The sequence below is a fragment of the Girardinichthys multiradiatus genome, chromosome 15 (genome assembly GCF_021462225.1).
Source record: "Girardinichthys multiradiatus isolate DD_20200921_A chromosome 15, DD_fGirMul_XY1, whole genome shotgun sequence".
NCBI classification, from domain to species: Eukaryota; Metazoa; Chordata; class Actinopteri; order Cyprinodontiformes; family Goodeidae; genus Girardinichthys; species Girardinichthys multiradiatus.
Window position 1 is genome coordinate 17,012,687 of NC_061808.1, and position 249,872 is coordinate 17,262,558.

A 249,872-nucleotide genomic window follows, 5' to 3' on the forward strand; every position below is an offset into this window, starting at 1 on the left:
CTGAAGAAAATCTAAAGACACAACTCAAAGTACAGGTGATGATTTTATGCTTAAAAAGTTAAGAGTTAACCATTTCAGCATACAATTTACATAAGACAGGTGGCTGCAGAAAAGGGCTTGGAGGTGACAGCAAAAGCAAAAGCTCGTCTCTGATAACTAAATAAGAAAAATGACCTACTTCCCACATAAAAAGCTGCTGTACTCATCCAGGGATACTTGACCACTTTATTCAGCACAAAGTCGCTCACACAAATTGTGTGGATCCATCACAAGAGATGTCATGTAATCAGATAAATGCGCTTGACCCACTGTTGTACAGTGAGCATGCAGAAAATGTCATCATGACCTGAGTTCTACACAGTTTGCATCTGTTAACAAGCTTGATTAGTGCAGATAGCATAATGGGATTAATGTTAGTTACATTTTAAACACAAGTGGTAGAATGTGGAGATGCTTGCATAAATAGCACCCTGTGGTGAGCCCCTCCTTTTGTTGCTCCCCAACTAATCGAAACACAGGTAATCATCTACATTTGGTGGCAGGATAAAATACAATGCAGTCCTGCGCAAAGCATGTAAAATACCTGCTCTATTGGGGTTAGGGTTAGAAGCTGGGGGCAGGAACTCCTTATTGACTGCAAATACCTAAAAGCAACAGAAATCTTGTTTGAGGTGCAATGGATAGATACGTAAATTTTTTTATCTGATGTTTGTGTGCCTGCCTTTTTATGGATCAGAATAAAACAAATACAATAAATAAAAATATTGTTTTTTCTACTTTTTTTTTTTTTTACCCATTCCATAAAGAGTTTCATGAGCAGGCCCAATAAAATAAATTGTTTTCCATTTACTTTATAAGGGTAGCTAGGTTCTTGATATTCAAAGTTTTGATATGCCTTCTTTTTTTTATTCAGTGTAGAATGCTGCTTTTGGATGATAGGTCCCTATCATTTTTCTTAGGTTACGAATGACTGTTCAGAAAACTGCAAAACAAATAACAGGACAATCAGGACAAGTCTGCAACATTTGTTGCAGACTTGTCCTGATTGTCCTAATATTTTTGTAGCACTGAAAAGACTTTTGTAGATTTTTGTAGCACTGAAAAGAAAAGATTTATCAGAGAAGCAGCCAAGAAGCCCATGACAACTCTGGAGGAGCTTCAGAGATTCACAACTCACATGGTAGACACCGTTCTCTGTTAGTAGAGAACTTCACAAATACAGCCTTCATGGAAAAGTGGCAAAAAGGAGAGTATTACTCCACGTAACTCTTAACACACTATTCACACAGTGAATTGTGGTGGTGACAGCATCAAGGCTTGTTTTCATGCAGTGACATAGAAGCAGGGTAGAGCTGATGGAAAAAAGGATGGAATCCTGCATTCCTAGAACCTGTCAGAGGCTGCAAAAGACATGATGCAGGAAAACAACCATAAACATACAGTGAGGGCAACAAGAGACCCCAGTCTTGTGTTGGAGTGGCCCATTCAGAGTCCAGACCAATGCTATAATGCTGTTTGCATCCAAATTTTCTTTCACTATTATACGCTAGTGTGATTTAATCTATCAAATTAAAACAAAATAAAAATACATAGAAGTTTGTGGTTGCAACATGACAAAATGTGGAAATGTTTGCTTTCGTAAGCAAATGTATCAGAAATGTACGTATATTATCTTTTAAGCATTTATACTGACACCCTTGACTTTTCTTCACTTTGACATATCACTATTAACAATTTAATGGCAACAACAAAGGTGGGGGAAAGCAAACTTAAAACAGAAATATAAACTCTAGTGTAATCTATTTGCTTTAGGTTTCAAACAGGGGCATAATTCAAATGTCCTTGAATGAAGAACTTAGTTCAGTGGAGTCTTGTCTTTAAACGGTGCTTCAGCAATATTCAATCCTTTGATCTAGAAAAACACCAATGTTGAGGATCTCTTATTTAGCCTAAGAAGTACTTTGTGATCCAGACTCTCTTAGAAAACACATATGGATGAGGTGATGTAGCAGGTTACACAACTGTTCTTTTCCAGAGTCAAACAGTTCAACATGCAAACAGATTCGTCCAGCAACTTCTTGGAGTCATGAAATCCACATACAATCATCACTGTTGCTTATCCTGAGTAATCGACAGTCTATTTTCACTAAGCTTCTGCAAGTGTTCTTAAGCAAGCTCTTATTATTCAGTAGTAAAGAGAGAGCAAAAGATCTTTATATAGAAACTGGTCTGTTCTACAGTCCACTGCATTTTAGAATAATTTTTTTATTTTCACATGATGACCAAATCTGAACCATTTGAGTACAACTATGGAAGCAGAGGACTGTTTTTGTGAATCTTCTAGGAGGATGGATACCTAAGCTCAGTTCAAATTTATATTTAACAGTGATAAAAACCTTGAAATCAAAGACATTCAGGAAAGAGGGTTTGGTAGTTACATTTCGCAGGAGTCTTGTCCTATAATAACCTTTTCAGCTGTGTTGTTTAGACAGAATTACAGAGAACATAACCAATACACCCGACAGTTCTCTATTTGTTTAAAATCTGTATGCTGAACAGATTCAGCGTCTTACTTGTTCTTTATCTTTCTAAAAAGAGTTCAGATGAAAAAATTGGAAATGTCTCCCCTTTGTAGTCTTACAAGATAATACCTAGATGAAGCAGACAACATGGTGTGAGTTATGGCGTCACGCCTAAGGTGTCGGATGCACCATCATCTCACTACTTCTCAGCAAACAAAAGAAGCAGTGAGAACCCTGTGATAGTGACGCAACTAAAAATCCTTCAAACATCTCCACTGAGGCAGGAGAAGCCTTCCGAGTCCACCAAGAGACTCTTGTCACTTGAGGTGAAACGTGTCATTACTGGATTTGCGGCAACAACAATACAATGTTTGCTCATTACAATTAAATATCCTGCAGTGTTTCCAGATATGAATAACATTTTCTTTTACATTTTATACAAGAAAAAAATAAATCTCTTCATTAATCATATCACATGAAAACCATGCTTTCCCTGCTCCTTCTCCCTCGCTCTCACGTGGCCGGTGGTCAGTCCGAATGACGACTGAATGTTAGTAATAGAGAACATTTCACATTTTCTGACACCTGCGGTTGGAAGCTGAGAGCTGAAAGAGTGTGAGGGGAGAGCGAACATAAACTGTAAGGCAGTGGGAACGTGAAAGCGGAAAAGGAACTAATAGTAGGGGGAAATTAACACTTAAAAAGGCTGCATCAAAGGTACAATATCTGGTCTACGGCTGTGTAGCAGATTGGACACGGACAATATCACAATCTTGCATAAATAGTCTTTCTCAGGGAGACCGGTCATGACAAAGAGTTTTCTTTATTTTCATGACTATGAATATTGTAGCTTCACACTGAAGGCATCAAAACTATGAATTAACACGTGGAATTATATACTGAACAAAAAAGTGTAAAACAACTGAAAATATATTTCATATTCTAGGTTCTTCAAAGTAGCCACCTTTTGCTTTGATTACTGCTCCTCACACTCTTGGCATTCTGTTGATGAGCTTCAAGAGGTAGTCACCTGAAATGGTTTTCCAACAGTCTTGAAGGACTTCCCAGAGATGCTTAGTACTTGTTGGCCCTTTTGCCTTCACTCTGCGGTCCAGCTCACCTCAAACCATCTCGATTGGGTTCAGGTCCGGTGACTGTGGAGGCCAGGTCATCTGGTGCAGCACCCCATCACTCTCCTTCTTGGTCAAATAGCCCTTACACAGCCTGGAGGTGTGTTTGAGGTCATTGTCCTGTTGAAAAATAAATGATGGTCCAACTAAACGCAAACCGGATGGAATAGCATGCCGCTGATAAATGCTGTGGTAGCCATGCTGGTTCAGTATGCCTTCAATTTTGAATAAATCCCCAACAGTGTCACCAGCAAAGCACCCCCACACCATCACACCTCCTCTTCCATGCTTCATGGTGGGAACCAGGCATGTAGAGTCCATCCGTTCACCTCTTCTGCGCCGCACAAAGACACGGTGGTTGGAACCAAAGATCTCAAACTTGGACTCATCAGACCAAAGCACAGATTTCCACTGGTCTATTGTCCATTCCTTGTGTTCTTTAGCCCAAACAAGTCTCTTCTGCTTGTTGCCTGTCCTCAGCAGTGGTTTCCTAGCAGCTATTTTACCATGAAGGCCTGATTCACACAGTCTCCTCTTAACAGTTGTTCTAGAGATGTGTCTGCTGCTGGAACTCTGTGTGGCATTGACCTGTTCTCTAATCTGAGCTGCTGTTAACCTGCGATTTCTGAGGCTGGTGACTCAGATGAACTTATTGTCCGCAGCAGAGGTGACTCTTGGTCTTCCTTTCCTGGGGTGGTCCTCATGTGAGCCAGTTTCTTTGTAGCGCTTGATGGTTTTTGCAACTGCACTTGGGGACACTTTCAAAGTTTTCCCAATTGTTCGGACTGACCTTCATTTCTTAAAGTAATGATGGCCACTCGTTTTTCTTTACTTAGCTGCTTTTGTCTTGCCATAATACAAATTCTAACAGTCTATTCAGTAGGACTATCAGCTGTGTACTGTATCCACCTCCTGCACAACACAACTGATGGTCCCAACCCCATTTATAAAGCTTGAAATCCCACTTATTAAACCTGACAGGGCACACCTGTGAAGTGAAAACCATTTCAGGTGACTACTTCTTGAAGCTCATCAACAGAATGCCAAGAGTGTGCGGAGCAGTAATCAAAGCAAAAGGTGGCTACTTTGAAGAACCTAGAATATAAGACATATTTTCAGTTGTTTCCCACTTTTTTGTTCAGTATATAATTCCACATGTGTTAATTCATAGTTTTGATGCCTTCAGTGTGAAGCTACAATATTCATAGTCATGAAAATAAAGAAAACTCTTTGAATGAGGTGTGTCCAAACCTTTGGTCTGTACTGTATGTTCAAAGTTTTAGTGCATTTCCTAATGCTACATGTGCGCAAAAGCTTCAAAATACAATGGAGAAAACTGCTCACAAGTAAGAGTCTTTAACATACTTTTGATAAATAGATGTTTATTTTACTACTAAATATCTTATGAATATGTTTACACAAAATTTGAAAAAAAAAAAAAAGCGTACAACTTTGTTGAGTCTGGTAGTTTTATGGCATATGGGTTAAAATGATTTAATATGATGAAAAATAGATTGAGTTCAGAAAATTATTTTTAAAAAGTTTACAGAAACACTTTGTATTTACAAAATAAAAAGACATGTTTTTTGAAAGATAAAAATATGTAAAACAAAAAAACACATCGAAAAAAGGTATAAAAGAATCGTCAGAGATGAGAAATAATGATTTCTTTTACAGACAGTTCAGTGCTGAGGGTTCTTGCAGCTCCTTGCACAGTGAGTTAAGACATGAGGCAACACTACACTGAGGTTGGGGAGGCTACACACTCAGTAAGCATTGCATCCAATATATAAGATTCAAAATTATTTACATCACTTTGCTTAAACTAATTTTTCTTTAATCTGCAGTTACTTTGTCAAAAAAAAGGCTGTGATTACAATTTAAATAACGTTAAAATCAAATAAAAAGTAATATAGAAGTAGCCTTGTAAGGGCAGTTTGCATAAATAAAAACAATTGTTGAAAACATATTAAAACAGACGATATAAAAAAGGCTTGTTGGTTTTTATTTCTTTAAGTCCATATTTAACTGCGTTTGGGTCTTCTGTACATCGATAACATTCACAAACATGTAAAAGAATATTTTAAAGTGAAACGTTGTTTTGCCTTCATAACAATCCAGTTCCAGTTTTCTGGGTTTCACATGTATCTGTTCTTCACGTACTCCCTGTACATCAACATGTCCTCCCTGCACAGCAACCTCACCTGGCCCAGACCCGTCATCACATGGCTCTTGAACATTTCGTGACTGCCTCTGTCCACCTGAGGAAGAGAGACGGCGTAGATGCTGTCACCCTTGAAGCGGGACACTGGTTCTCTGAAAGAAGATCAACGAAACTGTCAGACCAATGAAGTAGCAATGGAAGACTTACTCATAGGAATAAATATCTTTCCATAATTGCAGGTATATAAAGACTGAGGCAACAGAGCTATGTTTATTTGACATAAAAATAATCCTGTGTGAAAACCACTTGTTCAATGCAGCAGCTAATGGCCATGCTGATAATGGAAGCAGCACAGGGATTGTGAAGATGGGCGATTTTGCAGCAGAATATTAGATGTTTTCTCAGAAACTGAACACATGAATGTCTCTCCATCCAAACAATGGATTAACAAGCTTCTGCTTGTCAGATGGTCCACTCAGTCAGTCAGTTCGACAGCAGCTGGGGATCAGACAGAAGCCAAAAAATAAATAAATAAATAAAACATGGCTGATATTTTTAACGGCAACTTGCTAGTAATGAGCTTTCTGAAAGCAAAAGCAGAGACTCAGGTAGACACTAAAGCATGACTTTATATAGCATCTGGGTTTTATATCCTCTAACTAGACAAAATAGTGTGATTCAGGGGAATAAATCAACTGCTGACTAAAGGCCAGGAGCAAAAACTTTCTGATATAAAGAAGAAATAGTGAGCAGTTGATGTCTGTACCAAATACTGAATTAAAAAAAGAAAGAATAAATCTCATCTTTGACTTAAAATATAATATGTCAAATCAAGGTGCTAAGGCAAGAAATAATAGTATACTTAATGATTCAATTATTATGTCTTCTTTTAGCTTACAATTATCGAACCTGAATATTGGTATGTACTGACGTCTCATAGATTTAAATCACAGGTGTTGGGCTCTTTATATGTGGAGCTTACATGTTCATTTGTGGGTTTTCTTTGTTGTTTTTCTTACTGTGTCCTGTCCGGCAGAGTAGCGCTCAGAATTGTTATCTGAGTGCCAAGAAATTGCCCAACAGATTTACTTTCACAAGCGGAGCATCACAACTAATGCTTTAAAGCTCTGCTTGATATTTATAAAAGAAACTTTATTATAAACTTCTTTGGGAATATTTCAATTGTTACGGACACGGAGACTGAAATAAAAAGGAAAAAAGAAGCTCGAAAAAGAGAGAGATGGGGCAAAAGGGAAAAAGGGGAGAAAAGGAGGAAAGAGTGGAGGAGAGAAAGAAGGATGAAGAGAATACAAGATTACACCTGCAGATGTTTCTTTTTTTTTAACAAAATAGTACACGGTAATTATGAATATAAAATGTACTTAGTGACAGGTGCAGCCCAATGTAGAACATCTGTGTATCTGTCAACACCTGAAGCTTAACACCTGTGAGTATGAGTGTGGACGAGCTTTTGTATACAAGGTTTCTCCACAAAAATATGCAATAGGGAGTGTGAGGACCCACAGACCTGCCCCATGGTCCCTGGACGGACATTGAGGAGATCCGAGCCACAGACATCCAAAGGCCCCCCAAAGCACAGGAACCCCAGGAGGACCACCGTCGGGACTACCGCAACCCCCTCAGAGAAGAGCAGTGGAGAGTCCCAGGGGAACCACCCAGCAGCGACAGTGCAGAAGCCCCAGGGAGCCGCAGCGACGAGCCCACAGGCCCCGCCGGCAGCCGTCTACGCCCGAGCAGATCCAGCCATGGACCCAGAGGCCCAAGACCCCGGGACACACCACCCCCCAAGCAGAGGCCCGAAAGAGCCCAGGGGGCCAGGCCCGGGCAAGCAGCCACCGGGAGTGAGCCAGCACACACCAAAGCACCCGGCCCCGGACACCGAGAACCACAAGTACACCAGCGGGCAGAGACTCCAACCACCGGCATAATAGGCCCCATAATATGGGGGGCCTAAGGTGATCCAGGAGAGGGAGCAGTCCAAGACCCAACCTCGGTTTTCTTTGGAAACCAGACCTCGCTCCAGAGCCAGGCTGGTGTTAATCATATAGTTATGGTTGTCATAGAGAATGACATGTTATTCAAAGGTCCCCGATAGCACAGTGCTACATGAGTGACAATTCTTAACTGCAAGTCTTGAATCTCATGTGATTAGAGCCTGGTGCAGTTCTTTAGAAAACCCTTGTCCACACATGGTGTAGATAGACTGACAGAGCCATGTAGGAGTACCCCGATCATTTCCCAACTGAACATGTATAGGATCAGCTAGCATGTCCACTCCAACTAAGAGCTCATCTGCAAGATTTTAAAAGCCAGTTACAAAAACAACTGTGGGCTGATTTTCTGTAGGAGAGACTACAGTAACAAAATTATTCTGTTACATATTGACTCACTGATTGTATCCAGATTCAAAAGAATGCCACACAAACGACTAGCTGCAAAGACCCACTCTGCTAACTCTGTAAAACATTCAATCTAATATCTTACTGGAAAATAATCTTGACATTTGAACATCAGCAGTATTATGGGATTTTCTGCATGCCTAACTTTTTTCATCTACAAGTGTATAATGTCAAATATAAACCAAAAAGGGCACCATAGAGTGCATTTTTATTTGCAAAGGTTTAGATTATAGTCTTTGAGCTTGTTTGTCCCCTATTCAGAAGCTTTTATAGTAATGTTAAAAGGTTTAATAAGCATCAATAAATAAATAAAATAAAAAAATAAATATATACACATAAGTAAAAAAAAAATGTCAGCAGTAAGTTCTAATTATAATATCGGAGTCATCAATTCTTGGCATAAACACAATTCATCATTTTATACTTCTCGAACAAACTAGGAAAGGCAAGGAACGTTTATTTATATAGCACATTTCAGTCGCAAGACAATTTAAAGTGCTTCACATGAAGGAAAAAATAATAATGAAAAACATAATAGGCAAAGTACATTACAGTGACATAAAGGTAATTAAAACATAAAGAGAATAGAATGATGGATAAGAAAATGAAAGGAAAGTTGGACTGAAAACGTAACTAATAATGTGTAGATAACACTGTCAAAGGCCACTCTAAACAAATACGTTTTTAGTCTTGATTTAAAGCAACTTAGGGTTTCGGTGCTTTTACAGTTTTCTGGGAGTTTATTCCAAATTAGTGGAGCATAAGAACTAAAAGCTGCTTCTCCATGTTTAGTTCTGGTTCTGGGTACCCAGAGTAGATTTGAGCCAGAAGACCTGAGAGGTCTGGGTGGTTGATACACTGAGGAGTCTGTAATGTATTTTGGTGCTAAGCCATTCAGTGATTTATAGACTAACAGAAGTATTTTAAAGTCTATTCTCTGAGCTACAGGGAGCCAGTGTCTGGACTTTAGAACCAGGGTGATGTGCTCCACTTTCTTGGTTCTAGTGAGGACGCGGGCAGCAGCGTTCTGGATCAACTGCAGCTGTCTGATCAACTTTTTAGGCAGACCTGTGAAGACACCGTTGCAGTAATAAATTCTACTAAAGATGAACGCATGAATTAGTTTTTCAAGGTCCTGCTGAGACATTAGTCCTTTAATCCTGGAGATGTTCTTTAGGTGATAGAAGGCCAACCTTGTTACTGTCTTTAATTAGAGTTTAATTTAATTAAACTAGGGCTAAATGTGTAATCTGTGTGTGTTTTTTGTGTTAAAATGAGTCAGAGTTATAAATGTGTAATCTATGTAGTGTTTACAGAAAAAATAACATATGGGAAGCACAAAAGCTGCAAGAGGCCACTAAATGTAAATATGTTTTGCATGCATTTGATGTGCAGATGCAATATAATAAATGACTTAACCAGCAGCTTTAAAAGCAAATCAGGTGTAGGGTTTAGGGTGTTAGACTGCACTGTAATCCTTACCACTAACTATCATTGAAAGAGGAAATTCACATCCTGATCTTTGTAATGCATCTCAACAGGAATTGGCCACATTAATATAATTTCCACTTTTTCCTCCACCAATTGACTCAGCACTGCCTATTTCTGATGGATCAATAGAGGAACCGCACAGAGGGAGGTGGATGAATAACGCGACCCTAACAGGAGCCCCACATTTGGGGTGCTGTAACAACTTAGAATAGCCCTGTTACGCAACAACCGACACACCTGTCGCAAACTGCGGACCTGACCTGATGGACGATGAAAGGCAGTGACGCTGGAGGAAATCAAGGGACATTCACACTAAAAAAAGATGGTGATGTTGTGAATCCCTGCTGATTCTGCGTACACAAAACTTGCACAAAACTCTTCCAGGTACCTCAGTGAAGAGCAAAGAGGCTGAAAAGAACACAATATTTCATTGAAGAGATTCTACTTATTCCACTGAAGTTTCATGTTGTGAGAATTGCAAGACATTAATCTGGAGATCAGCATCCATGCATTTTCTAACCACCAGAAGGGTAACAGTCTTCAAAAAGTCTAAAAGTGAATAATTGTTAACAGGGATGGGTAATGTAGTTCTTTTAATGAACATAAAAACATCCTGTTAAAAAAATGCCTTTTTCAAAACTTGTCACGTGAATTTCTTTTATGCATCTCCCCCAGTCTACTAAAACGTACAAAGCCCAGATGCCTGATTATTTTCCAGCCATGAAGCCATCCATAAATGTTGCCTTGGTAGTTTGAATTACTATTAAATCTTTAAAAAAAGCAGCAGGTGTTGTTTCCTAAACCTTCGCCTTATTGTAACATTCACCGATGACGAAGAGTGAATGAATGCATGAAGGGCAGCAAACCACAATGGTATTATTTCCATAATATTTCCATTTTTGTATTTTGTTTAAATTGCTCTGACATTTACTAAAAACAGGGTGGAATTATTGAACCGCTGGTAGCCAAGTTGTAGCAGTTAGTATTTAACATTGACAGGTATTTCATATGTGATGGTGGTAGTAATCCCATTCATAAAGCAGCAAAACTATAAGATAAAGTGCCTTGCAAAAGTATTCATACCCTTTTTCACATTTTATCATGTTAAAACCACAAACTTCAATGTTATGTAATAGGATTTTTGTGACAGACCAACAAAATTAGCACATAATTTTTTATTGGAAAGAAATATATATTTAATTTTAATATTTTTTACAAATAGAAACTAAAAGGTCTGATGTGCACATGTGTTTACGCCCCTTTATTATGATACGACAACATAAAATCTAATGCAACTAATTGTGTACATTCACCTAATAAAAAAACAGTCCACATGTAAGTAACTTTGTCTCAGGGCCTCACGGGATTGTTGGAGAACATGTGAGAAAACAAACAGCTGCAGTGGAAGGAAAAGGATGCATGGTTTTTAAAATGTTTTTACAAAATAAAACTCGAAAAGTGTGGCTTGCATTTGTGCTCAGACCCCTCAGAGTCAATACATTGGAGTACGACCTTTCTCTGCAATTACAACAGTGGTGGTTTTGTGGTGTGCTGCTTGAACATCTAGTATTTGACATTTTTTCCCATTCCTCCTTGTAAAGTAGTGTGAGCTCCGTCAGTCTGAATCACCATCCATCATCTCATCAACTTTAGACTTGATGTTCGTGAAGAAAAGGATCTGCTCAACATGATGCTGCTACCACCAAGTTTTATCCCAGGGATGGGGTGTTCAGGGTGATGGGCGGTCATAGTTTCCACACATGGTTTTGCTTGTAGGCCAAACGTTCAATCTTGGTCTCATCTGACCAGAAGATCTTTTTCCATACGTTTGTTGTGAAGCAAGGCTTAGGGAGAACTTTAAACGACCCTTTTCAAGGCACTTGGGACTTTAATGTCGACACTCTTCCAGACAGCCTGAATTTGTAGGAGGTACAACTATCAGTCCTCCCATTAAACTATTTTCCCACCTGAGCTGTGGATTACTGTAGCTTCTCCAGATTTACCACGGACCTTATGGCTGCCATTATTATTGCTAACCTTGCCAGGGCTGTCAATTTAGGTGGACAGCCATGTCTTTGTGGGGTTGTAATGGTACTCCGATTGAATTAAAACACATGTCACCTAAGTAATAGACTTCTGAAGGAAACTGGCTGCACTGGACTTTATTTAGGGGGTCTGAATGCCAATGCACACCACACTTTTCAGTTATGTGTGAAGAAATTTGTAAACCATATTCCGTTCTTTCCATTTCACAGTTAAGAGCTACTCTGTGTTTATCACATAAAACGTCATTACAATTTGTTGAAGTTTACAGTGGTAACCAAAATGTAGACGGTTTGAAAGGAAGGAATATTGTGTCAGGTTACAGGTAACTGTCTTCTCTTTATACGCGGGTTGTACTTGATCTACTGCTGCTTCGAGTGGGGACAGTTTAAAAAAAAAACCCTGAGTTTCTTCTGTAGTCTTGGAGACGAAGATGAAACTAACACCTCTGTTCTGGCTGCATTGTGCAGCTGCCATATCTAAAATGACTCCTTTAGAGAAACGGCGTATAATTCATGGTTGGAAAAAAATATGAAGTGGTCAAAATCTTCTGGCACTCAGTCACCTGTTAAAGTTGTGCTGTTTCTTTTCTAATACATTATATTATTAATCAGTTAAAATAGCTTTTTTTAATTTGTAGGTTCAAGAAAATTATTTGGTTTAGGTCATTTTTACAATAATTAGATTTAGTCTATTTCTACTTTTATAAGAAAGTAAAACAACAAAAACTGATAAAATAATTAGATTTTCTTGCAAAGACTGAAAAGTGAAAGTTTCTAATTTTTAAAAAGAACATTAAAGTTTTGAAGTTGCATCTGAACAAAATATGACAGCCGAGATGTTCTGCTTTAATGCATGAGAGATCCATCTTTTTTATTTAAAGCCTTATATTAGAATATATATGACAACTCATCCATCTTGAAGATCAAAAGAAAGTGTTGTTCTATGGCTGCACATTGAAATTACATGTGTGGTTGTGCACAGAGCCTCCATATCCTGCTGGGTTACAGCTGCAGTTGCAGAGAGATGAAGGCTGGACCAAGTGAGGAAATAGCATGGGATGATAAATAAAAAAAATACCATAAGAGTGAAAAGTGCACAGCTAGAGGTCTTGCAGGAATCTACTTAAAGTTGTTCTTCTCCCAAGGAGATTTGGTGAATTATTGGTATTTCCAAGGGTTGCTTTTTTGACTAAAAACTAATATGACAGTGGTTAACAGCAAATGAGTTCAGACAACAAAGCTTAGCTACACGTGTCTGTTTGCGGGTTTCCATGTGCATCTATAATAATCAATCATAATAATTTATTTCAGTAATTAAACTCAAAAAGAGAAAAAAAATGTTATACAGATGTATTACACACACAGTTATATGCTTCAACTGTTTATTTAATTTTGATGATTATTTCTTCTCAAAATTCAGTTTTTGGACAATTTGAAGATAACCTAAGAATAATAAAAAACGTTTTATTTTACTCAGAACTGTCAGACAACTGAAAAGTATGTCCATGCACTGTACAGTATATTCACTTAAAACTTGGTTGGGGCTCCTTTTGCATGAATCATTGCATTAATGCAGCATGGCATGGAGGCGATCAGCCTCTGGCTCTGCTGAGGTGTTAAATAAGCCCTGGTTGCTTCATTTAAGTCAGATTCCTTGTTTGTGTGCACAAACATGCGATAAAGCTGTTTCTGATTCTGATTAAAAGCCTTTAGCTCTTCTGCCTTGTTGGGTCTGGTGCCTCTCATCTTCCTCGTGACAACAATTTATTGATTCTCTATGGGCTTTAGGTCAGGGAAGTTTGGTGTCCAAAACAACAATGTCATACCACGGTAACTAAACCAGGTATTGGTACCTTTGGCAGTGGGAGAAGGTGCCAAGTCCTGCTGGAAAATTAAATGAATATATAGAAAAAGCTCATCACCACAGGAAGGCACGAAGAGTCCTCCGATAGTGTTTCTGGTTCAGGAGTGGCTTAACACAAAGAATGTGACATTTGTAGCCCATGTCCTAGATAAGTCTGCATGTGGTGGCTCTTACAGAACCGACTCAATTATCTAACCAAGTCTTGGGAATCTCTCCAAATTGTTCAATGTATTTTGCTTCACAATCCAGTCAAGACTGCAGTTTTCTATGTTGCTTGTGCACAGTTTTTTTTTTAACCAAACATTTTCCTTCGACTCAACTTTCAATTAATATACTTGGATACAGATATTAGACAAGTCGGCTTCTTTAGCAATGGTCATTTATGGCTTGCTATCCTTGTGGATGGTGCCAATGATAAGTCAGCAGTCTTTCCCATGATTTTGTAGGCCATAACATAAAATTACTGTATTATAAACATGTTCTTGTGCAAATATCTAAATTTTCTGCTAAACTGAATTTGGGTTTTTATTAGCTGTAAGGTATTATGATCCAAATTAAGACCTTGAAATATATCACTACCTTTATCGAACCTACATTAACCTACATTTGGAGATATGGATATTTAATATCAATTTAAACATAACTGAAAAATTCAAGTAAAAAAATACATAAATACAAGAAAAACTCATAAAAGACCTTTAAAAACACTCATGAAAATTGAATTAAAAAGCTATTCTTGATGAGGAATAAGAAAGAAACCGCACACATTTCATGGAGGTGTGCAAGGAAGAAACCTCTACTCTCCAAGAAGACCAGGCTTAAAAATAACAATAACAATAAATGATAAGACCAGCAATGCTGGAATTACGTTCTTTGGATAGATTAGTCTTAAACTGAATTGTTTGGATGCCAGTACCGAAAATATGTATGACCTCAAATAAATAAATAAACCATTCCTTGAAAGGAATGTCATGCTCAAAATGGAGCTGGAAGTGCCATGGTTTGGGGATACTTTGTTGCAGCAGGATCACAGATCCCCCGTATTTCTTACCTTGTAGCAGAGGGTGCTTCAAGAAAATGTGAGACTATCTATAAACAAATTAAACTAAAGCAGAACTGGAACCTGCAACATGAAAATGACCCAAAGCATAACAGTAAACCCAGCAGGGACTGGCTGAGAATTAAAAAATGGAAAGTCCTGGTCAGTCAAAGCCAGATCGTGATCTTATTGAGATGCTGTGAGGTGAGTTTACAGCCTGTACATTCAAGAACCCCCTCAAACATCTCACAGATGTAAGAGAGGCAAACTTTTCATGACTGAGACATCAATTTGTCTGAGTCTGTCAGACTGATAAATGGCTAAAAGAAGCATCTCAATTAAGTTATTTACGCCAAAGGAGGCAACACTAGCTAATAGGGGGTAGGGTGTTCTCCCTTTGTCCTCTGATAGAACATGCATTTTTGGTGATCTATGGTTAAATCACTTTGTTTCCAGAGATTAAAAGGGATGTCTCATTTGTATTTTAGACAGTCAGTTTTCTGTGTTTCCCTTTCTGAGCAGTTGTGAACCATTTTTCTTCTTTGATGGCTCACGCGTTTTACTTACAAGCAAATGATGTTTGCAGAGTTGATGTGTTCTGTTTTCTCCACTGTGTGCTGGCTCTCACCAAGATGTGCAAACCTGCAGAAAAAAAGAGGAAAGAAATGCTCCCTTAAAATAAAACCAAAAGGTAAAATGTAACTGTGTCTTTAAATAACTTCTTACACTTCATTTTAATATTGCATTCTTTACAAACATATCTTTGTGGATCTATCCTTTCCTAATTACTTTCCCCACTGGTAATTATTTCATCAGGAAGACAATTATGTGCAACAGCATACAGGGTATTCTTGCCCTTGCTTAGGATTTTTATTATTAATGCACTGATTAGTGGAGCTCTGGGTTTCAGTAACATCTTTAGAGCTATTGCTACTTCCAGTTTCAATAATGAATGTAATTTTGTTCTTATTATGAGCCACTATGGATGAGGAATATGAACATCATTCTTCACTGCAATTTGGATGCCAATTCCCTTGCTCCAATCACAACTGTGTCTGCCATCAAAGTTCGATGAGAAACAAAACGAAAAGCGCTGAAGGTGTTTGGACAAAATAAAGACTGGGAGATAGGGCCATTGCAATATGTGTCAGAAAGGAATCAACTGGCATAGAGGACAAACAACCTGTGGCGACCCATTTCTCCCACTCTATCTTGAAGATGTCAATGCTTTGTCTCCACCAAAAGCTGTTTGGCAGTTTTTAAAGGGCGCAATCCACCGAGTCAACTCTGCTGCTTAACCCTGGATACATTTTCCTTACAAATATTGCATTATTTAAAGAGAAATAAGCAGGTTTTGTAACAATATAACTGTTACAACAAATAAATAACTGACCAAATACAAATTTGCTTTGAAATGGAACGGCTCATAGTCTTTAAAGGGCATTAGAAAGCTGGGTCTGTAAAAGACATTATTAAAGCTATCAAACATTCGGTTTGCTTCCAAGGAACAGATAATTATGTTCAGTATCAGAACCTGTGGAGGTCTATTTATCAATACTGCTGGGTGCAATCGGGGAAAAAGAATAAAATTTAACAGAGATGACGAAGTAGAATGAATGAGGGGGACAAAGGTGGATGAAGAACACTCAGGTCAGGGCAGATTTGACCATGTCCTTTTATCAAAATTGATTGTTTTACCCCGAGGGGGCGACTCTAGCTGACTGCTTGTTTTGCCCTTCAACGTCTTTGGGATTAATACATAAAAAAGAGACCTTTTGAAAATCAGAGTGGTGCTTCTCTTTAAACATAAATTAATTATTTAGGTCAGATAATCAAACAATCATTTCCATCGTTAGTTGTCAGAACAGAGAACATACCACCTCCATGACATCCATCAGACTTCGGAACAGGACTGGGTTGCAATAAATTTGAAAAACTATTGACTATTGCAGATTTGTCTATAGTTTTATACTACTGACTAGTGTAAAAGTATATTAAAATCAACGTTATGAGCTGTTACTTGATTTAATCCTGCTCCTTCCCTCTTCTTAAATATAATGCCAGGTAAATTATGCATTCTAACTGCACTCTGTAACACTTACAGCTTTCTTCACTCTCCCAGCAACCAGCACAGTCAAGCTTCTGCACAATTTGGAGGTGTGCACGCTTATTCTTTGTAACCCTTCTACAAAGAGTGCACACATAATCCACCACCCTTGTCTTTGTTTAGCCGCCCCAAATAAAATATCTGACTTTTTATACTTAAAGCACAAACCACATTTAGACAGGAGCAGTTTTCTTTCAGTTTCACAATGTTTAGATAGAAGGTAACGTCTTTTTTTTTTCTATTTAATGAAAATTTACTCAGGGGGAGATAACAGCTTCCAATGGAAAAACTTCTTAAAATCTAATGGACCACTTTAGTTAAATAATAAAATCTATCTTTTAAGTGAACAATTTCCAAAATGTGAATCTCTAAATGTAATCTTTAGTAATAACCTTTACCTTTCATAAATGAGCAAATCTCCTTCTGCAGGACACTCTGCAAGATTATGACCATAAGGCTCCTTCATTGTTTGCTGTGGCTGGATCTCCTACAGAGGTAAGACAAATGGTAGAACATGAATGTGAGCTGCCTAAAAACAAATAAATGTGTTGAAGTATTATTCACACATTAACGTCAACGTCCTAAATAATGGTACAAATACGTCCAGTTCAGGATGCTCTTCTCAGAACATAAACACATTCAGACAAGGTCATCAGGTTCAGGTGCTCCTCTGCAACTTATTCAGCAATTACGGCTGTCCAAGGAGTTTAATAAAAGCAGCTTTGACAGTAATTTGGTGGTTTCTCACGAGGCAGTTTTAGGTTTCTTCATGTTTGTGTCTTGCTTCCTCCAAGTGTTCTTGCACACAGTGTCCAGTTCTTAGAAACACAAAATTTCCATAGAATTATGACCACCTGGTCTAATCCTTTGCAAGGTTGTGCAGTTCCTTCTTGACATCTAAACAGGAACGACTCATCAAAACTCTGGCATCTGGAAAAAAGTCACGATTATCACAACCTATAGGGACTATAAGGTGCAATGTGGAGGATTGCACCTTATAGGCCCAAAAATGCTAAAGGTTTTGGGAATTGTGATTAATCTATTGTTAACATGCTTGTCAACTAATTTAGTATTTGAATAACTGTTAACTGGAGTATACAGACTGTAAAACATACCATTTGCTGAAAGAACAACACACTCAGAGCAGTAACTAGGTCAAAATTGTACAAACAATATATACATTTTGCATTTAAGATGAAAAACCGTCTTTGTCCATAAATATGCTCTGTTGCAATATGCAATGTCGATTTTTGTTTTTATGATAGCAATTGAAATATTTGTTTACTTGTATCTTCTCTTCTGTTGTATTTCTATTACTCATAAAATAAGCTTAAGTATTTAAATAAAAAATCAGCTGAGTGTGCTGATTTTTTATTTGATCGCTCGATTAATTGCTAGAATAATCGGTAGAACACTTGATTGCTAAAATAATCATTAACTGCAGCCCTAATATATATATATATATATATATATATATATATAAGTTTTGTAGCTTCTCTGATCTCTTTGTTTCCAGTCATAAAAGAAATACTGGGTTTGTGTTAGTTCCAACTATTTTAATATCAGAGCCACATGTTATCATCTTGATTGAAGTCAGAGTTGTTGATTTTAATGTTTTTATTTTTTGCCCCTTCTTGGAATGTCTGATCACTTATCTCTAAATTACATCTAATCAACACAGAGTTGAATATTTAGAGACACATTAATTGTGGAGGTGATTTTCATAGCTTTTGTAAACTAAAACTGAACCTCTAAAGAAACAACAGAAGGCTTGTTATGTAACAGAAACAGAGCAGCCACCAAGGCCAATTTCCCTCTTTGCATTGCAGCAATAGATTCAACACGATGCTTTCGATTTCACTGTATTTGTATTAATGTGAGGTGCATAGGCAGGGGAATGATTTAGGGTGTTATGGGACCATGACCAAGAAACAGCAGCGGTGAACACAGGAAAACACATAAGCTTGATCATAAAAATTCAGAAATGTGGTGCAAATAAGACAAGGACAAGAATAGGAAAAAACCTATTGGGTAAACAAAAACCTCCTTATACATGCTCACAAAGTCACACATACACCCATACTGAGGTGAAAAACAAAGTCAGCATGTGTAATTTTACAGCAAATGTAGTAATGGTCTAATGTTTCAATATTTCAGCACTTGTGTGTTGCGCTGGCACTAAATCCATTCTCAGTGACAGGGCCTGTAGGCAGCGTCATATAATATGTGTTCCCGACACGTGAGCTAGATGTCTAGCCCTAAATGCATTCATTCATGATTGGATCATTGCTCAAGGTCCTGCAAAGACAGAAAACTGAACAACAATACATCATAAATCAGGAGTCAGAAACAGATGGATGGAGCGAAAAGAGGAGCCATTTTTCTAATCAAAGGGATTAAAAACAGAACTGTTGAGATTTCTCAAAGTACACTTTCTCTGCTCAGGAAATTAAGACCAGGTTACCCCAAAAAAATGTTCAGAAAGACATGAGCCAGTTACTGGTGTCAAGATATTACAAAGGTGTTTAAATAGCATGGTGTTAAAGTAGCAAGAAATCTCATAACTCTCATTACTTAATTATTAACTTAATCATTTACCATTATTGATAAAATTGATATTCAATATTAATGTATCCACATATATTTTATTATCTGTAATAGGGTGTCCTAGTGGTGCCACATGTACATGACTGCACATACACTGTTTAAAAAGGAACCGCCTTTTTCTCCCTGTCTCAGACTAAACACTTCCTGTTTTAGGCCAGTAATGATTACCAAATAATTTCTATTCAATAAATGCCAAAAATAACGAGATATTTTAGAGTTTTTTATTGCTTTCTTAAAAGTCAGATGCTAACATATATTTCCTTGGTTTTTGGAAAAATTGCCTTTTAAACAGAATGACTTGTTGCACATTTTTGGGTATTGTTCCAGCAGCTCCTAACGGCCCATTCCTCCTGACAGAACCGAGTCAGGTTTGTAAGCCACCTTGCTCACACACATTTTTATCTCTGTCCAAAAAATCTGTCGATGGGACTGAGAACAAGGCTTTGTGATGACCACCCCAAAACAATGATTTGGTTATCCTCAGCCACTTTGTAACTCAACTGGTGATTTTATTTTTATATTTCTTTATTAGTCTCTGTCTTGAAAGACGTTATAATAATAAGGTTTTACTTACTTACTTTACTTACTATGTTTAGGGTCATTGGCCATTTAGAAGATTCATTTGTGCCCAACTTCTAAGTTCCCAGCTGACTTCTTGAGATGCCCATTTTCTATTATTCTGGCAAATAGAATGATTTTTGTAAGAGAACTTGAAATGTTTAGTCAGATTAAATGTAGAAAAAAAAAAAAAGTTGTTTGATTGAATACAGTCTATGTAAACATCTGGTTTCATCTATATTTTATAGATGACTTTACTATAAATGTAATAATAAACAAGTTACATTATTATGAATAAATATTACTTTTCCATTTCTTTCCCCCATTATTTTTAGTCAAGGTTATTATACTGTGTTGATCTCATACCAGCTCATTCCCAGCAGTAGATTCAGAAAATATTTCTTGACCCACATTGGTAAAGAGGATTTTTATATCTTTAAGAGTCTCCACATCAAATAGGAAATAATACATCCTGAAACGTATTCAGATAACCTTTGGTAATCAGTTAGCTAACAGTGGGTGAAATGACAAAGCAATTGTTTTGATGATTTACGACAAAAAACAACTGAAAAAGAAGCAATTTTCTTAAGTGTCCTTTAGTTATTAGCTTATTAAAGTTCTTTTGAACACAGCTGAAGACTTAGTGTTTCTGGGAAATAATTAAACTTAGCATCCCTTTTCTTTGAAAATATCCTGCTGTGTTTCATGACACAGAAACTCATGCAGGGTGGATGAGTGTACAAATCTTTTCATGACTTTCCAGGGATATTTTACTTGATTGAAGTACAGATTTTATGCTTAATTCACTAAGCTTTATAAACAGTTCAGGTAATTGTTTCTAAACTTTAATATAAGATTAAGGGATACTGGTTTCTTTAACCTGATAGTGATTTAGGTTACTTTAATCATTCTGCTTTATGGTTTGTTGTTAGACCAAGGCTGTTATTCGCATATGAGGCTTGTGTGGACTTGTTTAAATTTATTATGGATTGTATCCCATCCACACAGTATCAAATTTAAAACCCAGGGCTATGTAGCCATACCTTTGCATCAATATTTTGGCAAATGCCCCTTAACTGGCTTCACCTCAAACGTATGCATTATGTAGAAATCAAAGGTTTCTGGTATTATTATGAATAAATATTTGACCCTTCTTCTCAAGAAAGCTTATACAGTTGATTTCACCTGGTTGGTTTTCTGGCACAAACCTGATTTTTCAGCACAGTGGATAAATCATCAATAGCGTTGAGGTCATGGGGCTTAAGGAGGCTGTTAGATGCCTAATGTTAGCCTGTTTAATCCATCCCAAAACCAGTTTGAGGTTTGTTTGGACATTTTCCTGTTGGGACGCCTAATTGTGTCCAAGTTTCAACTATCTAGCAGTTGATTTAAGGCTAGGTTCAAGCCGTACCACTGGCAGTGAAACAGACCCACGGTATGATGCTACCACCATGCTTGACAGACAGTACACGTCTCTCCGGCTTGAAGGCCTTACCTCAACTCCTTCTAATATACGTCTTGTTATTGTGGACAAACAGCCTAAAGTGTCGATAAAACATTTCTCCTTCGATGTTCCTATGCTCTTAGTACGGGTCAAATATAGATGGCGTCACCTTGCACCTTTAAACTCTCAGACAAAGGTCTATAGGTTAAGTCTAAGATTATACATAACCCTTGCAGATTTAGGTTTAAAGTAATCATTTAATTTTACTAGCATGGTTCCTCCATCAGGAAGCAGCGATAACATTTTGGAGTGGCCTTGCCAGAGTCCTGACTTGAATATGATAGAGAACTTGTGGAGGGAGTTTAAGATTAGGGTGATGGCAAGGAGGCGTTCCAACCTCGAAGACTTGGACCTCATCACCAAAGATAAAACGTTAAAATACCTTTGTAAACTAAATTTAATAAATTGTCTAAGTGGTGTAATGCCAATAAAGAGTTTTTTTTACTGATTAATGAGCAGGATTTAAATATTTTGTTTTCATGCCATTACTAGTAAATCTAACTTTTTTATGCTCCTTTTAATTAGTTTTATTGTTATTTAAGAGATACCTGTCTCATTTTTTAACAAAAAAAAAATAATGGTTGAGTGAAATTAATATTAAATCTAAATCTATGGGTAGGAAAATGTAAGGCTTAACTGGACCTACAGCACAGAGTAATGCTGTACTGTAAGACAAACTGTCAATACATCTTTCAAAACATGGCTTTAATATTGTCTCCCATTAGGCCATACATTTAATAATTTAAAAAATTTGTGACATGAAAATGGAGCCAGTGTCATAACATACAAAGACCGTTTGTAGGAGCAGAACCTGATGGCGTACGACATAACAAAACCTTCCCACAGAGGTGCCCAGCTGTTGAGTCACCAGCCAAGAAAGCACTTTGGATTGTGGGCATAATCACCCTCATCTCAAGAGCTGTGAATCACAGCCTCATTACATGTAAATGAGGACAGGGGAATAGAATGTGAGCTAATGTCATAAAAACAATCATAAGGCTTCAATCTGTTTATAGTTTGCACTTATTGTGGGCTTTTGAACAAAAAAAAAAGCCATTCTTATGAATAATGCTATTTGAATATGTTGCCAGGTACAATTAATTCATCCTGTTGACACAGTGACAATGTACCTGTACTAGATGTTCCTGCTGCAATGCAGAATCTGGGTCAATGGGGGGGATGTAAACATGTGAACAGTCCACCTGGGGTGTGAAACGGATACGAATATAGGCAGGGTAGCTTGTGAACACTTTTCACTCCTTCCATAAACAGCCAACATATGGTAACATATATAATCATAATATTTAAATTATTTGCACAGTGAAATTGAATATTTGATATAAAAAGGGATGCGTGGCTGGAGTGATGGAAAAGTTGACGGATGAACGGAAGGAAGGACGACTGATTGACGAACAGGCAGACAGACCCATGGATGGCCTCAATCCTATTTCCATTTAGTAGGTTTTAGCAGATGTGCTGTGACAAAATTATCTACAAATGAAAGAATTTCAGTGATTCTGTCTTGTAACTAAATACAAAACAGAATCAATGTCATGGTACAACACAATGTAAAGATATTACTCATATTCACAATGACTACCTCTTTTTATTTCTATAAATTAGGATTTTTACCAACTCTTACCTACTTGGAGTTATTTCAGTAGCGAGATCAGAGATCAAAATCAATCTTTGGAAGAAATCAAAAGAAAGGAGTAAACGAAGCCCAAAAAAGCAGACATCTGCATGTGACTCACCTGATATACTAAAAGCAGACAAATCCTCCTGCACATGCCCAACATGCTTTAGACTCTTAAAGATGACTTGATTTAAAGGAGAAAACTGAAGACAGATGAAACTATGATACACTCCCTCTGAGAGAAATGAGATGCACAAGAAGTTGAAAAAAAAAATGCTTCTAACCACATTGTTTCCCCACAATAAATTCTTGAAATCCTAAAAATTATATTTTTATTTACAAATTTTATGTCAAGAAGTAAAATATAAATTTGCATTTTCTCCTTTATTGTCTGTAATTATTTTTGATTTGAAAACACTGTTTCTTTTCAGTGCTTACTAATCTTAAGGTTTTTAGAAATGCCTCGTCAGCGGGTAATTCTTTCCCTTCCCACATATGCAAATTGGTAGATTTACAGCGTGAAAATAATATCTTTACCTGGTGGAAAACAATACCGTCACCTAATGGTAAACACCACAATGAAATTGTTGAGTATAGCGTGTTTCTCTTTGAAGGGCTCTGGGTACCTTGTTAGAGTGAATGGCATCAATGACTCTTCAACATACCTGGACATTTAAAATTCCTTTTTTGCTCAATGTACTCAAACAAATGTTGGCTATTTTTGTCACATTTAATTTTTTATTGTGTTACTTGTATTATTGTAGTAAAAGATTAATACATTCCCCACCTACATTCATGCATAATGCCATTTCAAGCCTTTTTTCCATATCTATATCAGCAAGTCTGGAGGGAGTTGTATGTTTTTAGACTGTCCCATACTGACATAAATAAAAAATCTGCTGAAAAAACCACAGAGATATAGCCGTCTTAGAGTAGGAAACAGTTGAAATGACAATTATATGTCATATATGTTGAACTTCTGCTCTTTCCCAGAGTGTGCCTAGGCCAATATCTCTAGTTCTGTTTGTTGTAAACGGAAGAGAATAATTTTCTTGTGAGAGACTTAAATAAAGGTGGAAAAAAAGGAAATAAGGAGGTGAGATACTCACATTGGAAGGCAAAATGGCATCAAGGCCTAAAATACAAGAAGTTACCATTGCATTTCCCGTAAGTCTTTAGAAGACTATTTATGTTTGGATTGTCACGTGGAAGGAAGCAGTTCTCTCTCTTTATTATAAAACAAAAATTAGGCCCAACAGTTATAAAACTATTCACTTGATAGCAGATTTGATTTAGGCCTCATTCAGCAGAGTAAACCTGATCTCAGAGGAAGTAACATATGATCACATTAATATTTTCCTCTGATGTGTAGGGATATTTTGTCAGTATGTGGACTTATCGTACCTCTTGGGTGCGACTGCTTTCACCAGGCTCTGTCAGCAGTTTGATCGGGGTCGAACGCTGTGAAACGGGCCCTTCGTCATCCCGGTCCTCCTCTGAGTCGTCCTCAGATGTAGTGGAGATGGCCTCCTCACTGGGGGGAGGAGGTGCACTGGCGGCAGTCTTCCTTTGGAGAACGGTCTCTTCCTTGCTGCTCTTGCTGTTCAACAAGGACAAACATTGATGGTATCTATTATATGCAACATCATTAAGGTGTTAGTAAATTTCTTTAAATGCCAAGACTTGACTCAAAGGGTATCTGAGGTGATATCATTATAATGCAGAAATAATCTAAAGAGTCTGGTTGAATCTCTGTAGAATTTATTTCAAATCACTTAAACCTATTTTTCCCATTTTAAGTGCCTCTGCCAACTTATCCAGCTAAAATGGGCCTGTTTTGGTGATATTTTCCTAAGTGAAGGCTATAGCTTGTAACTCACTTCAATAAAAAAAAATAATTGCAGAACAACAGGTGCTTATTTCAACATGTTGATGGCCAGGTTACGCATCTTAAATCCATTTTGTGTTTGAAGGCAATTTTTTGCCAAATTATTCATTCTCCATTAACATTTCAGCCTCCATCTGCAAATACTTTGTAAAAAAATATTTCACTGCGTTTACAGCTGCAAGTCATTTGAAGTATATTTCTACCAGCAATGCAATACTATAGACTGAAACTTTGGCCCATCCCTCCTTGCAGAAGAACTCAAACTCAGTCAAATTGGATGGAGAGCATTTAGGATGCTAAATTCTACACTTCATTGTGGCTCTGCCTGTATGTTTAGTGTCGTCGTACTTTGCACCCCTTAACAGGTTTCTGCCTGTGCTGAAGATAGGCATAGCATGATGCTGCCCCCACCACCAGGGAGTTGTATGTTTTTACACTGTCCCATACTGGCATAAATAAAAGATCTGCTGAAAAAACCACAGAGATATAGCCGTCTTAGAGTAGGAAAAAGTTGGAATGACAATTATGTGTCATATATGTTGAACTTCTGCTCTTTCGCAGAGTGTGCCTAGGCCAATATCTCTAATTCTGTTTGATGTAAACTGAAGAGAATAATTTTCTTGTGAGAGACTTAAATAAAGGTGGAAAAAGGTGGGGGCATAGCATGATGCTGCCCCCACCATGTGTCGCCAAGGGGAGGGTGTGTTCAAAATGACATGTAGGGTTTTTTTTTTTTACGAACACATAAGGTTTCATTCCTGTTCCGTCGACAAATTCGCCCACGTGAGTTGTGGATCTTTGCAGCTCCTCCACAGTTACCATGGGCCCTCTTGGCTGCTTGTCTGATCATTGCATAAGGCCATTACCGAACAGCTGTGTTTACACAGTGATTAAATTACACACAGGTGGCTTGTATTTACTAAATGTATCCAAATGTCACACCAAATATCTCAATCACTTCATAATATTTTCTTTTGAGGTCAAACTGTGACTCAGCAGAGAACATCTGTCAAGTCATGAACATGTACTCGCAGTAATGTTGCATGTAGAGATGAGAATAAAAGAGTTGATCGCTATTCTTTTTCCTAGTAATGTTTGCCTGTTTTAGCTTTTGATTTCAGAAATGCATGCATTAACAAATAAGAGCACATCAATGTTTCCGCTCAACAAAAACACGGCAAAGGACAGGCTGTATTTTCTGGTTACCTGAGAACATGATGATTAATGAAACTGTGTGTTTGTGAGTGTATAAGGGCACGGTGACATGGCATTCACCTTACAAAAAAACAAAACAATAACATCAACCATGGTGTGCCAAAATGAACAAGGTTAAAAAGGGACTCACCCCAGCACTGATTTCCCAGTTTCCTCTGGCTTGCGAACTGTGAATGGACTTGGATCCACTCCCACCGATTTTGGCATAAATTCCCTTTATAAACAAAAAAAAGGTGATCGGTCAACATCCTTTTGTATCTCTGCAATAAGCAGGTAAGGAATTCATTACAAATTGTAAGTCAGACTATCAATTTGTCATTTCTACATAAATAATTAATAACCTCAACACAGAACAACCGATTAAACCTTTCACCCCCAAAATCTTAATGTTTTGGTGTGTGTGCATATGTACCTTGCAGAGTTGGTCATGGCAATGCAAAAAGTGTCATCAAAGGAGGTGAGCTCATATGGTTTAAAGAACTCTGTGTAGATGTCAACACTTTCATCAAACTGGTTCATCCTCTTCACTTTGATGGTCTTCATTGTGTCTTCACAGGCGACTGCGTGCACAAAAAGGAACATTTTTATTTGTTTCATTTATGTGTACTGCAATATTTCAAAAACATCAACATAGTTGAAAAACAAGATTACGACAAAGGTTGGTTGCAGTAAACCTGAATGTTTATAATAAGAAAAGCAGTTTTGGAAAGACTTTGAGTCTATGCGTTGACCAGGCCACTCCAAAACTAAAGAGTTCCAAAAAAGCAAAAAGGTGTAAATACTTTTAGCAGTACTGATTTAATACTTGTTGCAGGTAGGAGTGGATGCTAAAATGAATAGTGGTGAAGGAGTCAGAGTTAGCAACCTGGAACCAGCACTACTGATGTGGTTAACAAATAAAGTTCAGAAGTAAAAGACTGAAGCAGAAATCTACAGAAAGACAAAACCAGGAAAGTCTCTCATGTAATCTGTCTTTCTGCAGAGAACATGTTTAACAAATTCAAACAGAAAATAATCGAAGGTTACTTTTTTCCTCTCTATTTTATTTATTTTTTTACATTTCATTATGTTTTTGGAGATAACTCCTCTCCTCTCCTCTCCTCTCCTCTCCTCTCCTCTCCTCTCCTCTCCTCTCCTCTCCTCTCCTCTCCTCTCCTCTCCTCTCCTCTCCTCTCCTCTCCTCTCCTCTCCTCTCCTACCTTCCTTCCTTCCCTCCACCCTCCATTCGATGATGCAGGATTTTGTTGTTGTGTATACCGACATTTTGTTTTAAAGTAAAAAAAAAAAGAAAGCAAGGGAAAGCCAAAAAATTCCTCTAAAGTAAACAAATTATATGTTTAGATCCAGAATAGGCAGCCTAATCAAGACACATCTTGGACAATATATTTTTTACATGTGATACATTTGGGTGATGGAGATTTGCCAAGATTTCTTGAGGGAACATTTCCTAGAAACGGGATTCATCTGAACAAAAAAAAAGTAAATTTTTGAACTGTTTGGAAATAGTTTTGAGAAGTAACTAAAATGGAATGAGCGGAAGATAACTTGGGGACGAAAAATCAAACAGTACTGTAGCTTGGTTATTCCGCATTTACTCCCAACCTGGAACCTAATGAGTAGAGACGGCAGTTAGACTTCGGTGACACAGTTCTGCTGCAAAAATGGTCAAAATATGAAAATTACCTTCATCATATGGTACCGGTAGGTTAGACAGGACTCCCTCTGACCACCAAAGTGTGTAGCTAGAAATAAGTGAAACAAAAAACATTTATTAAACCCTTCAGGGAACCTTTTACAGGTTGATGTCTCCTCTTCTGTCTGCACTCTCATCTGAGGCTTTACTTAACCCAGATTTGAAAATTGGCTTGTCATGAGGACCTACTGTACTGCTGAATACACCAGACTCTTATTCAGCGCTATGAAAGAAGAAATGCACTTACAATGATTTACTATGTGATTTGTCCCTTATGTCAGTCAGAGAGAACCAGGACAAAGTGTGGCAGCCAAACTGATTACAGCTATAGCCATGCTAATTTCTTAGAATAATGAGTCCAGTTCCTGGGTCCATTGTTGCCTCAGAAGCTAGTGTTCCGTGAAAGAAAATTAGTACTTTTGTGAAAACATAAAGAAACAAGACAGCATGGAACATGAATACATACAACTGCAGCAAGTGGTACTGGGTCATAAACTCAAATGTAATATTATCTTGTTACCAAAAGAGCTGGAACACTGTACACAGTTCAGCACTACATTTTCAGATCCCTGGAAGATTTACTTTTATTATTAACTTCATTTAAGCAGGAAACTTTGTTCTGATAGGAAATGAGGCCAGCATCTTTCGAATAACAATTTAAAAGGACCCACTTTTATGCATCTATTTCCGTTTTATTATAAAATGTAATGTCAAAAACTGCGTCTACCCTTCTCAATAATCAATGGAAAAATCTTGATTGAAGTTACAGCAATAAAACCCTTATTATGACTGCTGAGCAGCTTTTGGCATGTTTCCACATATAATTTTACAATTTCTTGTTCGTGATAAGCTTCAAGCCTCTGAGATTGGAGGAGCTTATTGTCATCACCCTAATCTTTAGCTCCCAGCCCAGATTCTCTAGGTAGTAATTAAGTAAAGTTTTTTTGTTAAGTGCCTTTCACAAACAAAACTATTACAAATACATAAAACCAATAAAATAAAAATTAAGTGCCAATAAAATGATAAAATAACACCCAATAAAACAACTGTTTAACCAGGAAGGTTTTTTGCTGTAGAGGTAGAATGTTCCACAGTCTTGGTGCCGCGGACTGGAAGGCTTGGTCGTCCTTGGCCTAAAAGTCGGGTTTGTGGAACAACTACAAAGCAGCAGTATATTTTGTGAGGAGATTAGATAAGGTAATAGGTAATCTGGGACCTGGCTTGTTACTGTTCTGTTTATGTGAGAATTTTAAAACGCATCCTAAAATCAGTTGGTAGCAAATGTAATGAATATAAAAGTTGGGGTAATGTAAACTCACTGGCCAGTTTATTTAGCACACCTTGATAGTATCAACATAATATCAGATTGTTTAAATCAAATGTTGACCTTGCCATCGGAATCTTCCAGGTGAAATTGAGACTCATCATGACAGGCAACGTTTTTTTCAGTCTGTTATTGTCCAATTGTGGTGAACCTGTGTGTGCCCTAGCCCCTGTTCTAAGCTGACTGGAGAGACATCTGACATGGTCTTCTGCTGTTGTAGCTCACCTGTTTTAAAGTTTAATGTGGTGTTGGTTCAGATATGGCATTCCACATACCATGCAAGGTTCAAACTAGTTTAAACCTCCTTTCGCCACTAATCTGATCCTCTTTTTAAACTTCTGAATGCCATTTTCATTAAGTTTGATGCCTTTATGCATTCAGTTGTTGCCAAGTGATTGTTTCCCTATTGGTGTTAACCAGCAATTTCGTTAACCAGCAATTTCGGTTATTACCCAGAATTCAGTTTTGATGAAGATTTTGATATAACATAAGCTCATAAACTGTTTAACTGTTATTTATTGCTTCTGTATGATTTTCTGAGTTTGTTCTCAAATAAGCAGAAAAACAAACAAAAACCTTTTAAGGGCAATTCAAACAGTTAAATGATTTTCTTTTATTTTACTCTATAACCAAATCTGATTTTAAAACAATTTCTTGATTCCGAGGTATGTATTTAATGCCATAAGACTGATATTTGTGTGTGTACATTTACTTAAAGGGCCATTATACTGGTAAGTATATAGTCATGTATTTACCTGCGTCTGTTGTGTTGAAGAGCCATGGTGCTTCTCTGATGAAGATAAAAGTCAGTGGGAAGCTCCCACAGATGTGGCTTACCCTCTGATGGTTGGTAAACCTGGAGGAACAGGTTGATGGCGTCCTGTCTGTCTGCATCTAAAGGGTCCAAAACACAAGCATCAGTAACAAAAGACTAGAAAATATAAACAGCTGAGAACAGAGATATGTATCACTCTGTTTAAGTCTGGAAATGCAACATTTTCCACATTCAGTTTTCATTTCTCATACTTATTCACGTCTGGCAAATACTTCAAACTGCATGCACTAGCAATACTAATCAAACTGCATATCTTCAGCGTTTTTCCAGACAAAATAAAAAACCCAGAAAGCAGATTTTTTTTTTTTTTATCTCAGTCAAAAAGCGTCATTGTAAGGCATTTTGCTCTCTACTAAAGGCCATAACTATGAAAACAAAAGTCAGAATTAACATTTTGTATGACCAATAAAGCCATCTAAATTACCAACAAAACAACAACCAATCAACCTGAAGGTTCACATCTTCAGATACCCACTCCAACAGCTAATCTTGTAGTTAACAGAATAAATCCAACTATATTTGTGATAAAACCTTATTTCAACAGAACACAATTTGAGTCTTAACTAAATCAAGAGAAAACGTAACTATGAACACGCTGCTAACAACCCTACAAAAAAACATGTTTGTAACAGTTTGAGTTTTGGCTTTAAGGCTGTAACATAATCCCAGTAAATGTTTGTATGCTCAGCCTGTGGCACATGTTCTGCATGTTGCCCAGTCTAATGCCCTTTAATCCCCCAACTGTGAAGCCACATGCATGCTGTTCCTGCAGTGACGTTGGATAATTAGAAGGTAATTTCAGGTCCATTAAAGCATGCCAAAAAGCCTGTTTTCCCCAGGTAATTATAAGACTAGATTACTGGTGAATCACTCAGTAAAAGCAATAATCTGGAAAAAATAAAAATACAACATACATGTGTGAAAGAAGGTGGTGTGAAAAAAAAATGTACTTGTATCAAGTATCGTGAGCAATATGTATAACGCAGGACTGAACATTTACAGTCCAGTATATGTACCTGGAATGTACCTGCTTCTAAAGAAATGTCAGAATGTACTATACTTGCATTTGACACATAATTTAAATAATATAAGGCATAAGACAGTAAACAACATTTAGGGTGTTGGGACATTATACAAAAACCATGTATAGTTAACTATAAAAGAGACAGAAACATTTATTTTTCTAAAAGTGTATTTATGCCCTTATTCATCTAGATCAAGTGCAAACAACAAAAAATAGAAAACTTTAACTTGTCTGGGAAGGCTTTACACAAGGTTTGGGAATGTGTTTATGCTTATTGTTGCCATTTTTGTTTCAGGAGAGCATTTGTCAGATGTTGGACAAGAAAGCCTGGCTCACAGTGAACTCTCAAATTAAACACAAAAGGTTTTATATCAAGTAAAGGTTTGGACTATGCTGTTCAGTCAAGCTCTTCCGCAATGCACTCGGTCATCCATGTCGTTATTGACCATGTTTTGTGCATCAATGTGCAGTCATGTTTGAATAGGAAGGAGCCCTCCTCAAACGGTTCACACACATATTGAAGCAGGAATTGTCCAAAATATCTTGGTATGTTGAATAGTGTTTGTTTCACTGGAACTAAGTGGCCGAGGCTAACTCCTGAAAAACAGCCCTGCACCATAATCCTAACTTTACAATGCAGTGAGGCAAGTGCTGTTCTCCTAGCAACTGCTAAACCCAGTCTCATCCAGCGGATTGCTGCTTGAGAGGCATGATTAATCACTCCTAAGAACACGTCTACACTGCTTTAGAGTCCAGTGGCAGCATGGCTTACATCACTGCATCCAACGTTTGCATTGAACTTAGTGATGTAAGGCTTGGATGGTTACTCTGCCATAGAAACCCCTTCTATGACTCTCTCTCTGCTCGGTTTTAAGCTAATCTAAAGGCCACATGAAGAGTGCATGTCTGCAGCTACTTACTCCATGCACTGTGTGCCTCAGCATTCGCTGACCTTGCTCTGTGTTTTGTAGGTTGCTTACTACTTTGTGGCTTAGCTCGTGTTGTCCCTTATTGTTTTCACCGTGTTATAATACCACAGCACAGTTGACTGTAATCTTTGGAATGAAGGAAATTTCAGGACTTGAGCACAGGCGGCATCCCATGCTGGAATTCACTGATGTCCTGGGAGCAGCCTTGTCTTATATAAATATCTGTAGAAGCTATATTCATCCCGAGGTGCTGGATTTTATACACCTGCGGACATCGAAGTGATTGGAACACCTGAACTCAATCATTTTGATGGGTAACCCAAACTTTTTTCCATATAGCGCATTCATTTTGGCTCATCTAGTATCCAGTTTCCTATATATTCTCAATTTTAAAACAATCCACAATTTTTGACACTCAAATCTTCAAATGTCTACAATATTAATTTTTAATAATGATATTAATAATTAAATTTTCAACATAATATCGATATAAGTACTAAAAGATGTATTGTGCTTTACTTTATTTAGTGTTTGGAGTTAAGTATTATTCTGTTCTAAGCATTTAACTCCGAAACATAAACCCATATTTTACCCCAGGCTACACACCCATCTATTATAGACCTGATGAGATGTGTTGATGGCTCAGCTGATAACTCTAAAAACATGTTATGAAATGTTATGCATTTTCATTTTGACTGAATTACCTATACATTAGTATATATTTATGTTTTCTTTTGTTTTTTTATCTTAAGATAACAAGAATTCGAGCTTAATAAAACTGAGTACATTATTCATTATCTCAAGTTAATAAAATCTCAAGCTTGTTTTCCTGTGAAGACACTATTATCCCATAAGGTTGGTAAGATTCTTTTAAAATTTGCAATTGGTTTTATCTCATTAAGTTGAGATAATGAGACCTTTAGCTTGTTTTGTTCTGTTAATTATGTGGCTCTCTCCATAATAGTTAATATAATTTGCTTACATATACACACCAAGAAATCATTATAGTCAAGTCAAGTTTATTTATATAGCGTTTTCAGGAACAATTCACTCAAAGCCCTGTACATGAGGAAAAAAATTACAATAATACAGAAAATCTAACAAAGATGACACTAATAATCCTTGGGAGTTTACTGGTAAGAGCTGGTTCTAATCCAATCTTTCTAATAGAGGTAATTAGCTCATTAAGTCTTCTGTTGTAAGGAATTCATCCGGTGATAGAAGAAAAATGATAATATTAATCCTTGAGGTCGCTGGTATGAGGCAGTTGTGGTCCCATCATTCAAATAAGCTGGGTCATTGGTATAAAAACAGTTTTAGTCCAAACTTTTTAAATACTAATAATGTTTGGCTGTCGCTGGTATGATATTGTTGTCATACAATTCTTTTAAGAAATCTAAAATTCTCCGGTCATTGGTATAAAAACAGCTTTAGTCCAAATTTTCAAATACTAATATTTGGCTTTCGCTGGTAATCCTTCTGAGAAATCTGAAAATCTATGAAAAGTAATGAAATCACACATTTAGGTAGATGAGAAAAGACACCACATTAGGTAAGAAGAGGGAAAAAAATCATATTTCACACTTTATCCTTAGCAGGATATAGTTTGAGATTGCAAAAAAAAACCTCAGCACAAAGACGCAACATATATACGAGACAACATTATGCAGGGGATCCGGAGAAGGCGGTGTGAAGGGGTTATAGTTATACTACAAGCTGGTTCAAGATGAAAAAATCCATAGATCAATGCTGCTTCTCTGTCATGATGACAACAGTGACTGATAAAACTGGGTGTAGAGCAATAACTGCTCATTTTTGTACAACAATCAGATTTTTTTAATTATAATATAAACATTTCATTGTCTGAATCATCAATATAGTCTACTGATAATCTTCAGAAGAATTGAAAACTAAATCAAAGCAGTTAAAATCATTCTCAGCTTCCACACAGCTGTCACGTATATTCAGGCTTTAAATGTCTCCAATTTTGGCTTTTTATTTTTTTTAAAGTAGATTTATATATTTAAAAAAGACAAAGGAACATCTGGATACTTATACAGACTTGAAAAATGCTAAAAGCCACTTCTGTACTTTTCAAGATTGTTTGACCTGTATTATTCCTTACACTAATCAACATTGCACAGGGTAGAGAGATAAAATCCACGAGCCAATCTAAAAGTATAAACTCATATTTAATATGTATTATGCTGTATGATTAAACATTACACATAATAAGTTAAGAAAAGTCCAAACTCTTTTTTTTCATGTGTTTCAGCTCTGATGGAAATGTGTGAAGTGTAATATCCTTTTAAGCATTCAGCAAAGTTTTTCCAACAAAATCTTTAGTTTTAAATTTACAACTAGTGACTTCCGGTGAAAAAACACATCTGTCATGAAGATATTTCTCTCATCATGGGTGTGGTGCTGGTGGTGTTGGGGTTTAAGCTTGCGACCCATGTACGGAGACCTCGAAGCAGGCTGTCGCAGCATCCAATCCTGGCCACAGCGACGTTGTCTGCACAACCTTCCCCCACCCTTTCCACCATTTTCTATCTCCATACCATGAAAAAAAAAGATAAAATAAAGGCCACTAGTGCCGCAAAAAAAAAGAAATCTTGAAGTATGGTGGATAAGGTCGCTAATTCCTTTTTATTTCCCAATGTTTACTTTTTGGCAATCAGTTTGCCAGCAACAGCCACAAAAATAACTGATCAATGATCAATAACTGATCTTAGAGAGGCAAAGAAGCAATGTTCCCTCACAAAATTAGAAAGGGATCAAGTGACAAGAATTTGGCAACGGGCCTTGAATTGTGATCTTTTTTTAAAATAATTATTGAGCAACAGAGAGGCAGGATTTCGACTCAATTTAGAAAGCTCAAGCTTGAAGGGTGTAATTGAGGGTGGTTTTTAAAGCCAAGTACCAAATAAATGATATCACGCTTAGGTGGTAATTTATTGTTCTCCTGTTAGGAGACGTGTAAAAAAAAAAGATCCCAGGTAGTGTTCAGACTGCAAGGCATTTTTCATAGTTTTTCTTCTTTAAGAATTTCTTAAGCCTACCTGTGATCTTGGTCAGCCTCTTCAAGTTGTCGGACTTACTGGAAATCATGAGCTTTTTTCATAACTACTTTGAAAAAATAGTACTTCCTGCCACTAGCGGAACAAATCAGTGCCGGGCTGGGGGCGGGGCAAATGACCGGGCGTTTTAATAAAGCTCATCATAACATAATTTTACAACATACACAAACCCGCAACAGCGGGGCTTACAAGCTTCGACAACACGGAAAAAAATTTGAAGTCCATCACGGACATGAAATATAACACACCAAGAGAACAACAAAAACATTTGGCTACAGGGTAATTAATGATAAAACAACACAAGGTCAAAGCAGTTCAGCACCAGGGACAGCATCGGATCATTTTGACACCCACTTTATCTATTTCAAATCAGTAGATTTTAGGTTTGGTAAAACTGGCACAGCTGCCCATATGTTCACAAACAAAATTTCAATATGAAGTACTTTAGGCCTACTAACCACTATTTGAAGTGCGTACGACAAGCCTTGCGCTCCGCAAACTCCTCCACGATGCTCTGTATGTCCAGTTTCCTTGCTGTCTCATTCTCTATGGACAGCATGACAAGTCCACTCAGTCTCTCCTGTCCCACTGTGCTCCTCAAGTGGTTTTTAATTAGTTTTAACTCGGAGAATGAGCACTCAGAGGTTACAACAGTGACAGGAAGAGTCAAAAATAAAAGGAGGGCGGTGCAAACCTCACTGAATGTAGAAGTTACTGCTGGGTGGTTGACAAGGAGCATTTTTGCCAGATCCGCAACAGATTTTTGCTTTGTTATCTGGTCCCAAAAAGAGGTTCTAAAACAAAGCAGCTGGCCAGGGAAGCTGGGGCTGATGCCCCGACTGTAGTGCTCACTAAGCCGCCGGGCAGCTTGGTGTAACTCCTCATCTCCTGCTTGCAGCAGTGTGTTGGGGTGAATTGCCTCAAACATTTTCACAGTTCTGTTTAAGCTGGTGAATCTTTGGGTCAGTTGCTGGATGATAATATCAAGACATGCATTAAAAACGTGCACCCGAAGGTTGCTCTCTGCGTCAGTGAGGCGGCTGTCTTCAGAAAGTTCACCAAAGTGACGCTTAACTTTTCTGGCCCTGGTTGCTTCACACTGTGTTTGACTTCCTCATTTTCTGGCTAGAGCAAGAGTGGTAGACTTAGCTTCAGCAAATTTCCATCAAACGCTGATGCAGAAGAGTAGATGCTTTTCAGAATGTCTGTGTCCTTAGCCTTAGCTTGCAGTAACTGTGAGGCACCGTTTATACACTCAAAAATCTTGGTTTGCATGTTGACCAAAAATATGCAAGAAAAGTTGCTTATGGGATTCTTGAGAGCAATTGCTTCACTGCGCTCCTCTTTTTTGTCACTGGTCAGGGATATTTTGACGAGGGCTTTTATAATGTCTCCATATCTGTGCCTTAACGCAAAAAGCTTATCATGTCGAGATGACCAGCGAGTGGGACAGAGGCGTTTCATTGTGACAGTTCTGCTCTCTGGCGTCATTAATTTACCGAGGAGCGCCCATCGTTTGATACTGTATCCAAAAAAGTTGTACAGGTTCTCTACAGTGTCATAGAACTGCTTCACTCCAGGGACATTTTTAACAGAGTTGTTGAGAGCAAGGTTGAGGTTATGAGCAGCGCAATGAACATAACCGGCAAGGGGCTCCCTCTCTGTTATTCTTGCCTGTACACCTGAATAAGCACCACTCATATTCGCAGCCCCATCATAGCCCTGTCCGCAGCATTTAGACAGATCTATTCCATTTTTCTCTATAGAGCCCAGGATTTGGTTTTCAAGCTCAGACGCTAATGAGCCCACAATCGCTTCAAAACCCAAAAACACTTCATTGATCTGTATATCTGTTGGAATATCCATGTCATTCTTAACAACAGTTACATAATGGTACACCAGGCTCAGCTGGTCTATCTTTGAGACATCTTGCGTTGTGTCCATGATAATGGAATAAAACGGGGCTTGGTTTATTTAATTAATTATGACATTTTCCAAACGTTGAGACAGGATGTAAATAATCTCATCTTGAATCCAGTGACTTAGGTATTTCACTGACCCTTCTGGTCGGTTAATTAGCTCTTTCAAAACAGGGTCGTAGCGAGCTAATAACTCGATTATTGACAAAAAGTTGCCAGCATTTCCCTGACCTAGAACTTCCCTGTGGCCCCTGAATGCCAGGTTGCATAAAGCCAGAGTAAGAGTGACATTTACAATGCGCTCCAGGAACTGTCTTCAAAACAAGGCCGCATTACGCACATTCCTCTCCATTTCAGTCTATTGTGTTGTTGTGTTTCCACAGCTCATAGACTATGCATGCACCAAGATGTATTTGGGTGGATTCATGCTTCTCAACTTTGGCAGAAAGATGTTTCCAGTCTCTTATTCCGTTTTCCCATGCATTGTTGTAATACGTGGCATTTCGGTTGGCAAAAAGCCAGCAAGACTCAGTAACAGCAGTTTAATTTGGGGGAATAGCACATCCAGCTGCGGGGAAGTTTCAACCCAACTTTAGTGGTAGTGGTGTAATAACCTTCCGAAAAACACCGATTGTCTTTATCAGTGGGAAATGGACCTTTGGGTCTGCATGTGCCCATCTTAAGGATATATCTTTTAATGTTGGCGTCCTGGATGTTTTTAGCAAAATTGGCCCGATCAGTTGGAAAACATTCCAGGTGAGAGTTTTCACCTGTAGCGGGAGCAGACCTGCTGCTTGTTTCATTTTCAGTGTCCAGCGCGGGTGAGGAGGGGGGCTGCTGGTCAGGCACCGGGTCTGGCTCTACCCTGGAGCAGCCAGAAACTGCTGAGTCCCTGACATCAACGCTATACCACCAAGAGAGAAAAAAATGGGATTTAAGCTAGGCGGGCTGGGCTGGGCTACTACAGTTTACAGTCACCAACAGTCTGCAATTAACTCACACATTGTGAAAAGTGATTGTTAGAATGGCTACCTGTAATTAACCTGGCTGCCTGGCTGTGCTGGCCGTTTTGGCGGGCCTGAATCGCTGCCAACAAAAAAGTCAGCTTCATCTCCAGGACAACGAACAAAATATGTGTCCAGTTTTTGTAACTTGGCTTTTCCTTGCTCTCTTTTTTCCTTTTCTTTTCGCTTTGGTGCTCCACTTTTATGCTTGTATGAAGTGCCACTCATGTTAGCTAAGTCGGTAAAAATGCTCCACTTAGTTTACAATTTGTTGCCTAGTGACCGATGATGACGTTGGTGGACAGTTGGTGACGAGTTTTACCCAAAATACACTTGGAGAAAATATCGGTGATCCATTTGAAAATTTGCATGTCATAAAGTTAAATGTAAGAGTGGAAATAAAGCCAGTCATGCAAAACAACGTTTTATTCAATATTTTACACCTACTACATCGCTAAAGTCGGTCGGTCTTGTAAAGCTTTTAAAAACCATCATTCAGTCCTGATTGTGGCACCCTTTAAAACCCCCATGTAGACTTGAATGTTTTAAAGTACATTATTCGTTTGGGCATATACTGTGCTCATCTGGATACAACCAGGAGAGGGCCCTCCTTTTCCAACGGTTATCAGACATGATAGAGGTCTGGTTGCTTGAAATTTTATCCTCCCTCCCATCCAGGCCCCCTGTAGGCCAGGGCCGAGGCCCAGCCCACCCTGAAGCCCCACCCCTGTATCCTGCAATAGTGTTTCAGTGCATCTAATATTAAGTCACTGCTACTTAACATTTCACTCTGGAAAAAGTAACTGACTCATCAAAGTGACCTGGATCTTTGAAATATTCGTCTGACCTTAATAAAAACCTAGACACAAAAAAGGAAGTTGACTAAGCAAGTTGTCTGCCATTATACACAACAGTTGTAACTCTGGCTGAGTCACTAGTGTGTCATGAAAATATTGTTAAGCCAAACTTTCACTTAATGACAAGCTGGGGTATGATTTGAATTATTATAAGTCGAAACTGAGAGCATCATCTTGTTATAGGAGCCGAAAACTCATTGGTTAAACATCATGGGTAGTTCTAATTCAAACAATACAGTGCAACAAAATAAATACCTTTCTAGTGGAAAACAATAACATTTCCACAAACCTTGCATTTATCATTAAAACCTCACAGTACATGCCACAAATCAAAGAACCTGTTATCTCAGAACTCGGGGGAGGACATGCAGCTCCATTTTGATGCCACATTTCTGTATTATGCAGACAAAAAGCTTCAAAAAGTGTACATTCTGTTGAATTTTTTATTATCTATGCATGTATATTTGTTAATTTGTTTACCAAAAAAGACCAAGGGGAATACAAAGGATAATACAATATGAAGTGCATAATAAAGAGAACGTTTTTCATGCATTTAATTTCATCAAATAAAACCTCAGTAGTTATCTTCCTGTTGTTCTTTAAGCCATTAGACAGCTAGATAACACAAAGCAGTCAGTCTAAGTATAACCACACTGAGACGTTTTAGCATTAGTAAATTAAGGTCTTGTCACGATTTCTGGTTTAAACCTCCCTCAGAGCATTCCTGTGCTTGCGTGGGGTTTCTCCAGGCACATTGGTTTTATTCTATAGTCAAAATTATTAGCGAGACCAAAAAAGGCGGAACAAAGAGCTCCATGTGTGACATATTTCAATAACCTAGTGCATATTTATCTTGCCTTACAAAATCCAGCTTGTTACAATGGGTAAAGCTAAGGATTAATCCATTGAGAAAACTGTTAATAAATATGCGTAACTGCTTGTGTCTGTGCCACACATACCTGAGAAAGCATTGCTGTAGTACCGCGACAATGTCTGCATGATGTCTTTAGAGTGCTGCGTCCAGGGTGCGATCTTGCGGTAGGTTTTTACCCTGTGGACCAGCTGAGAGCCGCCATACTGCAGAGACAAAGTGTCTCCATGGTCCTCATACAACTCTTCAAATAACCTAAAATAAATAAAAAACCATAATATTAACACAACAGTATTGGGCGGATTGTTTTCATTTTTCTGTGACTGGTCAGATCAATACTTTATACATTACCTGACACAGTCTGTATCAAACTGTAGCTTGGGCTTGTCAATCATTCCTAGCGCATACAGTTGATAAGCCAGAGCACATTTGCCCACCATAAACTGGGCTGTATTTGTACGGTCCAAACAATCAACACAGTTGGTCCTCAACACACCAGTCTGCAATAGCAAAGTCTCAATTAACCTACAAGAGGTTTATTTACATCTAAGACCAAACATATCTCAATTTTAAAAGTTAATGTGTGTTTTTATAACACGAGTGTTAAATGTTAACAGACAACGTTGAAGTGCATCTTCGCAAGTTGGAAGAAAAATGCTTTCCGACCAGCTTCAAACACTGTCTTTGACATTAGCCATCCACAAAATAAAGAATTTGTGGCGTTTTTTCCTACTTTCTTTCAGTATTTCTAAAGTCTGTCCTCCCACTTCAAGCCTATACAGGAGATGGTTTTAGCAGCCAGTGATCTTCATCTTGCAAAACATTTTTCAGCCTATACATGTTTTGCTATGTTATTATTAGACTTTAATACATTTTTTTTATATCTTTGAAATGTTGTATGAAGATATTCAGATTCTGGTTTAAAGCTATGCTTACTATAGTTTTCATATTCTATTATATTCTATTCTGGTTTTTGATATGACCACCTAGGATGTCATTTCTTTGGGGACAGCACAAGCATCTGACAAAAAAACAAATGTAGAAATGATATTACAGTTTATTAAATCTCCCTCTCTGTGCGCCAAAAAGTTTTTATTAGCTATTGGCATCTATAATCAATAGCAAGTGGAAGTGTCTCTGTCCTGTGCACACCATAAGCACTAAATATGGGCATGGGCTGTTGCCAGCTAAGGATGCTGAAGTTGGTATCTGATTTGCAGGATCTCATTCAGCATCAAATTAAAGGGCTATTCCAGTGTTTTGTGAAGAATCTAGACTCAATTGATCGTCTATTGTTTAAATTCTAGACTACATGAGTTTTATGTTTATTGATTTTGTGGAAGCACAAAAAATATTTAGTACTTTTTGGACACTGTTGTTACTTTTGACTGAGACAAGCAAGAACATAGCTATACACAGATGAGTCAACCCTAAACTGAATTAAGCTACCTTCTTTACAGATTCTGTAGTGTCGACAGGTTTTGTTACGTGTATAGCTGGAGTGGGGTTGTAATTATTAGAATTTTAAATGAACATACAGGCTGTTTTCCTGTACTTTTACTTTTTTTTTTTTTTGCTAAATGCCTTTTCTAAAGGTCACACATAAAAAACACGGCTGGACAAAGTTACACCAAAGCTTTGTGATCTACCTGTAGTCGTCCAGTGGATGTAACGGATCCACCTATATCTCGCCACCTGAAAAATTACAATAAAAATCAACTAAATGTGTAAAAAATAAACAAATAAACTCCATTACTATTCTGCCATTTAAGTACATTTTCATAACCATTTTCCAACAATTTTCTCTTGATTTAAATAAAGCTCTTGAGCTTGCTCATCCATTACAGCAAGCAGGATATTTATGACATTATCAAGGATTTTCGTGACTGTTTGTTCAAGACTGATTTTGATCTTCAATCCACAATAAATATAAAGGTTTTGGTGCCATGTGGTGGATTATTTGTTTACTGTGTAGCTAAAAGATTTGTAGAAATTAAAATTTTCAAAAGCCCAAACATATTTGATTTTATCTATGGCCTTAGATTCAATATTCTAACTCAATATCTGCTTTTTCAAAGAGGAACATTCAAATGAGTGGATTCCTTTAGTTTATGGGTGTCCACATGTTTTGCACCACGGGCCAAACTCGCCAAGTTGAACGCACTCAGGGGCCTTTTTTTTTAAATAAAAACACAAAATAACTTTATTGTGAATTATTTTCTTTTTATCTGCTAAGAAATAAACTAAATATGCAGTATTTTACTCAAACAAAGTAGAAAAGAGCAAATTATTGTACGTCAGAAAAAAGGTTTTAGATGTTTGCTCTAATAAAAGAAAGGTGTAGAGTTCACATAACATACAACCTGAGCCTTCAAAAATTACAAAAATTGTCCATCTGCATCAGCTTCCTTAACTGAGGGACCAAATTTTTACTATTCTTCAGGGGCCATAAGAAATTGTCCCTCACTTTGGACACACCTGCTCTAGATGTTCAAATTGAGATTCAAGACAGCCACAGCAGAAATTAAGGGCTGTTAATACATACATACATAATACAGAGCGAAGTTTGTTGCAGCATGAACTCAGTGACCGAGACACAATCAGCTAATGCTGGCAGTAACATCTCCCAGAACAGAAATCCAACCAAAACAAGAAGGCGTTTAAAAACAAAATTCAGACACAAACTGTTTCCCTGTGTGAGATGAAGACTGCAGGTGCGCTACAGTTGTTCATCCACTCCTATGAGTGTCTACATAGGAGTTGTGGTTGTGTGTGCATGAATATGCATAACAAAGCAAGTGAGCAATAATTGTGCAATGCAACAGAAAGGGTAATAAATATTGGCTAAAGCGTGGCTGCTGGGTTACGTAACAGGATGGTAATAGAGGCTGAAAGCGTTTAAAATATGCAGACAATGGAGGAACCAGTCTCTGAGTGCATAGATGGCAATCTACTTGGCTTATTAGGAAAGGTTTCTCTGTGTTAAACCCGCCATCAGGCATAATTTCCATTACGAATTAATATCTTTCAAACCCAAGCAATAATAATACACTTGATCCTGCATAAGCCAGAAAAGATTAATCATACACACTCAAAAAGACTTGAAAGTAAAATATTCCTGACAAAGTTTGACAGTTTGTTTAATCTGGATGCTTATATGTTGACTACAACTGTGTTTGTTTCAGGATCTCTGTCACTGGACAAAAATAGGATCTAGCACAGGGTGAAAACCAAAGATTCACCTGTCGTCCGGTCTGAGGGTGTGACAGTAGAAGTCAGAGCGATTGATGAAGAAACCCGTTCGCTTCACCACATTCTCTGCTATCATGCTCAAGCGGTCCAAAACATTGCATAATTTGCTGAAAAATAAAGAACATTTCAAATGTTATATCATTAAACAAAAGTGGTAGGATGGCTGTAGAAATTCTTTTGAAAATTGTTTTAATTCAGTGTTTTATTGGAAATTCTCTACTTTTTGCACAAACTTGTGGTAAGAACTCAAACAAGGGCTCTCCACCTTTATCACTTGAACCCAGAAAAAGTTGCAACCGCTGCCCAAATAACACAGGAAACACCACTGGAAAATCCTTTCATCTTTTTTTACATAAAAAAAAAACAGACTAATGGCCACTTAAACTTGAGTTACCTCTCTTCAGGTACAGGATGTCATGTGTGATGCTTGGCTGCAAACTGTTCCTGGCAGGTACATACAAGTGTGAGGACAACCACCGACTGCTGGCTGGAAAAGTCCAGGTACAACGGGGACTCGTTTCACTTTTTGTATTTTCTCTAGGAAGCATTTATTTTAACAATGAAAGAGCTAAAAGTGAGCAGGTTCATCACAACAGTTGTCTATGATGTCCATAATGGTTGTCCATGTCCAAAAATGACGTGGAATGTAAATACTCTAGCTTAGTTTGGTAAGTACACAGAAGAAAGGTTTTTTTTGGTGTGTATAGATGCACTTGTCTGACTTTTGGAGGCAATTGTTGACTTTTCGTTTGGGAAAAAATGGTAAATTTTCCTCAGTTGTGTTCAAAATTATACAAGAGTGTTTAAAAAAGTTAGTAAGGCTCAAAATTCTTAGAAAAGTTAGTATTTCCATGCAATGGAAACACTGCACATTATATTTTAAATCAAACCATGAATAAAAATGTATGAATTTTTTGATCACATTACAGAAAATGAAGACAAATGAACATTGAGCTGTTCAAAAAAATAGTGTCTGCATTTTGCTTCACATACTTAAATATTTACTGTAATAACTGAAATATCTTTAGGATGTATCATTCCTGTGAATTACTAAACTAATATTTAGTTAAATAAACACTGTTTCTGAGAACTGCTTTACATCTGTGCGGCATGGAGACCACCAACTTCTGGCACCTGTGAACAGGTCTTCCAGCACAGCTTGATTTGACAACATTATACAATTCCTCAGCATTTCTTGCTTTTATCTCGGAAGCAGCATTTTGATGTCAACCTACAGGTTTTCAGCTGGATTAATGTCCGGGGATTGGGATGGCCACTCCATAACTTTAATTTGTTGATCTGGAGCCAAGATGCAGCCCGCTTACTTGCGTGTTTAGGGTCGTTGTCTTGTTGAAATCCCCATTTCAAGGGCATTTCCTCTTCAGCAAAAGGCAACCCTGACTACTTCAAGTATTTTGATACATGCAAACTGATCCATGACCTCTTGTATGCGATAAACACCCAACACCGTAGTAAGAGAAAAATCCCATATCATGATGCTTACACCACAATGCTTCACAGTCTGCAGAGTTTACTCTGATCATTGCCTAAATCTTTACCAATCTGGCTATTTATCGATCCATTCTAATGGATTCTATCTTTTTCCTCCACGTCTCTTTGGCTTTGCTTTCCATTTTAAAGCTTCATAGATCATTTTAGCTGAGCAACCAATCATTATTTGCACTTCTTTAAACGTTTTCCCCTCTCCAATCAATGCCTTAATCAAAGTACGCTGCCCTTCTGAACAATGCCTGGAACGACCCATTTTCGACGATTCCGGTTTTCAGAGAGAAATACAAGTTCAACATGTGTGGGCATCATCCTTAAAAAGGGCCTCCTGATTGACAAGTGTTTCTTCACAGAATGAATGACCTTGGTAATTGAACTCCACAACGCTATTATTTTGAACACACCTCTTTCAATCAGTTCTTCAATTGCACAGAATCAGGAGTAACTGAACGCTAAAAAAGCAAGAACCTCCCAGCAATAATGTGATAAGTTGCGGATAAAGTTGGGCAGAGAGCTCAGATGGCAATTCAGTTCAATTCAGTGCCAATTCACAACACATGATGTCTCAAGGCACTTCACAAAGGGTTTAGAATGATGCAAGGTTGTTGGGGAGGTTAAATTAAACTACGGAGTGTTAGTGTTTGGACATTTTAGAATGGGCTATGTGTAGAAGTGCTAAATAAAATAAAAAACTGATAAAGTTTGTCCATCTAAAGCCCACAGCAATAGACGTAGGGAGTCTAGATAATTAAAATCCAACATGTGTTTGTAGGAGACAAATTTGATTTGAACTGATCTTTGACAGCAGATTATTGTGATTTTATCTTTTTTCCATAGATCTATTTTAAGTATCACCAACTCAAAATCACATTATCGCAACTTTTGAGCGATTGTAGGCACTACGTCATACTACTAGATGAATTTTTTTGTTGTTGTTACTTTTAATGTGTGTGCCCTAGTGTGCTGTATTTACTCTTCACTCTTCTAAAGGATTACTCTACTGTATTGTACTATGTTAGATTATTTTCTAATGCCAGACTGGTTACCTCTTGGTGTAGCGGGCCATGTCCCAGCCGATGTAGTCAATGCGGTGGTCTGGAGGGAGGAACTGATTGAGGTTGATCACAGCTGGGTAGAGCTCTTCACTGAGAATCTTTTCATGTTTCCTCTTTTCACGTTTCTGTAGAATAAAAAACAGAATGCACACCAGATCACATAATTAACAGACACCATCACCAGAGAGCTAAAATACACTGCCTGGCCAAAAAAGTCGCCACCTGGATTTAATTAAACAAGTAGGTACAAGCCTCCCATTGGATAACTACAGCATGGGTGATTATGTTTCAGCTGGCAACAAGTTATTTAACCCCAACTGGTGCAATGAGTTGCTTCTCATTTCTCAAACAACCATGTCAAAAGACACATCCCGTGGTCATGGAAAAGATGTCATTCTGTTTCAGAAGGGTCAAATGATTGGCATGGATATCAAGCAGAGAAAACATCTAAGGAGATTGCAGAAACTACCAAAATTGGGTTAAGAACGGTCCAACGCATTATTAAAAACTGGAAGGATAGTGGGGACCCATCATCTTTGAGGAAGAAATGTGGCTGGAAAAAAATCCTGAATGATCGTGATCGGCGATCACTTAAACGTTTGGTGAAATCAAATCAAAGAAAAACAACAGTAGAGCTCTGGCCTATGTTTAATAGTGAAAGTAAGAGCATTTCCACACGCACAATGCGAAGGGAACTCAAGGGATTGGTACTGAACAGCTGTGTAGACTTGAGAAAACCACTAATTAGTGAGGCTAACTGGAAAAAAAAGGCTTCAATTCGCTAGGGAGCATAAAGATTGGACTCTGGAGCAATGGAAGAAGGTCATATGGTCTGATGAGTCCAGATTTACCCTGTTCCAGAGTGATGGGAGCATCAGGGTAAAAAGAGAGGCAAGTGAAGTGATGCACCCATCATGCCTTTAGTGCCTACTGTACAAACCTGTGGGGGCAGTGCTAAGATCTGGGGTTGCTGCAGTTGGTCAGGTCTGGGTTCAGCAACAGTACAGGTCCTTCTCAAAATATTAGCATATTGTGATATAGTTCATTATTTTCCATAATGTCATGATGAAAATTTAACATTCATATATTTTAGATTCATTGCACACTAACTGAAATATTTCAGGTCTTTTATTGTCTTAATACGGATGATTTTGGCCTACAGCTCATGAAAACCCAAAATTCCTATCTCACAAAATTAGCATATCATTAAAAGGGTCTCTAAACGAGCTATGAACCTAATCATCTGAATCAACGAGTTAACTCTAAACACCTGCAAAAGATTCCTGAGGCCTTTAAAACTCCCAGCCTGGTTCATCACTCAAAACCCCAATCATGGGTAAGACTGCCGACCTGACTGCTGTCCAGAAGGCTACTATTGACACCCTCAAGCAAGAGGGTAAGACACAGAAAGAAATTTCTGAGCGAATAGGCTGTTCCCAGAGTGCTGTATCAAGGCACCTCAGTGGGAAGTCTGTGGGAAGGAAAAAGTGTGGCAGAAAACGCTGCACAACGAGAAGAAGTGACCGGACTCTGAGGAAGATTGTGGAGAAGGGCCGATTCCAGACCTTGGGGGACCTGCGGAAGCAGTGGACTGAGTGTGGAGTAGAAACATCCAGAGCCACCGTGCACAGGCGTGTGCAGGAAATGGGCTACAGGTGCCACATTCCCCAGGTCAAGCCACTTTTGAACCAGAAACAGCAGCAGAAGCGCCTGACCTGGGCTACAGAGAAGCAGCACTGGACTGTTGCTCAGTGGTCCAAAGTACTTTTTTTCGGATGAAAGCAAATTCTGCATGTCATTCGGAAATCAAGGTGCCAGAGTCTGGAGGAAGACTGGGGAGAAGGAAACGCCAAAATGCCAGAAGTCCAGTGTCAAGTACCCACAGTCAGTGATGGTCTGGGGTGCCGTGTCAGCTGCTGGTGTTGGTCCACTGTGTTTTATCAAGGGCAGGGTCGATGCAGCTAGCTATCAGGAGATTTTGGAGCACTTCATGCTTCCATCTGCTGAAAAGCTTTATGGAGATGAAGATTTCATTTTTCAGTACGACCTGGCACCTGCTCACAGTGCCAAAACCACTGGTAAATGGTTTACTGACCATGGTATCACTGTGCTCAATTGGCCTGCCAACTCTCCTGACCTGAACCCCATAGAGAATCTGTGGGATATTGTGAAGAGAACGTTGAGAAACTCAAGACCCAACACTCTGGATGAGCTAAAGGCCGCTATCGAAGCATCCTGGGCCTCCATAAGACCTCAGCAGTGCCACAGGCTGATTGCCTCCATGCCACGCCGCATTGAAGCAGTCATTTCTGCAAAAGGATTCCCGACCAAGTATTGAGTGCATAACTGTACACGATTATTTGAAGGTTGACGTTTTTTGTATTAAAAACACTTTTCTTTTATTGGTCGGATGAAATATGCTAATTTTGTGAGACAGGAATTTTGGGTTTTCATGAGCTGTATGCCAAAATCATCCGTATTAAGACAATAAAAGACCTGAAATATTTCAGTTAGTGTGCAATGAATCTAAAATATATGAATGTTAAATTTTCATCATTACATTATGGAAAATAATGAACTTTATCACAATATGCTAATATTTTGAGAAGGACCTGTATGTGTTCAAAGAATGAGGTCAGCTGACTACTTGAATATACTGAATGACCAGGTTATTCCATCAATGCATTTTTTCTTCCCTGATGGCACGGGCATATTCCAAGATGACAATGCCAGGATTCATCGGGTTCGAATTGTGAAAGAGTGGTTCAGGGAGCATGAGACATCATTCTCACACATGGATTGACCACCACAAAGTCCAGACCTCAACTCCATTGAGAATCTTTGGGATGTGCTGGAAATGGCTTTGCGCAGCAGTCAGACTTTACCATCATCAATGCAAGATCTTGGTAAATAATTTATGGAACACTGGGTGGAAATAAGTCTTGTGACATTGCAGAAGCTTATCGACACAATGCCACAGAGAATGCGTGCCGTAATCAAAGCTAAAGGCGGTCCAACAAAGTATTAGTGTGACCTTTTTTTTTTTTTTTGTGGCAACTTTTATTTTGGCCAGGCAGTGATAGTAAGTGATTTTATGCAGAGGTACACATTCAAATGCCCAATGATATAAACATTTATTCCTGTCAGCGACCCAGGAGAAGGATAAAGTTGCAAATAACAATGTACAAAATCTCAGTGAAGACAGGAAATGTTGTGGATGTCAAAATTGGTCAATTGACGTCAAATCCTAAAAAATCTGATTTTTTTTTCCTATTAACTAAATGCATCGAACTTAAGGACCCTCACCGTTTTAATCTATAAAACTAATCAACCTACTACATGTACCTGTGCTTGATGCACTTTTTTTGAGAAATCATAAAGCTTATAGATGCATACCTTGATGCACAAATGAGAATCACCTTATAATTCCATCGTTTTGCTAAAACTGGTAAGAGCATCATTATCCACAGTGCTACGAGTCTACTACCAACACAGTCTGAAAGGCCACTCAGTGAAGAAGAAGCAAATAATCCTACAGTAGCGTTAAAATACAGTAAACTGAAGTGTTTGGCCATAATGAACATTGTTAAGTCTGGAGGAAAAATGGCGGAACAGCATTGCAACTATGACACACAGGGGTGGTAGCATCACGATTTATTAAGGTTTGCTGCAGGAGGGACAGAAAATAGATGGCATCATCTAGACACTTTGTGCAAATATTGAAGAATATTGCAGAATATTAAAGCTTGGGTAAAGACCCAAAGCATCCCGCCAAAGTAGTTACACAGTGGCTTAAGGAGAATAAAGTCAGTGTTTTAGAAAGCCCTGATCTTGATCCTATTAGCAATATGTGGGCAGAGCTGAAAAGGTGTGTGAGAGTAAGTAGGCGTTCAAACCTCAATCAGATACACAGGTTTGGTTAGGAAGAAAGGGCCAAAATTCCAGCAAACTACTGAGAGAAGCTTGTGAAAGGGCGCTAAAGCCGTTTGGTCCAAACTATATACACTGAAAATGTGTATTGTAGTTTCTTTTTTAAAACAGCATATGTAGATATATGGTTTCATCTTCATGTACTTCTAACCTTAAAATAATTACCTATGTCAATAAAAAGGGATGCAGCCAGTCTGTCTCTGTGACTTCGACCATCCATTAAGTTATTTGTGTGCTCTCACATTGTGCCTTTATGACCCATCACCCTGGGTGATAATTGTCATGGATGCATCATTAAGCAGGCCCACATCTCCATTCACATCATCTAGAAACGGCGAAGCAACATGGCAACCAGCGAACTTACCAGAGCATTTCCTAGCACCCACTCTGCAGAGCTTGTCACACACAGACACAATCACACATTCTACTCTCGGATGATATACTATAAGGCTTAACTATCCTACACATGTGCACGCACAGACAAAAGCCACAATGAGCTGTTCAAATGTATAAAGCGAAGTTACTGACAACGAGCCAGAATATGCAGCAGTTACAAAGGCACATTGATGCACATGAGGAGGCTGGTCTTGGAAATTTTAAGAGATGAAAATAATAGGAGTAATTATGTCAAATTTAGTCTAACCCAGTGAAATGATTTTTTTCACACGTTAATTTCCTTTTCCTTTTGCCAGTTCAGTTTTGTGATCAAAGCTTTTATGTTTTATCATTTTATGTAAACAATACCTCTGTGAAAACAGTAAACGTTTTAATACACTTTACTCCACTTTGATGATAGCAAAAGACATTCACATGCTTGGCCATGTGCTCTATACTCTTCCTCAGAAATATGCACACATCCCAGACTTAACAGGGTACCCGCAGACCCCAGTATCCCCATTGAGAGAGGTAGACTGTCAACTCTTTATGGTTAATGTCCATTTTTTTCCTCTGTCTCTTTGGGATAAGTGAGGGAGCATACAGTGAAAGAAAGGGAGTAGACCCCTCCTTTATTCCCCAAGGTCTGCAGATTTCACATGGCTGTTGCTTGTGCAGTCATTGGAGCTCTGTGATTGGTCCCTCATCTCACAGCTCCCCTTGTGAATGACAACGTGAGCTCGAAATCTAAGCTACAAATTATATGTCTGGGTACCCAACAAAAGCTGTACAATGTGTTGCACAGCGAGGTGGAAGTAGAGGGATATATGCACACTTCATCTGTTTACTTCCCTTTAAGGATGAGAGGTTACAGAACTGATTCAGACACACGTTACAAGTATTATAGAATTGTATTCCTTCTTTGAAACTTAAGAGCAGTTTAAACACTGGGCCAGGGGTGCAGTGGTATGTTACCTTCAATTACTGGTGAGTTTCTTTACAGATAGAAACAGAAACATCAATATCTGAGGTAGGATTTCAACAGCTGGTAATCACAAACCGCTCAGAAAATGTCTTGTGACCTTAATAGTTAACAGCTAATGAACAGCAATCAATCGAATGCTTTGGAGATTACACATTCCACCTTGCTCTACTTGACCTGATGAGTGATACCACTGGCATAGTGGATAAAAAAGATAAATACCTAAAGGATGCAGAACATTTCCTATTTGCATCCTCAATATTCCACATAATAAAACACAAGCTCTCTAAATGAATAGGGAGGGATTGTAGTTTATATTTTATTACATTTTGTTTTAAATATATTAAATCGTGTGTTCATGGATCCAAGTGCACTTAATTTGTACAGTAAATGCGCTGTGAATTGAGTGAAAATAAGGGAAGAGTCATTTATTCAAATCTGTTTTTCAAACCTAACTTCATCAAACATACAAATTCCCTTGACAAAGAAGTAGACAGCAGATTGGTATTTTGAACAAAAAACAAGGCAGTTTTAAGAGCAAAATCTTATCTTTTTTCTAGGTTCAAAGCAAATCCTAGTTGCTTTAGAAGAAGGCTACTGGACCTGCTCTGGTGTTTCCTGGAGAGGTTTGCCTAAAGGCTGGAGATGTTTTGCAGCTGTGATGGTACACAGGCACCCATGCATCAGGCCAGGCCACCTCACCAAAATGTTGGTTGGGTAAATTTGCATACCCAATATAATTAGCACATTGATTAAATAAGAATATTTCTGGTCAACACAAACAACTTCATCATGCTCGTGCTATGAGGCCTTAAGCAACATGTAGTTATGAAGTCAATAGCTTTGGCTTAATTAGGGAAATTGGGTGCCTACTGCCCTTTAAAACTTCCATGACTGCACTAAATGGGAATTTGATAGACCCGGCTAACATATGGATAATTCCAACCCACACAGATGGCATAGCTCAGCTCAAGATCAACTTGACATGCCCCCAATTGTTGCTTCTGACCTCCGCGTGGTCAGCGGTTGTAGAGTACAGACCAAAAGTTTGGACACTCCTCATTCAAAGAGTTTTCTTTATTTTCATGACTATGAATATTGTAGCTTCACACTGAAGGCATCAAAACTATGAATTAACACATGTGGAATTATATACTGAACAAAAAAGTGTGAAACAACTGAAAATATGTCTTATATTCTAGGTTCTTTAAAGTAGCCACCTTTTGCTTTGATTACTGCTCCACACACTCTTGGCATTCTGTTGATGAGCTTCAAGAGGTAGTCACCTGAAATGGTTTTCACTAAACAGGTGTGCCCCGTCAGGTTTAATAAGTGGGATTTCAAGCCTTATAAATGGGGTTGGGACCATCACTTGTGTTGTGCAGGAGGTGGATACAATACACATCTGATAGTCCTACTGAATAGACTGTTAGAATTTGTATTATGGCAAGAAAAAAGCAGCTAAGTAAAGAAAATCGAGTGGCCATCATTACTTTAAGAAATGAAGGTCAGTCAGTCCAAACAATTGTGAAAACTTTGAAAGTGTCCCCAAGCGCAGTCGCAAAAACCATCAAGCGCTACAAAGAAACTGGCTCACATGAGGACCACCCCAGGAAAGGAAGACCAAGAGTCACCTCTGCTGCGGACGATAAGTTCATCCGAGTCACCAGCCTCAGAAATTGCAGGTTAACAGCAGCTCAGATTAGAGAACAGGTCAATGCCACACAGAGTTCTAGCAGCAGACACATCTCTAGAACAACTGTTAAGAGGAGACTGTGTGAATCAGGCCTTCATGGTAAAATAGCTGCTAGGAAACCACTGCTGAGGACAGACAACAAGCAGAAGAGACTTGTTTGGGCTAAAGAACACAAAGAATGGACATTAGACCAGTGGAAATCTGTGCTTTGTTCTGATGAATCCAAGTTTGATATCTTTGGTTCCAACCACTGTGTCTTTGTGCGGCGCAGAAGAGGTGAACGGATGGACTCTACATGCCTGGTTCCCACCGTGAAGCATGGAGGAGGAGGTGTGATGGTGTGGGGGTGCTTTGCTGATGACACTGTTAGGGATTTATTCAAAATTGAAGGCATACTGAACCAGCATGGCTACCACAGCATTTATCAGCGGCATGCTATTCCATCCGGTTTGCGTTTAGTTGGACCATCATTTATTTTTCAACAGGACAATGACTCCAAACACACCTCCAGGCTGTGTAAGGGCTATTTGACCAAGAAGGAGAGTGATGGGGTGCTGCACCAGATGACCTGGCCTCCACAGTCACTGGACCTGAACCCAATCGAGATGGTTTGGGGTGAGCTGGACCGCAGAGTGAAGACAAAAGGGCCAACAAGTGCTTAAGCATCTCTGGGAACTCCTTCAAGACTGTTGGAAAACCATTTCAGGTGACTACCTCTTGAAGCTCATCAACAGAATGCCAAGAGTGTGTGGAGCAGTAATCAAAGCAAAAGGTGGCTACTTTGAAGAACCTAGAATATAAGACATATTTTCAGGTACAGGCAGTGAACAGTTCCTTGACTTGTTACACGCTTAGTGTGGTCACAACTGTTGCAAGTTGTATCGCTGCTTTGTACATTTCCACATTCAGTTTAATTCAATTCAATTAAGTTTTATTTATATAGCGCCAATTAACATGTTGTCTCAAGGTACTTTACAAAGTGAATTCAATTGAATCATACAGATTTCAAGTCAGGTAAATACATTCCAATTAATCCTAACTATCAAACAGTGCAGTTAGATTCAGTTATTTATTCAAATTGGTTAAAAAGTTTTTCTATCTAAAGAAACCAAGCAGATTTCATCGTATCAGTGACTTGCAGCTTTCACTCCCCCTGGATGAGCATGTAGCAACAGCGGACAGTCACTTGCAATGACTTTGCAGCCATCCCTCATTCTGAGCATGCATGTAGCGACAGCGGACAGGAAAAAAGTTAATTATTGATACATTTTATGTCTTGCGTATAAAAACGTGTATGTCATGTTTTTGTACATGAGGTCTCTGGTACATCTGACAAGTGATTTTCACATTTTGAAGAACTCTGTGGTCTTTTATTCAAGGTAGAAATTGGAAAATAATAGTTACACGACATGTAAGAATTCTAAATGCTGTGCAATTATTCTGCTGGGTTTGTCAGCTTCTTTGACAGTTTCAGGGCAATCATAACTGTAGGTGTTCAAGTACATATAATGTACTTTTTGAGCTTAGGTAGGCTTTTCTTCGTGTTCAGTTTGTTCCAAAGCTTTGTGTGCATTAAAAAGTCTGCACATTTATGAAACTGTTCATTATAGAAAACAAATAAGGAAGATCCCATATTGGAACTGCCAGAAAAGCTGTTTGTTCTCTCAAGCCTTCCTTACATTTATTTTCAAATAGAAAATCCCTCACTCATCACTTCATTCTTTATTATTTAATTTGAATGGACATCATTAATATTGTTTTTTCATTTATAAAGCTCTGCTGGGTTAACTCCCAGTATCAGCAATGGAGTTTAAAGATCACTTCCATTTATTCTGTTGGCTGCCCACTTGGCTACAGTGAGGAAAATAAGTATTTGAACACCCTGCAAGTTCTCCCACTTAGAAATCATGGAGGGGTCTGAAATGTTCATCTTAGGTGGATGTCCACTGTGAGAGACATAATCCAAAAAAACAAATCCGGAAATTTCAATGTATGATTTTTGAATAATTTATATTTGTGTGTTACTGCTGTAAATAAGTATTTGAACACCTGTGAAAATCAACGTTAACACTTGGTACAGTAGCCTTTGTTTGCAATTACAGAGGCCAAACGTTTCCTGTAGATTTTCACCAGGTTTGCACAAACTGCAGCAGGGATTTTGACCCCTTCCTCCACAAAGATCTTATCCAGATCAGCCAGGTTTCTGTGCTGTTGCTGAGAAACACGGAGTTTAGCTCCCTCCAAAGATTTTTTATAGAGTTTAGGTCTGGAGACTGGCTAGGCCACTCCAGAACCTTGATATGCTTCTTATGGAGCCACTCCTTGGTTATCCTGGCTGTGTGCTTCGGGTCATTGTCATGTGGGAAGACCCAGCCACGAACCATCTTCAATGATCTAACTGAGGGAAGGAGGTTGTTCTCCAAAATTTCGCAATACATGGCCCCGGTCATCCTCTCCTTAATACAGTGCAGTCGTCCTGTCCCATGTGCAGAAAAACACCCTGAACACATGATGCTTCCACCCCCATGCTTCACAGTAGGGATGGTGTTTTTGGGATGGTACACATCATTCCTCATCCTCCAAACACAGCGAGTGAAATTAAGACCAAAAAGTTCTATTTTGGTCTCATCTGACCACAGAACCTTCTCCCATGACTCCTCTGGATCATCCAAATGGTCATGGGCAAACTTAAGACGGGCCTGGACGTGTGCTGATTAAAGCAGGGGAACCTTCTGTGCCATGGCACACGTCTTAGTGTATTACCCACAGTAACCTTGGAAACAGTGGTGCCAGCTCTCTTCAGGTCATTGACCAGCTCCTCCCATGTAGTTCTAGGCTGATTCCTCACATTTCTTAGGATCATTGATATGTCACAAGGTGAGATCTTGCATGGAGCCCCAGTCCGAGACGGATTGACAGTCATGTTTAGCTTCTTCCATTTTCTAATAATTGCTCCAACAGTTGATCTATTTCTCCAAGCTGCTTGCCAATTGCTCTGTAGCCCTTTCCAGCCTTGTGGAGGTCTACAATTTTGTCCCTGGTGTCTTTGGGCAGCTCTTTGGACTTAGCCATGTTAGTAGTTAGAGTCTTACTGATTGTGTGGGGTGGACAGGTGTCTTTATGCAGCTAACAACCTCAAACAGGTGCTTCTAATTTAGAATAATAAGTGGAGTGGAGGTGTACTTTTTAGAGGCAGACTAACAGGTTTTTGAATTTTTGCTGATTGGCAGGTGTTCAAATACTTATTTGCAGCAGTAACACAAAATAAATTATTTAAAAAATCATACATTGTGATTTCCGGATTTAGTTTTTTTTAGATTATGTCTCTTACAGTGGACCTGCACCTAAGATGAAGATTTCAGACCCCTCCATGATTTTTCAGTGGGAGAACTTGCAAAGTCGCAGGGTGTTCAAATACTTATTTTCCTCACTCTAGGTCACTGTGGCAAACAAGATTTCTCAGAGGGATGTTTCTGTAAGTGCTTATTACCTTAACCAGGTTGAAGATGATGATGGGTGAGCCAAACCGCTGAAGCATTTGGTCGAAATGCAGGGCAGCTATATTAGCATATGGATCTGCTTGGTCCACTATAAAAAACAGAAAACAGACCAGAATGAGATGGAATATACTACAAGAATGCAAATAAAAAGTCCTTACCTCATCCCATAAATGGCAATACATTTTATGCAGAGCACTGTGCTGAAGATGTGGGGAATTTAGACATTTATACAACATACTATTAAACAGTACCGTCATGGAAGCATTTGGTTGCTACTAAGATTATTCAGTTAAATGACAATGATCATACATTTGGTAAATAACCGAGGTCATAAAGAACAATATCCAATAAGACACTCAAAAGGAATTCCTGTAACAGATGGTGCGACACCAGTATCGCTGCGACGGCAACAATCTAAAGATTATGGCGGCCTTAAACCACACCTGTGGTAAGATTGCCTTGAAATAACTTCTTCTCAGTCCTTGGAAAAATTCTGCATGTGATTCCAAGTGGCCCCCTAAAGCAAAAGTAAAAAAATAATAATCTTATGGTCAGTTTTAAAAGAAAAATTAATACATGGCATCATTTTTAGAATCCATGTGCACTTTCCTTTTCAAAGTTGAAATTTTAACAGACTAAAACCTTTGAAGTCAAACTTCATCACAACCCTTCTGCTTCACATGCGGTGCTACATGCCTTCACTTTCATTTTGTAATCTTCTATTCACTCTAAAACCTGTAAAACATGCTAAGCCTTAAAACTGCTATGTGACAAGCAAGAAGTGGGGTCTCGCACACCAGCCACAACCCCAATTTTAAAGCACTTTAGACACACATCTGGATTTATCGCAATATTTCAGATTACCATAGACACACATGCAAAAACTGTGTGTTTTTATGTGTGTGGGGTGGGGGTACTGGCTCCAGGGGATGTGTTGGATAGGCTGTGGGCCACAGGGGCTATGCTGGGCTCTGGTGGGCATCCACATCTCTTGACCAGGTGGGATGATACTGTGCCCTCCTTCCTTGGTCCTTCTGAGTTTTGGATGCCGTGGTGGGCTGGTGCATGTTGGGGGCCCTGTTTTGTGCTGGGTGGTCTTACTGGTGCGGGTTGGAACATGCCCTGGGCCGCCAGGGGGACTGGATCCCTAAATTCCCTGGTGGGAGATGGAATTGCGGCTGGGTCAGGGGGACCGGTGTCCTACATCTCACAATGCGTCTCTTGTGCTTCACTGACGACCTCTGTGTATGGCTGCCGTGGGGTAATGCCTTTGATTCTTCCTGTCTGAGGCTGCTGCAGCCTATGGAGCTGAGTCCATCTGTTTTTGGGTGCTGTGTGTTGCAGGCCTTATACCGTTCTCACTACTCTACCAACTGACAAACTCGTTTTTCTACACGTATGCTCACACACATTGACACAAATAATCAAACTGGTTGAAGGTCATACAAATACAGGTTACTATTACATCAGTGTGGCCTGATGCTGGATCCAGTCTTGATTTAAAAAAGTCAATTACATAATTAGGATTCTATATTGAGATATTCTGTTTGTAGAACAAATCTGCCCTGGCACATGTAGGATATCAGCTTCTCTTTATGGTATGAATGAAATGCTGTGACAGGAAATGAAAAAAACAAACAAACACCTGCCTTACTTAGATGGTATGTTTTCCTGTATTTGCCATTTTGAAGTGCGCCAAAGAGAAAAAAAGCTTCTTTGTCACATCATATTCATACACCAAGGAAACAAGATCTCATGAATCACTCAGTGAAAATTCCTTGACACTTGATCAATTAAAAAAGTAGGTACAAACAGAAATGTTTTTCAGCTACATTTATTTTATAGAAATTAGGAGCCCTTTTTGCTAGATTTTTAGAGGTTATACCACTGCAATAACAGCTGAATCTTAATGCTAGTTGTGCCTCATTTCATAATTTTTTCCCCCATTCTAGTTTTGTTCCATCTCTAAAGAGTTAATGTGCTTATAAGTCAATAACAGAGGAGGAGAGCAAATCATTTAGGCTATCATCTTTACAATCATGTCTTCTGTCATCTTCAATCCAGGCATTACCCATTACATTACAGATGTAAATCTGAGACTTTACAGTCATTGTGAAAATGAGATAGCAGGAAATGGATGGTTACATATTTACAGCCATGGCACTGACCTAGATTTTTCCAACAGACATCAGGCAGAGACTAAATCAGATAAATCTTACAACAGTGTTGACTCTGGAATGGTCATACTCACTTTGGCCTCCTTGAAGAACACATGATTGTACAGAAATGTAGTGAAAATGTAATTAGCCAAAATTCCCTGCATATAAAAGTGGATTCATTAAAACACCAACTACCATTGTTCCTATGAGCTTCTTATGAAGCTCAAAGAGGCAACTATCACCTGAAGTTGTTCATAAGAACTAAAAGCTTAATAATTACAGCTCTGTCTAGAATAATCAGCTCACCAGATTGTAAGAAAAAGCATCAGCTGCAGAAAGAACCACAGAATATGTTTTAGCATCTGTCAGTTTAGGTGGACAGCCTAAACTGACAGACAAACTTTGTATTGGTAGGTTCATAGTTCTACTGTACTACCTCAATTTTCAGATGCTTAATGAAATGTTCAAACCTTGGAATATTTCTTTACTATCTAACCCTGCTTTAAAATTCCCCACAACTTTCTCCCTGCAATGTCTGCTGTGGTACTTGGTCCTCAGTTTCATCACTAATGTTCTCTCTAACAAGTCTCTGAGGCCCTCACAAAATAGCTATATTTATAATTATATTAAATTGCACACAGGTAGGCTCTATTTACCAATTAGGTGTTTTGTGAAGGCAAGTGGTTGAAGTACTATTTAATCTAGAGGTATTAAGAGTCTAAATAGAAACACAAGATGCACTTATTACAATTTAGATAAGCAAAACAAATTTAGCTGAAAGAAAAACATTCATAAATATGAAAAAAAAAACAATATTGAAAATGATTCTTTAATTTATGCAGTCTTAAAAGATAAGACGACCCCCAAAAATAATTTAAAGACTCCCTGTGTATCAAACCCAGTGTTGAGGATCAATACTCTGAATGTATATCAGTACTATATACAGACGTATAGTACGAAGTTTAACCAGGCTGTCCAACGTTTCGATTATATTTCAAAAAAGTCAGATATGGACTGTGTTCAGGGATCAAAGAAGGACCAGGACAATGAGGTAAGCAAAGAGGGATTTTGGATATGCTGATTGACAACTCAACTAAAGGTCATCTGAGGATGAAAAAAGGCCGTAGCAGAGAGGAAAATGATTATCAGCTCATGCAGGCATTGTACAAAAGTAATTCCCAGCGTATTCCTGTTGATACACACAGTGAAACATGTCAGTCTCCAGTGTCATCAGTCTTACCTGATCACCTCCCTCTGGACGAGGTTTCAGCGCTTTTATCCATTCACAATGAGACCAGAGAACGAATACAGATATGGAAATCAAGAGGGGGTCACTCTGCCCGTATCTACTAATCTTTTTAAATCCTACTTAGGTTTATGCTTGTACAGGAAATAGAAGGGCCTCAGTAAGAAAACAAACTCTTATTTTAATGCAAAACTTCCATGTTCCAAACAGGTTATATTAGGTTTTGAGAAGGAAAATGTAATTCATACTGAAACATTTTAAGGCCTGGGCCTCTCTTCTGCCTCATAATATTTGTAATAATGAAAGATATGGAGCTTCTAAAGTATTAAAAAGTAGTAGTTTGTGTTTTTTATCCAATAAAGCTGAATAGCTCAAAACATAATTACACAATACTGAAAATTATTCCCTTATAGAAGTGCATGAGATGTAAAGCAGAAGTCTTACATCTTATGGGCGGCTTTGGCATCATGGTAGAAATGTCCTGAGACCAGTAAAGTGGGACAGAACCTCGCACCTGGACGTACGAGGAGTAGCTTCCTGCTGTAAAAGACATAACTGAGGCGTCGTGGACAATCTGCTCGGTCTCTACCTCATTAGCTACATCCCCCTGGGGAAAAAAAGGAAAACGTAATGAGACCAAAGACATACATATATTTATAAAGCCTAGAGGAAGCAGAAGTTTGATATTGCACTAAATTAACCACTTTTTAATGGGGTATTTTGTAGTGATGTGAAAAGTATTTCCACATTTCTTTCTGATTTTGCTTTTTTGTCAAAACTTAATTTTTCAGAAAAAACACATTTTATATTAGACAAGATAACCTGACTTCATACAAATGACCATTTTCAAATGATGATTTTATATATCAAGGGAAAAAGCTATCCAAACCAACATGTCCTTATGTGAAACAGTAATTGCACCCAATGCCGAATTACTGTTTGCGCCAGCCTTAGCATAAACAACTACCATCAATCATTTGCAATAACAGGCAAACCATATATTCCATCGCTGAGGAAGGATTTTGATGCACTCTTCATTGCAGAATTCTTTAAATTCAGCCACACTGGGGGGCTGAGGAGCATTAAAGGCCCATTTGCAAACCCTCCTCTGCGTTTGACTATAGGGTTTGTTTATTTTCGGGGGGTTTATCTCAGTGACTTCTAAAAAGTTCCTTTCCAGACTGATAAATTTCAATAACTTTGTTTCCCATCCATTCCTAAACTTCTTTAGATTGGTGCTTGATATCTTGCTTTTTGAGAATGTTTACCCTACTTCACGTTGTCATATAGGTTCTATTTTAGGTTATTTCCTGATTCTACAAGTCCAGCATTAATAAGGCCTGTTTGATGATGACAAAAAGAAAAAACAGAAAAAACAGAAGAAACCTAATAACCAATTACCAATAACCAACATAATAGCAAGAGAGGAACATATAAGCTTCTATTTTTAATCCATTGGGGAAGTTTAGAAAAAGGCTGCTGTGATTATGAAAGTAAAACACTTTCCCAATCTTGCTATATTTAAATAGACGACATTTATGCAAAGCAATAGTTTGAAATAGGTTGAACAAACTACAGTGTGTTCACTGACAATGGTTTTCAGCGGTGATTCCAGACCCACAACACATCTTTTACATTCCTCTGAAATTCTGTATCGATTATTAAACAGATGCTGAAGTCCTACACTCTAAGAAATTGTACATTAAGAAACATTAATTTTGGTTTGCTGAGCTATGTGCCCCTGTAGCAGTAGAGGTGCACATAAAAAGCCTCTTTAATCTTTGTAAGACATTTGTTAAATCCAAATAAGCCAACTGACCATCTGTCACTTGTAATGTAGCAAGTGGTAAATACATGAAAACAAATAAATATAGTTGTAGATTTTATTTTAAAATGACATCATTATAGAAATGCATTTTTAGAATAAGCTATGATAAAGAAAATGTGATTCATAGGACAATAAAAACATGCACATCTAATGCTGGGTCCTTGGAATTTTTTTAATTTAAAATGCCTGCAATCATTTTTTATATAACATTTTAGACATAATGCTACCTGGTACCAGGTATGTTAATCAAAGTACCCTGATAAATAAAGCGGCTGCCACTAGCTTGACTAGTTTTCAAAGAATATCACAGCAGCACAGCTGTTCATTCATGCGTGCACAAAAACGTGACTTCATCTGCAAATCATAGCAATAATAAATGAATTATGCCCAAAGTTTTTTAGTATAACAGTCCAAAACAGGAGGGCGTGAAACAAAATGTGTCCCCTAAGTTCATCCTTCCTCCCACAAAAACGCCCAAGCAGATACTCATGCATACTAAAGAACGAGACAGTGGATCAAATTAACCCCCCGTGATCAACCTGAATCATCTCAATCATGGTGATGGCCCTCAGCTCTGCTTCCACTATCTATTGTCCCTGTTGCCGGGCAACGGCTGTACCTCACAGTTGGCGCCTCTTTTCAGGAAGCGAGTCCCGGCGAATTTGCTAGAGCGCCTCGCAATGAGGGTGATGTGAACCGGTCGACCAAAGATCAGTAGTTCTGAAGTCAGTGAGTTAAGGTGGATGATAATAGTATTAATATTAGTAATAGTAACAGTAATAATAGAAAAAAAAAAGCATGCTGGCAAAGGCACACACACACACACAAAATAATACAAACTTTATTGGAAAGTCTTAATCTGAACTTGAACATTCAGCTAAATTATAATAGTTAATACACAAGGGGAGATATATTTCAAGCATTTATTTATCTATGCATTATTAGTATTTGAAAATTTTACTACAGTTGTTTTTACACCAATGACCAGAGATTTTTAGATTTCTTAGAAGGATTGTATCACAACAATTTCACACTAGTGAAAGCGAACATTATTAGTATTTAAAAGGTTTGGACCTACCAGTGACCCAGCTTCTCTACTTAGACTTCAGTGAGTGCCCATGACTGTTACTATTTGAATGATGAGACAACTGCTTCATACCAAGGATTAATATTATAATTTTTCTTCTAGCACAGGATGAATTCCTTACCACAGAGGACTTAATTAGATACAGGTCCTTCTCAAAATATTAGCATATTGTAATAAAGTTAATTATTTTCTATAATGTAATGATGAAAATTTAACATTCATATATTTTAGATTCATTGCACACTAACTGAAATATTTCAGGTCTTTTATTGTCTTAATACGGATGATTTTGGCATACAGCTCATGAAAACCCAAAATTCCTATCTCACAAAATTAGCATATTTCATCCGACCAATAAAAGAAAAGTGTTTTTAATACAAAAAACGTCAACCTTCAAATAATCATGTACAGTTATGCACTCAATACTTGGTCGGGAATCCTTTTGCAGAAATGACTGCTTCAATGCGGCGTGGCATGGAGGCAATCAGCCTGTGGCACTGCTGAGGTCTTATGGAGGCCCAGGATGCTTCGATAGCGGCCTTTGGCTCATCCAGAGTGTTGGGTCTTGAGTCTCTCAACGTTCTCTTCACAATATCCCACAGATTCTCTATGGGGTTCAGGTCAGGAGAGTTGGCAGGCCAATTGAGCACAGTGATACCATGGTCAGTAAACCATTTACCAGTGGTTTTGGCACTGTGAGCAGGTGCCAGGTCGTGCTGAAAAATGAAATCTTCATCTCCATAAAGCTTTTCAGCAGATGGAAGCATGAAGTGCTCCAAAATCTCCTGATAGCTAGCTGCATTGACCCTGCCCTTGATAAAACACAGTGGACCAACACCAGCAGCTGACACGGCACCCCAGACCATCACTGACTGTGGGTACTTGACACTGGACTTCTGGCATTTTGGCATTTCCTTCTCCCCAGTCTTCCTCCAGACTCTGGCACCTTGATTTCCGAATGACATGCAGAATTTGCTTTCATCCGAAAAAAGTACTTTGGACCACTGAGCAACAGTCCAGTGCTGCTTCTCTGTAGCCCAGGTCAGGCGCTTCTGCCGCTGTTTCTGGTTCAAAAGTGGCTTGACCTGGGGAATGCGGCACATGTAGCCCATTTCCTGCACACGCCTGTGCACGGTGGCTCTGGATGTTTCTACTCCAGACTCAGTCCACTGCTTCCGCAGGTCCCCCAAGGTCTGGAATCGGCCCTTCTCCACAATCTTCCTCAGGGTCCGGTCACCTCTTCTCGATGTGCAGCGTTTTCTGCCACATTTTTTCCTTCCCAGACTTCCCACTGAGGTGCCTTGATACAGCACTCTGGGAATAGCCTATTCATTCAGAAATTTCTTTCTGTGTCTTACCCTCTTGCTTGAGGGTGTCAATAGTGGCCTTCTGGACAGCAGTCAGGTCGGCAGTCTTACCCATGATTGGAGTTTTGAGTGATGAACCAGGCTGGGAGTTTTAAAGGCCTCAGGAATCTTTTGCAGGTGTTTAGAGTTAACTCGTTGATTCAGATGATTAGGTTCATAGCTCGTTTAGAGACCCTTTTAATGATATGCTAATTTTGTGAGATAGGAATTTTGGGTTTTTATGAGCTGTATGCCAAAGTCATCCGTATTAAGACAATAAAAGACCTGAAATATTTCAGTTAGTGTGCAATGAATCTAAAATATATGAATGTTAAATTTTCATCATGACATTATGGAAAATAATGAACTATATCACAATATGCTAATATTTTGAGAAGGACCTGTAATTACCTCTATTAGAAAGATTGGATTAGAACCAGCTCTTACCAGTAAACCCCCAAGGATTATTAATGTCATCTGATTTGTTTTTCTGTGTCATTGTGGTGTTTTTCCTCATGTACAGCGCTTTGAGTACCTTGTTGCTGAAAACCGCTATATAAATAAACCTGACTTGACTAATGTGGATGAGTCTGGGTTATAGCTTGTAAAAATTTTAAATTCAGTTTCTCTTAAGACTAGAATATTTCACAAGACCAATAAAACATATTTTTACTACAGAAATGTTATGTTATACCCATTTTATGGTCTACAAAACCAAAGGGAAGCCTACTGACTTAACAGTTGCTCAGCAGATAGTCACTAACAGCCACCAAAGGTCATAGTAAGCCGACTGTTCACAGTGTGCTGTATCCAAGCAGATCAATGGAAAGTTAAGTGGAAGGAATCTGGTAGAAAATGGGCCATTTGCAACTGGGATTTCAGTAGCCTTGAGAAAGCCAGTTGAACAGTTTAATGGAGATGTACAAAGCATGGTGTGTGGCTAGATTCAGAGCCATTCCTAAATCAGAAGCAGCGCCAGAAGCATCTTACTTTGGCAAAAGACTAAAGGAAACTGGCTGCTGCTAAATGGTCCAAATTCCTTGTTGCAGATGTAAGCTGCTGCATTTTTTGAAACATCAGTGACAGGAGGAAGATTGCAGAGGAAGAAAACCTAAGTAGCTTGAGGTCCAGTGTAAAGTTTCCATAGCCAGTTATGATTTGGGAAGCCCTGTTATCTGCTGGTGCTGGTCCACTGTGTTTTAACAAATCCAAAATAAGCATAACCATCTACCAGGAAATTTTAAAGGACTTCGCAGTTTATGGAGCTGCTGATCTCATTTTCAAGCAGGATTTGTCACCTACCTACATTGCCAAAAATGCCAGCACCTCATCTGATGATCATGATATTTCTGTGCTTCATTTAAACCCTCATAGATAATCCACCAGAATAGGACAGGTACCAAAGGAAGGTAGGCGACTCTAGACCCAACAATACAGACAGCCTAAAGGCCACTACTGGAGCAACCTTCATTAACACCTCAGTGGAGCCACAGACGGACTGCCTCCACAACGCATTGATGCAGCAATTCATTTAAACAGAGCCCTGGCCAAGTATTAAAGGTATATACTATACAGTACATAGACATACTTCTCAGTATGTCAACATTTTTGTTAAAAGTCCTTATTTATATTGGTTCAGATTTTTTATAAACTGTAAACCATAATCATCAAAATTAACCAAAATGTAAATGTTAAAAATATATCAATCTCTGTGCGATGAATTTATTTAATACATCAGCTTAATGTTTGGAATTCAGTAACTAAAATAGATTAACCTTTTGGTGATAGATTAATAGTAACTAGATTTTCATATAGGCTATGATTTATTAACGTTTTTGTACGTTATGTCTTATAGTCATAGAAACCATAATATGAAAATGAGTCAATTAAGATGCAGACGTATTTGACTGATAATATACCGAAAGAGGAGGGGTGTTAATAGTGCATATGCAACATCAACAAGATTAGGTGGTGTGTTGTCTTGCACATCGTTTTTGCAGTATTTACATTTCCTTTATGTTTCAAACCTTTAGATATACTGAATCTGCTGAGTCTTGCTGCATTGCACCATCTGGCTCTCTCATGGTCGTACTGAAACTCCAGCGAAGGCCAAGTAGGATGTTTAGATGGAGTTTAGATGATTCCAGGAATCATCTAAACTCACCCACACATTGTCAGTGTATGGCAGCACAAACTCACGTGTGACAAAAAGAAAAAAAGAATCAGAGATGTTGAGTGAAGCCCTCACTAGCTTATCAGTCTGTGTATTTTAAATGAACAAAAAACAAAAGGTAGCCCAAAAATATTTATTTGTTCAGAATCAGTCATTGCTGAAATTAATAATAGCAAAAAAATAACATATTTCACTCTGTTTGATTGGTGCTGATGTTAAATTACTTGAAATTTTAATCTGAGCCTACGGCTGACTTTTACCCAAATCAATCAGTCTCCTTATGCTTTTTAGCACTAGCTCATGAATCATAGCAAAAGCTGTTCAGAAGTCCAGAGGAAATTACTCATCTGGTACCAATTTAGTGGCATGCATTGAGAGTATTTATTTAAAAGATCCAGAAAGACTGGATATAAATGTATTAAAGCTTATGTATAATTACAACACTGACTTTGCTTTCGATCCAAAAGGCACAATAAAACGTGCACAATTAACTTGCTCCCAGTAGATAACAGATGGAGAGGTTATGCAACCACTATTGTCTGTATGCCTAAACCACCAAATGTATTTAGCTCCAGTTTAGTTACCAGATCTTGCAAATTCTGCTTTGACTCCCACACTGCTGTTCAGTGTGATCCATGTGCTCTGATGAAGATAGTTCAACAAAGAGAGAGATGGTGACCAAAGACAAATGCAGCTGTGTTGGTTGGGTATGTGTGCTCACTAAAAGCAGACAAAGCCATCACATATATTCCCTAAATACAGCCTTAGCAAGTTAGTATGTGTATTTTTCATTAGTCATATATGCTTTTAAGTCTTCTTAAAATTAGTAGAAACAGTACAATTGTTCTAGCGAGTGGACAAATCTCTTTTAGAAACAATAAGGAAACTCCTATCAAATAAAACCAACCCAAAGCTTAAAAAGGATACTGGACTGCCCACAAAAGCCATGGATTATGTACATGAGCCAGTCCGGATGCACAATGTCCTTGATTTTCTCAAGGAGCTTCCCGTTCCACACGTACTTGTAGTACGGCTTGTTCTGAATGCCGTAAACCACTGTGGCAGAAAATCAGACAGCACATAAAATCAGCGAGTCATTTTACAAACCTGGGTTCAGTCCAAATATTCAACTGGAAAACTGCATATTTAAAAGGAAAAGACCGGTCATAAACCATGAAGTGCATTTAGTAACTTACAAAGACGGAACCAAAAGAACCAATGAACCAAAATATGAGTTGTAATGTAGAGAAAAAACATTAATTTGCTTTACTGTGGTAACTGAATAGTCTGACCATAGGTCTTCTGGTTTTCTGAACAAAGACTTTTACAATTACATCCTGCAGGTTCACTTGACATCATACTACACGTGTATTCTCAAAATGTAAAAAAAAGATAAACAATACAGTGATCAGGTTATTCCTGTCAGTTACCAAGTTCTGTTTTCTTTGACGTCTTACCTGTCGATTGAAGTAATATAGAAAAGCTGAAAAAATAAGTAATACTTCTAGGTATTAATGAATGACAAGATTATCCACATGTGTTAATTACAGTATATGATAGGTTTATAGAAGTCCAACCATTTTCCTGCATTTCACATGTACATTAGTACACAGTATTTACTTAAAGCTGTATACCTTCTTACATTATTGGGAGATAAAGCCAGATATACAATAGTATAATTGGGTAATTTGGTTATATGTCAGATTTTTTGTCTAGCTATATGTGGTTACTAAAATAATATATCCTTTATAAAATGTAATCCTTTAATAAGTTAATTCCTCAGATCCTCAAATTACATTCTCATTTAGTTATTTTCCAACAGTTATTTATTGCAAATAGGTAGTGTATTTCCTATATATATGTTGAAATTAGATTATAGATGTTTACTTTTTTGCATTGTATGCTTTGTTGTAGTACTTTTGTTCTTTCAATTACCCTTTCTGGGTTAGACTCGGCCTTCTTTTCAGTCTGTTTTCCATCCACTTATTCTTCAAACAGTCTAGCTTCTCTCTTTCTGTTTTCATCGTACGTACAAACATGACCTCCACTTAAAAACCGAAAGTGGCCGCTCAGGTATACTTGAGGCAAGACATTCAACAAAGGTGACAGTGATTCACCTCTGCTCACCTTGTGTAGGCAAACCTTCATCCTCAAAGATGTCAAAGCTGTCCTGCTTGCCCTGTGCGTGCACCTCCTCCTTGGTGGAGGGAGCCGCAGCCGACCACAGTTCATAAGGTCTTTGCAGCAATGTCAGGTTGTACTGCAACGAGTGGCTCAGGTCATAGCTGTAGCTGCAGGGCACAAAGGCAGTGTCATGTGAAGCATGAACATGCTGTACTGTCCCATAATTCACCTCCACCCATTTGCTATTGCTACAGAAAGAGATTTGAACCGTAAGAAATATCAAAAACATTTCACATCAAGACTTGCTAACTTAGACAAGGAAATGATGTTTAAAAGTGATGCATGCACATTGATCTCCTATCTTTACACTGCAAAAGCAAGATAGATATGCATTATTAATTTTTAGCCTACAAGCATTGCTTTGAGTTTTGTAAAAAAAAAAAAAAAAAAGGCTACTTTTGTTTATTTTACATCCTGACTGAGAGAAGCAGCTTGTCTAAAAATAGAGTAATATTCAAAAATACTGAAGTAGCTATGTCAAAAAATGAACTTGTAATAAACTGAAATGAATCTGTTGAAATTAAGACCCAATCTTTGTTTTACTAAGTAAAAAGATGAATTGCGCAGAGGTGTAGGCTCCCATAAATGTAGAGCTAAACTCAAGAAGGCTTTTGAGGCAAACAATTTTGACTCCAGTTTTTTTCTTACCTGAAGTAGAAGTTGCTGGAAAGGTCCACATTCTGAAAGATTCGCACGTATCTTTAACATGAAAACACAGTCATCAACTCAGCTTTCCCAAATTAAAACAATGATGAGCTACAGTACTTATCTTCAAGCTTCAGCAGGCAACCTTCAAATCTAAAAAACTTTATGCAGCTCTAAATCTGAAGCTGTCACATCAATGTAGTTATGAAGTATGTATGTCACTTATGATGTTCGGCATGCTGAGGTGAGCAAATCTTTATCAGTGTGCTATTAGATAAGGACATGCGACATCACATGGGCCATTGACACAGCTTCTGAGTAGCTCTTGTTTTGGTAATTAGCATTTGTGCTGTATATACAAACTATAATGCCATGTCACAGAATGTTTAAAAAGGTACAAGAAAAAATGGTGCCAACCTTCGCTTAGTCGGTGGTTAAATTAAGGCTGGAGCATTATTTACTAAAAGCTAGGTATCTTTTAACTCCACTGAAACGCGAGTCAAACATGCAGTAGTATGATGGAGGTATAAAGATCTTTGCACAAGGTGGTTATGTGATACTGCCACTAGGGATGGGTAATTATCATATCATTTATCATCTGCCAAAAGTGATTATCGTGATGAAAAATATTTAATGATTAATTAATTGATGGTGTTTGCTAAATCCCTAAAACTAAGTATGGCTGAGCATGTTCCTTTGCTGTTTGCACTACAGTTTTGCACAGATTGTTCTATTAGAGCATCAATAAATATATATTTGAAAACATGATTGAATGCAATTACTGATTACTATAGATGCCGTGATCAATATAACTGAAGTAGCCTATATGATGCTTAGTTTCATCTTTAGAGCCCTACTGGTGGTTGTTGAGCTCTGACTGCATGCGGTGAAAGATGTCCATAATGAGGACTCACTCTTTTAAGATGCCTCAACTTTTCACAAGTCAACCACTGTGTACTTACAGTCAACTTTATCAACCCCACCCCATATTGGTACTTCCAAAACCCACTCCGAGGTGTACAGAACACATCTGGATCCTGGTTTGAAAGCATCATCTGAAAGGGGCAGTAGAAACCAACCCTTTTCTCTTCTAAGACAGGAATACTAAGAAATTCTGAATAAATGTACCCATTTGTTACAGTTATTTTAATCAAGTAATTTAATTCTTGCGCACTTTAAATTGTACTCCAAGTATTTTGACCTTTGTCTTCTTAGGTGACTTCCCTGAAAATGACCTCATTTTTGTTTCAAGGGTTTCTCCTACTATAAAAAAACAAACTTGGCCAGATTAAACCTAAACTATGCCAACTTCAAAACAGCTTGCGTAAGTGGTAACAGGTTGATGTGGACAAATAAGCATATTCACACAGTACAGACCAAAGGTTTGGACACACCTTCTCATTCAAAGAGTTTTCTTTATTTTCATGACTATGAATATTGTAGCTTCACACTGAAGGCATCACAACTATGAATTAACATGTAAATTATATACTGAACAAAAAAGTGGAAATATGTCTTATATTCTAGGTTCTTCAAAGTAGCCACCTTTTGCTTTGATTACTGCTCCGCACACTCTTGGCATTCTGTTGATGAGCTTCAAGAAGTAGTCACCTGAAATGGTTTTCCAACAGTCTTGAAGGAGTTCCCAGAGATGCTTAGCACTTGTTGGCCCTTTTGCCTTCACTCTGCGGTCCAGCTCACCCCAAACCATCTCGATTGGGTTCAGGTCCGGTGACTGTGGAGGTCAGGTCATCTGGTGCAGCACCCCATCACTCTCATTCTTGGTCAAATAGCCCTTACACAGCCTGGAGGTGTTTTTGGGGTCATTGTCCTGTTGAAAAATAAATGATGGTCCAACTAAACGCAAACCAGATGGAATAGCATGCCGCTGCAAGATGCTGTGGTAGCCATGCTGGTTCAGTATGCCTTCAATTTTGAATAAATCCCCAACAGTGTCACCAGCAAAGGACCCCCACACCATCACACCTCCTCCTCCATGCTTCATGGTGGGAACCAGGCATGTTGAGTCCATCCGTTCACCTCTTCTGCGCCGCACAAAGACATGTGAGCCAGTTTCTTTGTAGCGCTTGATGGTTTTTGCGACTGCACTTGGTGACACTTTCAAAGTTTTCCCAATTGTTCGGACTGACTGACCTTCATTTCTTAAAGTAATGATGGCCACTCGTTTTTCTTTACTTAGCTGCTATTTTCTTGCCATAATACAAATTCTAACAGTCTAATCAGTAGGACTATCAGCTGTGTACTGTATCCACCTCCTGCACAACACAACTGATGGTCCCAACCTCATTTATAAAGCTTGAAATCCCACTTATTAAACCTGACAGGGCACACCTGTGAAGTGAAAACCATTTCAGGTGACTACCTCTTGAAGCTCATCAACAGAATACCAACAGTGTGTGGAGCAGTAATCAAAGCAAAAGGTGGCTACTTTAAAGAACCTAGAATATAAGACATGTTTTCAGTTGTTTCACACTTTTTTGTTCAGTATATAATTCCACATGTGTTAATTCATAGTTGTGATGCCTTCAGTGTGAAGCTACAATATTCATAGTCATGAAAATAAAGACAACTCTTTGAATGAGAAGGTGTCCAAATTTTTGGTCTGTGCTATACATCTGCATGCACTCAGTGGCAGGTGTTGTATTATGTCTGAACTATTTTCAAAGGATTTCCTTTCCAACAACCTGCTAAAAAGTGATTCGTTTTTAGAAATTAAGTTTAATCAAGGCTGGAGTTGGAATTTAATGTTATTTTTGACTGTCTGTAGGTGTGAATGAACTAAAATCCAGACAGAATGTTAAGGAGAGCAAAATAGAAAGCATTCGATGACAGGAAATACCAAAAGCAGCCTAATTAGTAAAAAGTTGCTCTGCTGTATCTAACTGATTAAAGCATCTTAGAATAATGAAGGACTATTAAATCACCTTTTAAGAGGAAACACAAATTAAGAAGTGAATCACGGTTTAACTTTGTAGACTGCCAAAAGGTCATCTTAATCTTAATTTGCACTCCATTATATAAAAAAGTAAAAAGTGTGAAGGGGATGATGGAGCGAATAAAACCACACCTTGCTTCATCCGGATGTGAGACTCTGACCGAGTCATTGGGGATGTAGATCATGGTGGTGTCCTCAATTTTGTAAATGGAGTGGCCGCCAATATCAGCCATCTTTCTGCGCTTGGTGATCAGTACAATGTAATAACCCTCGAGGAAACGCACAAAGCCTGCAAAGAAGGAAAACACACACACAGAAGAGTGCAGATTTCTTTTTAAGAAACACATTCAGTGATTTTACGTTACAAACACAAACTTCAATGTACTTTATTGGGCTTTTATGTGATCGATCAACATAAAGTAGTGCCTAATTATATAACTATGAAAAATGTGGTGTGCATTTGTGTCCAGCGTTCCAGTAAATGCATTGTAGGACCACCTTTCTCTGCAATAACAACGGCACATCTTTTGTAGTATGTAAAAACTGAAGTTTGTACTGTATTCTTTTATAGAAGTAGTACAAGCTTAGTCAAATTGAATGGAGAGTATCTGTGAACATCAAATTTTAGGTATAGCTACAAATTCTAAATTAAATTTGAGACTGGACTTTGACTGAGCCATTTTAAAAGGAATACGCTTTGTACTAAACCATTCCATTGTATCTCTGGCTGTATGTGTAGTGTCAGTGTCCTGCTGGAAGGTGAACCTCCAACCCAGTCTCAACTCCCTTGCCGCCGCCAGCAGGTATTCTTCAGAAATAAACCTTTTCTTATCTCCATCCATCTTTACATCAGCTCTGACCAGGTTCCTTCCTCCAAGTTCAAGCAGTATGAAAACTACTCCAAGGCACGGTTGCAGCAAATATTCCAGATTTAACTTCTTTATTTAAATTTTATTGAAACTGTTTGACATTTCCCCCACTTTTAGCACATCCTTTAATTTCAAGCAATAACTCTTAAACATAATGAAATTAAATAACCAGGGATATAGCGTTTTGCATTTCGGCCAAACAGTTAATTTAGGTCTCATCTGACCAGAGCAAGTTCTTGCACTGTTCACCGTCACAGCTTGTGGCAAACAGAAAATACAAGGATCCACTAATCTGTGGATCTCTGCAGCTCTTCCAGAGTTACCATGAGCCTCTTTGCTACTTTTCTAATTTATACTCTAATTCTCTGACCTGTCAGTTTAGTGGGATGGCCATGTCTTTTTAAGTCTGCAGTTGTGCCATACCCCTTTGCTTTCAAATGATGGATTGAACAATGCCTAAGGAGATGTTAAAAAAATTGGATATTATTTCATAACTTAACCCTGCCTTAAACTAACTCATAACTTTTTTTCTGACCTGTCGAGAGCATTAGTTGTTCTCTAACACAACCTTTGAGATCTTTGCAGAACTTCTGGAGGCTAATGGATGCACTGAAAATTTTAAAAACCATGTATCACATTCTTTCTATAGACAGACACAATTATGTACTACTCTGTGTTTTTGCATCACACAAATCCTATTAAAACATTGACATTTGTGGTAGTACTGAGGCACTATATGGTTCCAAATGTTTGGTGACATAAGCTGACCCACAGCGTTTACTGTATGTAATCATCTAAAGGTCAATAGTTCAATGCAAAATCTCTAAACAGGCTGATAAGTATGTAAGTGTTTTAGTTTATTCAACCTATTAGCAGAGGTTTATTATGAGTCTCTGACTCATTTCCTTTTGTAAATATAGTCTATTAATGCATTTATGCTTATAATTAAATTCTGGCCAAGACACAATCCTGCAACAAGGTTAATTATTTGCTTTTAGCTATGGCTCACGCTTTTTTTCTCATTTTTAACACTTCATACACTAGTATGTTTGCATGGTATTTATAGAAATGGCTCACAAACCCAAATAAATCAACATAAAACGGTTAGTCACCTCTACAATAATTGTTACCCCATTGGCCGCTTTTAAACTAAATATCATATACAAGTCATTCAAGGCATTCAAAGCTTTTTATTATTACTTTAATGGTTCTAACATTAACCCTGAAAAACATACCTGGCTTTATGCAAGTTGTTTTGTTATTGTAAGCTGATAATGTCCAATGTTTTTAAATAAGTTATTTTAAGCAGAACTCCTTTTCTTTCAGGGCACTGTGTTTCGTTACCAGGAGACTGGGTCGGAATGACAATACCAGTATATGACATTGAATAAAAATATACTTAGAATGATGATTCCTAATAAATACTGTAACAAGAAAGGTACCAGGCAGAGTCTCCCAGGAAACACTGTAACCCACGTGGGTGCATCACTCGTAATATTATTAAGGGCCTAAACAATGGTTTGTGAACGGGGATGGAAAATAAACAATTAGATTGTCTAAATGTCAAAAACAGAACATGCTAGTATCAGTGTGACCATTTAATTTGATGCTTTAAAATAAATTCTCCTCTGGCAAAGGAGGATAGTGCACACTGAAGTAAGTGTGAAAAACAAAATGGTTAAGTTCCTTCTGGTAAATGTTTTTAGCATTGTGACTAATATTACATAAAATTATTTTTCTTTCTTTTATAGGTAATCAATCAAAAAAAACATATCGCAATACACAATTACAATATCACAAACGCTACAGAGCAAACTATACAAATTAAATTGAAAAATATTGTAAAAATTAAAAGCTGGAGCAACCAGAACTTTAGAATTGCATTTTACTTTTGAATTAATTATTTAGCAAAACAATCATATTTAACGAGACTTTGTAGAGTTCCGCAATCAAATTTTTTTTATTGATTTTTAAATAAAACTCACCGCAGGAGTTTGATCAATGCACAGATGTTGGTTTTTTATTCTCTGTTTTCTCATCGACAAGCTATCCTTCAGAGTACCTTTTGTAATTTTAAGAAACCTTTTCAGAGAATATTAATAAGAAATCAAATTCAAGTTTTTTATTTATTTTTTTTATTTATTTTGTGTTTATCATGAAAAAATAGATGTAGTACTGTGTACATAGTGCTGTGAAAAAGTGTTTGCTCCCTTACAGATGTGGCCTGTTATTTTTTTTATATTTTGTGTCACAATTCAGATCATAAAACAAATCAGTCAAAGATACCCAATTAAATGCAAAATGTATTTTTTCTTTCAAATGACGATTTATTTCATAAAGGAGAAAATGCTATCTAAATGCACCTGGCCCTTTTTGAAAAAGTAATTGCTCCCCTTCTTAAATTTTATATAAACTGAAATTTGACACCTGATTTCGGTACCTTGCCACACTTAGGCCTGGTTACTCCTTGACTTGTACAATCAAACAGTCTCTTAAATAGAACTTCTGTGATGATCTCAAACAGCAACATATTTTTCAGCAATCAAAACTAATTCAAGAAGAGCTGGAAAATAAAGTCACTGACATCGGACAGTCTGGAAAGGGTAAGAAAGCCATTTCTACAACTTTGGGAATTGAACCACAGTGAAAGCCATTAGCCTCAAATTATTGAAACATGGAACAATTTTAAAAATTCCCAGGAGTGGCTAGCCTAACAGAATTACTCCAAAGTGCAATGTCTTGTCAACCAGGAAGTCACAAAAGAACCCAAAACAACATCTAAAGCACCGCAGGCCTCATTTACATTACTTAAGTTCAGTGTTCATAACTCAGCAATAGGAAACAAATTAGTCACAAAAAAAAAACACTGCTACTCCCAAAAAGAACACAATGGCCTGTCTAACATCTGTCAAAAAACATCATGATGACCCCAAGACTTTAGGGAAAGTGGACTGATGAAACCGAAGTGGGACTTTTTCAAAGGTGTACGTTCTGCAGCATCTGACATAAAACTAATTACTAACTAGTTTCAGAAACAGAGCATTTTACTGACAGTCAAAAGGTCATAGTGTGAGCATCTAGGGCTGCTTTACTGCTTCACAATCTGGGTAACGTGCTGTGGTTGATGAAACCATGAATTCTGCTCTCTACCAGAAGACCCTGAAGGAAAATATCCATCCAGTTAATGACCTTTAGTTCAAGCATAGTTGGGTTATGCAGTCTAAATGTTTAAGCAAATAAGCAAATGAGGGCTTTGAAGTGGCCTAATCAAAGTCTGGACTTAAATCCAATTGAAACACAGTTAAATGACCTCAGCCAGATTGTTTAAGCTAGAAAAACCCTCCAATGTGTCTGAATTAAAACAATTCTGCAAAGAAGAGTAGGCCAAAATGGCTCCACTCAAGTTATCAAAAATGCTTAATGCAATTTGTTAACACATGTTGTACAATCAATTATAGGGTTTTCATAAAACGTAAAACTGTATATGACTGATTACTATTTTAAATTAGTAACAGAATGCTCCTGCCGCACTAAAGAAAAACAATCAGTTCAACCATCTAATATTTTGTCTACTATAAGATCCATATGACATATGGAGATTTGAGCACTCTGTATGTGTACAATGAACTTCACTACCACACTAATGAATTCACATATGAATGACTGTAGAGATGTTAATCATAAAAGGAGTTACACAAGCCTCCCATATCTTTTGAATTTTGACAAAAGAAACAGTGTCTAAAGAATTAGACCAAGAGAGGAAAAAAAAACTCTAAATATCATAATGAGCTGTAACTAGGTCTGTAGGTCAATAACAACACAACAGAGACAGAAAACTTGCTTTTTGTGTAAAACATAAAAAAGGCTGATCAATGAATATGTTTTTAATGCAGCATGATATAACTTTGTGTGTCACATTAATTTAATTCTTCGTGTTTCTAAAACAAATACAGTGAGTCATTTTTCAAATGAACTTTCCAAAATGTATTTTTTTTAAATACTTTTCTCAATTCTGAAATAGTTTAGAGATGATTTATTATCCTTGAATGATGAAATGAAGTGCGTTGTATAAGAAGCAGTAGTTTTAAATCCGACAGAAAATTAAGGAATCACAAGAAAAACCTAATTTATGCTTCAAAGCACAGTCCCCTGACCTTTATCAGTTTTTTTCTTCCAAACCAAATGTTTTTTGAAAAACAGTACAAAAAATAAATAAATAAACAATACAAATGACATAGCAATTTTTCCTCACAAAAAACTGCCAGTGCTAGTCTAACACATACATGTCAGGTACCAGTTAACATAAGATCAGCGCTTTTGGACTGTGCGTAGAAGCCAGGCTACCAGAATAATGTTTTTCCTAAAGCATACACTTGATGGTTTGGTAAAAAGTAGGGCTGCACAATATATCATGAATATATTATGATAGCTGTATCAGTGCGTGCAATATTTATAATGCAAAGGGCTGTTTGGAGAGGCTAATATATTCCAATTGTTATAAACTTGCAACTTCATACTAAAGTAAAATTTTGCCAGTTGGACAGAGTTTCAAGGCAGCAGATGTTACACTGGATACAAATGCTCAAAATGCTAAAGGTCACAGAGAGATGGAAGCACAGGTGGAGAGGAAAGAAGAAAATAGGAGTATATCGTAACTGATATTGTCATTGCAATATTTACCATTATTAAAGCCATAGCAAGATTTTCTAATATTGTGCAGCCCTAGTAAAAAGCTATCTGGACTATGTCTACATCATAAAGACCATGTAATAAAACGTACACATAGTAAGATGTTTAAATACAACTACATGGTGTTTGATTTGATTTGAACGATTCTTCAAATAGGGTTTCCTGTTTGTATTAAGAATGTTTATTAGAAAAAGAAATCTGTTCGTGCATCACACGAGTGACCCAACAGGAAACTTGACATGTTGTCTTTTTACTGAAGTGAACTGCACCTCACAGCCAGGTGCTCCTTTTACTTCATCTTTTCAATCCCCTTTTAAATAAAAGCAAAACCAGGTCACCCACACTGTTTCTCTAAGGATAAGCTACTTGTTTGCATCATTTAACACTGTAATAGTCAGAATTATGCCACTTGGGGGGCAAGTGAACAAACTTTACTCACCTACAATGCCAAAAGCTGAGACAGCCCTGGACAAACCGGATGAGCCCTTTTGGCCCATTTTGGTGCGGTTCCCCAGGTCCAGGCGGCCCAATAGCTCCCGTACCTCTTGATGGTTATACACATGCTGCAGATACAAAAGCATACACAGGTAAAGATTTTAATAAGTTAAACTCAATGTCTAGATAATTGCACACAGAGAGATAATTACAAGCATTTATTTTTATTTTATTTCTTTTTCTGTTGTATTTTTTGGAAATATGAAAACCAAAATTCAGTCTCTCAGACAATTTGAATATTACATGACACCAAAACTGGATTTTTAATACTGAAATGTCAGTCTACTGAAAAAATAAAAAGTGCTGTAAAAATGGATTTCTCCTATTTTTGCTCTTTTGTCACACTTGCATGTTTCATAGTCGAAACCAAGGCCAACTTTATTTGTACAGTACATTCAAAACACCAGTGGTTTACAAAAGTACTTCATGAGCCAGACAAAACCTATAAGCAGGTTAAGTCAGTAAAACATTATAAAATCTATTACATCACCAGTAATTAAGAATCCTTAAAATCAGGGGGCTGATAAAGATAAAGTAGAAGTTTTGATGTCTCATCTTCCTCTTGATAATAATCCATAAATTCTCTATTGGGTTTAGGTCAGGCCAGTTGGTAGACTAATCAACATGGTATCATCATAGGATGGTGGTCAATAAACCAGGCATGGGAACTTTTGGCAGTGTTGCTAGGTGCTAAGTCCAGTTGGAAAATGAGATCAGCATCACCATAAAGCTCATTAGCAGAGGGAAGCATGAAGTGCTATAAAATTCCCTGGTAGATGGCTACGCTGACTTTGGACTTGATTACACAACAGACAAAAAGCAAAAGATGACATGGCTCCCCAAATCTACAATGACTGCGGAAACTTAACACTGAACCTCAAGCAACTTGGATTATGGGCCTCTACAATTTTAATAAAAAAGCCCAACCTGAACATGATAAAAAAGTTGTTCTTTTATATACCAAGAGTCAAAAATTCACACTTTGCATGCTGATAATATATTCAGCCTGTTGGATAGAGTGTCACTGCAATAGATGTCTAAATTCACACAAACAAAATGTGGAACCTTGCGTTTGGGTCCATATTCTTTGTTGAAACAATACTTGGTAATATTTACCATAAGAAAGCCTATTCATTTCCCTTTAATTATGTCACATCTGTGACGAAAATGCATTTGTGGGTTTAGTAGTAGAGTTGAGTAAAAAAATTCCCAAATCCTCCCTATCAATGCCTGACAGCTTATTTCACTATTGACACTTGCTTTGACCTTTTGGTACCCGAGGTGCTGACAATCAGATAACTGATTGGTGATTAGGTAACTTCAAGCTGGTGTTCCACGAAACAAATTGACAGCATTATATAGAGTGAGACCCATTACCATCTCTAAATAGAAGAAGTTACATGTAATGGGGTGTGTCAACGAGTACCCATGAAGCAGGTGACCCAAGCAGATGACAACACATAACAACCATTTCCTCACTCTAAGACATGCACCTAGGAACTGTAGACTTCACAAAAAAAGTATTTTGAAGATTTTCTTTCAAGGTCTGCAGCTCAATATGGATCTGCCTAGAAAGTCTGGAACAGAAAGCACACAGCTTATATCTGGTATGATGGGTACTGCAAGGAGGCCTGCCATAACTGAAATTCACCAGTTTGTGTTTGTGTTAACATCTGCACTTGAACCTGAACATGTGGAGGCGGTGAGTTCAGCGATGAGTCCAGATTCTGCCAAAAGCATTTGGATTGTAGGGTCAAAGTCTGTAGATGATGTGATGAACTCTAAGCTGGTTGCTGCACTAAGAGAGTAACAACTTTTGAGGGGGCAGGTGTGATAGTGAGAGGTGGCATCTGCCTCAAGGCTCGTCATCATTGGGAGCAAACTCCATGTAGAAAAATTTTAAGATGAGATTCTGCGAGCAAGTGGCACCATCATATCTGCACGGATGCTTGCCAATAAACAGCTATGTTGATCTGAGACCATCTCCAGAGTCTGGGAGTGGATAGGATGGAATGGATTGCCTGCAGTTCTGACCTCAACTCCATTGAACACTTGTAGGATCAGTTGGCTGACTTGCAACGATTGCTGCTTCAGAAATGCCATCCCACAGCAGTATGTGACTCCCACTCAGTAATGAGGCCCCTCTATGGTAAATGAATAAATTGTTAAATTGCCAATATGTCTTGCTTCTTCAAACTTCAATCATCCAGTCTAATAAACAACACCAAACTGGAATAAGCTGTTTGTCATTGACCGATAGGATTTGGCCACCACCTACACACTCAACTTTGCTGCTCTGCTCACAAATGCATTTTACTTAAAAATGTGGACCTATTTAAGAGGACATAAAGAGATAGTCCAATGAAATACGATTTATTGCAAAGTAGCAGTGTTATAAGTTAAGATTAATTTTTATTGCTTTTTGTCCTTAGTTTAAAGAGTAGTAAACAAGAAACTAAAGGTCAGAGAATTTGAAGCAATGTAATGACAGAAGAGAAAGAGGAGTAAAGTATTGCCAATGCTATATTTAAAACTATTATTGCAGTTGCATAATTTTCTAATAAGGTGCAACACTATTGAAAACCATCTTCAAATGCTGTAAAAGGGCAAAACAAATACCGCTTCCACATAACTGTTTTAAATATTCAAAATTGAAAACATGACATGATACATCTTTAGTCATGGATTCATCATAATAACACACACATCATGTCTGCAATAAACCCCAACACGACCGAAACCAAATCAACAACCAGCTCATAAATTCTAGAAATAAACAGCAGAGAATGAAAGAGGGAACACTCAGACATTAGATTTGGGACGGGCTCAGTGATTAAACAATCTCACCGTAGCCACACAATGCTGTTTTACATAAGCATTTACATTACTGGGTCTGGTGAAAAGTTGCTGCTTACCTTATCATCAATTATCACCAGATCCTTTGGTTCTGTGCGATCAATCTTTAGGACTCTGTGTTTGGTCTGTGCATGGTTGCTGCCAACCAAAAAGTATCTCTGGGAGGAAAAATAAAAACATTCATGTGAAGCTTCTTCTAAGCACATAATGAAGACAAACATAGAGTGTATAAAAAGACAAGACTTTATAGAGAAGGGTATTCTTATGCATAGTCATTCATTATTATGTATATTTATATTACAGTACCACTTGGTAGGTTAAGTTATAAGTCAAAGAAAAGGACATGCAAATTTATAATTTAAATTCATAGAAATATATTCCTTTCTACAGTACTTTACAGGATGAATGTTTCTCCCTTTATTTGGTGAGTGGGCTTTTATTTTAATTATGAATTATGACTCTGGTATGTCACCCATAATGTTGTGTGCATTTCAATATTTTGAGCAAAACTGTGCTCTTACCCTGCTAATTGAACCTTCACACTCTGTTCTTACTGGTGCAATGTACAATCAATGAAGACTGGCTACCAGGCTGGTCCAATTTAGCCATGAAACCTCCCACACTAAAATGACAGGTGTTTCAGTTTCATTGTCCAACCCCTGTAATTACGCACAGCAATATACTATATACTGAAAATAAAAAGTGACAACATGATAACAAAACGAAAACATAATAAGTTCTTCATCAGGACTTCCAGGCATGTCTCTTCTTGTCCTGTCATTATCTATGTCCTCATACTCAAAATGGCCAAACATTTGAAGGCCAATAAGAAGCGTCAAATTAGAACATCATGTATTCATACGGTTTGCAACTTGTTCTGTCCTGTTACACTGTTCCCAGTACCCTACTGAGCAATCGTTTTTACTCACAAAGGCAACTAAATCTACTGTTGAGTTAAATTATAGGAGTACGAGAATTAGTAAGATATGATAACTAAAGGTGGAAATGTTTCTGCTTTATAAATCAGATTGAATAAATTATAATCATCACAAAATTTTCTACTTTTCTACAAGCAACATTAAGTACATTCACTGGGAAAAAGAATAACCACAAAAGTACCTAAAATTACCTAAAGTAGGTACATTTTGGTAAAGTTTAAAAGTTGTGACAGTCAGAAACTAATTTCAGCTTGACGGAACTCCCAGGGCCGTCAATTTGACGGTTTTGAAAGTTTGACATGCCATAACTCTGGTTTATTAAAACTCTTATCTTCCTGGAATCCTAACTTTTTCTAAACCTGTGTCTTTTGTATTCCTATGTCTCTATTTTTAAAAAATAACAAAGTAAATAAAAGATCTAAGTATTACTACCTCTAACTACTACAGCTGCTATTTTGACGGCCCTATTATTTACATTGATATTTTTTTCCCTGGCTGAGTATAGGTGAGCGTTGCCAAGCAACCGGCACTCTAGAATGTAGTCTGAGAAGGAGATTGTTATGGAGCTAAATTGGGGCCATAAAGTTTGTTCAAACAAAAAACGTTTATCCAGAAGAAAACAGTTTGAACCTAAAAAAATAAAAGTTTGTTCAAAAGAAAAGAATTTGAACCTGAAACATTATTTTGAACCTCCCCCCAAAAAATTTGAAAACTGGAAAAAAAGTTTTGCAACTGAAAAAAGAAAAACAGATGTGAAACTGGAAAAAAACAAGTTCAAAACTACTTTTCAGATTCAAGTTTTTTTTTTCGAACTTGCAGATTTTTTTTTTTTGGGTTAAAACTTTTGGCCCTGTTTAGGTGTGGGGGGCGGGGCCTCAGATCACGGGGGTGCGGAATCATGACTGACAGCTCAACACAGCGGCTGAACAACATATTCCCAGCTGTTGCATTCAGGGACCGTGGGAACTGGAATTATCTGTAATACATCAATGATTTGTGATTGGTTTTGAAAGATAACATGCTTCACCGATAGAAGCAGCTTACGTGAATACACGACGCGCATCTCAGAGGAGAAAATATGATCTTGACAGATTTGCACAACATTTTAAGTCCGTGTTGGAGATTTCCCATGCTCTCAACATCAAGCAAAAGAACCACCAGACTAAGCTGCAGCAATGAAACCAGATGCAAAACGAACCGGTATTTTCCAAATATCCTTGCATAATTAAGCCTGGACTTGTTTTCACATGGACTGGACTCGGGTTTCGGTTTCTGGTGCATTTTTGATTAAAACGTGTTTGGTCTCCATTTAGTGAAGTGACTCACAGCCAGGTGCAAACTGCATATATATATATATATATATATATATATATATATTTGTATATATATATTGCCTGACTGGAGCAGAGGAGGGGTTTGTCCGAGCTACCTCACCCTGTTGGCGGTCAGACCTCTCTGAGTTTCTCCGATCCTTGGTCCCCAGAAGCAATCACACTCTATCTAACACTGACTCTTAAATGAACGACTCTCAAACAGTTTCTGACTTTCAGCTCCTTTAATCTGAATTAGGCAAAGGAATGATTACAGAGATCAGCGCCGAGGCTCGTCTCCGACCGTCGCGTCTGTGAAAGGATGAGAAAGAGCCCCGATAGAAGGTCACATGTAGTTTTATATTGGATGCGCCCTCCCTCAGTGTTTATCAGTAGACTGGTGTGTCACCATTGTGGTGTCTATCTAGTAGATTGTGTAGTAGCTGGTGTCCATCCTTAATCTAAGTGTGCTGCTGCATTCTAATCAAACCAGTTACAGCTTGCTCCACCATCAAACCAAGTGCCCCAGCCACAGGTCATTCATGGCAAACCTTGGGCCATTTATCTTTGTAATGTGTGTCGATGAGCATTCTTATCCTATTGTAACAAAAAGGAAACATTAGAACTTATACGTTATATCATTATGGTATAAGTGGGAAAAACAGCTATGAGTCATATAAATAAAGGTTATCCTTAAGAGGTTGATATGGCATAGTTTAGGGCACAATGGTCCAGAAAAATATCAGCGCCCCAGAAACTGTTGCCTCTTGCGTACTTGATGTTGCACTCGCCCTGCGTCTGTGCAGGGCGGTGGGCCGGTGGTTCAGCTCGTGGGCCGGTGGTTCATGGGCTGAAGTGAACCACCGGCCCAGCGCCCTGCGTCTGTGAAAGGCAGTTATTAAAAGCTAAACATTCACAAAATAAGAAATGCCTATGCCAGCGGTCCACCGGGGATTTCCCCGGTTGCCCCGTATGCCAGTTTGCACCTGGCTGTGAGTAACTTCACTAAATGGAGACCAAACTCGTTTTAATCAAAAATGCACCAGAAACCCAAACCCGAGTCCAGTCCATGTGAAAACAAGTCCAGGCTTAATTATGCAAGGATATTCGGAAAATACCGGCTCGTTTGGCATCTGGTTTCATTGCTGCAGCTTAGTCTGGCGGTTCTTTTGCTTGATGTTGAGAGCATGGGAAATCTCCAACACGGACTTAAAATGTTGTGCAAATCTGTCAAGATAATATTTTCTCCTCTGAGATGCGCGTCGTGTATTCACGTAAGCTGCTTCTATCGGTGAAGCCTGTTATCTTTCAAAACCAATCACATATATATAGAATATCGATGATGTTTTACAGATAATTCCAGTTCCCACGGTCCCTAAATGCAACAGCTGGGAATATGTTGTTCAGCCGCTGTGTTGAGCTGTCAGTCATGATTCCGCACCCCCGTGATCTGAGGCCCCGCCCCCCACACCTAAACAGGGCCAAAAGTTTTAACCCAAAAAAAAAAAATCTGCAAGTTCGAAAAAAAAAACTTGAATCTGAAAAGTAGTTTTGAACTTGTTTTTTTCCAGTTTCACATCTGTTTTGTTTTTTTTCAGTTGCAAAACTTTTTTTCCAGTTTTCAAATATTTGGGGGGGAGGTTCAAAATAATGTTTCAGGTTCAAATGTTTTTCTTTTGAACAAACTTTTATTTTTCAGGTTCAAATTTGTTTCTTTTGAACAAACTTTTATTTTTTAGGTTCAAATTGTTTTCTTCTGAAAAAACTTTTATTTTTCAGGTTAAACTTTTTTTCGTTTGAACAAACTTTATGGCCCCAATTTAGCTCCATAGATTGTTGGCATCCTACAAATGGCTTCTAGAAGGATATTTTCTGCTCAAGAGGCATTGGAAATGCTTCAAAAATTACATGATTGTGATTCTGGGGTCGAGAGGGATTCTGACGGCTCTTTGTCAGCATTCAGTTCCAGTGAGAGCGGGTCAGAGAGTGAGCCTCCCCCGGCTAAAAAACACGAGTCGTCCCATTAGCAGGAGGTTGGGGCGCATTATTTCAAGGTAGTAAAAGTCTAGCCTATGTAACGATTTTATCATTTTAGGCTATAGTTTATAAATTAGTAAACTAATAATATATAAACTACAGCAACAGTACGACAATCAGCGCAGGTTCCGAGACAGGGAAACGAGCCAGGTCCCCAGTGCCCAGCTATAAACCCAGCAAACCAGCTCACTGGCAGGAGAGAAACTACAAATCAAGGTACTGATAATGGAAAAAGAAATAAACAATAAGTTAGGTCATAGATATAGTAGCCCAGTAACAACAATATATCCTGCGCTTTTATAGCGTTTTCATCACAAGACGAGCGCACAGCTGGGAAGGAGGAGGAAATAGGAACGGATGGGACTGTGTGGACAGTGGTAGGGGAGGAAGAAAGTAGAGGGAGGCGTCAGAGAGCCAGATCTAAGATGCCCCGACCGCGTTCCTCTGGTTGCTGGATGCCGAAATGCTCATCCACGTTCAGGGCTGCACTGTGGCTGAAGCCCGCAGAGTTTTAGGAGATGATTCCTCCTCGGACATGAGTGTGGATGAGCTGAAGGCATTTTTAGCACTAGTTTATGTCCACGGAGTGAAAGGGGGGCGTACTATTTTCAGTACTATTTATAAATAATAATATAACATAATAGGCTTTGATCAAATACTATTATTATTTCTTGTCAAAACCATAATTTTATAGCGTGCAAGAAAACCTTTAGCTTTCTGACCAATGTAATGCGATGACGTCATCACCGCCCTCGCACCCAGAATGCTCGCCGTCAAATTGACGGGCTCGGGAGTTCTAGTAGAGTTAGAATTCTGGGAGTCATAGTGTTAAGATCAAATCTCAGGAATAAAAATGATCCCAAATAAACATCTGCTGCCATCTAGTGTTTACTGAAAGATCCTTACAATGTTATCACAGGCCCCTACCCTTCTCCAGATTCCAGGTTCCCTAAACACTTTTCCGTGACAAAATTCCATACTTTTTCTAAATCAAATTTTCAGTTCTGGCTCCCTTTTGAACTCATTTTCAAAGCATAAATACAAAACCTCACAATGAAGTCATTGCAGGTTCTCCTACAAAGATCTGCCTTTGAATTAGGAACCTGCAAAAAGACGGTGGGACAGACAGATAGTCTTTAACCTAGAAAATACTAAAATCATATTCCATGCTGTACATTAACTGGCTATAGGTGAACATTAAGGATTAGCAGTGGTTACGTATAATAAAGATAGCCATTCTGTTTCTAAAGGTTTTAAATGTTGTCTTTAGCATTTCATGCCAAACTTAAAGAATAGTCATTACTTTGAACTGTGCTAAAATAATCCAGATTTTAAGTAATCATAAACAACATAAGAACCACAGGGTATGTTGGGTCTTTCAAAGTTTGCTTCTGGGAATTGGCCTATTTTGCAGATGTAAACTTAAGACCAATAACCCTTGGTTCTACTGGAGGTTTAATTCTGTTAAAAGAAAATCATTCATTTCATCAGAAATAAACTGAGAAATGGGAGCAGTGAAGAATACTGATTCATTCCACTGTCACCACATGCTTGATCAGGATGAGGGCTCAGTGAAAAGTCAACATCTTGATACCATGTTTTGGGCTTCCTCTGATAGATTTTTTTTTTTTTTACCAATTGGAATAAGATAATCTACTGGATTTCACTGTACTTTATTAAATTACACTCAAATTGAAACCAATATAAACCTGCCAAAATGGCTTCATTGATTTGTATTGCTTTGATTATGTATTGGTTTATAACCGGACATGAATTTGGTCCGTTTATCTTGTAGTAGTATGAGAGGACGATTATTGTTAGTTGGCATCTTGTAAATAAACTTAATTGAAATTATTTATCAAATAAAGGCAAAATGCTGTTTTTTATTTTGTAAGAGAAGTGTCCTGACTTTTTCATTTGATTTATGCTTTTAATTCAAACATTCATACACAGTAACATAACAGCAGAAACTAATCCTAGATGCTCCTATTAACCAAACTGATAAGATGTTTACTTTAGTGTGGAAATTCTTTAGTTGATTTAAACTTACTGCTCTTGTTTCGTACAAAACCATCCTCTGGATCCCACTGATGATAGCTGCTGTTTGAGGCATTTTAAGTCCTTTAAACTCAAAAGGTCGAAGTATAGACAGACAAGCTGCAGGACGAAACTAAACAAACATATAAGTCCAAAACGTCACAATAAACGCATAAGACGAAATACTCATCAGAAACTAACTCAGACTTTTGTCTTGGCGATCTGAATGAATCTGCCAAACTAGCTAACATTACTCACTCAGTTAGCCAGCTAGCTACCGAAAGCAACAGTCGTTTCCATTGATACTTATTCTCATTTCTACCGGAGTTAAATCTGCAGTTTTAAGTGTTTTTAGCAAGCTGCTTTAATACACAAGTCGATTTAAATCGGAGCGGTCAGAAACCATAAACATGCTACATAAAATACTTGTAGTCATGTGATTGCCATAAGTCAGTTATCAGCTGATACGGTGGCTCGCGGAGTCAAAAATATCAAGGGGTGAAAACGCGAGAAGGAAAGACTTAGTATCCATCTTAGTATTTATGTGGGTTGTGTTTTTGTCTTTGTCTTTGTCTTTGTAAACCCTCACATTACAGAAAATCCCCAAAAATATATTCCAAAATGTTTAGTATTAAAAGTTGCAATAGTACCAAATGGCTTGCTAAAACATACAGCAACTTACGTCGCCCTTACACGCTCTGAGTTTGAGTCTCTATGACAACCGCCAGCCAGCTGCTTAGTTACTCCTAAAATGTCATCGTTAATCTTCGTTACCTAGAATTAATATAGATAGAAAGAGTTATACGGGGATTTATGATACGAGTCAGTACTTTATGTACTTTTATTGATACTGAACAGTTAAACGTGGGACAGTTAATGTGGTTACAAATGGAAACTGTCTTCTTTGAAAGTATTTTATTGTAGTGTTCATAACTCTCCGTTCGACGAGCTAAAATGGACGCTTTGGTTGACAATCTAATAGAAGACGAAGCTGAGAGAGAGGGTCTACTTGCTAAACCCACCTGCTTCATTATATTTGGAAGACCAGTAAGTTCTCTGAGATAACTACACTTAGGTAGATTTACTATCTGCGAGTACAATGTTTAGTCAAAAAACTGTTTTTTATACATTAGTTAATAAATATAACAAAGAGATTAACAGCTTAAAAACCGTTTATGTCAATATAATTACTTGATTAATTACAATATATTATTTATGAATAGATTTAATTATTAGACTGATTTGCCTAGCCCATGAAAAACTAAGGAAACTAAAAACTAAGGAAAATAGAGGTGAGGAATGTTTCTCTCACTTGAAAAAGTTATTTGCTGCAGGTGATTATAGTTAGCATTATCATCTAACACTGTTCATAAGAGATTAATTTGAACTGTAGCAACAAATCAAAGTTTGAACTTAACATTTTAATATATAAAACAATTTTTGCAAAGTCAAGACTAAGAATTATTTTGATCCTAATCTCAATGTCCTTATTGTGACAGGGTGTTGGGAAATCAACCTTGGCCAAAAACATTGCAGAATCCTGGAAGTGTATCCTAATTGACGGTATGTCCTTCTTGGAAATGTTCGTATTCATATTTGTATGTACAGCAGTTGAAAAAGTTTTGCTTTTAAAAATATTTCAGATACTGATCTGCTCGACACACACATTAAAAACAAAACTAAGGAAGGAACAGAGGTAAGAGACATTTGATAATTTTTCAGAAAACAAAATTCAATGACGTGTATTACTTTGGCTCAAAACTAATATAATGTCCGTGTTGCATTTTCAAATCATTTCAGCTTCTGAGCATCTTATCTGAAGGGAAAAGTATCCCAGATGATGTGGTTTTGCAGCTGATTCTTGCAAGGCTTAACTTGCCTGATGTTGAGCACTATGGTAAACTGTGTTCGAATACTTTAACTATCAAAGTTCTGTATGTACTTTTAGCTAATTTTATGAAAGCAGCATGGAGGTTGTGCCTTTGTTTGATCATTTACATGTTATATACAGGCTATGTGCTGAGCTGCCTGCCATTTATATTGGAGGACTCCCTAAAGATCTGCAATCAGATTAAACTGATCAGAAACCTCAAGCTAACGCCAGATTTCATCATTAACATCAAGGTCAAATTCCTAGATGTTGGAAGTTGTTTCTTGTTCTGTAGCTATTTTATAAATTGTTATTTGTAGTTTACACAAGTAATCAATGTGCTATGAAAATACATTTTTAAAATTCAAATAATTTCAAAAATTCTCCTCTGATTTACTGATATAATTTGAGAAGATGTCCCGTCCTTGAACAGTGTGCAGACAAGGACCTAGTCCAAAGGCTGTCAGGTCTGAAGCAACATCCAGTGAGTGGGCAGCTATACAGCAGGGATCAGTGGAAACAGGAAGAGGTGTGCAGCAGGAGGGAGAAGGTCAGGGGTCAGGAAGTGGACGATGACGAGGAGCAGGTACTCACTGTACAAAAACGTCCTACTTTCTAACCTTTAGTTCTTATTTTTCCAGCCCTACCTCCTGTTGTTGTTTCATCAAATCATAACTGTCCTAACTTTTTTGTTTTTCATTCACTTTGATTTCAAACCATTTTTATCATTTTTTTACAAACACAAATAAAATAAGTTGAGCCAAGACTGTTATAGTAACTAAATGTGTAGACAACAATAAACTTCAACCTTAAGTGGAATAGAAAAGAATCTACTTAAAAGCAAAATTCTAATGCACTGGTTTCTTTTATTTATTCAGGCTGAGGAGGAAGACCTCTCTAAGGATAATATTGACCAAATGGTGTGGACACCAGAAAACCTGCCCAGAAATGCATTTGCCAGAATCAACACGTACCAGGACAACCTGCTGAGACCATTGGAGGCAAGTTAGGATGGTCTTGTAATTTCCAAACTAACTCATACACAGAAATAAAGCATTGTAATTCCTTTGATTTGGGACAGAGGTGTGTTTTGAACAGCAGACATTTTGTGTTCCACTTTTGTACCCTGGACACAAAGAATGCTCTTTTTAAAAACTGCCATAAGAATACTATGTCTTGATTTTTCTTTTTGAAAGTATGCTATTATTAGCTTGAAGTACTTGCCATGTATGTAAAATATTCATGAATTTTCAGAATTTGTAACTTCTTAAATTTCAGTTTTAGTGGTTAATCTGTCCTTTTTTAACACAAAAGGGCTTTTATGTAAGTCTGAGCGTGCAAAGCTGACAGCAACAGTGATTCTGATCATTTTTATTTTTAATGCAGTCATTTGTAAATTGCTCTGCTTGGGTCCCTTGGAGACAAAACATACACTTTTAAAGATTGCAACAGAAACAATTATTATGTCTGAAAATATTTTTTTCCACTTGTATTTAACAATGCCATTATTAACTTGAGTCCTCAAGGTTAATTAATTTTCTGAATTTCTAACCACATAAATGCCTTTTTTAGAGATTAAAGTTTTTTTTTTAAACACACAAAAAGTAGATTTTTTTCCCATCCCCAAAAATGAATATTATACCTGAAATGGGCAAAGTGTACACCGCTTGTTCGCTGCTGGCGGTGCTCCATTTTTCGATACTTGCTCAATCCCTGCGAAGATTAAGTGGGTATAGAAAAATGGAAACAAAGATTGCTCTGCTCTATTATCTTTGAAAGGCATATGAAAGACTGAATGAAAAAATCCTAACAGATAAAAATGTATCACAATATGCACAACCTGGACAAATTTGTTACAATTTGCATCAACAAAGGTTGTGCGAGAACAAAATAAAAATAAAAAACTCAATCAAATGTTCAGGAACCAAGGAGGGCAATAAAAAGACTTCTTTGAATAAATATGTTTGGTATTACTTGACATTTTTCCAGGACTATATGGCAGAACACAACCCCCTCTATCTTTTAGAGCTGGATGGAAATGATACACTTGAAGAGCTACACTTGGTAAAGAGAAAAATTTATATATAAGAAAGTTCACCAACGGATGTTTTCGGTGACCTGACTGTGGATTATTTCTATTTTTGCCTTTCAGTCTGTGATGACTCGTCTTGAAACTATGGCTATAAAGCGTGTCGCTGTTCCAATCCTCCTCAGTCAATATGTTGATGAAGAACTCCCCGACACCATTGACACGGTATGGCCATTCTCACAGTTTCTTTCTTTCTTTTATTAATTTACTTACTACTTATCAATTGCATATATGTTTGTGGAGTCTTTAAACACTCATTCTGTAATGGAACTGCAACAAATTTAACTTGAATCAGTGATATCAGTTGTTTATCGTTTTTACAGGAATACCTTCTGAGATTTATGTCCACCATCAGAACCGCGGCCCCTGGCTTTGGGTGGAGAAGAAGCCGCTGGGGTAGAACTTGTCCTGTTGCTCTGAAGGAGGGCAAGATTATTCCAGGAAAGCCAGAATTGTCTGTGGGGTGAGTGGTCTTTAATAAATTATTCCCCCTAGAATGACTGTCTTATCTCTCCAATTGTGATTCGATAGAAACGTTTCCCCTCTCAACCACTATACAGCTTCCAGGACAAGCTGTACATACTTTCATCTCAGGAGGCCTACCAGAAGTTTGTCACAAATCCACGCAGGTATCTACTGCCTCCAATTCCAAGGCCCCCTTGCAGGGTTTCCATCATTGGCCCTTCTCAGGCTGGAAAGAGCACCATGTGCAGTCTTCTGGCTCGACACTATGGTGCAGTGGATCTCAACTTAGAGGAGCTGTCACGGCCTCTTCTAGCCAAGGCTGAACTGGAAAGGCTTGATAAAATCAAAGAGGAGACTACACAAGCTGCTATAGCGAAACTCAAAATGAAGATGGAGCAAGATGGTGAAAAAACTTTGGGCAAGTTAGGCTTCATCTCTAACTTCAGATTTTCACATAAAACATTATCCTTGCAAATATATTTAAATTATGTGTTTTTCTCAGTGGCAGAGGATCATCCAGACGTTGGGGCCCTGGTGCCTGATGGTGTTGAGGAAGCCAAACAAATGAGCCCATCTCCCATTGAAATGTATGCTGATGTGCTGAAGAAGCACATAAAAGAGGTTAGTTTCAGGTTTGATATTTGCAGTGAGTGTGTTGTTATTTGTAATTCTTATTCCCCCTCCATTTATTCTATATTAAGATAATGTAAGAGTACTGACTTTATTTTTCTTAATCCTGAAAAGCAATGTATTTTACTAGTTGAATTTTATAACATTCTTAGGAAAACTCTGCAATGCAAACAGACAAAACACCAATATATTCATAATGTCACCCTATATTTATAAGTCCAAGTAGTTATATTATTGTTAAGCTAAAAACGTTGGTGTCACAGATTGAGGTGATGGACTCCAATGCCAATGCCAGAACTGGATGGGTGCTTGACAACTTTCCCAAGAACCTTTCCGAAATGGATGTCTTAGCACAAACTGGAATCCTGCCGGACACAATCATCTGTCTGAGAGACAGCGATAGACATCAGGGTAAGGGCATAATAACTGCATTTGCTTTCTCCACTTTTAGCTTTAAAACATGTCTTCCACTTCATTATATGTTGTGTAAAGCAGTTTTGAAGAGAGTTTATGAGAAGAATAAGGAAAAAGTGAACAAAGCCATCGAGAAGAGATTACAGGACGAACTGTCTCAGAGAAACAAAAAAGACTTGTAAGTTCAGACTCAGTTGGCCTTCTGCAGTTAAGAATATTTAAAAAATTTTTTCAAATTACTTATTTTTTGCTTCATTCTTTCCTACTTCAGAAATCAAAAGGAGCAGGAATCAGAGACACAGTCAAACCTAGAGATGGTTGTTGAGGAGGCAGATGGTATTATGTTTCCATACTCCTGTAAAACCTGTGAATGTCGTATATTTATCTCCTCCAAGGAGGTTATGTTTTCAATTGAGTTTGTTTGTCCGTCTGTGCATGTGTTAGCAACTTTACGTTAAAAGTTACTGTCAAATTCGTATGAATTTTTTTTTTTTTACCAGAGATGTGTCTTAGACCACATTTAAAGCTAAAGATGTACAACTAACGCCAGATTTTAGCTGGTTTGGTAAGGTGCTAACAGATTTTGAACTAACAGTGATATAAATTTTAAACCAAGTGCTAGTGGTATGTTCTCACTGTCAAATAAATCAATAACAAGAAAGTGTAGATGTAAACATTTGTTGTTTCTTTCACTAAATTAGAGCTCACTTTACCAAGTAGGAATCTATGGGGTCAGTGACCCTATATCGTGATATACTAATGTCTAGTAGACCCTGACTGAATAAATGAAACTGTTGTTTTGTAATTATTTGGATTAATCAAGCAATAAAAAAACTGTTTCTAAACTACTATTTGTAAAAACATATAATTTGATTTCTATAGTGAAAAAAGTCAACAAAATCACAAATGTTAAAAATGTAAAACTGACTTCTTCCCTTCTTTTACTCTGTGTGGTAAACCTGCAGCACTACCGGATGATTTGGATTTGGGCTATCCCAACATTCCGGAGATGAAAGAGTATGAAGAGCAAATCCAGCTGTTTGAGGGGGAATGGGAGCACATGCAGCCCAGTTTAACAGTTAACAACTTCAGCCTCGAAATTGGGAGTAAGAGCCCTGAGGACTTGCTTCTAGAAATCGTCCAAAACATGGAGAGTGAGTGTAAAAACCAGTTTTGAGTCACCACAATTAACATTTATGTTTTACCTTTTAATTTCTAATTATAGTGCTGCAAAAAAGCATTTGTCCCTTTACATATTTCCACTTTGTGGCTTTTTGTCCCCCTGAAATATTTCAAATCATCAAAACTTTTATATTCAAAGGATAACCTTAGTAAATACAAAAAGTATTTATTCAAATTATGATTTCATTTATTGAAAGGAAAAAAGCTATTCTAAACAATCTGACCCTGTGTGAAAAATTAATTTCCTAACATGTTTTTGATTATGCTACTACCATCAAGCATTAGAAATAACTTTTTTCACATCGTTTTTTTATTCTGTAAAAGAGTTTTTGATCATTAACAACCTGTTTAAGTTTATGTAACAGCATCTAAGTCAGATTTATTTAACAAGGCCACTCTAAAATCTTCATTTTGAGCCATTCAGAGGTGGACTTGCTGTTGTGTTTTGAATCATTGTTCTGCTGCATAGCCCAAGTTTGCTTGAGTTTAAGTTCACAAATGGATCCCCAAACATTCTCCTTTTGGATTTTCTATTAGGGAGTAGAATAAACGGTTCACTTACAGCAAGTTGTCCAGGTCCTAAAACAGTAAAGCAGCCCCATACCATCACACTGCCACCATGTTTAATTTATATTACGATAATCTGTATTTAAAATGCTGTGCTTTCTTTTGAGAAATCAGAATCAGAATCAGCTTTATTGCCAAGTTCGTGCATACAAACAAGGAATTTGACTCCGGTACACTTTGCTCTTTGGTTTTGTTTTTGCATTACAGAATATACAAATTTACAATGTACAATATACACATATATAATAAAAAGGTGCATTTGCAACATCTGTTTGCTGTTGTTTTGTACTCTATTGAATGTTCAACAGAGAAACAGCCTGGGGGAAGAAACTGTCTCTGTGGCGGCTGGTTTTAGTAAACAGTGCTCTGTAGCGGCAGCCTGAAGGTAAAACTCTAAACAGTTTATGTGCAGGGTGTGTGGGGTCTGCAGAGATTTTAGCAGCTCTTTTCCTGACCCTAGACCTGTATAAGTCCTGGATGGAGGGAAGGTCAGCTCTGATTATTCTCTCTGCAGTCCTGATTGTTCGTTGCAGTCTGGACCTGTCCTGTTTTGTGGATGAGCCAAACCACACTGAGATGGATGAAAACAGGACAGATTGAATGATGGCAGTGTAGAAGATGACTAACAGCTCCTGTGGAAGGTTGAACTTCTTGAGTTGCCTCAGGAAGTACAGTCTCTGCTGAGCCTTCTTTCGAACAGTGTCTATGTGTGAAGACCATCTCAGGTCCTCAGACATGGTGGTTCCTAAGAACCTGAAGTGGTCCACGGCCGATACAGTGTTGTTGAGGATGGTGAGGGGGGTGTATGGGGGTGGTGTTCTCCGAAAGTCCACCACCATTTCCACAGTCTTGAGTGGGTTCAGTTCAAGGTAGTTCTGACTACACCAGTGTACCAGCCGATCCACCTGCTGTCTGTATGCAGACTCATCACCGTCCTGGATCAGTCCAATGACAGTGGTGTCGTCTGCAAACTTAAGGAGTTTCACGGACGAGTCCGATGAGGTGCAGTCATGTGAAACAAGCCGTTGTGTTTGGTTTGGTGCGCCTTGGTTTTGGCTTTAGAGCGCTTCAATGGATGCTATTTTTGCTCAGTAAAACATAAACATTGATCATAACTGAAGCAAGTAAGACCTGCAGTTCTTTTAATGTTGTTCTGGGTTCTTCCGTGACCTCCTGGATAAGTCAGCGGTGCACTTTATGAGTAATTTTAGTAGTCTAGCCACTCCTCTTCCATGTGTTCTCCATTTGTGGATAATTGCATTGTGGTTCACAAAGCCAAATAAATGACATTGTATCCATTCCCAGACTTACATGTCACTGACTTTGTTTCCTATATGTTCTTAAAGTTCTTTATATTCCGGCATGATGTGTTGCTTTTTAAGATTATTTAGTCTACTTCATGTTGTCAGAAAGGTTCTATTTAAGTGATTTCTTCACTGCACAAGTCTGACACTAATCAGGCCTGAGTGAAATTGGACCCAACTATTCAACAAATGTGTAAAATCAGTTTAGTCTGGATTAAACAGGGGAGGCAATCCCTTTCTCACATAAAGCCAGGTTGGTTTGGACAGCTTGTTTCCCTTATAAACAAACTCATTAGTAAAAAACACTTTTTACTTAAATGTTATATTTTCTGATATTGACATTTGTTTGAAAATCTGAAACATTTAAGTGTGATTAAAAGCAGAAATAGAGGAAATCTGAGAGAAAACAAACACTTTTTCACAACACTGTCTATGCTTTCTCTTTAGAACCATTTCAGTATGTGGCTTGGGAGCTGTCTACGTTTGACCTGGATGAGGAGGAAGAACATACTGAGGCCTTAGCTGCATTTGAGAGAGAAGAGGAAGATAGCAGTGACAATAAAACAGAAAAGGAAGACGATGAGGTTAGGATACTGACAAAACATTTTCGTTTAATATTAACATTACAAAGCTTAAAAGTTTAAGATGTAGGTCTCATGTTTTATAGATACGTGTTTTGTTTTTAACAATCTGTAATAAATATCTTTGTTCAACCAATGGTTACAGTGGGAATCAACCATTCAAAGGTTGTTAGGCGATACCAAGCATTTCTGCCCTGTTGCCTTACAAAACAACAATGTCCTTTGGCCGTCTACTGACAACATTTCTGCCAAGTACCGCGAACGGACTTATTACTTCTCCACCCTAGAGGCAAGAGAGTCCTTCCTCCAAAATCCTGCACAATTTGTTGCACAAAGAGAGCCCCTTCAGGTAAAAGCAGACAGAAAGAGAAGTGAAACAGTGTATTTATAAGATGAAGATACAATCTCTTACATGTCACTATTTTCCTCCTATGTAAGCCTCCTGCCTTGCGAATCTTTTTGCTTGGCACTAGGGGGTCAGGCAAGTCAACTCATGGTGAATGGCTTGCACAGAAACTTGGGCTATTCCATATTCAGTTCAGAGAGCAACTCCAAATGCAGATCATAGCCAAGACAAGTAAGCTGGTTCCTCGTGCTGATGAGATTGTGCTCCTCGAGAGTGACTTGGAGCATCTGGCGACCCTAATAAAGGAAGAAATGCTGGGAGACGATAAGGAAGTGGAAAATACGTCTAGCAACATGAGCAACATTGAGGTTTGCTTTATATTTTTAGCCAATGCATGATTTGTGGTTCTTCCCTTAAGTTTTAGAAGGGAGTGATTTATTGTAAAATTAAAATATTTGTACATAACTGTTGTGCTTTTGGTTTTGTATTTACAACAGGAGGAGGTTATGACTAATGAAGAATTAGCCATCAAAGCCTACCTATCCCATGGAGAGGCACTAAGTCCACATATTTTGGATATGATTGTTTCACCTTACTTTAAAGAAGAACCATACATGTAATCATTTAATCATTACCAGACATTCTTCATCTTAGCTTATACTTTTCCTGAAAGTGGAACCTGAACCCACCCATCCATCCATCCATCCATCCATCTATCCATCCATCCATCCATCTCTGTTGTATTTCCAGATACATAAAACATCGGGCATAACTACAAACTGAAGTTAATACTTTAAAATGGACTGACAACTGGGAATTTTAGTTCAGAAAACTATGACATTTTGACATGTAAAATAAGCAGGAACCCTTAAATGCAAAGAAGGTTACAAGCTTACTGTTATTCCATTGTAGATGACAGCAGAAGTTCATTTGGGACTATTCTTATTAACATGGTGAAGAGGACTGTGTTTGGACAAAATTGGGGACTATGGTTTCCAAGGCTTCATGAACATTAGGTTGGGTGCCATGCAGGTCAGGTGACAGGCAAGGGCAGGGACCTTAGTAAATTAATCCCAGCTTCGTTATTTGTCATTTGGGAGTTACCTTAGGCCCTGTCCACACTAAACCAGATACTTTGCGAAAAAGATTTTTCTCCATTTGCACCTCTGGAGATTTTTTTAACATTTTCCAAAGTAGGGATTTTCTAAAACCATATTTGCGTTGTATATGTATGAAATGGACATGTGGGTTTAAAAAAAAAAAGTAAAAAATTAATTGAGGCACACTGTGCACTTGCCTAATCTGGCTTCATGTGGTTAAAACTACATCAACAGTAAAGTCAGTTTATTGTTTTCTTCCTACATCTGTCCCATTTGTTCTGAAGCTTTGAAGCTCTGAAACTTTAAATGTAAGTTAAATAGCTTAATGACTCAGAGAAAAGGTTAACTGTTAAAGAAAACAAGGGTTACACCGTGCTCAGAATCTTCTTTTAAATGTAGTTAATGTAACATTACTGTCATCTGCTGGTAAATCAAAGGTAATACAGCGTTTTACGTGTGTTTGAAGACCTCCAAGACAATGAAGACAGAGTTTTTGTTTTTTGTCAGTTGTAGTGTACCTTGGCCTTAGTTTGAAATAAAAACTCAGAATAATTAAAATACTTAAAATATTATGTCTAGAAAAAACAAATGTAATCTTTTAGAAAATCTAAACCACATTTATTTTAAACAAGCATAGACAAGACTGCATATTGACAGTGACTTTGGGCAGTTATAAAAAATACAAACATGTTTTAGATAAAGATATAACATCCTTAATTATTAGCTAGTTGAAGGCAGTAGCTTAGCTAACACACAAAGTCGCATGTGGAGATGCGCCTTCTTATTTTACATTCTTAGTATAACTTGTTTGGTTACAGTAAACACTTAAAATATTTTTTCCATAAAATATTAGCTACTGTCTAGGTCTACAGGTTTCATTTTGGAGGGCTTCCCCGAAGATCCTGAGCAGGTGGAGTACATGTTGGAGCGACAGTTGTTCCCTGATGTTGTTGTTGTCCTGGAAGTTGAAGCTACAGATGTCCAAAAGCGCTTGTTGCCAACCTACCTTGAGAAGTGGCGTGACCTCTACAGCAAGTATGAAGAACAGTTAAAACTTCTGCGTCATCTGCGCAAAATAAATCGAGTAAGAATGTGACTTTAATTGTTGTGTTAGCAGATTTTAAAAAACGTTTTCATTAAGAATCATTTCTGCAGTTCATTATAATAGTATTTAACTCATTTGGTTTTATTGTTTTGACGTAGGAGGAAAAGATTTCTAAGAGAAGGGCTGAGCTCATGGAAGAGCAAGGCACTAATGAATCCAGATTCACAGTAAGCTAACTCAAAATAACCTTATTGTCACATTTTTATTTCTAAACAATCTTCAATTCTCTAAATTTAAACAAATAATTTCGGCACCAGATGAGAAAAGATGATGAAGATGAGGATGAGGATGAGAACAACATAAAGGATGAAATAGAGGCTGTGCTGGAGGTGGAATTTCCTGAAGAAGACAAACTTGAGGAAATGGAAAATGAGGAGACCGAAAATGCAGCGGTTGAGAGGATCCAGGAGGAAATACAAGACCGTTTTGAAAAAGATGCAACTAACCTTGTCACTGTTGCGGTATGAATATACCAATCCTTTAAGGACCAATAAGTGGGAAGCAAATGTCTACTCTGGCGTGTTTCAGGGCAAGATTCTAACATCGTTGTATTTTTTTTAATGGGCTTCTGAGATTACTTGTGTTATATTCTCAGGAACTGCTCAGTGGAAATAACTTACCCAAACTGGTATTCAACACATCTCGCAAGCTCAGGATAATCCAGTATGATCTGCTCCAGAAAATCCAGCCCCTGGTGGCGAACAGGGAGTCCCTTTTCCAAACAAGCCAGCCCACCTCATGCAAACTTGCACAAAAGCTGCTGCTCTCCTCCTATAAGCTTCACAGTGCCTTTGGCTGTTGGGACCCTGTCCAGGTTGGCATGATTAAGAAATTTAGGAATAACAGCTGTGTTTCAAAAGATTCTGAAAAGGATTTGAAGTACATGTATATCTATTTCTATTTTGAGAACTGAAACTGACTTATTTCCTGTGTTGTAACATTTGTTTTTTGTGTGGAACCCAGCGATACAAAGAGAAGGACACCATTCAGCCAATACAGTGGCCTCTCAACACTACATATCCTCTGCTCCTCAGCCAATATATCTACTTTTTTGGGTCAAAGGAAAACCGCAACACATTTATGCTAAACCCTTTAAAATACCTTCGACAGCCAAAGCCCACACCTACCCTCCCAGTAAAAATAGCAGTGGCTGGACCTCCGAAGTCTGGAAAAACCACTGGTAAGACTCAAGGCAGCTCTAAATGATCCTCAATTGAGAAGGCAGCTTCAAATGACTTTTTCATTTTTGTTCATCATTTATGCCTGTAGTGGCGCAAATGTTTGCTGAAAAATATGGTTTGGCTCGGCTTTCCATTGGAGCAGCTATGCGTATGGTGTTGAACTATAAAAAGCACACGGATCTGGCTGTCCAGATGAGAAGGTATCTCACACAGGGCCTGGTTTTGCCTGATGAGCTGGCTATTCAGTGTCTGGAAGTGGCCCTCCTTAGCTCAGTGTGCAGCATTCGAGGGTGAGTTATCTGGTTTTTTACATTCATACAATCATATTATTTGAATTTACAGTTGCTTGATAATCATACTGCTTGAACTATTTTATTTTTACTATTTTATATTTTGTCATATTTTAGCTACAAACTTTCATGTATTTTAATGGAATTTCATGTGAAAGACCAACACAAAGAATCTCACATTTATGGAGAAAAAGGATACAAGTTTTTTCAATTAGAAATGTAAATAAAAGTCTCAAAAGTGTAGCGTGCATTTTTAGCCCTCCTAAATCAACACTTTATAGTCCATCTTTCACTGCAGTTACAGCTGCAAGTACTTTATGGTATGTCTCTACCAGTTTTGCACATCTATAGACTGATGTTCTGCCTATTGTCTTTGCAAAATAGCTCAAACTCAGTCAGACAGGATGCAGAGCATCTGTGAAAATCTATTTTCAAGTCTTGTCACAGATTCTCAGTTAAATTTAGGTCTGTGCTTTGACTGGGCCATTTTAACACATTAATAAGTTTTGATCTAAACCATTCTATTGTCACTTAGGCTTTGTGATTAGTGTCACTGTGCTACAGAGATGTGAACCTCCGAACCACTCTCAAGGCGGCTGAGAGTGGCTGCTACTCTTAACAGGTTTTCTTCCTGGGTTGTTTCGCTCTATCTGACCCTACTTTAAACTTCCACACAGCTTTTTCCATGAGTTGTCTGCTGTGTTCCTTGGTCTTCATGATGCAGTTTGTTCACTGATGTTCTCAACAAACCACTGGGGCCTTCACAGAACCGCTGTATTTATACTGACATTAGATTGATCAGAGATAGACTCTATTTACTAATTAGGTGACTTCTCAAAGGAACTGGTTGCATTGTATTTTACGAAGTGGCACTAGGCCAAAGGAAAGTGAACACAAAAGAAGGCCACACATTTTACATTTTTATTTGTAAAAAATGTTAAAAAACATGTATCATTTTTTCTTTTACTTCACCATTATGCACTGCTCTATGTTGGTTTTACACATAAAATCCTAATAAAACACATTGACGTTTGTGGTAGTAACAATAAAATTTAGAAAAGGTCAAGGGGTATAAATAGTTTTGCAAGGCACTATAAGGGTAAAAAGTATTTACTTTTTTAAAATTAGAGTTTGAACAAGAAAAATATCTATTTTGATTTACAAATGAAAAAAACTGTCACCATTTCTAGTGAGTGTAAAAAGAAATGTCTGATTCATTTCATATTTCAGATATGTACTGGATGGCTTTCCGATGACTCTTAAACAGGCAGAACTCATGGAGGATCGGAGCATCATTCCCATGATAGTATTTGAGCTTGATCTGGAGACAGTGGAGATTCTTAAGAGAGGGCTTGTTGACAAGATGAACCCCAGCAAGTAAAACAGCCCTCGATATTACCAGTTATTTCCTTTAGATACTGCAAGTCTGGTAGCTGGCTGAAACAAGAAAATGAAAACCAAAACAAACCCTGCTCATGCTTTATTTTTCTTTATTTAGGCCTTACCTGATGCATGACAGCTCTGAGATCCTGCACAGTTGGGATTGTTCTTACAGGAAAGAAGTTGGACTTGTTAAGAAATGCTTCCAGGAACAGCATCAGAACTGGTTCGCAGTCGATGGCTTGAAAAGCAAATGGTGGATCTGGAAAAATATTTTAGGAGAAGTCAACATCAGCATGAAATGCATGCATTCTTACCTGGAGAGAAGACAAAGTGGTAAATGTTGGAAAAACTGGAATAAAATTACTAACGCTTAAAGATGCTTTTTGTGTATGCAACCCTTTAATACCATGCACTATTTTTAATAGGGAAAGCTGCCTGCATAAACAGGCTGTGCATCACACCCAAAGAGCTTGAATGTCGCCTTGGAGAGTTTGGCCATTACTGTCCTGTGTGCCTGGCCCTACATCACCACCTAGTGGATTGCTCAGAAACTGCAGCCTTGACTAATGCTGCTGAGTACAAAAGGCATTATTATCGATTATGTGGTGAAAACCATCTAGAGGTCATTGTACTAAATTTACATATTATTAATTACAAACAGATGGTTACATTCTTGCTTACACGTGTTTCTTGTGTTGAATTGTACGAACAATCAAAAACTGCTACAACAGTCTTGAAGAAAGCTAACAATTGTATTGTTCTCTTAACAACAGAATTTCCTCTCAACTCCTGACGAGTTTGTGGCACCTTGTTGTCCACAAAACCTCCCACAGCCCCACCTACTGCCAAGAAAGCTGACAGAGTTCCCGGTGAAAAACGAATTCCCAAAGCAGGCTGAAATGAAGAGCTTTTGTCCTGTCACTTACAAAGAAGGAAAGCAGAGGTATACATTCTAGTTGAAGATTATAATTCACAATACATAAAAAGGAGCTACTTTGTCACATCTTTAAGAACAAGTCATTTGTTTTCAGGTATGAAGCATTGGTTCGGGGAAAAATGGAATATGCAGTGGAATACAAGGGAAAACTCTACACTTTCGAGACAAAGCAGAAACAGGATATGTTTTTGAGGTACAAGTATCTGCTCTCATGCACATTTTTTCTGTGTTTACTTTCTGTCCCTCTTCTTTGTTTCAGGTCATCTAACAAATTGTATTACCAGACAAATATACCCTGAGTAAATACAAAAGGCAATTTTCAAATGATGATTCAGTTCATCAAGGGAAAACAGCTATCCAAGCTAACTTGGCCCGTTATGAAAAAACAATTGCCTATTCATCATTTACTCCAGGTATCTTTGTCTGATCTGAAATTATTATTATTTGAAACAGTCCAACAAGAGGGCAAAACAGAAGAAAATCTGTAACAGGGCAAATAAGTCTTTACATCCCTGTATGTCTGTTCATTTCTGAATAGAACAGTTACAGGTTTTGTTTTCTTCATACAGTACATAACAATAACAATAGGATTTAACATTTTGCCTTGGTGTATGTTAACATGTAAAGGACGCCTGAAACCTATTGGGACCAAAAGCTGCCCTGCAAGGTTCCTCCACTTTGTGAGCCTGTTCCCCTCACCTCCCTTCCAACACTGGGCTACCTGGAACAGGTTAGACACCTTAAAACTGTTTTAAAGTTCGATTTTTCATTGGCAGCACTAAATTGGCTTTGAGATGAAATGTTTTCTCTTTAGGGAGTGGCAGTAGCAGTGATTAAAGCCATGACAGCTGCTGGGTCTCTCAGGCCAAAGCACCCTTTTGTCAGTATAACAAGATCAGCTCTTCTATATGTGGCCTTTTATTTGAAAGGTGAGCAGAATGTCAAATTTGCAGTTAAATTAAATCATTAATCAAGTGTAAGGGCCAGTTATTATAATGACAAAAATTTTATTTCTTGTTTTGCTGTATTTTACAAGCTTTTAACCCCAAGGGCACAGACTATACTCGGCAAAAGTACAAGAAGAAGCTTGCATCATTCGAAGAGAACAGTGAGCTCATTCCGTACCTGAGTTCAGCAATGAGAGGGACCTACAAACCTCCCGGTGAACGTACCATAGATTTTGATTTTAAACTGAAGAGGTTTCTGGAACTGGGAGCCAGTGGTGCTCTGTAGCTACACCTTTTCCATTCTTTTCAGCACCGTCAGCAACAGTGTTGTACTGTGTGTGTGTGTGTTTGTGTTTCAACAAAACAGTGTAAAATTTTAAATGTGTAACTTCTTAAAAACTGTAATTAATGTGTAATAAATCATATTTCTCCTTAAACAAAAATATATTGGCTCAGCTATCCATACAACAAAGCATGTAAGCACCTGCTACAGATGTAACCAAATGTTTTTAATGAGGCTGGTTACCTCTAAGGAAAAGGGAACCAAAAGGGTTTACTGTGAAGAGTAAGACTGCACACAACTAAACCATTCATCGTTTGATGCAGAATTTCAGGAAGAGAGGTTAAATTGCTGTGAAGAAAGCATGCACAATGAGGCTGTGACTTTTGGATGCTGGTCTAGTGTCAAGATATGCAGAAAAAAAAGCAACCTCAGAAAGATTTGGTAAAGTTATTTTCTCTGATAAAGACTCATTCATAGCATTTGCAATATTTGGAAAAAAGGCTTTCCAAAATAAAAGGTGAACACCACCATGAGCTGACATGTTGGCAGTGATGCATCCCCTACCTTTAGACCAGGGGAGTGGGCTTACAATAAAAACAAAGAATTGGGTCAAAAATCCAGAAGCAATTTGATAATGAACAATGTTTTTTTCCAGCACAATGTCACAAGGCAGAGCTGATAACTAAGTGACTGAGAAATGAAAATATTAAGATGTGGGGCCAATAGACATTTCCCAAGATCTGAATTAATCCAAACCTGTTAATAATAGACTTGATGTATTTTTCAATGGAAGCCTCTGTAATGTGTGCCTTTTAAAAATCATTTGACTTCAGTAAAATATTGAAACATCTAGGAAAATAAATCTAACAATAAAGCAGTGTAGTTTGGGAAAAACAGAATTTCTGTCTCAAATAATTTGAACACACTAAAATGAACAAAAATGTTATACAGGATAGTGTGCACTATTGAATTAGATGTAAAACAGTAAAACGAACTTAAAAAAATATTATATATAGGCTTTTTATAAGAAAAAAGTGGAATGATTTATGTGGTAAAATTAATGTAACAGATTATTTCAAAAACCTTTAAGATATTTCTATTAATTTTTCAAAAGTTTATGATAAAAACTATTTGCACCTAAGTGAGTATGGCATGTATTGACTGGCTCGGTCTCATAATAACATTTAAACCATCTGTGTTGAATATTTTTAAAATAACTCTCAAGTAGAAGCTAACTTTTTGGCTTTTTTATTTCGGACAATGAACGCACTGTGTTGCACTGTTTACCGATCAATCTCGTTCATTCACGCGATGTTTTCGAGGAAATAGCGCGAATTCGTTAGACACTGGTTTGCTGTGTCGTTGAGCCACACTAACTAGGTAAGAAGTCATCCCAGACGTTACTTTATGGATTCTGTCAATTACCTTTAATAACAGGAAGCCAACCACAACGTACCCAGCGGCTACTTTAAAAGACAGCCTTTGTTTATTTTCGTTTAGCGGGCAGCGTTGATTAGCCACACAAGCTACATCTGCACCATCGCTAATTCAGTTCAGTGTTATCTGACGTACACTCGTAGCTAGAAATTCAAACTGTTACATCCATCCTAATAACCGCCGGAACTAATTTAGTAATTAGGAACACTGTGGCGGGATGAGATAAGCTTATGAAAGCTCATCCTTACTTTATGCTAGTAACGTTTGCATTTTTCGTTCGGTTTCGTTTTGTCCACAAAAGTGACGACGGGGCGTTCAATATGTCGAAGCGAAGAAGCACAGCTGTTAGTGAAAACCCAAACAAACGGCTCCGACCTGCGGCAAATGATGAAGATGAGGAGGACGAGGAGGAACGGCGTGTAACTGAAAGTGACCAGGAAGATCATCTTCTGAGTAAACGGGTAGGCAATGTAATGGAAAGTTGCTGTATCTACTCATCTGCCAGTTGTCACTAGTCATGTAAATGCAAAAGTTTGGCTCGCAGCATTAGCTTGTAAAACTATTCCTACCGCTTAAATTGTTCCACGTTTTGTTACAGCCACAAACTACAATGTATTTTGGGGGGATTTATGTGCTAGACTAACTCAAAGTAGTTAATTAATAGTGAATTGGAAGGAAACTGTTATATTGTTTTGTACAAATATCTGAAAAGCACGGCATGCAATTCTTTTTAGTGCCCTTGACTCAATACTTATCACGTCTTTTGCCATGTTTGATGGTGTTTCTTTCAGGATAGCCCTCTATTTGGCTCCATCCGTTTTCCTGACCATCTTCCCTGTCGAATAAAAGCATTCCCACAGCATCATGTTGCCACCACCATGTGTCACTATAGGAATGGTGTGTTCAGGGTGATGTGAACACATATAGTGCTGTTTTGCATACAGACCAAAAAGTTTCATTTTAATCTAAACTACAAAATGGGACTACTTATGGCTTTTTTCAACAGTAGCTGTTTTCTTGCCTCTCTTCTGTAAAGGTGCTGTAGAAATTAGATGGTAGTCCCTGTCATTAATCTTATTTATCTTATCTATGTATTTAGTTTCAGTGTTCTGGTGATGCAGGAATAGTAGAAAGCATCACTCTGAAGAACTTCATGTGTCACTCACTCCTTGGACCATTTGCATTCGGTTCCAATGTCAACTTTGTTGTTGGTAATAATGGAAGTAAGTGAATCTCAGTTACTTTTAAAATATCTTAAGTTGAGATAATTATTTTGAGAGCATTTTTTAGATAAGTTGAAATTAATATTTGGGAGAGCAGTTTATTGTACAATGTTTAACCACGGGTTTACAGGTTATTGTTTAAATCTGTGGTTTATTATTACCTTAAAGAAAGTTTTCAAAGCAAATGATATGCATTGTTTTCTTTTCCTGACTTTGTGAAGCTGTAATTGTCTAATGCAATTTATTCCTTTTAATATTATTAAACAGTTTGATGCAGGTCATTTTTGGGGTAAACAAAAAAAAAAAACAATTCACATAAAAGCAGAACCTTGTAGTTAATATGGATAACAATTAGGTATTCATTCTTTTCACAAGAACTCATAGGTATCCTAGTTTTGTGGAGTCCTCTGATTCACCTTCATAATGATGTTAAACCCATTTAACTCTGTAATCTGAGGGTTACAAGACTTTAATGCCTAAGAGTCTTATATTAATATGTTGTGCACATACACACACTAGTAACAGTAACTCATCGTGTGATTATCGAAAGTCTAAATGAATGCGTCACTTGTTGCTTTTACACATTTACTTGCCTTATTACAAGTGTATTTGTGGATTTATACAGATATTAAATAAATATAACTACTTTGTATCAACGTTTTTTGGCACATTTATGAATAAAATGGCTTTCCTGGCAGACAGAAATAACTATTTACTCTGAGAACCACGTCCAACATTCAAATTTTAAGCTGTGACAAACTCACCTATTTTCAGGCAGAGTCAGAGAAAAACGTCTAGGAATATTATCATTAGATAGTTCTGACCCACATGCAGATGAAACACTCAGAAGAAGTAACAGGATTATGAATAAGATTTATTTTCTCAAACAAAGGTAAATGGGAAATGTGCAGGAACTGGTAAATCGCCAACTGTACAAAGAAAGAGAAAAAGCAGGTAAATTGAAGTGCTAAAGTCAACATGAAATAAATAAATCAAAACACTACACTTAACGTGATAAACGGGTTATGAGATGAAGCTTACTATGTTGGAGTAATCTAACCTCCGGGCGGGTTGAGGGATTCGGAGTCGGCACAGAAGTTTCTCTGTGAGAGATGATGAGTTCAGAATGGAGATACTTGCATTCGAGGGTGAACAGGATACGCTTATGCCAAAGTTCAGATGACGGTGAAACAGGAAGCTGCCAGCCGGTTGCTGTCCAGGCGAAGTAAACAGGAATATTGGATCTTAATCCACAAAAACAGGAGACTTTTCTCCAGAAGTCGAAAATCCAAAACAGCAAAATAATGCTGAGAGCAAAGTCCGGCATCAGCAAGAGTCCGAAGGTTCAGGTAAAAACAACCTGCAAAGGAGCAAAAACGAAGGTTACGAAGAGCAAAGCACAAAGCGAAGATTAGTTATGGCTTGAGCTTATACCACTGAAGGCAAACACTCTGGCGCTGAAGTGCTGGCAGCCTCCTGCTTAAGTACACCTCCAAGCCATAAGCAGATTAGGCACACCTGAGAACTCCAGCACTATCTGAGAAGTGAACATAATAAACAAAAGAAAAAGCACACACACACAAAACTCCAGATCCTGGCAAATATGATGACAAAACAGGTTTTGGGTTGTCAAAGCAAAAACCGATGAGCTTGGATGAATGGTTTTCAGGGTAATGTCTTAATCAAAGCTACACGCAAATTTAGGGACCACCAACAAACCTGACATAGCTGCACACAAGCAGCAGGGTTTTCACTTTGACGCCTTCTCTCTCTGCAGTTTTGGTAAAAAGGCGTTGAGTAATAATAAGCGTCCAAATTTGCAGGATGCATCATATGCACTAAGTCCCCCAGCTTTCTGCAGTTTTGTGGGTTCAGTGGTGAGGGTAGACTGGTACATTTCCTATTGTAATTCGAGCAGTAAACTACGTGTTAGTATTGTATTATTATGAGCATGTGTTTATTGCCTTTCCAACCAGACGCAGATTTAATGAAATCTTCATAATTTTATTAGTTTCAGTTTGTGTAGTTAATGGAGGTACGCTAACACTGAGCTCTATAACATGACAAAGGATTTTTTTATATCCTTATATACCGTCTGTTACATTCCGACACATATCCCGGGACACATTAATTGCTGAGTGTAAATACAAGTAGTGCTAACTGTGTGTGATTGGGTCACCCATGACTTAACGATACCAGGTTTTAAAAGCCTCTAAGCTTTATTAGGTTTGTCTCACAGTTTAACCTTGACACAGTAGATCAGCTGTATTTTACAACAGTTGCTGCTTGTCTTTATTCCTCTATAACCGCCAATCTGTGCGCATACTGTTTGTAACAGGTGGAAAAAGCGCCATTCTGACAGCTCTGATAGTTGCCTTAGGGGGGAATGCTCAAGCTACAAATAGAGGATCATCCTTGAAGGGTTTTGTCAAAGAAGGAGAAAGGTAAGTTGTGTAAAAAGCCTTAAAATTGTATGGCTGAAGCATATTCTCTGATGCATAAAATGATTATAATTTTTTTTAATTATAATTAAATAATTAAACCTTAATTTTTAAATGACATCACACAGGAAAAAAAAATCCTACTTTCAGCAAAGAAAAAAATCAAATATTTTCAATAAAATCCCTGGTAGCATAGTTTTGGTACAACATGCTGTTAATATCTTGACCTGCAGCATCACTGGTCTTCCACGATCCTTAACAGTGGGCATGATGGGTTTTCCACAAGTTAGATCTTTGTTTCACTCCAGATGCATCATGAGTGTTTGTTGCTGAAAAGCTCGATCTTAGTCTCATCTGACCAAGCCACACAGTTCCAGTTATGGCCCAGTAGCATTTAGCAAACAAACAGCAAGTTTGCAATTGTGGATCAGAAAACGCCTTTTCCAGGCTCTCCCAAACAACAGATTTCCATGTAGACGGCATCTACTCGTTGTAATTGAGACTTGATGACTCTCTTTGCTGCAGTTCTCTATAGGTAATCGTTGAAGAAGTTTTGCCTCCCATCACCTCCTCCACCCTGTGCACAGTGGCAGACCCAACCTGGGTCATTGCCCAGCATAGTGGGTAAAATCAATGGGCCTTTGTCTTGTATTTATACCCCAAGGAAACAGAAGGTCATGGATTACTTATTAGTTCCTAAAAACTCTGATCAGCCTAAGAAAACATAAATAAAAAATAAGCTTCAGTTACATTTATTTATTTACTTGTTAGAGTTAGCATTGACTGCTACAGGCGATTCTGTTTAAAAACATATATTACAATAGATAGGAATTTCTTTCCACCAGTAAATAAATTATCTCAAATTATTAATTATTGGGTTTTTCAAGAACTTTCAGCATAAGACGGGGCCACTTCAATTAAAGATTATTGTATTTATGTCTAAAATAGGCCTAATTTAACAAAAGTTTCTCTTTTTTTGTTTTATTTCTGATTAAGTTGTCTTTTCTAAAGACCTGTCTTATTGGAGGTTCTTTATCATTTATGTTGGCCTCTCAAAAGTCTTATTTTGGCTTTACAAACTTTGCAGAATAGTATGAAATATCACATTTAAAAATATTTTTACTCATCACATTTACACAAGAGAGTTTGCCTATTTCTTCTGTTTCCTCAGTTCTGCCGACGTATCAATCACCCTGCGTAACAAAGGAAGAGATGCTTACAAGCTTGAGGTGTATGGTCCAGCCATCACCATAGACCTGAGAATAACACGAGAAGGGCTGAGAACCTATAAACTGAGAAATAAATCAGGTAAAAACCGGAGAGATCTTTAGATTGCTCTGTTTTTCTGCTTTCTGTGTTGTTTTCCCACCTCTTCATACAAACTTACACATCACAGTTTTGCTGGCCATGTAAAAACAAAAAGGTCACATCCAGGAATGCACTTGGAGATTCAAAGATTTACAGTCATACTTTTATTTCTCTAATAGGTCAGATCATCTCGACTAAAAAAGAAGAGCTTGTTTCCATTTTGGACAATTTCAACATTCAGGTAACGTGCATATCATTAAAAATCAGAGATGTAAATATGCTGGAATATTAGCCCCAACTGTTTAATTTGTCCAGCCAGGTGAGGCTTTATAACAGATGATCCTGTGTCATACATTTGTTATAACATAATCTGTCCTATTGAGAATTAATTATATTTTTTCTTTCACAGGTTAACAATCCTGTATCAGTTCTCACACAGGAGATGAGCAAATACTTCCTGCACTCGAAAGGAGAAGGAGACAAGTATAAGGTGTGTTGAAAGAAGCTCATATTTATCACAAAGCAGTGTTAGCTGTACACCTTTTTGTATTAAAATAACTGTTTAACTTCATGAATCACTAGAGGTGCCCCGATCAGGCTTTTCCTCTCCGACATTATTCTCGGTTGCCTTTGACGTGTGACCTGCAGATTCTAATTTTGACCGATTTAAATATTTCAAGACAGAAGACAGTGAATAAATATGCTACAGGTTATTTAATAGATGTAGGGGGTTTGATTGCAACAGAAAATAAAGGATTCACAAAAGATAACCGTTTATGCATCAAAGCAAATGTACCTAACCTTTATCAGATTTTTATTAGGCTAAAAAAAAGTGCATCAAAATACATTCTGTTGGTTGATGCGTTTATGGACCAAAACTATTGGGAAGTAAATGGAGAGAAATGGAAAAACAAAATCTTTTTTTTTTTTTTTTTTGCAGTTGAGGATCACAGATCCTCTTCAGAAACCGAGAGATCAATTGGTGCTTCTCTGTGAATTACCATTAAATCAGCAAATTTCTTCCAGAGAAAAAGATTAGCTTTTAAGAAGGAGCTTTTTTGATGGCTTTAGACTCCATTTTGCGTTAGGATTTGGATCCTGCTGTTTTCTTTTGTTTATATATAGACAGAAGCAGATGTACAAGTTTTTTTTTTTTGTCCCTTGCAGTTTTTTATGAAGGCTACCCAACTGGAACAGATGAGGGAAGACTTTATTTACATTAAAGCCACCAAGCAAGTCACAGAGGATAAGGTCGAGCAACACGGAGGAGTATGGATCAGTTTCACTTGCAAGTTTTTATTTAATAGAATTTTATTTTATAAATATGTGAATTTGGTATAATTTGTTTTTATATAACTAAATGATACACTGCCTGGCCAAAAAAAAGTCGCCACCTGGATTTAACTAAACAAATAGGTACAAGCCTCCCATTGGATAACAACAGCATGGGTGATTATGTTTCAGCTGGCAACAAGTTATTAAGAACGGTCCAACGCATTATTAAAAACTGGAAGGATAGAGGGGACCCATCATCTTTGAGGAAGAAATGTGGCCGGAAAAAAATCCTGAATGATCGTGATCAATGATCTGTTGCACGTTTGGTGAAATCAAATTGAAGAAAAACAACAGTAGAACTCTGGGCTATGTTTAATAGTGAAAGTAAGAGCATTTCCACATGTACAATGCGAAGGGAACTCAAGGGATTGGGACTGAACAGCTGTGTAGACTTGAGAAAACCACTAATCAGTGAGGCTAACTGGAAAAAAAAGGCTTCAATTCGCTAGGGAGCAGAAAGATTGGACTCTGGAGCAATGGAAGAAGGTCATATGGTCTGATGAGTCCAGATTTACCCTGTTCCAGAGTGATGGGGGCATCAGGGTAAGAAGAGAGGCAGGTGAAGTGATGCACCAATCATGCCTTTAGTGCCTACTGTACAAACCTGTGGGGGCAGTGCTAAGATCTGGGGTTGCTGCAGTTGGTCAGGTCTGGGTTCAGCAACAGCATGTGTTCAAAGAATGAGGTCAGCTGACTACCTGAATATACTGAATGACCAGGTTATTCCATCAATGGATTTTTTCTTCCCTGATGGCACGGGCATATTCCAAGATGACAATGCCAGGATTCATCGGGTTCAAAGAGTGGTTCAGGGAGCATGAGACATCATTCTCACACATGGATTGACCACCACAGAGTCCAGACCTCAACTCCAATGAGAATCTTTGGGATGAGAAGGCTTGGCGCAGTGGTCAGACCCTACCATCATCAATCCAAGATCTTGGTGAAAAAATACTGCGAAACTGGGTGGAAATACATTTTGTGACATTGCAGAAGTTTATCGAAACAATTCCACAGTGAATGCGTGCCGTAATCAACGCTAAAGGCGGTCCAACAAAGTATTAGAGTGTGTGACCTTTTTTTTTTTTTTTTTTTTGTGGTGACTTTTTTTTTTGGCCAGGCAGTGTAGAAATCTTGTTGATAGTTATTTTATTTTGATCTTGCCCACCTTTAAGTTATCCATGGTTTTTTATAAGTCAAGCATTTTCTGTGTTAACATGGCCAGGAGATTAATTAATTTCATTTAAATTTTATTTGGTTTTCTAAAGGATCGTTCTTACCCATTTGATTTAGAGTGTAACAAAACATCAAACCATTTTTGCAATCTAGTTATGTTTTCGTTGTGCTTTCAGTGCTTGAAAGACTTGAAGTGTAAATACCTTGAAAAAGAAGACCGGTACAAGAGCTTAGCTTCACTTGGTGAAATGCACACTAAACTGGAAGAATTGCAGAAACAGATGGCTTGGGCCTTGGTATGTTATTTATTATTGTTTTTATATATATAAATAGTCTGAATTAGGCTCCTTATAGGATTTTATAGTTGGTAAACAATGTGAGGTAAATCTTTCAGGTGGCTGAAATGGAGAGGGAGCTGGAACCAGTAAAGGAGAAGTTGGAGGCAGACAGACGTTCCACAGAGAAATATGATGAGAAGGTTGATGAATGGAAGGTATGACACATCTGTTGTGTTCTCATAACAGTATCTGCACGTGATATCTTCTTTCATTATTTTGGATTTTAATAATAGCCTGTTTCACCAATAATGCATTTTACTATAATCAATTATTTTGTCTTTAAGTAAAATGATTTCTGTCCACAGGCTTATTGTCTCTTATATGTTTTTTACAGGATAAGGTCAGGCAAGCTGAGAAGAGGTACAAGCAGATCCAGGAACAGCTGGAGGGAATCACTCAGCAAGTCCAGGAGCTGCAGCCTAAATGTGCTGAACTTAAGACCGAGGCCCAGAAACATAACAGCCTTCTCAAGTCATGTGAGGTCAGAGTTTAAGCAGTGCTTTACCAACACTTTTGTGTTTTCTGTTTTCATTGAGGCTTGCCTTTATTAAATTTCCTAATGATCTATGTTCACATTTGCTAAAATATTGCGGTGCAAATCTGTTACGTAAGCAAAAAAAAGGGAGCTGTACCAGCAGCAACTCCTTTTTTAACCAGACTATTCCTCTACAATATGTTGTATCTGGATTTTCTTTCCAGAGTTAACGTTCGCTAGAAAACATAAAAATAAACTAGTATTTTTGCTAACCCGTCTTACTTGGCATGCAGCACCAATCCAGCTCATTGGGGAGTAATTAAGGACTACATGTTTGTTTTGAAATTGCAGTGCAGATAGAGCCAACAAAGTACTGGAGCTGAATTTAAAGACTTAAATCGACACCATTGATTATGTTGTTTTATTTACACGTACAGAAAACGTTTATGTTTTTGATGTAATTTTCATGCACGATATTCACCTCATTAGAAGATCAATGTGTTTTCCCCTCTTCAGCTCATTGTCCATAGGTGCAGAACTAATCTCAGGGACCTGGAAAAGGACAAAGCTCAGCTGTCTTCACGTATAAAGGATCTGACTCACAGGTGTGAGCTTTGTTTACGCTCTTCTATATAAACCAATAACTTGATCACTAGTGTTTTCTAGTGCTTTTTGTTCTAATCTTTGATCCTTTTTCTTTTCTTTAGCATCAGTCAGACAACAGGAGCAGAGAGCCAGGCGAGGGCAGACCGTATGAAGCAGATTCAGACTGAACTGGAAAACCTGGATCTTCAGATTCCCACTCTGGGTCAGCAGATTCACCAGTTTCAACACGCCAACAGCCGTGTCAAAGAAGAGCAAGGAAAGATGAAGTATGGAAATGGACAAATTGTATTAAACAACCTTATTTTTGCCATTATTTGCAAATATTGCCATGACAAGGTTTTAGATGTACTGAAATTGATATTTTCATGTAGTTGGATAGGGGAAAATACTATCAGCCTGACAGTTATATCTTACATATGTACATGCAATAAACAAGATTCACTCATCTTCAAGTCTGAAAACGTCTTCCTAGGAGGTGCTTTTGCTACACATCTAGTTGCTTTGTGGAGCTAAATAAACCCTGCCAGGATGGAAGAGAAATATGTTGCATAATCTAAAAGTTTAATACACTTGATAAATAAATCATTCTTTATGTTTACAGAAGAGAGCATGATGGGCTCAAGAAATCCATCGAAGCAAACAAAAGGAAACTGCAGACGATGGAGAGCAGTCGCTCTAATCGACTTCGGCGTTTTGGAGAACAAATGCCTGCATTGCTCAATGCCATTGAAGAAGCATACAGAAAAGGCTACTTCAAGCACAAACCTCGAGGACCTCTGGGTAAAAATTGGTTGTCTAAATTTTCGCTTGTCTTGTTCCAGTCACGAAAGGAAAAGGCAAAATAAGCCCAATAACTAGGCAACAACCTTAACCAGGGTTCCTGCGGATCCTTACAAAGTCTTAATAGGCATTGAATTTATCAATCTAAAAATAAGGCCTTAATTGGTATTAAAATGTTTTGAATCAATCTTTCAGAGTTCTTAAAAATGTTAACACATTGTAAATAGGATTTTATGATTGTTATTCGTCTCAAATATAAAAATAATTGGTAAGATGTGTTATTATCAACATGGAAAAAGTATAAATTCAACGAAAATTGGATGTCCAACCAAGATTTTTCTGTGCGGCTGAAACCAGTACCAGGGAATGTGTATGAGGCATGTTGTATTTTGTGCAAGAAATGTTTTAAAGTCGGCACGATGGGAATCAAGGCCGTGGAGTCATGCATGTGAAACACAAAGCGTCAAAATCAAGTTCACAACAAACAGCAGGTATTTCCCAGGTTTGTTTCATTCTCGTCTCTACAATACTTCCACAGCCATCTCCGAAATCGACAATAGCGTCAGCAGCAATGAACATAATGAAAACCATTAAATGAGAAATGTGTCTAAAACTTTTGACTGGTAATGTAAATAAATAATATATATATATATATAAAAATACAGATTTATATAAATAAAAAATATAAATAGATAGATATACATGTGAAACTTTTACACTGGACCAAAGATAAAATAAAACTAAAATAAACATTTAGGTAAAATTGTTGCTAACTGGGGTTGCTTTTTTTTTTGCCATTTGTGTTTGTTGTGAAGTTGATCTTAACTTTTTATTTCAAGTGGTATTAAAAAGTATTGAATTTAACTTGCCTTAAGCTGTATTAACCCTGGTAACCAAGACTCTTGCTTTGCCCCTATTTATCTCCTTCTGCAGGTTACCTTATTGGTCTGAAGGACCCAGAGCTGGCCCTGGCTGTAGAAGTATGTCTTAAATACCTAGTTGTGGCCTTCACATGTGACAACTATGAGGATGAAAAGGTGCTAAAGAGCCTCATGGCCAAAATGTACCCAGCTGGTAAAAGGCCAACCATCATTACCAGCCAATTCCTCCAACATGTCCATGATACAAGAAAAAGGTGAAGTTCCTCAGTGCTTGCTCTCTCAAGATATTGGTGCTATTAGAAAGGATGTGAAATTAGTTTCGGTGCACTATGGTAACAGGCGATTCGTTATTTGAGAAGATGACTGTCCATGTTAATTAGCTGTGATTTAGTCAATACTATCAGGCACATAATGTACACTAACATATAGGTCAATCCCAATAAATTAGAATATCATGAAAATGTTTCCATAATTCATTTCAAAAAGTGAAATTCATTGTTACATGGAAACAAGTTCAGAAAGGATGATGGGTTTAAAAAATGTACGTTTATGTCATAACGTTTAGACTTTAACAGTATTTAATTTGAATTGATTGATAAATCTCAAAAGAAAGGTTTGAAAAAAATAATCATTACAGATATGTTTATTGACCTGCCATCGTTTTACTTGATCGTCTGTTTATTCAGGGGTGTGAATCATCCCCAGTACCCCTCTGTACTTCAATCTCTGGAAATTGAAGACCCTGTTGTTGCCAACTGCCTTATTGATCAAAGAAACATTGAGAGCATTCTGCTTATTAAGGTGAGAAGTATTTCCTCCACAGTCAACATGCTGAAGTCTTCACTGCATTTAAGCACTGCTTCCAAATGTAGACAACTTTACTTAGACTTTTGTACGACAGCATGCCAGGATTTGTTCTAGAAGACAAGCATTGCCTATTAGTGTTGTTAATACCTATTTGTGTGTTAACAGAATCGCGCAGAGGCTCGAAGAGTAATGCAGGGCAAAAATCCTCCAGCTAACTGCATCCAGGCCTTCTCTGTGGATGGTGATCAGATCTACACTAACCGTAATTACTCCTCTGATCAAACCAGACCAAACTACCTTTCAGGGGATGTTGAAGAAGAAATCAGGTGAGTGTCTCGGGTCTGGGCACTCTGTAAGTATGCTTTTTTTTTTTTGGAAAAGAACATGAATGCTTGATTGCTGAATTGTAAACCACAAAAAGTTAAAGTTGCATAAAATTAATTCCAGATATTTAGATTTAACAAAAAAATATCTATAGGGTTGTACTTCTAATGCTGTTCTGCCCTCATACCCTCTCTTTTTCTGCTTCCCTTTGTTGTTTCTTCTCTTTCCCATCAGGCATTTACAGAGAGAACTGGAAAACCAGCAAGGTCAGGAAGCTCGTTTTCAGCAACAAATGAGAAAGTTGGATGAAGACATCAGGCAGAACGAGGGACTTCTAAGAAGAGTGCTCATGGAGCAAAAGACCACTAAAGTAACCAGCTTTCCAAATATTTTTTCAGTAAAGGTGGAAACTTTGCATGAAAATGTAGAATTTTTATGAATAAATTCTAATTAACCTGGAATTTATAATATTAAATATTAGCCGTTACCCAGCATTTCAAATATAGTTGGAAAGAAATATATTTAAACAGTCCTTGCTAAACCAACCAGATTTCAGTCATGCCAACACATATCTGCCTTTCCGGTGGAAGAGACCTCATGGATCTGAAGCACCTGATCAGATCCACAAATTGGTGGGATTGGATCATCAACATTGGCCACCTAGAAGAGCAACTGGTCACTGTTCAGTAACACACACACAATATTAGCGACAGGCTCATGAATGTAAGAGTGAAAATAAATAGCATTCAAGCAAATCTAATTCTGTTGGTGACACAAAGCTACACAACCATCCTCAGGAAGGCTGGACAGTAACACTAGAGAGGCGCAGTTGGATGTTGAGGACGTCAGGGAGAGGCCATTGGATGAAAATGCAGAAAGTAGACTGGAAAAGTTCGACCGAAGATACTTTTTGGTTTACATGTTGAATAGGATTTTTTTTTTCCAGGAAGTGGGGACTCTTTTCTTTTAAAAAAAATTGAGACTGATCTTATGATTGGTGGTGGCATGTTTGGAGTTGGGGAGGAGTAATATTTTACTCAGAATATGTTTTTATTATTCAAAGAATTGATTGTAAAGTAATTAAAAGTTGATAAAATTCCCCTTACAAATATGTTTTTATTATTGAGTTTTTAATCCCTTTTTTTTTTAAATTGATGGATTTTTGTCTGACAAAACAGTTAATTTGAGTTTAATTCCAATGCACTTTTTCTTATTAATAAGACATTAATGTATGTTTAATACATTTTGCAATGTTGTAAAAATCACAAGGATATGAGTTCTTTATTTAAAATAATATCTGAAATATTCATATCAGGCAATCGTACTCCAATATTTTTTCCAAATCTGTGATGTTCTATCATGCAAAATGTTAGCTTAATTTTAATTTAGTCCCACTGTTCTTTTCCCGTTTTTTCAACTGTAGCAGATTTTAATGTACAATAATATAAAAAAAAACTATTTTTGTTACCGTAAAAAATAAACACATTTGATTTCAGCAGGAAAAAGAATAGGAAAATAAATTCCAGTATTTCTCTGACTGATTTCTAATTTAAAGCTTAGCTTTGTTTTTTGTTTTAGGATAAGGCCACAAAGCTGCAGCTTGAGCTGACAGACCTAAAGAACGTGGAAGAGCCTCAGTCAGAGGACCTCAAGCCGCTGGTATGAACAGATCACGTTTTTTGTCTTCACTCTTACATAAAAACTTGTGTTTTCCAGCAGTGTCAGCCTCTTAGTGTGTTAAACTGTTATATTTTATTTGTCTCAGGAAGAAGATCTTCAGGAGATTGTTGCAAAGATCTCATCTAAGCGTGCAGAGTACGAGGAAGCTAAAACCAAAATGGCCAACCTGAAGGCAGATTATGAAAAGGCAGATCAGGAATACAAGCAGCACAAAGAGAGCATAAGCACCATCACTGAGGAGGCTGATTCAGTCAAGGTAATGATGTCACTTCGGTCTTGTATTTTATCTAACTCAATAATTGGGATCCTGCAGATGTTACTGGCTGGAGGCAGTCTATATCAGATAAAACTGGCTTAGTGAAATTAAATAATACCTAGAAATAGTTTTTCTGTCAGCCGCAAATAAAGAACTTTAATATACCGGGTAATTCCAAATGTTTGAGTATTATATTTACATGTGAAATGCATCTTTACTACATTAAACATGTAGTTAGTAATAAATATTCCTTGAGGTCTTTGTTGGAAGATGGAAAAAACTTTCCAAACTTATTTTATGGATTTTTGTCAAGACAAAGTAAAAGGTCTGACAGCTTTATGTGCTAAAATATTGGTGTAGGTCTCATTGCTTTTACCGTGCGTTCACGCCAACCTTTGGGAACATTTTGTACCGTGCCAAAGTCCGGTTTCTGAAGCAGTTCATGTCGTGTGAACCCATCCCGGACCCTGAAACCGTTACAACTGCTGGTCTTGGAACGGTTTCTCCTGACCCTGGAGCGGTTCGCTTGCAGTGTGAATGCATGCCGAGGCAGCGTGCCAAAAGCAGGAAGAAAGGATGTAAGATAAGAGCAGCACATTTGAGTAGAAGAAGAATTAAAGGAAAAACACAGCAAGAGTTTGAGTTTGGAAATGTCTCATGGGGCTACGTGGAGTAGTGAGGGGAGTGCACGCGTACAACTACATTTGAACACCAAAGTAGCAACAGAAACCCCAATAAGGTGGACTTTCTTCTTTGTGCTTTTTTTTCTGCATGACGTTGTTTGGTCCCGTCTAACAGTCTGTGTGAAACCAAACCGGGACTACAGAAAGTGTGAATTTTCTCACTTTTACTGATCCCTGGACCGATTGCTGGACTGGACAAACTGTGAATGTGCCCTTACTCGCTCCGCTCGGTGGTTAAGATCAGCGTAAGGGGTCTTTTTGAATAAAGACCCTATTGTTCATGCAGTTGCTTAGAAAAGATGTTCTCTGAACAGTTGTTTTGCACATAAAAATATTCAAAATAATTGTATTGATATTTTGAATATCAACTGTGTGTCTTTGTGATCTGGCAAGACTGGCTGTGTTTAAAGTTGCTCAGAAAAACTGTCGTGTTGTCACACTTTTTGTTTACTGTGCTTGTTCTGCTGCAGGACGAGCTCAGTAAAACTGACCAGGAGGTGATGAAGTGCAAGCATCACAAGAAACACTATGACAACAAACGCAGTGCCCATCTCCAAAACATCCAGAACCTTGAAGCTCAACTTAAAAGCAAGGAGATGAACCTTGCGGTATGTCAGATTATTAATATAATAGGATAACAGTATATGTGTCTAGCTAACACTCCACACAACCCCAGCTCTTGCTTTCTTAACGTTTGCCCTATTTTCAACTCAGGCATCTGTTGCTAAGGCCTCTGAGATTTGTCCAGAACGCCTCGAAGTCCGTCGAACTGCCAAAAGCATTGACAGTGAAATTAACCGGCTCAAAGTCAAGATCTCAACTCAGCAGGAACAACAAGGGGACCGCGAGGAGATTGTGAGGTAATTGCCTCATCTTTTGCAATAATTTTTCAGCTATACACATTTTTTTACTGTTGCTTGGCAGATGGCAGCACTAAATACTAGTTGTCTTAATTTTTTCACACTTGTATTTCTTCTGCCTAGGCAATACCATGAGGCTTTAGAGAACTACAGGAACATGTCTCAGCAAATGAGGAGCCTGAACAACTTCATCAGAAGCCTGGATAATGTCATGACCTACAGACTCCAGGTTTATGCTGATCTCAGAAAGTAAGTACTGAAGCTTTTGTTCATTATGCAGTGATGCACTATTTGTGCATGGAAATAATTAAGTGTTCTCTGTACTGCCTATTAGAAGATATAGACTCTTGAATTAACTTTTTTTTATTAAACACTCTTATTATCTGAATTTTGATACAAGTTTTTATTTTTCTACATTAGGTTCCTCTCAGCCCGTTGTAAATACTACTTTAATAGTATGCTTGCTCAGAGAGGCTATAGTGGAAGTATGACGTTTGACCACAAAAATGAGACCCTGACCATCTCGGTAAGTAGATTTCATTTGTTTGCATCAGCCTCACATCTGTATTCAGATATAAATGCACCAAGAAACCAAGTGTGTTCCACTGTTTTTTCAACGCTCAGCAGCAGAGACGTTATTGAACCACTGCTCTGCATTCTCTTTAAAATGTCAGCTCCATAAAAATCTTGTTTTTTGTCTTGAAATATTGGTCAATTCCTGTTTTACAGCAACTCCTCACCAATTCCAATGAAGTTGGGACGTTTTGTAAAATGTAAATAAAACTAGAATACAATGATTTGCAAATAAGCATGGAAATCCCTGAAAAAGTCATTTTAATGGCAGCGTCTGTTGCTCCACAATGTGTTTGTACCTTTCAGCATTAATGGTGCCTTCACAGATGTGCGAGTTATACATGCCATGAGCACTAACACCCTTCCATACTATCACAGATGCTGGCTTTGAACTTTGCACTGATAACAGTCAGGATAGTCCTTTTCCTCTTTAATCCAGAGGACATGACGTCCATGACTTCCAAAAATTATTTCAAATGTGGACTCATCAGACCACAGCACACTTTTCCAGTTTGCGTTAGTCCATCTCAGATGAGCTCGAGCCCAGAGAAGCTGGCGGCGTTTCTGGATGTTGTTGATCTATGGCTTTCACTTTGCATGGTAGAGTTTTTAACTTGCATTTGTAGATGTAGCAACAAACCCTGGTAACTGACAGTGGTTTTCTGAGGTTTTCCTGAGCCTACTTGGTAATATTCCTTACAGAATGATGTCGGTTTTTAAGAGATTTCTCCAGATTCTTTGAATCTTTTGAAGAAATTATGGAGTGTAGATGATGAAATCCCTAAATTCATGCAATTTTATGTTGAGAAACGTCATTGTTGGACTATTTGCTTACGCAGTTAAGTGGTGAACCTCGTCCCATCCTTGCTTGTGAACAACTGAGCCTTTCTGGGATGCTCCTTTTATACCCAATCATGACACTCACCATGATCATTGAACCAGATTTTGGTACCTTTTGCAGTGTGAGCAGGTCAAGTTCTGCTTGAAAATGAAATCAGCATCTCCATAAAGCTTGTCAGCAGAAGGAAGCATGAGGTGCTCCTAAATTTCCTGGTAGATTGCTGCGTTGACTGTGGACTCATTCTAGTACTTTTCTCCTTAGCTCAGGTAAGACGCTTCTGAAGTTGTCTCTGGTTCAGAAGTGGCATGACACAAGGAAAGCGACATTTGTAGACCATGTGTAGGATTTGTCTGTACGTAGTGACTCTTGATGGCGTGACTCCAGCTTCAGTCCCCTCCTTCTGAAGCTATCCCAAGTTCTTGAATTAATTGTGTTAGACAATCCTCTTTAGACTGCGGTTATCCCTGTTGCACCTTTTCTTACCACACTTTTCAAACCCCTTTTTTTTTTTTCTCTTGCTGTCGGTGGAAGACACACATTTTCTCTTCCTCCCTCCCTGCTGATCCCTGCTTCTGCCTTTTGTCTGTATTTTTCTCAGAGCCTCGCTTTGCATATCCTCCAAATTTGTAAATTATGGATTTGGTCAGCTGGACTCTCAACGTAATTGGTCAAAAAAAAAATTTCCTACGGGAAGACGGGGTAAAGGAGACCCTCTTGTCCAGACGAGACATTCTTCTTCGGATACACAATGGATTCTTGGCAGCAGTGGAAGATTGTGTGCCTGACTACGATGTCGGTCAAGGACATAGAAAATGTGTACATATTTGGACTTTTGATAACAGGATTTCTGCTTTTTGGAGTTGGTGGTTACCTGGCTTATCGAGTGATTCGCAAAACGTGGGCAGCTGTTCAAAGCTTTCCAAAGCTGCCTGCGATGTTAGATGGAGTCTGTAGAGCGATCAACACTCAGACTGAAATGTTAAGAGAGCAGAATCACAAGCTGGACACGATTCTTGAACAGAATCGCAGCCTGGCAGCAATTGGACTCAGAGGTTAAAGGATATAATTTTGGAGAAGTTGTACGCTGAAGATCTGCGGAAAATACCAGAAATTTGGCTATTTGGATTCATAGTTGAGACATACCAGTAAAACTCTTAAGGTGGTTGGAAATTCACAACTGCCTGAACCAACATTTATTGTTTTTCTGAATCCGGCGCCCCAACGTGGCCTTGGCAACTTCTGCTAACTGGCTATGGACAAAATATCTCCTGGATGTTATATAAACACGACGCTCTTCCTCAGCAGTCCCCTACCAGCTGTATGCTGATAGGATTGATAAAACTTCCACCTCTCTTCTCAAGGACAATGGCGCTTCTATCATTGACAGTCTAATTCTTGCAAACACACTCAGACTTATATATTCACACCCTCAAGATTCCACCGTACCCTTGCTAAATCTTTACTTATGTGTGTTGCTTACCCCTGATGAGGTTTTTTGTACTATTTCAGACTCTATTCTTAGCAGAATAGAGTCTGAAATATGATTTTTTTTTTCCTCTTATCTTACTTTACCTAAATGTGTGATTTCATTTCTTTTCATAGATTTTACCATCGAAAACCAAACATTATTAGTAACTTGGACTTTAGCTGCTCTTACACCAATGACCCAGCTTTCTTAATTAGATTACTTAGTTCAACTTCAGCACCAGTAAAAGCAATATATATTATTAGCACCTGAAAATGTGGATTAAAGCTGTTTTGTACCAGTGACTCAGCTTCACTAGTTAGAATTCAGTGGAACAATAAGACTTCTTAGCACAAGATGCTTTCCCCTACATAGAGGACTTAATGATATGATTACCTCTTTAGAAAGATTGGTTTAGAACCAGCTCTTACCAGTAAAACCCAAAGGATTATTAATGTTATCTGTATCATTGTAATATTGACCAGAAATGTTTAGATTTCTCAGAAGGATTCATAGATTTTTAGATTTCTTAGCATTTGATTTGTTTTTCTGTTTTCTTTGTGATTGTATTGTAATTGTATGTACAGCGCTTTGAGTGTCTCGTTACTGAAAAGTGCTATATAAATAAACTTACCACACTTTTCCTTCCACTCCACTTTACATGAATACAGTATTTAACTTTTTCATGGAATTTTGGGTTTTCACTAACTGTAAGCCATAAGCATTAAAAATTAAAGAAATAAAGGTGTGAAATATTACACTTGTGTAATGCATCTATATAATGTGTGTTTTATTTTCTGAAATTAGTGACGAGAAACATCAAACATTTTCACTATATTCTAATTTTTGGAGCTCTACTTGTATAAAAGGAATTCATGACCTTTCATAGCAGGAATGATGGAAAATAATATTTTCAATACTTTTTTTTTTTATTTCCTGGTTGATTAATCTCTACAGTCAAAGGTACTACATCTGTCTTTTTAACAACTTTTCTTTTGTTTGTTTTAGTTGTAAAATCTGAAATCAGTTAAACAGTGCAAGTTTTTGACAGTTCACTTTAACATTATATGAAAGGTGGCAGAAAATGTAATATAGAGAGCTTGGTTCCACAGCTGCTCTAATGAAGTCATGTCTACAAAGACAGGATTTCCTGTACAAACCTGACATGGATGATTTGTACGCTCATTTTTAGGTGCAGCCAGGCCAAGGAAACAAAGCTGATTTGAGTGACATGCGTTCTCTGTCTGGAGGCGAGCGCTCCTTCTCCACTGTTTGTTTTGTTCTCTCTCTCTGGGCCATCACAGAGTCGCCTTTTCGCTGCCTTGATGAGTTTGATGTTTACATGGTAATTACTTACAGTTTTATTGACATTTGGTGTGGGTGTGTTGAAGGGTAAACATAAAGTGTATTTACTCTTTCATGTTTTTGGCCCAACATAAAAATCACATAATGTGTCTACAGATTCAGAACTTAGCTGGCTGACAAGGGCTACATTGTATCATTTAGGAATTACAGATACATTACATGTGGGGTTCCTCAAGGCTCCATGCTTGCACCACTCTTACTAGCATATGCTTTTACACACAACTTTATATTTCTGTGTCACTACAGTCCAGTATCTTTGTGTCCTGCCTAATAATTTTTTTTGGTTTATTACTAGACTTTGTCACGGACTCAAACTTGTAAGGAGCTCCAGTTAATCCACTAAGCCCGTTTATGTTGTTGTTCATTCTAAGCACACGGATGTCTTGCCCGTTCTTCACTCTTCCATTGGCTTTCTTTGCGTAAACTAATATTAAGAACTGCTGCTAATTTTAATCAGTGGTAAATATTTATTTTTATGACGGCAGCTTTTAATACAATAACTAATCGAATGTTCCCATTTTTATGCTGGAAGAAAATCAATAATGTGTCAGATTTTCTAGTTGTGGTTTAAATCAGCAGTAAATTATTCCAAAGTATTATTAGGCAATTTATTTTTAATCTATCACCAGTGTTTGTAGTGACTTTAGAATAAAATCAGTGCTTTTGTGCAGCGTAATTTATACTATTCTGAGTTAGCACAAGCCTGGAAAAAAATTTAATTTGACTTCCTTCCTCTTACACTTATTAGGACATGGTGAACAGGAGGATATCGATGGACATGATGCTGAAGGTAGCTGCCAGTCAGCGCTACAGACAGTTCATTTTCCTCACCCCTCAGAACATGAGGTAACCATCAGTGCAGTTTCTGTATATGCAGCTCAAATCATTTGCACCTCCCACATGTTTCACTGTCTTACTTTCTGGTCTTATAAATCATCTTAGGCAGACTAAGCTCTGTGATTTCAGTTAAGCTGTTGAGGTTCTTTCAAAATACCGAATAACTTTAAATCACATCAATATTTTTGTTGCTTTTTTTCCTGTTCAGTTCTCTTCCGATAAGCAAAACCATCCGGATCCTTCGTCTCAAAGATCCTGACCGGGGGCAAAACAACTCGCAAAGAAGTCATGACAAAGACTAATAGTGCACTCAGAGTACTCAGAAAGTGGACCTCAGGTCTTATGGTTTAATTTAGGTTATCAGTCATTGTTTTTCAGTTTAAAGAAAGTGTGTTCAATTTGTAAAATATAAAAAGCTACATTGAACTGTAAATAAAATGCAGGCACTAAAGAATTAAATTTTTCCTAAGTATGGCTTATCAAGCAGAATCCCAATGACTTGAAAATGTTTATGCATCTGGTAGCAATATTCCTATTCAATGTTAGGGTAGTGTTCAATGCAACGCCTTGAACCAGAACAAGTTACAGGTCCAGTTTCTGCGACATAGCGGCATCTAGGGGTACAATTTATACCTGAGTACCACATCCCTGGATTTATTGTCGAACCAAAATGTTAATTGCTTGTTCTAAAGTAAAGTTTTTTTATTGTTTTTATATAAAAATGTTCTTACAGTTCTACTCTATCCTTCCTGTGCAAAGTCTGCAGTTTGGGGTTTATATTAGACTCATGGAGGTTTGTTTTTTTCCAACTTTACACACAGACCTAAAATGTTTTGTGTAAAAACTATTTTGTAAAGGATTGTTTGATATAAACTTTGTTAAATTAGTTTAAAATGTATACAATGTTTGCACCATCTTTTTTACTTTAATTGTTAAACAATTTAGTTTGGAATGAAAATTATTTGAAAGGTTAAATCTGCTAATATTGGTATTACATTTGTCATTATTGAAAGACATTTTTGGTGAATTTTGAATCTGGCAAAGTGACTCAAATGTCTCCAGGTTTAGAATAGGTCTGAAATTGTTTTTGACCTTAACAATTTTCTAGATTTTGCTACAAAGAAAAGTAACTACAATTTTTAGATTTCTGTACTTAACAATTTTGATTTAGTTTTTTTTTTTCTTATTTTACTGTGAACTACACTCTGCTCAAGTACCGTTCTCTTACAGCTGCCGTTAAAAGCTACTTTTCAACTGAGTGTTTCACAATAATAAGCTTTTATATATTATAGCATGTAGCAGAAATGTAAACTGCTAGCTTCGAAACAGTTTGCCATTAATTGTTAAAAAATGTTGGTAACATTTCAGATTTCTTTAAACTGTAAACAATCTCACATATTCCTAATATTTTCTTCAGAATCTCATTTCTTTTCAGTGAATGTATAATTTATCAAGTTAATTATTATTGAAGTTACAAAACAAAGTTTGAAAACCATTCTTTAAAAGTGTGTTTATGTTTTGCAATAATTTTAGGTTAGGCTACAAAACGATATCCTAGGCTTTGAACACCTCCTGGAGCAATATTTAGTCCATCTGCAAATAGAAAGATTATAGCAAACCTATAATCTTAATATAATCTTAACCTATAATATGGCCATCTACCCAAACTGATAGGCCAAGCTATGGTATGCAGTCAAGAGGCCATGTTAACTCTGGAGGAGTTGCAGAGATCTACACCTCAGGTGGGAAAACTTAACAGGACAACTATTGGTTTTGAAGTTTACCACAAGCCATGTAGAGCATGAAGAGACCAAAACAACCTTTGGGCCTAAATGTAAAATGCTGTGTGCTTAAAAACAAACGGGCCACATGGCCCTGAACTCACGGTAAACCTGTTGATGACAGCATCATTTCTTCAGCACGGAGTGGAAAACTGGTCAGAGTTGGTGGGGAAATTAATAGCGCAATAATGAAAGAAAACCTGGTAGAGGTTTCAAAGAGTGTTAGACTTTCACGAGAAGGTTTACCTTACAGCAGGACAACAGCCCTGTATAAACGGCTAGAGCGACGATGGAGTCGTTCATGGGGGTCCATCTGCATAAACTGCCCGTGCTGACGTCCAAACTGTACCATTCTTGAATTGCAGTTGGGGGCAGCAAGTGTACCTTAGGCCACACTACTGGGTGTGTCAGTTTTAGATCTAAGCATATTCTTGCATTAGAATGGCCCAGTCAAATTCCACACCTAAATCCTATTGTGAATCTGAGGCTAGATTTGAAAAGTTACGTTCACAGACGCACTCCACCTGAAGCCCAAGGGAAATAAATATTCTTGCAAGGCACTGTGAAAGCATGGATAAAGTAGTTAAAATACCCTATTGGGCATTAGACCAGAGATTAAATTAAGGCAGGCAAACCAGTATTTTTTCTAGGATAATTAAACATTTATTAGTGTGTTTACTTAAGAGTTAGGCAGGTTTACGAAAAACAAATTACTCTAAAATGTCAATATAAGTGTAGCGATTCGAAATGAATCGCTACACTTATATAGCCACCCCGATTCGAAATGAGTTTGTGCCGTTTGATGGTGAATTTAACATGACATGAAAAGGGCAGAATGAACTGTTAAAACGAGCAATGAAGATAAAAGCAAGGACCTTTCTATTAGAATGTTTAAGATAAATTTTAAAATAAAACTCAAAGGTGTGCCTGTCATACCATATGCTTCAGGATAATGGTCACTTAGATTAAAGCGTTGCACCTAAGATCCTGAGGCCGTTTCACGGTTAACCTTGCAAGGGGGGTTTGCACCTTTAAGGGCTGTGCGCCAAATCCCCCCTCACCAGTGTAATGCATTTCAGCCTAGTTCACATAACACTAGTTGACAACATAGCTGACCTCTCTGAGGAAACCAGCGCCTTTCCTTACATCTCCTAAATCTGCAACCAGGAGATAACATGAAGCCCAAATCTTTTCCATCACAACGGTTTGACAGGAATTCAGCAGCACTGTCGGGTGAAAGGAGAAGTAGTGGTGCAGCAAAGTATCAACGGTATGTTGATTCTGTGGATCAAGCATCCTCCAATGAAAGCAGACCAAATAAGAAAGCCAAAAGAGACCTAAACTTTACCTTTCTGCCAGAGAGGTATGAGCCACTGATAGATGATGAAGCAAAAGAAGAGCAGAAAAAAAGGAAGAAAGAAAGCTACAAGAAAGTAAAAAAGGTAGGTCATGTGCATTTGAACTAAAATAAAGTATATTTACACATAGATTATATGGAATAAGCGGTAGAAAATGACTGACTTAAAATAATTTCACATGGGATAATGGGAATATCAAATCAGTCATGATTCCTTTTAATCAGATAAAAATAGCCAGATAAAATAAACTTATATATTAAATACGAATAAACTTATTTACAAATTTGCCATCTTAACTGGGGAGAAAAAAAGAGTCAAGTAAAATAAAAATAACGGCATGTTTATTTTTATTGCACTTTCATACACACAGCTGTATTTTCAACTATCTTTGCCAAACATTTTAGGTTAGATGTGGGATTGTATTTACTCAATACTGAGGCATCCAGAATAGGCATCTTTTAAAGAGATTTGATCACCATGCACTGTTGTTTATGCAGATTTTTCCCAATGTACTAGTTCAAAACTGAAGATTATCTGCCTACATTTATGGTTTCATAGTTCCACTAGTAAATAAAGTTATATTCAGTTCATCCCGTTCCTGCTGCTGCAGCGGGTCAGCCCTTTCCTGTTCAGGATGCATGAAACAATGGATTTCCCAGGACTTTTTGTATTTATGTTGCAGTCAGGAGGAGAACGAGCTTCTCTTCCTGCTGTTGCTATTGTGCCCCAAAGGAATATATATACATCCTTGAAAATCATCTCCTGTCTTCATTATTTTAACCTGTTTCTGTATAAATCATGGGTAACTCACACATTAAAATATGAATACAGGGGTTGAATTTATGATATATTGAAAAACGTTTTGATGATTTTTGTCTGTATTTAGAATGTTGGGAAGGCACTTCGCACCACCTGGAAGTGTTTGATGCTTGGCCTGTACAACTTTGCTCTTGCCTACTCCACTCCCATCACAGTGGCAGCGACTTTTGTCCCAGATTTCCACCCCAGCAGAGACAGGACATGAGCTGCGCTGCAGGGATCCAGCCTTTGGTGTTTGCTGCTAATAGTTGTAATACTGGGACCTTGACCAAATACTCTCTGTAGGCTTTAAACGCTGTTGTATTTGAAATAACATCATATGTATGTTTTTGTTTTGTAAAGTCCACCTAGTTAGATTTGATAAACTAAAGTTTCAATGTTTAAAAAATGACGTGTGTTTTTTTTTTTTCATATTTGACCAGTTTTTAAATGTTTTATTATTTTTTTTTTATACAGAAATATGTCGGGTAAGTTTTTTGCACTGATCTCGTCAGATGTATATATTAGTTACAGTATGCAACTGTTTATTTAACAGTTATTTAACAGGACTTTTTGAATTTGGAAAGGTTTTTTCATCAACAATCTTGTTGGAATTTTTACATGCTTAGATGTGTCTCCTGCAGCAGGATACCAGTAGCAATTTGTGTATTTGGGAAATAAGTGTGGACAAAGATGTTTAGAAGCAGGACATTTTTAACAAGAAGGTAATTAACAGTATATTGTAAAAAGACTCTTTAAAATCAACTCAGCTCTATGAGAAGGAAGTCATACACCTGACCAAAATATATATCAAAATGAGCAATGTTTGTTTATTACGGCATTATAAGACACATTTTAGCCATGGTGCCCCATTTTTATGCAATTTGTTCAATAAAATGCCATTAATACTCACTCTTTTCAGGTCATAAGCCTAGAGTGTGCAGTCTGGTTACATGCTGGGAAATGGCATACAAGATGTAATGTTTGCTTTACAAGAAGTTAAACAAGAACAAGAATGGTAGTCAGTTGGAGCAAGACAGAAATCATTTACTTAAATGATGAGACAAGAGGAACAGTGAAACTGCAAAGAGGAGTGGTATTGAGTGTTTAAGTACCTGTAATCAACCTATCAAAAAAAACAAAGGGAGCAAACAAGAGAGCAGTGGAAGGATTTGCCTCAGAATAGCCGCAAGAGTTAAAGGGAAGGTTTGCGTTATGGCATGTAGACCTGTTTTGATGTATAGTTTGGAGACCTGTGGTAAAACAAATTAAAGGAGGCTTAGATTTTCATTGGGAGGCAACAAAATGGACATGTTTAAAAAATAGTATATCATAGGCAGATCATCAACTGACAGAAGATGATATTCTGTAATATAAACTAAATGTGTTATAGTATGTATTAAAAACCTTATAAGTTGTGTTGTATATTTTTTCATTGGTAAAATAAGTTTTGGGACTCAGATCTTTTGTAGTAACAGAGAAAACGTATTTTTCTTTATGATAAATGATGTCTACGTGTATACTACACTGTATTTCATGATTAAATAGGATGTTCAAATGCTGTTTTATGTTCTACTTCCGTTTTTGATCAAAGATTTTACAAACTCTGTTTGTAACTGTGTAAAAATTAGTGGCGTAAAAATAAATTTGGTTTATTCTTACGTATTGAACCTTGAGAGATGAAATGTTAAATTCAATTGTAATTTTTTTTTTTTTTGGGTAAAAATAAATAAAACAAATCACTCAGACTCGTTATTTGTGTTTACCCTTCGAAGGAAAATGATTGGCTGCCCGTCTCTGACCTCATCCGCCTACCATCTCATTTCCGTTTTCTTTCACCTTAAGCTAAGCTACACGGTTAGCTTAGTGCTTTATTGAAAATGACAGACCAAAAAACAGAGAATATTAGCTCCATACCCATCGACGGATTCAGCAATTTAAGAATAACGTCGATATGGACGTTTCTTATGTCTGTAAGTTTTACTTTGGTTTTCCAAAATTACTTGGCTAACTAGCTAGTCGAGGTGTTAGCTATCACTGGCTGAAAACAACGATTTAGTACAGTGAACATTTTGTGTGTTTACAGGTGCAGTGGTCGGAGCCATGGCTAATGGGGCTCTTATTGTTTCATGTGGTGTGTTTGTTCCTGACTGTGGTGACCTGTAGGTTTTACAGAGCTCAGATCTGCCACTTCCTGATAATCGGTACGTGTTCTGCAGCATCCCAACAGAACCCGGATCGGTTCCTTAAAACTACGGATTTATTTGTTTTTATCAACAGAAGCAGAAAGAGCCTGTGTTCATAACTAGAGTAATGGGTTGTGTTTTAATAGGAAAGTAATTGTGGATTTCATGAACCTGTTCCACTAAAGGACATAATTTACAATTCAGAAGAATCAACATTATCCAGGCTATCCTTTCTACTGACCTAAAACCATAGTTATAGATTTTTATTGGATCATTGAAAGACAGAGTATTAACTGTACATGATTTTCTTTGAGTAATAAACCGTCAGCAGCCTTAAATATAAAGGGCCAACAGTGCCTCAATTAAAAAGATTAAACTTAATTTGATCAGGTAAATGTGACAAAGTAGTTAAAACAGCAAATACATACATACAATGTTACTAAACAGGAAAAAAACTGAAGGTTTTAATAATTTATTATTTCATTGACCTATGCTGAAGCACATCATACATTTGTTTTACAGGTCCTTCTCAAAATATTAGCATATTGTGATAAAGTTCATTATTTTCCATAATGTCATGATGAAAATTTAACATTCATATATTTTAGATTCATTGCACACTAACTGAAATATTTCAGGTCTTTTATTGTCTTAATACGGATGATTTTGGCATACAGCTCATGAAAACCCAAAATTCCTATCTCACAAAATTAGCATATTTCATCCGACCAATAAAAGAAAAGTGTTTTTAATACAAAAAACGTCAACCTTCAAATAATCATGTACAGTTATGCACTCAATACTTGGTCGGGAATCCTTTTGCAGAAATGACTGCTTCAATGCGGCGTGGCATGGAGGCAATCAGCCTGTGGCACTGCTGAGGTCTTATGGAGGCCCAGGATGCTTCGATAGCGGCCTTTAGCTCATCCAGAGTGTTGGATCTTGAGTCTCTCAACGTTCTCTTCACAATATCCCACAGATTCTCTATGGGGTTCAGGTCAGGAGAGTTGGCAGGCCAATTGAGCACAGTGATACCATGGTCAATAAACCATTTACCAGTGGTTTTGGCACTGTGAGCAGGTGCCAGGTCGTGCTGAAAAATGAAATCTTCATCTCCATAAAGCTTTTCAGCAGATGGAAGCATGAAGTGCTCCAAAATCTCCTGATAGCTAGCTGCATTGACCCTGCCCTTTATAAAACACAGTGGACCAACACCAGCAGCTGACACGGCACCCCAGACCATCACTGACTGTGGGTACTTGACACTGGACTTCTGGCATTTTGGCATTTCCTTCTCCCCAGTCTTCCTCCAAACTCTGGCACCTTGATTTCCGAATGACATGCAGAATTTGCTTTCATCCGAAAAAAGTACTTTGGACCACTGAGCAACAGTCCAGTGCTGCTTCTCTGTAGCCCAGGTCAGGCGCTTCTGCCGCTGTTTCTGGTTCAAAAGTGGCTTGACCTGGGGAATGCGGCACCTGTAGCCCATTTCCTGCACATGCCTGTGCACGGTGGCTCTGGATGTTTCTACTCCAGACTCAGTCCACTGCTTCCGCAGGTCCCCCAAGGTCTGGAATCGGCCCTTCTCCACAATCTTCCTCAGGGTCCTGTCACCTCTTCTCGTTGTGCAGCGTTTTCTGCCACACTTTTTCCTTCCCACAGACTTCCCACTGAGGTGCCTTGATACAGCACTCTGGGAACAGCCTATTCGTTCAGAAATTTCTTTCTGTGTCTTACCCTCTTGCTTGAGGGTGTCAATAGTGGCCTTCTGGACAGCAGTCAGGTCGGCAGTCTTACCCATGATTGGGGTTTTGAGTGATGAACCAGGCTGGGAGTTTTAAAGGCCTCAGGAATCTTTTGCAGGTGTTTAGAGTTAACTCGTTGATTCAGATGATTAGGTTCATAGCTCGTTTAGAGACCCTTTTAATGATATGCTAATTTTGTGAGATAGGAATTTTGGGTTTTTATGAGCTGTATGCCAAAGTCATCCGTATTAAGACAATAAAGGACCTGAAATATTTCAGTTAGTGTGCAATGAATCTAAAATATATGAATGTTAAATTTTCATCATTACATTATGGAAAATAATGAACTTTATCACAATATGCTAATATTTTGAGAAGGACCTGTATTCATCAGCTTTGACCAGTTATACTGAAACACTGGGACAAGTGTAAGTCCTTTAAAGACATAGAGAGAACATAAAGTTAATGGCAGCAATAAATGCAGATAATGCAATTCATTCTGGTTCTTCATCACAGTATTTCAAATACAGCTTGATACTGTAATTTGGATACCTTTCACATGCTAGATGGTGACAAAGTGCTTCCAAATGGATTATTGATATGTTCAGAGTATACATCAATATGCATCTCCGCTGTATGAAGACCAAAAGTGGTTTGAGGCGATTTTGGGACCATAGTCTAAAAAGGATTAAATGGTAAACAGTTTCACAGAAACCATCAAATAAATAAATGCTTTTAATATATGATGGATTAACATTTTATTAAATGTCTTTAAAAATACTTTTATACTATACATTTAATAAATTAGCAAAAATTATATTGCTATGTACTTATTTATTTAATGATGTATTGTTATTAAGTGTATTTACTTACCCGTTTACTATGCTATACAATTTTTGATGTGAAAAAATGAAAATTTGACTTGAAAATTAATTTATTTAATTTTGGCTGTTTTGGATAGGAATTTAATCATTCTTTACTCTCATCAATATGAAGGCACACTATGCACACTGCAGTATGTGGTTTGTGAAAATAATTCAGGACTGCTTTTATCATAAACCCTTTATTCCTATTATATCTAGTCCATATCTCTGTTCTGTATACTGCTGTTTTGTCTGTATTTCCTGTTGAAGAAAAATGTTTTTGTTTCATAAGAGGTAAACAACTACACACTGAGGATCTTGGTGACTGTAAATCATGACTGTTAAATAATTGTCAAGTAATCCTGTATATCTCATTTGGCTAATTTTACAGACCAGTGACAGGAAAGAGCAGGGATGTGGTGATGTTATCATGTTTGTCATTATGTTGTGCGTTTAAATGATCACTTGTTAATGTACGATTTTTTCACAGTTGGCCTGGTTTATAGTGCTGAATACCTAAATGAGCTGGCAGCAATGAACTGGAGGTGAGACCTAGTCTTTTTTTTTTTTTGTCAGTTCGGGCATCTATTACTGTGTATGCATTGAAACAAACTTTGTAAAAATGTTAAGGGAAAGTTTGCTTTTTCTCAATCTTCCTTCAGGTCGTTTTCTAATTTCCAGTACTTTGACTCCAAGGGCATGTTTATATCACTTGTTTACTCAATTCCTCTCCTGCTCAATGCAGTCATCATTGTGGCAAGTTTTCAACTTCATTTCCCTTCAACATGTCACATCAAACAAATTTGTCAGAAATGCTCTCTAAAAGATTAAACATCAGATCATGTGTAAGTCTTGCTCTTTTTCTTCCATGCTGACAGATGGTGTGGGTTTACAGGACCTTTTCCACCATGGCTGAACTCAAGACGCTTCAGCTGAAGAGAAGGGCCCGTCGAGAAAAGAGGGAGAAAAACGACTGATCTTGTTCCCTATGTCCGTACATGGCCTTGACTGGGAGTATTTCGAATCTCTCCCCAACTAATCCTGAATTTTGGAAAAGGAAAACGGATTCTTTCTATTGACTTAAAATGGACTACTACTTTCATGATGAAACTCTTTTTTTATTTAGCTGTGAAAAGATGATAAAATGGGATTTATGTAGACCAAAGGACATTATTGTTTTCTATTTATGTGTTTGAGTGTTACAGTAAAAGATAATGAACATTTTTGTAAAGGTTGTTTTTTTTTTATTCTAAAGGTGTGTGTGTGTATATATATATATATATATATATATATATATATATATATATATTCAGACTATATTCCCAAAGGTACTCGCTCACCTGCCGTGAGTCGCATATGAAATTAAGTAACACCGCATTCTTAATCCGTAGGGTTCAATATTATATCTGTCCACCCTTGCAGCTATAACAACTTCAACTCTTCTGGGAAGGCTGTCCACAAGGTTTAGAAGCGGTTCATGGGATTTTTTTGACCATTCTTCTAGAAGCATATTGGCCAGGTCTTAGACTGATGTTGGACAAGAAGGCTTGGCTCTCACTCTCCACTCTAATTCATCCCAAAGGTGATCTATTGGGTTGAGGTCAGGACTCTGAGCAGGCCAGTGAAGTTCTTTCAAACCAAACTCTCTCATCCATGTCTTTATGGACCTTGCTTTGCACACTGGTGCACACTCATGTTAGAAGAGGCCATCTCCAAACTGTTTTAACAAAGTTGAAGCTCTCTACGCATTGTTCGTGAGCTAACTTGAAGGCCAGATGAAGTTTGGAGTTTTGTAGTGATTGACTCTGCAGAAAGTTGGCGACCTCTGCACTCTGTCCGCTGCCCCCGCTCCTTCAGTTTTCGTGGCCTAGCACTTCATGGCTAAGCTGCAGTCGTTTCACTTCCACTTTCTTCTAATACCAATGACAGTTGACGGAATATTCAGGAGGGAGGAAATTTGCTTCCAGTTAGAAGAAACTTTGGGTAAATGAAAACTTTATCTGCATGAGGAATTAATTACACTGCTCAAATAAACAAAGGGAACACTCAAATAACACATCCTAGATCTGAATGAATGAAATATTCTCATTGAATTCTTTGTTCTGTACGAAGTTGAATGTGCTGATAACAAAATCACAGAAAAATCATCAATGGAAATCAAATTTATTAACCAATGGAGGCCTGGATTTGGAGTCACACATACAATTAAAAGTGGAAAAACACACTACAGGCTGATCCAACTTTGATGTAATGTCCTTAAAACAAGTCAAAATGAGGCTCAGTATTGTGTGTGACCTCCACGTTCCTGTATGACCTCCCTACAACACCTGGGCTCCTGATGAGACGGAGGATGGTCTCCTGAGGGATCTCCTCCCAGACCTGGACTAAAGCATCCACCAACTCCTGGACAGTCTGTGGTGCAACGTGACGTTGGTGGATGGAGCGAGACATGATGTCCCAGATGTGTTCAATCAGATTCAGGTCTGGGGAACGGGCGGGCCAGTCCATAGCTTCAATGTCTTCATCTTGCAGGAACTGCTGACACACTCCAGCCACATGAGGTCTAGCATTGTCCTGCATTAGGAGGAACCCAGGGCCAACCGCACCAGCATATGGTCTCACAAGGGGTCTGAGAATCTCATCTCGGTACCTAATGGTAGTCAGGCTACCTCTGGTGAGCACATGGAGGGCCGTGAGGCCCTCCAAAGAAATGCCACCCCACACCATTACTGACCCACTGCCAAACCAGTCATGCTGAAGAATGTTGCAGGCAGCAGATCGCTCTCCACATTGTCTCCAGACTCTGTCACGTCTGTCACATGTGCTCAGTGTAAACCTGCTTTCATCTGTGAAGAGAACAGGGCGCCAGTGGCGAATTTGCCAATCCTGGTGTTCTCTGGCAAATGCCAAGCGTCCTGCACGGTGTTGGGCTGTGAGCACAACCTCCATTTGTGGACGTCGGGCCCTCATACCATCCTCATGGAGTCGGTTTCTAACCGTTTGTGCAGACACATGCACATTTGTGGCCTGCTGGAGGTTATCTTGCAAGTCTCTGGCAGTGCTCCTCCAGTTCCTCCTTGCACAAAGGTGGAGGTAGCTGTCCTGCTGCTGGGTTGTTGCCCTCCTATGGCCTCCTCCACATCTCCTGCTGTACTGGCCTGTCTCCTGGTAGCGCCTCCAGGCTCTTGACACTACGCTGACAGACACAGTAAACCTTCTTGCCACAGCTCGCCTTGATGTGCCATCCTGGATGAGCTGCACTACCTGAGCCACTTGTGTGGGATGTAGAGTCCGTCTCATGCTACCACGAGTGTGAAAGCACCACCAACATTCAAAAGTGACCAAAACATCAGCCAGAAAGCATCGGTACTGAGAAGAGGTCTGTGGTCCCTACCTGCAGAACCACTCCTTTATTGAGTGTCTTGCTAATTGACAAAGATTTCCCCCTGTTGTCTAATCCATTTGAACAACATCATGTGAAATTGATTGTCAATCAGTGTTGCTTCCTAAGTGGACAGTTGGATTTCACAGAAGTTTGATTTACTTGGAGTTATATTGTGTTGTTTAAGTGTTCCCTTTATTTTTTGAGCAGTGTATATTGGAAAACACTTTGTCTGCTAATGCAGAAATCTGTCTTGTGTTACAAGGTCTAACAAAGTGCATAAAACATAAAAAATACAGGTAAAAATTAATAACATGATACATAAAGTGCTGTAGTTCATAGTTCAGCTAACTATAAAAAATATTCCTAGGTGGGTTTTTTTTATTTTATTTGATTAAGCATTGTAGGAAAGAGTTTTGTTACCTCTTCCTTTAGGCACCCTAAAAGAAAATCATCACTGGCTTGAATTAAGGCCAAGAGTTAAGCCCATACTTATGTGAAAGTGATGTTTAGGAGAAGTAAATGATTCTTGGTTCCTTCCATATTCAGAGGGACAGTAATTAACATTAAATGTAGACTTGACTGAGTTAAACCTGCTAGTTCCAGACTTTGAGTCTTGCAAATTCTTAATATCTTTAGCCCGACTGAATTTTAATGTGATCGTACAACTAATAATTAAATGTGTAATTCAACAGTTTTTCATTATATTTTTAATCAAATTTCTTTTTTGATGATACCCATGCAGGCTTTAATAATTCTTTGGGCAGCAAACCGATAAAATGTTTTGTTTTCTTTTTGCAGAACGATAATTTGACTCTAAAAAAAATAGTTTTCCACCACTGCTGGATTTTATTTCCAGGAGGGTTAGCTGGGTTCACATTGCGGGGTTTAGAGCAGTTGTAAATGTGTGAAAACAAAATGCAATTTTCTCAAACCGAATTACCCACATTATGCTACTATGCAAAAGCAATGCACAGTGTCTGTGGATTTGTGAAAGTTCCTGCAGTAAAACCATAGCTCACCACTAGATGGCAGCATGGGCTAAATGACATGACAGATCCAGCTGTCTACACTTCAAGAAACTTTTTCCTCAAGTCACACTCCATTTTTCACTTGTTATCTCCTGGAATTTCCCAAGATGTCTTACCCGGACTGCACCCCCCCCCCCCCCCTTTTTATCTAAATCGCTCCTTATTTGTTTTCTCAGATGAACCTGATAGGCATTGGGATACATAACCCACATCCATCTGTCAGGGTGCATTAAGTGCGGACATGAGGGATTGGATAGCAGTCACTGGAACTTATCAAACAGGACAGGGAGGAAGAGGAATGGTGCTGATGTGCATGCGAGCAGCCTGGCTAGGGCTCCATCCATCTCTTGTGTAGGAGGCTCACAGAGAGAACAGATCGCTTCAGAAGACATTAGGCATGTAAGATCTGCATCCTGAACTCACACTGGTGCCCAAGCAGAGGTGTTGGACACGCAAACACACTCTGCCTGTGAGATCACTGACCACACATACACAGGGTGCATCCAGTAACATAAAGTATGCATAATTAACAAACAAAGCTCCCCCAACTTTAAGTTGGATGTGTTCCCTTTTTCACTACGAAACTTAAAATAAGCATTATCATCTGCTAAAATCCTCTGCTCTGATTTGGTGTCAAAGCTGCGGCCAAATTTATCAGTTCATGTATCACTTGTTCACTTTCCTTTTGTTGATGTAACACAGCATGTTGCACAACGTCCAGTCAGATGCAGGGAGAAAAACACTTGTGATGAAGTCCTGGATGAAAGTATAAACACCTGTTACATGGAGTCCTGCAGATATGGCTTTACACAATAAAGAACAGAACCTACCGGGCTTTGAGTCAGATAAGCTGCAAGGTTCAAATGAGGTAATGTCAATTACATGGATTTGTTTCAGATTTTTGGTGATTTACAAGTAAATCACCAGGTTGCCTTAAGCAACATAGCAAATTTAAGGGGGAAAAAATCAGGCTTTTACAGAATTTTACAGCAAGAATTAAATTTTTCAAGAACATGCATCAAGTTTTAAAGGTACTTGAGTAAAAAAAAAAATTCCAGGCATTTATTAAAGTTTTTCATTTTCAAAGGTTTATTGATTATAGATCAATGTCAGGCTTAAAATAGTTTTGCACAGAAAAAAATATGAAACCGTTATCAAACAAAATGTGACAGCTAAGATTACAAGCATTTGGGAACTGTTAAGGTGGATCATATGTTAAAGGATTGATGATTAACCGTTCTGATGTCACAGTTAATATCAAAACCTAAACTGTGTTTTAAAGTAATAGTCTTCGGTCTCATTAAAGACACATAACCTGCTCCCGTGAAACATTAGGCAAGCAGTTTAAGGGAAACATTCAGACGTTTACGCAGCATCTAATTGTTTCAACTCTGATATGTTTGACTCTCTTGCTTCCACTTTGTAGAAGCACTGCTTTTATAGCTGTAAGTCTGCTTTTTAACCCAAAAGACTGATACTTTTGACCAATATAGTTTAGGCTCATCTCTCATTTGGATTTACCTCGGTACTTTGACTGGGACATTGTAACAAATGAATATGTTTTTATCAGACTGTTCCATTGTAACGCTGGCTGTATGTTGCTGGATGGTGAACCTCCACCCCAGTCTCAATTCTTTTGCAACCTCCAACAGGTTTTCTTCGAGAATTATCCTGTATTTCTATCCATTTTCACACAAACTGTGTGCAGTTTCCCCATCCTGCTAAACAAAAGCATCCCAACAGCATGATGTTGCCTCCACCATGTTCCACTCTGGGGATGCTGTGTTCAGTTGCACAGCATCAGTTACGGCGATGTGCGGTGTTAGTTTTTCAACAAAATGCTTTGCATATAGGCCAGTTTGGTCTCATGTGACCACAACACTTTCCACATGTTTTCTGAGTCCCATACATTGGACACATACTATGACTTCTTATTGTTTTGTCAAATGTTTTCTTTATGCTAATCCTCCATGAAGGTCAGATTTGTGACTATTATATGTCCTATCATCATATTTTCCCACCTGAGCTGTGGATCACTGCAGTTTCTCCAGGGGTTATCATGAGCGTCTTTGCTGCTTGTCTTATTAGTGCTTTTCTCCCCCCAACCTGTCAATTTTAGGGGTTGCCATGTGTTAACAGGTAGGCAGATGTGCCAAACTCTTTCTATTCTTAGGTGATAGTTTGAACTGTATTGACATAAATTTCACACCGGATGTTGACAACAACCTAAGTACGCTGCACATACAAACAAATCAAAGCAAATTAATCTACAAATAAAAGTTGTAGGTAATGAAGTAGAATGACACAGGAAATAAGTATTGTACATACTTATATTACCTAATTTATTAAATATTTTGTGAAAAACCTTAATTGCTAATGATATTTTGAGATGTCTCCTGTGTGGACAAACTGGTCACATGAAATGCGGTGGGATTTTAACCCTTTCTTTCACACAAATCGGGACCACTGTTTTCTTTGGAAATCCACACTCGTTTCACCTTCAGATTCTTATCGAGAATGTCTCAGTACATTTTCCTATTCATCCTCCTTTCAGTTTTATGAAGTATCCTAGTACCATATGCTGAAAAACAGCCCACACCATAATGTTCCCACCTGCAAACTTTACTTCTGGCATGATGTTTTTGGGGTGATGTGCAGAACTAGTGTGGTGCGTGCGATGACATCCAAAGAGTTCACCTTTGACCTCATCTAACCAGAATATATTCTCCCAGCATTTCACTGGCTTGTTGAAATTTTCTTCAAGCTAACTTTAACATGCTTTTTCTTCAGCAGTGGAGTCTTGCGCAGTCCTGCAGGTGATTGCATTACTTAATGTTGTCATGGAAATATCTGTACATGCTATTTCCAAGTCATTTTGAAGCTCTTTGTGAGGTTTCATTTGCTCTTGAACAACTCTTCTGATTATTCTTTTGAGTCATCTGACAGAGATCTGATGAGGGGAACCTGCTCATGAATGGTTTATGGTGAAACATTGTTCTTTTCACTTTGGGATTATAACTACAACGGTGCTCAATGGAAAATTCAGAAATTTAAAAATGCAGCTGTAACTATTTAACCATTTACCAATTGGGCACATTGTGCAATACTTTGGTTATCAGAAACCATTTTACAGGCATAAAATACTGATTTGCATATAGCATCAGGGATGCTTTCTAAATACTCAAAGATTTCAGCTAGTTTCTTGGCATTCTGTGCCTTCTTGCACATGCTTTTCTTTAGTGTTCTGTATTTATTCAGGATACTATTTCATTTCATTACACATAACTTGTTTACACATGTACATGTTTTGTATGTTTGGATTGTTTGTTAGTGACATTTGGTGTAAATTTTATGACAACAGAAATATTAGAAATGTATTTGCTATGAACAAAGCTGAGTTCAATACTTATTTTACTTGCTCCATGTGAAATCAATGGATCTTTCAAAGATAATCACCTCACAGATGTCTCTGACTGAAGTTTGATTTTAAACCCATAAAAAAAATCTCTGACCTTAATGCAGGAGAATACTTTCTCACAATGATTTCTTCTATAGGGTTGCATGTAAGGGAGTATTTCCTGCACAGAGAATCAAGAAAAATAAAGAAATAATTTTTTTTATATCTGTCAAGATATTGTTTTGTTCTTTTGATACAGTTTTTGTTGGCTCCCGCTGTGGGACATCTGTTGCTGTCTAATCAGCTTGTGTTGATGTTTAGCATAGACTCTGCTTGTTTCAGAGTTATAGTCCTCAAGGCCTGCTCCAACCATCTTTACACAAATCTTGAAACAGTTTAGAATCTAAATTCCTGCACGATTGAAGAGCTTTAATAATAATAATATGTAACATATTACACAAAAATGGAAAATCTTTTCTGTTTTAGAATGCTGAAGGTGTTTTATAAACACTGCTTAGGAGAAGTTGGAAAACGATCAGAGGGCCTTGATTTTTTCACAGATTATCTGTTGCATATTTCACAGCCAGGACATTTTACATATTTTACAAATATGTAAAAAAAATAAATTTTTTACAAAAGTTACCTACCACGGCTTTAGGCCAGAGCTTTCAATAATGGCATAGGTTCTACTTATGCTTTTCTGGGCATACAAGCCATCTATATAGTACTTAAAACATGTTTTAACGTATAATTTTAAAACATGAGTTTTAAAACATGACCAAAACATACAAAAGTACGTTTTTGCACGTCATAAGCATTGTGAACTTTAATGTTTGCATTGCTGAACAATGAGAGCAACGTACAGTTAACCTGACAGGGGTGTCGTATAACAGCAGCGCCTCGCCGCTGGTTGAGTCACTGTGACTGAGCTTGCTCTGTAATGCTATAAAGAGATGAAAGACAGAGCGATGGATGACTCACTCGGTGTGTGCTTGTGAATAAGTCAGTGTGATATGCATGATTATATAGAAATTTTTTAGTTGACATATTATTCATACATGGGGATATAGATTTAACCACTGTCCTAAGATTTAACATGCACTTACTATATATCTGAGAGGTTTTGGTTTTATTTATGATTACGATAGTTTAAAACAATGTACTTTGACATTTACAAGATATAAATTCTATCAGTCGATTGCACTAATGTCTTTTTATGCTTTTTTAAATGCAGTCTGTCTCCAGGATTCAGACTAAAAGCCCCTGAGGGCTCAAAGTCATGACTCAAACTCAAGCATGCTCAGTGAGTCATCAGTCAGCCTGTATCAGTAACTACACTCCACAGAGAGGATGACCATCTTCTTTCATCATCACTTGAATTCAGACTGACTACTGCAAAAAACACCGCCAGGGATAATCTGTTTCCCACAACATGAGGAGTTTAAAGACAAACTGGCTTACATCAGAAAGCTTATTAGCTTCAAAAACCTTTAGGAGAACAATGAATTTAAACAAACAAACAAACAAACAAACAGCAACAGCTGGAAAAACGAGCTCAACAGTTCTAAAGAGGGCTATAATCTTTGAGTCTACAAAGTCAAATGTTGCGATCGACTATAATAAAGGCTGTACTTAGGTCCAATAACTTGTGGTTTATTCTGATTCATGTTACACCTCAGTTCATTTATGATCGTAATTAATGTTGTCTCTGTGCAATGTCTGGATCTGAACCAGGTGTCTCGTTAGACCTGGGCCTCCGGGGCTTAAGCCCTGGATGTTTTATCAATAGCACTAGATTACAAATGTGGTCTTCATCAGAGCAGTGCTCCTTCTGAGGAGTTGTTGACCTCATCGTTAGACTGTTACAGTTTGTAACGTTTGTAACCGCTGGTCACAGCAGCAGCTCTGTTATCTCAGCCTGCACCCTGATCAGAGATTGTTTCTCCTCCCTGTTATTCAGTTACGCAGGGCACCTCTGAGTGCGTAATTACGCTTATAGACGGCAAAGTTTGAAGTTGTTCTGAATGAGCAGATGTATTATATTTGTTGTCTGGACTGACCCAGTGAGCCATAGATTACATCCTGCTCAGCCTAAATGGGCAAAGCTGGTTCTTAATGGACAATTCGCGAAGGCTTCCCAGAGCATATCTTTACAGCAGTGGGATCACATCCGAAGAGCACAGCTAATAATGTTTCAATGTTTTGCAGGTACTGGATCTAAAATTATTGTTGCTTGTTTTAATTGTTGGATGAGAAAAAACAAAAAAAACTGCAGAACAAAATGTATAGAAATGTTCAGTTAATGTTCATATTCTGCCATGGATTTCAGCATTTAAACAGGACTTTTCTAGAGTATCTTTATTCTGATGATACGCAAAATTAACATTAAAATCTCTATTTTGTCTCTGAACTGAGCCATAAACTCACATTCAGAACTGGTTATTATATAGGAGGACTATGGTAAAGGTTTAGATAAGGTCTAAAATACTTAGAACCTGTTTTAATCATACAAAGTTAGTAAGGAAAATCAAAACCTCCTGAAGTTTTTTACAAATAACCAAATGGTTGTAAAAGATTTGCCAATTCATTTTATAATTCCCGCAAGTTGCCTGTCCAGAATCCCTTTATTTCAAAGCTAGAAATCTTCCATCTGATCAAAAGAGTGAAGCACCATCTGGCTGATGGTGTTTTCCAATGATTCTGGTTCTTGCGTAATCACTTCATGCAGCAGTATATTTCTCCAAGCTGATGTGCGTTCTTGGAAGGAAAGCCATTTATTGCCGTTTTTTCTATATACATTTACTTAAGCTGATATTGTAAGATTTATTATCCAGGTGAGATCAATGTCATGCTTTCGTCCAAGGAGCCGACTGATATGTTTGGATTTATGGGTTTAGATGAGATACTGACGAAAATCGTTCTCCCTCCAGTTCCATTTGAAGTCACTGTGTTTTGCATCCACCAACATTCCCACTATGATTCCTCCCTGTTACAGATAACTAGCAGCATCAAGAGTAGCTTCAGCCATATGGTTGATGATAAACTCCTTACATCATCAAGACAGTAAATAGAGGCAGTAAAACTGAGATGAAGGTGAATATTATTGTATTGTAAATCTGGCAAAGAAATGTATTGTTTGCCAATCCTGCTCTTTCAGTCAGATACTTAGGCAATGATATACAGCTGGCCTTCAACACTGGCCAAAGTAGGATAAAAATAGATGCGCTATATAAATAAATTTCAACTGAATTTTTTAACCGGCATGACTTTAAATAAAGTTCTGCAGCAGTCTTTAAAGGCCATGACTTCACACTTATTAATGTTTTATAGTCACACCAAATGTTGATAGTTAGGTTAGTTGTGAGTTTTTAAACCAGTCTTGTCTTTCTGTCAGGTATGTGTGGTGTCCTTTTAATTTTGGATGTGGAATTTGGTGTCTTATCCTTAGGAGCTAAACCACCTCTGTAAGGTAAGTGTTGTGGCCTCGTCCTCTACCCCTTTGCACATGGCTCTGTCAAATAAACAATTACTAAATCAACTTACACTCACACCTGTTTACAGATGACTTCCAGAATGAGAGAATGGTGAAAACACAAGAGACCTCAGTCTACTTCTTCAATATTCTGACAACTAATGCTAACCTTTTTGTTTCATCTAAATAATCTTGCATTGCTGAATAATCTTTCTTTTTAAGGGCTTCTGTATGCAAGCACAGGACTTCAGTGCAGGAACCTGTCAATAGCCAGTGAGTAAACATCTCAATACACTTTATACCATCACTTGTTTAATTTATCAGGCCTTGTGAAATGAAAGAACATTTCTGTGTTTTTCAGGAACTTGACATGCAGCACAAGGTTATGTCAGGGAGGAAATTGTTGATGGCTATCGCTACGGGTAGAGAAACAGGATAAGGCACTGCATCAGTAGCAGTTAGCTTCTTCTGGTTGGTTTCCAGCTCCTATTCGGGGTTAGTCTGTGTTATGGTTTGGACTTGTATTATATCAGTTATAAAATGTCCAAGTAATTAAAATAAAATAATAAAATAAATTGAAATGGCACTGCGACAAAGCCTCCAGGTCCAGGCACCGTGATGAGGCCCACAGACCAGACAATGTAAGATGGGCATTCGCATTGCCACATGATGGTAAGTACTGATCAATTGGCAGTGACACATCTTTATCTTATCTGCTGTATTAATAAAAAAACACAGTGGCATATTTGTGATAGTTAATTGGTCACTCTAAATTGCCCTTAGGTGAATGAATGAGTGTGTGCTTGGTTGTTTGTGTGTTGCCCTGTGATGGACTGGCGACCTGTCCAGGGTGTACCTCGCCTCTCGCCCATAGACTGCTGGAGATAGGCACCAGCTCCCCCACGACCCATTATGGAATAAGCGGTAGAAAATGACTGACTGACTGACAGAAACTGATTACAAAAAACAATGGTTAACCATCTAGGGAGCCTGGCTATTCTAGGTAGAGATAGTCATCCTAATCAACAAATGTGTTGTTTTCAGTGTTCCAGAAAAAGGTCTTAAACATGCTGATTGGCCTCAGCAATAGCCTTTAAACATGCACAACCCACCTCTTCAGCCGTACACGCTGAGAGAATGGAGACCATCAATGATTCCAACAGGTGCTGCAGATTGCCAGAATACTAAGGTCTGTGTCCACAAAGTTTTTAATAGGTATATATTTACATACACATAGCCCTCACACTTCCCCCCATACACATAGCCCTACCCTCAACTAACCATTAGCAAGCCCCTTCCCTCCACCTCAACTTTCTGCACGCTTTAGGCCCAATCTTCCCATCAACATAAAGTGGTTTTCTGATGTGTACAATATTATCCTTCATATATTCATATGGATTTATAATTGTAATTTTTGTTCTTCAGGGTCTTCACCAACGCATTGATGGCCAAATTTAAAATGAAGCGGAAGGAGGAACAAGGCAAGATATCTTTGGAGAAAAAACAAAAGTTTACAGAACAATAAAAGTTAAGCTGATGTCCTCACAAGTATTGGTAAAGCAAACAAAGAGTTTTCATAAAGTGGACATTATATTGAGACAATTGTAAAAATGAAAAAATCCAAAGCCAATAGTCAGTTAAACATTTGCAAAGATGGGTTTTGTAGTAATCCAGTCTCACTAGGGGAGGCCACAGCAACCACATTTTTTTCCCAGTAAAGTTGGTTGTATTTTCAAAACACAGGCTATGTAATTTTATATATTTTTTTGCGTTTACCACCAGTGTTAATCTACCTGTTCAGCTGTGAATCAAGTAAGAAAAATAAGGATGAAAAGCCATGTTTATTTTTTTATTTGATGTGAGGTACAGACCCAAGCAAGGTAAACTGTAAATCATATGGTCTGTAATATCATCCAGCCTGAGTATGTGATTCTTGATTCCACATCCCGGGAGGTTCAATTGAAAGATAAATGTCATTTGGGAACCACGTACTGGAAAAAAGCAAATAAACGTCCTTGCGCCAACTTAAATATTAATTAAAATATTTTTTTTGATGAATTAAAACCATGCTGTTTCTCTTTAACTGCTACCAGACTACAACATTAATTCCAGTCACAGCAATCTTTGTCTGAATACATGGTTTGATCTCCAAGATGGATCCAAAAGTTCTCATCCAAACAGTTTTTTTTTGTTTGTTTCTTATTTTGTCAAAGCAGATTGCAAAATAAAATTGGGTCTATGGAGGAAAAGCATGACCCCTGCCAAAACGCAAAAGGAGGTGTTGATCTGATGGCGATGTTGAAATACACAGCTCATAAAAAAGAAACTTTTTTGATTTGATATGGAAGAGGTTGTGGTATAAAATGTTATTGTTCAGATGTTAGATGTCATACAGTGAGACACTGCAGTCACCTCCCAGTTTGTCAAAGAGAAAACTGCTGTTTTGTTGTATCTCCTTCCAGAAAGACACAGCCCAGTGTGTTAAAACTCCCAGCATAATGTCATAAATCTATGGGTGGATTTAAACAAGCATTCTTGCATAAACACTCAAAAGATATCTGAGGTCATCAACTATGTGTTCATCAAGGGAAAATTGAAGACAGTCAACTTTACTCTCAATCCCACAGTCCTGGTACAGAACATATTGTAGACAAATAAAAACAGAAGATGTGGATTGAGTATGGATACTGAATGAAATCCACCCATTAATGTCCATTCTCAAACATATCTGTCTCTCTGGTCAACGTGTGAACTCAACGGAAAGGTGTCTCCATTCTCACTTATGCCAGTTTGGTTCTCCTATCTGAATTGCATGAATCACAGCCAATTATTGTGACGTATTATAGGACCCTGTCAGTAAGAATGAGATGCCAAATCCTTTTTCTCTCCGTAGCTGAAAGGAGGAGAACCCATTATTTTGCTGTTCCTTTTCTCAAACTTTCCTCCAAACTCTGCGTCAGCACATCTGCTTTTATGTTGTTGTGTTTTAGAGCTTCCTTTGTGGTTTGGTTTTGATGTAAAATCCATGTTGCTGTCTTTAGAGGATCATTATGGTTGTAAAATGTTATGCTTTCTGGAATTTCTTGTATTGTATTGTGAAATCAACCGATTTTTCCAGATAAAAACCTCAAAAGTGTGGAGTCCATTTGTATTTAGCCCTCTGCGGAGACCCCTTAAATAAAATCCAGTGCAAAGAAATCAGTTCAAGAGGTCATTTAATTAGCAAATAAAGCTCACTGGGGCATAATTCAATCTCAGTGCCAAATACAGGTGTGCAAAATGATAAAGACAACCAGTAAACTGTTAACTGTAGCAACTGAGAACACTACTTAATTATATGTATACAAAAGAATCATCAGTTTTTTAGATAAATTATATTATTTTCTTATCAGTCAAATCAATTACAATTCAACCTTAAGGATAAATAATTTCACTTTATCAGTGAGCTCTAAATGCAGACTTTACCAAAAGGATGAGATAAACATGTAATAAGAATATATTTAACAAGGGACAGACCAGGCAGGTCAGGGATAAAGCTGTGGAGAGGTTTAAAGCAGGGTTAGGTTACAAAACAATATACATGCTTTGGACATTTCACAGGAGCATTGTTTATTCCTTCTTCCAAAAGTGGAAAGAGTGCAAACCTACAAACATATGGGTGTTTACCTAAACTGAGAGGTCGCTCAGGGAGAGTATTATTATCAGAAACGCAGCCAAGAGATCTATGGTAACTCTGGAGGAGCTGTAGAGGTCCACAACTCATGTAGTGGAATTATTTCATAAGAGTTATTAGTAAGAATTTGGGAATTTCCACCTTAGGCAGACCTCGCTGTGTGCAGTGAGAAGCAGTTCACTGCGGAAGACCCCTCCCCGGCTAACCGTGGCTGAGCTGGGCCGTTAAGTAATGATTTATGATTCTCTTTCTTTTCCATGTCAAATCTATCAGTTGGTTAAAAGATGTACCTGTCAGAGGAAGTTTGGACAGCTTAAGTTAACATGTTGAATTCTTTGAATATTTGTATAATCAAAAGATGATAGAAATGTTGTAATTCAGACACGTGTCAAAAAGACGTCACAGCGTACAGGTTATTGATGTGTATAAAAATTGTTCTGAAGAATTGTTCTTTTTTTATCTTTTTAACCGAAGAATGATAAATGTTAACAGAATTTCAGCAAAACTATTCCTGTTATCTGCCAGGATTGCAACAGCATAAATCTGTGAGAATTTCACTGACTGACGTTGTATCAGAGTATAGATACATCTGTGTATAATGAACTACAGACTTATATCTGGCAAGTGACTTCTTTACATAAATAAGATTTGTGCACCAGATTCATGAGAGCAGACTTTTATTTTAAAGGCGTCCTGGTTTAGGAAGAAACGCAGAGTGTTAGATTACAGTTCATGCCTAACATATCAGAATTATAAGAAAGTAGGTCTATAAATGTCACCAGAAGTGAAACATGTAGTCTGATTTTCAGAGCTCAAGTGAAAATAAGAAGGATATGGTTGTAGGTTTTAATATGACACTTCTGGATCCTCCATGTCATTGGTCTAGACGGATAGGAGATATCTCTCAACAAGAAAGGCAAAGAAGACAATTTTAAATTTTAAAAGAAAATTTTACACACGCTGACCCCCAATATCCACCATATGTTTTATAGCTTTGGTCTTGCCTCTAACCTGTTAATTTCCTGCACTGGGCCATGCAGAACATCTTAATACTGATACAGTGCCAAAAAACAATCCTTTGCTGAATAGATTTTGGAAGGATTTCTAAAAATTGTAATAAAGGAAAAATTATGTTAAGAATGTTTGTACTTTTGGAGTATTGTTGGCTTAAGGGGTCCCTTTGACAAAACCCAGATCTTGTATTGTGCCCACAATATGCAAATTATAATAACACATTTGAGGTTTCCAGATTAGATATAAATAGCCTACTGTGTGTAATATTATTTTTTACCATAGACCCTCTTTAACTGCTTAACTGATTCTGCGTAGTACCCATTTGCTCAAATTGCATTGATTATTTTTACCGATAATATCAAAACTGTGTCTGTGTGCAAAGAGCAGCCTTGCATAATACCACAAATCTTTTTACGTTTAAGTTTTGGCCTTTTAGGGACAGTCAGGGTGTCTCCAAAACCAGAAAAAATAAAAGCAGATAAAGACATAAAGTTAATTTCCAGCTTACATTTCTGACTATGTAGCAATTTAATAACAGCAGTGCAAAGTAAAAATGACGTAGTCAGTTTGTGCTCAAGACTTCCATATGACTTTTACAAGATACACTCTTATCATGGTTTGCTGATTTAAGACAGCATTATGCTGTATCTGAGCCCGACTCCTCTTTCGTACCAAAGGCAACGATTGCTGGTTTTCCATCAAAAGAGTTTGTTTTTGAGGAACTTCTAGTCATGGAGAAAAGCTTTAGTCAGAGGAAAAAAATAAAAATGAAAGAAATTAACAGCAAAAATATAATCCGGCAGAAATGTGGGGTTCCTGATCCAATACAGATTTGTTAAGAAAGCAGCTAATTACACCATTATAAAGGTTGCAAAAAAGAATGAGCTGATTTCAAACATCAACAAAGTTGAATATAGTCAGAACATCTTAAATTCTGCTGGACTTTACACCTTAGTTCAATAAGCATTGCAACAAATGGTTTGTTTTAAGTGATAGACCCACATCTAGTAGTGCACTGGCAAGAAAATGATACATGGCTGTAGCAAATTAAAATCTGAATAGTGTGGTGTACATATTTGTTGTCCTCCTTTACTCTCATACCAATAAATACAATTATATGCAACCAATTCCCTTTAGAAGTCACCTAATTAGAAAATAGAGGCCGCCTATGTCTAATTTAATTTTGCTTTAAATTCTATAAATGAGGAAATTCTAAGTAGAAAAATGAGGCAGACATCCTGGCCACACTTGCAAGTCTTTGTAGCAGTGTCGAATGCTGGTCTTTCAAAGAGGGGAAGCTCAATTTCAAGATCGCTGATTCGCTCATTTTGATGTCAATCAAAAAGGGATTCAGCCTCAGACAGATCATCCACTCATCATGCAGAAGCCGAGCGTCCGGGCCAGCCGAGGCCAGCCCACTGCCCCATAGACCCCCAGAGACACTGCGGGTCCGATGGGGGGGGACAAAGCCCAGCATTTTTGCTTTGCTATTGAACTCACTGTTTAAAGCACTGTGAAGCTGCGGGAATGAGTGAGAGGAAAGCCACATCATTACCAGTGATAAAAAGCTGATTCTGAACAAAAGTTGAGCGTGTCGTAGCGCATATTTAGTCAATGACATGTACACACAACATTATATATTTGATCACTTATTTTTTTTACATTTTAGGGGAAGCTGAGCTTTCCTTGCAGTCTTAGAGCAATCGCCACTGCTTTGTAGGTGCAGTTTCCCAAACAGCTCATTAATCTCAGATAGAAAGAAACACAGTTGCGTGTTCACTTGACAAATAGCTTATGAGAAATAAAAAGCACAGGAGACGGGGTGTGTGGTCTGGCAAGAACATACATTTTGGTTGTTGCGTTTTGCAATTTTTATCCTTCAACACATTCAATTTAGAAAAAATGCCACATTTACATTGCTAATTAGGAATCAGTTTTTGACAGTAAGGGGAACCATTTACCTCTATCACTGTGCAAACAATTGATTGTTAATATTAATATAATACATATATTCCCATCTTATGCAGCTTATGTGGTAATCACAACTCTTCCCTACTGGACAAACAACTCTATACATGTTTTCTCATCAATAATAATAGAGTTAACCTGTTTATACATCTAACGGTATAATAAAAGCAGTTCTACTTCAAAAAACGTTTCAGTGTGACTAAAAATTTGATTTTGATCATTTCTTTGTTATGTTCTTTAGGTCTTGACATATTCACTTTATTTCTCTGTGTTTATTATTGTTTAATTATTTATTTATTTCCAAATCAGTTAATTAATTTGTGTTTAATTCCTTAGTTTATTATTTTGGTCTTTGCTTTTTTGCTATTAGATTTATTTCTCTTAGTTCTCTTAGGTTTGATGGTTAGTTCAGCTCCACTCATGTTTATTTGTTTCCCTCCCTCAGCTTCCCTGCCTTGATTCTACCACAGCTGGTCTACATCTGATTCTGATTAGTCCATCTGGTTCCTTTGTCATTCTGCACACTTCCCTCAGTAGATAAACTCACTGTTTGTCATCACTCGTTGCTGGATTCTTGACCACCTGTGATTCTACCTGTGCTCCAATTCCTATTCTTTCTGAATTATCGCACTGTACGTCTCCTTATTTTTTCATTATTAGAAATTCAGTTTTTTTTTGCCAGAGACATTCTGCATTTGAGTCTATCTTTGCCACAAGCATGACATGTTCAGGGCTTTTCAAAACTGAGATTCTCTAAGCTAAAAAAAATGGCTTGTGCATTTACTTGCTGATTTACATTAAACTCATTTGTTTTATGTTTTACTTCCTCTTGTGTTGCAGCTGTTTTCACATTGTAACCTATCTTGCCACCTAGGTTAGGATTTTATCTGATCACACTTTTTTACATGGGTCTAAACCTGGAGGAATAGGACACCATATCACATTTTTATTTTGTGAATCAAGTCTTGTCAGGATCTGGAGTCATCTGCTGCCTGCTATTAACACTGTTCCAACACTAGGTGCCGCCAGCAGGAGATTGCCAGAGACTACAGGTGTGGCTCATTTGGTTCATCAGCTGGGAAGCATAAAGAGGATGGATTGCCTGCATTTCGTTGCCTGGGTGCTTCGCCCTCCGTGGTAATCTTTCTGGCCAGCTCTGAAACTTGATTTCTTTTGCAAGTTTGGTGGAAAGAGATTGAAAAGCTTTTTCTGAACTAGAAAAGAAAACACTAACTGCTTTCTGTTACCCGTTCCAGGTGTGACCTCTGGCTGATCGGACCTCGAACCAGACCTCTGTTGTTTTTTTGCGGCTCCCTCCTGGACTAGAACTGAACCTGGCAGACTGAGTTCCTCTCCTGACTCTGTGCCTCTCCCTGGCGGATTCCACGTCCCCCCCCCCCCCCCCCCCCCCCCCCCACCAGTAAGAAACGTGTTCTTTTAGGTCTTATTCTGAGGTTCAGTCTCTAACCGTCTTTTTCCCCCTTGTTTCATTTAGTGACGGCGATTAGGTTCACCGCTCTCATAACTGCCATGCTGACTTTTCAATAAACTTCAACTAAACCGTTCTTGTTTTCTGAGTGTCTCTGCATGTGGGTTAAGTCAGCAATAAGAAACATGACACTTGTCATACATATATTTGGAACTATAGTGTCAAACGTTGTGGATATCCTTCCACAAGTTTCTCACAACAGTCTGCTGGAATGTTGGCTCATAACCTCCAGACAGAACGGGTCTAACTGAATCAGGTTTGTAGGCTGCTTTGCTCCCACCCACCTTTTTAGCTCTGCTCAAATGGGACTGAGGTCAGGGTTTTGTACTGGCCAATACTGACCTTGTTGTCCTTGAGCCACTTTGTAACTAATTTGGCGGTATACTGAGGATCGTTGTCCATTTGGAAGACCTATTTGTGTCCAGGTTTTAGCTTCTTTGATGTTTTGAGATGTCGTTTCAATATTTACACATAATGTTTCCGTCTATTATCTCCACATTAGGTTCATCGCTCTCATAACTGCCTTGCTGACTTTTCAATAAACTTCAACTAAACCGTTCTTCTTTTCTGAGTGTCTCTGCATGTGGGTTAAGTCGGCAATAAGAAACATAACAGAGCACTCAGGCCAGCCTAACCCAGCAGAGGCTCTACAGAGAACCTTAGCTGAACATAGTCAGCAGATCCATACGCACGGTTCCATCCTCCATACCCTCCTAGATCAGCAGCGGCAGACTAACCAGCAATTAGAGCATTTGGCATCTCTGTTCCAACGCGCCTGTGGCCCTGAGTCCGCCGCACCCTTGGGGGGCGCTGCCGAGCGTTTGGCACCTCAACAGCAACTTCTCTCCCGTGACGTCACCTCACCTAATCCGGAGAAATTCTCCGGTGAGGTGGGAGGTTGCTGTGGATTTCTACTCTAGTGCACACTAGTGTTCAACCGGTCCCCCCGATCTTTTCCACATGATAACATGGTAAGATCTCATACATCTTGGGGTTGTTGACTGGGAGGGCACTCCGGTGGGCGGAGGCATGCTTCTCTGACTGTAATAACTTTGGTGTCTCTTACGAGGAATTCATTCTAGAGTTTAAACAAACATTTGATTGAGACTAAAATACACCCTTCAATCAAACGTTTTGACAGGTGACCTTTGACCTTAAGGGGGGGTCATGGGTGATGGGGGCGGGGAGGTCATGCGGTCAACAGGGGTGTGTCCGAGGGGCGTAACCGTGGATGCCGATTGGTGGTCGTCATTAGGGGCGATACCTTAAATGAACCAATTATAATACAGGGGTGTGTTTAAGGGTGTTATTAATAATCTGTATGTTTTTCAGGCATTAATACATCTAAAAAAAAAGACATGCATCCTTTTATATTTTATAGGTATAATAAACTTAATGTTGACCTGTCACGTGAAATCCTAATAAATGAACTGTGTAACCTGACAGAATTGTAAGTTCATTTTGCTTTACAGCAGGACCTATTTGCTGAATATATGAGCCAGTCTAAATTAGTTCAAAATAGAAAAGACCTAAAAGGTAAATAAAGATTGTGCTTCCCTACATCGATGGAACGAGCAAACATTCCACTTCTGCGTCAACAGACTGGAAACCAGGAGAAAAAGAGGTAAGACAAATATGAAATTAACAGAAAAACTTTACGATCCCTCTGTATACTGTTTCCAAGTTATAAATTGACTCTAGCGATGTTGTGTTTGTTTTGAACCATGACAGACTCCATTTTAGGAAAAGGAATGATAATTTTAGTTACCTGTAGCTTTTCTAAAACATTTTTTTTTTTCTTCATCTTAGAGCAAAGGTTATTGAGAGACTTACTGAAATCCCAGTCAACATCACCCTCGGCCTTCTGATTCAATTTCCTGACCAAGTGTGTGACACAGGGCAATAAAGTAATTAGAACTCTCTCAATACATAGGTTCATGAACAGGTGAGACCCCCAGGGCCTGATGTATATCAAGGTTTGCTGGTTTCTCATTGCTAATACGTGCTTCTAAAAAGAAATTCTTGTTTTTGATTTTGGTAAAGTTTATAGACACAGCGTTTCAATCAGAATATGGTAAGTAATGTTAAATGCATCAATATTTTATAGTTAACGAATAAATCAGCTAACATTGAACAAATTTATAGATTTGATGAGAGAGGTAAACCCGAATGATCAAGTTGGAGGAATCAGCGGCAGGAATCGACAGTCAAAGTTGCGAAGGACTATCTTCAAAAATGAGAACCCGACAACATCTGAACTTTCTTCTAACAAAGAATTAAAATCTGAATCTTTAAATACGCCTCCGCAAATTATCATCATTTCCCCTGAAAACACACCGGATAAGTTACCAGCTGCTCCCGGGCCAGAAAGTAAGCCCTAAAAACTATTTGTTTTCTTTGAGACTTGTTTTAAACCTCAGTTAAAAACTGTTTACAGATTTGACGGTGATTGTACCTCTGGAAGACACAGCTGATTTGATCAAGCAAACTAAAGCCGAACTTGGAATACAGCCATGAGCTGTGGAGGAGCAAGGTGGGTATGCTTGAGGTCACTGTGGCTCAGTAGGAAGAGTAGTCGTCTTGCAATCCGAAGGTTGTAGGTTCAATTCCAGCTTCCTCCTGCTGTATGTCAATGTGCCCCTGGGCAAGGCACTTAAACTCAAGTTGCCTACTGATCTGTGTATCGGTGTATGAATGTGTGTGTTAGTGAGTGCGATTTGCTCTAGTGCAAAGCACTTTGAGCAGTCTGTATGACTGGAAAGGCGCTATATAAGTTCAGTCCATTTACCATAGTTCAATAAAATATCATATAAATCTGTTTACAGATACACCCAAAGATGCGACACTGAAGATCCCTACCAGAAGGTTGCTCTTCAAAGACAGTGTTCAACAGAACAGTCCTGTACAACAAGAAGCAAAATCTGGATGTTTTATCGAACAGACTCGGAGTAAGTTAAAAATTATTTTTATAAACCTACAAGTAATAAAGTTATAGTTCACTTCCCCCTTAAAAAACTCGTTTATTTTAAAAGTATTATTATTATTGTTTATTTATGAGCGCTGTGCTGCGTAACTTTGTTTTATTTTGTTTTTACAGAATATTTAACACCAGCCAAAAGACAGCGACTCTCTGCTCTGCATACCAGAGCAACGTTAGTGAGAGCCTTAATGAGCGGTACGTTTAATTCATACCTACTGAATTAATTTGAATTCCTCATTTTTTTCAGCTTTAATTTGTTTATTTCAATATATATATTTTTTTGTTGTTCATTCTCTTTACAGAGGTAACGTTGATGGTAGGAAAGATCCGTTCCAGACCTGCACATCAACGTCGCAGAAAGAAAGTTTCTACGGCCACACGGGACCGTCGAAATAAAACCTCATCCCTTACGCTTCTGGCTGCATGTCAGATTCTGTTACAGAAGCAGTTTGCTGACATCAAGGTGATTTTAAACTGAAGTGATCACTGTGTTTTTTTTTTTTGTTGTTTTGTTTTTTTCTGTAGGTTTGTTTGATTTTTCTTATGCTCATATAAATGGATAACCGAATCAGACTTGCCCTGGATGAAATAAAAAAATTAGTAACTGAGCTTAACGAAATCCCTATAGCTGCACATGTTTTAGAGGATGAAGCATCTCTTGTTAACAACCACAATGAAGATCTGCACGGTGACTTTTTAAACTTATTCGATCAGGCTGTTGAAGTTTTAAATAGAACACCATCTCCACCCAGCATTCAGCAAAATGAATCAGATGGGTCTTCTTCTTCTTCTAATACTCATGTTAATATGGATAGGCAGATCACACATGCGCTGAATGAGATAAGGAATGTTGTTGCTCAACTTAATGAAATTCCTGTTAATGCAGAAGTAGCAGATAACATCGGGTTAAATGCATCTCCTGCTAACAGTAAAAATTTAATAAATCAAAATCTGCACGGTGACTTTTTACGCTCATTAGAACAGGCTGTTGAAGATTTAAATACAACGTCTCCACCTGACAGTCATCAAAATCCTTCAACATCACACAATGCTGATCAGCATGGGGGTAATTTCAATCAGGAGGTAGCAGTCGGTTCTGATCAAATAGGGCGAGATCCTCCAGCGGTTGTTGAACGTGAACGTTTTAATAACCATGAAATAAGGAGACCTTTTACCATCCCGCCGCCCTGTCCAGGTAACATTCCGGATCTAGCCGCATTCTATACAAACATCATGCGTATTCTCATTGAATTAGCCGACGCCGCAAGATCTTTAACCAGACGTAACGACGTTGTGTAGCTGGAATTAGTGGGTGAAAATCTCAATCGTCACGTCACATTTACTGTTACCGATGATGGAAATATGATCCTGCCTGCTTTTGAGAACTTTCTGGACGATTTAGTACAATCGAATGCAAATATACCTGTAGATAATAACCTGGAATTTGTTCTTCAGGTAGTTAATGACCCAGCAGGAGGATCTAAACGTAAGGCTACAGGAACGTTAGACTGTGAACTGATTAATAAGAAAATGCGTCACCTGTATGTTGTAGATAATACCGGTAATCAGTTATGCTTTGCAATCAGCCTCGCACACGTCTCTGACCCTGAGCTTACTGATGACCGTGCTGTAGAACTGGGGAGGAAATGGCAGGACCAGGCAGGCCTCGATGAGCAAACAGCTGTTACTTTTAGTGATATTGGTAAAGTTGAAAACATTCTGAAGAGAAAAATTGTAGTGTTTCACAGAACCACGGGCTCTACTGCTCTGTGTAAATTTGAGACCAGTTTCCCTGATCGTTCAAACCCTCTCTTTCTGCTGTTATTTCAAGGTCATTACTATGGGATAAAAAATCTCAAAGGTTTTATAGGGTGCAGATATGTCTGTGGGTACTGTTACAGCGGGTATGAGAATACAAACACACACCATTGTGAAGGTTATTGTCCAGTGTGTCAAACATATAAATGTATGCAAGAAATTAGCAATCCTGTAACCTGTGCAGGCTGTCAAAGAATCTGTCGTAATTCTTCATGACACAGGGAACCGTGCAACAGAAATAGTGCTGAAAGACCTATGAGTGACTGTGAGTTGGTAAAACTTTGTAAAATATGCAAACAAATATACGTTATTCCAATCAGTAATCCAAATAAACCACACGTGTGTAATGTAAAATGCAGTATTTGCGGTGAAAATGTACCTCCCAGCCTAGACATTACTTGCGATGATCATAAGTGTTACATTCAGCCTTGCAGGGCAATTAATCAGCTTGATGATAAACTGATTTTTTATGATTTTGAATGCTTCGTCAATGAGAGCGGCGTGCATACGCCCTTTCTGGTCTGTGCTAAAACATTGAAAGGTGATGAATGGCATGCTTATGGGTTAGACTGCACCCAAAAATTACTACTCCATTTAAGGAGGCCGATGTATAGAGGCTTCACTTTAATAGCGCACAACGCGCGTGGATATGACAGCTACCTGATTCTCACAGCTATGTTGCAGTTAGGCATTAAACCTCATCTCATCATGCAGGGAAGTAAAGTTCTCTGTTTAACCGACCCTGATTACAGGTTAAAATACATTGATAGCCTGTCCTTCATGTGTATGAAGTTGAATGCCATGTCGAAAGCGTTAGGCTTTACTGATCAAAGCAAGGGTTTTTTCCTCCACCTATTCTCCTCCGAAGAGCGCCTACGGTATGTGGGGTCATATCCTGCTCCATCTACAGCGTAGCAGGCTGTAGAACGCATGAGTGTTCAAGAACAACAGGTGTTTAGCAGCTGGTACAGAGAAGCGAGCAAAGAGGTCTTTGACTTTAAGAAAGAAGATATTCGTTATTGTAAAAATGACGTTGAAATTCTTTCTCAAGGCTGCTTAAAATTCAGAGACGAGTTCTTTAAGGAGACAAGTGTGGATCCGTTTAAATGCATCGCGATAGCATCTGTGTACATGAAGGTTTTTGTAACCAATTTCCTTCCTCCTAAAACCTTAGCTATTCCATCACCTCTGGATTACAGACGTAGCAGTAAAACGTTCTCCAGCATTCAATGGCTCGGCTGGATTGCAGACAGCAGAACCATATTTATTGAGCATGCTTTAAATCGGGGTGAAAAGAAAATTGGTCCATATTCAGTGGATGGGTATGCAGAGATTAACGGTGTCAAAGTTGCGTTTGAATTTTACGGCTGTTTTTTCCACGGCTGTAAAAAGTGTTATATGCCTCATGACAAGTGTCCGTTGAGAGGGGTCGCATTTGAACAGTTTTACGCAGCGACAGTCGAGAGAAGCAAGGTGCTCCAAACTGTGTACGGCCTTCGTCTCGAGGTCGTCTGGGAGCATGAGTGGACTGAAATGAAAAAAACCCACCCGGGGGTGATCAGCTTTCTTGAGAAAGTTAATGCACCCGAACCGTTATCACCCCGGGATGCTCTGTATGGTGGACGCACCTGCGCTATGAGACTGAGGTACACAGCGGGGGCAGGTGAAACTGTACATTATGTGGATTACACATCTCTGTGCCCTTATGTAAACGCCAACTGTGTTTTTCCCCTCGGTCACCCCACCATCATTTACAAAGATTTTGATGACCCCAGCAGCTACTTCGATATAATCAAAGCTGTGGTCTACCCACCACGTGGCCTGTTGTTCCCCGTTTTACCTTACAGAAATTCCCAAGGTAAACTTGTGTTCACTCTCTGCCACACATGCGCTGAAATAAATAACCAGTCAGGTCCCTGCAGGCATAATGATGAGGACAGAGCTCTGACAGGTGTGTGGGTGAGTGTAGAGTTTAGTAAAGCGCTGCAGTGTGGTTATCGCCTTGCTAAAATCACAGAAGTGTGGCATTTTGAGAAGACCAGTGACACAATCTTTAAAGGTTACATTCACTGCTTTTTAAAGGGTAAGCAGGAGGCTTCAGGCTACCCGTCTGAAGCAGTGGATCAGGAGAGTAAGTCAAAGTATGTAGCAGACTACAAACTCCATCAGGGTATCCAATTAGACCCTGAGAAAATTGAGGTGAATCCTGCCAAAAGGCAGGTAGCAAAACTGTGTTTAAACAGTTTTTGGGGGAAATTTGCACAAAGAAGTGATCTGTCTCAGACCACAGTCATCACTAACCCTGATGAATTTTTCAGTTTCATGTTTTCGAGTAAATATAGAGTTAACTATTTCCATTTTTTCAACCCTGAAATGTGTGTAGTGCAGTGGAATTTCAGCAAACATGTCATCTCTCCACCAAGCAAGGCAAACAATGTGTTTATTGCAGCATTCACCACCGCTTATGCACGTTTAAAACTTCTCAGCAGCATGGAGAAGTTACAAGACAGATTGATTTATATTGACACGGGTAGTTTGATTTATGTGACAAAAAGTGGTGAAACTCCTTTGGAGCTTGGAAATTTTCTGGGTGATCTTACTGACGAGTTAGATGGTGACAGCATTTTGGAGTTTGCATCAACAGGACCCAAGAGTTATGCATACCAAACTAAAAACCGTTAAAAAGTAGTGATACATGCTAAAGGTATCACTCAGACGCATTAATGCAGCGAGAGGGTCAATTTGGACAGCATCAAAGGGCTGGTCGAGGGCTACTTACAGGGGTCAGTTGAGAGTTTCATTGAAATTCCTCAACACACAATCAGGAGGGATAAAAAGAGATTCCGCTTGACAAACGCAACATTTCTTAATTTTAGAGATTTAGAGATTTAGAGCACCTTTCTCATGTATGATTGTTGGACCCAGCGGCTGCGGGAAAACTTTCTTTGTAAAAAGTATTTTGCAAAATTGTAATCATGTCATGGATGTTGCACCTGAAAATATTGTATGGATTTACACATCTTTTCAACCCATGTATGCTGAACTGCAGAAGATGAATAAAAATATTACCTTTGTGGAAGGATTGCCTCATTCTTTTGAAGATGAAAACCTGTTTCCTCCTGATCAGAATCATCTGATTATTCTAGACGATGTTATCGCCCAAGCCTCAGATGATGAAAACGTGATGAAGGTCTTTACCCAGTTTCGTCACCATTGTAATATGAGCGTCATGATGTTGACTCAGAATGTATTTCATCAGGGAAAGTACAGTCGCACCATCAGCCTGAACACTAATTATATGGTGTTGTTTAAAAACCCGAGAGATAAACTCCAGTTGAATATACTGGCCCGCCAAATGTTTCCATCTCAAAAGGGTCTCTTCTTGGAGAGTTTTGAAGATGCGACGAGAGAAACTCATGGATATTTAATCGTCGATTTTACGCCTACCTGCCCAGAACATTTCAGACTGAGAACGGGGATACTTCCTCACCAGTGGCCTGCTGTGTATGTGCCCAAAACAAAGTAAATCATCATGTCTGCACGTATAAAAAGGAATGTCCCATTATTCAGAGCTTTGTACCAGGCCTGTCCACAGAAACGTAAAGATATTCTCGCACACTGCTCTCCCGACTTTCTTCAGGCTCTGTGTGAGATTGCTCTGAATATTTTAAAAGGTAACATTAAACTATCGCCCTCTCAACACCAACAATTGAAGAAACAAAGAAAAATCATCAGATTGTTGGGTGATAAAAGAACCGGAATAAAAACTAAACAGCTGGCACTCAAAAACCAGGGAGGTGGTTTTATTCTCCCCATCTTAACGGCTCCTTCTCCCTTGATCGGTGATCTAGTGGGTGGTATAATCAGGAGATAATGTCTCTCAGAACATCGCAGAAGATGTTTCTCGTTTCAATATTAAACGAGCCCGGTTTGAATTCTTATGAAAAAATCAAGAAATACGATGCGCTTTTGCAGAGGTATTTGACTCTACTCAAGCAAGGTGTGAAAGAAGAACAATGGTGAGTTTGACGTTGCAGCGTGACACAGAGGTTCCTGAACATGAGCGGTCCGAAGAAAAACAAGGCCCGGGGCAGGACGAGGCCCCTAAGGTTCAGGTTCTTACGGAAGTACTGAAAAGCCTACCAAAGCATAATCGTAAAAATGCAGAGTACATTTTGAAGAAATTATCCGAAAGAAGTGAGAGTTGGACTTCGCGAGGTGAATTTGTATTTGAAGGAAATGTTGTAAAGGGGTCCCACATGATTGACTTGTTGAAAAATCTCATGCTACCATTTAAAATCACCCCAAATCACCAATTACAAGCCGAAAGCCCCCCACTCCATCAACGACCGACGCCTCGCCAACGACCTGAACGAGTTCTACTGCCGCTTTGAAAGACAAAGGGACAGTCCTGCAACCATCCCCCACGACGCCCCCCAACAACTGCAGCCACAATCCACCACCCCCACCTCCCCAACCTCAAGAGGGGCCTTGGCACCTCCAACCCCCACCCTGAAGTTCCCTCCCACCAGCCCCCTACCCACGCCGAGGACGGCTCTTTCCATCCAGGAGAGGGACGTCAACAAACTCTTCAGGAGACAGAACCCCCGGAAAGCTGCTGGTCCGGATTCTGTCTCACCAGCCAGCCTGAAGCACTGCGCTGATCAGCTGTCTCCAGTCTTCACAGACATTTTTAACACCTCACTGGAGACATGTCATGTGCCAGCCTGCTTCAAGCCACCCTGATCGGACTCATCTCTGATGGTGACGAGTCCGCGTACAGATGGGAGGTGGACCATCTGTTGGACTGGTGCAGCCAGAACAACCTTGAGCTCAACGCTCTAAAGACAGTAGAGATGGTTGTGGACTTCAGGCAGAACCCAGCCCCACCTGCCCCCATCACCCTCTGTGACTCCACAATTGACACTGTGGAATCTTTCCGCTTCCTGGGAACCATCATCTCCCAGGATCTCAAGTGGGAGCCAAACATCAGCTCCCTCATCAAGAAAGCCCAGCAGAGGATGTTCTTCCTGCGGCAGCTGAAGAAATTCAACCTGCCAAAGACTATGATGGTGCACTTCTACACAGCCATCATTGAGTCCATCCTCACCTCCTCCATCACCATCTGGTACGCCGCTGCTACAGCCAAGGATAAGGGCAGGCTGCAGCGTGTCATTCGGTCTGCTGAGAAGGTGATTGGCTGCAGTCTACTGTCGCTCCAGGAACTGTACACCTCCAGGACCCTGAAGCGGGCCGGGAAGATTCTGGCTGATCCCTCCCACCCTGGTCACAGACTCTTTGAGACTCTCCCCTCTGGCAGGAGGCTGCGGTCCATCCGGACCAAAACCTCACGCCACAAGAACAGTTTTTTCCCATCTGCCACCAGCCTGGTTAACAAAGCCCGGAAACCACCTTGACATTCTCCCTTTCCCCCACAGCCCCCCCTTTTTTGCTGACAGGACACCTGTAACCTGTAACTCTATGCGTTACATTGACGCTCAGCATGGACTCCTGCTTTACTTGCACACTGATCACCTGCACTGTTGTATTGCTCTTGCATCTTATACTGCTCTATATTTACTCTCACTCACTTAAAACTGTGCACATATATTTATATTATATTGTAGACATGTTTATACTGTTTAATTTGTATTGTATTGCACCGACTACGCCAAAACAAATTCCTTGTATGTCCAAAAACGTACTTGGCAATAAAGCTTTTCTGATTCTGATTCTGATTCTAAAAAATCTGGAGCACCGCTACCCCGAGGATGGTCTGACTTTCTACATACCTTGTCAGAGGTAAACATCCCTATATCTTCAGTCATTAACCCTTATGCTCGTGATGAATATAGACGTTTCAAAACAGAGGGAGAGGGTACACCCCCCAGCGTTAAGCAGAGAAGAACAAGAAGAAGAAGAAGGCAGATAACTCATTCCCCCCATTGGTCAAGATCCGAGCTGGAAGATAAAAATGCTGATGGGAAGTCAAAAAAGTCTCTTCGTTAGACGACATTACCACCCCGATGGATTACATTTTTACCATAAACCGTTACAAGAAAATGAAACATGTAGCCTATTTCTTTTATTCAATAAAATATTTATTGATTATATTTTCAAGTCTAGCTTCGTTCTCTACTTCACATACTAACATATGATGTCATTACACAAATATTAAATCATAAGAAAAAGCAAACAATGAAAAAAAAAAAAGACAATTTAAATTCCATAACAATCCAGAAACATCTCCAAAGAGCATGTTTGTGAGTATAAAATGTACAACTTTGATTAATGACACATTTCTGATATTTTTTGACAAAGTTAGATACCATTAAATCATTCTTAATCACATCTCCGGTGTATTTCGACAACACTTGCTGCATTGATAATCCGCATGCTCTATGACATAGATAAAAAATGCAATGGTGACCGCACACAGTGGACAGAGTGTTTTGAAGCTGATTATTATGATACAATATTTTTGAGGATCTGTCTTCTAAAAATGTTACGATGCTTGACGGGTAGAACTCAAAATCCGGAGAGAATCCATAAGAGTCAAAAAAGCTGGATTGACCATTCTCATCCAATGTCAGAGCTAACCAGTGTTCTCCAGGCATGTGTGAAGGATGTGTGTTCACAATAAAGTAGGCCGGCCCTGGGAATTTGTCAGCTAGCAGCGGGAGCTGGTCGCACGGCCACACACCGCAAAACAAATCTCCCAGCAGATGATGCAGCAGGTTCTCAATTTCATGATTATTCATGCCTGATTAGATTAATAATAATCCACCAGCACACGCCTCTTTGAATCAATCTCTAAAATAGAGTCATAACAAGCGTAGATGATCAGCGTGGTGGTATGAGGCAACGGGTTTCTGAAACGCATTTCCAATCTTAAATTCCCACTGGAAACTGGAGATAGAGCATCTGTGTCCTCACCTGGGTTAAAATTAAATGTGAATAGAGAGTATCCTTGATTAAATTCCTGACGTGATATACTCAGTGGAAGATCTTTTAGATGTCGTCCTGTAGCCGTAAACAAGTTGTAATACTCTCTCACTGAATTACCTTGGTTAAAATTGGGCTGGAAGGCCTTAGCTGGAATTTGTCTGCCATCCTTACACAAAGCTAAATATTCCATATCAAAATGATTAAAGTCAAACGGATTGAGATTGCATGTTCCTGTAAAAGCGTCATGATCCAGTAAAGCAATCACCACATACTTGGGGAAGATGCCTAAGAAAAGATTCTCTTGGTTACATACCCTTGAATTTTCAGGGATGGAATATGTTTTTACATTCACACGTGAAAGTGGATACAGAGCATTTGCTTTCATTAAAGCTGAAGCGTGCCCCAATTGTACAGCTGGAGAGACGGTAACTTTTTTGATGAAAAGAGATGCTCCTAATATCCTAAGTTTGTAAGTGGAGTCTCTTGTTGCCATGAGACAAAAGGCATCGTTGGCTCTTGTAAGTTTAATTTTGAGGTCAACAGAGTTTAAAAGAAGTCTCTCACAGAAAAACATCTGTAGACTTTGACCTGTCTTCCATCTCTATGTGATAAACCAGGCACATTAGACACCATTTAAATTATCTGAATGAAAGTAGAGTTGCGCTGCTCAATTGCAAATATTTAAAATTTAATTACCTACAAATTCTTTAAAAAATTACGCTGAACACAATTTATTTTAGAATCCAGATGCAATAACCAAGAAACAGACATCTTAAAAGAAGAACAATAAATTTGAAATTAACTAAGCCCTCTGGTGAGGCTCTGGCAAGTGCTTGATTTAAACTCTGCATGATAAGGTTGGAGTCCTGTTCTTCCCTCCTGCGTCATCAGCCTTGTTTCCAGAGGTTTCCATCTGGGCTGAGAAGATTTCCTCTTCACGACATTTCCCCCTCCAAAGACATTCTTGTCACCGGGTTAATTTCCCAAAACAAGACAGACTGCAAACATTAGTAACCTCCAATACCCCTCAAGAGTATAAAAAACAAGGTGTGTTTCTGTGAGAACTGACATGAAAAGGGAGATGAGAGAGAGATGTTGGGACCTCTGTGACCATCGAGAAAATACCAGAACCTATTTTTTTAAGCGAAGGAAGAATTTGTTTGAATAATGAAGAGTAAAGATTGGATTCTATCTTCCCTCTCCAGAAGATATATTTACCCATTCATCAGCCACACGCATCCACAGAGCAGTACACAAACACAACCTACAAGCAGGCTGGGCTGATGAATAGCAACATGAGTCTCTGTCTGTCGGCTTGTAGGTTTCTCCTGCAGTTCTTTGTCATCCAGTCAAAGAAAATTATTGTTTGTGTTCTTTACCCAGTCTGTCACTTTAATTGAATCTTTTAGATTATAACATTTGTGGGAAAGCAAAGACCTCAACTTTAAAAAACATAAAATACAATTTAAAAAAAAAAGCAGAAAAATGTAACTGATGATGAGAAAAGACAAGGATATGATAAAAAAAAACAGTCATAGCCCCTAAATTGTAAATATTTTGCAGTTAAAACCAAATATTTACATACACTTTTTATGAGTGACTTAAATGAATGAAAGTTAATTCAAACTGTTCCTGTTTTAGGTAAATTAGGATTACCAAAATAATTTCTATTGGCTAAATGCCAGAGTAGAAAGAGAGAGAGAGAGATAGAGGACGTTTTTAAAGACAGTTTTACTATTTTCGTCATTGTGAGAAGTTTATATATACTGATTATTATCCATTTAAACAATGATGTGATTTATTTTGTGAAGTGCACCAGTTGCTCCTGCAACAAAGCATCTTCACAACACAAACAACTGTGAAGATGCTTTGTTGCAGTAGCAACTGGTGCACTTCACAAAATAAATGGCATCATAAGAAAAGAGCACTATGTAGAAATACTGAAGGTAAATCTGAAGGTACATTAGCCAGAAAGTTAAACCTTGGGCACAAATGGATCTTCCAAATGAATAATGACACAAAGTAACCACCACTAAATTAGTTACAAAGAGGCTTTGTAACTAAAAGGACAACAATGTCAAAGTTTCCGAGTGGCCATCACAAACCCCTGATCTGTGTGCCATGGAAACTTAGGGGGCAGAGCTGAAAAGCTGTATGTGAGCAAGGTGGCCTACAAACCGGACTCAGCTAGTTGTGTCAGGAGGAATGGGCCAAAATTACAGCATATATTTTCTCCTTTTTTGTAATTGGATAAGTATGGGTCGGCCTAATGATGACAAGCCGGATCTTTTTATATTTCTTTCTTAAATGGATGTTTTTTATTTGCTTTTCCAACAAACTTATAGAGATTGTGCACATTGTTCTTATTCAAGATGCTAACGAAGAGTTTTCTGAAAAATGTTGAATTATGATTCTCAGACCTTGTTGACACAAAGAGCAACTTTTAATTTTGTTTTTGAGTTCTGTGTTTTTGTCCTATTTATATGTAGGACAAAAAATAAAAAGGAAGTAGTGTGACATTGGAAACCCATCTTTCTAAAGGTTTTTCACATCACACTAAAACTAATAGTGACAACAACCCATAGAAGTGAAAACTGCACCAACACTTGGAGATAATATGTGTCTTGTGTTTCGGCAAAGCCTTTTTTTAAATTCCATTTTAGTGCCAATGCATTATTCATGTTCTCATAACAGCTGTTGTTAACCTGACTTCCTGAAATGTTTGTGTTCTTCTATCAATAAATAATGAGGCTTTTCATTGGGTTTTCACTTGAGGGGAATCCACAGTTTTCTATAACCTAAATATATCCTTTTATAACATTTTCTTAAATTCTATAAAATAACAGAAAAACATGTCTATTGACCATTTCCATAACATTCATCATTTTTATGAAATTGTCCTTCATTGGTCTTAACTTAAATTGTAAACAAAATAGTGCAAAGAACAAAAGAGAAACTGAAAGTGGTAAGTGCACTAATATCTGCAAAAAATTCCCTTGCGCATCATTAATTTTTTTGGTGTGAACCTAACAAATTGCCAACTGAATGCACAGGCTCACCCAACCTGTCGTCATTAGCAGGAAATCAAATACTGGTGTCCTGCATCTCTGTCTGATGATAACTTGAAAATTGTGACAATCCTCGAGGCAGAGGAACTGTGGGTCTGCGTCATTGACATCCTTATTTCATTGGTCAATGTCAAGCTGAAATCTGTCAGCTTTAAAAATAAGGCAAAGCATACGTTCTGCTTTATTTTGTTTTATTGAGGCAGAACTGCTTTTGGTTTACTTTTCTATGACATCATGGTTTCTGTGGATCATGTGGACAAGTTGTAAAATGGATGAGCCATATACATGGGTGGCTAGAGTTTGCATAATCAGTGTGTATCACAAAACCTGAAGACAAAGAAAGTTGACAGAAGAAGGCAGATATTCAGTCACAGAATATTAAAGGAGTTTGGACATTTTGAAGTGGACATATTAACAGCCGCCTCCTACCTGCAGTAGATAGCATGCTAAACAATTTTAATTTGGATATACAGAGTTCAAAATGGATTTCTGACACCCTAAAACAATTCCAGGGCTAAAATCTTCATAGCAGTTCAACAAAAAAGCTACTTTACAAATCTTTACACCACTGTCTCTGTAGTCTCGGACGTCCAAGACGTTCATCTGCATGACGGTTAATGACAGAGAAAGGGAAAAGTTTCAATACCTCATTACTTTTATTTCTGACAGTTACTAGACCAGTGATGCCAACTTCTCAGTAAGAAAAGCAGCAATCACTAAATGACCTCCTCGCCAAATTTCCATAATTGGCAATGTGGATGTGGATAAGGTATAGATGGAGATCGTTTGTGAAAGAGGCTGTTCCTAGAAGCAGAGTTTGTTCAGATAGTGGTATATTACAGATAAGACCCCTCTACCATCCAATTGAAAGCAAGACCTATTTCACATACATTTTGATACCTTTACCTGCACCCACTGGGCGTCACCCAGGACTGTGTGGCGACAGTTCCAATGCCACTCCTATTGAAAGGGTGTCACCAAACACAGCAGATATAAAAAAAAGAAACAAGTAATTGTTTACAGACACGAGAAAGTCTGAGGAGAACATTAAAGTGAGGACCGTGGTGGTGTTATTACAGGAGGATTTCAGATTTTCATGATATAATGCTCTTTGGTGAATGATGTTGAACTTCCTGATTGTTTTGAGACACTGACTTTAATAATTACATAACTATTAATTACAAGGTCTGATCTTATTCAACCCTTTGATCTGTGTTGGAAATTATATTTAGTTATAAGTGAATCTTCTTGTGTATTTTCTAAAGATGTCATATCTACTTTCCTGATGTCCGTATTTCAATTTTTGGTCTCCTCACTTGTTTGCTACTGTACTTTAAATGTTTGCAAAAAGACCCACTCACTAGGAAATAAAAGGTGGCAGCTGTTTCTACATTTCTAACACTCTTTGGATACAACTCCTTCAAAATTATCCACCAGATATTTATCATTCCTTCTGCTCCTTAAACAAACGTCAGAACATCTGGACCACATATCAAGCTGCTGACACTAAAGCTAACATGACTGTATAAGTGATACATTTTTGTAATTGAAATCATTGACATAAAACAAAAAAAATACTTCCACTGAGAAATGCATGATAAAGATCATAGCACCAGCTATGAGTATTGCATTGCACTGTGAAAATTGCATATTACGAGTCCCTGTACAATGAAGTCACATTCTTTGAGGAATTTGTTTTTAACCAAGAGCTGAAGCGCTGTTTTGTATCTGCAATCATGTTACATATACTGCTGTACAGAATTCACTTAAATCAAACCTGTCTGACAACATGAAGTAGGCCAAAAGATAGCAAAGAGGCAACACATCATGGCAGGATCTAAAGAAGCTCAACAACACATGAGAAACAAAGTCAAAGACTTCTATCAGTCTGGAAAGGATTTCCAAGACAATTCTAAGGCTTTGACACTCCAGTAAACCACAATGAGAGAAATTATCTACAAATGGAGAAAATATGGAACAGTGATGTACATTTTCAAGAAAGGCCAGCCTCATGAAATTTCTCCATGATCACGTGATTCCCAAGACTTTTTAGAAAATATTCTGTGGAATAACGGCATAAAAGTGGAACTTTTTTAAATGTGTGCATGCCATTACATCTGGCATAAAACTAACACATCTTTTAGAAAAAAAATTATAATAAAACTAAAACATTGTGGTAGCCTGGAGGTGCTTTGCTGCTATAGGACCAGGATGATTTGCCTTAACTGATGAAAGTTATCAGTTTGCAACCTTGAGGTCATTTGTTTTATTCAGCAGGACGATGATAGTAACTATGAACTACATTTCACATAGAGCCTGGTTGTTTTGGATATAATTTTTCACTTCATAATTGAAATCATCATTTGAAAAATGCATGTTTTATTTGTTCAGGTTATGTTTATCTGAAAAAAAAAGTTTGATGATCTGAAATATTTGAGTGTAACAAAAAAGCAAAAACAGGAAAAATGTTTGTTTGTATTTGTAGTTCTAAAAATAAACTTTTAAAAGCTGAACCACAGACTGGGTCTTTGTTTAAGCCTTTCACTAAAGGGCCTTTTGGACATACTAGTTGCTTTGTTCTAAATTATTTGTTATTTATTATGTTCTTTCCCCACCTGAATAAATTCTATATATGCATTTTAAAACACACTAACTTCATCAGTTTGTACTGATTTGAAATGCGCTTCACCTACAGACAAAACCCAAAGCCTTGAATGCTTCATTTTCACATGACCCTGAGATGAACTGGTGACCCGCCATGGTGTCTTCTGCCTTTCATTTGCTGACTTGTTTGAATGTGAATGTGATAAAGGAAACTACACATATTTTACTCATAGTTGGCCAAAAATCCAGTGTGTCAGAATATCTTTCTTCAGCAGTGGTGTCCAAACTGATTCCACAAGGGCCAGTGTCCTGCGTATTTTAGTGTTGTCCTTGTTCTGCACAACTGAACTTAATGAGTGCTTAATTAGTAGGCCTCCGCAGACCTTGATGACATACCGAGAAGGTAAATTGGAGTCATTTGAATCAGATAAGCTGGAGCAGGGACAGATCTAAAACATGCAGGACACCAACCCCCAAGCACATGAGTTGGACACCACTGTTCTAAGACATCCATTCATTGAACTGCATCACTTCTTGTCACTGTTCTACAATAAATGCATGTGTGCTCTGATGCTGTAAGGTACATAACTCTGCATCAGAGCAACAGATCCCAGTTTAGTTTAATGAGGCCTTTAACAGATATTTTAATGCTAATTCTTTGTTTATGTGTACATAATGTTTTTGAAGGAGCCAAGGTTTTAAGACCTGGATCCTGTTCAAAAAGAAATATATCTTAATGTATACAGTGCCTTGCATAAATATCCATACTCTTTGAACTATTTTACACTTTTTCATTTTACAGAGTCCAAAGTTGGATGCATTTTGCTAGGATTTTATGTTATAGAATAGCTCACAATAGTCCATGTCGGGATCTGTGAGTTTCTGTTTGTTTTCTGCTTTTTTTGTCTGCTGTTTACTTTGCTCAGTCCATAGGTGGTGTCGGAGCTCATGGGTGCAGAGGTAACAGGTGTTCCATATTTGCTGATTGCTACTGGGAGCATTTAAGCAGGAGGCTGCCAGCACTTCACCACCTGAGTGTTATCCAACAGTGGTAACAGACTCTCGCTAGACCTCTGCTTAGTAACTAAGCTTTGTATTTTCTCTGAGCCTCAACTAACCTTTTTGTATCCTCCTTCTCAGGTTGATTTCAAGCACTGGCTTCATTTCTAGTTTGTTCCCTGACTTCTGGATTAAGTGAGTTTCCTGACCTTTGGATAAGGAGTCTTCAGGATCAAGGTTCAAGTCTCCAGTTACCCTCTCTGGACATACTTCAAGCTGGCAGTTTCCAGACTCAACGATCAGCCGGGCCAAAACATAAGCGAACCCTGTTCACCCTCCAACCTGCTCTCACGCAAGTACCTCCACCTGGTGCTCCACACCGCCGTCTCACACATCTTGGACTGTGTTAGACAGGACTCCCTGGGAACCACCTACCTTGGATTATCCACCTTCTAAGCCATCTCCAGTCCTGAGGTCCCAGACTCTCTAACACTGTCAGTGCACATCATCCTGAAGATGCCATCCCCACCATGTGTCATGGTGGTGGCAGCATCATGCTCTGGGATGATTTCTTCAGCAGGAACAGTGAAGCTGGTCAGTGTTGATTGGAAGGTGGAAGGAGCTAAATACAGGCAATCCTGAAAGAAAACTTATGAAAGACTTTTTCAGTTTACAGAACATGTCCAGCTTCACACCCATGCAAATGTTTACATATTTTTACAAAAAATCATTTTCTAAAGGTAGGCAAAAAGCAGACTTTCATGAGTTCTTTTTTTGAAGTAAAACTTCAAACATGATTATTATTCAGGGCAAGACGCATCTGATGATGCCTTTTGGTTTAGAGCACACTTTTCTTGGCCATGACTCAGAATAACAGTGACTGTTGTTACTCCCAAACATTCCTGCATGTCATTGCACCTCTTTACGAAACTCCCCTGTATCATCATTTTTGTCTTAAGTTTGTCTCGGTTCTGGTTTGAAAGCGCAAAGTAAAAAACCAATGCTGCAGAAACGTCCTTTGAAACCGAAGGGCTGACAAGGCAGTGAGACAGCGTAAATTTATGAGATGATTTGTATGTCATTAATCTTCTTATGAGTCAAGAAGACTCCCACTCTGCACTCCTACACATCTTTGTAGGGATATGTTTATGACCAGTAAGTGTCTCTATGTGTGTGTGTGTTCACTGTGTAGCTTTTGAATGAAGTAAAAGAGAACAGGTCAGAAAAGGCAGTTTTTATCTGATACACAGTTTTCTTTATGTTATATTTCTACTTTCTAGAAAACGTGGAAATAAAAGAAGACTTGTTAAGGAACTCTCAGGAGAAAAGAGAAAGTTAGGATATTTGGATTTTGATTTCATGTTTTTTCTTCTCATGCAAGGTTATAAGTTGTGGAATGTTGTAGAAAACCAGAAGAACAACTGATTGCACCTGATTTGTTTAGTAAAGTAAATACAAATACAAATCACACAGTTCAGATTCTTTTCTTTGTAAAATATTTCCAAAACCATATTGGCTATGATTGTCCTTCAACTTTACAAACATATATTACACTGTATTAGTCTATCACTAAGGAGGTTCCCCTCTTTGAACCGCCACCTTAACGTGGTGGAGGGGTTTGAGTGCTCGAATGATCCTAGAGGCTATGTTGTCTGGGGCTTAAATGCCCCTGGTAGGGTCTGCCATGGCAAACAGGCTCTAGGTGATGGGTCAGACAAAGAGCGGTTCAAGAATCCTTCATGACGACTATGAAATTGAGGCACGTGACGTCGCCCAGTACGGCGGAGCCGGGGTCCCACCCTGGAGCCAGGACTGGGGTCGGGACTCGTCGGAGAGCGCCTGGTGGCTGGGTTGCTCCTCGCGGGACCCGGCCGGGCCAAGCCCGAACGAGAGACGCGAGACCATCCCCCAGTGGGCCCACCACCTGCAGGGGGAACCGTTAAGGAGCGGTGCAAAGAGGATTGGGCGTCGGACGAAGGTGGACACCTCGGCGGCCCGATCCCCAGATGCTTAGGCTGGCTCTAGGGACGTGGAATGTCACCTCGCTGGGGGAGAAGGAGCCTGAGCTTGTGCGGGAGGTCGAGAGATATCGACTAGAAATAGTCGGGCTTGCCCCCACGCACAGCGTGGGCTCTAGAACCCATCTCCTCGAGAGGGGCTGGATTCTCTTCTACTCTGGAGTGGCCCACGGGGAGAAGCGGCGGGCTGGGGTGGGTTTGCTTGTCGCCCCCCAGCTCAGCTGTCTCGTGTTGGGGTTTACCCCAGTGGGTGAGAGGGTCGCATCCCTGCACCTTCGGGTTTCTGTGGGGGAGCGCGATCAACGAAGGAAAAACAACTTGTACTTTTATTGTGGTGGACAGGGTCATGTTGCCTTCAAGTGTCTGTTAAAAGCCCAGGCTCAGTAGAGGTGAGGAGAAATCTACTGAGCCATAGCCAACTGTCTGTCTCCTCATGCTCATTTCCTGCAACCATTCAAGTGTCTTCTACTTCTCATCAGGTGTCAGTGTTCATTGACTCAGGGGCGGACACAGAATTTATGGATGAGTTGTTCGCCAGGGACAATGACATCAAGCTCCTTCCCACGTCTGACACCCGTAATGTCCTGGCTTTGGATGGTCATAGCATCAATACTTCACACTACAAAACAGAGGTAATCAAACTCACACTTGGGGGCAACCATTTGGATGAAGTGACTTTCAGGATCATCAACTCGTGACTTTCAGGATCATCAACTCGCCTAAACTACCCATCATCAGGATGTCGGAGGTGCAGGCACGCACAGCAAGTCGTCGGAGAGTCCCTGCTCAAAGCTACCAGGTGGGGCAGAAGGTTTGGCTGTCCACCAAGGACCTCCCGCTTCTGGTTGACTCCCGTAAGCTGGCTGACTGCTGCTCTCCTGCTTTCTGATCCTGAGTTACTGAATAAACCTTTTAACTTTTCACTTTGTGTTTGGCTGAATTTGGGCCCTCTGTCTCAGGCCATAATACTTTATCAAAGACTGAGTAAGAAATTAGCAAAACGACATCAACCAAACTGTAGTTTTGGAGTTTGATTCAAGCTGAGAGTGACGTCGCACACCACATCACAGCAGATGCAGGAGTCCTCTCTGTCTGCAGTAATAAACATGTATTTATATTCAGATTTCAAGGAGGGAATCAAGTTGGTAAATCTGATTTTTGCAGCCTGTTGTAGCTTGAGTACTGCTCAATAGGCTACTTGTTCTGCTCACAGGCAGACAGTTCTGTAGAGGAGATAATAGGACGGACATAGTTCATGAGCCTGAATGAAGCAAATAAATTTACTGTCGGACAAAAAAATGCTCAAAGAATTATAAAATACATCATTATCAGACATCTGACAAAGAGGTTAAGAGCACGTCTTTCCAGGATACTGTTGTGAAGTAGGCCTATTTGCATTATTACAAATTGTTTTAATAAACAAATGGAAAATTGCATTATTTGCTATCCCTGAGTTTTTTTTTAAATCTGTTAACTTTGCATTAAAAATTTTAATACTTTTTTTATTATTAAAAAAGGACTCTGAATGGTTGTCAGTATCAATACAGCCTATTGTACTTAGAGTTTAACAATAAATTTCAGTGCCCTCCACATTTTTTGACATTCTTTTGGAATAATCTGAAACTAAAAAAACAAATATTTTTTACTTCTCTTACCATCCTCCTCACTGTCCATGGCAGCAAGACAAACTTGGCTCCTCACCCAGCATTATTTGGCACCGTTTTAGTTGCTTCAAACTCTTTAATTTTCACTCATATTCTCTTTTCCCCACAACTGTCTGTATTTCATAAGTATGGAATAAGTGCCTATCTTGAAGAAGACCCATAAATAATGAATTCACAATGTGTAATCCTTTATTCTGTTACTTCAATTCTGCTTTCAGTTATCAGTATTTTCTTAAAGTCCTCTGTGTTCAATGCTTTTCAGTTATGCTTCTCACATATCGCTTGACGACGAGAGCAATTTCCATTTTTACAACAGATCATGAAACACTTAATTTAACACGTTGAAAACAACTCCCTTCAGGAGAGCTTTGAGAGATGGAGACATTATTATTCTTCCATAATTGTTTGAGTTTCTTCACATTAGTTTGTTCAAAATGTAGTTCTTCATTTTAAGAGGACAAGTCAAAAATAAATGCAATTATAGGTGAAACAAAAAAAGAACAAATTGCTTTTTGAGAAGTTGCAGAGATGATCTGGCTGTCTCATTATGGCAAAGGGATCATATTTGGATCCAGTGAAGATGTAACGTTTGTTTCCATTTGGACACCTGAATGTGCACCTCCTACAGTTGAGTGCTATAATCAAAGAACTGGCGAACAAGGTTTGCTTTATCGTCCAACTGATGCTTCTAAAGAAGATTTATACTAAACAAAAACACCCAGAGCTATTAAGAAACCACCTTCACAATTTTGCTAGCACATTGCCTTTTTAAATTACTCTGCATTATTAAATCCAGGGGTAACTGTTTAAGTTTTACATTATTTGATTAGGTGAAAGAATCTGCTAATATGTTGTAAAACCTAAAATTAAGAAAAAGGAAAAATGAGAATGGGCTGCACAGTGGTGCAGTTGGTAGCACTGTTGCCTTGCACCAAGATGGTCCTGGGTTTGACTCTGTATGTAGTTTAAGTGTTCTCCCTGTGCATATGTGGGTTTTCTCTGGGTACTCCAGCTTCCTCCCACATTCCAAAAGATGACTGTTAATTGGTCTCTTAATTGGTCTCTCAATTGCCCTGAGGTGTGAATGTGTGTGTGCATGGTTGTTTGTCCTGTGTGTCTCTGTGTTGCCCTGTGATGGACTGGCGACCTCGCCTGCAGCCCGCTGGATATAGGCACCGGCTCCCCTGTGTCCCTGTACGGAAGAAGCAGGTATAGAAAATGAATGGATATGTAAATGGAAAATGAGAAAAAGGACTGTGGTTAAAAATTAAATGGATTTCATAGGGCTCTCACACTAACAGAAGTACTACTAGGTACTGTTCAATTATTATTATATTATTTAGAAGGAAACTCAAATTTATATGATTGGGTCTAAGCAGTGTCTTTTTGGCAAGATGATTTTTCATTTTGGTTTGTGTTTTTAATCCAGATGCAACACAATGTGCTCTAATAATTTACATACCATGTAGCTCATCTTGGATGGAAATAACCTGTAATGGCCCAGAGTCTCCCTTTCACTGTCTGAGGTCTGGATTTCTGGTTTTAACATGATGTTTATCTTCATTTCCTTTCATCTCCTCATGTCCCTGATGACCTCTGCCCTCCATACTGCCATTAACAACCTCATCATGTATCTGGTCTTCTCATTTGCAATAGTTTTTTGGACATACGGGAGGTCCATCAGTCATAGTTAATATGGTAAAACTGCCGTATAGGGCTTTAGCTATTCTGTACTGGTGTGTGTCAGCTGTGTTCCTTTTTTGAAATAAAGAAATCTGAATCTAAAAATCTGAATTTATGTTGTACCCTGTCCCTACAAACCTGCTCAGCTGGTGTTTGGTGTGAAAATTGAAAATTTCACTCTTCCTCTTTCTTTCTGTAATATTTAACAGCAACTCTGGTATTAATCAGCCATATTCTACTAATAATAATGTTTAAGAATGCTATGTGTGTAAATTTCCTACTTGGTCTCTTTTAATCAGTAGCAAGCAGCAACATTTGCTTCATACTTTTGAAATTTAAGCAAATTTACATTTATATTATATTTGCTCTTGCAGATGTGACGTATGTAATTACAGTTTTCCTTTGGTTTTTAGTTTCCAGCTAGGGTGTAAAATTGGGATATCAACGCAGTCTTTTACAGTAGCAGTTTTTGCATTTTGGCACATTACAACAACAAATGGCAATTTATTTTACTGAGCTTTTATCTGTCAGAATAACTGAAAGTTGGGTATAAATTCTTCTATTTCTTTAAAAATAAATATCTGCAAAGCGTGGCATGTTTTTGCATTCAGCCCCTTTACTCTGATATGCCTGTATAATTTTAATTCATGAAGGCCTAAGAAGTTTGTTAGAGAACATTAGTGAACAAACAGCCTCAATAAACCCATAGAACATAGCAGACAAGTCAGTAAGAAAGCTGTAGAGAAGTTCACAGCAAGGTTAGGTTATAGCAAAAAAATCCAAAGCTTTAAACATCTCAAATAGCACTGTTTAATCCATCATATGACTGTGGTAAGAGAATAACACTGCAGAAAGCCTACCAAGACATAGTCATCCACCTAAACTGAAAGGACGAGCTTGGCATCTCTGGAAGAGCTGCAGGTCATGTTGGTCATATTCTCTAGAAATGTGGCCTTAACATGAGACTGGTAACAAGAAAACTGCTGTTGCAAGAAGGCTAGAAGAAGCTCTATGAGAGTCACAGCCCCATGAGAGTCACAGCACACATGTGGAGGAAGGCACTCTGCTCAGATAACAGAGTTGAAGGGAAAATGGGTGAATCCAGCCAGATAACAATCCTTAGCATGCAGCAAAAGCTACAATGGAATGATTTAGAAGAAACCATGTTTATCATTTTCATTTTACTTCACAAATATGCACTAATTTAAAGTGGTTTATCACATAAAGTCCCAATAAAATACAGTAACGTTTGTGGTTATGATGTGACAAAGAGGGAAAACGTTCAAAGGGTCGTATGAGGCAAAGTGCATACACATTGACGGAGAACTGGCCGCCTATATCAGTTAGGAAAGAAGAGCAGTGGAAAAATGAGGACATTGGACCACAATAGGAGACACTTGCTGTATGAAAGGAGCTGCAGTGCTCCACAAAGGTCCCATTATACCTAACAGTAACATCCATCCTTGGTGAGCTGATTGCATTTAGAGCTAAAAACAGGTGTGAATGCACTAAGACATTTTTCGAGGATGGTTTTACTCAGACCACCTTTAGAGGCGGTCCACATCCAGCTGAATGTGTTTTACTGATGTGGACCTTTAAATATTACTGCTATCAGTGAGCTGTTGTTATTTTTGTTAGCAAACACCACACTGATTTCACTTCTAAGGTCTAAGAGAAACCTGGGAAAATGTATCAGGGAATAATGAATGTACTGCATTTAGTTTACAGCTTGCAACAACAGAATGGAGTGTAATGACTTTGCATTTCCTACGTGTGTGCATCATCTATGTTATGTGAGTTTGCATTACAGCCACAGAAAATATCCTGTTTCATGTCCGAGGTTGGAAAAAAAATCCTTCTCTGTCAACAGTATGGTGATGCAAGAGAAGCAGAGGATGATGGGGGGTTTTTCTGCAAATCTCACATATTTAACAATTTACTTAATGTTGCTGGTGTGAAAAGGGTCAACCACAAAACTCATTAAACACTTTCATGATGGTTCTAAAGGAAAACTGGCAAACAGAAAAGCTTTTTCTCTAGAAAATGAACAAAAGTTAATAAAATAGTCTTTTTCATTCTTACTTCTGGTAAATAATATCTTCCTAGAGTAGATTTAGGAGACTGAAGCAGTTTATGTTTGATATAAATGCTCTAATTTATAGTTTTACGTAAAATGGGACACAGTTTCGTGTACATATCTATCTTTACATTTTTTCTTTTTTTCTACAGAGGCAAATAAAAAAAGTCAAAATTATTTGAAAATAAAATAAAACCACACAGTGTTCCTGTAACTTGTCTTAAAACAATTTTCTTTAACTGGGGCTTGGTGCTGAGTTCAGGCCAAATCCTTCCTGCAATTTAAGATGTCAAATGAATAATGGTTGACATTGTTGTTCTGCATTTGCAAAGAACCTGCTTGAAAACAACTGGCTTCCAATTATTCTGCTTTAATTATTCCTTCGGTCACATGGAGGCCTGCAGGACATAAGAGGATTACTACACCATGCTTATCATGTAAACGTGTAAATGTGTAAATAGGTATTTCACCATTTATTCTGCAACTAGTCAGTATTACTGACTAAAAATAAGCTGGCTTATCTTTATGAGAACACCAAGCTGAAGGTCTAGGAATTGTGTCTTCATAGATAATGGTAAGTACCGCAGTTCTTCCAGTGAACTGGCTGTATGCTGAAGTAACTGATCCATGCCTGAGTGCATTTTCCGCACAGTGATGGTGAGACCTTTTCTTGAGAATACACTGTTGTCAAGCAAGAGCCTTCTAGGAATTAATTAAAGCCTCTGATCTAATACCAAATCAGATACAAATTGTATTCCTTTGAGAGCATTTCAGTTTTTTCTTTCTTTGCTTCCTATCTCTGGCATTCTCTCATATCCACACTCAACATGTGGATGCATGCTAGCAAAAGGAAGGACACTTTCCATTGTAATATGATGCAAAACAATACCACTTATTCTCTCAGGGGAAATTTCATTTACAAAGCTCTCACTCAGTCAAACATGTACAGTACAACTGCTGAGCTGATGCAACCTCGTGTTCATCCTTTGTCAGTTCCTCTCTCTCTTTTTCAGGTATTTGGATCCCATGTCAGCAATCCCGAGTAATCAGGGGTTACAGCATGAAATGTGTTAGTAAAAATTGTTCCCATGGGGAAAGATATTTGGGAATCAGGAACTGAATCAAGAGACATGAACACAGTAAAGATTTTCAGGCAAAGAGTAATGGAGTGGGAAAACCTGTTAACAATTTAAGATTCTTACGAAAAAAAAATAAAAATGCTGGGCTGTTTCTTTGACCCATAAGCTGTGTTTCTGCTGTTGAGAGAGAAGTTGGGTAGTTTTAACAAAAATAGTTTAAAACGTGTGACCCAGTTTGTTGGATAGAGAAAAAACCAGAAGGAGTTGCGTCATTTTTAAAAGACCGCCATTTGGAACGATAAAAGGACCTGATCAGATTTCAAATGACCCAGGGTTGCCTACTCTAATTTTTAAGTAGAAACTTTCTCAGGGCATAAAATCATCAAGCATTTTCTTTTTTTAAGGATTCCTGCTGCCCTTTGACAAATGGACAACCTGGGTAGAGGGACACATGGCCCATATCAAAACTAGCACTGCTGCTGTTTGTAATTTGACTTTCTAACTTTATTTTACATTTTAGTAATGGAGCTAGGAGTTTTTCACTTTTACAGTACACGTAGGGAAGGTGTGCATGTATAAAATGGCAGACAATGAAGATTATATCAACCCTAGTTGGTGAAGAAGTTATTATTCACATTTATGTCTACCTCATATATGGAGAAAGATGATTCTTCAAGATTGGATTTCAAACAGGAAGTCCTTTTATATTTCATTTAATCAACCAAGGGCTAAAAATAATTTCTTAGTAGATCAAACCTTTAATTCCTGCAAAATCCTGCAGAGTTGGCTCTCTGGTTCACTCTTCAAAAAATAACAGTAAAGTTAAGTTTTTTGTTAAACACCAAGAAAGGAAATAGAAATGTTAAACTTTAAATATAAATCTTTAGTTCAATAAAAAAGCTACTTGAAATAAAGAAAATGCATAATTCCCCCTCTCCAGCAGGAGCTGATGGTGCAGTCTAATTATACCCTTCTTGTATTCAGGTTCTCTGAGCCCTGGCCACCATCTTTTGTCTTGCCAAACTCCCAGGGATGATGTAAGGTAAAAACCAAAAAAAAAAACAAGAATTAGTAATAATTACAAACCAAAGTTGAGAAATGAGTAGATAAAAGTACATAGGTGAAGTAACAAATAGAACAAAAGCATTTAAACCACTCGATAAACCTTTGTTAAAAAAATAAATGAAAGTGCATGAGGGTTGCAGACTTTCCTGCAGTGTGGCCATGGGTGTGGTCATCCCAGAGTTTTATCAAAGATGTCTAAGAAGAAAAACAGTATTGATTTTATGCAGTGCTAGACTATGTATTCAGAATGACTGTTGTTATCACATTGCAGGACCCAAGTGGTTGCTCATTTATTGTAACATGCTGTGCACCAAAGTAACATTTTGAGCAATAGCTCTTCATCATACAGTTATAGAGTCATAGAGTTCAGATGACCTGCTTGGCTTCTCTGCTTAGAGCAGATCATCTACTGCCAAGCTTGCAGCTGCAACATCACCAGCAAGGTACTTTTAATCCTGAAACACATCAGGGAAATGAAGCACCAAGGGATGTCCTTCCTTCGAAGCCATGACCAGAAACTTCCTTGTTCTACTTCCCTAACTACTTCCCTAATTCTCTAATATTCTGATATTTAGCAAACAGAAAAAATTTTGGTAATTACAACTGATCTAACAACAAACGTTTAGTTTCACTAAATGTCAGATATTAGGGGAAAGAATGTCTTTCTATTCAGTGTATGTAAATATCTGGTTTCCATCTGTATCTGTCGGCCTTTTTATGATACATGTGGACAGATGGGTGCTATATTAGATGTTGAGTATGCATTGTTGGTTGTTTTTAGGAAAATGTGGATTCTCAGTTTAGCATTAATACTGATATGCACCATCATAACCCATCTGTACAAGCGCAAACATTGATTAACTTGTTCAAAGCATGGCAATACTGAACTAGGGAAAACAAGAACCACAGATTTATGCAAGGTAATTATGTTGCGAGGTCAAAAATGGTGAACTTTTTCCCGGAGCAAATGTCTCATTATCACGAGAAAACCAGAAAACTAAATGGAAAATAATGCATTCTTGTAGGTCATACTGTCATACTGTACCGACAACTGGTTCAAAATCTTTTCTAGTTGTTCTGTTCACACTTTAAAGCTGAATCTGTTTAGAAACTCTACTTGCCTCTAGACAGATAAGGGGCCAGAACCTATTAGTTAAGGAGCTGACAAATAACAGAACAACTTTCACCTATTTAGACACCATTGTCTAATGAAATTTTCCCTGTGTGCAAAATGTTTCCTCTTGTGTTGGGCTTGTTGAGTCCTATGGTGAGCACAGAAGGCTAAACACATCAGTGTAGCACGTGATCGCTCATACATAATCGCTGCAAGCGATTCGCATTTACTGCAAACTTAGAAAAATCTGTTCCAGAATGAAAGGCAATGGCGGTGTGAGGACTGATACGAATAAGAGTAATCGATGGCAACACTCTGAGAGGTGGCATGCCAGGAGGAAGAGGAGGAAGATGAATAGCAAGACAGAGAGCAGACATTTTAGGGGAATTTGAAAAACCCTGATAAAGTAGCAGGATGTCAGCGGACTCTCTGTGGCAGCTATTATCAGCTTAGTCATACAGAGCTCTCTGTTTGCAGATGTTTCTGCAAAAATTGGCCGTTCTTTTATGCATGTTTATTTTCTACACACTGTTGCAAATCGCACAAGTTGGAGGGACTGCTCTTCTAACAGTAGCTCCAAGCATCCTGTAATACTTTTGTCAAAGAGATGTCAAAAAAGATCAAATATGCTAACGTCAAAACCTAAGGTTTTTCAATCATTTTGGAGTGGTCGCTGGGATTTGAACGGCTTAATGACCAAGTTTTTGTTTTGATATGGGGTCAATGTTCAGTGATGTTGGTTAAATGTATAATCTAGGAACATTTAATGGTGAACCATTTTTTAAAACATAGCACCTCTTAACAATTATACCCAAAACCTCCCTAATAGCGTGCTGCAAACAACTGCTCCATCTAAGTGTGGGCCAAAGACAGGATCTCAATCATGTCTGCAGGCAAGATCGTTTGTTGTGTTCAGTCCAAGCACTGCACACATGCACTCAGTGGGATAATAATCTGATAATAGCAAACACACATTAGGGGTGATTTTTCAAAAAAAAGCAAGGGGAAAAAAAAGAACTGTAGATTGATCAAAAGAAAAAGGCAGCCAGCCGAATAGGGAAATGGGTCAGTATTGGCTCAAGCAGAGATGATTTCCTTCTTCTTAATGTTTTTGACTGGAGAAGGATGTGGGAACATGAGGTCAAGAGCTGTGCTGGATATGCTCTGTGGCTCTGTTGATATGCCACATTTCATTGGAATAGCTAACATGTACATCAAAATCTTTACCGAACAGACACACAGCATCTAAATTACTTAATTTATGTGATGAGCAAAACATTTATCTAAAGGTGTTATGATCATTTAACAATCTGGAAAAGACCACAAGAATACTAGAAGTTTATGGTGGTTTTCTCCAAATGAATTTAAGAATCTTCTGACCAAAAAATCAAATTAGGGCATGAATTCAGATTAGTTTGATTAATATATTTTAACTTCTCACATTTTGACATTTTCTTTGGACTGAAACTGTAACAAACATACTGGTGGCTAGACAATCTTCTTCAAGATTTTCTGGTACAGAGCAGAATTACTGGCTCCACCAGTTATACCAAGTTACCCGGTCCTAAAACAGCAAAGCTGCCCCACACCATCACACTACCAACACCATGTTTAACTACCAGTATGATGTCTTTTTCTGAAAATGCTATATTTGTTTTACGCTAGATTTGACAGAATGCACAGCCTCCAAAAGCTTCCACTTTTATCTTGTCAGTCTACTAAATAATTACCCAAAAGTCTTGGGTTTTGGGTTTTAGTTTTTTTTGGGTTCTTGTTTTTTTGCAAATGTGAGAGAATATGGTTCATCACAGTTAATTCATGATTTAACCAGGCAGGCTACAACCTTTTCATACATGCCCACATTGCTTTGGACTGCTTATTTCCCCCTAATAAATGACATGATCATTTGAAACCAGTTGTATCTTCGGTAGAAGTGCCACTTGCACACCTGAAGTATTTTGCTTTTTACAATGGGAGATAGCTAAAACATATTTTATGTGTAGGGCTCTATAGCAACCCCTGCTGAATTCCACTCTATGCCTCATTTCCTTAAGCAATACCAGGTTGACTTCTGAAATGTCATATCTGTGCTGGTTGTCACCAGTGTTTTATGAAAGACCAGAGGCAACTTATCACGAGGCTTATCTTTGTAGATTCATGAGGTAATTTATTTGTGAAAACGGCTACTGATGATGTGTCCAGATCAAGAGATTAGTAAAAACTGCTAAATGTGCATCTTCAGATAAGCAAAATGAAATTGTACGTTCAACTCAAGAGACTGAGAAGTCTATCAGTTCAGTTAAGACTATGCAAAATCACTGAAACACAAAAGGTCATTATAGGGCAGGGAACCTTTCAGAGAAATAGGGAAAAAAAAATTAAATAGACACCCCAATGTATTAGATTTTTGAATGAATACCAATGATGACTGAAACTGCTTATTTTCTGGCTGACTTTGCTGCAGTGGTTTTACTACAGTGTTAATCTCATTGATGATCTATTTGCACTTTGCTCCCACTCACATGTGTTTATTGCTGTTTTTATTTCAGTATGGATAGGCATGGGCTGGTTACCAGTATCACAGAATACCATGGTTTTAAAAAGTTGTAGCTGATGCTATCCATGCACCACCTGTAAGCTTTAGTGAGACATTGTCCATGTCAATTTACTTTCATAACAGTGATATAACCATAATGTTATGTAGCTATTATTTTGTACAATATAAACAAGTTGATCAAAGATGGTTGAAAACCCTGACCGAAAGAGTGATGCAATATTATCATGCAATGTTATTTATGTTTGAGAACCAAGGATTATCTTGAAGAATCTGGAAATGAAGTTAAGTTAGTCTTGGAACTAACTTAGGCAATAATCGGCATACCTTCAAACAACCAGTCACAACAATGCAAGATCAGATAAAACATTAATAAAGGAAATAGCCAAATAATATTTAAGGAAATTTTATTTTGAATAAGAACCAAATCTTTCTGGACAAATGGGGCTTAATGGTGTTTACTTAGTTTTCAAGTTTAGTAAAACAATATTTAGGGAAATATTATTTTCTAAATTGAAAACTAACAACCTTTTTTAATATGTTTCTTACAGAATAATGGGCTCTTCTTTGCTGACTGGTCTTTCAGCGAGTGTGTTTCATACCATATAGCAACCATATTCGAGATAAAATATAATAAATAAACTAGGAAAACTTCAAGTCCGAGCTGTGAACTTATTTTAAAATATTAACGTGCTGAAATTTGAACAGAATCAAATCATTTTAACCAGAATGGACTGAGTCTAAAAACTAGTTCTTGTTAATAATGAACTGGCACAACTGTCTGGCTGGGCAGTTTTTGTCATTTGCAAATAAATTAAGAGTATATTGTTTGTATGGTGGTACACTTTTAATGTAACGAGCATTCTAAAAACATATTACATAAATGTTCCCAATTTATTTGCGTGTCGCTAAGTAAAATAAGTATAAAATGATTAAAATAAGTAAGTATTTGATCACCTATCAAAGTGCAACTAGTTTTAGTTTCCTGGCTGAGGGAAGAAGGTTCTTAACCAAAACCTTTTAAAACATGAGCCTGTCTGAAGGCCTCTCAATAGAGTTAAAGTGTCTTATACCCTTAGCATAAAAATAGTCCTGAATCAGAATGGTTCCACCTCTATCATTGACTGTGGAGATGAAATTTTTCTGGTTCTACTCAGCATTCGTCTTCATCCAAACATGATGGGTTGAGTTAATGCCAAAGAGCTCAATTTTGGTTCCATCTGACCTTAGCATTATTTCAAAGCCTTCTGAAATGATTTAGATGTTCACTCCCCAATCTAAAATTTTACAGCAGGGCTCTGCAATGGCACAAGCAGTTGCCATCTTCTCACTAAGCTTCTTACGGATGGTTTTACGGCCCATCTGAAGCCTTGTCCAAAGATACAATCTGGTCCCTGATGTCCTTTTTTTGTCTATGATGCAGGAGAGTTTGGAAGGAAAGAAATGTACATTCTGATCTGAATTCCAACCTTTGTGCATCTGAAACAAGCTGCTTCACTTTCTCCTCTTTCCAGCCGTAACCTCACTGTGGTGTCAAGTTTTAACACACTACCTGCTTTTGGCAGTTTTAGATGAAAAATTGTATTTGCTTAACTGTGCCAAAATTGCAACCATTTGCAACATGTGATTTTGCAATCAGAAAACGTGCACTCATTTTTCATTTTGACAACAGATAAAGTATATTGAATTTGAAAAACACCTTAAACAAATTACAACTGCATGTAGCAGTAAAATAAAACATTGCGAAATGGAGTGAACCTTAATGACCTTGAACCTACTTATATCCTTTAGATCCTTGTGGAAGCTGTCAGTCAAACACAGCCTCTACTTCTCTGCACAACCAAAAAACATCAATCAACTAGAGTAAATGAAAACAGAGGAATGAAAATAGGAGGTCCATTGAACCCCACTAAAACTGACAAATAGATGCACTAATTCCAGTGAGCATACAGGAAACTTATGGATGATTGTAAACATTCACCGCTCTGCACTACACTTCATTTTCGATTAAACTCTTATTTGATATCTAAAGTGGAGGAATAATAAAAAGAGTTAACAGCATTAGAGCAATCACATTCCTGACAGGAAAGAATGCAACTTTTTCCCATGATAGTATCACTTGTTTTTACATGAACGTAAATAGTGTCAAAACAAATCAAGCAACATGCAATTCATTCAGAAGTTCCTGATTGCTGACACTCCAAAGAAATAATAATAATTTTATTATTAAAGACAAGTAAAACATGGTCCAGAAACAGAAAAACATGCTTCATTACTAGCTTCTCTAGGTAAAGCAGCAAAATTGTACACACATTCCCAAAAGCATAGCTTTGTGACATATGTATCTGTCGTGAGGCGACATCTTTGGACTTTGTTGTGGTTTTATGTTTTGACTTTAGTTTGGTTTTGTAGTCATGGTTGTTTGTTTATTTCCTGCCTCCTAGTGTTTGTTGTTTTCTCTCCCTTCGCTCCTAGTTCCTTTAGTGGTTTCCTTTCTATTACTTGTTATGGTTTTGTTATGATTATGACTATTATTATGTTTGTTGTTTTTCTAGTTTCCTTGTCTTCCTTGTAGTTTCTAGTTTAGTTTCCCATTTAGTATATCTGTGTTTATTTATGCTTTGGTATTTGTTCACCTGCGCTCTTGGTTTACTAGTTTATTTTCTCTGTTCCTCCTCGTCCTGGTTCCTTTTCTGTGGTTTAGGTTTTGTTTATTTACAGTCAGGGTTCCTTTATGGGTTCTTTGTTAATTATTAGGGTTTGGTGTTTCTTTTATTCCCTTTAGTTTCTCAGTTTGCTTTAGTTAATGATTATTCTTGGTTCTTATGTTTCTTTTGGTTTATTATCGTTGTCCATAGTTTTGCTATTATCTGTTTTCCCTGAGTTTTGTTATTTATAGTTTTGTTTATGTAGTCAGGTTCCTTTGGTTATTTTACTGCCTGGCTTCCCTCATGTTTTACCCTCTGGATTTATGTTATGGTTTAGCTCTCGTGTTTTGTTTTGTTTCTAGCCTTGTCACCTTAGCAACTATTCACTTTCCCTCAGTTCTCTACAGCCTGGTCCACACCTGAATTACATCTCCCCTGATTTCCTATCTCTCATTCTCATTGGTTCATACTCCACTTCCCTCTGTTCATAAGCTCTCTGTTCTTGTTTGTTCCTGGTTCCTTACGTTCGAATCCCCGTTCATATCTCCGTTCACCTACCTTTGTCAATGTACTTTGCCTACTATGTTCCTGCAGTATAAACTTTGTAAGTTTTTGGATTTCTTGTATCTGCACTGATTTTGCTATGTTCTTGCTACGTTTGGAAAACCTTTTTGAACTTATCTTTGAATAAAAGTAGAAGACTCCTTAAAACATGCAGCTGCCGAGCTCTTGTCTGTGCTTTGGTCATTCTAAACCTCAGAACCCGACAGTATCAAGTTTACTTATAATTATATATTTTTGCTAATCCTAACATATTTTTGCTATGTGGACCTAAAATATGAAAAAAATGTTGAGGACAAAACACTTTTTCCAAATTGCACTCTTACAAACATATGCATAACCCTGAAGGATTCTCTTCACATTTCTACAACTACAAACTTCAATGTGTTTTTTTCTCTTTTCACTTTTGTATTTATTAATATTTTTGTTTTTACCAACAAACTAAATTGGTAAACATAACTTGGGGCTCTCCAGTCCATATGACATCTTGCTTAGTATATATTATAAGTCACTTGAGCCCATCAGTTGTCTTTCCCTGGTAGGTGCCCTTGAAGATAAGAAGTCCATTTCTCCCGTGAAGGTGTTTCCTTTTAACCTCAGAGTCATCTTTTCCATAGTGTATATATACTGTTTACAGTCTCCTTCCAATGGTCCAAATTTGGTGGTTCAGCTTTGTTCCATCTTCTAGTTATTGAAACTCCTGAAGTTTGCAGACGACACCACTGTCATTGGTCTGATCCAAGACAGTGATGAGTCTGCATACAGACAGCAGGTGGATCGGCTGGTACACTGGTGCGGTCAGAACTACCTTGAACTGAACCCACTCAAGACTGTGGAAATGGTGGTGGACTTTTGGAGAACACCACCCCCATACACCCCCCTCACCATCCTCAACAACCCTGTATCGGCCGTGGACCACTTCAGGTTCTTAGGAACCACCATCTCTGAGGACCTGAGATGGTCTTCACACATAGACACTGTTCGAAAGAAGGCCCAGCAGAGACTGTACTTCCTGAGGCAACTCAAGAAGTTCAACCTTCCACAGGAGCTGCTGGTCATCTTCTACACTGCCATCATTCAGTCTGTCTTCATCCATCTCAGTGTGGTTTGGCTCATCCACAAAACAGGACAGGTCCAGACTGCAACGAATAATCAGGTCTGCAGAGAGAATAATCAGAGCTGACCTTCCCTCCATCCAGGACTTATACAGGTCTAGGATCAGAAAAAGAGCTGCTAAAATCTCTGCAGACGCCACACACCCTGCACATAAACTGTTTAGAGTTTTACTTTCAGACCACCGCTACAGAGCACTGTTCACTAAAACCAGCTGCCACAGAGACAGTTTCTTCCCCCAGGCTGTTTCTCTGATGAACATTCAATAGAGTACAAAACAACAGCATACAGATGTTGCAAATGCACCTTTTTATTATATATGTGTATATTGTATATTGTAAATATCTATATTCTGTAATGCAAAAACAAAACCAAAGAGCAAAGTGTACCAGCGTCACATTCCTTGTTTGTATGTACGAACTTCGCAATAAAGCTGATTCTGATTCTGATTATTGAATTTTTACAAGCATAATAATAGTATCTTAGGATACCAATCCTTTCTCTTAACCAGAGTCTCATTCAGATGACAAAGAAGCAAGACTTTCAAACTTGTGGGTATTTTGTATACAAGAACTTTAAAAAGTACTGTGCAAATTTTATCCCAAAATGGTTTTATTTTATTACAAGACCAAAAGATAAAATTTTATGCTTTTAAAAGATGAGATAAAGAGGAGTGAATTCTTCCCATTTATTTTTGATACAGTTGGCATCACACTTGGTTTGTTGGTAGAGCTTGGGAACAACTTTTGTAGGCTTTTTCTTGTATGCAAATGTCATTGTGTTTTACTGAATCACCATCACACTCAGTGATTGGCCCAGATACAGAAGTTACATAGAATGTATTTATTTAATTGATTGTTCATTAATTGGTTTGTGCCCTTTATCTTACCCTGAACTCTACTTCAGAATTTGCTACTTAGGTAGTGCACATTTTTTGGTAGGTCATTCTGTGGCATGCTGATAACTAAAGATCAGCATTTCTTTTTTTATAAATATCTGAGCATATTAAAGATATAAGAAATTTTGAAAAGATGTATTTTTGACTCTAAAGCTAAATAAAGGAAAAAGTAAATATACATATTTACATGTTAATGTCCATTAACATGCAATGTCCCTATATTTTTTATTAATATTAATTTAAAATAATGAAAATAAATAGGAAAACTGGTTAAAATTAAGTGCCATTGTCATTCTTGAGTTATAAGGGTCTTTTTTGGTTGACCTTTTTTTAATTTTTGTTCGGAAAATCATTGACTCTGTATGATTACTCAGTTGTTTTGCATGGTAAGTTATTTTGCAGTTTGTCCAGATACTTTACCCCTTGCTGGATGTTATCACTTGTTACCGCTTCCCTGAAAAAAAACTCTCATATTACTTATAAAAGTCTCATATTACTCTCCAATTTTGCATTATTTGCGATTATTTCATCTTTTAACTTTATGTTCTTCTCTGTTTTTTCTCATCATAGAAGCTACATCTGGCCTGGCTCTGTGTTTAGCTGTGGCACCTTCCGGGAGTGGGGCAACCGCTGAGCTGCTGTTGCCAACATCTTGATGCTCTCCTTCCACAGATGATACACATGGCCCTGTCTTTCACTGTTTACCACTGTCTTTCTCCTAGACATAGCTACTGGCTGAGCTCCTACTGTGACTAACTGTATGTGCTCTCTTTCAAACTTTAGACTTGAAAACTGGCTCAGATTAGCTTAGCTGTCATTCTCAACTTGATGAAGCCACTAAAGGAGCTACTACCATTAATGTTTTACTTTTCTTTCCCATAGAAAGGACTCCTGGATCAGTGCTTCTTTGTTCTCTTTGTGTCTGCTCTGTTCTCTCAAACCCCCAGTCTGTCGTGGCAGATGGCCGCTCACACTGAGCCTGGTTCTGCTGGAGGTTTCTTCCTGTTAAAGGGGAGTTTTCCTCTCCACTGTCGCTACATGCATGCTCAATATGAGGGATTGCTGCAAAGTCATTGCAAGGGATTGTCCACTGTCTCTACATGCTCATCTAGGAGGAGTGAATGCTGCAAGTCACTGACTCGATGCAATTGGCTGGGTTTCCTTACATAGAAAAACGTTTTAACCAATTTGAATGACAAACTGAATTTGACTGCACTGTTTGATAGTTAGGATTAATTGGAATGTATGTATCCAACTTGAAATCTGTATGATTCGACTGAATTTATAAAGTGCCTTGAGATGACTTGTGTTGTGAATAGGCGCTATATAAATAAAATAAAATGAATTGAATTGAATTGAATTGAATTAGAATGTCAATGAATTCATGTAAATCTGTCATCATCAATGTGATCTTTTCCTTGGTATAACCATTGTTTTTTAGTCTGACCAAACAGTGATTAAAAATAGAAAGTGTAGAGCAAAAGTTCTTAAAAAGTACAACAAAATTAAAATCAGTTCTTTTTATTTTATTGTAGTAACTGAAAGGTTACTTAGCAATGGTTCTATGAAGAAAGACAAAAGTTTGATGCCGAAAAGGATCAAAGAAATGAAAAAGGGACAAGAAAGGTTTTGCATCAGATTAAATCTTGTGTCAGTCCCAAGCCCTCCAAATGTTGCCTTTAAGGTGTGTTTGTAAGTGAAACACCCTACGGAGCCTAGAAGGTGGAAGAGAACACCTTAGCATTTCTATGAAGGAACACCAAGTAACAATAGTCATTTAATGTTCTGTAGTATTCACTTCTGTCAGTCTGCCCCAGGGCAGCTGTGGCTACAATGTAGCTTACCTCTGTCAGTGTGTGAATGTGTGTATAAATGGGTGGATGACTGATTGTAGTGTAAAACGCTTTGGGGTCTCTGGGGACTTGATAAAGCGCTATACATGTGCAGGCCATTTACCATTTAAATAAGGAAAATTTTCCATTGGGTCAGAATGGAAAATTTTCTAGAATATTCTAGAATTGCGCCACTCAAGGTGGCAGCAGGTTGGAGTAGCTCTGTTACTTTTGATTCCGATTTATTCTTTTTTGGCAACTATTCCTCTTGTGGTGGATACAGTTGATTTTTTTTGGATGACTGTCCACTCCAGTGTCGGATGCTGTGCAGCTTAGAGGATTTTTCTTAATACTTTCTATTTTTGGACATTTGTTATGATGCATTTCCACGGCAACGGGGTTGTTTCTTACGACCGGGAGCAGCTGATTAATTCAATTCAATTCAATTTAATTCAAAAATACTTTATTGATCCCCGAGGGGAAATTAGAATTCCAGTACAACCCATCCAAACATACATCATGACATAAGACAATGGGGGACGGGTCACCGAGGCTTTGCTGCCCACTCACAGGCGCTGCCCTTGTTAGATGAGAAAAGAGGCCACATTAGGTAAGTAGAGGGGGGAAAAAAAAAAAAAAATCATATTTCACACTTTATCCTTAGCAGGATACAGTTTGAGATTGCAAAAAAAATAATATCTCAAAAGCTCAAATAATACTTCAGCTACAACCCCAAAACCCTGATGAGTTGAAAAGGAGACGCCGTGGATGCAGAGCAGGAGCTAAGAGAAGAGAGAGAAGGAGGAAGTTCAAACCATCTCTTCCGTCGATTTTGATGGGCAATGTGAGATTGTTGGGAAACAAGTTGGATGAACTCCAAGCCCTACAAAACAAAACAAAACAAAACATTGGATTTGTTTTATGCAGATGTCAAGGACTCATACATCTCTACAGCAAGACCTCCTCTTGGCAAATCAGATCACAATCTTGTTTTTCTCTGCTCGAAATATAAGCCCCTTGTTCAGAGGCAACTTGTAATAAAGAGGACTGTGAGAAAATGGTCACAGGAAGCTGAAGAAGCTCTGCAAGGTTGCTTTGAGACTACAGACTGGGACGCACTGTGCCAGCCACATGGAGAGGACATCAATGCCATGACTGAGTGTGTAACCGACTATATAAACTTCTGTGTGGATAACATCATCCCCACCAGAACCGTGAGATGCTTCCCCAAAAACAAACCTTGGATCACCAGTGACCTGAAGGACCTGCTTAACAAGAAAAAAAGAGCCTTCAGAGAGGGAGACAGAGAATTATTGAGGAGTTTACAGAAGCAACTTAAAGTCAAGATAAGAGACAGCAAGGAGGTGTACAAGAAGAAGCTGGAGAGCAAGCTCCAGCAAAACAATATCAGAGATGTGTGGACAGGGATGAAGAAGATCACAGGCTTCAAGCAGAAGGAGGATCAGACCGATGAAGGTCTGGACAGAGCCAATGAACTGAACACATTCTTCAATAGGTTCAGTTCAGAAACAAGCTTCGCATCCTCCTCTCCTGCTCACAGCCAAACAGACATTCCACCCTCCTTTGACCCACAGGACCCACAGCTGTCCAGTAACACCTCACATTTTTTATCTTCCACCTCAGCCCTAGACCCTTCTGCTTCTACATGTTTGCCTTCAACCATATCAGAAGATGCTGATGCTTCCTTTGCTTCCCCCTTCCACCTGTGTGTCTCAAGAAGTCAGGTGAAAAGACAACTGGAAAGACTGAATAGGAATGAGGCTGCAGGTCCAGATCATGTCAGCCCTAGAGTCCTGAAGGCCTGTGCAGAGCAGCTCTGTGGGATTCTGCATCACCTCTTCAACCTTAGCCTGGCCCAGAAGAAGGTTCCGGTGTTGTGGAAGACCTCCTGTCTTGTTCCGGTACCAAAGAAAACTCACCCATCAGTCCTCAATGACTATAGACCTGTTGCCCTGACATCTCACATCATGAAGGTCCTAGAGAGACTCCTGTTGACCTGCCTGAGTAAGCAAACAGTAAACCATCAGGACCCCCTTCAGTTTGCTTATCGCTGTGGAGTTGGAGTTGAAGATGCCATCATACACCTGCTTCAACAAACCCACTGTCATCTAGACAAAGCCAGCAGCACTGTGAGGATCATGTTCTTTGATTTCTCCAGTGCATTTAATACAATCCAACCTGATTTGCTTTGTCAGAAACTCCAGAAGACTCAGGTGGAGGCCTCAACAATCTCCTGGATCAAAGACTACCTGACAAACAGACCACAGTTTGTGAGACTGAAGGGTTGTGAGTCTAACCAGGTAGTCAGCAGCACAGGAGCACCACAGGGGACTGTACTCTCACCATTCCTTTTCACTCTGTACATTTCAGACTTCCAGTACAAGACAGACTCCTGTCATCTGCAGAAATACTCGGATGATTCTGCAGTCGTGGGGTGGATCAGAGATGGACAAGAAGCTGAGTACAGGAAGGTGGTGGACCGCTTTGTGGCATGGTGTGGAAGCAATCATCTCATTTTGAACGTGACTAAAACAAAGGAGATGATTGTAGATTTTAAGAGAAACAAGAATAAGTCAAAAACTATTTATATCATGGGAGAAGAAGTGGAGGTGGTGGAGGAGTATAAATACCTCGGTGTTCACTTGGACAACAGACTAGAGTGGAGATGCAACTGTGAAGCCATCTACAAGAAGGGACAGAGCAGACTGTACTTCTTGAGGAAGCTTAGGTCCTTTGGTGTTTGCAGCAAGATGCTGCATATCTTCTATAAGTCTGTTGTGGAGAGTGTGATCTATTCTACCATCATCTGCTGGGGAAGCAGCACCAGAGCCAGGGACTTAAAAAAGCTCAACAAGCTGATAAAGAAGGCTGGCTCTGTTCGGGGGACTCCTCTGGAACCTCTGGAGATCATTGTGGAAAGACAGATTCTTCATAAAATGAAGAACATTATGGAGAACCCTGAGCATCCTCTTCATAAGACTGTCCTACAACAACAGAGTGTCTTCAGTCAGAGGCTTCTTCAGATCTGCTGTAAGACGGAGCGCTACAGGAGATCCTTCCTGCCCACAGCCATCAGCATCTACAACGTCTCTTTGAGGAAACCTTCATAATATGAGCTATAACAACATTTAATTTCCCTTTGGGATTAATAAAGTATTTTTGAATTGAATCGAATTGAATTGAAGGCTATGAGAAAATTGCCAAAGCCAAATTAAATAACTTGCTCGATAGTTAATCTCAGATGGAAGATGTGTAAATGTTTTTTGTTTGTTGCAACTGTGCGGATGGTGTTCCTCAGGAACACCATCCGCTTTTGGGCAATCCGCTTTTGGGCAATCCAATAAAAAATGTTCTTTAAAAGATGAAAGATTTAAAAAAAATTCTAGGATGGTGTTTTAAACTAAAAAGACAGATAGTGACAGCACTGAGTGGTGCCATCACGCTGTAAAAAGAAATGTCACAAGTGAAAGCCAAAGTCTCAGATTGTTTTGAAAATGTCAAATCCAGGATCATAAAGCAAAGTCACACATGTTGTAGTTAGCCAGGATTATTTAAAGAAAAAATCTGTAGGTACAGCACAACATTGTAGACTGATGTGACACATTATTAATGATGTCATGATAAAAACCAAGATTCAAAAATATTTTAATAAAGTGAAGGACAAGACATCAGAGTGCTCCAACATATCATGAAGGAATTCTGTTGCACTTTGAAGTCAAAATTATGGAATATTCCAAAAGAATTATTTTTTTGAAAAAGTGAATATTTACATTTCAGTTTTGAGTATGATGTTAAAGTGGAGATTCCAGAGTATTTAAAAAAAAAGGCAAGGATAACATTGTAGAGTGATGTCATGCAACATGGAGGGATGAAGTCACAAATAAAAGTCAAGATTCCAGACGTTTTTCATCAAGTCAAGGACATGTAAAGTCATGTCACATATCATAAAGGTATTCTGTCACAAGTTGTTGTGATTATGAATATGATTATATTATTCAATATTTAATATTAATACTTTGGGTGGGTTCTCACCGGGTACTCCGGCTTCCTCCCACAGTCCAAAGACATGCCTGTTAGGTTAATTGGTCTCTCTAAATTGCCCTTAGGTGTATGAATGAGTGTGTGCATGGTTGTTTGTGTGTTGCCCTGCGATGGACTGGCGACCTGTCCAGGGTGTAACCCGCCTCTCGCCCATAGACTGCTGGAGATAGGCACCAGCTTCCCCGCGACCCACTATGGAATAAGCGGTAGAAAATGACTGACTGACTGACTGACTTTAATATTTTTTTTTATAATATTTCGGTCTGTTAAGGGTTATCCTGTGAATACCAGCCGAATAAGGCAGTGGCATTAAGATAAAATTGAAAAGGATTTGCCAAGCTCTGACAATATTAAACAGCAAAACTCTGCACACACGGAATGAATTCACACAATTTCTTAAAATACAAGAATTTATTAACAACAACAAATCAAATCAAAGTCAAACATATTTCAATCAACAAACTCTTTACTATGCTAAAACAATCCAACTAAACTACCAAGCAGAATAAAAAATAACGAAGCCTAATGGGCTCTGTACAATATAAACAAGTTGATCAAAGATGGTTGAAATCCCCGACCGAAAGGGTGATGCGGTCCCGTTGTCCTTCCTTCAGACCGGGAAAATCTGCTCCACTGTGCGTCGTAGAGACAGGGTCTCTGCTGGGAACTCTCTAGAACACGGTTTGCTTCTGTAGACCTCAGAGAGAAAGTCAAGCCACGCTCGTACCTTAATTACCCCGTTCATGAATGAATACCGGATACACAAACAGCAATTCATTCCTACTTAACTTAGTGCATATGAGGTCAGTTTGTTGCAAAAGCAGGGTTTTTATTCTGACAGTGACGTCACAGGAAGTCCGCTGTTATTCCCTGTTTCTGGCTGTGCTAGAAGTAGGATAATGAGATTTTTTTTGAAAGTTCCAGAAAGGTTCATACTGGCCTTTCATTTTGTAACCATGGCTGGGGTCCCAACAAAGTGAGAGCCAGGATTCCAGAATGTTTTCAAAAACTCAAGGATAACTGGCAGAATAATGCCATACATCATAGAGGAATGATCTCACAAGTGAAAGAATCCTAGAATGTTTTGGAAAACTCAAGAACAAGACAGTTCAGTCATGTCACATGTTACGAAGCAATGCTGTCACATTCTATGCACATTCACAAAATTCTATAGCCTTTTGAAATAATAAGAGTAAACCATGTAGACTGATTGCAAACATTGTAAAGATATTATGTCAGAAGTAAAACCCAACATTCTAGAATGTTTTTGGAGGAGGTGGAGGAGTGTAAATACCTCGGTGTTCACCTGGACAACAGACTGGAGTGGAGATGTGACTGTGAAGCCGTCTACAAAAAAGGACAGAACAGGCTGGACTCGGTCGGAGACTGTACTATACTTCCTACCCACAGCCATCAGCATCTACAACGGCACTTTGAAGTGAGTATGAGCTACAACATCATTTAATTTCCCTTTGGGATTAATAAAGTATTTTTTAACTGACTTGAATTGAATTTTGAAAAAGTCAAGGTAAAGCTTGTAGTGTGATGTCACACATTAACAAGTGATGATGTCACAAGCATAAGCCAAGATTCTGGAATGTTTACCAAACTCAAGGACAACACTACACATGGATGTTACACATTACAGACAGATGATGTCACAAGTGAAAGCAGAGATTCTAGAATTGATTTGAAAGAGTCAAGGACAACGTTGTAAATGAGGTCACCAATACAGAGAAATGATGTCATAAGTGAAAGCAGAGATCCCATTTGTTTCCATAAAGTCTTGGACAGTGAGGTCAAATGTAATGGAATGTCACAGTTGAAGCCAGTACTCTAGAATGGTTTAATAAAATCAAAGATGACATGAAAAATGCTCTCAAAAAAAACCTAAATTGTATTTTTTTTTAAAACAAGGACAATATTAGACGAAGTGAAGGAGAATATTTTGAGTAAAGTCACGTATGATGTAAGCATGCCTTAAGTTTTAAACCTCTGTGATTTCTGTAGCTTTCAAAGAAACATAGGGATAAAGGACCGTGCTAAAAGATATTTGAAAGAAACAATATTATTTTTATAAATAAGGCTTTGTTCACATAGCAGGCAAATATGACCCAAATTGAATTTTTTTGCCCATATGTGACCCATATCTGACTTTTTCAAAGCAGTCTGAACAGCCCAGTTCTGATTATTTCACCTCCAAAAAAATCAGAAATGTGCCACTTGCATATATGATACAAAATCGCATAATTAGGGCTGGATATTGGACCACTCTTGTTGGCAGAATTGGTAGAGTTAATTTATGTAGTTTGGTTTCCTAGTTTTGAGCAAAGTTCAACAGTTTCATTCTGGACTCCTAATGTTCTCCTGCCTTATCCTTTCTAAATCAGTTTAAATCTGTTTTGGATCTTTGTCTTATTGGAATACCGACTCATTGGTGGCTTTTGCTATGTGTCATATGGGCGGCTGCCCAGGGCAGCATTAGAGAGGATGGAAGAAGCACCATATCAAAAATATAACTAATTTATCTGTCAGTGATACCCTGGACACGTTTTCTATTGCGTTTCCACATGAATACCCCATATATTGAGAAGGCACCACCTGATTGTTGATGAAAATAGGGGGATCAGGGTGTGTTTGCTGTTAATCACACACTGCCCACATGGGGTGAGGCACAAGTTATTCATGTCATCTTCTTCTCCTGTAGCTAAAGTAAATGAGCACTGCCTTTAGCTAGGCTTAACTGGGAAATTTAAAGGGAAATGGCCTGGTGTCACGGTTCTGTCACGGTTTACTTGATAATTGGACCTCAGAATGCAGATGAGCAGGCAGCGTGATGGTAAGTGAAAAAAGGTTTTAATAACAAAAACTCACTCTCAGCAGGAGGCAGGAACAAAACAAACGGGCAGGCAAGACAGGCATGGCATGATCAAAAAAACAAAACTTGGTTTGAAAACAAGACATGAGCATGAGAGTGAAAGATGTTTCCGCAAAGACTTAACAGAACAGGTGTGAATATATGGCGTGAAAACCAGGTGGAGCAAGGAGACAGATTAACTTGAACAGGTGAGCCGAATAAACTTAATTGACAGACAGAAAAAAACGTGGCTGCGGCAAGAACAGAGACTCTAATAAACAAACTAGAAAAACATGAAGCTAAAGCATAACCAGATCCGAAAACCAAACTTGACAAAACATGAACAAGATGACAAAACTAAAGCATGACCAGGAAAATAACAGAAGCATGATTCAAAATCTAAGAAGAATAATAACAAAAGAACGACCCTACATCATGACACCTGGTTAATGAACTGAACTTGTATAGCGCTTTATCAAGTCCCTAGAGACCCCAAACCGCTTTACACTACAAGCAGTCATCCACACATTCACTGACTGGGGAGTGATATAAAGGGGTCATATGCTTTTAAATTCTTCCTTATTACATGTAATAATACAATAAGTTCATGTCTAAAATAAGGTTTCTTGTCATTTTAGCATTATTTGCAGATTACCCATTTGCTGTGTCTATTGTTTCCATTGACAGAAGGAACTGACCGCTTAATTAGATGAAGTCTTTCGGCAAATCCTTCCTGGTGTTTGCTGAAGCACTTGTCCTTGAAGTGCTTTGCACAAACAAGGAGGAATTTCCCCAGTAATGTGGGTACATTTACATGAAAAATAAAATTTTACCTGGAAATTTGAAGAGGCTCTGATGCTGGGGGATGGTGTAATGAATCGTGAGAATTAATACACCAAACAACCGAACATTTTGACTTATCTACGTGCAGCTTCGGCATACTTGAGCTAGGACTACAAAATCACATTGAGAAATAAAAATGGCAAATTCGTGAAATTGATCAGACGGACGTCCATGACCTCGTTCAGCTGTTCCGCAACAAATACTGTGACATTGTAGTTAAGTACAAACATGATAGGGAATAGAGAAAGGTGAATAGATGCAAAATATGACCCAAACAGAATATAAATATATCTTTGCAGCACCTGGAGAGACTAAATTCAACTTTTCTGCACTCAAGTACACAAAAAACATTTCAGGCCTAAAAAAGTGGATTTTACATGATATGCCCCCTTTAAGAAATTATCGCTTCACAAACGGGCATTGTTTCCGTGGTTGTATGGGTTGTGGAAGCAACCATAAATGGGACGAAATAGTAGTGGGTGTGCGGAGCAGCCGAAGTAGAGGCTCGCCTGGGCATTATTCATAGAAGCACCGCCACTGTTCCCAGTTATGTATATGCTTCAACCATTTCACCAACATTTAACTCTTTTAAAAATGAAACTGGTTTGAATGTTCATGAAATACCAAGGAATCAGCCAGACACCAGTCTGCCATAAACTGAACAGGTTGGAGGGGAGTTCCTGCCTCAAGTGGAGGAGTTTAAGTATCTCGGGGTCTTGTTTACGAGTGAGGGAAGAATGGAGCGGGAGATCGACAGACGGATCGGTGCGGCTGCCACAGTAATCGGGGCGCTGTGCCGGCCCGTTGTGGTGAAGAGAGAGCTGAGCCGAAAAGCGAAGCTCTTGATTTACCAGTCGGTCTACGTTCCTACCCTCACCTATGGCCATGAACTTTGGGTCATGACCGAAAGAACGAGATCACGGATACAAGCGGCTGAAATGATCTTCCTCTGTAGGGTGGCCGGGCACTCCCTTAGAGATAGCGTGAGGAACTAGTCCATCCGGGAGGGGCTCGGAGTAGAGCCGCTACTCCTCGACATCGAGAGGAGCCAGTTGAGGTGGCCCGGGCGTCTATACCGGATGCTTCCTGGACGCCTTCCTCGGGATGTGTTCCAGGCACGTCCCACCGGAAGGAGGCCCAGGGGACGGCCTAGGACACGCTGGAGGGACTATGTCTCTCGGCTGGCCTGGGAATGCCTTGGGCTCCCCCTGGAGGAGCTGGAGGAGGTGTCTGGGGAGAGGGACGTCTGGGTGTCTCTGCTGAGGAGTCTGCTGCCCCCGCGACCCGGTCCCGGATAAAGCGGAAGACTACAAGTACAAGTACGAGGGTATTTATACTAATAATTGATCAGTTTATGTAATCGTCTTAATGGAATTGCATGTTTTTTGAAAAACTGTTGCATTCCACAGTAATTCTGAGTGATTCACATCCAGATTTTTTAAACATGAGAAAAAATAAATAAATTTAAAAAAACATCCGTTTCTAGGATGATTCTTTTCGCAAATGTTTAGTTTTTTTATGAAACACAAATTCCACTGAAAAACTGGAAGTGCATGTTTTCGGTTTTCACCTAATTTACAAAGTGCATTTTTAAGCCCAGACTTCATTTTAAAAGTCATAATCATTAGTGCTGTGAGTTTAGCCAACCCCTACAAAAAAATGAAATTACAACATTTATGACAGAATGGAATCATCTTTTTTTCTCAAAGTTAAAAAGAAAAAAATCAACATGGACAAGAAACGATCACGTTCTTGGGAAGATAATAACATCCTCTCATGACAAAGCAGTTAAACTGCAGAGATGTCATTTGGAAATGGAAAGTGTCACAATCAGTATGTTGAAAGGAGCAGCAGCAGCATATAGCATATGGGAAGTTTTAGCATCTGTGGTTCACTTAAACTCTCATAAGCGTGAGTCACTGAATGAAACATGGCAGAGCACACTGTTTCACATGTGACCACTAAGGAATGCTGACCAAGGTTATTAATGGGGTTAAGCAATGTAATGTGTACATGCAAATGGTACATTTTTAAGAATGTGATAACTTCTGCTGTTTGTAAAAATGTGGCCCAAAAACATTTTGACATAATGAGAAGCAGAAAGGATTTGTAGACCTTTCCAGCAGTGGTGAACTGCAGGCAAAGTGAACCTCCCTAACCCAGAAAACTAGCATCCATAAAAACACGAACTTTGTTTGTTTTTAGTTGTGATCTAAACCAACACAAAGTTTATCAGGGTTTTCTTCTTCTTCTGCAAACATCAGACCAAGTGTGCAGCTCTTCTTACTTAAACATGTTTTATCATTGATTTGTTTCTTCAAGTTTTATAACTTTAAACCTATCCTATGGGTGCTACACAGTGAGTTCAGTGGGTGAGATCTGTTCAAATGGAATGTGATGCAAGGCACACAGCTGAACAACAACGCAGACATGCATCCTGTGGTGTAATTTGATCTCATCGGTCTTCATGATGGCACTTTGATTATCCATTTGTATGGAAATATTTCATGAGTCAAATTCCCCCAAACATGCTGGCTCAGTGCACAGCTGAGGATGTGCAAATGCAGACATGATGAGAGTGTGCAGCAACAGCAGAATGACGCCCCCTGCTGAAACTGCTATGGTCTTCATATGTATTTGTCCTATTTATGTCCTTGGGCTGAAAATAAACGGCACATTTTTATTTGATTTTCTATCTATCTATCTATCTATCTATCTATCTATCTATCTATCTATCTATCTATCTATCTATCTATCTATCTATCTATCTATCTATCTATCTATCTATCTATCTATCTATCTATCTATCTATCTATCTATCTATCTATCTATCTATCTATCTATCTATCTATCTATCTATCTATCTATCTATCTATCTATCTATCTATCTATCTATCTATCTATCTATCTATCTATCTATCTATCTATCTATCTATCTATCTATCTATCTATCTATCTATCTATATCTATCTTGCTTAATTTAATTTAATTTAATTAGTTTAACTTCCTTTTAACAGAAAAAGACAATCGGCCAATCAAATGGCAGCAACTTGTATTATTTAGGCATATAAACATGGCCTAACACTGGTCAGACTGTGTCACAGAAGCTGAAGATCTACTGAGATTTTCAAGCACAACGTTCTCTCCACCTTACAAAAAATGTAATTATTTAAACTCTACAGTTGATTAGTGATACGATTTACAGTTGTCAGAAAAATGCAACCAACCACGCACCTGGTTAGTCACTTTGCACACAGATATCTGCTAGAAATCTGCTGATTTGAAAACAAATCTGTCCTGCGTCCCTGGATTTCCCATGAACCTTGAAAGTTGAGTTTGACTACCGATTCCCAGAAAAGAACAAGGTCGAATCTCCTGACGGCTGTGTGAATCAGCAGGGAAACCAGATATCAGCTATGTTTGTCATTATTTTTGGTGTAGAGCAGCCTCTCATGACCGGCCACTATACCACTGGCAACCCCTTTAAACCTCTGTGGAGACGCCCTTGGCTGAGAATGCAAAAACGCACAGAGTGGCTTTGTCTCATAAAGAAGTTTGGGGAATGGTGACAGTGCGCTGTCCTTTCAGCACCGAGGTTTCACTCTTTTAAGCAGGGCTGCAAGGTCGTTTCCTCGCTGAGCTTTGCAGCGAAATACCAAGGCTGCCACCTTAAATCCGATTATGACAAAAATAGGAAACTATGCGCCAGAAATTTGGGTTAGTTTTGTAAAGATTCCAGGTCGCCCCTATAAATGTAAAGTTATTGAACCCTGCTTTCCCTTAAGCACTGTAGTTAAGGTGAGTGAATATTTATTTTTTAAAGATCTGTCTCCCCCCTCGCAGGTTTGTGAGATTTGAAATGTTGGGCGTGGGGGCCACTTGCACGCCCCGATTTTAAAAAAAGCTGTTCCAGCCCCAGCAGCAGGCCAGTGCAAACTAATCTCCAGCGAGGACAAACCTCAACAGGCTGCTCTGACGAGAAACAACTGAGAACAAATTTAAAACAAAACAATCAATTTTCAAAGAACCGTCCCTAAAAGGTGCATAATTGGGTTTCAATTTTCCATGATGGATGTAAAGCGCGCAATGGCTCTAAATGAGGTTATAAGGATCCCAAGAATGATATGGTAGCATTTCCACTAAAATGCGCTGCATCTGCGTTGCACGCTAGGCTGATTGGAAATTTCAGTGGAAGTATTAGTGGAGGACAAACGCTTCCTGTAACCGCGTATATCGCACAGATAAATGGAGTAACGGAAAGGAGGAAAGGGAGGGGGCTCAGTAAACTTGACACAGTGTTCAAGGAATGGTCGGACAACTCGTGTTAACTCTCCTCTTCAGGTAATGTTTCCTATAATTACCACATAATCTGGTGGACCATAGAGCACAGTTCCCCCCGCCGTCGGGGAGATAGAATAAAAAGCGACTGGATGCACAAGAGAGGACAAACTTGGAACTTGGAGCCCCACACCGGATAATTTCAGCTTCTCCTTTTTGCGCGCTCTCGTTTTGCGCTCTGCATGCCGGCGTCCGGAAGATGATCACCGACCCTCAGCGATCACTCATATAACTTCAGTAGCTTTAATTCTCCACCGAGTTTTTTAAAAAGAGTAAACTTTGGGATCAGGACCGGAACGCAACAGAAATAAAGTTTCGCACATGTGCATCGTTTTGGCAGGACGCGCCGGACGCAATCATAAGATAAGAAGACTTGGAAAAGGTAATTATACTTTCACATCTAAAACACATTTTTATAATCACCAAATACAAAGAGTTCAATAATACAGTAAGAAATATATGTATTTAAAAAGCATAATAATAAGAAAGCGGTAATTTGTTGGTTAAATCACCAAGATGTTTGAGCTCACCCTACATGAAGTCACATTGGTATTCGAGTTTTAGTTTCTCACAGTCATTTAATTAAACTGTTTATTATAGAAGTAAGTATAGGCTTATAATAAAAATGTGATTATAGTCATTTAAGTGCACCAAGATATAAAATTACTCCTTGATCACATCCCTCAGGTATCTGAAGAGAAAAGAGTTTACTTTTCCCTCCTTCCACCTTTCACCTTCCCCACTACACTGGAGCTATGAGCGCACCGCACAAACCCGTTATTGTGGGACTGCTGTTACTGTTGAGCACTCTGACCGAGCACTGCGGCGAGGGCGCGCCCGCCACTGCGGCCGGCGGGGACGCGCAGCGGAACTTGAGGCGGATGGCGGAGATCATGAAGCATGTGGAGGAGAGCCGGGGGCGACACGCCGCGAGAACGGAAGCCCCGCTGACGCCGCGGGCGGTGGGCAGCGGGTCGGCGGAGCACAGGGATATCCGCGGCAAGACGGATAAAGGGAACCAGGCTCTGGGTGAGTGGCTGGGCCATGCAGGTGGATTTCACACCTTTATTTCCCTCAAATACACTATAATAGTATGGTGTAAAATGTAACTTTTTGTCCTTTATTTAATTATTGTATAACTTTTCTCTCATTTTCTCTCTTTTCGCAGCTTTACCCCCCACAGATTTTAAAATGAAAGAGAGAATAATTAAATATTTCACAGGTAAGAGTTGAAAAAGATTCCTCTTTATTAGGAAGCGTTTTCAGTCTGTATGGCAAGCCATTTGTGCCCATTATCGGTACTTCCTGTTTTAGTTCAGCCCTAGAAAATACCAATATTAAACACCTGGTATGTCTTCCGGTTTCGGCACTACTGCTGCCCCCATCTGGCTTTCCCTTACACGGCAAGTAACTAATAAAGAAATCATTTTAAACACCAAAGTTCATTAAGGCAGGACACTTTAAATACTTCAAGAACCCAGAGGGAAAGGTTTTTTTTTTTTTTTAAGTCAAGCAGCTTTGCAATAAATACCCTGTTTGTGAGTACCAGAAAAAAAATTCTCAGTATCCAATCCTGAGCTGTGTAACATAACAAGCAGCAGTAAGTCATGCCTGGAACAAATTTTTCCCCATTCAAAGGTGAAAAAAAACCGATGTTCTCTCTGCTGCACACAACTATTCTGCCTATCATGAACAACCGTCCATTGCTAAGCTGTGTAGCATTTAAAATAGTGTTCAATGATGGGATAAAACAATGTTTTTTTTGCCACTCAGAAGAAAAAGAAATGGTGTAGTCACCGAGCGCATTTTTAATGCTGCTCACAAACATTTGTTAATTGCTGAGCTGCGTAGCATAATAAGCACCATTCAGTATCTGTGTAAAATGTTGTGTTTTTTTTTCCTGCTCAGCAGATTATAAAACAACATTCTCTCTGGCCATGGAGAAACACATTTACTTCGAACAATAAACAGGCGGTCGTTGCTGAGCCGAGCAACATAAAGAGACGGATTAATCTTCATTGTTTTGGCTGCTTAGGAAGGGAAAATCAAGTTGTCCCTGGTCCTTGAATGCCACATTTTCCATAGATCATCAAACTTATTTTTTATCACTGCTCATATGGAGACATCTAAACTTCAACTCAACAGTGTAAAATAGAGCAACCTAGCTAATCAAACTGCATTTTTTACATAATTTTGTTACCAGATGGGTTGAAAAAATGGCAATATTTGGCCCAAATGGTTTGCCAAACCCCTGCTTTAGTTTGGGTTGGTAGAAAACATAATATCAGGAGTTTTAAATAGGTATGTTTCTATGGCAAAACATAAAGTTTATTTCTGATTAAAAACAAAATGAAAAATTGATCCTGCTTAGAATGTTTTAAGTGTCACCATCTGTAGGTTCATATTTTGTAGTACTTGCATACCAAAAACCAGCCAATTTGATATGTTTTCAGCCAATGCATATGCTTTCTTAGACCCCACAAAATGTACAGTTACTGATTTTAAAATGCTGTAACTCTCCTAGGTTTTGCCCTCTTCTTTCCTCCGCCCCTTTTGGTGGCACCACTTTTATATGTTAATAAAGATGAAAGTAAAATGTTCTGAGCTACGAAACAGCTGGTGTTTGCAGGTGCATGCAATAGTTAGAAATGTTCTCAAAGACCATTTTCTCTCCTTCTCTGTCAGGTCCACTTGTGTTCAGCTCCAAATGCAGGAAGAATGCATACAGACTTTACCACCACACCAGAGACTGCACGTTACCTGCATGTAAGCCATGATTGCTCTCGACCTCCTGCACCAGGAGGGAAAGCTATCACAGTCCAAAGTCAACACGCTGCGTGAAAACAAAGCACTCACTGTCTCTCTCTTTGTGTTTTCTTTTTCTCAGACTTCAAAAGATGTGCGCGACTTCTCACACGGCTCGCAGGCAGCCCACAGTGCACAGAGGGGTAGCACACACACACTCATAAGGTACTACAATGCTTCAACTCACGCACATAGCTGACCAAGGGCATAAGCAAAGATAGCCACTACTGCCTAGGGTGCTTAGGTCTCTCACAGTGGAACTAGATCTAAACACTGAAAATTTGTAGTTGCATGTGAAAGAAAGTAATTTAGTAAACCACCCTACTGCTTGTGTCTGCGTAACTGCAAACTAATGAAGATATAATTGACAATTGGCCTTTCCTACTCAAATTTGGGGCCCCGAATCAAAGTCTGTTTAGGACCCCTCTACAATCTCAGGCCAGCTCTGCTCAGATAAACATCGGTTCATTGTGAAAACCCTGATTTTGCACAAAACAGACAAGGTAAAAATGTTGTGCTGTTAATTCTTTTTCTGTAAAATACATCTCGAATCTCAGCATATGTTACCTGTTTATAAACAGCACCACCTAGGTTTACATTCACATATGATCAGACTATTTGTGGAAAGGGAGCACAAACATTCCCTAAAATATCACGTCAAATCACTCTGCAGCCGTGTTATAATTTTACAATTTGCAGACATCTTAGCAGCAATAAAATCATTTAAAACTTGTAAAAGCAGAACGGATCAAAGTCGGTTAAGTTTTTATGTGCAGGCCCTTCTTGTGCCGCAGAACATGTGCCGAAAATCTGTGGCTTTTCCTAGTCAGTGTGGAGCTTCCCTCTGCTGTCCCAGAAACTTATAAACAAAATCGATCATAATTAGTCAAGTACTCATAAAGCTCAGCATGAATTGGGCTTGAGTTCAGAGTGTAGATCACGCTGCTCAGGAAACACTCAGCCATTTGTTCTTCGTGTTATCATGCAGGCTGTATCAACACACTTAGGCCCAAGTGGTGGCACAGTTAGAGCTTCAGTTCTGTTGCAAATCAAGTTTCCTGTTTTTTTTATTTTTTATTTGTGGTTGCTTTATAGTGTTGCCTGATTGAAGACTGTGCTGACATTACCCTTTCCCTTTTTGTGTTTCAGGCTGAAGTCAATCACGAATACTTCAGAGGAAAAGATGCAAAAAAATACTTTGGTAAAACGTGCCTTTGGACGGTGAGAGGGAAGCCTAAATCTGACCTGCCTGACCAACTTTAGGCACAGCGTTTTGCTTCACTCACGTCCCTTCTGCTGAGGTGAAAACTGCTGCCAGTCACCACTTCAGCTGGGCCTCAAAGGTTAGCTCTCATCACACGGGAGCAACGAGGCAAGAAAAACCCAGGCCAGGATAAAGATGGTGAAGAGTGGAGATAAGAAACTAGCAAAGATAAGCAAAGTGGGGGCTTTTCTTACTTCGCACTGGAATTCAAAAGGATGTAGCTTAAACAAATGGAAAAAAAAATCAAGAATTACTTTCACTTCAAGACATTTTTGCCCTTTTTGAATGCTTTAGGTTTGTTTTACATTGACTTTTGCCCTTCTTCTGCACTACATTGATCTAAAACAGAAGTTCCCACAGACCCCCAGCTGGTGACAGCATAGTGTCACCCACTTGTGCTCGGAATGAACTGTCGTTAAAATATTGCTTGAATATTTTCCTGCAAAACAAAAACACAAGTGGTGGCTGTAACCACAGCCAATCTGTTGACAGAGTAAATCCTGGGTACAGCGTGGAAAAAGCCTATGTTTATGTATTTGAGTCGTCTAAAGGCTTAGTGGTACATAAAGCATAGGTCATGATCTGTTCAACCAGGAATGTAATGTACATATGGTAAACACAACCATTGGAAGAATCCATAATAAATGAACATTACTGTCATTTAGCAAAAAGTGTATATCTATATATATATTTAAAATGAGATATATTTAAATAAATTATGAGATTGGTACAAAAATGACTCGTCTTTATTGTGTTGTGCTGTATTTTCTCTTGCGTTACCATTTTAAAATGAGGAATGCTGCCTGAACGAGCGCATGACTGGACTGAGCCCTGGGATAGCTGATCTGGTGAAATTCCCACTGCTGCTTCAAACAGAGATGCTAAAAAAGTTTATGTGATCACTTTCCAGATTGTCAGTGAGCATATTTCTCCGTGTTTTATTGCATTGACACTTAAAAACAACAAAGTTCTCTAAAGAGCTAACTTACACAACCAGCTCTCTTTATAGGCACTGCCTTACAAAACCCAACACTTAAATAATTGTTTTGTTAGGATTTCATGTGACAGATCAACACAAAGTATCACATACTTGAGAAGTGGAAGAAATGGTACATGGTTTTAAATAAAAAAACAAGTCTGAAAGGTGTGGAGTACATTTATATTCATCCTCCTTTACACCGACACCCCTAAATAAAATCCCGGCAAGTGTATTGAGAAGTCCCTTGATTGGTAAATAGAGTCCACGTATGTAATTTAATCTGAGCAGCTCCTCTGTGAAGGCCTCAGAGGTTTATTAGAAGTATTAGAGAACAAGCAGCATAATGAAGACAAAGGAACACAGCAGACAGGTCAAGGAAAAGGTTGTGGAGACGTTTAAAGCAAGATTAGGTTATAAAACAATATTCCAGAAAGTTCTCCTTCCAGCAGGAGCCTAAGCATACAACCTGAGCTAAAATTGGAACCTTAAATTGGCCCAGTCAAAGGCCAAATCTCAATCCAAATGAGAATTTGTGGCAAGACTTGAAAATATCTGACCAGAGAAACCCACCATCCAATTTGACTGATTTTATTTTTGCAAAGCGGAACGGAGAAAAGTGTCAGATGAGCAAAGCTTTATGAGGTATTGACTCAAGGGGTGCTGAAATCTAAATACATTTCAGATTTTTTGCATAAAATGCATTGTTTTTGGGTGTAATGTGATAAAATGCAAAGAATGTTTAAGGGATATGAATACCCTTTTAAGGCACTGTGGATAAACTGCACTTGAAAAAGCAGGGGGAAAAATCCTTCTTACATTATCTGCATTCCAAAGCAGAGCACTGACTATATTCAGCTGTAGCTGGGAGAATATACATTACATGATGTTCAAAATACTAATTTGATGGGTTAGATCACGTCTTTGAGAACCTCATCAATCCCTAGTGGCCAATGTAATAGTGAGTGTTGATACCCAACAAAAACCCAATAAACAAGCACACAGTGGAAATTAAGTCATCCTCTGTCATATGTTCCAGTGCTTATCAAAGATTGACTTAATATGGGCTCGTTTATCATTCACAGATTTATTTATTTTGTAAAGACCTTTTTTTTGTATATCAACCATGTTTTATTGGATGAAGTATTGGTACTAGTAAGTATAGTTCATGTCGTGCAATAAAGAAACAAATTGTCTTTGGCTAAACCACATTGGTGGACAAAATAATAATAAAATCCTTTCCCTAAGGCAAAACTACCAATATACCATTTAACCTTTTCCTTTAGATCCAAAAGGAGTTGAAGATCCAACTTATGTAAATAAACGAATGAATGTTTGGCAAAATGTCGGATTGTTTGAACATTTGCATTTTTCAACTTTCAGACAACAACAAAGTGGGGAAAACAACAGTTAGAGTTTTTACCTTTTTGCACAACCACACACTATTTTTAGTATGATGGCAAATACTATTAAAAGGCTATAACTGATCCCCAATTTTATACTGTGTTATATGTAAAACTTTGGTTTAACTAATAGTACCACATTTATCCAAAAAGTGCCCTTTAACTCAAGCTGACCAATGTATTAGAGTAAAGGAAAACACATTTTCTTCAGAAATTATGTACTAATGCTGCATTTTAAAATTTCATTTAGAACTGTTCTTGCATAAATGTTTTTTTTTCTAGCTACAGATGCATGATGGGATATACAATTCCCTGCCAAAGAATTCCAACCCCTTTAGATGTTTGCATTTATTTGTGTTTGGATACATGATTTGGAGACATGCATTTTTATTCAGGCCCACTTAGTCAATACTTAGGCCCAACTTTCACTGCAGTTACAGTTGCAAGTCTTCCAGCTTTACACATCTACAGACTGGAATTTTTGCCTGTTCCTCTTAGCAAAAGTCAGATTGGACAGAGAACAACAGTGAACATGAATTCTTATGTCCTGCTATGAATTCTCAATTGGATTTCAGTTTGGACATTGACCATTCTAACATTCAGTTACGCTTTGATCTAAAGGTATGTTTAGGGCCATTTTCCTGTTGGAAGGTGAATCTTCATCCCTGGTTTTGTGTATTTTTATAGCTTCAAACATGGTTTGTTCCAGGATTGACATGTATTTATCTCCATTCATCTTCTCATCAACTCTGACTATGTTCTCTGGCCCTGATGAAGAACAGCATCGTACAGCATGATGCTGTCACTGCCATATATAACTGTGGGATTCTGTGTTTAGAGGGATGTGCAGTGTTAAATCTTCTGCCATACACAACATTTTGCATGTGGACTACAAAGTTCAGGTTTGGGCTCATCTGACCAGTACCTTCTTCCACAGCTGTGTTGTTTCCCCTACAAGGCTTATGGCAAACTGCAAACAGGGCTTTATATGGCTTTCTTTTGGCTACTCCTTCATAAAGAAATGATTTCTGTTGTGCAAAACTAATAGTGGTCAAATCAACAGGCTCTCCCACCCTAGCTGTGGATCTGTGCACCTGAGACGGCCATGTCTTGGTAGCTTTGCAGTGTCGCCTAATGCTTCATTTGTTAATGATAGAATAAAAAGAGTTCCATCATATCTCCAAAGCTTGGGATAACCTTACAAACCTCTGATGCCGTTACAGAGCAAATGTCTTAAAGATTAAAGAACGGGTTGTGTTTTTATTTAGGGGCTGGTTGCAAATGAAGGCAAAATATTTCAGACTGTTATCTGCAAACTTACAAAGTTTTAAAATCCCATGTATCCTTTCAGTTACATTAGTTTGTTGTCATAATATGACAAAAAATAAAAAGAAATACCACAAAGTTATTTGGTTCCCCTTGAACAAGTGTGCAGTATCTGTCTTGAGAGTGTGCACCATTAAGAAAAATCATTTGATTTTGTTTTTTACACTTACAAAACCATACTGATTGTTGTGTTTGGGAATTGCGCTAGTGCCAAAACTGATACAGAAAAAAAGCATTTGATAAAAAACTTTTTATCACCTAGCTGACATTTTCAGCTTTAGGCCCTACATGCACTTTGACGGATGCACGGACAACTCTGACTTTTGTGGAAAAACATCTTCCACACATGGAAACCCTCCAGTAAGCAGATGCGTTTCTTGGACCACAGCCCATGTTTAATAATTTACAGCCGTTTCCCCTTCTTCAACTGTGATGAAATCATAAGTCTACCATGAGGAGGCTAATAGGTCATTTGTATTGGTATTGGAAAGACCAGCCTTGAGGGAGTAACACCAATCCGGATGAACTAGCAGTGACTGGCACAAAGCAGAATAACTTTATGTCAAATGTCATTAATGAGAACATTTCTCTCTCCTTATTGTGTAAGAAATTGTAAAAAAAAAAACTAACTTGGATTAAAGGAGCACTATACAAAACAGAAAAAGTTTTTAGTAGTTATTATAGATATGGGCAATGTGGAACACACCTCAGGGCAGCACAGTCTAGGGGTGCCACAAACACTTGTAAAACAGTATATTGTAATAAAAACTTGCTCATCTGTCTTCACACACACGGGGTTTCAGTAACATCCCGATTGTAACCCATAGGGTTTAATATGATGTCGGCCCACTCTTTGTGGCTATGCCAGTTTCTAACTATTCTGGAAAGACTTTCAAAAGGTTTAGGAGTGGGTTTATGGGAGGTTATTCCAGAGTTTTATTTGTAAGGTCAGACAGTGATGTTGGACAAGAAGGCTTGACTCACAGTCACCCATTTATTCAGAAGGTGTTCTATCAGGATGAGGTCAGGATGCAAGTTCTTCCACAAGTTGCTTATTTATGCCTTCATGGACCTTCCTACGTGAAGTGCTGACAGTAATGTTAGAACAGGAAGGAGCCATCCTCAAAGTGTTTCACACAAAGAAGGGAGCATAAAATGACCCAAAATGTCTTGGTATGCTGATGCATCATCAGTTCCTTTCACTGGAACTAAGGAGTTGAGCCACTCTCCTGACACCCCTACGTCATATTCCTCGCTGCATGTTGTTGTCTCCTGCATCCACTTTCACTACTGGACTTGCAAAGGAGGCATCCTATCCTATGCATTGTGAAAACACTTGTGGCCATAGAAGTTAGGGACACCTGCATTCAATGATCTGACACTGAGCAGATCAATGTGTAATATTTACTAATACCCATAATATTCATTATAATCTATGTCTGTATAGAAGAAGACTTGAATGCTGAAACTCAAGATGCTTCACAAGGTATTAGTTTAGGAGCACTTATGCAACCAGGTTATCACAGCTTCTTTTAACATTCCCCTCCAGATTTGTTGGTTTTACTTGAATAATGCTGGATATATGTCACACTAAAGCTGGAAACATTTCTGAAATGATTTATGCTGGCCTAATCTATTTACATCTCAAAAATCGGGTGTTTTAACAACAGCACGTAGATTTTTATATCCAGTTTGGTCAAAAATAAAAGCCGTCTATCAGTTTAACACTCTGTATAATCACTGTATAATCAACAAAGATTTCAGCTGTAATATGCGAACCCGTGGATAATAAAGCAACAGTCCCTTCCTCTGCTCAGTCTTGTTCTTATTTTGATGTTTTCAGTAAAAAATAGATTTTATAAATACACATCCCTTTTCTCCACCCATTTGTCTTTATTGAAGCTTTAATAAAGCTACATCTAATCTACTGAGAAAATCCACATGTAAAGAGGAATGATTTGTGAGCAAAGAAAACACTTTTTAAAATATTTGATTCACTTTAATTAATGATCCATGTAAAGCTGTAGAAGAAGCACTACAATGTCACTGGTATAACATCTACAATACTGTAACATAGCCTTGTCGTGGTCTTTTGGTGACAGTCACAATACAGTTGTATTGATAATTACTTTTGTGACAACCACGATGTATCAGGGTTGATTGATTATTAACGATCTTCTGTAAGATTTGAGTAAATGAGCTTCATGGTGGGATCCTGTTAGGAGTTCTTCTCCAGAAATGCTTTGCAGCAGCGTAGACACTGTTCATACACCTTTTCAAAGTCTTCATCGCTTCCCTGAAGGGCAAAACAGAAGAAAAAGGGGTTTCAATAAAGCACACATAATTAAATGATGGCTTATATCAGTTTAAGAGACAAAAATGGAGACAAACGTACTATTATAAATGTAAGGGGAAAAAAAATGTTAAATGATAGGAACCTACTCAACCGAAAAATAGTTTTTTTCTCATTATGAGTATCAAAATTGAGTCAAAACGGATGCCAAGGGGCTTACTGAGTGGTAAAAACCCACACTCGAGATCAGACACATTCCTACTTGTCAAACAGTGACATAATGCCCAAAAGAGGCTAGATTGTTTTTGAAACTGCGCTCTGTCCGGTTCATGGAGGTTTTGGCACATACCTTGGTGTTTTTTTGTTTTTCTCTTTAAACAAACCTCCACCCCAGGAAAACAGGGATATTTATAATATTTGACATATCGGAATCGAGAATCGCTAGAAGCCATAATCGAAACAAGTAATCGGAATCGTCCAAATTCAAATGATGCCAAACCCTATCTTTAATGTAATCTCAGTATAAACCCAACTGTTCTGTAAAGGCCTAAGAGGTTCGTTTGGAAACATTAGTGAACAAACAGCATTATGAGGACCAAAGAACACAGCAGAGAGGTCAAGGAGAAAGTGCCACCCTGCAGCTGTTGGACTGTATAAGCATCACTGCTCCCTAAATAACACAATAAAATGTTTACATTACTGATGTTTCTTGTACAGGTTTCCATGTTCTTACAAACAGCCTATTTAGCATATATATGAAAAAAAGCTCTTCCTAAATATTAACAACTGTATATTTTAAGGATATACATCTAGTACTAATTATTAACTTTACTGGTTGAATTAAATTTTTTATAATCATTGCTTATTTTTAGTATGTATGTATCGGTATGCCTCATTTTGCTTGTTACTTTGCTGCTAATAGACTTACATTTCTCCACTGTGGGAGAAATAAAAGATTATTTTACTCTATTCTAAAACTGCAGCAAAAGGTGGTTGTACAAAGTATTGACTTTGAGGGACTTAATAGAAATGCATGTCACTTTTTAAAATGTGTGCCTGTCCTTCCACTCCACAATTAGCCAGTTTGTGTTTGTCTATCACATAATATCCCAATAAAACACATTTAAGTTTGTGTTTGTAACCAAACTTGAAAAGGTTCAGGGAGTATGGTGACTTCGGTAATGCGATGTTTTTTGCTACAAACAATCCCACTGTCACGATACATGCACTTTATGATGGATGTTAGAGGAAAACTCGGCCCACAAATATGTGAACTAAATTTGTTGCCCAATAACAGCAACGTTTTCTCAAGTGAAAAGCTTTCAGTTTAATCCACAAACTATTTGGGTGCAGCAGTTCTCAGATAAAGTGTGAAAGAGCCGTTAAGATTTGTCTTAATGAAGCAAACTGTTGACCTGCAATCTGCTGATCCAACAAAGACACTACGTTAAATTTAATAACCTAAAATCAGGATGGTTATGCTTCAGTTTACTGTCATAGAACACGATTAAATTCTGTAAACCTAGAAAAGGGTCTGTTTAAGCATTCTTTAAGGCTATAAAGTTTATCCTCATCCCTCCTGTAGGGATGAAAGAAACACATGCCTCCATTTATTTTGACACAGTGACACTCACCGTCTCATTTTGTGGTCATACCAATGGGTTGTTGGCGAGGGTCCACAATCAAAGTGGTGTTAATATTCAAACAAAAACCACAAAGAATATCAGAAGCTCTGGTAAGTAGACCCAGAAAGCCCCTGATCGCCATGAAATGAAGTGAGATGTCCAAACCACACCTAATATAACTGTCCACACTTATATATAAACTGCTGAGCCACAATCTCTTCCTCCAGCCACGACCCTAATAACACGACGATTGTTTTATTTAGGGCCGGCGTTCCAAGACAAGTAACAGAGCAGATGAAAACAGAAACAAACAGAATGTGCTCGACAGACCTCTGGAGCACTCCATTCTTTAAAACACATGCAAAAAGTCATTTATTGTGAGATTATTCTAAATACTTTAAGAAAATATAAGATTTAACAACCCTTAGATAAATCTCATGAATGTAGAGTGGCTTGTAAAAGTATTCATACAGCTTGAACTTTTCCACATATTGTCACATTACAACTACAAACAGAAATATATTTTATTGGAATTTTATGTGAAAGACCAACACAAAGTGGTATACAATTGTGAAGTGGAACTAAAATTATACGTGATATAAAAACATTTTTTTACAAGGCTATAAAAAGGTTTCCTAAGCTAACATCTGACGGAGCACTGTTCAACCCATCATTTGGTAATGAAAAGAGTATGGCACAATTGTAAACCTACGAAGACAAGGCCATCCACCTAAACTTATAGGCAGAACAAGGAGAGCACTGATCAGAGATGCAGCCAAGAGGCCCATGGTGACTCTGGACGAACTGTAGAGATCTACAGCTCAGGTGGGGGAATCTGTCCTCAGGGCAACGATTAGTCGTGCACTGAACAAATGTGGTCTTTATGGAAGAGTGGCAAGAAGAAAGCCATTGTTAAAAGAAAACCATAAGAGGTCCCATTTGCAGTTTGCCAGAAGCCATGTTGGGGACACAGGAAACATGTGAAAGAAGGTGCTTTGGTCAGACGAGACCAAAATTGACCTTTTTGGCCAAAATACAAAACGTTGTGTGGCGGAGAACTAACATTGCACATCACTCTGAACACAACATCCTCACTGTCAAATTTGGTGGTGGCAGCATCATGCTCTGGGGGTGCTTCTCTTCGGCAGGGACAGGGAAGGTGGTCAGAGTTGGTGGGAAGATGGATGGAGCCAAATACAGGTTTAGCTTGGAAGAAAACCTGCTGTAGTGTGCAAAAGACTTGAGACTAAGGCGGAGGTTCACCTTCCTTAGACCCTAAACATGAAGCCAGGGCTACAATGGAACGGTTTAAAACAAAACATATTCATGTGTTAGAATGGCCCAGTCAAAGTCCAGACAAAGTCCAGTCCTAATCCAATTGAGAATCTGTGGCAAGATCTGCAAACTGCTGTTCACAAATGCTCTCCATCTAATCTGACTGAGGTTGAGCTGTTTTGCAAAGAAGAATGGGCAAAAATTTCAGTCACTAGATGTGCAAAACTGGTAGAGACATACCCTAAAAGACGTGTAGCTGTAATTTCTCAGCAACAGGTAGTTCCACAAAGTATTGACTTAGGGGGACTGAATACTTTTGCACAATGCCCTTTTCATTTTTTATTTGTAAAAAATGTTTGAAATCATGTATAATTTTCTTTCCACTTCACAATTGTATACCACTTTGTGTTGGTTTTTCACAAAAAATTCCAATAAAATATATTTATGTTTGTGATTGTAACACAACAATATGTGGAAACGTGTAAGGGGTATGAATACTTTTACAAGCCACTATATGTTGACGAGTTATCATGGCTATTTATCCTCTGAAACCTTCTACGATTCCTCTTTAGGCACCTCTCCACCTTCTGTGTTTTCTCATTCACAACCCTCAGGAAAGGTAAAAAGGAGCCAAGAAACCCTGTCCAAACCATCTGGCTGGGCTTCCCACTGCAGAGAGAGTTTGTAAAGAACAACAGAGGCGAGCCAGCCATGGAGCGTGAAAAGCCAAACCAATTGGAAACTAAAAAAATAGACTGATGTTGCAGTCCAAGTAATTACAGTTTTGTTAAAAAAAAGCCACTGTAACAAGCTTGGATCTGGTTGAGCAACATGGGTTTTTTAAAGCTAGTAAAGGATCCATTTTATTACCACAGTCCACAATGTTTTGCTTTGAAACTGATTGTTGCATAAAACGTGTTTTAAAAAAGACCAAATTTCTCGCTCTGGACTGTAAATTCTCTCCAGAACTACCACATGCACCTGAACACAAGTTCATCTAAAGACAAAAATACCAACAAATGGCTGCACTGTGTACAGTTTTCTGCTCTCTTAAAAATTAAGCCATTCTCACTAGCCAACATGTGATTCCGAAAGAAAACCAGTAAAGAAGTTGCAACTGGTTTTAAATTCAAGAAACAATTAGTTTAATCATTTTGTCTCATTTAGTCAGGGAGGATCTGTGTGACTGATGATGATGTATTAAGCAGTATTAGGCGTGTTGCTGCTGTGTTTGCAAACATATAAATGTTGTGAAAAGGTACAGAGATGAGAAAAGCTTGAGCTGCAGTTACGATGAAGAAGGAATAAAGAAGCTAATTTGTCTGACAGCTGAAAGCATTGAGCTAAATAAGGACAAAACAAATAAAATTGACTATTATAAGACCCATTTGCCCCAAGCTTCAACTTCTTGACAGATGTTGTGAGATGTTGCTTCGGTATTTCCAAATGTCTGATGCCATGTATTTTGTGAAGTGCACCAGTCCCTCCAGCTGCAAAACACCCACACACACCCCTAACTTCAGAGATCGGATGGTGCTTTTTTCCTCCAAACGATGGACATCACGGCCAAATTTTGATTTCACCAGACCATAGAAGAAGTCTCCAAACATTGATGTCTTTAACCCATAAGTTAATTTGAAAACTATAAATCAGCTTTTGTTGCTTTTGGAGTATTGCCATCTTTCATGCTGGAGTTGATGCACACATCTCACACCCAAACCCACTTCCTGCCTGTACAGTATGACAGCTGGACATTCTCATGATGTTTACACTTGTTTGTATAGATGAACGTGGCACCTCCAGGCACCGGCAAATTGAACCCAAAGATAAACCTGACTTATGAATGTCCAAACTTTTCTTACCGATTTATATTTCCCTTTTGATGTCACGCAGGGAAGCAGAGACTTTGAGATCTTACCATAAACACATCTATAGTTACACCTTAATTTATCTCAAATGTTGTGATTAATTAATCAGACGTCTACAAAGCCATAACATCATTATTATTATTGCCATTATTTAGGCATTTCCAAATTGCCTAAATGGACAGGAATGTTAGTGTATGGAAACTTAAGAAATTCTCTCTCATTCTGGCATTTAACGATCAAAGATAACTGTGGTGATCCTAACTAACCTAAAACAGGGACCCTTTAGTTAATGTCAAGCAGCAGTATAAGTTTTTAACGATTAAAAACAGGAAAATACAAGACATTTTTGAAAGAAATGTGCAACTTAACTGTTTTATATAGGTTAATAAAATTTTTCATATTAACATAGGTTAATAACCCTGGTTTTGTTTAAGTGTTTGAATGTGTGCTTATTCTTCCTATAATTTGTCATATACACAACTGTCTTTAAGCAACGTTTGAAAAATTAATTCAGTTAATCGGAGACGAAAACAGCTGCAGTCACGCACCCCAAGAAATTCCCTGAATTAGAAAGTATTTTTAGACTGACTCAGGTCGAAGTGCTCTGTTGGAAAGTGAGAGACCGTTTACGAATAATAGCAGAACCTGTTCTGTTCGATCAATTACAAATTAGATTCAGGTGGGTGTGTGACTGCACATCAGATCTGAGTTATTTTGTTGTGACAATTTAAATTTGAGCATATGAAGACAAAAGAGCTTTAAGCCTTGAGAGATATTAACAGGAATTATTCAAAATAAGAACCTTTTGACCTTCTCGACAAAGACCAGCTCTGCAGTAATTTTCACTTACTTGTGACATTGTTTTGTCAAGATTAAGAATCCCTAACAAACTCTTTTCTTATAAACATGTAGTCATAAAACTTATTTTGTTGGGTTACAATATTCGATCTTAGTACAGTAAGATTCCACCAAGGTCCGATCTGCTATTTGGTTTCCAGCAAGTTACAGCATTCTCTATGAAGGCAGTGCTTCATTTTGTATAATTGTACATTTAGTTTCAAAACTAAACGTTTTTTTCCTATTGCTCATCTCAACCAAATTTATCAAAACATTATGTGAAATTTTTTTTATTAATCTTGCTAAAAACAGGTCCAAAAATGCACAGATAACACAGGCCAAAGGCATGAAAGGTTTCAAATGTATTAAAAATAAAAAACATCTGTGATTTAATATAGTTACTGAACTGTTTATTTATACATAAATAATGTGTAAATATCATGATTCATTTTTAAATAAAAAATTAATCATAAAACATGCGTAGGACCAAAATTAACTGGATTAATCGAATATTGAAATAATCCTCAACTAATTTAGTAATTGAATACTTGTTAACTGGAGTAAACAGACTAAAATATGCCTTTTGCTGAAAGAACAACCCAATCAAAGCAGTAATTAGGCCAAAATTGTACAGAAAAATGTATTGATTTACCATTTAAGATGAAAAACCTTCTTTGTCTGTAAATATGCTCTATCCAGAACTCCTCAAGCGGCATAGTTTTAGTTTCACCTGGTGGAAATTCTGAAAAAAATCTCCCAATAAGCAGCATTTGCTGTCCGATTATTAAACATTAAATCGAAAAAATAGTTTACAGATTAACCAATTAGCACAGTCATCGTTAGTGGCAGCCCTGGAAATGTGTAATGATAGAACTGAAAACTCAAGTTGTAAAAATTATACATCAATGTTTGCTGCGACCAAATAGTCATCTCATAAAAAGTTTGAGGTTTCGCCACACTTGCTCCATAAAGAATGTGATGTTTCCCAACAGCTTGGGGCTGCACTGGGTCATATTTTAACTGCATAACGCTTCAGATATTACAGCGGTCAGTTTACAACACGCTTTCAACACAGAGTCATGCTGTCGTAACATGAGTAGAAATATCTCACTGAAATATGAGAGTTTCATCTTTTTCTTTGCAGGGCTGAGTTTTTACTCGTATTAATCCATACAGTGACTGATGACTGTTTCAGATTATATTGTACAAAGAAAGAAGAAACAAATTTTTTCCTCCTCAAAGTGTTAAACTGTTATTTAAATACAGCCATACAGAGGGATAAAAAACACATTTTCTTTACCAAATAATATATTTAGATAAGTTTCTGTTTTCAAGTAAAATTGTATTGATTCTTTTCTCTGTTCCAGTTGTTTTGAAAATTATTTTACAAATGTTTACCTTATATTTTAATTTAAATAGTTTAAATAATAACAGATCATTGGATTCTATTTTTAATTCATGTTTTGCAACCCATTTTACTACACCGTTGGAGGTTAGAGTTTGTTAAAAGTGACCTACATTTATAAAGGAAAAATTAAAACTTAAATAGCATTTTACATTTTGAGGAAAAAAAGGGTTATGTTGCAAGCCCCTAGAATACCATCCCAGTTGAGAAGCACAGGAGTGGCAGCATCATACTCTGGGGGTGAGTACAATTCATGAAATAGATGGTATTTTAAGGAGAGAACATTAAGTTGAAATACTGAAGCAACATTTTAAAACATCAGCTAGGAAATTAAAGCTTAAACACTAATTGGTCTTCCAAATGGAAAATAATCATAAGCATTGCACCAAATTATTTATAAAGTGGCTAAAGGCCAGCAAAGTCAGTGTTCTGGAGTGGCGATCGCAAACAAATGGACCAAGATTCAAGTAAACTTGTGGAAGGAGATCCAACCAGGTGTATATAAAACCACTCCATCATAACTGATCTAGGAAATGAGTTGTCTGATTTAATGTCGGAAAGAGAGGAAAAAAAGTGTATATAAACACATCTGGTTTTAACTGTACATTTTAAAAAGTAAGTGGAAGAAGCAGTAGAAACTTTAAGACAACGTAAGATACATTAGATGAAAAGTCTGGACTTAAATCTTTTTAAGGCCCTGCATTGAGATGATTGGATTTAAGACTGTACAAACTTTTTAATACCCAGAAATCCTGAAAATAGACAGATCACATGTGATTTTGTTGTAAACTTGAGCCAGGATTCTTTCCTCTTTTTTTTTTTTTTGCTTAAATACTTACATAATATGGGTCTTTGATGATCAGCTGGTTCTGGGGATCGTATGAACCGAGAAGCTCAATCTTTGCTGTGCAGTTTTTCACAGAGTTGGCCTTCCTTTTCAAGTCACTGAGAAGTCAAAGAAAAATTATAACTCAATCAGACCAACAACAATAACATGTAACCTTCCTTATAATAAACATCCATGTGATTAATCATAACCTGAAAGCCTTATTTAATTATTTAAACAACTGCTTTATGTCATGGCAGGTATCTGTGCAAGAGTTGGAGAAAGTGATGAGCAGATTGTGCAAAAAAAAAATAAAACTCCACCCTATTTAAAAATGTCAGTTCTAAAGCAATAAAAACAAGAAGTAAAACAATTAATGAACTCTTTTTGGTCAGGCAATAAAAATATGTGGGAGGGGAAAAAAAACGCCTAAAGAGCAAAGACGAGGCATCCAAAGAACTCAGTAAGCTGCTTACAGATCAGATCTGCCATAGGCATGTGATCTCAAAATGATCCCTAAACGTTCAAAGTAGCAAAAAAATATCCCTCCCCGGGACCTTTGGAAAGAGCTTAAGAAAGGCTATTGCTCATTAAAGGGAGGCATTCACTGAGTAGTTAATTATAGCTCAGCGTTACAAATGGTTTTCATGTGAATGGACAGCATGGATCCCCAACGTAGCACAAACACATTCAGAGGGAAAGCCTTTTGATCCCAGCAGCCATCACCAAGAGGAGGCACTTAAAACCTGACCCCGTTGTTTTCAGGGCCCGCGCGTCGTTAAACCGCCATCGACACTCGAAAGGGAAAATAAACATGCTGCGTGTTGGAATAACTGTACCTCAGGTTGCTCTCATCCATGCAGAGTATGTATTCGAAACTTATGAAGTCATCTTTGGTCACCTGGAAGTGGGATAGAAACGCAGAACAAGGCAAATATTAGTGTTGGCTCTTGGTGGGAACACAGTACGGGTCAGTGGAGACTCCCACTGGTCCTTCAGAGAGAGGGCAGAATTCTCAGCAGTAAATATCAACCATTACCAAACAAATCTTCCTTCTTTCATCCATACTTCAAAATTATATTTATAAAACAAGAACAAATAACTTTTAAATATATGAACAGTAGAAATTCAAAGAGTCTAGAAAGGAGCAACAGCTTTAAGGGGAAGTGATCACAGCAGTTTTAAGACACACAGGAAGCTGCTCATACTTCTCAGCAAGATAAGCAACTCTATCCTGCCCTCTTCTAGGCTAAAAATTACTTCTACTGCATTTATAAAACCACATTAACATTTAATTAGTGTTGACTAAACTTTTACAACAATTTAACCAAGAAACTTGACAGAAATTTAAAATGGATTACAAAAAAACTACATAGTATAAAGTACATAGCAAATATATAGTACAAAGTATTTGCTTCATAACAGATTTCTTCTGTCCTGACTGATAGATGTTAATTGCTTTGATTTTAAACTGGAATTAATGTAGATCAGTGTATGATGAGTTGCTTTCTGAGAGCTTTTAGCCTACTTCATGTTGTCAGATGGGTTCTTTTTCTCTATTCTATATCAGGACTAAGTGTGGGTTGTGCTATATCGACATAAGGTCAGGTTAAATGCAATATACTTTTTATATCATTAAATGAAATCCGAAATTGAAAAATCTATTGTGTATTTAAAAGTTATCTTGGTCTAATATTAAAATTAGCTTGATGATCTGAAACAATTAAATGAGGGGGAAAAGCAAATACATGACATCTGAAAGAGGGAAATACGTTTCCCAGCACTGTATATAAGTATATACGCAGAATGATTGATTTATTTGCATAACGTTAGCCTCATAGCTTAATTTGCTATGAGGCTCAAGTGAAAAATATTTGCCAAAATATGGATTATTCTCAGAAATTTATTTTCTCACTCTCCTACACATCTTCCTCACACATGGTGGTAGTGTGTGCCTGTTGAGCTCTGAGCTCCTACTGGTCTGGTGCTCTCACAGCTTAAAATGAAGAGGTGCCAATCCTCCATTTAAAAAAAAAAAAAAAAGTCCTCTTTACATGCCTGACAGGGATCTTGGATTGATTTGAGAAGAAAAAATGTTGCTGAGACAAATCAGGGAGGACCTTAGTGAAAATAAGGAGTGAGTGGAGTGATACACAAGGTTCAAACTCAGATAAAAAAAGAAAAACCTTAAGATAAACTCCCAATGAAACCATGCGGAGATGGTACTGTACTGTGTGTAAAAATAAACCAGTTTTTCCTTTCTAGAGTAATACAACTGGTTTTTTTCTCCCATTATAAAAAAAATATATCTGCTATTCTGAAGCAGGTTAATATTTTAGAAACACAATGATTTCATGGGACAATATTATCAGTAATTAGCATCTATAAGCAGAGCACATCTATTTTACTGAACTGGACATTCTTTAATGTAAAAATGAAACATTGACTAAAGAAAATGTATTGAAAAAATAGAAAAGAATGTAAAGAATTACAAAGAAACATGGATCATTCATCTATTATCCATATATCTAGAAGTGTTCCCATCGTGTAAAAAAAAGTCATCATTTAGCGCAGCTTTGTTTTGTGTCCAAATATTTCACCCTATTGGTTTGATATTTCTGGCGTTTTGTCTGAGGTCATGAAAACTCGTATGATGCCAGACATACAGGGGTTGGACAATGAAACTGAAACACCTAGTTTGGACCACAATAGTTTATTAGTATGGTGTAGGGCCTCCTTTTGCGGCCAATACAGCGTCAATTCGTCTTGGGAATGACATATACAAGTCCTGTACAGTGGTCAGAGGGATTTTAAGCCATTCTTCTTGCAGGATAGTGGCCAGGTCACTACGTGATACTGGTGGAGGAAAACGTTTCCTGACTCGCTCCTCCAAAACACCCCAAAGTGGCTCAATAATATTTAGATCTGGTGACTGTGCAGGCCATGGAAGATGTTCAACTTCACTTTCATGTTCATCAAACCAATCTTTCACCAGTCTTGCTGTGTGTATTGGTGCATTGTCATCCTGATACACAGCACCACCTTCAGGATACAATGTTTGAACCATTGGATGTACATGGTCCTCAAGAATGGTTCGGTAGTCCTTGGCAGTGACGCGCCCATCTAGCACAAGTATTGGGCCAAGGGAATGCCATGATATGGCAGCCCAAACCATCACTGATCCACCCCCATGCTTCACTCTGGGCATGCAACAGTCTGGGTGGTACGCTTCTTTGGGGCTTCTCCACACCGTAACTCTCCTGGATGTGGGGAAAACAGTAAAGGTGGACTCATCAGAGAACAATACTTATTTTACATTGTCCACAGCCCAAGATTTGCGCTCCTTGCACCATTGAAACCGACGTTTGGCATTGGCATGAATGACCAAAGGTTTGGCTATAGCAGCCCGGCCGTGTATATTGACCCTGTGGAGCTCCCGACGGACAGTTCTGGTGGAAACAGGAGAGTTGAGGTGCACATTTAATTCTGCCGTGATTTGGGCAGCCGTGGTTTTATGTTTTTTGGATACAATCCGGGTTAGCACCCGAACATCCCTTTCAGACAGCTTCCTCTTGCGTCCACAGTTAATCCTGTTGGATGCGGTTCGTCCTTCTTGGTAGTATGCTGACATTACCCTGGATACCGTGGCTCTTGATACATCACAAAGATTTGCTGTCTTGGTCACAGATGCGCCAGCAAGACGTGCACCAACAATTTGTCCCCTTTTGAACTCTGGTATGTCACCCATAATGTTGTGTGCATTTCAATATTTTGAGCAAAACTGTGCTCTTACCCTGCTAGTTGAACCTTCACACTCTGCTCTTACTGGTGCAATGTGCAATCAATGAAGACTGGCTACCAGGCTGGTCCAATTTAGCCATGAAACCTCCCACACTAAAATGACAGGTGTTTCAGTTTCATTGTCCAACCCCTGTATATCTAGAATGGGACAACAGTGGCTCAGGTGGTAGGGGTTTGTCCTGTAACCGGCTCGAACCCCCCCACCTCCTCTGTCCATCTCAGTCGTTGTGTCCTTGGGCAAGACATTTCACCTGCCTTGCCAGACTGGCCAAAACATCACTTTGTGTTTTTGCCTCATTCAAGCAAAGAAATTAGTCCAGACATGTGAAAGGCTGTAAGAATGTGGATGAAGGACCTTAATAATACGCTTCACTTGGAGAAAATTAGATATTTACTGAAAGGCAACCTTAGGCAATTTAAAGAAATCTGGAACCTTTCAGGTCATATCTCATGGTTACAACCACAACACAAACAGCACTTCAGGCTACTTAGAGGTTTGTCAGCAGATGTCCTCACTGGATCGGGTTGAGGGGGTCAGTCTGTTGACTAACCCTTTTTGCTTTACTCTGTTATAACTCTCTGTAATTAATAATTCCTTTACGGCTTCGTAGGATTATACAACTGGCCACATTTATTGGGTCGCCTGGTGGAGACATGTTTAAAGCCTTAAATAAATTTTTTAATGCAGTGGAATAATCTCACACGGAATATAAACTGGACAATCCAACCAATAATCAGTCAGTCATTTTCTACCGCTTATTCCATAGTGGGTCGTGGGGGAGCTGGTGCCTATCTCCAGCAGTCAATGGGTGAGAGGGGGGGTACACCCTGGACAGATCGCCAGTCCATCGCAGGGCAACACACAAACAACCATGTACACACTCATTCATACACCTAAGGGCAATTTAGAAAGACCAATTAGCCTAACAGGCATGTCTTTGGACTGTGGGAGGAAGGCGGAGTACCCGGTGAGAACCAATAATTTCAGTGAAAAAACTCCAAATTAAGAAATAATAGCTTTTTTACAAAATCACAAGTATTCCACAAACATTGGCTCCCCAGCCGTCAGTCCATTTCACCACCCTCTTTTTGCCAACACGTAGCTTTCTCCTATAAGATTTTACAAGGTTGGAGCGTTCAGAGTTATCCACAGTCCTGGGTTCTCTCTTATGTTCTCTTGCTGTAGATCTGAGAGAATTTAAGTGCACCCTTCCATCAAACATTTTGACAGGTGGGCGGGACTTCCGGTGAGGGCGGGACTTCCGGTGGGGGGCATATGGGCGCCATGTGGTTGCCATGTGGGCAGGGGGGGGTGTGTCCAAGGGGCGTAACAGTGGATGTTGATTGGTTGTCGTCATTAGGGGCGATACCTTAAATGAGTCAATTAAAACACAGGGGTGTGTTTAAGGGTGTTACGGGGAAGGCCTTAAATGAGCCAATTAAAACACACAGGGGTGTGTTTAAGGGTGTTATTAATAATCTGTATGTTTTTTTCAGGCGTTAATACATCTAAAAAACAAAACAACAAAAAAAAGACATGCATCCTTTTATATTTTTTTAAAGGTATAATCAACTTAATGTTGACCTATCACATGAAATCCTAATAAAGGAACTGTGTAACCTGACAGAATTGTAAGTTAATTTTTGCTTTACAGCAGGACCTATTTGTTGAATATATGAGCCAGTCTAAATCCGTTCAAAATAGAAAAGACCTAAAAAAGTAAATAAAAAAAAATTGTGCTTCACTACATCGATGGAACGAGAAAAACCTTCAGCTTCTGCGTCAACATACTGGAAAAGCAGCTGAAAATAGGTAAGACGAATATCAGATTAACAGAAAAAAAACAGAACTTCAGTATACTGTTTCCAAGTTACAAATTGACTAGCAATGATGTGTTTGTTTTTGAATCATGAGAGACTCCATTTTAGGAAAAAGGAATGATAATTTAAGTTACCTGTAGCTTTTCTAAAAAAACATTTTTACTTTTTCATCTTAGAGTTACAGGGGGTTACAACTGTTAGGGGCGATGTCAGGAAAGGGGCAGTTACGTCTGTTTCTTAGATAACATATCACCTTTGAACTCAAGAAGGGTTTTGGTCTTAAAAACATAGGCAGCTGAAATAGGTAAGACGAATATCAAATTAACAGAAAAAAAAAGAACATCAGTATACTGTTTCCAAGTTACAAATTGACTAGCAATGATGTGTTTGTTTTTTGAATCATGAGAGACTCCATTTTAGGAAAAAGGAATGATAATTTAAGTTACCTGTAGCTTTTCTAAAAACATTTTACTTTTTCATCTTAGAGTTACGGGGGGGGGGTTACAACTGTTAGGGGGCGATGTCAGGAAGGGGCAGTTACGTCTGTTTCTTAGATAACATATCACCTTTGAACTCAAGAAGGGTTTTGGTCTTAAAAACATAGTCTTTGCAGTTGAGATAACACTGTCATGTTCTGGTATAAATACTGTGTGTAAATGTTGGGGCTCTGTTTCATTGGTTAACCTCAGTGTCAGGGTCTTCAAATGCTGAATGTCTTTGAACCATAACACTTGTTACATTGAAAAATACCAGTACTGACAAGAAAAAATGTCGGTAAATATTTCAGGAAACCCGGAAATTGTGGCTTCTTCTTCTGATAATTCACAAAAGCACAATGACATCTTAAAACGTAAGTAAGTAAGTAAGTATCATTAAATGCATGTGAATGTTCTCAAATTTTGTTTATATATATTGTTTATATATATATATATATATATATATATATATATATATATATATATATTTGTTTCTTTGTCATAGAACCCACCGCTGATGACCTTGATGATTTCATCTTGACACAATCAGATTATGGTAAGTAAATGTTAAATGCAATAAAATATATATATATATATATATATATATATATTATAGTTAACCCTTGACAATGTTTCAATTTATAGATTTGATGAGAGAGGTAAACCCGAATGATCAAGTTGGAGGGTTCAGCGGCTGGAATCCATACTCTAAATTGAGAAGGCGAATTATTTCCAAACAAGAAAAACTCGCAACAACTGAACTTTCTTCTAACACAGAAATTAAAATTGATTCTTTGAATACTCCTCCGCCAATTATCATCATTTCCCCTGAAGACACACCGGATAAGTTACCGGCACCTCCAGAAAGTAAGTCCTAAGAACTAACTGTTTTTCTTTGAGAGTGAATGTATTTTATTTATGTGTTATTAGAGACTTTTGTTTTAAACCTCAGATAAAACTTTTTACAGATTCGACTGAGAGCTCTGTGGAAGACATAGTTGTCGAGCAGGAGCAAGGTAAGGAAATAAAAATTAAATAAAAACAATATATATATATATATATATATATATGTATTTTAAGCATAGTTCAATAAAAATGTCATATAAACCTGTTTACAGATACATCCAAAGATGCCACATTAAGTCCGCCCACCAGAAGGTCGCTTTTCAAAGATCAAGACAGCTTTCAGCAGAACGGCACAGTTTCAGTCCAACAAGAAGTGAAATCTGGAGGTTTTACCGCAAAGAATCGGAGTAAGATTAAAAAAAAAACTTGTGTATTTTAAAAACTATTTTCGTTTTATTTATGAACGCTGTGCTGCGCAGCGTAAGATAACTTTTTATTGTCTTCTGTTTTTACAGAATATTTAACCCCGGCCAAAAGACAGCGACTCTTTGCGCTACAAACCCGAGCAACGCTAGTGAGTGGTTTAATGAACGGTACGTTTTAATTCATACATACATACTGAATTAATTTTAATTCCCCTTTTTTTTTTTTTCAGCTTTAATGTGATTATTTCAATATATATATATATATATATATATATATATATATATATATATATATATATATATATATATATATATATATATATATATATATATATATGTATATATATATTTATTATCTTTTTATTTATTTTTTTTTCTTTATCTTTCCAGAGGCAACGTTGATGGTGGAGCAGATTTCATCGAGACCTGGACAGCGCAGGAAGACAGTCTCTACAGCCTCACGGGATCTTCGTAATAAGGCCTCATCGTTAACGCTTCTGGCAGCATGTCAGATTCTGTTAAAGAAGCATTTTGGTGACATCAAGGTGATTTTAAACTGAACTGATCACTGTGTTTTTTGTTTTTTTTTTGTTTTTTCTGTAGGTTAGTTTTTTTTTTATTTTCGTTTCTTATGTTCATAGAAAATGGATAACCGAATCAGACTTGCCCTGGATGAAATAAGAAATTTAGTTAATGAACTTAACGAAATTCCCGTTAATGCAGAAGAAAATAGCACACCGTCTCCACACAGCATTGAGCAAAATGATCCACCTGACACTCATCATAACCCCTCTACGACACACTCCGCAGATCATCACGGGGGTCATTTCAATACGGGAGTAGCGGTTAGTTCTGATCAAGTAATCAGACTTGCCCTGGATGAAATAAGAAATTTAGTTAATGAACTTAACGAAATCCCCGTTAATGCATCTCCTGCTAACAGTGAAAATTTAATAAATGAACATCAGCACGGTGACGTTTTAAACGTAATCAATCAGGCTCTTTCCGATTTGAACAGCGAACCGTCTCCACACAGCAGCAGCATTGAGGAAAATGATCCACCTGACACTCATCATAACCCCTCTACGTCACACTCCGAAGATCATCACGGGGGTAATTTCAATACGGGAGTAGCGGTTAGTTCTGATCAAATAGAGCGAGATCCTCCAGCTGTGGTTGAACGTGAACATTTTAATAACCATGAAATAAGGAGACCTTTTACCATACCGCCGCCCTGTCCAAGTGACGTTCCAGATTTAGCAGCATTCTATACAGACATCATGCGTATTATAATTGAATTAGCCGACGCTGCGAGATCGTTAACCAGACGTAACGACGTTGTGCAGCTGGAATTAGTGGGTGAAAATCTCAATCGTCACATCACATTTACTGTTACAGATGATGGAAATATGATCCTGCCTGCTTTCGAAAACTTCCTCGACGATTTAGTACAATCGAATGCAAATATACCTGTAGATAATAACATGGAATTTGTTCTTCAGGTTGTTAATGACCCAGCAGGAGGTTCTAAGCGTAAAGCTGCAGGAACGTTAGACTGTGAACTGTTTAATAAGAAAATGCGTCATTTGTATATTATAAACAATACCGGTAATCAGTTATGTTTTGCAATCAGCCTCGCACACGTCTCTGACCCTGAGCTCACGGATCACCGTGCTGTAGAACTGGGGAGGAGATGGCAGCATCAGGCAGGCCTCGACGAGCAAACAGCAGTTACTTTTAGTGATATTGGTAAATTTGAAACCATTCTGAAGAGAAAAATTGTAGTGTTTCACAGAACCACGGGCTCTACTGCTCTGTGTAAATTTGAGACCAGTTTCCCCTGATCGTTCAAACCCTCTGTTTTTGCTGTTATTTCAAGGTCATTACTATGGGATAAAAAATCTCAAAGGTTTTATGGGGTGCAGATATATTTGTAATTACTGTTACGCCAGCTATCAGAATGCGAATACACACCATTGTGAAGGTTATTGTCCAGTGTGTCGAACATATAAATGTATGCAAGAGATTAGCAATCCTGTAAGCTGTGCAGGCTGTCAAAGAATCTGTCGTAATTCTTCATGTTTCAGCAGACACAGGGAACCGTGCATCAGAAATAGTGCTGAAAGGCCTATGAGTGACTGTGAGTTGGTAAAACTCTGTAAAGTATGCAAACGGATATACGTTATTCCAATCAGTAAACCGAATAAACCACATGTGTGTAATGTAAAATGCAGTATTTGCGGTGAAAATGTACCCCCCAGCCTAGACATTACATGCGATGATCATAAGTGTTACATTCTGCCTTGCAGTGCAATTAATCAGCTTGATGATAAACTGATTTTTTATGATTTCGAATGCCTCGTCAATGAGAGCGGCGTGCATACCCCCTTTCTGGTCTGTGCTAAAACATTGAAAGGTGATGAATGGTACGCTTATGGACTGAATTGCACCCAAAAATTTCTCCTGCATTTCAGGAGGCCAATGTACAAAGGTTACACCTTAATAGCGCACAATGCGCGGGGGTACGATGGTTACCTGATTCTCACAGCAATGCTGCAGTTAGGCATTAAACCTCATATCGTCATGGTAGGGAGTAAAGTTCTCTGTTTAACCGACCCTGATTACAGGTTAAAATACATTGATAGCCTGTCCTTCATGTGCATGAAGCTTAGTGCCATGCCGAAAGCGTTAGGCTTTACCGATCAAAGCAAGGGTTTTTTTCCCCACCTATTTTCCTCTGAACAACATCTCCAGTATGTAGGGGCTTTTCCTCCTCCATCCTGCTACGCTGTAGAACGCATGAGTCTTCAAGAACAACAGGTGTTTAGCAGCTGGTACAGAGAAGCGAGCAAAGAGGTCTTTGACTTTAAGAAAGAAGCAATTCGTTATTGTAAAAATGACGTTGAAATTCTTTTTCAAGGATGCTTAAAATTCAGAGACGAGTTCTTTAAGGAGACAAGTGTGGATCCGTTTAAAAGTATCACAATAGCATCAGCCTGCATGAAGGTTTTTGTAACCAATTTCCTTCCTCCTCAAACCTTAGCCATTCCATCACCTCTGGACTACAGACGTAGCAGTAAAACGTTCTCTAGCGCGTCCATTCAATGGCTCGGCTGGATTGCAGACAGCAGAGCCATATTTATCGAGCATGCATTAAATAGGGGTGAAAAGAAAATCGGGCCATATTCAGTGGATGGGTACTTGTTCTATTTATAACAAACACACCCCTGTGTTTTAATTGACTCATTTAAGGTATTGCCCCTAATGACGACAACCAATCAGCATCCACTGTTACGCCCCCCCCTTGGACACACCACCTGCTTGACCACGTGACCTCCTGCCCACGTGGCAACCACATGGCGCCCATATGACCCCCACCGGAAATCCCGCCCTCACCGGAAGTCCCACCCACCTGTCAAAAAGTTTGATGAAAGGGTGTACTTAAATTCTCTGATCTGGGACTGAGCTGGTCATGGAAGAAAACTGATTTTGTGTCTAGTGAACCATCCAATGGCAGCCCATTTTCAGTTTACTTTATTTACATCCTTTACCCCAGTGCCTACTGTACATGGTGATAGTGCTGCATAATATAATAAATCACAACCATCATTGCAATCTGCAAAGCTTGGATGCACTAATTGGCCAGTTAATTGGTCTTGACCTGCCCTTAATGCCAACACTGCAGGTATGTTTTTAGCAGCTCAATTTTCAACTACAGTATAATAATCACATGGTTTCCTGATATTATGCGGCCCTATTTGGTGGTAAAATAAGCTCGGTCGTAGAGAAGTGTTGTGACCCGTGGCTAAAAGAAAATGAGCTTCTGTGGCATGCTTAGAATCAATTATGAAATTAGTTAAGCATATTACAAAAAAGATTTTTTGTCTTTCTCAAATAAACTTAAATTAAAAAGGTAGGATTACTCTAAAATTTTCAATGCATGATTGTGCAACTACAATAATAAATTAGCTCATTTTAGGGCTTCTTTAACCGGAGGATCCAATACATTTCTATGCATCTGTAACAGTTAAATCCTTCAATACAGCCACTATTTAACCACCTCTGACATATTTCTTTTCAATCTTTGCTCGGTATTACCAAGACTTCTCACCAATAGATGGTTTAATGACAAAGCAATATTGGTTTAAAACATATTTGTATTTTGGGTAATGGTAGTGGGAATCAACTGCAATACATATATTTGTCCAGCATCATAAACTGATGATAAGCTAAATTAATGTGATTACAGGAGGATCATGGTATTTTGGCTAAAGGTGATCATTCCTCAAATGTTGACACAATGATAACAAATTAATGCCGACTGAATCAAAATTTCACCGCTCCTAAATTCAACGTCTTGCTGGCAGCTTTTCGATAAGAGAAAAATACATTCCACATTACTTGTTATAGATGTCATCTGAGAATGTTTGTTTTATTAAACAAACACAACTGTGTATATGGGGATGCAACAGTCTCCAGGCAATATCCCAACTGGCCAATTTGCTTGGAGACAAGCTGTACCAGACGTTTCAGCAAAGTGGGACGGTGGGAGCAAAATGAAGTGAAAAAAGTAGAAAAAACAAGACTGAAAGGAAAAAGGCAAGAGCTTGTCGGAGGTCATTGTGTGGATTTGGTTGAGTTTAAGCCAGAGGTCTAGCCTTCTGATTTAAGGAGATTAAATGTGAGCCTGACAGAATGGGTTTATTGTGATACAACACAAGGAGACAGGGTATCTCAGGAAAAGGGTCAGACACCAGAAGATGTCCCTTTATATTTTAGAACAGCAAACAAGCTCTACCATCAGACAGAGATAATCTGAGTTAAAACAAAATGTAGTTTTTAAATGATTATATAATTTATGGAGGGAATAAAGGAATCTAAACCAACCTGGTGCTACTTTAATTACTGGTTGTGTCATCCTTGGCCGCAACAACTACCATCAAGTGTTCGCAATAACAGGAAAGAGGCTATTATATTGCTGTGGAGGAATTTTGACCCACTCTTCTTTGCAGAATTGCTCAGTTGCATTGGAGGGTTTACAGCAACAAATGGCTTTATGGTTACGGCATAGCATCTCAATCGGATCAAAGTTCGGATTATGACTAGACCACTGCAAAAGCTTTAGTTTTGTTTCTTTAGCTATTCAGTTGGACTTGGTGGTGTGCTTTGGATCACTGTCCTGCTGCATACCCCAAGAGATTAATGTCACAAACTGATGGCCGGACATTCTCCTCCAGGATTTTCTGCTAGAGAGCAGGATTCATGGTTCTATCAATTGTGGCAGGTCATCCGGGTCGTTAAGCAGCCCCAGACCATCACTCTTCCACCACATTTGACTATCAGTTTTTTGTCAAATGTGAGATTGGCCTTTGGGTTTTTTTTTTAGTCTGCAATGTTTTTTTACCTTGGGTCTCTTGCACGGAGGCCATTTTCCTTGCTATTGTTGAATCTTGAACACTGACTTTAACTTAAGCAAATGAGGCCTGCGTTGTTTTAAATGTTCAGGGTTCTTTTGTGACCTCCTGGATGAGTAGTTGACACACTGATCAGCCAGGTACTCCTCTGAAGATTTACCACTGTTTCATGTTTTCTCCATTTTTGGAAAATCGCATTTACAATGGTTCACTGGAGTCCTAAAGCCATAGAAATGGCTTTGTAACTATTTCCTGACTGTTCTGTCTGATCTGAGTAACCTTATTCCTCATCTGTTCTTAAATTTCTTTAGGTCAGAATATGATGTGTTGCTTTTCGAGATCTTTTAGCCTACCTCATGTTGTAAGACAGGTTCCATTTAAGACATTTCTTGATTGTACAGATCTGGCAATAATCAGACCTCGGTATGGCTAGTGAAATTTAACTCAGCTTTCCAAAAGATGTGGTTCATTCAGGATTTAACAAAAAGGGCCATCATTGTTTTATATAGTCCAGGTGTGTTTGGATACCCGGTTCCCTTAATAAATTAAATCATAATTTCAAAACAGCTTTTTTTTTGTTATCCTAGTTAACTTTATCAGATATTGAAATTTAAGTGTGACAAAAAAAGCTAAAACTGCAGCAACACTGTACATATGTCAGTTTTTCTTCATTAACAAAACAAATGGGGAAAAAAAGAAAATAAATAAACATTGAACACTGTCTCACAGCACCACAGTACCAGTAACAGCACTGGATGCTACAAGCATTCAACGTCTAAAGAAAAATATTTAATATTTTCATGACATCTTGGACAGCAAACACATTCCAATGTCAACAAAGAAAAACAGAGCATTATACGTCAAAAACATAAAGAGCTCTTGCAGTTATTGATGCTGAAACTCAAGATTAGATAAAATTGTGCACATTTGTTCACATCATTATCATTTAGCAACACTACAGCTGATTTTTGCTGCTGGTAACCTTTATTTTTATTGACACATTCTTACACTGAATCTGTAGGACCTTGATGAATTTCCCCAAAATGACCTCTAATAGTCAAATGATGTGCATTAACAAAAGATTTTTACAGAAACCCACTAATGAGGTGAAAAGAGCTACAGATCATCCGATTGTACCTGTCGAGCCCTATGGCTTGTCTTAATGCCATGCTTCTTCAGACAGGCCAGACCGCGGCTGTCCGGTGAGCTGCCTGTATTCCAGTCAGATGTGGCGCCACTGTCTATGACCCACTGCAACAACAGAGCACAGAAAGGGGGCACTAGCTAGTGCTACGTAAAGAAGAGGTCGTACCTGCCTGGCCACGTGCCTCATGGACACACCATGCCTCTTCATGCAAGCCTGACCGCGGTGGTCTGGAGGGTTTCCTATTTCATAGGTGGAGGTGGCAGCACTGTCTATCTTCCACTAGGCAGAGCAGGGCATGGAGAACAACAACAGATCAGAACTGGGTCATATTGTCCAATGAGTAGAAGTTGAAGATGGTGTTTTAAACCTTTATAGGGATCAATAATATTAATATATTAATTTTTAACTTGGTTAACTAATGACAGCGCACAAACAGATTTGCATTAAAAAATTATTTTAAAAAGCTTTCTAAAGGCTTTTTGACAACATTTCAGCAAAATGAAAAGAGCTTGGAGACAGTGAAAGTTTCAGCAGAAAACTGGAAAGCTACATATAATTTATAGATTGTACAAATGATATTTTCCTTAAACAAAAGGCTCAAGTCCAATAACACTGTATCTACCTCTTACTATATATGCAAAACCAAACCCGCATAACTAGTTTAAAGATGGATGTTTTCACCCTTTATTTTTTCACAAAAAAAAAATATTCTGCAATGTATCAATGAAATACAGATGTCTTTACCTTATCAACCACCCCAGCATCTGTTGCCATCTTCCTAAACACAGCTTCAGCAATGGGTGACCTGCAAATATTCCCTGTTTAAAACCACAACACTTATTAATGGGATGTTTCGAAACATAAAAACCTAATTAAAAGCTGCAATGCAAACTTTCCTTGACAACTAAAGTATGATTGGATCAATACTTTGATGCATTAAGGGGAAAAGAATCCAGTATGCTTTGTCCAGATCCATTAAGTCAAGTCAAGTTTATTTATATAGCACTTTTCAGCAACAAGGCACTCAAGGCGCTCCATTAAATGCCTCTAAAATATTTCTATATAAATAAAACAATATAGCTGTAAGTAGGAATGTCATAGATTTATAAAACAGAATAACTTTGCTATATGTTCCAGAGATCTGGCAAATTTGTTTTGTAGCATGATGTGTTAATTAGTACAAGAACAATGTATTAAATATCTTTAAGCTAAATTGCAAAAGGAAGAAAACATCCTGGGCTTTCTAGTAAAGTAACATTAATAGAGACGAGACTCAAATAGTAACAGCATTATATATATTTTCTTCAAATAATAAGTGGATTTCTCACATTTTATTCACAAAACATAATTTTTCACAGATTTTTGGTTTTATTTGGAAATAAATTTAAACCTTTCTTAAAAATTTGTGTCTTGACTGCAGATTAGTAAGATTACATATCCACATAATTATTTAATTCAATGCCCATCGCAGCAGACATCATGACTCAGTACAAGTGTTGGGTGATATGACATTTGACTGTAAAGATTTACAACATGCTGAAGATCTGCCCAAAGAAAAAGAAAATTACTTAGCCTGACTCACTTCCTCATACTTTCCAAACTGGCACATTGCATACATGCCTTAAAACAAGATTGTATGCATATTAATAGGGGTGTGCCAATCTATTAACATAAAGAATAGCGATTCACATTTACTACGATTCAGAATCAATAAAAACGTCCCAAAACCAATTTAAAAAAATAAAACAAATCCACTAGCTGTCGGCCTTCATTCTGTAACAACGCGGGACGTCTTGACATCACCACGCAGCCAGTCAGAAATCATTATGAATCAAGTCATTTTGAATAAAAAATCGATTTTGAATCAAATTGTGGCCCCAAAAATGAGAATCAAATCAAATCGTAAGATAGTAAAAGATTGCCACCCCTAACAATTAGCAAGTAATAAGCAGATTGTTTGAACACACTTTTTAATGAATGAGGAAGTATTTTCAAACTTTTGACTGGTAGCGTAGTTCATTTTGAAATCCCTTTTATGGCATCTTTCTGGCATCTGACCAAACTTCAACCAAATTAACTGTTCAGTTCAGTTCTACCAGTTGTGGAGTAGATTTATTAAACAAGAGGGTAGCACTCCACTTAATTTTAAAATACACATTTTTAACCATTTTTTTAAAATATAATACATATGCTAAATCTAGAAGATAGCCACAACACCTCAGACAAAACCTGAAAATTATCAAAAGTAATATACATGAACACAAATAAACATGGGGTAAATTATATTAAGAAATTAGGAAAAGAAATGGTAGACCACTAACTAGAGCTGCATTCCACATCCGAGTCTGTGCTTGCTGGCTTTGTATTAAACATGCATGGAAGCGGAATTTCCACTAAGTGGAATGCAGCACTCATCGATCCAGCTACACTAGGTTAAGTTAAAACGAATTTTCGTCGTGTCAAACTAAACTACTAAACTAGTTTAGACGTGGCGCTTAATTTTGTGGAGATGTATGGCATACTTTAAACGAATTTCATGAAATTCTCCACATTAACATGTCAGCCTTCTATGATGTTCATAGAGCCGCATTAACTGTGAAAACGAAACTAAAGGAAATGAACGTCAGTCACTCTTCCCACATCTGCATGACTTTTTGTTTTTGTTACACCTGACTAGACTTCATTTCAAAACGTTTAAATGTGCTTTTTGAGTAAATTAAAATTCGTCCATTTATAGTTTATGACCCTTATGTGCAACATTAACGACATCACCGGAGGTAAGCTAGCTGGAAATCGGACGTTAACCCGGTTAAAAAACATAAAATGGACCAATGGAAGTAGAAACACTGGCATTCATTCTATCTACGGTGTTTAATTTAAACATGGTTCCTGGCAGTTTTGTAAAAGCCGTCTCTTACCCAGACAAACGAACAGAACCGATTTCGTGCCGGCGGCCGCCATGTTGCTCTGGAGTCTCATGAATTACGTCACACTAGGCGACCAACTCCTGCCTGTACAAAAGTGTGCTCACCTAAAATCCTGGGGGGAAGTGTGAAAAGGCTGCTTATTTCATGTTTTTTTGTAGATACCCGCATTTGTTTCAAATAAATAATAAAAAAATTATTGTAAAAAAAAACATTAAATGAATTAATGTTGAGCATGCCTGAGGACTTGAAGAGAGTACATCTATGGTCTGGCCTGCAATAAATTTCAAGATGCAATGTCAAGTTATAACTTCTATTATTCATCATCTAGAGCCCTTGCAATTGTTTCTTTTCCTTTTTTTTAATTTCTTTTCCTTTTGATTTGGACAATGGTTGTTTTTGAAGAAACCCACATAATATGAGCTACAACACTATTTACTTTCTCTTTGGGATTAATAAAGTATTTTTTAATTGAATTTAATTTAACTTTTTGTCCTATTTTTTGTGCTGCTATTTTCAGTCCTGGGCCTGACCATATGCTGTATCAGAATGCATGAAGCATGCACACATTATAGCATTTCAGCAGGAAACAATATTGGACTGGTTCAAAACTAAAAAATCAGCTCTAATGAAATGTTCCAAAAAATATCATTCAGCCCACTGTAATGACTGTAGTGTTGTTGCTGTCTCATGTAAAAATTCTGGAAACTTTAATCATATCTACACTATTTACTTTTTGGGATATTAGATATGTATTATACATGTAAAAATTAAACCCAGCATACACTGCCTTTCAAAAGTATTCATACCCCCTGAACTTTTTCACAATGTGTCATATTACATCCACAACATACAGTGTATTTTATTGGAATTGTATAGGATAGACGGACCAAAGCAGAATAGAAGGAAACAGATACATGGATTTAACATGTTTTAACAAATAAAAATCAGAAAAGTGTGGTTTGTATGTATATGTATTCAGCCCCCCTTAATATGATACCCCTACATAACATATAGTGCAAACAATTGCCTCCAAATGTCACCTAAGAGTCTACTTCAATGTAATCTGATGTCAGTATAAAAATCACTGTTCTTCAAATGCCTCAGAGGTTTGTTGGCAAGCATGAATGAACAAACAGCATCCTGAAAACCAAGGAACACAACAAACAGGTCAGAGAGAAAGCTGTGGAGAAGTTTAAAACAGGCTTAAGTTGTACAACAATAGCCTTAGACTTGAGCATCCCACAGAGTACCATCTTACATCTGAAAATGGAAAGAGTATGGCATTAATGCAAACCTACCAAGAGACAGCTGTCCACCTGACAGCCCTGGCAAGGAGAACATTATTCAGAGAGACAATCAAGTCACTCATGGTAACTCTGGAGTTTCACAGCTCAGGTGGGAGAATCTGTTGACGGAATAGTTTTATTTTGTGCACTTCACAAATCTAATGTTATTGGAAGAGTGGCAATAAAACAGCCATTATTGCAGAAAATGCTTGAAGCTGTAATTGCAGGGAAAGGTGGTTCTTCAAAGTATTGTTTCAAGGGGGGCTGAATAAATATGCAAGACCCATTTTTCTTTTTTTGTTATAAGTGTTTAATGCATGGATTGTTCTCTTTCCACTTGAAAAATACGCACTACTTTGTCACATTACATTTTGTATTGTGACAAAATGGGTATAACACCAGTGGGTATGAATACTTTTGAAAACCCTTGTACTTGTACTTGTCGTCTTCCGCTTTATCCGGGACCGGGTCGCGGGGGCAGCAGACTCAGCAGAGACGCCCAGACGTCCCTCTCCCCAGACACCTCCTCCAGCTCCTCCGGTGGGAGCCCAAGGCGTTCCCAGGTCAGCCGAGAGACATAGTCCCTCCACCGTGTCCTGGGCCGTCCTCTGGGCCTCCTCCTGGTGGGACGTGCCTGGAACACCTCCCGAGGAAGGCGTCCAGGAGGCATCCGGTATAGATGCCTGAGCCAGCTAAACTGGCTCCTCTCGATGTGGAGGAGCAGCGGCTCTATTCCGAGCCTCTCCCGGATGGCCGAGCTCCTCACCCTATCTCTAAGGGAGTGCCCGGCCACCCTATGGAGGAAGCTCATTTCAGCCACTTGTATCCGGGATCTCGTTCTTTCGGTCATGACCCAAAGTTCATGGCCATAGGTGAGGGTAGGAACGTAGACCGACCGGTAAATCGAGAGCTTCGCTTTTCGGCTCAGCTCTCTCTTCACCACAACGGATCGGCACAGCGCCCCCATTACTGCGGCAGCCGCACCGATCCGTCTGTCGATCTCCCGCTCCATTCTTCCCTCACTCGTGAACAAGAGATACTTGAACTCCTCCACTTGTGACAGGAACTCCCCTCCAACCTGAAGAGGACAAGCCACCCTTTTGAAAACCACTGTAAGTTAATAAACTGTAGTGCATTTGCATTTTTTACTTAGCACATAATATTGGTATAATGTTAGTTTAACACAGTGAACAGATTAAGAATAAAATGGCACCATACAATCCTCTCATTAAAAGGGGTCTTGCAAAACAAATGTTTGCAAAATATTTGTATATAGGAGATGAGCAGCGTTGCTAAGTTTCTCATGAATAAAAGTTATTATAATATGTTATGACTTAATCAAACACCCGAAAATTGTCTGCTTATGAATAGCCAGAACTTTATAAATAAATTGCTATATAAAATTGTTTTGCTAAGATAAAATTATCTTTAAGCATTAGAATTCAGTTCAAAAAGTCTTATTTTGGGAATGAGCCACCAACACCATCCTTACAGTTAATTTTACTATAAAAATATTTTTCTTTGAACCTCTAATTTAGCATGCAACTAATAATGCACTTATGTTGTAACCGGTGTTTGGACCCAAAGACTGATTAGGACTTGTATTTGTTTCATTTTTTCTTTTTCTCTCTTTAATCGAATCTCTTCAGGCAGAGAGAACATTTTTGTTCTTTTAGTTTTAACCATGAACGTTTTTTAGTTCAATCTCCTGTTTTCTTAATACATTTCCATTAGCTTACCCTAAATTCAAAATGTTTTGTGACTAAATGCTAGAAACTTCTATGGCTGGTAGTTCCTGGGATCTGAGATTTCTATATTCTTTTTACAGACAATCTTTATAACACCGGCCAGGAACATATGAGTTTGTAATCATTTTTAAAGTTGTGTAAATCTTTATAGCAGATGTCAGTACATTTAAATTTAATGGTTGGGAATTTTGTCATAGCCAAGACTGATGTGATAGCTTCTTCCAAGTGTAGCACACTCCCACCCCGCTCCCCTTGTGTTTCCTGTTTGTTTCTTTCATTTTGTGTCCTGGAGTGAGAACACACACCACCTAGAAGAAGTGTCGTAAGACTTGGCACTATTCAAATAGCAAAATTAGTTTCCAAATCTTTTATTGTTTGGTCAAATTTTACCATATAATTACCCCCGGCTACATTGTAGTGCCTTCATCATCCTCAGGTCACCCTGTGCCATATATGATCCTGCTTTTTAGTCAATCTTTTACCAACCTCTTTCTTCACTTACGTAACTACTAAATCAACTCTTCCCCAATTTTTTCTCCAAACACATGAGAAACATGACCATGCATAAATTGTCCTCCATCCTACACAATTTTCACTAGATTGCCCATAAACATTCACATTCTGTTTTGCATTATACTAAAATACTCATAAAAAGGAAGGAGCACTACGTCAAATGATACTATGGTATAATTAATCAATCAGTCTACTACTACTTTAACTCAAATTAAAAATTTATTTCTCAGCCCTATGATTTATTTTGAATCAGAGAACATAACCTATTCCAAAGACTCTGAGAAAACCACCATGAGCTACTCTACAGGTAGACAGACCAAGATATAGTTGTATGCCTGTACCTGCCTGCTATTTACTGAACAGTGTCATGGCTTTATTGCACCTTTACCTGCTGTTAAATATCCATTATTTCCAATTATCCATTATCCAGAAGAGCACAGGACAAGAATATATTAAAAGTAATTAAAAGGAGACATGTAGTATGGAGTGGATGCGCTAACTCTTTATGAAAGTTCCTAAAACAGACCAAAAGTACTGGAGAAAAAATACATAAATGAAACTCATTAAGAAATAAGTAGTGACCTACATTTTGAACATATTTCTATAAACATGATGCAACAAGATTGTTTTACCTTTTAAATATTTTCTGGCTAAATGATACTTAGGCCTTTTTTGTCTAAAGAACAACTACCAAGGATTGTCCCTTTTTAAAGTTAATGCACGGCATGGAAAAAAAACCCATTGCAGAACAGGATCGCAGCCTAGGTTCTGATTTGCAACAACTTCATCAGTCCCAAGAATGAGTAACAACAATAACTTAATCCAGCAGAGACACCAAGCATGAATGTTCGAAATAGCCATTGAAGACATTTATGTAGGTTATAAAACAATATCCCAAGCTTGAAACATCTCACTGAGCACTGTTCAGTATGGAACAAATGTAAACTTAAAACATGATTGTTCACCTAAATTGACAGACAGGGAAAGGAGAGCACTAATAAAAAAAAACGCCAAGAGGCCAATGATAACTCTGAAGGAGCTGAAGAAATCAAAAACTCAAGAAGGAAGACAGAACACGTAAAGACCCGTTCAAAAATTTGATTATTATTGAAAAGTGCATATATTTTAATGAAACATGTTATATAGATTAATTGCACACATACTGATGTTTTCAAGCCTTTATTTCTGTTATGTAAGATGATTTTCTGCTTACAGCTAATAAAAACACAACATTTAACATTAGGATATTACATCAGACCTATAAAAAAATGTGTTTAATACAAAAAAGTGGGCTTCGTGGTACGTGTAATACCTTGTTTAAAGGTTTTTTTTTTTTTCCAATGGTATTTTTGGTCTGACAAACGAGTCAGTGATTGTTTTAGCTAGAAATCTCGCCTTAATTGAAGAATGGCAAGAAGAAAGCCTTTCCTTCTGAAAGGAAACCATAAGAAGTCCTGTTTGCAGTTTGCCACAAGCAGACAGGGACACAGCCAAATGAGGGGGCTCTAACAAGATGAGACTAAAACCTTTTGGCCTACATGCAAATTGGTATTTGTGACGGAAAATTAACCCTGCACATAACCTTCAGCACGTTGCACGATGGTGCAACCATTAAACATCATGGTTGCACCATCATGCTGTGGGATGCTTTTCTTCAGCAGCAGCTACAAGGTAATAGTTTAGATCAAAGCATGTTCATATTTAGTAATGGCCTAGTCCATGTCCTGATCCATTGAAATAATGTTTGGCTGTCTGTGTGACGGACGCATTGTGTGCTTCCCATTGTACCGGGTAAAACCCTAAAACAGAAGTCAGGGTTTTACCCAATATAATGGGAAGCACACCTTCAGAAAAGTTTCACTTTTGTCTCATCAGTCCACAAAATATTTTCTCAAAAATCTGTGGGACCATCAAGGTGTTTTTGAGAGGTCTGAGATGAGCCTTTTCTGTTCTTTTTAGATGGAGAAAGGGTCCAGGTTTTTTAAGGCCCACAAAGACACATCTTTGACACTGGAAACTTCAAATGAAACTTTTATAAGTATTTAATGTTCTGCAGTTTATGAGTAATTAGGCAACTCGTGGGGAATGCACTGATCCTAAATATCCACAACTTCCTTTCTACTCTTGAAGTACTTTCTAATGAAAGATAGACTATTCTCATTCATCAGCCGATGAATCCGAAGTGGCAGTGTGTGAAGGCTGAGACAAAGGTACACAGGTATCTGTCTGTGATGATGTCAGCTTTAGTTACATGAGATCTGAGTGGCTGAAGTAATTAGGCAGGTCAAAGAGAAACACATTAGTGGACATGGGTCCACTAATCCTTTGAGAGTGATTTCATAATTAGTCAGTGAATCACAAACTACTGAAGTCTATATTACTGTTAAATGTAAGCCAAGGTGCTATGTCTCTGAGTTTAAATAAATGCAAGTTAAGAGAAAGTTAAAAACCAGAACATGTAAGATTCTTAGTTCCCTTCAGGTGCCTCGATGCAAGATTTAATAAGGTGGATGTGAAGTCCTTCGCTTTGCTCTTTGGCCTTTAGGCAAACTGGTAGAGGTCCAACATGTCATTCAACATGTGCAAAAAATCTGATTTGATAATATGCTTAAATGGTTCAGTGACCAGGGTAGTCAGAGCCACAGGGAGATTATTGTGCAATGCTTTAGGAGATTTAACCTTTGCTATTAGCACCACAATAGATTTCTTCCGTATGCTGGGGGTTTTCTGTTATTCCCGATGAAGAATGGAAAGAATATTATGAAATATCACCCGGCTGCATGGCAAAACATTTCAGTAATTTTTTTGTTTGATACCACTGGGAAAGAGTGTTTCCTCCGTTGCAGAAGAAAAACAGATTCACAGAAAATCACCTCATTAATTTTAATGTCCAAGCTCCTAGTCTCAGCTAATAAAAGTAGTTAGCTGAAGGCTATTTCAGCATCAAGCTTGTTGAAATTATTTTTCTTAACGGATTTTGTTGAGCAAACACACTTTAATTAGTAGATTTTTTTGACAGCAAGTATAAGTGCCTTTTGTCTTTTTTTTTTTTTATCGACTCAATACATTCTCAGGTAAATCCGCATAATAAAGACTACACTTTTGCAGAACTTAAAAGTTTAGTATTAGAAACCTTTCATGAACTTACCGCGTACATTCGTGAACTGTCATGGAACTCATCAGGTACTTTATTTGTCCTTATTGGTTAATTTTCAGTTTGTCAAGTTCTTTTCTAAAACTTAGAGGTAGGTTATTTACCAGAGACCTTGCAAGAATTATAAAGTACTTTCCTGGAATTTATCTGGTAGTTCCTCAAAACATCTAAGGTAACTGTATGGAACTTACCTGTTATTTTTAGGACCTGACATTGAAGTTATCAGGTACTTTCTCTCACCTCAGGGGTTACTTTTCAGCATGTCAAGTCCTTTCCCAGAACTTAGAGATTACTTTATAATATTTACCAGAGACTTTTCCATACTTATCAAGTACTTTCTTGGGACCTATCAGGTATATCAGAGACATTAAGGACATCCTTCAATCAAACGAGGTGTGAACATTTTGACAGGTGGGCGGGACTTCCGGTGGCTGGGACATCCTAGGGCGGGACTTCCGGTGGCTGGGGCTTCCTGTGACGTAACCGGATATCATCATTAATCGGATGTTGTCATTAGCCGGATATCATCATTAATTGGATGTTGTCATTAACCGGAAGTTGTCATTACAAGGAAGCGAATCTTTCTAATTGTATGTTTTTAGATGTTTTTTACATCTAAAAACAAACCATGTAGTTTCTCCACTTTAAAAGGTCACTCAATTTAATGCAGGCACATCACACGAAATTCTGATAAAAAGAGAGAACCTGACAGATTGTAAATTCATTTTGTTTTAACACAGGGGGTTATTTAGATGCTATTTAGAAAAGAAGGATGAATTGGCTTCTGTTGTAGAGATGATCTAAAACAGAGAAACCAATGAACTGAAAAAAATTGTTATGAGTGCTAAGCATCCTGTTTCCAAATTAGAAATGGATTCTACAGCTAAAAGACTTTGTTTGGAATCATGAGAGACTCCATTTGGTAAAATGGATGATAATTTTACTTACCTTAAGCTTTTCTTTTTTTCATCTTAGAGCAATAGTTATTGATGATTTAGAGAAAATAGTTTTCTCCTCATTCCACGTGGGAGCCAGAGGTTGTAACCAGTATGTCTATGTAAAACGTAACAAGAAACTGAAAATATAAAAAATAAAGGTTATAAAATCCTCAGACATGTCACTGTTTATTGAATTAAAGCAGACAACTTGTGTATTGTCTCAGACAGTCTTCACACCAACTGTAGTCAAAAGTAATCAAGAGGAAAATAGCACTTTCCTGGCTATAAGTCTGGAGCATTGTCTGACAATACACATCCACTGTTTAATGAATTAACGCGTCTGCGCTGTTGCTGAGGTGTCTCGGGGGGTATGGCCAAGGGGCGTAACTAAGCGCGCTGAAGGTGGTGCAGTCAGTCATCCCTGGTTCTATCGAGAGATACAGCGCAATCTTTACTGGGAGATCGGCTTCAAATATGGTAGCTAAAAGTTTATTTTTAACCAATTACACTGAAATATTTTTAGAACACTTGTAAGGAGAAGCTGAAAAAAAAAAGTCGGAAAATATTTCAGGAAACGAAGAAGGTGAACATTCTGCTTCTATCGAAAGATACAACGCAGTCTTCAGTAGTAAGTATTCATCTTTAAGAATTCCTTAAGTGCTTGTGAATGCTAGTTGGATAATAATAATGTTTAACTTATATTCTTTAGAACCCACAAGTGATGAGCTGGATGGTATCGTTTTTACACAGTCCGACTATGGTAATTATTAACTGCAACAATAACATCTAGTTTAGTCAACTGGTGAATGCTATTTTGTGATTTTAAAAGTAAATGAGATAAATTCTACTTACAGATTTAACAAGAGCCTGAACGCTGGAGAGGTCAGCGTTTGTAACCGTCTGGCTCCGAAAAAATCAAAGTTGAGACGGAAACTTGTCTTTAAAAAAGACAATCCGATCCCAGCTAAACATGAAATAGAGGACGAAACCATTCATGTACCACAGTCCCCTGACCGTGCGCCGGAAAAATTAACAGCTCCGGAAGAGGAGAGTGAGTAAAAAAAAAAAATATATATATATATATATATATTTCTAAGCATATGTTTTCACAGGTCTATGCGATATTGCAGACTTGATTTAACCCCTGGTAAAACATTTTACAGATATATCGAATGATTTAATCCAGAGCCCAAGCCTGGATAACATTCAGCAGAACTGTAGCAGTTCAGTGCAGGAAGAGTTGGAACCGCCCGGAACCGTTCAAATACCCCGTGTACGGAGTAAGTTATAGTTATATTCAAATCTTCACAGAAACAAGATTTTTTTTTTTTTCAAAAGACCTGCATTGTAAGGTAACTTTATTTTGTTTCACAAAATATCTTAAATTGAGGAAAAGACGGCGACTCTGTGCTCTGTATACCAGGGCAAGGCTTGTTAAAGGTTTATTGAATGGTAAGTTTAATTCTTCTTATACTCATTTACCTACTGAATTAATTCGCATATTTCATAAATTTATTTTTTTCTTTATCTTTCCAGAGGCAACGTTGATGGTGGAGCAGATTTCATCGAGACCTGGACAGCAACAGCGCAGACAGAGAATTCCCCTATCCTTACGTGACCGTTGTAATAAAGCATCATGTTTAACGCTTCTGGCAGCATGTCAGACATTGTTAGTGAAACATTGCGCTGATATCAAGGTCATTTAAACTGATCCCTGGGTCTTCTTCTTCTTCTTCTGATACTCATGTTAATATGGAAAGCCAGATCACACATGCGCTGAATGAGATAAGGAATGTTGTTGCTCATCTTAATGAAAGTCCTATTAATGCTGATGTAGCAGATAACATCGGGTTAAATGCATCTCCTGCTAACAGTGAAAATGTAATAAATCAAAATCTGTACAGTGACCTTTTAAGCTCATTAGAACAGGCTGTTGAAGATTTAAATAGAACACCGTCTCCATCCAGCATTCAGCAAAAAAAATCAGCTGACTTACAAATTCCTTCAACGTCACACGCCGCTGATCATACTGGGCAGCATGGCGGCAATTTCAATCCAGAGGTTGCAGTAAACCCTGATCAGATTGAGGGAGATCCTCCTGCGACTGTTGAACGTGAACATTTTAATAACATTGAAATAAGGAGACCTTTCACCATCCCGCCTCCCTGCCCTGGTCATGTTCTTGATCTTGCTACAATCTATGTAAACATCATGCATATTCTCACTGAATTAACCGATACTGCAAGATCTTTAGCCAGACGTAACGATGTTGTGCAGCTAGAATTAGTCGGGGAAAATCTGAACCGTAACGTCACGTTTACCATTAACGATGATGGGAATATGATTCTGCCTGCTTTTGAGGATTTTCTGGATGAGTTAGTACAGTCCAACGCTGAAATGCCTGCAGATAATAACCTGGAATTTGTTCTACAGGTAGTTAATGACCCTGCAGGAGGGTCAAAACGTAACGTTAAAGGAACGTTAGACTGTGAACTGATTAATAAGAAAAAGCGTCACCTGTATAGTGTAGATAATACCGGTAATCAGTTAGGCTTTGCCATAAGTCTTGCACACGTCTCTGACTCTAACCTTACTGATAATCAGGCTTTAAAGCTGGGGAGGGAGTGGCAACGCAGGGCTGGTTTAGATGATCAGACAGTAGTAACTTTCAGCGACATTGGTAAATTTGAAAACATTCTAAAGAGAAAAATTGTAGTGTTTCACAGAACCGTTACAGACTCTGCAGCTCTGTGTAAATTTGAGACCAGTTTCCCTGATCGATCAAACCCTCTCTTTCTGCTGTTATTTCAAGGTCACTACTATGGGATAAAAAATCTCAAGGGTTTTATAGGATCGAGATACATCTGTGCATATTGTTACGGGAGCTATGAAAAGCCAGACACACACCATTGTGAAGGCTATTGTCCGGTGTGTCACTCATACCAGTGTATGCGTGAAATTAACGAACTTGTCGCCTGTGCAGGTTGTCACAGAATCTGTCGTAATTCTTCATGTTTCAGCAGACACAGGGAACCTCGCAAAAGACCTAGTGCTGACAGGCCCATGAGTGACTGTGAGTTGGTAAAACTGTGCAAGGTGTGCAAAAGGATATACGTTATTCCAAGCAGCAAGCAGGATAAACCACACGTGTGTAATGTAAAATGCCGTATTTGCGGTGAGAATATACCTCCTGATTTAGATGTGACGTGCGATGGTCATCTGTGTTACATTCAAACCGCCCAAGCCTG

General features: G+C 38.2%; 7 protein-coding genes and 3 long non-coding RNA genes across 14 annotated transcripts; 7 read left to right on the forward strand and 3 right to left on the reverse strand.

Moving 5' to 3' along the window:
• Nucleotides 1-5,017: 5,017 nt before the first annotated feature.
• Nucleotides 5,018-87,326, reverse strand: fig4a (FIG4 phosphoinositide 5-phosphatase a). 2 transcript variants are annotated; one of them, XM_047388838.1, is made up of 24 exons: nucleotides 87,139-87,326; nucleotides 86,894-87,013; nucleotides 80,618-80,716; nucleotides 77,647-77,770; nucleotides 71,782-71,938; nucleotides 68,697-68,747; nucleotides 67,992-68,155; nucleotides 66,792-66,920; nucleotides 61,878-61,978; nucleotides 59,875-60,037; nucleotides 56,016-56,113; nucleotides 45,534-45,667; nucleotides 42,969-43,085; nucleotides 41,376-41,421; nucleotides 40,078-40,226; nucleotides 39,815-39,981; nucleotides 29,963-30,101; nucleotides 27,874-27,932; nucleotides 26,603-26,750; nucleotides 26,321-26,404; nucleotides 24,492-24,687; nucleotides 17,181-17,269; nucleotides 15,243-15,317; nucleotides 5,018-5,968 (listed from the first exon to the last, which is right to left on the reverse strand). In XM_047388838.1, exons 2-24 carry the CDS (start codon nucleotides 86,954-86,956, stop codon nucleotides 5,791-5,793), a joined length of 2,730 nt encoding a protein of 909 aa, XP_047244794.1. In that variant the 5' UTR covers nucleotides 86,957-87,013; nucleotides 87,139-87,326; the 3' UTR covers nucleotides 5,018-5,790. The 2 variants fall into 2 exon arrangements, with proteins under 2 accessions (XP_047244794.1, XP_047244793.1); XM_047388837.1 differs by having other exon boundaries at nucleotides 86,894-87,326.
• A 278-nt stretch (nucleotides 87,327-87,604) lies between these two features.
• On the forward strand, nucleotides 87,605-103,716 carry ak9 (adenylate kinase 9). Of its 2 annotated transcripts, none has more exons than XM_047387153.1 (34): nucleotides 87,605-87,927; nucleotides 88,380-88,443; nucleotides 88,524-88,576; nucleotides 88,681-88,777; nucleotides 88,892-89,004; nucleotides 89,184-89,336; nucleotides 89,629-89,751; nucleotides 90,740-90,814; nucleotides 90,903-91,004; nucleotides 91,163-91,302; nucleotides 91,400-91,722; nucleotides 91,807-91,925; nucleotides 92,198-92,345; nucleotides 92,427-92,526; nucleotides 92,620-92,684; nucleotides 93,314-93,502; nucleotides 95,849-95,985; nucleotides 96,128-96,331; nucleotides 96,421-96,696; nucleotides 96,826-96,944; nucleotides 98,293-98,512; nucleotides 98,632-98,700; nucleotides 98,791-98,994; nucleotides 99,129-99,347; nucleotides 99,497-99,713; nucleotides 99,803-100,004; nucleotides 101,235-101,381; nucleotides 101,503-101,720; nucleotides 101,813-102,009; nucleotides 102,161-102,330; nucleotides 102,419-102,517; nucleotides 102,952-103,054; nucleotides 103,139-103,253; nucleotides 103,361-103,716. In XM_047387153.1, exons 1-34 carry the CDS (start codon nucleotides 87,835-87,837, stop codon nucleotides 103,555-103,557), a joined length of 5,070 nt encoding a protein of 1,689 aa, XP_047243109.1. In that variant the 5' UTR covers nucleotides 87,605-87,834; the 3' UTR covers nucleotides 103,558-103,716. The 2 variants fall into 2 exon arrangements, with proteins under 2 accessions (XP_047243109.1, XP_047243110.1); XM_047387154.1 differs by having other exon boundaries at nucleotides 92,430-92,526.
• Nucleotides 103,717-104,852: 1,136 nt separating this feature from the next.
• Nucleotides 104,853-126,742, forward strand: si:dkey-119f1.1 (Structural maintenance of chromosomes protein 6-like). Of its 2 annotated transcripts, XM_047388109.1 has the most exons (27): nucleotides 104,853-104,934; nucleotides 105,293-105,452; nucleotides 106,091-106,214; nucleotides 108,553-108,658; nucleotides 109,827-109,963; nucleotides 110,143-110,204; nucleotides 110,373-110,453; nucleotides 111,131-111,232; nucleotides 112,651-112,770; nucleotides 112,869-112,967; nucleotides 113,147-113,293; nucleotides 113,804-113,892; nucleotides 113,995-114,159; nucleotides 114,495-114,673; nucleotides 115,607-115,808; nucleotides 116,241-116,355; nucleotides 116,527-116,687; nucleotides 116,920-117,055; nucleotides 118,264-118,344; nucleotides 118,451-118,621; nucleotides 119,775-119,912; nucleotides 120,019-120,164; nucleotides 120,288-120,413; nucleotides 120,585-120,690; nucleotides 124,236-124,388; nucleotides 125,157-125,254; nucleotides 125,454-126,742. In XM_047388109.1, exons 2-27 carry the CDS (start codon nucleotides 105,312-105,314, stop codon nucleotides 125,545-125,547), a joined length of 3,279 nt encoding a protein of 1,092 aa, XP_047244065.1. In that variant the 5' UTR covers nucleotides 104,853-104,934; nucleotides 105,293-105,311; the 3' UTR covers nucleotides 125,548-126,742. The 2 variants fall into 2 exon arrangements, with proteins under 2 accessions (XP_047244065.1, XP_047244064.1); XM_047388108.1 differs by lacking the exon at nucleotides 104,853-104,934 and having other exon boundaries at nucleotides 104,948-105,452.
• On the reverse strand, nucleotides 107,076-108,538 carry LOC124882023. The gene is made up of 2 exons (XR_007041797.1): nucleotides 107,256-108,538; nucleotides 107,076-107,143 (listed from the first exon to the last, which is right to left on the reverse strand). It is a non-coding gene; the product is annotated as an uncharacterized LOC124882023 (long non-coding RNA).
• Nucleotides 126,743-127,912: 1,170 nt separating the features above from the next.
• LOC124882022 (uncharacterized protein C1orf115-like) lies at nucleotides 127,913-130,930 on the forward strand. The gene is made up of 2 exons (XM_047388110.1): nucleotides 127,913-128,468; nucleotides 129,271-130,930. Exons 1-2 carry the CDS (start codon nucleotides 128,202-128,204, stop codon nucleotides 129,406-129,408), a joined length of 405 nt encoding a protein of 134 aa, XP_047244066.1. The 5' UTR covers nucleotides 127,913-128,201; the 3' UTR covers nucleotides 129,409-130,930.
• A 42-nt stretch (nucleotides 130,931-130,972) lies between these two features.
• On the forward strand, nucleotides 130,973-135,199 carry tmem18 (transmembrane protein 18). Its single transcript, XM_047388441.1, has 5 exons — nucleotides 130,973-131,155; nucleotides 131,269-131,386; nucleotides 134,467-134,521; nucleotides 134,639-134,732; nucleotides 134,855-135,199. Exons 1-5 carry the CDS (start codon nucleotides 131,063-131,065, stop codon nucleotides 134,951-134,953), a joined length of 459 nt encoding a protein of 152 aa, XP_047244397.1. The 5' UTR covers nucleotides 130,973-131,062; the 3' UTR covers nucleotides 134,954-135,199.
• An 8,638-nt stretch (nucleotides 135,200-143,837) lies between these two features.
• LOC124881459 lies at nucleotides 143,838-146,088 on the forward strand. Its single transcript, XR_007041663.1, has 4 exons — nucleotides 143,838-143,994; nucleotides 145,181-145,255; nucleotides 145,348-145,531; nucleotides 145,620-146,088. It is a non-coding gene; the product is annotated as an uncharacterized LOC124881459 (long non-coding RNA).
• Nucleotides 146,089-146,318: 230 nt separating this feature from the next.
• LOC124882366 lies at nucleotides 146,319-149,591 on the forward strand. Its single transcript, XR_007041882.1, has 2 exons — nucleotides 146,319-146,447; nucleotides 146,684-149,591. It is a non-coding gene; the product is annotated as an uncharacterized LOC124882366 (long non-coding RNA).
• A 53,979-nt stretch (nucleotides 149,592-203,570) lies between these two features.
• Nucleotides 203,571-209,030, forward strand: LOC124882186 (ALK and LTK ligand 2-like). The gene is made up of 6 exons (XM_047388423.1): nucleotides 203,571-204,607; nucleotides 204,913-205,254; nucleotides 205,394-205,447; nucleotides 206,911-206,991; nucleotides 207,113-207,195; nucleotides 208,180-209,030. The coding sequence occupies exons 2-5, from the start codon at nucleotides 204,981-204,983 to the stop codon at nucleotides 207,175-207,177; spliced, it is 474 nt and encodes a 157-aa protein (XP_047244379.1). The 5' UTR covers nucleotides 203,571-204,607; nucleotides 204,913-204,980; the 3' UTR covers nucleotides 207,178-207,195; nucleotides 208,180-209,030.
• A 4,946-nt stretch (nucleotides 209,031-213,976) lies between these two features.
• acp1 (acid phosphatase 1) lies at nucleotides 213,977-239,092 on the reverse strand. Of its 2 annotated transcripts, none has more exons than XM_047387074.1 (6): nucleotides 238,977-239,092; nucleotides 236,803-236,876; nucleotides 236,049-236,162; nucleotides 222,968-223,029; nucleotides 222,142-222,247; nucleotides 213,977-214,295 (listed from the first exon to the last, which is right to left on the reverse strand). In XM_047387074.1, the coding sequence occupies exons 1-6, from the start codon at nucleotides 239,035-239,037 to the stop codon at nucleotides 214,218-214,220; spliced, it is 495 nt and encodes a 164-aa protein (XP_047243030.1). In that variant the 5' UTR covers nucleotides 239,038-239,092; the 3' UTR covers nucleotides 213,977-214,217. The 2 variants fall into 2 exon arrangements, with proteins under 2 accessions (XP_047243030.1, XP_047243028.1); XM_047387072.1 differs by lacking the exon at nucleotides 236,049-236,162 and adding an exon at nucleotides 236,224-236,337 and having other exon boundaries at nucleotides 238,977-239,080.
• Nucleotides 239,093-249,872: the final 10,780 nt, after the last annotated feature.

Bases quoted from the DNA above. Each gene is read 5' to 3' on its own strand.
- fig4a (XM_047388838.1), bottom strand. From the start codon at position 86,956: ATGCCTCAAACAGCAGCTATCATCAGTGGGATCCAGAGGATGGTTTTG. The intron at 68,748-71,781 runs GTGTGGTTTTAT...TTCATGTTAAAG, and splicing joins TCACATCCGGATGAAGCAAG to ATACGTGCGAATCTTTCAGA. The intron at 61,979-66,791 runs GTATCCTTTTTA...CACTGACTTCAG, and splicing joins TGGCTTTTGTGGGCAGTCCA to AACTACTGATCTTTGGTCGA.
- ak9 (XM_047387153.1), top strand. From the start codon at position 87,835: ATGGACGCTTTGGTTGACAATCTAATAGAAGACGAAGCTGAGAGAGAG. The intron at 88,778-88,891 runs GTAAACTGTGTT...TGTTATATACAG, and splicing joins GCCTGATGTTGAGCACTATG to GCTATGTGCTGAGCTGCCTG. The intron at 91,303-91,399 runs GTGAGTGGTCTT...ACCACTATACAG, and splicing joins AAGCCAGAATTGTCTGTGGG to CTTCCAGGACAAGCTGTACA.
- si:dkey-119f1.1 (XM_047388108.1), top strand. From the start codon at position 105,222: ATGAAAGCTCATCCTTACTTTATGCTAGTAACGTTTGCATTTTTCGTT. The intron at 108,659-109,826 runs GTAAGTTGTGTA...CTGTTTCCTCAG, and splicing joins TTTGTCAAAGAAGGAGAAAG to TTCTGCCGACGTATCAATCA. The intron at 116,688-116,919 runs GTGAGTGTCTCG...CTTTCCCATCAG, and splicing joins GATGTTGAAGAAGAAATCAG to GCATTTACAGAGAGAACTGG.
- LOC124882022 (XM_047388110.1), top strand. From the start codon at position 128,202: ATGAAGCCCAAATCTTTTCCATCACAACGGTTTGACAGGAATTCAGCA. The intron at 128,469-129,270 runs GTAGGTCATGTG...GTCTGTATTTAG, and splicing joins GCTACAAGAAAGTAAAAAAG to AATGTTGGGAAGGCACTTCG.
- tmem18 (XM_047388441.1), top strand. From the start codon at position 131,063: ATGACAGACCAAAAAACAGAGAATATTAGCTCCATACCCATCGACGGA. The intron at 131,156-131,268 runs GTAAGTTTTACT...GTGTGTTTACAG, and splicing joins TATGGACGTTTCTTATGTCT to GTGCAGTGGTCGGAGCCATG. The intron at 131,387-134,466 runs GTACGTGTTCTG...ATTTTTTCACAG, and splicing joins CTGCCACTTCCTGATAATCG to TTGGCCTGGTTTATAGTGCT.
- LOC124882186 (XM_047388423.1), top strand. From the start codon at position 204,981: ATGAGCGCACCGCACAAACCCGTTATTGTGGGACTGCTGTTACTGTTG. The intron at 205,448-206,910 runs GTAAGAGTTGAA...CTTCTCTGTCAG, and splicing joins AATAATTAAATATTTCACAG to GTCCACTTGTGTTCAGCTCC. The intron at 206,992-207,112 runs GTAAGCCATGAT...TCTTTTTCTCAG, and splicing joins AGACTGCACGTTACCTGCAT to ACTTCAAAAGATGTGCGCGA.
- acp1 (XM_047387074.1), bottom strand. From the start codon at position 239,037: ATGAGACTCCAGAGCAACATGGCGGCCGCCGGCACGAAATCGGTTCTG. The intron at 236,877-238,976 runs GTAAGAGACGGC...GGTTTTAAACAG, and splicing joins GGTTCTGTTCGTTTGTCTGG to GGAATATTTGCAGGTCACCC. The intron at 236,163-236,802 runs GTAAAGACATCT...CTGTTGTTGCAG, and splicing joins ATGCTGGGGTGGTTGATAAG to TGGGTCATAGACAGTGGCGC.